General features: G+C 32.0%; 3 protein-coding genes and 7 long non-coding RNA genes across 21 annotated transcripts; 4 read left to right on the top strand and 6 right to left on the bottom strand.

Annotated features, from left to right (window-relative positions):
* Positions 1 to 49,579: 49,579 nt before the first annotated feature.
* On the bottom strand, positions 49,580 to 54,647 carry LOC127705718 (uncharacterized). Its single transcript, XR_007983940.1, has 2 exons — positions 54,111 to 54,647; positions 49,580 to 50,134 (listed from the first exon to the last, which is right to left on the bottom strand). It is a non-coding gene; the product is annotated as an uncharacterized LOC127705718 (long non-coding RNA).
* A 12,591-nt stretch (positions 54,648 to 67,238) lies between these two features.
* LOC127705726 (uncharacterized) lies at positions 67,239 to 125,007 on the top strand. 3 transcript variants are annotated; one of them, XR_007983956.1, is made up of 5 exons: positions 67,610 to 67,808; positions 79,799 to 80,702; positions 95,975 to 96,157; positions 120,962 to 121,638; positions 124,426 to 125,007. It is a non-coding gene; the product is annotated as an uncharacterized LOC127705726 (long non-coding RNA). The 3 variants fall into 3 exon arrangements; XR_007983954.1 differs by lacking the exons at positions 95,975 to 96,157; positions 120,962 to 121,638; positions 124,426 to 125,007 and having other exon boundaries at positions 67,239 to 67,808; positions 79,799 to 82,432; XR_007983955.1 differs by lacking the exons at positions 67,610 to 67,808; positions 95,975 to 96,157; positions 120,962 to 121,638; positions 124,426 to 125,007 and adding an exon at positions 69,771 to 70,232 and having other exon boundaries at positions 79,799 to 82,432.
* Positions 72,157 to 78,710, bottom strand: LOC127705687 (uncharacterized). Its single transcript, XM_052210040.1, has 2 exons — positions 76,777 to 78,710; positions 72,157 to 74,496 (listed from the first exon to the last, which is right to left on the bottom strand). Exons 1-2 carry the CDS (start codon positions 77,366 to 77,368, stop codon positions 73,436 to 73,438), a joined length of 1,653 nt encoding a protein of 550 aa, XP_052066000.1. The 5' UTR covers positions 77,369 to 78,710; the 3' UTR covers positions 72,157 to 73,435.
* A 2,301-nt stretch (positions 125,008 to 127,308) lies between the features above and the next one.
* Positions 127,309 to 134,357, top strand: LOC127705728 (uncharacterized). Its single transcript, XR_007983958.1, has 4 exons — positions 127,309 to 128,237; positions 129,087 to 129,237; positions 131,908 to 132,004; positions 134,291 to 134,357. It is a non-coding gene; the product is annotated as an uncharacterized LOC127705728 (long non-coding RNA).
* A 6,923-nt stretch (positions 134,358 to 141,280) lies between these two features.
* On the bottom strand, positions 141,281 to 248,121 carry LOC127705711 (uncharacterized). 2 transcript variants are annotated; one of them, XM_052210090.1, is made up of 4 exons: positions 247,955 to 248,121; positions 245,188 to 245,281; positions 241,584 to 241,701; positions 141,281 to 141,358 (listed from the first exon to the last, which is right to left on the bottom strand). In XM_052210090.1, exons 1-4 carry the CDS (start codon positions 247,983 to 247,985, stop codon positions 141,296 to 141,298), a joined length of 306 nt encoding a protein of 101 aa, XP_052066050.1. In that variant the 5' UTR covers positions 247,986 to 248,121; the 3' UTR covers positions 141,281 to 141,295. The 2 variants fall into 2 exon arrangements, with proteins under 2 accessions (XP_052066050.1, XP_052066048.1); XM_052210088.1 differs by lacking the exon at positions 141,281 to 141,358 and adding an exon at positions 240,129 to 240,704 and having other exon boundaries at positions 247,955 to 248,120.
* Positions 154,484 to 159,799, bottom strand: LOC127705746 (uncharacterized). Its single transcript, XR_007983977.1, has 2 exons — positions 159,330 to 159,799; positions 154,484 to 155,314 (listed from the first exon to the last, which is right to left on the bottom strand). It is a non-coding gene; the product is annotated as an uncharacterized LOC127705746 (long non-coding RNA).
* On the top strand, positions 182,612 to 202,010 carry LOC127705730 (uncharacterized). The gene is made up of 3 exons (XR_007983961.1): positions 182,612 to 182,834; positions 190,894 to 190,987; positions 201,698 to 202,010. It is a non-coding gene; the product is annotated as an uncharacterized LOC127705730 (long non-coding RNA).
* On the bottom strand, positions 189,597 to 202,236 carry LOC127705700 (uncharacterized). Of its 9 annotated transcripts, none has more exons than XR_007983931.1 (4): positions 202,110 to 202,236; positions 196,786 to 196,853; positions 193,269 to 195,062; positions 189,597 to 190,731 (listed from the first exon to the last, which is right to left on the bottom strand). XR_007983931.1 is itself a non-coding variant. In XM_052210071.1 (3 exons), exons 2-3 carry the CDS (start codon positions 196,822 to 196,824, stop codon positions 189,928 to 189,930), a joined length of 843 nt encoding a protein of 280 aa, XP_052066031.1. In that variant the 5' UTR covers positions 196,825 to 196,853; positions 202,110 to 202,231; the 3' UTR covers positions 189,597 to 189,927. The 9 variants fall into 9 exon arrangements, 4 of the variants coding, with proteins under 4 accessions (XP_052066031.1, XP_052066028.1, XP_052066029.1 ...); XR_007983933.1 differs by having other exon boundaries at positions 193,269 to 194,143; positions 202,110 to 202,235; XR_007983934.1 differs by having other exon boundaries at positions 193,269 to 193,664; positions 202,110 to 202,235.
* LOC127705733 (uncharacterized) lies at positions 234,527 to 236,630 on the bottom strand. The gene is made up of 2 exons (XR_007983964.1): positions 235,407 to 236,630; positions 234,527 to 234,855 (listed from the first exon to the last, which is right to left on the bottom strand). It is a non-coding gene; the product is annotated as an uncharacterized LOC127705733 (long non-coding RNA).
* Positions 248,122 to 248,217: 96 nt separating the features above from the next.
* LOC127705717 (uncharacterized) lies at positions 248,218 to 272,261 on the top strand. Its single transcript, XR_007983939.1, has 3 exons — positions 248,218 to 248,441; positions 263,830 to 263,911; positions 271,954 to 272,261. It is a non-coding gene; the product is annotated as an uncharacterized LOC127705717 (long non-coding RNA).
* Positions 272,262 to 288,358: the final 16,097 nt, after the last annotated feature.

Genomic DNA, 288,358 nt, shown 5'->3' with positions numbered 1-288,358 from the left:
AAGAAAGCTATTTTATATTAGATAAATGAGGAAGATTATGCTTCTTGGAGGAGCTTTCAGTTTTAATTACATAGATTTCACGTCTCTGTTCTTTGAAGATATATTTTGCCACTTTTTATTCCAATAACAGGTGTTTTCAAGGAGTGGTGTATCGCTGGTGATAATTTACCGAAGTTATTTCATGAAATTAGGTAGCAAAGAGGAAAGAGAAGACTGAAGAAGTTAATGTCACAAACAAGGAAACATTTACTGAATGGATAAGAGAAAACAAAGAAACGTTTATTCAATCGAAACGAGACTTGGAAACGTTTATTCAATCGAAACAAGACTTAGAAACGCTTATCCAATCGAAACAAGAGTTGCAAACGTTTATCAAATCGATAGATAGCGACGAAGCAGCTTTAGGTTTACTGATAAGAGAAGATGATGAAACCTTACCCGAATGGGTAAAAACTAAGGTGTTATCCTAGATTTGGATATCATCCATGGCTGCGTATTGACCCTATGTTCTAATTATACCGAACACAACACGCGATAAAGAAACGTTAATTGAATGGGCAGAAAAAGAGAAGAAAACATTGGTTGAATTAATAGGAAAAGAGAAGGAAACGCTAACTGAAATGATAGGAAAAGTTATACACATGGGTAGTAAAAGAGAAAGAAACACTAACTGAATGAACGAAAGGAGAGAAAAATAAAAACGCTTACTGATTGGATTAAAGGAGAGAAAAATTCGTTAAATGAATGGATGGAAGAAGAGAAGAAAACGTTAACTGAATGGAAACGAAAGGAAATAGAAATATTAACTATATGGATAAAAGAAGAAAAGAAAACGTTAACTCAATGGACGGAAGAAGAGAAGAACAAAAGTTTACTGAATGGAAAGAAAAAGAGAGGCAAACGTTAGCTGGTTGGATGAAAGAAGAAAGGGAAACGTTTACTGAATGGAGAGAGATTGAGAAGCAAACGTTAACTGGTTGGATGAAAGACGAAAAAGGAAAAAACAACTGAATGGAAAGAGAAAGCGAAGCAGAAGTTAACTGAATGTACGAAAGAAGAGGTGGTTACGTTTACTGAAAGGAAATATAAAGTGAAGAAAACGTTAACAAAATTGATACGAATAGGAAAGCAAAAGTCAACCGAATGGATAGGAGAAAAGAAAAAAAGTTTGCAAAACTGATAAGTGAAGCTAGGCAAACAATGACCAAGCCGACGGAAGAAGGTTTCGGTTTTGCCACGGTACTTTATGTTTTGTTTTATATTGTTGTATTTATATGGTTTACATACTTACTATATCAGTATGTGTTAATTGCATTAATAGTATTCTTGTTGAATGCATTGCATTATGCATACAGGTTGATCATTATCGTGTAGGAAATATCTGTCAAGATATTAAAACCAACAAATTTATCTTTATTCAATCTCCAAATATTCCGAAAGGAAACTGTCGAATTGTAATAAGTTGCTTGTTTATCTGCTACGAAATTATGCAATAAAAATGAAAATCTTCAGGTTTCGTTTACAGTCGATGACACGAAGAATACAAGTTAACCTATTTTACACATCATTAGTGACAACATGATTTACATCGGGTAGATAGATAAGAGAGGTTCAAGTGATAAACAGCTTGTGCCATAGCTACTATAGTGCCTTACAAGATTTTGTGAGGTAGACGAAATTGACCTTACAGCGATCGTATTGAATTTGATGTCCAAAAATAAGCAGATCGGACATATCTTGACTTTATTTGTTTGGGATTAATTGTAATTATAACATTATAATGAGACTGAATTTTTTTTTTCTTTTGTTAAGATAAACAATAATTTTACCTTGCGTAGCCGTGCGTAAAAAGTATTTCGGCATTTCATTCGAAAAATGACTTGTTTGATGGAATAAAACTTTACGTTTGTAAATTTTCTCTTTTTTCTCGGAAATAGGCTATTAAAAAATAATTTATCTACTCTATATATGAAAAATTTTGTGAAAATATAAGAAGTGGCAATTCTTACCTTGCATACCTTTAGTTTCATTGATGAAAAATAATATAGACTCGCCCAGTGTCTAGTTTGAAAGACATTTAAGTTACTGTACACGTGTACATATAAAAAGAAAAGCATTTTGAAGAAAACTAATTTTTCAAATACATTTTGTTGCACTTTTTCAGCTTAATAAATTAAACAAAAAATAAAATGAATAAGGCACCGACTGTTCGTCTTTTTCGTTACTTTATTTCATGCACGCTCTGATTTATACATGTATGAAAAAAATAAACAGTTTGAAGTTTAACTAATAATAACTTCTTGCAATCAGATTGCGTAAGATTCAATAACAATGACCTGTCCACATCATAATAAGTAATAAGAGTAAACTAGGTAGAGAGAAAATGACAGATATTTTATGTTCATTTTTTGAAATAACGAATAAAAAAAAATTGGCAACCAAAAGTCATGTGACTAACTTTGATTCGACGTAACTGCGAGCACCTTCGATACTAATACATTATTTAAGTATACAGAAGGAGAAGATATCAAGGGGTCATCAAAAACTTAAATCGAAGAACGGTAGATAACATCGTGACCAAAATGTAAAAAAAGAAAAGACATGCGATTATCTTTTATACTTTAATTTTGGATGTTACACGTCTACTGATTAGATGAAAGTTTTTTGTCTATCAGCTCATAGACATAATTGTTTCATGTGAACGTGACGTCATCAACTATTTTTCATGATTTACTCCTTAAAATGGAATTTAAAATTAAATTATAAGGAATGACTGTCCTTAAATGAACTCATCATAGATACCAGGATCTCAATATGTCCGCCAGACGTGCGTTTCGTCTACAAAAGACTCATCAGTTACGCGCGAATCACAACAGTTAAAAAGGTTATAAAGCACTACACAGAAAACTAAAGCAGATCAACACGAATCCTACCAAACAGCGAGGCTGAAATCATGTGTTCCGGAATGATCACAGTTCCTGCTCTACTATTGACACCCGTCTTATTACTGCTGTTTTAACATAGTTGATAATTACGCATCATATATTTACGTATTGGTCAATATTCCTTATCTATCTCTACAACATAATAAATTTTATAAACTATTGCCCCATTGGAATAAATAAACTTTTTACACAGAGATGTGTCTCTCCTGTCGGCATAAAATTTAGAAAAAGACTATAACCTTGTAATTTTTTATTAACTGTGTATTTGCATTCAGGTGTCACAGGTCAAATTTATTCGTTCATTGTGTGTTAATTTACGTTTTTTGATTGAGTTAAGCCTTCCAATTGATATTTTATAGTGTGTTTTTCTATGTTGTGATGTTATACTATTGTTTCAGAAAAGGGAGAAGGTTTGGTACCATTAAAAGGTTTAATCCCGCTGCAAATGTTTGCACCTGTCCTAAGTCGGGAATCTGATTACAGTAGTTGTCGACTGTTTATGTAGTTCATACGTGTTTCTCGTGTCACGTTTCTATATAGAATAGACCGTTGGTTGTTCCGTTTGAATGGTTTTACACTAGTTATTTTTGGGGCCCTTTATAGCTTGCTGTTCGGTGTGAGCCAATGCTCCGTGTTGAAGGCCGTACCTTGACCTATAATGGTTTACTTTTATAAATTGTAACTTGGATGGAGAGTTGTCTCATTGGCACTCATACCACATCTTCCTATATCTATCTGATGGACAGCAACATTGCTACTTAATTCAAAGTCGCTGGACCAACTAGTGGGTAAGGCCTCGAAATGGTTGACAAACTGAGATGTACAAACAAGAAAGCAACTTCATAGAAAATATTGATCTATCGCAAGTAGTTCATATCAAACTAACTTAAGCAGAAAACCTATCATTGAAAATTGCTAGCTAATTGAAAATCACTGAACCATGGCCTAGGGGGCAGGGTCTCAAAATAGTCGTCAATACTGATAGCAATGCAACGTCACACAAAATATCATTGATCTATCACCAGTAGTTCCTATCAATTTAATTTCAGCGGAAAACTTAACATTTAGAATTGCTAATTAATTCAAAGTCACTGGACCATTGCCTAGGCGGCAGGGCCTCAAAATTGTTTCATTAAACGATAAAAACAATATATGTACATTGTCGGAAATATAAAATTGACCTGTATTCGCAACGAAACCAGAGAAAATCTCAATCAGCCTCGCTTTTCGTCCTATTATACAGTTCTTATATTATGACTTAACTCTGCTTACAAGGACCTAACAATGTTTCGTTTAACTTTCTATTTTAAAGACCTTTTGGATCTAGTTTTGTCGTAATGAAACACACTTTTAAAATTTGAATGCAGGACTGTCATAGGCTGATATAATACTTATACTATCAGCACAGAAAAAAAGAAGGGAATGCTTTTTTTTACATTCTTATAAGCAAAACATTAATACAGAATCTGTTTCTCAATCATATAAGGGACGACGTAGTATGATGCTAACTCAGCATATTGAAAACCAAATGTGAACAGAGTATTTTGATAGACATACAATTATGACTAACCAACTTTGCGATCTCAAAACGAGAGCATCTAGTTTTATCAGAATCACATGTTACAGCTGCCTGTTTAGCTTGGAAACCTACTTAAATTCGTTAAATATTCCGGCTTCATCTATTTAAACAAAAGTTATCATAAATTATTTATGAAACTATACGTTTCGGTAACTTTTAATTTTCAGGGACATTATTTTTATGTGATTCCTATTGACTAAAAGTTCACTTGAACTGGTGCATCTCTTGAACCATCACGACTTGAAGTCAGTGTAAACTTCTACTTCATTTAGTCTCTGGTAGAGAGTTGTTTCATTGGCAATCCTACCACATCTTCTTATTTTCATATTGATTGTATTCATCTAACTACATGTATCACTTTTGCTGGTTATTCCAATAAATACAGTCATAATTTCCGAAAGGTACAATGTATTAGCGGAAATAAAAAAATCCGAACCAGAACACGTGAACAATGGGATTGAAAGACTAAGTCTGCTAAATATTCAGTGGCAAGTATTTCATACAGATTCAGGACGAGAACACATCAACAATGTTATTGATAGATTAAAGTTTGCTTAACATTTATGACAGGTATTTCCTGATATTCAGGACAAGACCATATCAACAATGTGATTGAAAGATGTAAGTCTGCTAAACATTCAGTGGCAAGTAGTTCACGCATATATTCAGGACGAGACTAAATGAGCAAGTGTTCAAGTAATGCAACTAGTAGAGTCTGTAAACATGGTAAACTAGGTACACTACGATGAAGGACGAGAATTTCTACTCCAATTGTTAAATGATAGTAAGGCGGAAACAGGTGGAAATTTAACCTTGCAACAGGTTACCAAATAACCCCTTAACAAATAGTTGTAAGGGTTCTTTAACGTACAGAGAGGAAGCGTTGCACTCTCACTAACGAGGCATTCATTTAATAGCCCTATTCTGACTGGACGCGGCGGCGAATTTATACACCCCACACAGTCAAACGGATGACATACTTAAGCAAGGTTTTTACCGCCGGTGTCATATAGCCATTTTCCCCATGCTAACTTTTCCGGGGGCAAGAACTGAATCGTTCGAGTTTCCCCCCAGAAAAATTAACATGATCCTATTTTCCCACTCATTGTGATTGAGGGGAAACCAGGATCAGGCCTATTCTTCCACTTAGTAACACGAGAAGCTCATTTTCTCCCTTGAAGTAATGTCGGCGACGTCAGTTGGAATTTATTTATCCATTAAAGGATAGTAACCTTCTTTTAAGAAGTTTTGCGTTACCTCATAATCATCGTAAACATACCAGTAAACATGTTCACAGACTGATAGACCCATAAACATACTATTGGACACACACAGAGACTGGTGGATGTGTAGACAGCCTGCATGTGGTCATGTGAGTAGATTGGTGGACCCATAGACAGACTTGTAGACATGTCGACAGACCAGTGGACACATAGCTAGACAGTTGGGTGAGCGTGTTGACTGACTGGTAGACACGTAGACATACTTTCGAACACGTAAATAGAATGGTGAATATGTCAAATGACTGGTGGACAATTAGACAGACTGGTGAACTTGTAGAGAGACTTGAGGATACACACAGACTGGTGGACATGTAGACAGACTTGTAGGCGTGTAGACAGACTGCTGAGTATAAACGCAATTTAATGAACATGTAAACGGATTTGTGAACATATACACAGTTTGTTGGACATGTTAACAGACTACTGGACATGAAGACAGACTAATGACCATTTAGATAGACAAGTGGCCATGCAGAAATGAACTCAGATTTGTGTGTCATTTGGTCTCTTGTGGAGAGTTGTCTCATTAACAATCATACCACATCTTCTTTTTATATAAACATCATACGAGAAGACTTTCTACTAATAAGATACAAGTGAACATGCGACCACATGGGTTTCGTGTTTAAGGGGCATGGTTGATCGTTGTTACGTCTAGCCACATACTACATTTCTCATTGTAGAAGGCCGTACAGTGACCTATAATTGCTTACATTTTCGTCATTTGAACTCTAGTGGATATATAGTTGTCTCATTGGCAACAATACTACCGGTACATCTCCCTATTTTTATATTTTTAGTTTTTATAGTTATATAGTTTCCACATGCACCTTTGCATTTGTTTAATGAAGATTGGTTTTACACAAATGATTTGGAATGTCGATAAGATTTTATCGACCATTAAAGAAAGGATTATCATACAATAGTTTCAACTGACTGTATAGTTTTAAAGAACCCTTCGGCGAGAGTATATGTTGCATACCGATGCATGTTACATATATAGGCTGTATTTTCTATCCACTGTTATCATTATGTCATGCATAATTGTTTATGCTTTATTTTAAATGACTGAAATGCTACTAGTGTCTATTCCTAGTATATGGTTAGTTTTGGCCAACGGTTTTATACGTTGAATGTGATACAGCATTGGAAGTCAATACATAACGTTACAATAGCATTTTGATCTTTGTATTCACTATCAAAACTTTTTTCAGTGCTACAATTGCATTGTGCGTCCGATGAAATACTGACAAAACAATTCAAATAAGGAATACAAACACAAACTTTCAACTGTTACGTTATTATATGCACTGTTTTCATGAAAACGAGGAAAAGTTCAGAATCGATGCTGTTTTCAATTATTATGTCCATTGTGAAAATATCGTGCGCAACAAAGAAACAACAAAATTATTAAGGAAAAGTTTTATTATAACTTATGACATAATATCTCCAAATAAAATGTTGTTTCTTGGATGCGCACACACTTTTCCAAATTACATTATACTTAAAAGATGATGTTAAACAAGAAAAATCAAGAATTTTTACAAAATATACAATGTTCGTCTGGGGTTGGTGCCATTATAGTAACTCGTTAAATGTGAAATTCTAACTCCTTGTACACACAAATTTTAGAATATGTATGGTAACTTTTCAATTTACACGTACATTCTGGCGAAAAAAGGTCTAATTGCCCCTACTCCTTTATTTATCATTAGATTGACCTTTGAATGCGTTATTTAGAAACGTACATGTAACTTACATTAAAGCTCAGAAAGTTAAAATTAATCTAAATGTAAAGAATGGCAAAGAAGGAACGTTTTAATCCCTAATATACATTTATTAGGGAGCTACCATTTGATGTTTATGGGGGATGGGGGGCTAGGATGAAATTTGAAAAAAATAGGCAGGACAGGAGTTTTGAGTAAAAAAGAAGGCAGGATGAGATTTTTTGCCAAAAAAAAAGGCAGGATGACAATTTATGTGAAAAAAAAAGTCAGGATAAACTAGATAAAAAGGCAGGACCGAATAGAGTGAAAAATAAAAAGGCAGGACTGAATAGAGGGAAAAATAAAAAGGCAGGACAAATTTTTTCATCCTAGCCCCCCATAAAAATCAAATGGTAGCTCCCTTATACAAATCTGTGACAATTTATAATACATATATGGTGTTTGTGAATTTACTTCAAACTTTCTACGATTGATTAATTGTAACACAGCATTTTACTTCTTAATCTTTGTTAGACTAAATGTGATGTAACTGTATCCGTCTTTTCTGAGATTTACCTGTGAATTTAAAAATAAAATTATAGCATAGCAATTTAAAAGTCTAGGAAAAGCATCTGATATATGAACATGTCAAAATTTAAGACAAATTTCAGATGACGCATTTTGTTAAACACGGCTAGACACATAGTTTGTCTCTTTATTCCTGCAAACATGTGCTGCATCCATTATAATGTATTTAATTTTAAAATCATGAAATATGCAAACCAGTCTTAATGTGTTTTTAATGCAATTTTTTTTTTTAAATTTCATAATCCATTATACAGGCGAATATGCATGCGGTCTTCGATCGACAACTGACTCCTCACTTGCTTTATATTTTTTACGACAGAATGTCATTTTACGTTATACAGAAATGTTATCCATTTACGTAGTTAAAAACATGACTACCTTTTTTGTTTTAAGGGTACTTACGGTATTTATTTTGAAACAATACTTTTGCGAACCGACATCGGTGTTATGTATTAGGATATGTATGAATTTTATCGTTCTCTCCCATCTTTTCCAAAAGCGTTAAATAAGGTACAGTATATGCATTATTGACAGTTTTGCTGCCAATTACAAAGATGACATCACCATTGTGAGATCGTGACAGATGTATCCCTCTCTCACGTTATAAATATGTCATATTTGTCTAATGTTACATGTAGATATATGTGTGTATGTTTGTTTATATTTTAATAATACACATGTATATGATTCGATTAAACCATTACAGTGTGTAATGCAAAAATATTTGTCTCTTATATCTTAAGGTATAATTCATAGGCATGTAGGTATATGTATGTATAACATAAAGCACCCCCCCCCCCCCCCCCTTTAATCACTTATTATAAAATTAGACGAATTGGTGGCTGTTTAACGTCCAGTGTCAAATTCAATGCATATGCAGGACAAGGAATCATTTAATTTGAGCCTGATTTTTTAACTTGCTAGTTAACAAAGTAACAGTCAGAAGGATTGATCATTGAGCCAAATATAGATGAAAGCACGCGCATTGATATATAATTTACCGAAGAGCAATACTACATGTTTCTTCCATAACGGGGCTTGGGAATAACGTTTTAGGGAATAGTTTTTTGCATGTATGGATATTATTCCACTGTTTAAACATATTTATAGTTTAATCAATATTTGATTGGTTGAGACTATCCCACGTGTCATTGAACAAATCTTCATATTCCCTTCTGAGGATCATATTCCCCTCTGAAATGTCGGGATTACATCGTGCGACGTTACGCGCGGTTAATGTACATAACGTTTTGAACTTCTTATCCTTCTTAAATTAGTGATAGCAAAAATAATTATCATGTTCAAATTTATTTCAGACGATAAAACAAAAAGACTAATAATGAACTTTTGATCCGTACTGTTTATCAATGTGTATTTCATGTTTAGTTTAACTTATAAAAACAAGCGGATAAGAAAAAAAATGTATGCAAAATAATAATTATTAATGTATTGATAGTAAACAAAGCATAGGCAGTGGAATAAAACATTTATTTCCCTTTGCCTCGGGAGATATGAAGATTTGCTCACCCTCGAAAGAATCTTCTTGGGTGAACAAATCTTCATATCTCCCTAAGGCATGGGAAATAAATGTATAGTATTGCATCGTAGGTAATTGCAAAAGTAATAGCTTTATCAATAAGTGGCTTTAGTAAAAAGCTTGTAATTACAATGTATACAAGTAATTAATTTTAGTTTTTTTTTTAAACTTGCAATTAGAAAAATTAGAAACTTTTCTGAAAATTTGGAATTGGAAAGGTCATAGCTTTTCTATTGCTAAAGAAATCACCGTCACAAACATTTCAATGACAGTTTTGCGCCAATTGCGTAAAAAATGTCTGAAACACTGAATCGTGATAATTAATTGCGCAAGTACATGTTTAAAAAAAACATGCGTTAATATATCATAAACGGTAGGGCTACAGATTTTGTCTTTGGAAATAATAAGTCTAACCCCCCTGCCTAAAAAAAAGTAGAAAAGGTGTATGTTGTACATATTATATTCACCACTTGTCCATATTCAGTACTGACATTTTTGTAGCAACGTAAAGTATTATCAGTAGTTTTTCCAGTTATCAATAATAGTTATAACAAATATTGCTTTCTGAGTTGGAGATCGTTTAATACACTGCATCATTCACCATAATTAGTATGGACAAGTTGCGGGGTCATTGGCTTTAATTCTAAAATAGAACCATTCGGAGGCCATTTTACTCAGCACTAATAAGTCTTATTAAGCTGGACAGTTGTTGAATTCATTTGTTTGAGAAAAAATATTTCAAAGAATGTTAGTAGGCATAAGGGTAACGTCGACATGCTTTTCAAACCGATTTTTTATAATTTCGTAATGGTATTTGTGGCGATGTTAAGTATTATTTCAGTTTTTGTCAGAGGAAATAGTGCTTTTGCCTTCATATAAATGATAAAATAAGTTCCATTGTGGCTGCCATATTGGATAAGTGCCGTCTATGTATTGAAAGAGGTTCAAGTTGAAACTGTTCACCAAAAATGACATGTATTTAAATTGAATGAGTTATTGGATTTATAAGAATATGTATTAGATATAGTCTTCTATCTGAGCGGCTGATAACTCACTCAGATATGAGACAACTTTATCTAATTTACATAGACTGAAGTAATACATAATTATCTTTATTTTCTTATTTTATTTTCTTTTTCTTGTTCTAAAAAGAGAAATTAGTTTTGATAAATCATGAACAGTGTCATTATCTTAAATTTGCCATATGCAATAACGTTTTCAGGAAACGTTTAGCAGTTATGGATTTGAAATGAAATCTTAATTTTGTCTATTTTTCTGTCATCAAATTGGTAACTTTTCACTGTTTTTGTCCTTTTCTGGTTTAATTGTCAAAACTTGAACGTTTTCCTGATAAATGGTAACACTTCTATAAATATTTTGAACATTGACCATAGTGCTTAGTCAACAGGTGTATCGTTATAAATTATAATGGTCCATTTTAAAGGCATTTTCTTCATTTTAGTTGCACCTCTTCAGACCAGTTGACAATATCATGCATGTCAATTTGACCGTGTTTGCAGGAAGTACACGAACAGTGTGCAAAAAAGTGTTGATTTATTAGGTGGGCTGAGCTGATAATTCTTTAACATTTTTTTGTTTATAGAAATGGGTTGTTTTAATTCAAATTGGAAACATATGACGGAATACAATGATTCGTTTTTCAGCTAATTAAAGGTCAGAATGTGTATGAACTGAACACCTTTTATAAATTTACAGTAATCTAATCAGTCAACGAAAATACACCTTATTTATAAACACTTGAGTAATATCTTACAAAACTGTTTATTTGACTTATTTCAGAAGATTCCAAATGCATTATACTATAATGTTCATATTAAATGTCAATGAAAGTGCACACCCCGGCAAAACATGACCGGACTCGATAGTATCTAGTATCCAGTACGGTTACGGATCACCTACATACATATAAAAAGAGAGGAATTCTGTTTATGTATTCGTTCTAAGTACAAAATTATAGAATATAAATAGGAATATTACTATTTTCGATCGTGAGATGTTATATTTCTACATCCGTTCTAGATAAGTGGAAAAGTAAGTAAAAATACACGACAAAATGATCAGTAAAGTGAACCTTTCATCGAATTTGTTTAATTTCTTATTAATTAGTGCTAGTATGACGAAACCGGGTTCAGCTTTTAGGAATTTTAGGACGAAACAGAGAGTCGTATATGTATTTAAAACAATGTCCTTTTTGCATGTTTTATGCATAGAAATAAAAATATTAAGGGGCTAAAGTGACTAATTTTGACTTCATCATGTATCATATATCTTTCTTTCCGTACGTGTATTTCCATAACATGTGCGCAATGTAATGAGAAATTAAACAAATTCGAAGAAAGGTTCACTCTACTGAACTTTTTGCTATGTAATTTTACTTATTTCTCCATTAATCTAGAACGGATGTAGAAAATATAACATTTCACAATCAAAAATAGTAATATGTGTATTGATATCTACAATTTCATACAATTAAAAAAAACTGAAATCTTACCTCTTATATGTATGTAGGTGGTTCGTCACCGTACTGGATGTTATACATGTATATACTATCGAGTCCAAACATTTTTGGCCGGGGTTCTTTAGACATATCTTATACAAATATTATCTTCATGAATATATGATAATCTTTTTGCGAGACGGAGTTTTCCCTACAAAGCAATCTTGGAAAGTTATAGTAAATAATACGGTAGACAAAATACAAACTGATGAATGGACTCGTCGTATACAGAACGACAATAACTTTTCTCGTTTTAGAAATATTCACCTCTCAGTCAAAGTCCCTGAATTCTGGAAAAGCGCGAGAAATCATAAACGCATATTTCATAATAAAATTACTAACTGACATCCCTAATAACACGGGAAGCACTTGCGAGCTATGTGACAGACCATTTCTAGATGTATACGTACATGCATGTTGTAGATGATGTGGAACTCAATCAATCAGATATATATGGTGGGATTTCATTATTGAAAGTTTTCCATTACAATTATTTGTTGAACTGTATTCATGATGAACAGTTATACTGCATTCTTTCGGGCAAGCACGTAACAACAGTCAATATAGACACTGACAGTTTTCTTACGCTGTGCTACGTACACGTTGCACACTGCGTTTCTGAGTATAGCAGAGTAACGAGAAGGATAATACAGTAGCGTGCTAGTACATGAACTATCGTTAGTGAGAGCAATTTTCTTTAAATGTTCTTTTGGTAATATACTATAGTTATTGTAAATACTGTAATATTATGTTGTGTTGTTTGCTTTGTAAACTTCTGTAATTTAATCTGTTTATAGCATATAGTTGTTCATTGAATCTCTTGATAGAGGAAATAAAGAAATGAATGAATGAATGAATGATTTTTTTGCCGGGGTTCTTTAGACAAAGTTAATATGTACACTGTTGATATATAAACAAAATGCGATTAATTTTGTCACATTTTATTATTATGTTCTTTTAACAGGTACATTGAAGTATGGTTATAAAAACGGAAAACGTAAGATTATTGAAGTCGACGTTATCTATCGGTGCATTAATAATAGACGCTGACGCAGGTATAGTTTTAAATTCATGAAAGAAATAATGCAAGAAATATGGATATGAATTTTTGGAATTGTATGGCATGAATTATGATTGAACACACACATACAATAACGGTACGACGGCGCATTATTTCAAAACAAAACCTGTATATGCAAACGTCACATTCAGAGACAATGCTTAGTCTGCTCTAACCAAGAAACATTGGTTGTTTATTGTTTTCTTATAATCGTCTGTTGCCAAATATTTCATGAATATTTACACAGGTAGTTTACAAGTTAGACAAGTCAGAAGTGTAGGTTCTGCAAAGTGGCTCGTCTAAAATAGAGGGAAGGGAAACCTTACTGATTACGGAAAGAAGGGTTATATTGTTATAGACAGAAGTTTTGCTTCGCCAAAAAGAATTGATCAAAGGGGTCTTAAACGTGCTGAGATCGTTCAATCTTCCCTACGAAAGGATTGAATTTGGCTTCCCTATTCTGACCGGATGTGACTGAATGTATGTTCTTATACATCTCACTTAGTCGGAGACTGATCTGACGAACTTTTGTGTAGGTCTGGCCGATATAGAAAACATCGACATTGCCAACCTCAACTTGCCGCCTGGTTTCTATCTCAAAATCGTAATATATCTATTTTTACGTAGTTAATCATACATCATTCGATTCACTATTCATTTAACTTAACGAATAGGTACATGTAACTCGTATTTACAAACTTACTCTCTGTAACACAAACGAAAAAGTTGTCACATGACTGCGTCGTTTCATTTCGTGCGCATACAATTTTGGGAGTTATGTTGTGCATACCATCCTGGTGACACACACACATTAACAATATTTGCCGCTTCATCGTTCATTGAATGCAAACGTAGCGCAGTAAAACCTACCTTCATAAATTAGCTCCCATGAATACATGTACTGTATGAGGTAATAATGCGAGATCGCAATATCTTTTTCAATGTAAAAAGTTAAATAAAGAAAATACTGAACTCCGAGGAAAATTCAAAACGGAAAGTCTCTAATCAAATGGCAAAATCAAAAGCACAAACACATCAAACGAATGGACAACAACTGTCATATTCCTGACTTGGTACAGGCATTTTCTTAGGTAGAAAATGGTGGATTGAACCTGGTTTATAGCGCTAAACCTCTCACTTGTATGACAGTCGCATCAAATTCCATTATATTGACAACGATGCGTGAATACAACAAACAGACATAATAGGTAAAAATGTCAAAATAGGGGTACAGCAGTCAACACCGTGTCACAATCTTAATCACAACAAAAACAAACAAAGAAGCACAAAAAAGCATATATCACATTAAACAACCTCGTTCATTGCTTACTTATTTTTGTGTTTAATGTATGTATGCCAAATCAACCCATAAAGGATCGAGGGATTTATCGATGACAATGGCGGGTTGATAAAAATAAAGCTTTCGTTTGTGCTACAGGGGATTACAATACTAATATGTTTAGACAATATGACACATATAACCATTCTATGAACATGTACTACAATTGCTATCATAATAATATGTGCCTGTCCCAATTTGAGGAGCATTTACATCAGTTGTTGTATTGGTTGCTGTTTATCGTTTATTGTTTTGTCATATATCAGACTCTTGTTTTTTCGTTTAAGTTTTTTCACTTTTTGTCAAATCGGGGTCTTTTTTTCGCCGTCCAAACGGTATAGGTTTTGCTGATGTTGAAGGCCGTCCAATGAGATATCATTGCTTAAATCTCCGTCAACTCTGTTGGATAGTTGTCTCATTGCACTACTGTAACAACAGCCCATGAAAAGGCCGTGAAATATCCGTGAAAATACCCCGTGACTTTTGTAAAAAAATATTTCTAAAGGCCGTGAAAAATATTGGATGTTAGAAAAAGGCCGTGAAATTTCAATATCCCGTGAAAAGGCCTTTCATGCTTAATAAAAAATATCACGGCCTTTTCACTGGTTGTTGAAACCAGTGAAAAGGCCGTGATATTTTTTCATGTCAATTTTTTCTTATCCTAATTCAGATTTAAAACATCCCATGTGATTATTGTAATATGGTCTAATTATTTCCACTCACATTTTTATAAATATCCTATAAACTTTTCATTATAAATATATGTCTGTTTAAATATTATTATATGCAAACTACTGTACAGGACTGACTTTTAGATGGAACCATTCATTGTTATAATTAATGACTTTGTGCCAATAAATATTTTGTATTTAAAGAAAAGTATTTTGCTTCTCGTCTGTACATTATTATAAACAATGTAAACATTAATTTTAATTGGAACCGAAACATGTAAAAACGAGAACTTCCTGGAATATCAGACCGTATCCGGATTCGTGTTTCTTTTAGAGTAATTGTAACATTTCCGCACTTAGGTTGGAAATTTGAAAGACGCCAAAGGTCGATTAATATTTACTTTATAGATGCATGACGAGTGACAGCAAGTTTGAGGTAAGTTAAGTTATTAATATTTTATTCTTTTATGCATCATATCACCAAAATGTTGATGACGTTTGTGAGCATTTCCTGGAATCCATTGAACTGATTTTGACTGAACTTGCAGAAACCGCGCAAACATGCATGTGATATATTCACTTATATTTGAGTCTGTTGCACTTGATTTCTTTAATCATTTCGGTTAATGTTTTCTAAGACTTACCGGATCCTTTAAATACGATTCAGTTTTGTTTTGTTTATGTATTTGGGGAAAAAAAGGGGGGGGTCCTTTTTCCCCACACTGGCCACTTAAAAAAAAATGACATTTATGTACAGTACACTACGTAGACATAGACATAGACATATATAATTGGAAATGATTATAATAGCAATAAGTATCTCTGAAATGGAGTTCACTCTGATAATCAGAGGCGTAACCCCCTTTGAATGTGTCGGGAGCTATTTAAGTATTTTCTGACTTGGCCGTCGGGACACAGAGTTCAAAAGGGATTAATCAGAGGCGTAGCAGGGAAAGTATTTAATGTTTGTACGGCAAAATGTCCTTTCTAGAAGGGTTTGTGCCATATCATAAGAATAATTGGTATGGCAATGAGGTGTTTAAAAAATAATTGGTATGGCGAACGTGCCTGCAGTAAAAGTTGCTACGCCCCTGGCCCCCTGTAAAATAAATAGCTGTGACTCATTACGGCCACTTAGTCTAGACAAGTTTGGCTTTAGCCATACATATTATTACTTCAAAGAAACATTTAAATTTAATAGTCTGTCTTAAAAGTGTCTTTAGTCTTTAAAAAAATCTAAAAAAAAATAAATAATACAAAACAATAAGTTAACAATACAGAACTTCGTTAACTAATGATGCCATATATATTGGATAGGGGGCAGATTTTCTGGAAAATGGTATGAAAATATGGGAAAACCTATGCATGTTTCCAAGTGGCTGTTCTGTTTCAATGATGTTTTTTAGTATTTTTCATACCATTTTCACCTCCAGTATGAAAATCTGCCCCCTATTCAATATGGGGGTCATTAACCGTGAAGTCCTGTATTGCATGGAATAATATTGTAGCTGTTTTAAGTACATGTATGTACATAAATGCCAAAAATTAATTTGAATATATAAATAGTTTTTTTTATATACATGTATAATATATGTAATCACATGGTATTGTTTCTTTATTTATTCTAGGAATGAAGAGCAAAAGGATATAGCAGTCTTTATATAAAATAGTTCAGGAATCCAGTTGGAAAGAAGAGCTTTTCAGTTAAAAGTATTTCCTGGGAATTAACAGGAACTTCTAAAAATGTTTTTCTGGAATAGTTATTCAAAGGGGCAGTGAAGTGAAGGATTACATTAGACAAATATTGCTGAAGTGGTAAAATCAGACCCAAGAGATGTACAAAATTTCTACAATACATGTTACAGCTGACTTTAGCTACTTAATCACATTGACATTTGTGTGCTTTTATCATGTTTATGTTTTCTTTACATAATTACTACAGTTCTATTAAAATTAATATTTTTATTCTTTGTCACAATTATTACTAAAAAAAATACAGCATTTTAATATGGTTTTTCATAGTCTCACTTGCATTGTACTTAAATAAGTTGTCTGTAGATGTTTACACTAGGTTTTCAGGCATTTCACTTCACTTGATTGAAACAGCATTTAAATTTTTTGTTAAATTATGGCCTTAAAAATACATTTAACATTTTACAGGAGTTTTCACAATCAGTGAATGGCTGTTTATCACAGTAGTACATGTACATTTCACGGTCTTTTCACAATGGGCACATAATTTATCACGACTATTTCACGGTGTACATTTTTGTTTTCACAGGGTTTCTACGGTCTCTTTACCCAAGTTTTCAGTTGGCACCTTTTCACAGCCTTTTCATGACAAATAAAGGCATACACTGTACTATATCTACATTTCACGGTCTTTTCACAATGGGCACATAATGCATTATCACGACTTTTTCACGGTGTACATTTTTTTTTTCACAGGGTTTCTACGGTCTTTTCACCCAAGTTTTCAGGTGGCACCTCTTCACGGCCTTTTTACAAACTTTTCACAGCCTTTTCACGACAGTCATTCCACGGCATTGTCACGGATAAGTTTCACGGCCCACCGTAAATTAACCGTGACAAACACTGTAAAAATCACCAGCATTGTTACGGACATTTTCACGGCCAATCTACGGGGCATTGTTCCAGTAGTGTTGGTAATCATACCACATTTCCTTATTGTACATATACAAAGCAAAACCATTCAAGCAACAATGCATCACAATGTTTTATTGGTCTAAGACTATTGATTCCATCAAAAAAGGAATACAGCAATGGAAGTTGACGTTAATAGTTCAAACATGATTTATTGATACATACAATTCAACATCGCAAACTTTGAAAATATAAAATCAAAAATCCAATTCTCACTAACTTCTGGTTAATAAACAATAAAATTGAGAATGGAAATGGGGAATGTGTCAAAGAGACAACAACCCGACCAAAGAGCAGACAACAGCCGAAGGCAACCAATGGGTCTTCAATACAGCGAGAAAATCCCGCACCCGGAGGCGTGCTTCAGCTGGCCCCTAAACAAAAATATGTACTAGTTCAGTAATAATGGACGTCATACTAAACTCCGAAATATACAAAAGAAACTAAAATTTAAAAAGTTTGCATGCGAAAACAGAATATTTTCAACTTTATTTTAGAGAACATTTTAGAGAAAGCAAATTTATATGGCATAACAAACAAACAAATTGCTGCAATTAGTTTAACATTTGTACATGCAATGACAAAATATATACATGAACAATTTGGAAATTCCACCTTTTTACTTTACTTTTTCAGCGATGTGTGGAGGTAGTTTTTTAATCCACGTTCCGAGACATATTGTGAAAGCGTTATTATTCCAGGTAGTGGATTACCATGTTGCGGCACTATCGCATATAACAGCCGTATAAGAACATGTTGCCAGAGAGTGTTGAATATTGGTGGTGGATTGCCATGCTGTGGAACTATCACGTATAACACTCGTTTTAGAACATGTTGCCAGGGAGTATTGAATACTGATAGTGGATTGGCATGCTGTGGAACCATAGCTTACAATCCGCTGTTCAGTAATTGTTGTAATGAACAACTTTGTTGAGTCGTTTATAGGTTTAGCTTTCGCACTGTATCATTTCTACAGTAAAAATTCACACAAGTTTTCGATAGTTGTGATTTTTATGTACGCCAACGTATATCTGACACCTGGAATTTTCAATTGAAAGGCCACTTTTGACTTTCAAAATTATTCAGCAACTGTTTTTAAAAACTCAGAGGTTATGTGCTAACACATGTTGCTTTTGTCAATATATAAATATATAGATCAAATTTATTCGTTCAGTGTATGTTCACTTGTTTTTGTTGATATGTCTTTTGATTGAGTTAAGCCATTTCAATTGATATTTTATAGTGTGTCTTTCTATGTTGTGTTGTTACACTCCTGTTTCAGGTTAGGGTGAAGGTTGGCGCCTATTAAAACGTTTAAACCCGCTGCATTTTTTTGCGCCTGTCCTTAGTCAGGAACCTGATGTTCAGTGGTTGTCGTTTGTTGATGTGGTTCATAACTGTTTCTCGTTTCTTGTTTTTTAATATAGATTAGACCGTTGGTTTTCCTGTTTGAATGGTTTTACACTTGTAATTATTGGAACCCTTTATAGCTTGCTGTTCGGTGTGATCCACGGCTCCGTGTTAAAGTCCGTACTTTGACCTATAATGGTTTACTTTTACAAATAGTGACTTGGATGGAGAGTTGTCTCAATGGCACTCATACCATATCTTCTTATATCTAATATAACTTATTTAATCAAAGTAGATACAGTACCAACCATATCTTAAATTTTATTGTAAAATGTTATTATGCTAAATGTACTATATGTCAAATGATAAATAATTTCATGAAAAAATGAATAAAATTAAGTATTAAAAGTATATAATCTTTTAATAATGCCCATCTTTCGATTATGATATATAGAAATGTATATAAATTGTGAAGACAATCTTAAGTTCTTAAAAAGCTGAAGTTTGTCAATAATATATCAATACATTTAAATGAAAATTAGTTTAATAATTATATATTTCAATTATTATTCTTATTCTGTACCGTAATGTTGGATTTAAAAAAAAAATAATACTAGTTTCAAAAGTCGGGACCACTAGAATATTGACGTCAGAAAATATTTGCATAGTAATTTCCCTAATACAAAATGTAAACATGTCCGTGAGAAATTGACCAATCGACACAATGAACCACAATGCATTGTGGGCTACTACGACTTTACTATTACCTAAGAACACGTGGAATTGAGTTGAAAAATGTCTTTTTATATTTTATCTCGGAATGTCTTTTTGATTGTTTTTGCTCATCTAATGTTACATATGTAATGTATATAACAGAATCTTCAATTTGCGTGCTCAGATTTGAAAAATATCGTTCAGCGGCTTCAGCATTCGAGTTTTTTTTTTTGCCTTGTCAAAGTAGTAAAGAACTGTTTTGACAATGTTTAAAATGTATGAACTGTACCTGCGCATTTATTTCACACGGAAATTAATATCGAACTGTCCATTATACAGTAAAACTCCTCTTAGTTCTTTAAAACTAGCTAAACTATTTTTAAATTAGTCGTTTGGTTGCTTTCTCATTGACATTCACATCACATCTCATTTAATTCCTAGTCGTATTCCACAATATCACTACGTGCAAAGCGCTTTGGGGGGGTATTTATCTCAAAGTACCACAACTATAATCTCATATATCTCAATTTTTCAGTGAAAACCGTAATATCGTAACACTAGAAAACACTTGCTGATCATTTCTAATGGTGTGCAGCATTCGTTTTTGGACAATGGTCTTTGGTTGACCTTTGTAATAACAGCATAAATCCCAAATGAAGGTTAAGTATCATTAAATCTATAAAAATTCGGTGCAAAAGAGAAATACATATTTGTGAGTGCGTCACACGGATATTTGATTCTCACTTTTCCAATTGTATGAGATATCTGAAAAGTTCAATAGCCTTCTGTTTTTAAAATCATAATGAAAGTACAACAAATTATCTTTTCAGTGTTTGTGTCCTTTGGTTGTAGTCCCGTGAACGAATGTCTAAAATCTTTGTTTATCCATCCATAATATTAGTGGCTATTGTTCGAGTATTTCAAGCACTATTTTCTTAGGACAGAAACATGTATTCGGTAATCTGAACATATAACTAATTCTGTATACAGTGAGATATTGACCAAAGCACAAAAAATTGACAAAAATCATCATTTAATGAAAATAACTTCTCGAGGTGTTATCCGATGGTTTTGCCAAAATAGCATGTTTGGAAGAAATTGTATGACTGATCCCTTTTACAGTTTCTACCTTGCTATTATAGTTTTTCAGATGATTGACAAAATTATAAGAAACAAATAGTTATTGGTTGTCATTTAAGGTCACTGTCTCCTATAAGGAGACATCCTATATGCGTTCAGTTATTTGGCATTTTTTTAGATCTTGTATAGCTTTTTTTTTAGTTTATACACTCAGTTTCTATCTATTATAGTTTTCAAGATAATGGGGAAAAAACGCAAAACGTTTTAAAGGGTTATTGCTCAATCAGGTTTTCTCTATTTTATGATTTTCAAGAAAAATGACAACTAATGCATTAAACCTTATGTACTTTATTTAGCCATGATGGCCATGTTTGTTGACTGATCTAAATAGAAATCCCACACGTTACACTAGACTCTCCCATTCATCCAAGTTTGGTTGAAATTGGTGCAGGGGTTTCATAGGAGAAGATTTAAAAAAAAAGATTACGACGCTAACGATGGACGTCAAGTGATAGCAGAAGCTCACACAAATGTCCTTTTAATATACAGGTGAGCTCATAAACGGATATATTGTGTATACCTCAATGAGACACCAACCCGACGATAAAAATAACCAAAAATACCTAGAGGGCACCTATGTACAGTCTTCTAAGTCGTCCAGAGTCCATAACAGTTACGATTTATAAGGAACAATTTGAACGTTCTTTAATCATTTAAAACATGTTTACTTGCTGATGGTAGTAATGTAGCCTCGAGTATAAGCCGAAGATGTTCGTAATTTACAACGAAACACAGGTAGGTTAAGGATTGTACATTTCGACATTTTTGGCATGGTATAATAGATTTAAAATGAATCGTAAATTATGTTAAATGCAAGCATCACCACCAAAAATAAAAATAAAGTATAAAAATAGTTGAATAAAGAAACCTTTTACTATAAAACGTACAGGGAACTTATGAAATGTACATTTGCAATGTCATTTATTATAACAAAATGAATGGAAATGTAACATGTTATTTGACATACTAGCATTTAGTTGAACCATACACTATTCAAGCTGTTGTCATTATTTATTTTTCTAGAACTTGTTTACAAGTTTTCAAATTCAAAAAGTATAAAATAAATATCTTGTTCAAAACATTTTATTTTTAATAACAAAAATGGTTACGCTCCTGTTGAACATTTTAATATCATCGTATGATATGAGAATATATTTCTGGTTGCCTAGACAAAGAGTTCTTTCAGTTTGATAATTTGACCTGTTGTGACATGCTACAATAGATGTGTAAATACATTATCACAAAGAAAGAGTGTCATATGATTTGTAATTCTAGAGTTACAGCAAATCCTCTTAAATGACACACGTTACCGTTCCTGTCTTACATCTGACCTTTTCTATAGAAGTTTAAATATTTTATAATAAAAAATTGCATGAATTGTGAAAACATGACATTCTAAATTGTTTTGGCGATCCTCCACTGCGAACAGACATATATACAAAATGTGGCGGGGTTAAATATCTTTATGAGTGCCTAACTTTTCTTGTCACAGCACGGAATCCATATTAAATGGTTTGACTCATCAGAATGACAATAGAAAAAAAAAAAAAAAAAAAAAAAAAAAAACACAACCCAACTTACATAAAGACACACAAAAAAATGATGTAAGAGTACTTGCAGTAATTTAAAGCTAGATTTGAATAGAAAACACGTTATTTTCCTTTCAACGGTATTTTCAAACACAGTGTGATTATATAGGCATATAATCCTTTGTCATGAATACTTACAGAGAGTTTCTTTTTTGTATAATAAACGTATCTCTTTCCGTTTTTTTTTTAAAGAATGTTTACATAATTAAATTCAATTTTCCCGTACAGACAGACTGTTAGTGATAAACTAGATAAAGACTCAGTATCATTTGATTAATTGTTTTAAACGAAATACCACAGGCAATTTAGGATGGGAACGGTTTATCATCATATGAGAGTCCAGTCTATAAATAAATCGGGTACAACTGACTAAAAATGGACTATCCTATAAAGTTTAAGATTATTTTAAATTCTATTGAATGGATTTCCCCTTAAAACCAACACCCTTTGTTGGAATGGACTGTACCATGAAGACTACTTCATTTGAAATAGGGATATATGACTAGGAATAGTTTATTTGGTATGATCCTAAATAGTTTATTTTGTTTTCTTCTTCAAAGAACACAAGTATCAGTCATCAATAATGAAAGAGAGTAAACTTGATTGTCAACTCATCAATGTTTGATATACCAATTATTTCAATTATAATAACTGAACTATTCCAGTTCATATATAACAGGTTGTATTCCAGAGTTTTGTTTCCCGGTGAGTTAAAGTTGTGATTACTTTGATAGATAGTTCAGTATTCTAAGCAAACTGTAATCATTCTTAATTGTTGCAGTTCTAAAAATTTGAAATAAAAACGCCAATAAATAGTATTCACAACATTTGGACATTTTCTCCTATGATTTTGCTGATTTAATGCTACACATTTAATTTTAAAATCTGAATCTTTTTTTCTGAATATAAATTGAATTAAAAAACATAATATATAAGATGATGTTTCTTCAATTCTAAGACTTGTAGACATTTTTATAATAAAAAGTATATTTTCGAACATTTTATGGTAATACATTATGTAATAAAGTTATACGAAGAAGCATTGGCTATTGCATCTACACTTAGTTTCTTTCTTCTAAGTTCATTAAGCGTAGTTTTGCACCATATAAATGGCGTGATATGTACAATTGTGTTTTAATAACAAATAGCCTAAGAATTCGCACTTTTATTAAAAATAGTGGAGGGTTTGGATGGGGTTTACAGAATAGAAAATAATGGTGAAAATGTGCAGAATAAAAGAGAAAAAATAGACAAAAAATAAAGAGTAGAGAATAATGGGGTTTTAAAATATATTAAAAAGATAATAAGGAGGGAAATAGATAAAACAAAAATGGTCTTAAATATTTAAGAAATGAGGGAGCCCCATCCAGACCATCGTTACGTTCTTTGAAAATTAGCAAGAATAATTCACCAGCAGAAGAACTAGAATTTTAACATTGGATTAAATGATGGGTGTTAATGTCAAGCAGAAAGTATTAAATATGCATATTCAGGACAATAATAATTATAATATAAAAATAAGAAGATGTGATATGATTGCCAATGAGACAACTATCCACCAGGGTTCAAATAAGTGGATATGCAATTATAGGCAACCATACGGCCTTCAACATCGATAAAAACTCATACCGTATAGTTGGCTATAAAAAGCCCGGACATGAAAAATGTGTAACAATTAAAACGAGAAAAACAACTTCCTAATTTATAACCAAACAATTTACGAAAAACAAATACATATAACAGACATTAGACACTGAACTACAGGATCCTGACTTGGGACATGCACATAAAGAATGTGTGTGTAGGGGGGAGGGAGGGGGTAAACATGTTTGTAAGCGCGCAACCCTCCCCTAACCTAGACAGTGATGTAACAGTACATTCGTAAACATTAAAACAAACTATAAAAATCAGTAGCAATTGGCTTAACTCAAAGGATCGGTACGAGGCACAAATACAACTAACATACCGCAATAGACATCAAGCACCGAAATAAGGGTACTCGCAGTTACTGAAAGCGAATACAAAGCCAATTACAACTAATAAATAAATCATGTTCTTCCAGACTAAAGTATCAATCAGTACATATCCTACGTATTTAGTGTAAAGACGTCATATACAGTCTGAAAAACACATGTCCTTGTGCAATGCAAAAAAAAAAAAAAAAGAAACATTGTAAGTAAACAGTATAGACAGGATGTAGAATAATAAGTCCGCATAACTTGAAATATAAAGTAATATATATTTAGTTCTGTTAATATTTTTCAAAAAAAACAAAGCCATGTTAGTACTAATAAAATACAAACATTATAATATTTAAGATATTACTACTGTGTTAAATTGATAACCTTTAAGAATAAGTTCATTCAAACGATCAATTAGTTTACATGGATCGTATCTTAAATTTACGGGTTTGTAAAAAGCATCACCGTAAATAATAGGATGTGATATCCCCTGTTTGATAAAATCTCTACAGGCACAGCCAAATATTTTAACAAAATCTTTGTATCCGTGAAAGAACTTTGTAAAGGTTTTAATCAATTTGTGGTAACGAAATTCCTGATTCAGTTATATACTTGTTGCATGTCATAATTGCGGTTTTTGACGTTTTTATTGGTTATCTGCTAAGAAATAAATCATAATAGAGCTATACCTCCAGCTACCTTACATTGGGTTGTGATACTTTGAATTAAAGTATATTGAAAGACTTTTGAAAAAGACCCTGATATGAAATATAATAAGAGGATTTTTTTTTCAGGGATCAGAGCAATGATCTTGATGATCTTTCGCAATATTATGGTTCGTGTCTACTATGGAATATTTTAACTGTTCAATTGTTTTTCTTTTATAATTTGATTAAAACATTAGCAGTTGTGACATGTTTGCACTAACAACTAAACATAAGCAGTTGTGACAACTTTGCACAAACGACTAAACATTAGTAATTGTGATATCTTCGCAATAACAACTAAACATTAGCAGTTGTGACAACTTTGCACTAACAACTAAACATTAGCAGTTATGATAATTTTGCACTAACAACTAAATATTAGGAATGGTGATATCTCTGCCCTAACAACTTAACATTAGCAGCTGTGATATATTTGCACTAATAACTAAACATTAGCAGATGTGACATATTTGCACTACAAACTTAACATTAACAGCTGTGATATCTTTGCACTAACAACTAAACATTAGCAGTTGTGATATCTTTGCACTAGTAATTAAACATTAGCAGCTGTGATAACTTTGCACTGAAAACTTAACATGAGCAGCTGTGATAACTTTGCACAAACAACTGAACATTAGCAGTTGTGATATCTTTGCACAACAAACTTAACATTATCAGCTGTGATATCTTTGAACTAACAACTAAACATTAGCAGGTGTGATATCTTTGCACTAGCAATTAACCATTAGCAGCTGTGATAATTTTGCACTAAAAACTTAACATTAGCAGCTGTGATATCTTTGCACTAACGACTAAACATTAGCAGTTGTGATAATTTTGCACTAATAACTAAACATTAGCAGTTGTGCACTAGCAACTAAACATTAGCAGTTGTGACAACTTTGCACTAACAACTAAGAGTAGCAGCTGTGATATCTTTGCACTCACAACTAAACATTAGCAGTTGTGATATCTTTGCACTAACAACTTAACATAAGCAGTTGTGATATTTTTGCACTAGCAACTAAACATTAGCAGGTGTGATGATATCTTTGCACTAAAAAATTAAACATTAGCAGTTGTGACATCTTTGAATTAACAACTAACAATTAAACATTTGCAATTGTGACATCTTTGCACTGAAAACTACATAACATTTGTTTTTGTTTATATTTATTTATAATAATTTGGTCATCAAATAGTGAATAAGTTACATAACTTTTAATGTTTATGGACCTGAATCGTGTACTATTCTACTATTGTGGCTAGTGATATATGAGGTGTGTTATGTCTTCATGTATAAATAACGTCACCAATGTGTAAATAGAATACAACAGGAAGCTGAAGAAAGCATATAAGTACATGATTTTTTTCATGAAAATGACCAACTAAAAACAACATATAATCATCCAAAAAAAGTGGGAAACATAAAAAACAACTTATATTATTTTAAAATACTATATCCATGAATGTAATAAATTGTAACGTAGTAGTGTTACTTTCGTCTTTTGGTATAATCAATAATCAAATATTATTGTGATTCAACTTTAAGGTTTTTCATTGACTTCGTTTTTTGCTTGTGTTGGTATGCTTCCCAACGTCTCTTTAACAGTTAGCTATTATAGTTTGTTCGTTTTAACCTTTTTCACATTAGGTTTTAATGAAACAAATATTGATAAATTAATGTTCAGTTTCATGATGTTTTGCATCATTTTCTTCTCTTTCTTGAAATTTTGCTGAAAAATGACAATCCTCTCAGTATGTGTTTTTTATCACATCTACTCTGAACAGTTTACTAGCAAATATCATAAAGTAAGAGTTGCTGATTTTCTTTGCTCAGCATCCTGATAAAATATTCGGAGATGCTCAGGATAAGAAAAAAACACACATTTAATTTAGCACTGGGGTTAAACTGATGTTCGTAATTGCAACTGCAGTTACTGATGACATTCCAAGTTGAAGGACGGACAATTCAATACAATTTTCTTCTGAAAATTCGCAAGCATGAACTTTTTTGTGTGTTTATAAGAGTACATATAGAAAGTAAAAAATACTGGAATGTATTTCATGCATAAGGTATCTTTAAGGGTAGAAATAAACCGTTAAAAATTGGGGTTATGTCCGTTACCTAATTGCAAAAATATTCATTGATGTCCGTAACTGATAACATTTCATAACTCTAAAACAATTCCGAAGCTTCTAATTGTTGATGTTATACAACAATTAGAAGATCAAAATAATTATGAGAGAACAAAAACAAAAATGGTTGCATAGTGATTGATATTATAACCATGAAAATTCAGTTTTTTTGGCAGAGTGAATTATTTTTGAATTGACAAATTTCTGAAAATCCAATAAATCTATCGAGATGCTGGCCTGTTTACATATGAAATAAATCAGATTACCCTTAGCACATCAAGGGTCAATAGCGGTATCGAAAACATTGTGAAGAGGGGTGTCCGGTTAGCTGAGCGGGATATATAAACACGCAGCCTCGTCTGGTAGAACGTTGCCTCGTGTAGGGAGAGTGTCACGGACCCTTACAACTCTTTCCGGGTTCCGTAATTGGTCTGTTGCAAGGCAAAACTTTTGTTCCTATCTTACATATCAGTTCAGGCGGTTACCGCAGTCAGTATATCTGTCTTTATCAATTATACCCTCAGTGGCATTCCAAATTTTCCGCACTTAATCCCAAATCAAACCCTATTGCAGGAACTACCTATCGCATTAATTGTTAATAGTATCTTGTCCTGAACATGCTTAACGTATTTGCCACTGGACGCAAAGCCAACAACAAACAATCATCTAAATTCTATAAAATAAAATTGGCCACCCACATCACCGTCGACTTACATTGCAAAGACTATACCTACACAATGTATTGGTGTTATTGTAAATATCTATGAGATAATTGCCACTGGACGTTTAGCAAACAATAGTCAACAATAACCCATTTTGCTACTCAAATCAGTATGAGTATATAAACCAAAATGAAACCTGAGACATTTTCTGCATTTGAAACATTTATTTTTAGAGTTTTGTCGAAATTGTAAAATATACTTTGTAGATCTATATATGAAATAAGACTTTTTGCCACTTTTTTTATTATATTTTAAATCTTTTAACAAGTAGAATTGGTAAATTAGCGGTTTTAAAATGGAAAACATAAGATTATTGAAGTTATTTATCGGTGCAGTCATAATAGCAGAAACAGACGCAGGTATAGTTTTAAATACGCATAATTTCATGATAATCAAAAATTTTGATTTGTAATCTTGACATTGTATCGAAGGAATTGTAATCAGACAACACGAACAATGACCGATGGTGCATTATTTAAAAACCTACAAATGCAAACGTTACACTGAGAGGCAGTGCTTAGTCTGCTCTAATCTAGCTCGCAATTTAACGGAAATGATGCTTACTTACACTTCATGTGGTCTCTGGCGGATAGTTGTCTCCTTCGCAATAATACCGCAATGATGCTACATCTCCCCGTTTTTATATACTGAGTATATAGACAGATGTTTTGCCTTGACACAAAACACATATGAATACCAAACGAATTGTTGCTATGGGTCTAAAACGTTCTGTGAGCGTTGATTATTCATTATAAGAGGCTTTGGATTTAACACACCTATTGCGATCAGATATTGCTGTTTATGTTTTAATGCACTTTTTTTGACAAAACATCAAGTATGTATGTGCTAAAATGTCTCATCTATTTTAAACTAATGTGTACATAGTTGAGCACATGCAATAATGTACACTTCAACATTAGACTATACTTTCTAAATACAATAACTATAATATGTTTTGGTAAATAAAATCAATCTGGACATAGACGAGACCAAATTTTTCAAGCAACAACCAACCACAACGTTTTTAATCTAATACTATTGAGGCCATGAAAAACGGAATAAAATAATTAAATTTGACGTAAGTCGTTCACCTACGTCTTTGAATATAAGCAATTGCTACATCGGCTGACATCGCAAATGTTGAAGTAAAAAAATCCAATTCACATTGTCTTCTATAGCTAGCTGATTTCTAGAATTGTTGCATGTGATAACAGAATACTTGCAACTTTATATACGTACAGTGAGGAGAAAACAAATAAAAACCATAACATTGCTGTAAATAATATAAAATTTTTGCATGCGATTACAGAATATTTACATTTATATTTTTGAAATTCTAACTTTATACGTTTTCAGCGGTGTGTGGAGGCAGGACGTATGATACACGTTTCGCTACATGCTGTTGAGGCGTCATTAAAATTGGAAGTGGATTAGCATGTTGTGGAACTAGCGCATATGACAGTTGTTTTTTAACCTGTTGCAATAGAGTGTTGCGTAGTGGTCGTAGATTGGTATGCTGTGGAACTACAGCATATGACAGCCGTTTTTCAACCTGTTGCCTGAGAGTGTTGAATAGTGGCAGTGGATTTGCGTGCTGTAGAACAATAATGTAATTGTTGTAATAGACAGCTTTGTTCAGTTGTTTATAGTTTGGTTTTACATTTTTGCATTTTCTCCTTCAAATCTGACTTGATAAAATGTTTATTTTTTTGTAATTTTGTATAAGCCAACGTATATATGATAGAAGACCCTTACCTCAAAATTATTTAGTAACTTTTTAAAAGAAATTTTGATGTTACTTGTGCTTTTACTCTGGACTCTTTCAAACCTAAACACAACTGTTATTTGACCAAAGTAGCTACATGTACATGTAGAAGTTATACATATTGGGAATAGGGAAAGGATATTTTCTATATATATTGCCAATAAAATCATGTATTTAGCATCCTTATTTGTTTGGAAATCAAAGCATATACAATTTAAAAAGCCATGAGAAAAAAATTCGTTGATATATCTATTTACAATTTAAATGATCATGTATCAATTATTGATTGTTGTATGATTAACGTACACTGGCATATTATTTTCAAAATTATTTGGATTGAAAATCTTGTGACATCTCAAATACACAGATTACTAAAAAGTTTAGGCAGTGATGAAGACGCAGAGATTGAAATTGTATTTGTGGATGTAAGTGGAAAGTTTCAAATACTGGCACTGGCAGTTTAAAGTTTTTAAATAAGGGAGTAATAATTAAAATAATAATCAAAAACCAATTGTTTAGAAAACAATTGAAGTTCTTTCCACATTAATTTTAAAAATCATTGAAAAGAAGCTACTTCCGGTTTACTAAAAGTTACAATTGGCGTCCAATCATAGGTTTCTTCATGCGAATTTGAGAAATATGTTGTTTATATATACTTTAGCTTGAAATAAGGGAGATAATTTCAAACTTCCGGTTTATAAATGACATTTTCGGTCTGACATGGTTGCTGTATTTACACCGATTCCAAAAAATATATTGGTTCTATCAACTCTTGTCTGTAATAAGGGAGAAAACTATATCTACTTCCGGTTTATTGAGGTCACTTTTGGTCTCAAATGATAGGGTAATGTATGCCAATTAAAACAAAAATAGTTTTTAAGTCAATTTCCATGAATACAGTCCAGTTTACACAAGGTCACTTTCGGTTGACTTTTTTCAAGGTCATATATTACCCAACATTTTGCAGGAGACCCAAGTTGAAGTAATAATCAATTACCCTCAAACATTTCAGGGGCAATAACTCCTAGTTGCATAGTTTTATACCAAATTATATCTTCATCACAATAAATCAAACATTTTGCACTATTTCTTTTATATATATATATATCTTTAAAAGAGTAGACCATGAAACCAGCAAAAGTCTAAATTAAGAACATGACCTTTAACTTTGACCTCGACATAACTTTGTAAGTTAAAGCTCAAAACCACAGAGAAAAAGACATAAGGTCTATACGGCTGACGGTAATAGAGTTACCAAAACCTAACGATAAATTAAATTGGTAAAGTTAGATAATTCCTATAAGATGGCACTGGATCGCTCCGATCCAAATCAGCCAAACATTTCTGAGGATGTAACGAACAATTAAGACAAAACATTTTGTCGTTACCTCTTTTGGTTACGAAGGAGATACAATAACAAAAATAACAGTGTTTCGGGTTATAACTCATAAAATGAAAAGTCCACGGATAAATAGAATGAGTTTCAAAAGTGCAATATCTGTTTGATTTAAACTGCAAAAAATCTAAGCGACATCTTTCAACACCACTACACACAGCAAGAAACTAATTCGGCGGAAGAAGAACAAATAATAATCAGAACAAAATCAAATACAACGGAAATACACTTTTGGACCACACTTTTAGAAATTATCATTTTGCTTGAGTAATCAACGTTTTACACTTTTTAAATCTGATTATAAAAAAAAAGGTAGGTAAAGTATTAAACTTAATATCTATCTTATGCATTTATTATTTATTTGAAATCCTTACCGCGACTTTTAAAAAGATGTTAAATATTACATAATATATATGGCATTCACCTTGTCCGTCCGTCCGTCCGTCCGTCCGTCTTTCCTTTCGTTGGTTTATTCGTCCAACATTATATTCTTCATACTTGTTTATGATCTATTGTACATAATGACTTCATATTTGGCCAACAGAATGACGTCGACGAGTTCAAAATTGTAAGGAATTGTCGGACATTTGCCTCCTGTTTTTTCGATACATTGATTTTTTCAATATATTTGACGAATTTAAAATGATTGTTATTTTTACACCGTGAACATAGCCTTCAATAATTTTACCTAAAAAAAAACCCACTATAGATTCAGTAAAAAAAATCACCATCAAACAAATTAAGATACATTCGGCTGTGTGGGATGCTTTAAACGCTACGAAATGTGGTCGAAATTTGCTTGTTAAAGCTAAATGGCTTGTAAGATTTCTGAATTTTCAATCGTTTATCAATAAACAAAAAGGGAATAGATGAATGCTTTCTTATAAACTTTATTTTTCTTCTTATTATGATCACATTTGATAGTGTTGATCATGTTGATATCTCAACATTAAGAAATCTTTCTTTACACTTTTAAATTAATATTGCTACGTATGCCTAAATTATGAAAAGATTTTAAGACTTTAAATGTTTACTTTTTAAAAGATACATCACTGTGCAGTTGTAACTGTCAAATGAACCATGAATATTGGCGGCGGGGGAGTGGGAAGGGGTTGGGGGTTGTTGATATACCATTGAAATTAACATCCATGAAAAGTCAAAAACCCTTAAATACAACCACGGTTTGATTCCCCCCTTAGTCTTGTTCCTTCCAAGAGAATATACAATAAAATAAAAGTATAAATCGTGAGTTTAAAGAATTACAAATCATAGTGAAAGTCTATTTCATTTAGAATATAAGTTACCGCGTTTCCGAACATAATTTTTTTAATTGATGCTAATTGAAATATTACATCCCAAGGGTTGACTTTGGTGTAGGAAAATAGTCATTCAAGGACTACTCCCATGTAGCAGTTAAACCCATGATAAAGAGGGGCGTGTGGGATGTATAAATGTAAATACGATGATACGAACAGCCGAAATGCTTAATCATGTGCCTCCTGGAAGTGATGTGTCACACTCAATGGATGTAAAACAATTTTAACCCTTTAAACAGTCAATGTTTCTACATGTATCATGTTGCAAGGTAACGTTTCTCCTCTAATACGACATACTCGCATTTCTCAAAGACATTCGAATTTCTTGTAGTTGTAGTATCTATACTATTATTATTACTTTGTTCTTGCGCGAGTTGCCAAGGAAGGTGTAGCAAAATCATACAAAAATGTCTCGAAAGCCTTTGAAAAATTGTATATTGAAATACAAGACATTTAAAAGGGACATATGCTGCAACTTGTTTGGTCACTATGAACAACGTAATAACACACATATATAGTTACGGAATACAAAGCTATTGCAATGCAATCACTGACGTGCAATTTCATACCTAAATTTTTAATATATTTAAATAAAAGATCACCACTTATCTTATGTTTTGAAATTAGGGACCCTCCTTTTCCCCCTTATTTTGTGGTTTGCATTTTTTAAAAGTGTTGAAGGCCGTACGATGACGTTTAGTTGGTAACTTTTACGTCATGTGGTCTCTGGTTGTTTCATTGTCAATCATACAATATCTTCTTATCTTTATAGTAAACATATTTATGCTTTTGTTGGTGTTAAATAAGAATACAATTATCTCTTTATTTGAAGGAGAATCAGGAACCGTCATTGGATATAAGTATGTTGGTTACATCCTCTGATCGTACATGAGGTTTTTTTACTTCATAAAGCATGATAACTATAACATCTATAAGAGAACATACATCTTAAATATGCTGTTTGGACAGCTTAAGAGTACAACTATGTTATCATTTAATAGAAAATCATGAACCGTTATTTTCAATCAGACATTTTAGTGCCTCTTGATCAGTTATTTTTGCTAAAATATGAATAATTTAGGCATAAAGATAAAGAAACTTATTATAGATCATAAAGTGGAAATTATATAATAGTGTAGATAAACGTTTTCGTCTGTTGATTTGATTAATAGTGTAAACATTTAAATTGAAATCATGAGCTGTCATTTAGTATTATTACAAATTTTTAAGCAAAATATTTATGATTAGGGGAAAAAGGGAATTTGTGAACTTGAAAACATTATTAGCAAATATTAAACTGTTAATGAACTGAAATTTGAATAATGTTGCTTCTCATGCAAACCCCTCCCAATAGTCAGGTTGATGTTCACATATTTTTGTTTGACGGGCTCACAATGCAGACAACTAATGCATATACACAGAACAGCTGTAAATGAACACTGTGAAACAGAGTAGAAAAATCACCCCTTGAAACTTATCTTGCCATTATAAAATGCGACAACAAAGACATATCTGTTTGTTTTACAAAAGTTCTCCAGCTGTGCCACAGTTATCATATGACCTTCTTCAACTAGCTGACAAATATGTGTCTTCATGGGAAAATTCAATCGCAGATGTTCATGCTGCTACTAAAGCTTGTTGCCAAATAATCCGTCTCCAGCTTTGGATGAACATCAGCCTTCATTGAAACAACAACAGTTCTTTATTTTTTTTTTCTCTTAAATGTACATATATAGATAGCTAGCATCTATGTTTTTTTAACCTACATTTTTTATGGCTTCTGCCTATCTTAATATATTTAAAATATAGACTTCTCTTTAACAAGATTTGTCTTAAACTGTCAAGTAACCATCAATATGGAATTTCCCGAATGGCAAAAACACAGTTATAGCGAAGGAAAAGCTTCCAGAATTTGCACAGGCACGTGATGTGTAGCCAAGTAAAACTCGCCGTGTTAATCTATTCTTAGGAAACAAAAAAAGAAGAACGTCATTAAAATACAATAAAAGCGAACGGTTTTATAATTAAACTGGTTGCCTAAATGGAGGAATAACAAAATGATTAACTGAAAATTAGATTTGTATCAATACTGTCTGGTGAAGATTTAGTACAGACATAACTTCGACTTTTTTCAAAACAAACTTCTGATTCGTTGATGTACCGAGCTGTCCGTACGTTGATCATTTGGGTTATGTATAGTGTGATTTCATTTTTCAAAATTGTGACATACATAATCTACTGACTCTTAATGAGGATAGACGAGTAACAATTGTATAATAATGCTTTTACAGTATTTCAGAATAACATTTCATGTGTTGACAACACTTTCCCCTTCCTTTGGTTTCCATCGCGTCAACATGGATACATTCAGAATAGAAACAAACAAGAGAATAATGTCAAATAGAATATCTGTAATAGTTCGTTTGTCATTGGGTTGTGCTTTTTTATGTACAAATGATCCTATTTGTTGTTCTGCCAGCTACCAAGAAGAAATTAAAACATGTTTGTTAGAGAATCTTTGCAGTCCGGAAAAGAAGAATCGCTCAAATTCCATTATAATGTCGAAAATTACAGTTACAGTAACTGTTGTTTATATCTTTTTTATTATGTACATTACCCATTGGTTGTGATGTGCTGTCGTTTCTCGGCCTTTTTTACATTTGTGTTACCAGTAGTTATTTCTTTAAATCTTATTACAAATATAGATAACAATTTATTAGATGTATGTTTCTGAAACGCTTACTAAATTTTCCTTCATCGGTATCACCTAAGTCAAATTTATTATGTCGAAGGAGGGGTCAATAGTGTATATTCACAAAAGGTTGAGATGTATTTGAGTTTGTGAAGATTGCGACAGTAAATCGTTCTAAAAAAAAAAAAGGAAAACTATGATTGTTTATTTTTGGCAGCTTAATTTATATGCAGCAATTCTTTAAATCATAATGCAATACATGTCGCAATGTTGTCCAATGATCTACGATCGCAATAATCAAAGCATGTAAAAAAAAATCTAATTTACAGTGTGTAAAATCCTATTCTAAACAGTAGTTTTAAAGAGTTTATTTTATTTGAAAACAATTGTTCCATTATGAATGAAAAAAAATAACCCTACAATTATTTTACATTCAGTCATGAGTTATTATTTTATTATTTTATAACGTAACTTGTATAATTAGTTAGATTTCACACTTAAATAGCGTCAAAAAATCGCAACGGATCCATTGACAACTTGTAAATCTCTTATCAAATACAGATTTCAGTTATATGGCTAGAAAACCTATGTGCACATTTTTATTTGAGGCACAGATACTGATACGTAAAAAACAATTCTTGTTCATTTAGTGTCAATTTTCATTTATCTAATCGCATCCTTAACCACTGAGATGCTATGTACATTAAACAACACTTCTAACGACTCTTTGGGTGGTATGTTGTAAGTCTACATGTCTGTCCCGATTTAGCACACCCTTATGCATAGTCGACCTTCTTTGAAAGACCTATCTATTGTATTGATTGTAATTTGTGTCTCGTTCTGAAAAAGACATTGTCCTTTGACGCGAAACAAACAACAGTTATTAAATCATTCACATTAACGCACGAATAATAAACTTACGTTGCATATTTTGCAGCAACTACAAATCCAAAGTACTTAATATTTGAAACCTCTATCGTGTCGACAATTAGAAAAAGGGATTTTCCGCCTTGAATTTTCCTTGGAGTTCGCGGTATTTTTGTTATTTTACTTTTTTTTAAGATCAGATAACTTTCTACTTGCAGTATGTCGCATACATACCTTAGGTTTTTAAATTGATAATAGCTTATGAAATATTGCCGAATTTGTATAAGCAATAACAAATTAGAGTTTCTTGATATTTGGTACGTACATATCTCTATACTTGTAAGATATCCCGTGTGTACATATCTTGGTCCGTGACGTAATACTTTTTTTTGGCTTACAAGTTTGTTTTTGTAGTTAAGGATGTAAAGTAAATGTCCGTTGTAATATCTAAAATTTGTATTGGTTAGCTAAACCATGTACCTTTAGTAGTAATTCATATTTTCTGCTTCATCATTATTAAGTAGGAGTTTTTTTCTTCATTGACCTGAATCTTGTTTCTTCCTATTGAATGCCAAACAACATAAAACGAAAAAATAAAGAAAGCATAGGTCTTTGGTATTTATCACATCGTTTCAGAAATATCCATTCTAAATAACAATGTATGATACAGTGTATGTACCTATATTTTGTATATTAAATCATTAAATGTTGTCTGTATTAAGTTCTGTGTATTTCAACATTCAGGTTTTCTGTTATAATTTCCATACACATTTTGTAGAGGTGGGATTCCTTTGCTCAATATCAACTTGTAAATAAAATAAATCTATATCTAAATATATATATTTTGTTCTATATTCTTTATACATGTATCTTGTTTTAAAGTATATGTTCATTATCACAGTGTTATTAATTGGCTGATTCTGTATTGGTCCTGTTATAGATTCAAGGTGAGGTGTATTGGCCCTGAGACTAGGAGTTGGTACTATATAAAAAAGAAGAAGTGGTATGATTGCCAATGAGACAACTTTCCACAAGAGACCAAATGACACAGAAATTAACAACTATAGGTCACCGTACGGCCTTCAACAATGAGCAAAGCCCAAACCGCTAAGTCAGCTAAAAAAGGAACCGAATTGACAATGTAAAACAATTCAAACGAGAAAACTAACGGCCTAATGTATGTACAAAAAATGAACGAATAACAAATATGTAACACATAAACAAACGACAACCACTGAATTACAGCCTCCTGACTTGGGACAGGCACATACATACAGCATGTGGCTGGGTTAAACATGTTAGCGGGATCCCATCCCTCCCCCTAACCTGGGACAGCGGTGTAACAGTACAACATAAGAACGAACTATAAAAATCAGTTGAAAGAGGCTTAACTCATCAGATGGATAGAAATACAAATACTACAAATACAAGTGGACAATACTATGTTCATTATATCTTGTTATCGGTTCTATATAAAATATGAAACAAAGACGTTATAAGTTTTATGCGTATATATTTGATATATCTTGATGAGAGCTCTATGTTAATTATATCTTGTTGTCGGTTTTTTTTTATTATATCGTCCTGTGAGTCTTCAAATGTCTTACCAACACACAGTTACTGATACATAAATCACATTAATATCCCTTGCCGCAACGGGTCGAAGCAAAGATATGTTGTCCAATTGTTTTCTTTACGACTCAGGTCATTCAAATAATTTCCTGTCCATGTTTTTTTTCAAACACTTGCACAAATATGTACATATGTAATTCTTTTCAAATTCCAAGAGCAATTAATGCCTTAAAATGGTTGAATTTTAAAATTTATTCATTGGAGGATGTGAATTTGGAGGATATTGTTTATGATACTATTTCTCATGCATGCTTAAAGCTAGCAATGACAACCGGATCAACCTGGACGAGTGCAAGGACAACGTGCCGGCAAGATGGTTGTGATTTGGTCAGTTTAACAACCCAAATAAAAGTGGATGTCGTGCTATATATCATAAGAAGTATGCCTTTTTATTGTATATATCATATGGTATCCATGATGAGTTATATATAATGGATGGGTAACCGAAATTTTTGAAAACTCTAGAGGAATCCGTCAAGGATTTCTTTCGTCTACTTTACTTTTTGTTTTATCAGTCGATATAATGGCCGAGCGATTAAGGCAAACCTCAGACATTAAAGGTATTCGAATTACTATAGATAAGAAAGACATAGCATAAAATATCACAATTGGCCGGTGAAACAACACTGTTTTGTAGTTAAAAACAGATATATCTAAAGGTATGAATATTATTGAAGCATTTCGTTCTTTCTCCGGACTAAGGTTAAATCGTAATAAAGCAGAAGGAATTTGGATTTAGGCGCTTAAGAATAGCATAGATAAAATTGAGGGCATACGCTGGACGGACAAACCTTTCAAGCTTTGGGCATTTATTTTGATCATGACAGACACGAATGTGAAAAGTTAAATTGATAATCTGTAATCCTAAATTAAAACATGGGGAAAAAAAACTAACAATGGTTGGGAAAATATTGATAATAATATCTTTAATGCTACCAAAATATACGTTTTTTTTTTTGGAAATTTCGTGTAAAGTTCCAGACAATTACCTTTAAGAAATTGAAAGCTGCTGTTTCAAATATATTTGGGAAGGTAAAAATGACAAAGTAAAAAGAAACACACTTATCGGTGAATATCAAAAAGTGGAGTCAAGAATGATTGATTTTGACACTTATTTTACAGCGCTGAAAGCCTCATGGGTCTGTTAATTAATAACAAGCAATATGCCGAAACAATATATTAGCAAATGAATTTTCAAAACAATATATAATAAAACAAATAGTATTTGGATACAAAATATCAGATCTTGGGTATTATGGTTTTAACTATTTTTTGACAGTTTTAGGTTTTTGTATTTACAAGTCCTACTATGTTTCCGAACAAAACTTTAAATTCTTAGATTAGTATCATATCGATATGTTTATATTAGAACTACAAATCAGTATCTCAAAATGTATGATTCATAAATCTTAGAAGATTGATATAATAAAGAAAAAAAATGTTTATATTTTATTGAGCATTTCACAGGGATATTTTGTTGGAGCTTGGACAGTGAAGTAAAATTGTAACAGGCAATCTGAAGAATAAAGAATGTTTATTTGTTAAAAAAAGAAAGTTTGATTATAGAAATATGGCCAAATAAAATTTGCCAACGGACATTTCGACTCGTACAAAATGGTTGATTATTTGGCTGTTTAGACATATCAATATAAATTCTGTTCCGATCGTGTTTAGGACGTTGAATTCCATGCCTATTTTTTTTAGAAAGAACCACATCATGTGCGTATTTAAGAAAACTTCAACAACTGTAAAGGATCTGTAGGTGGTCTGCTTAAAGAAAGCATAGTTGGCCTATATACTCAATGTGATTTACTATGACGTTTAAAAGATCAAAGCAACATACTATTTTTGATCTGCAATGGTATATCACATCACTACATTGAGACATCGACTTCGATCAGGAAACGAATGAGTCCACACATCGATAAGCAATACGTACAGTGTTTGTTTATTGGAACAAATTATGACAAACACAAGTATGTGTCAATTGGACAACCTGCCCCACCTGCACTATCCCAACCTTTTGAACTGCAAAATCTGGTTCTAAAACTTATTTTGGATATAGTTCATAAGGCTTAATTCATAATTAACCTGTGAGCTAAGTTTCAAGTCGATGTGATCTTAAACTTTGCTTATGTTAATAATTAAACAACGCTTTTAACTGACACTGGAAGAACTGACGGAATAATCGATGACACACAGAGCAGAAAAAAAAAACTGTCGCTCAACAACAGTAGGTGGGCATTTAAATCAAAGGAAGAGTAGACGCGAATTACTGTAAATTCAGAAATTATTGCGATGTTTTTATTATTGCGAAAAATGCGACATGGTTATAATCGCAATAATTTAAACTCGCATTTTGAAATTTTTTATATAAATTAAACAGGATTTTTCTCAATATCGCAAAAATTAAAATCGCATTTTAGTCTAAAATGACAAAATCGCAATAATAAATGCACGCAATAATTTCTGAATTTACAGTATGCAGAATAACTAGTGTAACCTATATGTGTGTGCATACTGTAGATTCATATCTAGATACTGTACCTCTCTGCATAAAAAAAAATGAAAAAGGTGGTTCATTGTATGAGAGCCTATAATATTTATTTGTTAATATTTTGTTTGGATGCAAAGTTGTATTAAACACTTTCAATTATTTGTACTGATATGTGGAGGGCTACTTAAAGTATCAAGTATTGTTCTTTTTTAGAAAAGGTGACGGCAAGATGAGAAATTAGTATCACTCTTTAAAGTTCCCCTTTTTACACTCGATCAAAGAAAAGAAAACAAAATAAAATATTCTGATAAACATATCTTTCCTCAGGCACAAAGTCAGTATGGATTGGTCTCCGAGCAAGACAATGGATGACAGGGGACAGTTTCCACAATTTTTATGAATTTCCAGTACATTTGAATGATTACGAAGCTGGATATCCCCAAGACACAGGCAAATCGTGTGGATGTCTTATACCGAACCAGAACAATTTATTGAGAGATGACAGCTGCAATATTCATATCAAAACCCACTTTTAGAAATTTATTTTTAAGAGTCATCAATGAGGACAAAATCAAAGCCGTAACATTTCTCTTTGATGGTCATTATTTTGACATAATAAACCCAATTAAAAGTATATTTCTTGGTCATTACATTGTAGGTTTCACCCATGAAATTTACAACCAAAATGTAATGCCCATTAAAACAGTTCTATTTAACGCCCATTAGGCAACACTAGGTTAAAGGTCATAAAAAAATGATTGGAAGTTAAAACTAAATAGTCATTAAAGGTACGAAATTAAGACACATTAAAATAAAATTACCGAAACTATGAGTATTGGCCATGTTTTATGGCTTATTTTAATGGCTGTCAAATTCCCATTAAATTGAAATTGCCTTGTATTTAATAATCCTTAAACTCCCGTTAAAATTAGATGCTAGCAAACGTGTTGGCTATTTTTAATGGCTGTTCAATTGCCATTAAAATGGTACACCCCCACGTGCAATATTCAATAGCACCTTCAAGCATTTCATTGTCCTAATTGTAATGCATTTTCATTGTTCACTATGCCTTAATGATGCTAGCTATTCAGTTTCAAAATAGCAAGATTCTCTGAATTTCATTATACCTGTAAGGCCAAATAAAGATATATACGTGTTAAGGGTTTCCCTACCTACCATATTTTTATGACAGAAAATGACTGCTCTAAGCTTTGTCTTTTGGCCATTTTGGACATGCAGTGTCATGAGTGTTAAAAACCCGAATTTCCTCCCATTGACACAAGGTAAGTAAATTCAAAATTTTGGATTTACTGAAAACATTTTTTAAATGCTTGGTTTGCTAAGTATAAACAAATATGGCTTGCTACAACCCCCACACACCCCCCATTCTCCCCTCAGAAAATCAAATGGTCTGTGCCTCTGCTTATAACATTCAAACGGAACAAACAAGATAATAGTGAAAATCTGACAAAAAATTTAGACCTGACCAGCGACCATTATTAAACAGTGACTATGGTCAGCTTAAACCTCACCCACAAACTGAATACTTATATTAAAACTATATATCAGACAAAAAGGACATATGCTAACTTCTCTTCCTTTCTGTAATTAAACTTTCCAACTAGAATTGCTGAATAGAGATAACTGAAGTATGCGTGAAATTTGATTAATATCATTACTGGCAGCTCATTTAATTATTTAATCTCCTAAAAGTACCCCAAAAAAAAAGAAAGAAAAAAACTCCAAAAAGAATCAATTGTTCCAAACATTATGAAGCAATAAATTCAATAGAAACATTACTTAGATATAGGAAGATGTGGTATGAGTGCTAATGAGACAACTCTCCATCCAAGTAACAATTTATAAAAATAAACCATTATAAGTCAAGGTACGGCCTTCAACACGGAGCATTGGCTCACACCGAACAGCAAGCTATAAAGGGCTCCAAAAATTACTAGTGTAAAACCATTCAAACGGGAAAACCAATGGTCTAATCTATATAAAAACGAGAAACGAGAAACACGTATGAACTACATAAACAGACGACAACTACTGTACATCAGATTCCTGACTTAGGACAGGTGCAAACATTTTTGCATATATATATTACATTAGAAGCCGTTCGAATCAAATTAATTACCTCCTTTTTATCCCCCGAAGATAAAACTAGCGACTTATTATTTTCACCAAGGAATATAATTCACACATTTCACTTTAATGTTAATAATCTACCATCTATGCCTGTTAAGAATTGACAACGATTATTAATTGTTGTGTATAATAATAAATATTTGTCAGACTTTCTGGTGTTGATTTGCTCAAATTAAAACCATAAAAAATTCATAGTACCTTAACAAATTATATTTTACAATCATTATATGTTAAATCAAATTTGGAACCTACATCAGCGTAATTACATTTTGATGTCGTAATTTATAAAGTACGTTCACGTCAAGTTGACAATCACGCCCCATATTATATCCGCCCGAAGTTGATCCGTCCCCGTAACGGTATTATAAGAAATATATCAGGGGTGTCGCATTATAATTTTTTTTTTTCAACTGGAGCAGTTTTTAAACATTTTCAAATAAAAAAAAAAACAAAAAAAACTGGTGTTCATCGGCACATGGTTCATCCGGATGAACCAATGGCTGCATTAAATAGGACAATATTGCCTTGGGTCGGAAATGCGTAATACTGTTCAGTACTATCACAAACAACCACGTGTTCAACGATTGCGATGGACTATTTATCATTGATCTGAAATTTTTCTAAGTTCTTGTATATGCCGGACGACAATCAAAGGCAAGGCACATATGTAAACTTGGGGAAATCAGAATTAACATCTTTGGGAAAAAGAAAAGTGACTTTTTCAGCGTACCACTGTAAAAAAAAAACCAGTAAGATTTGATTTTGTAAGAGATGTAAATATATAGAAGTTTACATTTCATGTAAAATCAACACATATTTATACATGTAAAAAATTTACATGATAATAATTTATCATTAGACAATGATGTACAGATAACAGAATAAAACTTCTTGTATGTGTATACAAAACATAATACAATGCAATGAAATAGAACATGGTGTGAGTGAGCTAATACGATATTTATGGGGTCAGTAAATTCCATATGGGGTGAGAACGAAGCTGATCGCATATATATCGTATGAAGTCACTAGCACACTGTGTAACGAATTCATCTTACCGACTTTCTTAACAGATGGCATTTAGACTAGTGGTCTATCAAAGTGATCAAGTCTTCAATATAAAGAACATACTTCCATTGATATATACAAAAACAACTGTCAACAATGACAACTTATTAGCTTTTAATGTGTTTTCTGCATTTATTTCAATCGTTCACAATCAATTTCTTTGTCTATTGTCCGGGCGAAAGATTTTAGAATTGTCCTCGACGTCGTGTTTTTTTTAATAAAGGGAAGTAACACCACTACTTATAGTGTATTAATATAAACCACGCCTACTAACCCCAAATGAAATATACACGGTCTCCAAGTGGTCGCTTTCAACCAATGATATTCCTAGAGTCTGGTCAATATGAACACAACGTAATGATAAAAAGGCACAGGAGAAGTTAAAACACACACACACACACACACACACACACACACACACACTTATATATATATATATATATATATATATATATATATATATATATATATAGGCGATTTGGTGTCACGATATCTCAGTAGCATGAGTTCGAATCCCGGCGAGGGAAGAACAAAAAAAATTGCGAAAGCAAATTTACAGATCTAACATTGTTGGGCTGATGTTTAGACGAGTTTTATATACAGAATGTACACAGCCATGTATCACCATCACTGCTGGTGATCCGATGGATAAATCTGTTGTAGAGTTGTCACTGGTTCAGACGTACTTATTAATATAATTATTTCTCTGACTGTATCTTGCATTAACTTGTAGGATCCTTTACAATAGATATTTCAGCTGATCTGTAACAATTCCATCTTCATGCCTTATATATCATGTACTGTATTACGACGCTAGATTAAAACTGACGAGGAAAGGTAACACCCGGCCACCGAAAGCTTTATTATGTGAAGCCTAGGTGGTCGTGTGGTCTAGCGCGTCGGATATAGTGCAGGCGATTTGGTGTCACGATATCTCAGTAGCATGAGTTCGAATCCCGGCGAGGGAAGAACAAAAAAATTGCGAAAGCAAATTTACAGATCTAACATTGTTGGGCTGATGTTTAGACGAGTTATATATATATATATATATATATATCGAATGGTATTAGATTAAAATTAAGATCCATTTTGTTACATCTGTGATCCGTTTATTTGGCAATCGCCATGGCAGTCAACAGGGTTTAAGAACATCCGTTGTTCGACCTGCTAGTCAAATGCGTTTTGTTAAAATATACTTTTTCACTTTTTGGTCTTTTGGAAAATGTTGTTTGTGCTGTATTTAGACCCCTCTACCAATAAATTTGTTTTGCATGCACACGTATAAAAATTGCGGTTTTTATCCAACGCAATCATAGGTTTGAACGTTGTTTTCAATTTAGACTTGTTTATATTTTTTCGTTTGGGCTTGTATTATATTTGCCTTCGGGTTTATATGATCCGTTCATCCTATTTCAACTCTTCAAAATTCAAGAGTCAATCCTAAATTGAGGTAAATTATATGGCCTTCCAAATACCGTTTCGATTCCTAACATCACTGAAGAGACATTAATTGTCGAAATCCGGATATGGTGTACAAATTTTTGCACCTCATGTTTGCGGTATACCATCTTTCCGCAAGTTTTTTGTTTTCTATTTGGTATTAGATTAAAATTAAGATCCATTTTGTTACATCTGTGATCCGTTTATTTGGCAATCGCCATGGCAGTCAGCAGGGTTTAAGAACATCCGTTGTTCGACCTGCTAGTCAAATGCGTTTTGTTAAAATATACTTTTTCACTTTTTGGTCTTTTGGAAAATGTTGTTTGTGCTGTATTTAGACCCCTCTACCAAGACATTTGTTTTGCATGCACACGTATAAAAATTGCGGTTTTTATCCAACGCAATCATAGGTTTGAACGTTGTTTTCAATTTAGACTTGTATATATATATATATGCTATTCGCTAAAAAATGAATATATAATATATAAATAAGACATAAATAAAATACTCAAAACACAAAAAGTGTCAAAAAACTATTGTACTAACAAAACCCACCATAGGGTCAACTAAGGTCATAGTGGCTGTTATTTCTCTTGTGGTACATATACTAAGTTTATATAATGTCTGGAATTATTTTATTAAACATATATGTTCTTGCCTTATACATGTCATATTACTTTTATATAGTGACAATTTATAAGGACAGTTATCCTACTATAAACATTTTGTGTTGAAAAGGGGGACCTTCACGTTTTTTGTTGGTGAATAGTTATTGTCGGTATGACATACTAAAATACATCCTCCATTTACCATTTGTTCTCAAATATAGAATATATTGTTAACCCAAACCTTGCAATCATTTTTAGGTAAATTTTCAAACGATTTTTTTGTAAGGTTTTGATAACCAATTTTGCACTGGAGATGGAATATTCGGCAACATGGTTTTAATAGCAGCATGAATAACTGCAAGTGAGATGCAATGTGTATTTTAATGAACAACAGATGTCTTAGATTGAATTTTGCCGTTTAAACACTTCTTTGTCAGCTAGTTAAAGAAGATCAAATGATAACTATGAGCACAGTTGGATATTCCACTCAAAATTTTTGAATAACAAACTATATGTCTCATATTTTAATGATAAGAGAAGTTACGATATGTAGTGTTTCCCTTGTGCGTCTCAATGTTCACTTGCAGGTGTTCTATGTACTAGTATATGATTTTTGTTTGTCCATTTCGAACTTGATGCGTTAGTTGTCTGCGTTATAAGATCTTCAAACAAAAATATGGGAACGTCGAAATGTTAAATGTTCATTCCTTTTTGGTGATGTAAATAGGTCCACAGGTTAAAAACCCAAATCCTGGCTTGGATCTGCATGAAGGCTGTTGAGAAGGAACATTATTTTAATTATCTGTCATTGACAGTATTAGGTTTGCTAACGTTTTCAAGTTCAAAAACGTTTTGTTCATTTTTCCTTAATTATACATATCTTGCTAAACTTTTTCTTGTTAACTAAGGGCGTGGATCGTAGATAATTGTGTTGCTTCTTATTTTTCATTTACTAATAAGATTGTTCGACACATTGCTGATTAATTGGATATTGTTATCCCTTTTACATGTTGTATAAAGTTTTTATCGTGACACACGTTGTAGTGGAGAATGTATGTTTTTTTCTCTCCAAGTCGTTGATGTCCTAAACACTATTTACTTTAATGTAGTACAGAACTAACCAAAGGCTGTTTTTCATTTTTACAATAAAAGGTCTTAAAGTATTGTCAAACAAAGTGTGAAAGTAATTTGTTTCAAAAGTTTAGTTGACCATCAGCCTGCATCGAAATAGCAATAGTTCTGAATAACTAAAACTCTCAAGTCAAATATACATGTATATATATTTCATCGTTTTTGGAACTGTAAAGAATGCTAGCATTACCTGAAGATTCAATTCAGTTGTCTTTTTTTCTTTTAAACTTCATACCTTAAGGCTTTTGTCTGTATTATAATTTCTAAGATATATACGTGTTTTACTGAGTTTGGCCATAGACTGTCGAGGAACAACCAAGACTGAATTTTCGGAATGGCCAAAACACAGATATTGCAAAAAACGTACACTGGAGAAGTCCTTGACTTTGCATAGGCACGTGACGTGTGGCAGAGTTAAACTCGACCTGTTAATCTATTCTTTCTTAGCAAACAAATATATACAGAAGAAGGTCATTAAAAGAGTTTTATAATTATGCAGGTTGCTGAAATGGATGAATAACAAAATGTTTAAAAGAAACTAAGATTAAAATGAAAACGGTCCCGTGAAGATTAAGTACAGATATATGTCTAACTTCGACTTATTAAAAACAAGCTTCTGATTCGTTCATGCAATATAACGAGCTGTTCATACGTTGATCAATTTAGTTCTATATAGTGTGATTCCATTTTTAAAGTTGTGTATGCATAATCTACTGACTCTTAAAGAGGAAACACGCACAAGAATTGCATTGTAATGCTTCTTCAGTATTTCAGAATAACATTTCATGTGTTGACAACACTTTCCTCTTCCTTCGGTTTCCATCGCGTCAACATGGATACATTCAAAATAGAAACAAACAAGAGAATAATTTCAAATAGAATATATGGAATAGTTCGTACGACATTGGGTTGTGCGGTTTTATGTACACATGATCCCATTTGTTGTTCTGCGAGCTACGAAGAAGAAATTAAGACATGTTTGTTAGAAAGTCTTTGCAAACCGGAAATGGCGAATAACCCAAATTCCATGACTATGTCGAAAAAAACAGGTACAGTAACTACTAAACATATTTTAGTCTAAATCTAAACAAACGAAAAAGACAATACTTAAACTGAGAAACAATAATTGGGAAATAGTAACAGATCAAGATGAAATATTAAAGCTTGAAAAGGAGCTTTATGCTAATTTATACGACACTAAACAAAATCCGGATATAGATGTTCAAAAATACATTACTGAAACAAAACTCAATTATAAATTAACAGAAGAAGAAAGTAAATCCTGTGACGGATACGTAACGCTGGAAGAATTATCTATTGCAGTCAATAATCTAAAATTAATGGACGGGATAAGCATTAACTTTTATACAAAATTTGGGGACTTCTTGGACCTCTACTTGTAAAAATATTTAATTTTAGCTTTGAAAATATACAATTGCCATTTACGCAAAGACAAACTTTACTGAATCTAATTTAAAAAAAAAAATGATCCGTTGGAACTTGCAAATTACAGACCAATATCATTATTAAATAGTGATTATAAAATACTCTCCTACACTTTAGCTTTAAGAATAAACAAAATCCTAAATCTAATCATTAATGCTGATCAAACAAGATACATCAAGAACAGATTCATAGGTTTTAATCTACGCCAAATACAAGATGTAATAGATTACGCAGATAAGTTCAATATAGAAGGTGCTATTTTATTCATAGATTTTTCGAAAGCTTTCGACACATTAGAATGGAATTTTATGTATCATACTTTAAAATATTTTGGTTTTAATAAACCCTTCATAAAGGGAGGACTAAATATGATCGACATAAAAAGCTACTTCTCCTCTCCTAAGATAAGATGGGTCTCAAGGTAGCTACAGGCAAAACAAGAAAATTGGACATTGATCCCAAAGCTATTTTTAAATAAATGAGGGGAACATTTCCTTATTTTTAGAATGAACTTAAATAACCAAACCTTAAAAAAAACCTAGATATAGCTAAGGATATTCCAGATTTTTACTTAGATATAATAAAAAGTTGGATTTTAATTCATGAAACGAAAAACACAGAACTGAAAAACTTTGTCGAGATAAGAAAGCAAGTTATCTGGGGTAATAAATTTATCAAATATCAAAACAAGTCGCTTATTATGCATAATTGGATACACAGTGATTTCATTTTTTAAATGATATTATTGACGACAATGGAAAAATTGCCCACGAAAAAATATTTAAAAAACTGCAAAACACTAATAATTGGATTTCAGAAATTTCGATAGTCAAAAAAGCAATACCAACCTTATGGCTAAAAACTTTAGCCACGAAAGAATTCATCAAATCAAATGTAAATTTTAACAGATTATTTATCAATATAAACAAAGAAAACATTGAAATTGAAAATTTAAGCAACAAAAACGTATATCAATACCTCGTTCGACAAAAAATTTCTCCTACCCTTGGCATAAATAAATGAAAAAAAAAGAACTAGAAATCAATTACAAATTTACCAAATATATGTTTAACTTTATACACCAACATTTAAAACTGAATAAACTTAAAATGTTTAGATGGAAATTGATAAGTTGCATTCTACTAAATAGAAAAAATCTCTACAAATGGAAAATCGAATCTAGCCCATATTGTCGACTTTGTCAACTTTAAGACACGTATCATCACTTTTTTATTGAATGTAAATTTCTAAAAGAAAAATTTGGGAAACTATAAATAAAATTTTATCCCAAATGAATTTTAATAAAAAATCAACTTAAAAGATATAGTAATAGGCTATAAAATAACAGATAGCGAGTATATGGGGCAATATGCGTAATAGATTATCCATAGGCGGTAATGTTAACGTTTTCTTCTGTTGCTCAGGCCATATCGTAAACTTGGATATGTATGATGGCTCATTTTGAAGCTGAGACACTTGCACATGTGTGGTGCGATTTTCGGGGTGGCAAGTGTGATTCGTTTTCCCGTCAAGTGCCCAACCCCGAAAGATAGTGAAAAATGTCACTCTCCTCAGGAAATAATCCCTAAATTCTGACCATAAAAATCATTAAAAAATATGTCCTTTGTAATTATTTGTTCAGGTTTATTTTTTTATACTTTTTTTCACATCACATCAGCTCTATAAAACACCAGTCCTAGTTCATTTATGTCAATTTTTAAAATCACAGCTTCCACAATTGTATGGCGGACTAATTTTTTAATGAGAGTCATAAATCTGTGTTCCTCATCTCAAGGTCCATTAGGGATATTGACCCATATTAGATCAGCTAATGTCAGATTCCACTTATATTGCAGTTTGTATCCCTTTAGTACACATTTCTGAACAATTCTGTGAAGTTTTAGCCATATCTGAAATAAAATAAGCTCATTTTAATACTTTTAGATAGCAATGTTTATAACTGTTCAATATCCTTTTTAAGGAAGAAAAAAACACAATAAGCATATGTTATAAATTTACATTTTAAACATTTGTTTTAACTTTAATTGGTATAACTGCAATTCATAAGCCTCTTCTACCTTACAGACTTTCTACAAATCCTCATTTTTTGTTGATAAATCATGTAAATATAGTGTTTTTCACTTAAAAACTATCAGATTTAAGAAATTTTCCACCCTGATAGTCTTGTTTCTATTATATTTTTTTTATTGAATAAATATCTCTAATATATGTTCATTACTGTAAAGATTAGTCACAGACCTTTTTAAAACTAGTCTTGTTTTCAAAATCCATCAAGGAATAAGAATTTTAGAGGTTTTTTTTGTATGTGTGTTGAAAGTGGGAAAAATGGGTTATTTCTTTGGTGAAGAGTACATTGTGACGTCATTGTTTTTGTGACGTCATTGCATTATGACATCATAATTTAGAGTTGTACACATCTTACAGAGTGTATTGATTTTGAAACATGAAAGGCAAAAAGAAACGAAACAAGTTTAAGGTTGGTAACCAAGCATTTTTATCCCGTTATGATTCCCTAGCAACAAATCAAGATTGCAATGGTGTTGCTCCATCTACAGCTCCATCTACACAGGTTTTAAAAAATTCATCTATGCAAGTATCATCTGCATCATCTAAACATGAATTTCCTCATTAAACTACAAATGTATTGCCAAAAACACCCACAGAATCCCTCTGGTTACCCCGCCTTACTGAAAAGGATTTCAAATTGTATTCTAAAGAAAGTTATGATAAGAAGTCATATGTAGCACCTCAGACTGAAAAGAGTGCTACTACGGTGAAACTCCTTCGTCCATATAAAGTGTCTGATGACTATTTGGGTGAATATTTAGGGGATAAAAATACAGAAAATAGAACAGTGGATAGAGATTTAAACATTTTAATGATGAATAATCTAATAATTTGTCATATAAATCAAAGTCCACATTGTAATGTTCCACATTTTGAACTTGTGCAAGAGACTCAGTGGGGTCTCGGTTGGATTTGGGAACTAAAATGTACAAAGTGTAAGTTTATATCAGAAAAATATAAACTGTTTAGAGAAATTGAAAGTGGGCGTCCTGGCCGCAAGCGTGCCAACATAAACTATGGGTTTCAGACTGGTGTAATAAACTCTAACATAGGTAATGACAGCGCGCGAGTACTTTTGACCAGTTCGTGTATTCCTCCTATGGCAAGAACAACAATGCAAAGAATAACCAAAAATGTATGTGACAAGGTTGTTAAACTTGCTGATGAGGAAACTAAAAAAGTTGTTGAGAATTTTAAAAGGAGAAATGAAACCTTAGGGTTAAATAAAAATAGTCCAATAAAATTACAAATGGATGGGACTTACCAGAGTATTTATATCAAAAGTAGACATAAAATGGGTCAAAATGCCTCGCAGGCAATTGGTATTGCCTGTGAAAATGAAACCGACAGTCATGATGTAATAGGTTTTCACTTAGTAAACAAACTATGCTGGGTCGGTGCATGGTTACGCGGTAAAGGTTATGATGTTGAATGTCCTAACCATGAGCATTGTACAGCAAATACTAATAGGTATGATCCTTTGAGTGAAAAGGATCTGGGGTATGAAATAGGTAAAAAAATTGCCACAAATGATTTACTTGTAGATTATTGCACTACTGATGGTGATGCAAAAAGTGTGAAAGGTTTACAAGAGGCAATGCAAGAAATATTTGGTCCTTTATGGTCGGTAAACAGACTTGCCGATACAATTCATAGGGGTCAAAGTCAGTTCCGTGAAGGAATCCGAGCAAAATTTAGTGTCGGCATGTTCCCTGGAGTAACAAAAGCCAAGAAAAATGATATAAAAACAGCTTTTGCCAATGATATAAAATTAAGGTCACATGGTATAATGAAATCATTATTTATGAAGTATAATGGTGACCGACAAAAAAAATCAAAATGCTTGCCTGGTATTGTTCGGTCTGTGGTGAATTGCTACAGCGGTAATTGCGGTGATACATGTAGATGGAGCATAACACTTTGTAATGGTGGTAAAACAACAAGCTGGTGGTATAAATCTATAAACCTTAACAGTCATGGCTTGCAAAATGGGTCTCTGATACCAACTGACAGAGACAAAATATTGATAGAATCCTTGCTAGAAATGAAACTCTCTCAGAATGCGTTAGATCAAATGAAATTTTTCAGTAATACTAACAAGTGTGAGTCTGTAAATAGAACTATTTCCACATACCTACCCAAAAATAAGAATTTCTCCCGCAATGCCATAGGTCGGGCATCTGCAGCAGTCTTGAAAGTAAATAATAATAGAGATGTTGCCTTGGTTAAAACTCTGAAAGCTGTTGGCTGCACAATGGGTAAAAAGTCTCGTGCTGCAGTAGCTCTGAAAAAAATACGTAAACTTGAAATATATGATTGTGCATATCAAAAAAGTTCAAAAGTAAAATATCGAAGGTTACAGGCTCGTAAAAGGCAGGCTATCAATTTTCTGCTTAATAAAAGTAAGCGAAATTACGGGTACAAAAAACATCAGTTAGAACCAAAGCTTAGTCAGATAACTAGCTGCAAAGAGTTTGTTCCACAGCCTGGTTGTAGTTTTTGGCTAGATTAACAAGGTCACAATTTCCATTTTTCTTTCAGCAATATTTCAAGAAATATTACAACATGTATCAATTTATTTATTTATTTATTTTCCATGATTACAGGGATTGATAAATGTTATTTAAATTATTGTGATGATAAATCAAAATCTTTTTCAGTAATATGCATGTGCATGTTGTTTTGAGTTATTTGTATTTTTATAATAAAGAGTTTGTTTCATTTGAACTGTTTTGAAAATGGGATAACGGTCCAAGACATTGAAACATACCACACACAGCATCATACATGCAAATTAACACACATGTATTGCATAAAAATTTATTTTTCCTATCATGAACACATTCATTGATACAACATACAAGGAAATAAAATAAAATAAAATCATGTCCATATTTACTTCCATTTGCAACTATTTCAGTTCTGTTAGCTTTTTATTTTACTTTTGATATTCTTATTTTATAATTTTGTAGTTTTTGTTTTGATTTGTTTGGTTTTTATATTGAAGATTTCTTTTAAAGCATGCTTACTTTAGTTGGTTCATGTGGTTTGAATGTCCCAATTTCCTGACACAGTTAAAAATACATTTGTAAACAACAAGAGTTACTCCCCCTCCTATGTCAATAAAAGGTAAACACTCGTGAAACAAGCCGTAAAATGTGTTACCTCAGGTTAATATAAACATGCATGTTTGTTTCAGTGTCTTGGAGGGTGAGAGGGAGGGCTTTTATCCCATGTTCATTTTTTTAGCAGTGTAAGAAACTTGTATTTGAGTAAATGATTCATGCAAAGTGAAGTGTGCAATATGTCACCTCGGAGACTTAAATTTTAGAATTAAAAATAGAACAAACCACAGTTTAAGATGCAACATGCAGTTAGGATATGCTGTGCCATGCAGTTCATGAGTGGTGCATTTTTGTGAAGTTACACAGACCTTACGGTGGTTATTTAAATCATGGGGCTCAAAAATTATATGGTCAGCATTAACACACAAGGCATTATGGCAGAGGTGCGAGGCATCTAAATTTCTATCAATGTCAATTGTTTTTAACTGTAACATTTTTGCCAAGCGTGCAACATTCATTTTTGTCCTTTTTCCATTTGGATAAGCCACATTTAGCATCCCTAAAATATAATTTCTTTTCCTCTGAATGGCCCCTGTTCAGATTTTACATGACCCATTTTCTGCATCAATGCTATTTAACAACAAAAAATTAGTATATTTTTGATAAAAATCAAAAGTTTAGGAAGCCATTTTGTATTGTTTTGATTAATTAGCACTAAAAGAGTGTAACTGACCTTGATTTCAGCAGCTATCATCCTAAATTGTGGTCACTGAGCCATGAAACACTCCATCACCTTTGAAATTCAAGGCCACAATTTGGGGCAATATGCGTAATAGATTCTCCATAGGCGGTAATGTTAACGTTTTCTTCTGTTGCTCAGGCCATATCGTAAACTTGGATATGTATGATGGCTCATTTTGAAGCTGAGACACTTGCACATGTGTGGTGCGATTTTCGGGGTGGCAAGTGTGATTCGTTTTCCCGTCAAGTGCCCAACCCCGAAAGATAGTGAAAAATGTCACTCTCCTCAGGAAATAATCCCTAAATTCTGACCATAAAAATCATTAAAAAATATGTCCTTTGTAATTATTTGTTCAGGTTTATTTTTTTATACTTTTTTTCACATCACATCAGCTCTATAAAACACCAGTCCTAGTTCATTTATGTCAATTTTTAAAATCACAGCTTCCACAATTGTATGGCGGACTAATTTTTTAATGAGAGTCATAAATATGTGTTCCTCATCTCAAGGTCCATTAGGGATATTGACCCATATCGGATTCAATATAATTCTGACAATTATAGGATTTGCAATCTACAAATCATACTATGTTTCAAACCAAAGAAATAAATCTATTAATATATTCATTCTCTTTAAATCTGAATTTGACGAATACGTTAGATCATACAATCTAGACATAGAATACGCTACAGTCCGAGTGTTTCAAAATGTATTCTAAAGAACAGAAATTTGTTTTTCTTCTTTTTTTTTATGATATTTTTAAGCAGACAGATATCTTAATTATATAAATAAATAAATTACTCACCTAATACGTTTAAAATCCAAGTATACAGATATAAAACTGGCAAATCCCACAACAAATATCCATTAAAAAGCATGCTCTCACCTTTAAACATGGTAAATCATCTGATCAAGAAAATCGATATTCCACACTTTTAAATCATGCAATTGATAAACGAGATGACAGTAGATAGTTAATTTCGGATTAGAGTATCTTATCATTATTGAACATTGTATTTAATTGTAAAAAAAAACGTAGATAATTAATTTCGGATTAATGTGTCATATTATTATTGAACATTGTATTTAATTGTACTATTACTAATATGAAATATAAGAAAATACTACTTATCTATATGAAACCCTGTTCTTATAGATATTAACAATATCAGAGTACCTTACAGTTAAAGCAGTAGCGGTAAGGTCATTATTAACAGCTTAATGGCAATAAATCTATATTAAAGTGTTAAAAAAAACCAAAAACATATTTTAGTCCAAACATTACCCAGTTGTTTTTACGTGCTGTCGTTTCTCGGATTTTTTACATTTTGTGTTTCCAGTAATTAAATCTTATGTCCAAACTAAATGACAATCTATAAGTTTTTGGTTCCAAAGCACTTCCATGAATTTATCCTCATCAAGAACACCTCAGTCAATATTTGTATGGTTAAGGATGGGTCAGTACTGTACAATCAGAGATATGTGCGAGTCTTTGAGTTTGCGAAAAATGCGAATTGAAATCTTTTGCTTTATCTGTATGCAGCAATTCTTAAAATGTTAATGCAATTCATATCGCAATGTTGTCAATTGATTTAATATTGCAATAAATAAAGGCAACAGTAGTATACCGCTGTTTGAAACTCATAAATCGATAAAGATAAAAACAAATCCGGGTTACAAACTAAAACTGAGGGAAACGCATCAAATATAAGAGGAGAACAACGACACAACAAAAACACAACATTAAAATGTAACACACACAGAAACAAACTATAATATAGCAATGGCCATTTTCCTGACTTGGTACAGGACATTTTAAGAAAAAAAAAGGTGGTTTGAACCTGGTTTTGTGGCATGCCAAACCTCCCGCTTTTATGGCAACGTCAAACACAACACCAAAACGACAACATCACATGACAGGACCACAATACAAATAAATGGGAGAACATATAGGACAAAGAAACACACGAGTGATAGTTAACAAAAGGTACTAGGCTTAAAATTCAATACGCCAGACGTGCGTCTCGTCCACACAAGACCAACCAGTGACGCTCAGATGAAAAAAATTTTGAAAGTCAAGACAAGTATAAAGCTGAAGAGCACCGAGGACCAAAACTTCCAAAAAGTTGCGCCTAACACGGCCAGGGTTTTCTGCCTGGGACAAGAACATCCTTATTATTTAAAATAATTTATAAATTTATAATAACCAATGCATCTAGAATTGACAGATTTTCAAAACCTATTCTAACAACTAGTTATAAATCTTAATTTCAGTTGAAAATACTAGTTTTGTTATAGATTAGAAAAAAATACATTTGTTCAACATTTAGTCATGATTTTTATGTGATTACTTTATAGGGACGAAACAAGTATGATTGGTGGGATTTCACACCGAAACAGGGTCCGAAAATCACAACAGATCCATTGATTCATTTCTAAAATCTATTGCCCTGTCTAATTTTGTGGCATTGATACGCGTGCTGCACGGTATTCAAATTAAAAAAAACCTTGTATTGACTCTGTGAGTGGTCTATGGTTTGGATGTGGCAATTTTAAATTTTTGTCCCCTTTCAAACACACGGCCTTCTTAACAGAACCTATCTTTTGTATTGATTGTAAATTGTCTCGGTTTGTAAAAAGAATAAAATATTTGTTTTTAGACGTGAAACAAACAACAGTTAGTCAATCATTTACATTAATGCAAGTATAACAAACATGCGTTGCATATTTTGCAGCATCTACAAATCAAAAGTACATAATATTTACTACCAAATTTCGTATTTGCAACCTTTATCATGTAGACTGTTTAAGATCAGATAACTTTCTACTTGCTGTATGCCGCATATATACAGTATGGTTTTACATTGATGTAAGGTTATTAAATATTGACGAATTTTTATAAGCAGTAGCAAATGAAAGTTTCTTGATATTTGGTACATAGCTCTATATTTTTCAGCTATCCCATTTGTTGGTTCGTCACTTATCCACTTTCTTTTTGTTGCATACAGGTATGTTTGTTTTGCAGTTATGGATGTAAAGTAAATGTTATTTGCAATCTCCACAGCAACCAAGAATAATATTCTTTTAATATTAATTTCTAAAATTTGTCTTGGTAAGATAAACCGTGCACCGTTAGTAGTAATTCATGTTGTCTGCTTCCATATTCTTTTTCTTCATTGAAAGGAATCATGTTTTTCTCTATTGTATGATGTATGATACCAAGTTATACCTTGTTGGCGGTTGTATATATTTTCGTTATATTTTGTAATCAATTCTATGTTAGTTATATTTTATGATTGGTTCTACGTTCGTTACATATTGTAATTGGTTCTATGTTCATTACATATTGTTATCGGTTCTATATATGTTCGATATATCAAGTGATCGGTTCCATTTTCGTTATTTGTTGTTATCGGTTTCTTTGTTTATTATCTCTTGCTATCAGTTTTATGTTAAAAAATTTGTTGTATTTTGTTCTTGAATTTTTGTTCGTTATATCTTGCTCTCGGTTCTATGTTTGTTGCACTGGTTGGCGGTTCTACGTTTGTTCTGTTTTTGTTGGTTCTTTTTGACTTTCAGTTTGAATATCCCTTCAAAATTTGATATCGTTTTCCTCTCTTCTTTGCTCGTTATATACTGTTATATTCGTTATAAAGTGCAGGTGGCGCCTTGTTCGCTATATTTTGTAATTGGTTTGATGTTCCTGATATATTGTCATTGGTTCCATGTTCGTTATATATGGCTATAGTTGTTATATATTGATATTTGAATTATGTTCTTCAAATATTGTAATTGGTTTTATGCATGTCATTTATTGGTTTCGTAATAATCTATCAAGGAACTTTTTGTAATTGTCACCATCAGAGATTGAAGGATTTTTGTATACGTTTTTCCGATTCATGTCTTTGATTATCGCAAATAGCTTTCATATTAATAAAGGCGACAGTGGTGTACAGATCAACTGTTTAAATTCCATATAAAGTATCAATTGGAATTTTGGAGATTTAATTTATTTCATACATTTTGTCTCGAACCAATTTATCTGTACTTTTTTTTCACATTGTCATACACAAGGAGGAAATCTAACGATCAGCTTAAAGGTCTTGCAAAATCGCAGTTACTGATACATGAATCACATTGATGTCCCTCGGGGCAAGGGGTCGGAGCAAAGGTATATTGTCCAATTGTTTTCGTTACGACCCAGGTCATTCCAAAAAGTTCACGTCCATGTTTTTTTAAATATTTACCCAAATATGTACATGTCTACTTCTTTACTACTTTTTTACTCATTCTGAAATCAATGACTCCCTTAAAATTGTTTTATTTTTACATTTATTAATTACAGGATGTGGATTTGAAGGATATGTTTATGATACTATTTCTCATGCATGCTTGAAGCTAGCAATGACAAACGGATCAACCTGGTCGAGTGCAAGGACAACGTGCCAGCATGATTGTGGTGATTTGGTCAGTTTAACAACCCAAACGAAAGTGGATTTTGTGCTATATCTCATAGGAAGTATGCATTTTCATTGTATATATCATTTGGCATCTATAATGAGTTGTCAAATGAAATTCACCGACGGACATTTCGACTCGTTCAAAGGGTTGATTATTTGGATGTGGAGATATATCAATACAAAGCCCTTTTGATCGTGTTTCGGATGTTTAATTCGATGCCCAATTTTGATAGAGAAACACATCATGTGCGTGTTTAAGAAAACATGCAACAACTGTCAAGAGTATAATTATCCTATATACTAAATGTGACATTAAAAAAGACCGAAGTAACATGTTTTTATCTGCAAGGTGTAATCGCATCATTGAGGAATCAACTTTGATCAGGAACAAAAAAGGTCAACCCTTTGATAAGCAAAACGTACATATCTCTAATTGCAAAAATTATGACAAACAAGAGTATATATCCTTTGGACACTCTCCCATCCTCGTTGAACTGCAAATCTGGGCCAAAAACGTATTTTGGATATATTTCATAAGCTCAATTCAATTGTGTGTAAAGTTTCTAATCGATGTGATCACAAAGCCTGCAACATTCTATATCTACATTCGTTATACCAAACTAGAACTTACTTAAATTGTCTTTGCTTTGAAGTACCAGCCTTCCTTATCAAAATACGAAAAAGGAGATTCATTGGATGAGATCATACACATTTTTATTTCTTGATATTATGTTCAGAATGCACAGTTATACTTAACACTTTCCAGTATTTCTACTTTAACCCATGATCATAGGAGATAATGTACAATGAATAGTTCAAAGAGTGACTAACTCAATTTTTTTCAGTACACTCCAGTGCTAATATCATGTCAATTTTCTTTCATGATTAGACAGTAAAGGAAAATTTATTATCCATTTCGCGATGAACACGAATTTAAAAGTATAAAAGATATCAAAATTAAAAAGGACATTATTCATTACTTGCAAGACTGATATTTGGAAGGCTACTAAAATACACCATCAAGCCATGTTCTTTTTTGAGAAAACGTGACAAAATAAAAAAAAGATATTATTAGGTCTTTCCACTTTTCTGTGGAAAGACCTATTGTATTTGTTCTGATTATTATTATTATTATTATTATTTTTTTCTTCCGCCTAATTTTGTTCTCACGTAACATTTTTGTTTCGCAAGATGTCGCTTAGATATTTCTCATATAATATCATACAGTTTATGCGCTTTTTATTTTCACCCATTCTAAGCCGAACAATTTTCTTTGTAGGAGTTATCTCCCTGAACACTGTTTTCCTTGTTACTGCATCTCCTCCGTAACCGTAAAAGAAAGCGACAAATTTATTTTACCAAATTGCTCGTTATAATCTCAGGATATTTTGTCCAATTTTGACCGAGGCGATACGTAAACTCCATGAGAGTTATTTCCCCTTCTGTATTTGACATAAGGGATATATAAATGTATAGCATGAATGGTAAGTAATAGAGACCAAAGGTATATTGATTTGAGTTCCTTGGTTCATTTAAATGAAATTGAGGCCAAGGTCAAAGGTCAAGGTCAAGGTCATATTCTAAATTTTGACTTTTCCTTGTTATTTGATCTCCTCTTGTCACTTTTAAAGATACAAATTAAAGAAAAAGTGCAAAATGTTTGCCTAATTGTGATTAAGATATGATACATTTGGTCTGAAACAATCCAATGACATCTTATAGGAGTTACTGTCCCTGAAATGATTCAATTTAAGGTTAATTGATTATTACTCCAACTTGTTACATGATAAAGCCATAGGGTCTTTTGCAAACTGTTGGTTGACATATGACCTTGAAAAATGTCAACCGGAAGCGACCTTTAGTGAACCGGAAGTAGTATTTTTTGCATTTATTTCATGGAAAAGTACCTAGAAACCATATATTTTTTGAATGACCATAGGTTAACCTATCTTTTGAGACCGAAAGTAACATTTTATAAACCGGAAGTAGCATATTATCTTCCTTATTACAGGCATAAGTATATATAAACCATATATTTTTGGAATCAGTATAAATAAAGCTATCATATGAGACCGGAAGTGACATTTTCTAAACCGGAAGTTGGCAATTATCTCCCTTATTTCAGGCAAAAGTATATAGAAACCATATATAAATTGAATCAGTATGAAGAAACCAAAGCTTGGACGCCAATAGTAATTTTGAGTAAACTATATGTAGCTTCTCATCAATAATTTAGAACATTGATGTGGAAAGACCTTCAATTGTTCTCAGAACAATTGGTTTTTAATAATATTTAAAAGTACTTCTTTTCCATATTCGATCAAGAAAAAGAAATGACACAGAGTCAGTTTGGAATGGTCTTCGAGCAAGAAAATGGATGACAGGGGACAGTTTCTACAATTTTTATAACTTCACAGTACAATTGAATGATTATGACAGTGGATATCCCCAAGACACGGACGTATCGTGTGGAAGTTTACAACCAAACCTGACCAATCCATTGAGAGATGACAGCTGTAATAAACGGATCAAACACCACTTCGTTTGCGAGATTATAACTATACCGCGACAATGATTATTTCCCGTTCTTTAAATTGGCTTTTCAGTTGTCTCATTTCTGATTAGTTTACATTTCTAAATTCTAATTCGTCAATAAAATGGTGTCTCCAGATTTCAATAAAATGATTTACTAGAAAAATGTAGATATCATAAATATACATTGATGAAACTATATTTAAACCATGGTGGTGACGTCAGCCTATTCATTTACCGTGGATTCGTTTTCTAGAATCAACGCTTCCTAAATCTGCAACTGAAATGGACTCACCAAATTATATTCAATTGTTTCCTTTGTGAACTAATTTCATTAAGTTTGAATTGGCTAATTTACTGATTTCTGTTCACTAATGGAATTAATTTAAAAACTTACCTTTATTTTTTGTAATTTTTATATGCCTTCACTGGGAATCGAACCCTTCCTTGAAATCTGTTATGTGTGACTGACATCAACACATCGACGAAACCTTTCGGCTACCAATGAGTTACACTATAGATGTCTATTTTATATATTTAAATGAACATCTGATATACATCGGTTCATCGGACACACAGGGCTTGTACCTTTATATAGACACAATAGGCAGTCGTATAGTATGAGTTGGTAGCCGCGAGGTTAGCATGGTTAAAATCAATGAGTTAAAGATAGGGATTTGTCGGTTTAGGTTCGAATCCCTGTATTATCTCTGTTGTTCCAATTCTTAAGTTATCCTGGTTTTTCCTAATTTTGCATGTTATAGTGGATATTTTTGTAATAATAGCGAGTTTTGCCGTTTTTTGTAATTATTATTGGCTATTTCACATGTTTGAAACAAAAATGATTACATTCTATTTGTCAATTTCTGTTTTATAAATATAGTATTATTTCATCTGTTTTACTACAAAGGTTTGTTCGCAAATTCCTATGCGAGAAAATCGTGATGTGCCTAGAGTGCTAAAATTTCGATAACATACTTATTATATATACTTTATATATGCTTTTTAGTCGGGTTGTTGTCTCTTTCATACGTTCCCCATTTCCATTTTCAATTTTATTAGAAATAAATTTGAATATTTTGTATAAACAGATAATATTCATATGCCTGGTAATTTAAAGATCTTTAAAGGTAGAAGTGTTATATTTGTATTTTGTTAACCAATTAATTGTGATCTGAGATTTATCCATGCATCGTTGGACACGATAACATGGTTATTTAAACTCACTTACAATACATTCTAATTAAGAAAAGGCTTTAATTTTGAAAAGAAAGAATTAGAAGTTATAGATACAATGGATAAGCGTAGATTCATGAAAAACAAACCATTCGCCCTCCGGGCTCATGGTTACTTTTTCAAGAACCCACGCTTATCCATTGTATCTATATAACATAGACGTTTGTCACAAATTTAGGATTAAGTGTAGAAAAATGATTCAAATACAGAACTTTATTTATATGTTGTAATTTCTACTTAGCAGCTGGTAGTATCATTCTTAAAGTAAAGGAATGTTCTTCAAATGTTTCCTTTTTTGATGAATATAATTTAAATAAATTGAAAAAAAGGTTATGTTTAAACTGCTGTTTACTTTATTCGTTTTCTCTGGTACTTACACATGCTACAGGTTTGGACACATATTAATTCTCTTATATTGTTTTAAACTAAACTTGAACAGTAATGTTACTTTTTCTACACTTAACTTTCTATAGACACAGGCATGTTGAAAGATCATGTTTCCTCCACTGTTGACGACGTTGTTGTATGAACTTTTCTCCAAGTGAAACTTCCGATGTAAGAATAGATTTAGGACATTATTTCATATGTGTTAATCAAAAGTTGTTAGTTTGTTTTCAGTAACTGCTTACATACACTCTTTAATGTAGAATCTTTTTAAAATGGCATATGTTGACTGTCATACCTGCATTATTATAATGGTATCGAGAATTGTTTTCAGCTGATAGTTGTTGTAAATTTGTCTGCGTTACTGTTTTTAATCAAATTAGCCGAGTTTAGAAATTGGAAGGGAGGTTGTAAAAATTCAATTGAAATTCTGTCGCATTTCATGTGCCTGTCCTAAGTCAAAAACATTGTCAGTGGTGCTCTTGTGTTTTACCTTAATGTTGCATGTTTATGATGGTGTTAATTGCAGTTCATTTATAGTGTCCTTTAATCTAACCTAATAAGGTTTACGTGATTTTGGGGGACTTTTAGATTAAACCTTGCTAAATTGTATGAAAACATATATTTGATATCCCCGTGGCTCAATACATTGTTCGATCTCGATGGTCTCTTCTTAGTATGAATAATTCGAATACTGGAAATTAAGAGATCCGTTTCTATTCTGATACTGTAGAAATGAACATTCTGATCGCCAAGCACGTGGCATATTGGAATATGTCATGCCTTCTTAAGATACATGTAGGTCAAAGTTACATTGAGGTTTTTAAAACAAACTATCAATATTTATTATAAAGATATGTACAATCTGATAAATTGGAAACGTTTTGACTCCATTCATGAAATTGGTTGCAATTAGTAATGAAACGTATTTGATGTTTAATGTCAACAAAACATTGGATATGCGAAAAAACTAAAAACTTTGAATTACAAAAAAAGGACACATGTTCTTATTATTATACTAATTATTGTGTTTCTAGGTTATCATCAGCTCAGTAGCAGTAATTTTAATATGAAATGTTTAGGACGATAAGGTTTCAACGTCCAAAGGCAATGTTCACCTTGAATACATTTTGCTATGCTTTTTTTTGTCGTTTTTTGTTATATAGTTCAAAACGTCTCTACGTATGTATACGTCTCTTAGGTAAATATTTCAAATGTATAGGTTTGAGAGTTTCTGATGAAACGTATATCAAGAAAAGCGCGTAGAACGCACGATATTAGAAACAAAATTTTATAATTTTTTTTTCAAATGCAGTAGAACTTGACTGAACGCTGTCCTTTCCAAGTGCGCACAAGGATCAATCAATATCCCACAATACCTGATACACCTTAAACTACCAACAAACTATCTGACAACATGATACAAACACGATGTTCAGTCAATACCATCATATTTGTACTGTAAAATTCCTCAGTTAGAAGCTTATGTTATACAAAATCGTTAAAACTATTGATTGAAGAGTTTGACTTAATATAATAAGAATATAGATATGTTCAATATTGAAAATCGGCAAAAGTATATGTCCGAGGCGTTCTGAAAACAAAACAACATACTTACACTCTACCTAATTTTTCGACTTTCAATGCATTTGCCATGAGTGATGAAACATGTTTAACATTTGATTTATTAGTAGTTTAATTTGTTTTTTTTTCTGGCAAATGGGAGACTACTCAAATAAAAAAACATGTTTCATTGTCAATTACAAGTGCAATTTGCCTGTTTAGCTCCGGATCTTGTGTAATGCTAAACATATATCGGTTTGATTTGAAAAGAATCTTGGAAATGTCGACTGTGTGAAAGAAAAATTGACTGAATCGAAAGAAAGAGGGAAGAATAATTTAACTGAATTTTTTACAAAAAAAGAAGGAAAGGTAAACTGAAGTGATTGGAGAGCACAAAATATAATAGATAATATAAAAAAAGCAGGATACTATGCTGAAATATTTATCTCAGCTAAGTTTTTTAGTAATTCTTTCAGTCTAATAAGAATTGTATTTTTAGATTGTTCGTGTATTTCTATTTCTCTAATTCTTACACGATATATTATTTTCATGACCTGCTGATTATTTTTATTTAATCAACGCGTGGCTAGTTTGATCTCTGTTCTTCATTGGACAAAATTCATTTATGACGTCAAATTTACTTGCTTTCTTCTGAATTTCTTATTCTGAAATCATGAAAAAGGCGACCATCCCTGATTACGTCACATAGAAAGAACACATTTGTTTGTAGATCATTTAAAATTTATACGATATATTTGGATTACAGTTTGATTCAGAAGAAACACCGACAAACAGCAAAAGCTCCTGCACGAGCTAGTCTGAAAGTTTTGACATAAATATGTGGTAGGAAGAACATTTTCAAAATTACTGCCCTTGTCAGATTTTCTCTGTCTATAGCATTTTAAAAGATAATAGACAAAACTAATGGCCTTAAATTTATAAAGATAACAAAAAAAGTAAACGGTCATCATACTTATTGAACCTCATTTCTGATTATTATAATAGAAATACTTTAGTTAACTGTGTACGTAGGATTTTGGGCAGTGTTAGAATGTGGTGCAAATTCCGAAAAGGCTATTATTACCCCTATGGGCCAGGAAATACTACCGTGCCATTTTAACAGGTAAATATATGATGAAAATTAAATTAATTTACGTATTTTTTACTTAATCAATTTGTAAATGATTTGTAAATCAATACAAAGTTGATTTAGAACAACTAGAATAACAGTCCCCTCATTCCACCACTAGGAGTGAAAATTGCGTATTCAGCTAACTTTGCCTGATCTGTGGATGATAATGTCAACTTTGACTTAGCAAGTAGAGCGAGAAAGCCAAAAATATGAACTTCAGTAAAAGACGAAAACACAAATCCTAGACAGCACCAGAAATCATTCACTTAATACCATGCACATCAAGAATGAGGCAGGATTAAACATGTTTGCAAGCACGCAACACTGTCTCTGACCTTAGATAGTGATGTAATAGCAAGTATAAGATAGAAACAACCAGTAAAAGCTTGCAAATCTTAATTTTAAAGAGTACTCGTTCAGTAACAGAACTTTAATTCATAGTACATTAAACGTGCATGTGTGGTTACAGTTTATACAAGAAAATGTATTACTGTTGTTTTGTTGTTACTTGTGTATTTGTTTTCTTTTATCATTGATAGTTCACAATAAAGCGTTTTCCAAGTGTTTACCTTGATCTGTATTTTCTTCAATGCATACATATATGTACATTTCTGTACAAAGCATCAACCGACAACCACTTTTTTACGGGCTCCAGACTTGGTGCAAACACACACAGAATGATGTTTGCTGACGCAAAACCCTTCCCCCTAACCTACGACGGTAGTGTAATATTTCAACATAAAATAAGAATATAAAAGTCATTCGCAAAGGACTGAACTGAACAATTTGATACAAAGCCGAAATAGAATTTACAAGTTTGACCGGACGTGGCAATGCTTTTATACACCCCGCCACCAAAAATGACACAAAGGACGGATTTCAGAGTACTCGTAGTTATCAAGCATTACACTAGCTAGGTTTAACTACACTGGATTGTAAAATTCAACTATCGTTTTATCATAAACAAAACATTATTTGCTTTATAATAGATACAAGACAACGTTCAGTTTATTCATTATGAATTTCATATTCTTTCTACTTACAAAATAACGTTGTCTGTATTAAAGTATGAGTTAAGAGCAACTTAATGAGTACTTCTCTTGTGATTTCAAATTTTGAAATCGTCAGAACGAAAACATGTCACACTTCAAAACATATTAGTGAACTAAAAAAAAAAACAACATTCAAGACTAACAAAGGCCAAAGGCTCCTGGCTGCAAAAATGTCACTTTTTTAAAATTTACCTAGGTTAGAGAATAATTTAAACATATGTTGGATTTTATATTATATAATTTATACCTGTATAAACGATGACATCTTTCGGTTGGGCTTTACAGACCACACTTCACAATGTCTGTTATTGACAAGATTACTTCACGTGGAAACCTTTACTATTCTATCAATTTCCTGTCTCTTTAAAAAATTATTGGCTCTTGATCTCTTTTTTACTTTTCTTTCCACCTCTATCAGTTACCTCCGTAAACAACCATAGACGCATCCATTTTATAAAACGATAAAAATCAGACGATTAGATACACAATCAACGTCAGATCTAAGATTATCGTACGGCTTTTTGTGAAACGATGTCCATTTGAGACTTGAGCGAATCTATTTTGTTAGATCATATCTTAAAAAACTTAGCAGGAGAAAAATATACGATAAAATTAAGTTGAAAAACATATAAGAATTGAAATGCTAACCGGCATTAACATAAAAAAAAATAAAAAAAATGCCAACAGAAAGACAAATGTTTCAAATAGAACCGCTCACTTTACTAACAAAGACATTACTATGACCACTGCTATAGGAGGTCTATTACAAAATTAACACATCAAGGTCTTAGGTGTTGTTGTACTTTACGGACCAAAATTGTTCAAACAAACATGATATATACCAAACATTGTTTTAAACTATTGAATGATAAATTGTGGTTTGTGGTTCATATTTGTTTGTTAGGTATTGCATGTAAAGTAATGTATCTATAGAAATGTTTGTCATTAAGATGTATCACGAACACAACATGAACAGACGCTAAAGATAGAAGTACAGATACAATCATTACATCGGTGTAAGACAATATTTCAGTGTGAATGATATATATATCATCAAAATACTTGTTTCAACACGGAAACAGATATTTATCTCAACATGGTATTTACAAGAACAAAGAATCTAAATTCAAACCAAACAATGGGTCAGTTCTGATTTGTATGACGCATATAAGGTGAAACATATAGTAGTCAATAAATGTAGTTTCTGAGAACCATTCATAGTTGGTGGTTGGTATTACTAACACCACAGAGTAAAACACATATCTTTACCAGTATGGGACTTGTATGGAGCTTTCTGCAGTTGGTCTATACAACTGTGGCCAATGCTACAGTAAGTATTATACATTTCTTTATTTGTGGGGCAGAAGTTTATTCATTTTTATCATATACTTGTAGAAAAGAATAGTATAATTGTACCCCTTGATAAAACTAATTTGTAAATATATTTATTCATTAAATTTGAAGAATTGTCTAAGCCGTATGATATGACTTTCGTTATCAACTGCTTCCGGTATATATCAACTGTTTTCGGTTTATATCAACTGCTTCCGGTTATTATCGCACGCCTTTCTTTAGCGTTAATAATTAGTTCATTTCGACGTCATTCTGCAAGTTCCGGAATATAAACCTCAGTGGTACATTTTAGTAAAAAAAACATAACAAAGTAGAATAAAAAAAAAAAAAATATTAGGAAACAGGAAAATATATTATTAAAAAATGCAAAACAAATAATACAATAAATGAATTTTATAAAGTATTAAAAGTTCTTGTCTGTATGTCTTCTGCTGAAGTATATGATAAAAAGAACATAACATGTCATTTTTCATATCAGACCCCTTATCAGCCCATGGTCAAAATCATCCCTCGAGCCCATCGGCTCTCGGGCTGATATATAACCTAGGGTTGATAAGGGTCTGATATGAAAAATGCCATGCTATAATCTATATATAATGTATGATCTAAAATAAAGTTGATATGATATTTAAGTGTCGAACGTTTGATTGGTTAGAGGCACATTTAACTCATCAACACATTTATTTTCCATAAATGTTTATGTAACAGGAAAATTTTGAAAGAAAATCAAAATAATCAGGAACTGTAATGCACTTGAATTTCAAAACCACAACTCTATAGCTGCATGAGACCAACAGGGCCCCGTACTAAAGATATATACTAGACTAAGTATACTGTCAGTGAACACACCTTTGATAGTGACAAAGACAGTTATTTTATACTGTCTTCGATAGTTCCGAAAGTCCAAACAAAGTAGAGTAATCTTATTCTAACCTATTTTGTAGACAAATAACAAAAATGTTAATTTTGAAAGTTACAGAGAAATGAAATTTTGTCACTTCACAAACAAAGGAACCAAGAAAGGTCTACTACAAAAAACACGTTTAACCATATTAAATTTCTCATATTTACTGATTCATGTTAATACATGTCTAAGTGTAAAGCAACTTTAATGAAAAAAAAACAGTAATCATCATTCAAGGTGAAAGAGTGATCATTTGGATTTATTTTAGGAGTTAGTGGCATCGAAGTTATCTCGGATCCGAGGAATGTTTTATATTTTCAAATTAAAATCTAATATTTTCTTCAAGGCATTCAGTTCTAGATTTGTTTTACCTAGTTTTTGACCTTTTGTACGAGTTTTTGATTTTTGTGGTATCGAGGGAGGATTTCGGAATATTTTCAATCCCTGAAATCTGTACAGTGAATTTGTGAACTAATTCTTGAAATAATCTGTGATTATGTAAAATCACTTGTCATTTACGGATTATAAATAATAACGTAAATGATCTTAATTATTATGCTAATGATCTTAGTTATTATGTGGAATCCCCAAAAAATCAGATACTAGTATTGTACATAATCCTTGATTATACAAATTTACTGTTACACTATGAGACAGCATGTTTATAAGTAGTGACATCCACTAAGTAGCTATATAACTATTGGAAGATCAGGCTTTCAATACGGTACTCTTTTCAAAATAAGCCATAACAATAGAATGTAATTGCCTGATAAAAATCTGATCTAATGATAACCTGTATGATTTAATTCATGCAGTTATTCGTGCATTTAAACAACGTGATATTTGGTCATAAATTACTTAACCGATTTAAAATATTGTGTGAAATCTCCATAAGTTTAGACTCCGATTTGTTGATAATATAAATCAAATCGCGATAACCAATTTCAAATGGGAATCATAGTTTCAGAATAAAAAAATAAATAGTGTTCGTTTAAGGTATTTTCATATTTAAAAAAAAAATAAATGTTGCTATCAATCATGATTAATTTCAATTAGACGACCTAGTCATATTAAACGTCAGAGTATTCATACATTTAAGCGATTAAACTTCAGACGTCCACATGCGGGTCAGGACTACCGTTATTTTAAATCTAATTATTTGGCTTTGAAACACTTGGCAAATGAACAACATCAGTTTAAAGTACATAAAAGATTTATAATTCCTGGAAATCATTCGCTCCTTTCATGCTTAACTCTATATTATTAAGTGTTTTATGTTTCGGTTTGTATTAAGACAATCTTCACTCGCATTTAAGGTGTAACATTTTTGATAATCATTTATATGGTCGAAGCTGGCAGTATATATCAGATTATACAAATTACATATTTATCTCTATGGGATATTTATGGAACTCAGATCCTTTGAATATGTGGATTGTATTTGATTGCAAAGGGACAATTCTACAATTGGCCCATACACTAATGGACAATGCTACAGTAAGTATTAGACATTTTTTATTTGGTGTTTAAACGCTCATATATTCATATTGTATGATTTCCAAATGATTTAGTATAAAGTAATTAGATTTGTTAGGTTCAAAACACCTAAAATTTTAAAGGGGCATTTAAATCATCAACAAAATTATTTGACAATAGTATATATGAAAGTAAAACTTCGAAACAATTATTATATAGGTGTTTATATGACATCCTGACAGCACACATGTCGAATGCCCCAATAGAGAACATGTTTACCAATAATTGCATCAATTTAGTGGTTATAAAACTCATCAACTATATGAGGATTTCAATTTTGAAATTAGAACTATATAAAACCTGTAAGATTTAGTAAATGCATTCCATTTGAAAGTTCATGTTCTGTAAAACACGAAATATGGGCCATATCCTAACTTTGAAAACAAACATGCGTTTGACGTTGAAAAAATTAAATCTGGTATTTTTGATTATTTTTGGTACTATATTTAAAACATAATTTACCTCACAATGAACATGTGTACAATGCTTCGTGTCGATGTGACAACAAATTATGTTAATTCAATACGTTATACGGGAGGGACGGACTCACAAATCGGATAATACAATTACCTTTTCCTATCATAGGTGACCTAAAAACAAGTAAACACGAGTAAATTTTTTTATTAATCACACTAAATGTTACTGACAGAATTATTTGTCAAACCTGTCAAATGGATTCAGTCTTCAGGATCAAAAACAATCCTATTTCCGATATCAGTGTGTTGCTTTTAAACACAAAAATTATCATTAATTCGCATGTTATCCAACAAACTGAATTTCATTAGATATCATTCATAACAAAGTATCAAATAATTTAAAATTGCCAACAAATGGATGATGTCACAAAACGTTAAATGCTGAAAACGTCATGAATGTGGAATGATATGTGAGATCAAGTGTATTTAATTGTGTAATACAAAATATTCTTAGTGTTGTCAAGAAAGATTTCCATACAGTAATTCCAATTATTGATACTCACATCGCCGTGACATAATGGTCCGAGTACACAGTTATTTCGTAGTGCATTTCTTTTAGACAATAAATGAAAATAAATAAAATCCCACCTGCGCTTTCTAAATAATATTTTTACAGTGTGTTGTACTACTTTTGGGACAAATTATATCAAAATTATAGAAAACTTCATCGGCTCTAACTCAAAATATGGACAATTCTATGTTAAGGGGGTCTTGAAATCTTTTGACAGCTTCCGAAGTGCTAATTTTTAACCTTTTGCAGCTGGACCAAATCACTACTTTACTTTACAATTCATGACCCAAATTTTTTTACTGTGTAATTTCATCCCCCTACTTGCTATTTGAGGCATAAAACATGAAGAAATACATTTGGAAGGGGTACTAAAAAAATTGGCAAGCAACACACTGTCCACACTAGTGACTTTATTCGTGGACAACGAACATCAAAGGACGATAACTGTGTACTCGGACCTAATGATGGTCGCACACACATACACGCCAACATAACATAAACTAAGTTCCACACAGCAGTTTGAAATGGTTCATGGTTTACCTTTAAACGACTTTTAGTGCTTGATGTCTTTGGTTAGCATGTTGTTTGTTCTTTGCCATATGTAATTTGGTTTAACTTTTGCAGGAATAAAATATTATTTAAACATTGTCATTATATCATGAAACATAGGTGATTTTTCATGTCAACATGTTAAAGAAATGGTGTTATTGAAAGAGAAATACATATATAATATTATTGTATAAAATTATTAGTGCATCGCTTAATATTTAGACTTGTGAACTTCAAAATATGATACAATTTGAAAACACATGACATTGCATGGCAAAATTTTATCAACAGGGAGATTATTTAGTAATTTTACATAAATTTGTAAAATATGTCATTGGACAAATGCCAGATACTCTAAGCCAAATCTATATAATGCAACGAAAAGATCTAATCTTAAAACAAAAGCGTACGGCTGTCTCAGCAACTTAGCGTGCATGGTCACATTATCCGAATTTTTTGAAAACAAATAGAAATAGTGTAGATGTAGGCAAACTGCGGTTTGCTTGCAAACATAATTTTAAACTAGTCAGATCGGCTGGTTAGTGCCCAGTGTCTAATCTATATTAAAGCTACTACAGAAACACTATGTTATGCACTATCCGCTCTCCTGGTTCCAAAGCATATGAATGTTAAGCATCTGAACTGTGATTCAGATAAGTAGCCAAAGATATAGTAGAAAGCCAGAGAGAGCCGATCTGCGAAACAATTAGCATAAGCCTTTGTCTGAGCTTTCTAGCCAGAAAATATTGACAAGACTTATGCTAAAGTTAGGATGTAAGTGACCACTGAATACCCCGTAAATTTGTGATTCGAGTGAAAACTCGAAATGACCCCAAAAACAGATGTTGAATATTTTGATTAGGCTGATGAGACAGCTGGACCCCAAATTGAAGGGAGTATGAAAAATAAGATTATGATAACTATAAAATTGAAGTTGCTAGCACTTCCGATGGAAGTGTTATTGGAACCAAAAACAGCAAGAATAGCATTATTAGATGTTCTTTGACTGTAAAAGAAACTGTTCTCAATATAGTCAATAATTTCATATTCATAATATTCAGTTTTCAAGTAAGAATATGTATCCAAATTCGAAATACAACTCACTAATGGTAATAACTAGTCAGACACGAAGTATAGTTTAAAAACAAAAAAGCATATAAATTTGACATATAAGTATATACACGATCATACTACGCTATCATGCTGCTCAATATAATATATTCAAATCATATAGGGAATAGTATACCATCTTTAGTTGAGTAACATATTATATAACTACTAATTGTCAAGCCCCAATGATGAGTATATTCAAACTCATAGAAAGGGGATTATTGTGCCCCGTCAAAAAGCATTGCAGACATGTGGATTCTTATGCACAAGTGACACTAATGAAGACACTGATTCCAATGATGGTGTTATTTCCAATTAATAAAGCAACACACTGCAGTCGACGGGGATTATTATGCCCCTGTTAATCAAATTGAAATTTCATTGAAAGGAATCGTAGTCTTACATGTATTTGACAAGAAAACACTCATTCTGAACAGTGAATTATTGTGCCACTGTAGAATCGCGCACATATTTTCCATGAACTCTTACAAAGAAAACTGTTGAATAGTAAAACTGGACTAATCGGATATCAAGGCTAGCTGGGCTTGTTTAATGGTTGATTTTGGAGTATGAATATATCTGGTATAGCATTCGGAACTCCAACGACCTAAAATCTTGATCAGGTGATCTTCAATTTTTGATGCAACTGATGTTGCCGCTCCTATTCGGAAGCTGTGTCCGTTGTAATTAGATGGGTTGAGTCCGATAATTTCCAGGATGGATCGAACATGATTGATGAAAAACGTACGTGTTAGAGCCTCTCCATTTTCCATAACAAAGAGCGGACTTGAGTTGCAGGCTATGCTGAATCTAGATCTTCTAACAGCGAGGTATCTAATTAAAGATTTGACCGGGCACAAAGAGGTGTTGTTTTTGAAAAGATAAATATTTACTCCACTTCTGAAAGGGTCTGTTTTAGACGACTTTAAATGTAATATTGCGTAATCCTCCTCGAAAGTGATGTCTTCTATACATAGATTGCAAGAAGCATCGAAGTCCGTGTTGACGGTTAATTCACCGCAGCGGAGAAATCCGAAGTAAGCGACGATACAAGCTGCCTCAATAAGTGCAGTAACAAATGGCGAAACTATTCCCTTTTGAAGCACTGTTATCATATTTTTAATTATATCATAAGTTAGCGGTAATCTTTTTCGGGAACTCTTTACTTCTTGTTTCTTAATACCCCTGTAAATTGTTTCTAACCTAAGCAGTTTTGAAGAACAACAGCTACTGAATAAACACTGTACTCCGGATTGAAGATATATGTATCTTAAACCACAAATGTACATTTTTATTGTAGAACATTTTATTTTAAGATTTTCATGACAATGTGTAGCGTAATGCATTAAGATATCTTCCGTTAGAGGTGGCAAATCTGTTTTATCATCCCACTTAAAACCGGATAGACACAAAAAGTTTTTGTATGATTTAAATCCATGTTCGTATTGCGAACGCGTACTGCTTGCGATTGAGTTGTGAATTAAATGTTTAACTTTTGCATTTAATTCCACTTTACTTGCCAAGATTTCGGACACGGAGTGGGTTCTTTCTCTGCTGCTGGTGCTGCTTTTTGGAAGGTCTGAAAATCAAAGCGAGATAAAGAGTCAGCTATCACATTTTTAACTCCGGGAATATGTTGACATTGAATAGTAAAGTTTTGTTTAACGGATAGCCAAGTAAGTGTTCTCATTAATTTCATAATGTCTAGCACTTTAGATCTTCCTTTATTAACTATATTAACGACGGCTTCGTTGTCACAGTGGAACATGATACGTTTCTTATTCCATAAGTGCCCCCATAAAACAGATGCAACAACAATCGGGTACAGTATCTAAAAGCCATGTCTGAATTGAGTGAAGTTGATAGTTCAGAAGGCCAAGTACTACTAAACCATTTACCTTGGAAAAACCCTCCGAAACCAAAGTTAGAAGCCGCATCTGTGTACAATTCTATGTCACTAGCTAAAGTTATATGTTCGTCGTTAACGAAAGTAACTCTATTCCAGCCTTTTAAGAAATCTCGCCACATGATTAAGTCAGTTCTACAGTCTTTTGATAATGATATATAGTGATGTAGTTTATTAACTTTAGTAGATAACTTAATGAGATAACTGACAAACAATCTACCCGGACGAATAATTCTGGCGGCAAAATTAAAAATGTCCTAACAGTTGTAATAATTCTCTTTTCGTAACAGATTTTTTATGAAGAAAACTGTCAATAAAATTTGAAATTCTTTCTACCTTTTCATTCGGTAATCTTGCTTCAAAACTTTCAGTGTCTAGTATGATTCCTAAATACTCGATAGTACAAGTGGGACCTACAGTCTTTTTCTTAGAAATCGGAATATTTAGACGATTGCATATAAGCGTTATTAGCGCCATTGTTCTAAATCCGCAAGAGTCCGGTGGTTGAATAGTGAGAAAATCATCTAGGAGATGAAGTATAACTGGTATGCCGTAATTTTCCTTTGCTATCCAACAAATAGCCCGTGATATATTGTCAAAGATGCAAGGAGAGCTGCGAGAACCAAAACATAGTCTTACATAATGATAATAATTGTTTTTCCATTTCATGCAATATAAGTGATGCTGGTCTTTACGGATTCCTAGCTGTTTGAATGCATCGGTCATATCGGTTTTGTTTAGAATTGTTTGCTTTCCGAAATGCTTGATGGCCCTTATTGCGTCATCTATTTTTACATAAGATAGTGAATAGATCTCCTTATCTATAAGACTATTGATGCTTTCATGTGTTTCATGTTCGTGTGGAGAAGATAGATCAAGGATAAGACATTTTTTGCCAGAATATTTGCCTTCTGCAATCCCAATGGGACTAACACGGTAAGTTTCGAAAGGTGGACTACTAAACGGGCCTTTAACATATCCTTTATCTATTTCTTGTTTCAAAAGCATATCAACAGTTTCGGGGTCTCTGATGGCAGAAAGTATATTCCTACATTCAAACGTAGGTAAATCGAGCATAGATACTAGTGTTTCAAAACCGAAACGTATACCATTCAGAAGATACATAAAAAAATGTTTATCTGGATGTTCTTTAAGTTCGTATTCAAGTCTATTTACATTTATAGGTGACACATCTAGTCAGATGTTTGCCTTTGTCATTTTTTTTTTGTGAAGCTTTAGATAAGTTGGATAATTTATCTAATTTTGCATTTTCATTGTTTGACCTTGGTTGTTTTGTCTGTTGTTTGGCTAAACCACAAGTTTTCATGCCATGCACGCCTGACCCACATTGACTACATGCGTGCATGAATTTGCATTCTCTTCTATAGCAAGTGCCGTAATTGTAGTTATTGCAGAGTTCTGCTCCTGCAATATTTGAAACCGGTCTGCCCCTCTTATCTGTGTTGCGAATATGGGTAGCCCCTTGGGATAAAGTTGGGATGCCGTGTTTTGCTTTTTCACAGAATTTTGATGTGTGGTCAAATTCCCCGCAGTGAGCACATGCTCTGCTTTGAACATTATGGGTAACAAGGTTCAACAATTTGTCATCAACTTTTGACCAGTTGATAACAATGTTGTGTTCAACTATGGCAGCAGCTGCTTTAGCAGAAAACATCTTGTGATATGTATAGAAACATGGGCCGTAATTTTGTGACATTTCGTTTATATCAGCTTCATATTGTTCCAATTCAACTTTTTTCTGAATGTAAGCTTTCCCCATAATATTACGGTATTTCCGGAAAGCCCTATTAAATTCTTCTATTGAAAGATTGTGGTCCAATCTTACATCTTTCTTACTCGAAAGCTCAACTGTAAACCCCCTTGACTGCATAGTTTGGTTTTGAGGTATATCATATTTTGGTGCCAATAATGTAGCCAGGTTAATGTCCCTACCTTCTATTATCTGCTTTTTTATGGAGGGTGCAACAAAATCCATCTTTGGTAGATCTTCAGCATAGTATACTTTTCCTGTCGATGTAGCCTCGGTAGCGGAGTCTGTTAGTCGGCTATTGGAACATCTTATGGCAGATTCTATTGTAGGTGTGGTTGATTCTTTTTCAGTAACATTTTCTGTATTTGATTGTTTTAACATCAGTTTAGCGATATTTGATAGAGTTTCTGTTGCTGAGGTAAAGGCTGCGGCAGATTCCCTAAAGAGTACCTCACTGTTTAGATTAAGTGCGATATCTGGCGTATGAATACGCGTATCATTTACGATAGGAAACGTTGACGGGTGATATAATCCTAGATCATTCGTATTTATAGAGTTTTGCAACTCATTAACGGGAGGCTGACTGGATGTTTCAGGAATTGTTATAGACGTAGTTTTTGGTTTATTAGCCAAATATAATTGACGAAGCATTTCTACCTTCCACGTTGCATTGACCCCGATACCCATCTCTTTTAGTTTTTCCAGATAAGTTTCTTTTGACCAATTTCTATTGTTTTCACTGTTTTGCCTACGTGGCCTCTTTCTACCTCTCATATTGATTTAGTTAAAGTACTTACGTACGAATAATAGAAATATATGTGTAGAAATTTATCCTCTGTATCACGTTATAGATAACTATCTCAGGTTTCGAAAGTTCATCAATAGTTCATGAAATGTGTGGGTAAAACTGTTTGAAACTAAAACAACACATTAATGTTAAGATAAATCCTTATTGATAAGGTATGTCACTTTAGAATCGGATTCTATATCAGCACCCACTTGGTATAGACGAATTAGTTGATTAATTGTGTTAATAATATTAACAACAAAGAATGGCGATGCCTTCAACGTAAACAATGTGAATTTATTAATAGTTCTCACGTGCTAAAAATAATTGAAAGAAGATAAAGCAATGGGGAACGGAAAGGGGCAAATTGTCTTTTGTATAAACCTGAATTATATACATAATTCTCATATAATACGCTATGTGTAATTGTATGCAGTAAGGAAATCCGGCATATTTATCGAATTTGTATGAAGTAGGAACGTAGATCAAACACCACATATAAGATATATCATACGTCTTAGAACTAGAAAAGTTAAATGATGGCTAAATTTCAAAAAACTATTTATGATATTTAAAAACGCGTGTTCTTAATTGTAAATTGCGTCATGTCGTAACTGAAAAAAATGATCGAAAAAATACGGAAGTATTAAATATAGGCATATGATATTTCTACAACGGAATGATTGAAATTTGCTTTAAGTTGATATAAATTATTATCAATAAAAAGTAGATAACTAGGGTCTTTCGATTGTACCTCTTACTTTACGACATTGAATTTTTTTTTATAGGTACACGTGAGCTATGCCAAATCTTATATTAAGCTTTCGAAAGTTTTCCCGCGGTGTACATTTGATCAAAGACCATTCCCTCCATCTTCAGCCAATGAGAAAACAAAAAGAATATAATAATATAATAAAACTTCATACTGGAACAATGTCCATTAATGTTGTGTCTTGTCTTGCGTGGGAAGATATTTGACCGTTGAAAAGGTCAACAGGAAATGAACTAGGCATTTGTTTGATAGTTTAATTCAAGAGTACTTGGAATGAGATTAATGTAATCTATCTTATGAATCTGAAAGTGCCAATTTGTAATCGACAGCAATACATTATATCCCTTATTTCAATGAAAACAATTCTTTTTTTGGAATCAATGTTAGATAAGCTATTATTTATTACCGGGGGAGAAACTTACAGTAAACCAGAAGTCACGTTATGTTTTAATACTTCGTAAAAAAAGTACAGTTAATCAAGAAATCAGTGTCTGTTAGGCAATCATCTGACACTAAAAATGTTTATTAAACTGGTTGTTTTTCATCTACAGTTTCTTATCAAAATTGAATTTGAAAAAGACGTAAGCATTCTTTTAAAGCAGTCCCTTTCTTTATGTGTTGTTCAAATATTTAAAACAGCTTTGTTTTTAGATGGGCATCGTCTATGCTTGTATTACCAACAAACGTTAAAGATCAGCTACAAAAAAATACTGCGTTTGTTTACTTACTTGCAATATTTGTAATTCTTTATGTCTTCATTCGAAAACAGACATTTATCTAAAAATTATCCGTATCAAAGCAAACACCCGGCATGTTATACTTCTTCTCAGCAACAGGTATTATCACGGATTTTAAATGCATGTTGCAACATTTTTTTATATTATATCTTACAGGACATGTTATAAGGCGTCATTAATACACACATACACCTTTTTATTCTACACAAAAATGATACTCTGTTCATTAGACTACTTTTACCAAATGCAAAAAGAAAGAACACTTACATTTTGATTAAATTGAGAAACGTATTAGTCTATTCCTAAATGTGTCGATTCGGTTTTACAAAATGCGTTCGTTAATTTGTACTTCAGTCCCTTTTCATACAAGGAGACATGTTGTAAAACTGATGATGATTCAAGAACCTGTACAATTACCATTACATAACGGCATGTGTAGCTTTTATTTTATATGAAACCTTAATGAAGACCGCATTATTTTTTTTTTTTGTATAAAAGAAATACCATTCATGACGATGAGATCTTGTAACATTAAAACACCAATGATGGTGTATATTAGATTTAACATTGTTGATAAGAAGATTTATCTAATCGCATGAAACACTTAGCAATCGGGATGAATTTTATTCGTGATGGTTAATTGAAAACACAAATTTTCTGCTATCCCATGGAGGAATGTTTTGAAACTGCATATAATTGGTTGAGACAAAGCGATCTGAGATTAAAGGCCTCACAGATTTAATAATCTTTCATAATTCTAAAATCTTCCGCGAACAATAAGCAATGTAATGCATAGATAAAAGCTTTATAGTTGATTGACTAAAATGATGTTACGTATAGGAGCTTCTAGTTTATATAACTCTATGCTATGAAGGTGTTAATCTTTCCACTGTTTATAACAATTGCAGGTATTATCATGCATTGGGGTATTGTCTGTGATAACGTACCAAAATTATTCTTACAAAAAAAAACTACAGGAAACATTGGCTGAATCAAACAGAAAACAAGAGGAAACCGTAACCGAATTGATGCAAAAAGAGAAAAACAAGTTAACTAAATGGATAGAAAAAGAGACGAAAACAAGTACTGAACTTAGAAGAAAACTGGTAGATGAATTTGAAAGAAAACAAGAAGAAACTCTGACTCAACTGAAAAGAAAACAAGAGGACACGATAGCTGATATAAAAAGAAAACATGAGGAAACGATGGCTGATTTAAAAAGAAAACAAGAGGACTTGATTTCTGCTTCGATAAAAAAACAAATCGATGCAGTAATCAAAAACCAAGAGGAAACTTTGACTGATTTTACAAAGAAAGGGAACGAGTTAAATGAATTAGTTAGAACATATAAGCAACATTTAGATCAATTAATGGAAGGGCAACATAATTTAAACAAAGATTTACAAAAGGAAAAGGAAAATTTGATTGATTTGAAAAGAAAACAAGAAGAACAATCGAAAATAACACAAGACTTAGCTGAATTTAAAAAAAGTCAGGAGAATACGTTGGCTGAAATCGAAACAAAACAAGATGGACAAGAGAAAAGGCTAGCTATATTAGAAAGAAAACAAGAAAAACTTTATGCTGATAAATCTAAAAAGAGTAAACAAGAGATAGCGGAGGCGGATTTGAGAAAAAAACACTTAGAAGAATTGAAAACGAAAGAAGAAGGAGAGGATGCAAATGAATAGACAGAAAACGTGAAAAATAAGTAAACTCAATTCATTAAAAAGCAGAAAAGATTTAAATGGATATATAAAAAAACATGGAAACGTTGCAGAAAATGTTTGATGCATCTCAACTTTAAACAAGGTACTTTTAGTCATATAAAAACTTATTTTAAAGATATTTGTTTTAATAATTTGTCTTAATTTGTACGCCTATTTCTTTTAGAATACCTATTTGTTTTCAGTATACGTATTTTTTAGTATACGTATTTATTTAGTATACTTATTTCTACAGCATGCTTATTTCTTTGAGGATACTTATGTCTTTGACGAAATAACATGTTAATTTCATGATTTTTTTTTTTGCATCTTGTTAGAATTGCCTTTAATATATTATACACGTATTCATGTAGAGGGGTATTTGTTGGTGAAGGAAGGGACACACAATTTTATTCATTCAAACAATTATTGTTTTTGTTGCTTAACTTAAAACAATTGATCACGATATGTGTTTATGACATGTTGTTGTAAAAGTCCAATCTAGAATTTGAAAAATATTATGGAAATTATTTAATGCATATAAACATTGATCAAGGAGAAGATTACAATGCTTAAAATAGAGAATTGAAATGGGGAATGTGTCAAGGAGACAACAACTCGACCAAAGAGTAAAAAAACAGCCGAAGGCAACTAATGGGTCTTCAATACAGCGAGAAAATCCCGCACCCGGAAGCGGACTTCAGCTAGATCCTAAACAAAAATGTGTACTATTTCAGTGAAAATGAACTACATACTTAACTACTAAATATATAAATGAACTAATATATCTATAAAAAAACATATAAGACTTACAAAGGCCAGAGGCTCCTGAATTGGGACAGGCGCAAAAAAAAAAAAAATAATGAGATCTCCACCCTTCCCCTATACCTCTAACCAATGTAGATTAACAAACACACAGCAATACGCACAGTAAAACTAAGCTTAAAAGAAGTCCTAGTCCGATGTCAGAAAGGGTAAAAAAAAAGAAGCAAAATGACGATGATACATATATTAATAAAGGACTACTAGCAGTATACTTAAATAGTAAATATAGAGTATATGTACATATCAATGGCACAGAAACTTAAAACCCAGACAAACAACACAAGACAAGCACATGTAAAACTAAAGTCTTCACCAATATACATGCGTATCACTATCAATAAGTGATATGTAAAACTCAGGTTAGATATGATGTAATTGCAAAAATTCAAAATACACCCCAACCGGTTTTAACAAAATAAAAAACCTAATCAAAAACTATTCTATCTAAGACGGTCGAACGTATGCTTCAAAGAAATGATCACTAAACAATCCCGAAAATTATATGTATATTCAGAATGATAACAATAAGCTAATACTTAAACACATACGCGACTCTGTGGGTTCGTGACTGAATTAAAGTAATTACACCCTGTTTTTAGCCTTGGTATTTGGTATTGGTATTTTCATCTGATAAAGCCATGCTGATTATAGGGTGCACAGTGTTCTATATTTATTATCTTCCAGTGTGAACACATCCTGGATTTCTTACTACAACCAGAAACTACATGTTATATATATTTTTGGTAACGATATCGGATTCCATCCGGAACTTGTTAATACTTGGTAATATTAATTATGTGGAAAACGAAAATGTTTGGAATGTACAACTCTTTATCAACACCATTGTCCTATATAATATATATATAGTTGAATTCTTTTATTCGTCATTGTTACATCATGCAGGCTTACAAATTGGACCTCGTTATTTTAATAATATAGTAAAGATGGCAAGAACACTACTTTGTCAGAGAGTGAACCAATTTTTACTTTATTAAAACTGTATCATTTTTACTCTTGTTTTTGAAAATATACAACCTCTTTTTGATAAATGTTCAGGTAATATTGCGTTGACGTGCTGTGTTAATCCCTCGAGGTTTATTTATGTGAATGAATTTCACGATCTGCAATACTAAATTTTGATTTCTGACTTAAAACATCAAGATGATGAAAAAAGGATATATGAACATTGAACGTTTGATATCTTCATTAAGTTAAATAATTCATAACCCTAGAAAAGCGTACCTCATGCAGCATGTAGAACTGATTTCCTGTGCCTGGTAAATTTATGTAAGAACAATAATCATAAAGCTTATAAAAAGAAGCAGTTTAAAACAGAGTCAGGAATTCGAATTTGGATTACGATCTCTTAGTTATTTTGTGAAGAAAAAAAATCTTGCCCTTTATTATAACTGTAACACGCGATAGTTTTTCAAGATAGCCTGTTATCCCAAATTGACAAAGGATGTTGACCCCAACAATACATCTTTTTATGTAAAATGTACACTTAAAACTCAAATAAAACAATTTTTTATGACTTTCCTCCCAGCAAATCATGTATAACAGTATAACAGTATATTATCGGGTTACACGGGCATTTTATTTGCATGATGTCACGCGTGTAATCAGTTGGCTTAAAAAATCAAAACAATAGAGAATCTTTTATTTTTCATTTTATTTCATTCCCCGTAACAATTGAAAATGGTTTCAATTTTTATTCATATATTTTCCCTTTTGTTTTCATTTTCACACCTTATATTTACGATTGTCTTATTTCTTTTTCTTGTTTTATTTTTATACGTCGTAGAATTGTTTAAAATCGTTAATGTGTTATTTATATTTTCGCTGTTATTTGTCTTCTTTGTTTGATTTTGTTTGTTTGTACATATGTTGTTTTTTTTCTTTGAGTGGAGAGGTATATATGTATGTAAAGGCCTAAGAGTCTGAAAAGAGAGGAAATCTCCTCAAATTTCAACAGTGTGGTCAGGGCAAACCAACAGTTAATTTTGATCTCGCCCCTACCCCCTCATTTTTGGGGATTTTTGTTATGTTTATGAAACAGAATATAAACTAACTTCTAGACTATTACACAAAAGTAAAATAGAAAAAAAAGATTGTGTTGTTGTTGTCATTTTAAAAAAGGAAAGCTACCTATGTGACATTTAAGCTCATCAGTTAAAAATAAAACAAAAACAAGTGAAGACTGAGCAACGCGAATCAAAAACAAGGGGTGATATTTAAAGGTTTGTTCCCCAACCCTTTCAATATACCCTAAGTTACACTGATATGTAACAAAGACATCACCAATGATTTTAATTTTTAACAATTGAGAATCGCTATTATTCACACTGTATTCTTTTTACGTAATGATGTCATTGTAGTTGTATTTTTAACTTTGCCATATCAGTAGGATGTTTGCCCAGATACAAAACCGGGTTCAATCAACATTTGTTTCTCAAAGGTTCTGTACCAAGTAAGGAACATGTATTTTAGCTTTTTTTTTGTTACAGTTCAGTGTTTCTGCCTTTCCGTTGCTTTTCACTTATAGTTGATGTGTTTCCATCAGTTTTAAATTTGTAACCCCGGATTTTTTCTCGCCTAAATCATTGATGACTATTGAACAGCGGTATACTACTGTCGCCTTTATCTATTAACACGAAATCCTCCCAAAAAGAAATATTCCCAAACATCGTAGTAAATAACAGATATGGATAGTTTTTGTTTTAATCTTTTTTATTATGCAACTCTCTTTAAATGAAACTTCGTACAAGTTGTACAACGTCGACACAACTGTTAATCTAAATTGAATATTCTACTAGTCTATACAAGCCAAAAAAGCATCATAGACGTAAGATATTATAAAGTTTAATTGAAAAACGGTGGTTAAAGGCATCATTTACTGATACCTGTGATAGGAACTCTGAAAAGCTTCAATCGTCTCGTTGGTCATAGATTCTGGTTGTGTCAAACCCGAGGTATAAGTCTAAAAATGAGACCGTACAGCCTTCAACAACGGAAATCCTTAGTGTTTCTACAAAAATCAAACTATATTGATTAAACGTTAGTCCAAATTTAAGAATATGTTTGTTTCCCCTCTCCTCACCGTACTTTCCAAAAGTGGGTAGGTAACAGTGATGGGCACGATTACTGACAAATGTAATCGATTATTAATTGATTACATGAAGGTTTTTTTGCAATCGATTAATAATCGTATATGTCATCGATTGCAATCGACCACTTTATCAAAAGTAATTACATTACTTTTCGATTACTATCGATTAAATGCTATAAAATAATGAAGAAAGTTTAAACACAGTTATGTTGCTGAACTTATCTAGATTGGAAATTTAGAACTTTGCAAAAATTGTTTTTAAAGCATTGTTTCCAAATGTTATGTGGACAGTTGTTTTCTAGATGGAAGCTCTTACAGAGGATCCAAACTATTTGAAAATTCTTGAGTGAGTGATGATAAACATGAGAACATTCTTGAAATGACATCGACCATTGCATCAATCGCCTTTTTCTGTTGTAGGTAATTTTCTCCATAGTTTGCAAATATTGGCTGACATACTGACTCAAGTTTGATATTTTCCCTATATTTACAGGTATATTTGAATATAATTCATTACAATGCGAGAGTTTTCCCCTGAAAAAAATGTATAAATAAGAAGAATTAGTTCAGCTGATTTTAAAAGTTGTAAATCTATAATTTGTAATTACATGAATGAATTTATCCTTTTGTTAGGATAAACCTTAATTACAGGTTATAAAACTGCCAATTGAGAACAGTTCATAACCTAGGGCAATACAATGTATAAAATCTGTCACTTAATTAAGCATAATTGAAATCAAAACAAAGTCGGTGTCTAATTCATTAGAAGTCTTTGATCATCAGATTAGTAAAACCAAGAAGGTTGTTGAGATTTCTTTTTCTCTATTCAAAATCATAAACAATATACATTTTAGTGGTAATCTTTGATATGAGACGAGCTCTGACGTCCCACGGCCCCAGCTTGTCTGGCATAACAACTGTTGGACTTTAGAGCAATCTCGGAGATCGTTCAATGTTTCGTCCTTGTCATATTGAAAAAAAGACGGATTTTGCAAATGTTTTGACTTTCGTCTCCACATTAAACAACCACAGATGAAAATAAAGTAAACTTATTTCGTCGTTTTTTGCCTGATATGGACGAAAATTTTAGCAGACACTTTTCACGTTTTCATTCAGCATTTTACCTCGAATGTAAAGGCAAATACAGCAAAAAAAAACTTTTCTCAATTTCCGGTCAACTTAAAAACAAATCTGATCCGTAAATTTCGTTTCAGAAAGTAAAATCGAAATAAAAATAAACGTAACAGAAAACAAAAACGGCATACAAACATTTGAGTTGGCAGATTTTTCAGTGGGTCGTTTAAGTGAGGGGAAACACGTAATATTTTACTGCTGAGCTCTACAAAAGACAGCTGAGTCTTTTACACTCAATAGCAATGAGTCACGATAACTTAATACGAGAGATTGCATCGACGCAACATACAGCAGGTCGACCAAATAGCTTCTTCAAGAGAATAAATGACATACTGGACATGTATCAACTCCCATCATTCAACGAAATAATGAATCAATATTACAACAAAATAGAATGGAAAAACATCGTACGAACAGCTATTTAATCTCACTGGACAAATAAAAAAAAAGAAGGGTTGAGAAGAAAACTCAACACTCAAATTGCTATAAAAAAGAAACCTAAATATTGGGCAAACTCACAACGTATGGGATACAAAATCAAACTCCGTTAAAGATTTAAGAAAAGCAACAACAAACGTAAGCATGCTAACTGGAACATATATGCTTCAAACCATAAAATTCAAATTCAACCAAGCTGAGGTAGACCCTACTTGCCGCATATTTAGATCTCATTTTCGACAGATAAAAGAATATGTTGTTAGTAAAATTGGAATAAGAGTATGGACAAACAGTTTCTATAAAAAAGTGACTATCACAGAACTATTGATAGACTGTCAAAGTTTTGTTGAAAGGAAAATTCTCCCAAATGACAAAGTGTTTCTAAGAACAATTAAAATGAACTCAAGTGACTACTGCCAACTAATCCACATGAAAAGAATGAACATAACTAATGTGTAGCTAGTGTGTGGAATGATAGGGTAAATCTCTGTGTATGGTCAAGTCAGTCTTATATCTTAAATCTTAAAAGTAGTATATGAACATTATTAAACCAATTTCAATAATATTACTCAAACATCATAGTCATGATTTTAGATTTTAAAATTTAATTAATATGAACACTAACTTTCATGATTATGATTCACAAGCCAAACGAACATGTAATTTATTTCTATCTCTTGGCATTTTAAACTAACGCTAAGCCAATTAAAATAATACTACTCAAACATCGTAGTCATGCTTTTAGATTTTAAAATTGCATTTAATAAGAACATTTACTTTTTTTTATAATTATGATTCCCAAGTCAAGCGAACATGTAATTTATTTCTATCTTTTGGCATTTTAAAACTAACACTAAGCTATTTTAAAAACAATGCTAGTCAAAATAATCAAATACATATTTTTAGATTTTACAATAGTAACATTTTGAATTATTATACATTACTTTTGAAGTCCCTATATTGATGCTAAAATGTAAACTCACGACTTGTTGTATATACACTGGATATTATGGTAGAGGATACTGTTCATTCATATTTTACCATGGATTTCATGTGTTTTGATATGTACAGATACTTTTTAATATAATTTATCGGTCTCATCCGAGTGCTCTTAATCAGGAGGGAACTAAGAAAGAATAAGAAGAAGTTGCCTAAGAAAAAAAAAGCAAAAATATACTTTATTGTTCAACTTGGTTAAATGTACCTTTTACTATCTTCCTGTGTTTTCCTGTATTAATTTTTACCTAGCTGTGACCTAATTGGTTTTAAAATAAATAAGTCTACTGGGCACATGGGAAGTTGATTTCCAACTGAGGTCACTTCACAATGTCAATTTACCATTCATTTTACCGTTCGTGTAAATAATGTATTTAATGTTGTTTTTTTTTAATACATACTGTGCAATTTATAGCTTATGCCACTTTAAAGAAGTGACGATGACAATAAACACATGTAGAATACCAGTTCACAGTGTGATCAGCATCAAACAACAGAGGACAGTGTATGTGATTGATTGCATTACCCTTTCCACCTACTACCATGTACATGCTGTAATAGTTAACCATTTACATTAATCAAAACAATCTAACTATGTGTTGTTTTACCTTTAAAAAGGGAGCAAAACGCAAACATTTTAAAATTGGAAGGAAACCATATACTTATAGGTTATAACGAATGAGAAGTGTCACTTTTTCTTATCACACTTTGTACAGTGTGATACGAGAAATATCTATCATGCAAGAAATAGAGAACAGGCTATAACAATACATGTTGTCTTTTTGACATATTCCCCATTTCTATTCTCAATTTTATGTAAGAGAAAAGTTGTACATGTATATAAATTGACATACATTACAACATTATAAATCAAACTAAATATATTCAATCAAATGCACGTATGTATGCATGTACCTGATTTTGTTTTGACACTTGAGATGTTAAAGGGCACTAGCTACGAGATAAGAAAAAATTAGAATATGATATCCTTCGGTTCAATCATTAATAAAAGTGAAATAGTGAAATAATAATTCGTTTTTAGCATCCAATTTGGTTCAATTTTGTCGAAATAAGCAAAGAAATATCGCTGATGAATCATTCACTTGCAAGTGACCTCATTAAATCCGTATTCATATGACCTTCAATTTAACCCCTTAGCTAGAGATCGGTTACGCATGCATAAATCGTGTTCAGCCATTAAAAGGAAAAGAATGTCAACATTGAAAGTGAAACAAAGGTGAACCATTTAATTCGTTGACTGATTCGATTTGCAAAAAATCATTCTTATACAGGTACAAACGTTAATTAATTTATTTCTTTAACCTATAACATGGAATCAAACAGACCTATATAATTCCAATTGCACGAGTTCACTAGGCTAATCATATTTATGTTTATGTTTTTATCGGGTTATGTGATCGTCGGTAGTATTCGGAAGTCATCTCGATAGTTAATTAGATGTCGTCTAGACTAAAATACACTCGCAATTCTGATATATATTTTGGTGTACATGCATTGTTAACTGTTTATTTCAGACTTATTGTAATTTGGACATTCGTTTTAGTATGTTATAAATCAAATATGTGAATTTGAGTCAAATCGGTGAATATGAATGTGACAGCTATTGCCCCTTTAAATGTAAAAACAAATACATCTCTTTTGATGTTCAAATTTTGCCAATAAGTAATGTTATATACTTGTTTTAATAAGTTCTTTGGAAAAACAATGGGAAAATAATAAAGCAATTTATTATATATGCATTCAAACTATAAAACAAAAAGAAATGGAAAGAAACTGTTTTGAATTTATATGGAATTCCTAATAGTTTATATGAATATAGATTATAATAAATTTGATTTTTATTTACCAAATATTCCAAAATCGTATACAAAAGTATTGCTTTAAAGTATGAGTTATTTTCAATACAATAACCATGTCTCACATCTAGACGGTTAAAGGGGTACTAGCTGTCAAATTCATGTTCACCCTTTTAACTTCTCTTACTTGAATTTTAACATACTAAAACATTAATTCAATGTATAGAAAGTCTACAATAAACAATTTACAATGCAAAGGCTCGATAATATGTACTAACATTTCGTGTGTATTTGAGTCTAGACGCCATCTAATTAACCATCGTGTTGACCTTCAAAGACTGCCGACAATCATATAACCCGATAACATGCACATAGCTATAACTATATAGCGATCTCGTGCAATTAGATTTTTCTAGGTCTGTTTGATTTCATGTTATAGGTTAAACATTTATATTTATCGTCGTTTTTACTTGTAGAAGAATTAGTTTTCGTGGATCGAAATAGTCAATCAAATGGTTTACCCTTCTTTCACTTTCAATGTTGACATTCTTTTCCATTTGATAACGGAACACGCCTAATTAATGCGTAACCCATTTCTAGCTAAGGGGTTAAATTGAAGTTCACATGAATACGGACTCAATAATGTCGTATTATTCACTTGCAAGTGAATAATTCATCAGCGATGTTTCCTATTTTGCCAAATTTGAATCAAACTGGCTTCTAAAATCGAATAATTATTTCACAATTTTACTTTCATTAGTGATTGAACAACAAAAAATCCTACTTTATTTTTTTTTTATATCTCGTAGCTAGTTCCCCCTTAAATGACAGAAGTCTATAGCAGGGACATCGAAGTTTTAAATTTCACTCTATTTAAGGAACGCATAGATTGCAGTGTTAAAGTTCGTGCTCATTTATAGAATACATACGCATTAAAGATTGTCCTTTCTTCAAATTCATATAAGTGTTACGCAGAATTAGACAATTCGTAGAACCATTTTATATGTTCATAACTTACATGTTAGGTTCTCACCGGAATCTACAATATAATATTTTAATTATGCATCCGCAAAACGCTGGAAGGAACGTAAATTAACATTAATCCTACAAATACATAAAAGTGTTTTTTTCGAATGATCAATTGATAGTGATTAATATAATAACCTAATTTACTTATGTTAGGAAGTGGATTGCTGTTCTGCAGCTCCACTTGGGGGATTTAAATCGTATTCATCGTGTTTACAAATACATGTACCTAAATGATGTATTTCTTCATTTTCTATATCCGAGTATAAATTAAAGATTTATTAAAGGACGCCAAGGAACAACTGAATAAAAATAAAACAGAAGGATATTGAGAGGAAAACTCAAAACCAGGAAAGACAAGATAGCATTAAAAATAAAATAGAAAAACAATGCACAAATTGTTATTTCTTTGAAAAAATCGAAATCTAACTATGTTAGGCAACATTTTTATTATCAAATCTTTGATTATACAACTCTCGATATTTTTAGCTAGCTAATGTGTATTCCCAGAAAATTTTTAAAAAGAAAAAGAAAGAAACTTTTTTGAATTTATCTGGAATTACTAGTAGTTTATTTAAATATGGATTATAATAAAGTAGTTTCCGATTCAGTACTTTATTTGATAATTTACTTTTCAAAAAAATGATACTGCGAATGTTAAAACTTTCAAAAGGTATCAAAATGATTCTTTCATATATTATATCTCGACGGGATATTTTGTAAGTGTTACTGCTATCTGAAGGAATTGGTTTAATGTGTCAATGTGTCTCATCTTAGGAGAGGAAAGTTTCAACGTCTTACACCTGAACGTACTAGATAAATGGTCTGATCTATAGGTTTAACTATGTTAAAGGTTGTCGTCAACCAAATGATGAAAACAAATAGATAAATTTAAATTTGTTTTTTGAGCTGACAACTTGGAATCAACATTCATGCATTCGATCTTTTTAATCAATACAATATCTGATGGTTTTAACACAATTATAACAGAATAAGTATGTGAACCATATTAACACTACAATATAAAACAAAACATATAATAACTCGGCCATTCTATCACAGGACATTTCCAATGTTGATAATGCAAAGGATTTACTGATAGGTCCTTTATTTTGCCCGTTCCTGACTGTTTGAATTTTGAATTCATACTCAGTTTTGGGCTTTAAGCCTTCTACGACATACTTGCAAGACATCCTGCTCAAACAGGGCACTGTAGAATATACACAAAAAGTTATAAATTGTTGGTTAGTTCTTATCAAGTGACAATTATCACATGCACATTAAAAAAAACTAAAACAAAATGAGTATGATATGAAATGTGAGTAGACGATGAAAAGAAACAGCAGCGTGTGGCTGCTTTCAAAACGACAACGACTTCATGGGTAAGGCAAACAATCACTTTTCTATACATTCTGACTTGGATGGAGACTTGTCTCATTGGCACTAATACTACATCGTCTTATTCATACTACTTACAGAAGTGTTACCGCGAGTGTTTCGAAATGCGGTACTTTGGCACTCTATAATGTTTTTTGTAAAAAGGATGTTACCATTAAACAAATTTGTGTCTGTGCATTCCATATAATTTGATATAAACCCAAGAGCGGAATTTATTTTCTAGACAGGTAAGGCAATAAGTAAAGGCAACAGTAGTATACCGCTGTTCAAAAGTCATAAATCGATCGAGAGAAAAGAAATCAGGGTTACAAACTAAAACCGAGGGAAACCTATCAACTATAAAAAGAAAACAACGAAACAACAGAAACACTGAAGTGAAACATAAAACAAACGCCATATTCCTGACTTAGAAAAAAAAATGTTGGTTCAACCTGGTTTTATGGCTAGGCAAACACCGCGCTTAATGGCAATGTTAAAAATACTGCTAAAATGACAACATTACATGACAGGTATACATCAACAATAAATGAAAAACACTCAGGACTGAGAAATACATAATATAAATACGAACTGTGCGTCACTCGAATGTATCAACGCCACAAAGAGTGACGTCATAGGTAAATCTCTAAAGATTGAATATAAATGGGGATTAACAATGAACGGGATATATGCATCGGTATGCATACCGATCCTACGACACACACATATACAAAGCTATTTCGTCAGTAAACGACGTTAAAAAAAACAGAACTAACATCTAAGCCGAATGCCAAACTATAAATCACCCAATCCCTCAACAAATTTGGAAATCAATAGGGCTTGATTTAAATAACAAAACATACTGCCACATCGTGTAAAATCGCTAAAATGCACATGAATAAATTTGTAAAAAATATATAGCAACGGCTTCTTTTTCTTAGAATTTGTTTTATAACAAAAGAAATATGAACATATTTACCTGGAATAGGAACCTGTTGTTCAGTGGTTATTGTTTGTTGATGTGGTTCATTCTTGTGTCCAGTTTTTTTTATATAAATTAGAACGTAAGTGTTCCTGTTTGAATGATTTTACACTGGTCATATTTGGGCCCTTTATAACTTGCTGTACAATGGGAGACAAGGCTCCGTGTTAAAGGCCGTACTTTGCCCTATAATAGTTTACCTTTTACACATTGTGACTTTGTTGGAGGGTTGTCTCATTGGCATTCATACTACGTCTTCCTATTTCTATATATTGTTGTAATTGTTAATTTAATTCATGTACATTTACCTGTATAAAATATATAACAAAATGAACGTAGTTTTCATGTATAAAAACAGACATTTATCAGTGAAAATCAGAATACCCAATTTTCTTATTATTCAATATTTAAAATACAGTTGATAACAAATTTGAATTATTCGTTATTTCAAATGGTGATTTTTTTTTTATCAAAATCGTAAAACAAAATGAAATAACACTCTTGTAATTTGAAGCGTTTGAAAGGCTGTTTTGGGAAGAACAAAAATATCATGATATATTTTGTTAGTTTGTCTTGTTAGGATCGCTCAATTCATAGTTTTTAAAGCCAAGGTTTTATATGCACAGAATGACGTAAAGAGTTATTTGCCCACAAGCGACACAAAATCAAAACCGAATCTATCTAAAGATAAAACCTGACCAAGGGACTCCGAGCCTTCGCTTTTATTGATTTACCACACGATAGAGGATAACAAAAACAATGTACATACATTGTATCTAAATGACAGCAAATATTTGTCTATAACTAGTAATACTTAACCATGTGGTAAATGTGGTTAATAATGGTCAAAACTCTACGAGTTGTTTAAATAATGCATAGCTTTAAGCAAGCAAGTTTTTCTTTTCATTTTTAGTTTTGCACAGTCTGTGAGAGCGATACCCCGAAGTATACATGGTATATGAGAAAAACAAAATTAACAAAAGAATTGGTATAAGAAAATCAAACGATGACAATACCTTATTCAAGATAAAACATTTCACAAAGGCACCATTTTCAACAGTTATACAAGCAATTCATTTATGACTAATTAGACAAAGTTTTATAACACCAATCATATTTCATGTTCGAATAAATTAAAATAAAGGTATCAGTTAGGTTGACATGGAATAAAACAAAAAGCTGCGCACAAAAGAAAAAAAAATGTGTGATCCTGAATAAAGAATGCATGAAGTTTGTAAGACTCATTTGGTTAGTGGGAAAAAAACATTCAGACATGTTTTATATTTTAATCAGTATCTGGTGAGGTAGGTGCTTGTTACTAACACTACTTGTAAACATAACCTCAGGAAATGTATATGTTTAATGAACGTTCGCAAGTGTTATGTACAATTATAATTCCAGTACAACCAATGTGCAAAATACAAACGAAAAAAAAAAACAGGGAAAAAAGCAATATCTTCTATATACTGCAAAAATATACTCCCATTCTTGATTCTTAGAAGACCGTATTTAGCTGTTTTATACAGAAAGTAAAACGCAGTTTATCTAATGAAAGAGAAAAATAAATTTAGGCCAACGTAACTTCATCATCATTCAGACGGTTGAAAAATGATCAGCATTCAATAAGTTGTCTGTGTTCGTTATTTAAAGCATAGACTATCTCCCTCAAAATTGGAGAAACTCATTTTGAGAAAACAAAATGTCACTTTCTCAAAATTTATTTCAATCCATTCTAGAATAGTTTGTGAAGGGCAAAATTATCCTATTATACTTATCAGTGGAATAAGATTGCCTTTTGTTAAAAATTTGACATGTATTTTAGAATACACCCCGATTTCAAGTCCAGAAAAACATTGAATGTATTTCAATAATTTTATCTAAAGGGCTCAGACGTCAAATCACGTTATCATAATCTCTAATTTTCAATATGCGAATTACGAATAAATGCGCATCTTGAAATCTTATCTTATAATATTTTAAGTTGAATGTTAATAACATTAACCTCAAACCAACTTTGGTCGTTGGATTTTACCCGAAAGTAGCCGCAACCTAACCTAGGTAATTAATAAAGGTAGTGAGAAAACATGTGTAAAGTCTTATAATTCAATTTAAAGGGCTCGACAGTTAAATAACGTTATCAGAAGAGCATCCTCAGTAGGTCATTCTTACTTAAATCAACTCGCATGATTATTTCCCTTAATTTTTTTTCAATTACCAGGTAACTTACGGTTGCAAAAAAGACATTTCAAAATGGGTCAATGATCGACAGAAATAACGATCAAACATAACTAATAATCATATGTTGATACTTAGCATGCTTCATATGTATTGTGTTTAATAATCGGATTTAAAAGGCTCGACTATTACATTGTAATTTAACACTCTGAACAGGTGGTTTATTCATTTGTCAAGTCAAATTGTTTTAATAATAGTATTTAGTTTGCATGCAGTTAGTGTAATTGTGGTTCTGGGCTTATTCATGTTGTAACTGACAGAAACTGCTTCCGCACCATCGTTATCCAATAAACATATATGTATATGCAGTAACAAAAATGTGATTTTAACGACAATTCAGTTTAATGGACCCTACCGTTTAACTCACTATAAGAGGAGATTTTTCGATAGTTTATTATCAACAAATATTTCTTTTTTATTTGTCACATTTACTGTTTCAAGTAAGAGGCTGAACAGGTTCATTGTTAGTCAATTCAATTTTTATTTTTTTGTTGTGGTGTAATACCACCAAATCATAGTACGTCACATCCGGTTGTATACGAAAAAGGGTCGAAAAAGATATTCCCTTGAATTTGACAGTTGTAGGAAATAAATCCTACATTTCATTGCAGAAAAAAAATTCTGAGTTATCAACATATATATTTGGTGTTTCATAGCACCATTATTTTTTCATTTTGTGTTTCTATAGAATATTTTGGAAACCTGAGGTTGCATGGTTACTAAAGCTTGCACAAAGAAAACGAAAGGTGAAACAAATTCGATTGGTTAACTTTCACTGTTGGTTATAAAACTTTACTCATGCCAAGTATTTCTTTATTTGAAACAAAGATAAATTCTGCACAATTTTTTGAAAAAGTGCAAATTTAAAAAAGACTAAAAGGGGAAAAGCAATGGTGGTATTACATCTTATGTGCCTAATTGTTGTTAAGGGTTGGTAAGGCTTATCATCCATTTACGGTCACAGAAAACATTTTCTCTTGGGTTATAAACAAGAGAAGTTTTAAATTTTAATTAGCAAGTAAAACAAACATATTGTCACAAGATTGCGTTTCAGTGAAATCTTTCAAGTTATCAGGTACTCTATCTTGTTTTATACAATTAAAAATAAGGAGAGTCCATTGAATATCTTGATATCTTAACATTTTTGGTTTTTATAATTTTGTTTTGTTTTATAATCATTCATAAGTTACAAAGGTTTTTGGTTTTCATTAACGGAACTGTTATAAAACGAAGGCGTATTGCTCCGGCTTGCTTTTCGTTTCAAAATAATGTTAGATTGTTTAGATTTGAAAATGAGGTGAATTGTTGTTTTTGTATACCTTTGAAATATCACAGCATGTAGTCTAATTTAGATACTTCTCTAACTATGTGGAGTTAAATTTTCAATTGATAATTGTTTGATGAGCGAAAAACAAATAAATAGTGCATCTCATTTATAGGTTTTGCAAAGAGTGCTGATATTGATAAAGGGCGAGCATTTGAACAACATCCAACAAAGGTATTATAATGGAAAGAGGCAGACAGTTTCTCATTACTAAATGCAACATATTAACCTGTCAAAAAGTTATTAGTTCCTTATTGAGGAGGTTGTTTCTCATTATTTTCCAGTGTCTATATTTGTGGTAAGTAAACAACAATTTTTTGCTTGCTATATATTAAAACTATAAACCCCTAGACCATCATCTGTTTTGGTGTCGGAACCTGACAGTCTTCAGAGCCAGTCTGTGGTAAAACCATGCAAATTGGTCCGAATCCAAGTTATTCCAATCAGACTGATATTTTGTATTTTAGATACCTTATATGTAATAACTATTTGGGCAAAATATATTTGAAAAAATATTCAGTCATTATTTGTGTATGCAGAACATTCGATAATTGTCAATTTCTGTACTGACAAAAGGCCATTTTAAGCATATTTTAGTGTATTTTGACCTGTTTGTTTTAGTGTTATAGAAAAATTACAGCTTAATAATAACACATACCTTAACAAACAACATAAAAGGAAAGAAAATTAGGATAGTCTTAAAAGTGTATACATTTCTCAATACCCCAAACCTGCAAAACCATGCAGTTTGATATTGCATGGTTTTGAAAAAGTGCCGATTCAACAAAATTTGTCTTTTTTGAAGGTCTGAATCTTGTAAGATCAGTTTTTGTTTTTAATAAAATGTAATATAGCATGAAGCTTATATATTTATCTACAAAATGCAAGAAAACGGTGCTCGGCAAATGATACCTTCTTACGATAAAATAACAAATAAAGATAGACATGATGGCAATTTTGCCGTATTTATGATTTTCTTATTGGTTACAAGAGAAACTTTACAAATGTATGTAATAGTCAAGATATTAGAAACATAATGACTGAACTAATGTTTATTACTTATCTTGCTTGAATAAACTCAGTTTAACTTAGTTTTAATTAAAAAAATACTAAAGGAGCAGGCCCTGTAAGACCCCTTGTTGGCCCCAAAATTTAGCATTTTTACAATTTGTTTAATATATAAACGTTTAGCTACTTAAAATGGATGTGGCCACACTTTTGTTCAGTCTTGATAAGCTTTATGTCAAATATCAAGTAGTTGCTGAGAAAAGTTCGACTGAAATTGTGTGACACTGACATGAACGACAGATAGTGATCCTTATGTAGCTTCTGGGAGAATAGTCGACATAACAACAATGTTAAGTTTCTTCCTAAAATGTATCAATAAAATTTCCAACAACTTGAGGCATGTGAATAAGACATGTAACATGCAGTTGGCATATTACTACCAGAGTCGAATAAAAATATTTCAAATTGCGACAAAATTTATTACATGAACAAAAACAAATATACACAGATAAATGGTTAAACTGTGGTGCAGACATTGTCATTAAAATAGTTATATAATTATTCAGGCAGTTTGCTTATAAATTTACTGTTATATAATATAAGCGAAGTCTGCCATAAAGAGAAACATGCAAAACGGTCTGAATACAAGTTTTTAGTCATGAATGAAATGAAGGTATTGGCAAACATGAAGTAAAAGGTTGATAGATCTGAAAAGTGCTTACACATTAACAGTTATCACTATAAAGCTATATCCCATCAACTATTATATTGTCAAGTCCGGCATGCAGATTTTTTTCAGTGAGGCTGCACAACAATTCAGGATGTTAAATAATATTCATCTACTGAATGATTCAAAACCTGATCATTGCAGCATACAGTATAACATTAGATATTATGATGTTTCTCATGACTTTAGGAATTGTCATCTCTAAGCCAGACGAAAACTGTAGTGTTTTAGATCCATAGCCTACAGCTTGGTAGTACATAGGGCTTGATATAGATTCATGCAAAATGCACAAGTTGTGACTGACTCAAGCGCATTCTATATATTCTTGGAGTGTTGAGCATTTGGCCTGGTTTTTCCAAATTTTCATGCTTTCTGGCAGCAACAATTTTTGAACATTAAACCAGGAATTACAGTCGTGAGTTTTGGCTTTGTGAATTTGTGGGCAAACAATGATAAAATCTGAAGCCGAGTCTGATGACTATTCGGGTATAAGTATGTTTTAATAAGAGCTTCAGTCATAACATCCGGTTGTAACATTGACTGTGTTTCGTCTGTTTTCCTCTTGTATACTACAGATGAGAACACTTTATCATCCTGTCCAAGTACATTATAATTCAAAACCAAATCAATAAATTCTGATGATAATTTTCGATAAAAAGCCTTTGTACTTTTTGATACATCATTCCTTTCCAGTTTCAATTCGTTCCTAAATGGTGGATACTTTCCATTACTAAGGATATGCAAGGCTCTGTTGAGTTTCTCCCTGTCAAAAATGTTATCTGCATCCCAAATTTGATGCTAAATATTATGAAAAATTAGTTGATGCTGTGAATATACTCTTCTGAGAATCTACAATGTGGGTTTCATCTCCATCTAAAAAGATAAGAAGTAAATCTACAAATGTACTTTAAAAAAATTATATATCCCTTACTAAATCTAAATTAAAGTTAAATGAATTCTCAAATATACAATGTCCATGATATATGGGAAAACTATGCATTGCCTTCGTACTGATGCGATAAATAAATGGATTCTATATACCTCTGAGTGAAATAATGGAGATAATTAGCTACTTCCGGTGAAGTAAATGTCACTTCCGGTCTCATATAATAGTTTCTTTCACACTGATTCCAAAAATATATAGTTTATATATACTTTTGCTTGCAAACCAGGATATAATTGACCACTTCCGGTTTATCGAAGGTCATTTCTAGTCTTCAGTGATGAGTTAATGTATTAAAATTACAAAATATATGGATTCCGAGAACTTTTCCATAAAGAAAGTGAAAAAATGGCTACTTCCGGTTTTCTCAAGGTCACTTCTGGTTGTCATTTTTCAAGGTCATATGTCATCCAACCTTTTGTAAAAGGTCATATGGCTTTATAATGAACCAAGTTGAAGTAATAATCAATTAACTTTATAATTGGACATTTCAGGGGCACTTACTCCTATAAGATGCCATTAGATTGTTTCAGACTAAATGTAACATATTTTCATTACAATAAAGCAAACATTTTGCACTTGTTGTTTCATATATATCTTAAATGTATTTGAGAAAATGCAAAAACAAGGAAAAGTCAAAATTGAGAACTTGACCTTGACCTTTGACCTTGACCTCATTTTCTAAGTTAGGACCTAGGGACCTCAAATAAAAAGATTCCCGGGTTATACGGTTAATGGTTTTTGAGTTAAAAAAACATACCGACAAATTTATTTGGTAAAGGTAGATAACTCCTTTAAAATTTCATCGAATCGCTTCGATCCAAATAAGCCAAAAATTCGTGAGGATGTAACGAACAATTTAGAAAAAGAAATTTGTCGATATCTTTTTTTGTTACGAAGGAGATGCACACACTTGATAAACAGTGAATAGGGAAATTACTCTTAAAAGGAAAATTGCTCGGCTTAGAATGGGTGAAAATAAAAAGCGCATAAACTGTATGATACTATATAAGAAATATCTTTTTACGCGTTAACAAAATTTGGCGGAAGAAAAAAATAATAATCAGAACAAGTACAATAAGTCTTTCGACAGAAAAGTGGAAAGACCTAATAACCATGTTGTATTACCCAAGGTATCTATCTACTGGTCAAGTATTAATGCAATACCATTTCTATTATCTGACAGAAAGACCTAAACACACAAAATGAAACAAGTTGCTCAAGTGGAAAATCAACATGAACTTTATAATAGTGAATCATGTTGGACTACCCACAATCTATCCACTGGTTAAGTATCAGTGCTAGACCATGTCTAGTACCTGAAATATTGACCTTAATTAAATACTTCAAGAAGTGGGGATATTGCCTCCCCTGACTCACTGCAATAATGAATGATCTATGAATTGTCAAAAATATATCATACTATCTGATTATTCAATCAATCTTGTATGAGAAAGGATTTGTATATATAGGCGTTGCCTTTTGTCCAATCAATTGTTTGAATGTATGTTTGATATTTGAACAATAAAATATTTTGAATTGAATTCAAATTGACCTAAACATGTTAAATGCAAAAACTTAACCATGTCACTCATGTGGAAAATGTAGGTCAAGGTGACTTAATTTTTATCATGAACCCTATTGCACTACCCAAAACTTATGCACTAGTCAAATATCATTGCTATACTACATGTTTTATGATTATATCTAGTGTCACTTAAGGGAAAATGTAGGTCATAATGACGTAACTATTAATGTGTATTAGGAATTCTTAAATGAGGTCCTTGAATCCAAGCCCATGATAAAACTAATACAAAACTATACCAAGTATTGTTTTTGACATTATTATCCCTTTTTTTCGGTAATGGCAAACAATTTTACCACTGGCCGTCTCATGATTCCCCTGCCCCTCTTTCCCACTAAATGTATCTCTGTACATTTCACTATCAGTTTAAAAATTTCAAAATGCCTTTAAATTGCCCCTGTAAATATACTTTGGGGGATGTATAAGTACTCTGGCACGTCCGATCTATGTTTTTGTTAGATGTATTTCTCCTTTGTTGTTAAGCCTCAACTGATTTTTATAGTTTGTTCTTATGTTGTACTGTGTGTACTACTGTCCCAGGTTAGACATTGTTTTGTAAAAAAAATCAGGCCGTTTTTTTTCTCATTTGAATAGTTTTACATTTTTCATTTCTGGGCCTTTTATAGCTGACTATGCAGTATGAGTTTTGCTCATTGTTGAAGGTTGTACGGTGACCTATAGTTGTTAATTTCTATGTCGTATGGTCTTTGTGGAGCATTGTCTCATTGACAATCAAACCATTTCTTATTTTTATAAATGCAATAACATTCTCATACAAGTATGTTTTCTTACCATAATTTTTTTTGTATCAACTTTGATTCCTCAATCGGCTACTTTTTGTCTAATCTTGGTAAAACCCTGCTTGCAGAGACGTACAATGTACGTCTTAATAAACAATGGAATAATGCAGTCAATGGTACCACACACCCTCATAACATCAATAAAGCACGATCATGTTAATGCTGAACAAGTTTTCAGGTATGAACAATCAATCAATTTATAAACCTGTTGTTGTCAGGAATGATGCCAGTGAATAATAGACAAATCTGTTTTGTCAAATTAAAGGTTAAATTTATTTTTTTTCAAAAAAGCATGCTTCATTCATGGACCACGGAGAAAACCACAGACCTTCGAAAGGAAAACTGACAATCCTAGTCAATTAAGATTGGAGTCGAGTGCACCCGCACGAGCGGGGTTCGAACTCACAACCTCAGTGTTGACTGGCTAGTGATTACAGTATTAACTACTTAGACCACTCGGCCAACGAGGCCCCTTCAAGACTAAAAGGGCTTTGCTCATTGTTGAATGCCGTACGGTGACCTATAGCTGTTCTGTGTCATTTGGTCATTGTGTAAAGTTGTCTCATTGGCAATCATACCACAACTTCTTTTCATCATACAGTGGTGGATCCAGGGGGGCGGGGGGACCGGTGGTCCAAATAATTATGACGTCTTGAAAGGCTTTTTATTTTTTTGCTCTGACGCCTGCTTCGCAGTAAGGCATCAAAACAAAACAAAAAATATAACCTTTCAAGACGTCATAATTACTTGGACTAGGGGACCGGGGGTTGGAACCTTCCCTTTATTTTGACGATCAATGCTTTTGAATAGGGACATATGATTGGAACCCCCCTTTTTATCCTGCCTTAGAACCCTCCCCTCTTTTTTAATAATGGCTGGATCCACCCCTGTCCTAATCAGCTGATTTATTTTTAACTTTTACCTGATCCTATTGGAATTAGTTGTCATTTCAAAAGCCAGTATTCTTTTGACAGGGTTGGTGTGGTTCCTCTATCAGCGTTTGCCTTTCTCGGGATATTAATTTGTTCTTGCAATCCTCGGAAAATCGTGGTACTCTCAGCGGGATGTTCTTTGAATCTACACTTTGACAGACTTTGTTGAATTGTCCCGCCAATAAATTCCATAAAAGTCTTTGTACCATGGGCATGGACATATTGACAATTTTATAGCAGCACGATCAACAGAAAACTCGTTACTTCTATATAAAAATTAAATTAAAAGTCCTTCTCAGGCTTCTGGAGAGTTTAATAAAGATGCATCAGTGCTGTGGATAAGTTTAAGGTGGTGGTTGTATCCTGTGTACAAAGATAAACCTTGTCTAAAAGATTAGATGTATAGTGCTTCGATTGTCCGCAACAACCTCCAAGATGAGAAAAATTACACCAAACAGAGACGTCTGCTTTCATCACTGGAAGTTGCCATATTGCCAGTGAAAGATGTTCATTAAGGGAGACAATTCAACCACAAAAATAACATTGAAGCTACCTTTTGGTAACTTATTGTTAAATTTTGCAAATTAACCAGAAAAACGTGATATTTAGCCAGAAATATTTTTTCAACATAAAATAAATCAATGTTATCCCAATTCCAACCTACTTTAAGCAATTGTAGTTAAATACCAAGGGACAAAAACTATTAGAATTATGTATTTTCCGTTATTTGCCACGCTATAATTTTTTACCTGTCTTAGAACTGATAAACACCTTTCAAAATATTATAAAAGTTAAAATGAAAAATATGATCTTGAGAGAAAACTGCTATTGGGTACATGTAGTATATGCAAGTTGTTTATTACATCTGTTGCACGAACCTTCCTGGCAACCTGGCAAAATGTCAAATATTCTAAAAAAAGCTATTTTTTGGTTTTTAAATAAAGTTCTTTGTAAAATATGATTAGAATAATATTTTATTTAAGAGATATATCAATTATCCAGACCTTTAAAAAGTACCTAAATATGGTGTATTTTTTGCCATTTAAAAAAATATTCAGTAATATGCAAATAAGGCTGTTTAATGGAAAATAGTGCAAACAAACAAATTTTTTTTTTTATCTTAATTCCTGAATACACAAATTTTGGCAAGTTTTAACTACCAATTTGGACAAAATTTGGGATTTGCATGGTTTTATGGCAGACTGGCTCCTAAGTCATATACTTTAGGAATAATTACATTATTCTCAAGCAATGTTAGAAAATTAAAAATCAGACATGCCAATGGAAAAAAAAAATTCTGAACATTTGAATTTAAAGTTCTCTAGAGGAAACTAGCTCTGGTCTGCTGTCAGGTTTCCTCTATAACTGTTAAACTCTGAAATGTGTCCCCCTCAAACGTGTCAAATACGCCAAGCATGTCAATATGACGTCATTGTACATGCAAACACGTCTACATTGGTGTGGAACACCGAAACCAGTCCTTTTCATAAATGCCCAATTATGTCCACATTTTTAAACACACAAGTGTGTCTACCAGTATAAAAAGTGTTTCGTTATCACAAACCCAATCGAAATTTATTAAGAGTATCTTTATTTATAGATAAATTCACAACAACAAATAATCAAAACTATTGTTTGAAGACATACATGTACACTCATTTTATATTAAAAATTCTACCATGATGAAACATTTCTTTCACTTATACTAACTAAAACTGTAAGGAACCAATGTAAATATGCTCCGATATGTTCAACTTAGGTGATTAAGTTCATGTACATGGAAAGTTTTAGCCCTCTCTTCCTAGACAGCAAGTGAAAACACTTACATCATTAAGTTGCTATGCAGAACGTTTAACACCACCAACTACTGTTACAGCACAAGATGCACAATGAATTTCTCTTCAGTAGATATTCAAGGCCAAAATATCCCAAAATCAATACATACTATGTAGAGCTCGTTAAGAACAGTATTATTGTAATCATTACTGCAGGTACCCGACCGGGTGATACCCTTACAGATAGTCATGGTACACCATGAATAGCCAAGGCGGTTAAGAAACCTCGTAGTATATGAGGAAAACAAAATCAACAAAAGAATTTATCAAAATTAATCAAACGGTGACAAAACATTTTTTTTCAAGATATTACATTTCACACGATGCATCATTTTCAACAGTAATACCAAACAATACACTTATGACTTATTATACATAGTATATTATATGTATTAGGGACAAGCATATTTTATTAATAATGAATTAAAATAAAGTTAGTAGTTAGGTTGCACATGGGGGAAGAACAAAAAGATACACACAATATATCAAATAACCATCATCATGAACTATCGGGCATAGGCATAACAATCACAACAGAACATGTACTTCTTACGTGAAATGTAATTAAAATGAACTCGTTATTTGAGTTAAGGACACTACAATGATCTTTTGTTTTATAGTTTACTCAATAAAGACAACTTTTCACAACCACTAAATTACAGGCTCCTTACAAAAGGGACATGCACATTAAAAATGATTTATCTGGTCTCAGTATAAAAACTAAGAGATGTGGTTGGATTGTCAATGAGACACTTATCCTCCAAATTTAAATGAAGTGGATATAAGTAATCATAGGATACCATACCGCCTTCTACAATGAAAAAAAAACATATTGTATGGTGGGCTATAAAGAGGCCCCGACAAGAAATATGAAACAATGCAATTCACAATTTAACTAAGGTCCAAATTTATAACAAAACAATTTACAAAAAAAAAAATTTGACAGTCCACCTGAACCAAATACAAACTCTAAACTATAGGCTCCTGACTTGGGTTAGACACATAATGAATGTGACGGGTTTAAACAAGTTTCTTAGCACTCAACACAATGCCTAAACTAATACAGTGGGGTAGCTGTAAAACATAAGAACAAACAAAATCAGTTGAAATAGGCTTAACTAATCAAACATGTTTGAAAGTGTTCAACCCAAACCCTAACCTGGGACAGTGGTGTAACTACACAACATAAGAATTCACTGTAGAAATCATTTGCAATTGGCCAAACTCCGAAGATTATTTAGCGAGCAACCATTTAAATTTAAGGGGGAAGGGGGTATGGGTTTTTCCTTGGTCAGAATTTTTTGTTCACGCATGGCGCAAACAAATTTATTTAGTTTTTCGACACAGTCAATCAGATTATTTTTTTCTTAATTTAAAGCTATAAGGTATGGGGGGAATTTGCATTCAGAATATTTTTTTTGTCATCTGCTTGAACAGAACATTTTTTTTTCATCAAATTGGGGATCCAAATATTTTTTTTAGAAAAAAAAAAACATAACACCCCATGAAGTTAAATGGTCGTTACTTTATAAATACAAATAAATAGCAAAAAAAAAAAAAACAGAAAGCAAATTAAATATATATATACTTTTTAAGTAAATGAATAATTTGAATGTACTATAAACAGAAGGTTATACATTCTCGATGAATATAGCCGTAAATAAATTTCTATATAAATGGTCATATAGGTCATCCTATTGATTCTGTATGTACATTTGTACATGTTACAGTCAAATCAATATAGATTTAGTCATACAGGTTCTGGAGGGGGTCTAATTTCTGTGTAATTTCTACACATTTAAGATCATGTTCCAATTCTTTAAATATTTAGCCCATTATTATCTATTCTTTATATTTTTATAGCACGAAATGATATATGTTTTGCTATTCTTTATATTGAAAATTATACTGCACAGTATGCCTATGATGCCCATTATTCTTTAATTTCTTTAAATCTTATACAGACCATCAAACGCTTGCATTTTTTACTATGGATACATGTACATTATATGAAATGGCAACTCAAATATAATATCTAATTCTTAAATGCATGTGTGTTTAATGCAGAAAACCATGGAAGTAAAATGAAATAAATAATACTTCATTGATAAAATATGTAATGATTGCAAACTGTGTACATGCATGATGCTGAAATTCATGTACGAATTGTAACTAAATTGTTTTAAACCATGTTTTATTTTATGCATTAGAACAATTATAACTGACAAGAAATACAAAATGAAATGCACATTATGTACCGAGTTGTAGAAAGAAAGGTACAACAACAAAGGTTACAAAAGAAAGGGTAGATCTATCAAAATTAATCCAAACAGTTCATCTGTTTTTGCAGCTGTAGGAAGTTTATTTGCCGGTACATTACTGTTATGTAAATCGGTTTCAAGCTGTCCAATTGAACGTTATATTTATTAAGAAGGACAAAGATACAAACGTGATTATACATAAAAATATTTATACAGTTTGTATAATTGACTGTGTCTCGTTTGTCAACTTCCTTTTAGAGAACGGTCAAGGTGTCTTCGTCGAAGTCCGCGTTTGTCACAGTTCGTTTCATATACGAATTTAAAATATAAATGTATCCGACAGATCCGTGCATAAAATAAAAGAACGGACTGATCGATGACCATTGTCACGGTAACTCTGACATAGCTTATTTGACGTATCTGACGGATTATATGGGTCATCGATAACCGATCATTGATCGATGAGTCAAACATCTGTCACCGTTCATTCACCGATCAGTCAAGTTAGCGTCAAACAGTAACGCTTAAGGTTGCAAGTGTTAATATAAGAATGGTTTTTCATATTTTGATGCTTTTTCATTTCAAGTTTACCATGCTGTCAATTTTGTAAATTTGTGATTTGTCTCTGTTTTAAGAACAAAATGCATATTATTTCAACTTCTTTGTTATAAATGATTGCAAAAATACATATCTAAGATTTGCAAAGAAAAAAAAATTATATGGGATGTACATGATTCTGGTAAAATCATTTCTTCTGCCAATCACACATTTCCCAAAATTTTGGCACAAAAGACTGACTTAATTGTTAATAAAATTTGAAAAAAAAAATTACTCAAAAACTACTTATTGAAAATGCACATTTTTTTTTCAGAGAGTTCATTTTGATTATGATATTAATTAAATTCATTGCTATTTTCCACTTGTATCACATGTCTAAGAAATAATTCCAGAACGAGATTTCAACGAGACTGAAACGTCCGAAGAATACATCTTTAAGCATGAGCAAATGGAGGAACAGGCCATCAGATTGAAAATTAAAATTCCAATCCGGCGTGGCTTCGAACTCATTGTCAGTTAAAGATCAAGGTTACCATATATCAATACAACCAATAATCCTTGAAGTTATAATATTTGAGTTACAGAATAAATGTAAATTGTATTTTCTGACAGATCAAGTATTGCTTGCGTAACATATAGCAGTCAATATGTCATAAAAATGCAGACACAAACTAAATGATAAATTCATTAGATTTCAAGGTTCTGCTATGTTGTCATTTGGTTAGAAGGGATGAACATTTTGTCTGCCAAAGCAAAAAAAAGATATATTAGATATTGAAAGACATTTACTCTGCATCGGACCCCAACGGATTCACTGAAATAGTTACAAACTTTTTAAAAACTTGAACATAATATGAAACTCTCATCATAGAAGGAATCGAATGTTGATGTCCCTATTCCCATTGTATATCAAAACTTGTTTATATACTTATCAATCAAATGAATAGGCTTATTTAATTCTATTGCAAAATAAGAACTACAAAGCATTATACAATTTAAAGGTTCAATATAAACGTTGTCTTCAATCTATTTTATTGTATTCATTTAAACAATCATTTTGTCAAATTAAATACCCAACAGGTGTAAATAGTTTAAACAATTATTCTTATATTTTAATAGGCTAGTAAAAAAAGTACATTCATTTCACAATTCCTACTATTGTTTTGTTAAATGAATCGTTGGAAAACGTCCAGGAATTGACAAAAGCTGGAAAAAAATCCAAATAAATAGTTATTGACTGGGTAGAACTGTTTTAGAAAGACATATCTCTTCTGAAAAAAATCTGCATATTTATAGACTTTAAATAAATGCAACTTCACGTTAATTAGGAAGAACATATTTCTAAGAACTACTTATTATGCAACTTGTTGACATTTATTTGTGGTTAACTGCGCTAGGCAAAACATAAAGCTCTGTGATTTGCACTTTTATAGAACAAAAACACTTTTAAGAAGCATTGAACACATGTTTTGTAATTATATACAAATAATGTTTTTAAAGTCATCCCACCCTGTTATAGAAGACTCCTCTCAACTATATAGATTTTTTGGCCAGAATGACAAAAACAAACAATAGCATTTGAATTAAAGCGTGTATACTAATTAAATGAGTGTTGATAAAAAATACATATACCATTTTATATATATGCTGTTTTTTCATAGCCAAAAATTATTGATTTATTTGATTGATGTTTCAAAATACGTTCACCCTTTTTCTTTTGTAAGAGGGGTTGAAAAGAGGGATTATCGACATGTTTCCGAAGGGCTCAAATTGCAAGTTTGATATTCAAAATATATAGTGAAAGCTAACTTCAGACTGCTCCATTAACAGTGATACATTGTAACTCCCGCCCACTGGTTTTTGTTTGTTAAAAAATCTAACAATATGTGCATTCACTTCCGGATAAAAACTCTCCAGGAAACGAGAATAAAAAACATCGAGTTTTTTTAAAAGATATATTAATGAAAATGATTATGTTTTAATATTACGAAACAAGAACTGTTAAAATAAGATAGTTTTCCCCTGATTATTGTTATGATATTCAATTTAGTGTACTGATTGAATTTAATATATTAAATGTGAATGATTTTAAATTTGAACACGGGATGATTACTTCAAGTTTAAGTACATGTAATTTTGTTTGGAATACGTTTTGAGTGAAACACCTGAACAATTGGGTGAAATGTTGAGATATCGACAAAACATTCAAATTTTTCTTGGATAGAGACAAAATTTGCACTTGATTTTCATTGAAGGACCTAAGCATGTTTTATGAGACAACTTCCGTTAAAATGGTGGACTAGCAAGTCATGAATATAACGGCATGTCTTATTTCGTTTGATATGATATTTCGAATGTGACAACTATGCAGAGTCCTCAGCACAAATGGAGGATATACAGTTTTTAAAATGCCTCTCATTAGTAATAGCATAAAGTACACTTGGTACTATTAAATACATGGTAATAATATTTCAAATATAGCCTACGAGAATAAAGGCAACAGAAGTATATTTTCCTGACTTGGTACAGGACATTTCAAGAAAAAAAACGGTGGGTTGAACCTGGTTTTGCAGCAAACCAAACCTTGCGCTTTAATGGCAAAGTTAAATATAACACTAAAACAACAACATTACATGACAGGACTACAGTACAAACAAATGCAAGAACATTCAGGAAAGAGAAATACACAAATAATCATTGCAATAAGACATTTCGACATGCTAATAGTTATCAAAGGTACCAGACTTATAATTTAATACACCACACGTGCGTTTAATTATAGTGGAAACAAATACTTTTTAGGTGTCAACATTTTGTTGGAAGTACTAAATAAAAGTCATGCACATATTTGTGCTGTCGAATATGTTCAAAGTTTTGATGTTTCCACCCTATATGCATGTCCAATTTTGTATCATTATCTCGTTGAGATAACAATTCACATACCTAATTAAATTGGCATTTAAAAAGTCAGAATGCAAATATAATGTTCAAAGTATCCTTAGTATTTTGTTTAGAAAGAACAAAAAGAAAATAGCACTGTAAATAGGACCTGCTTTGATACGAGCACTGCACTTGAATATTTACTCTTTTGAGCTTGACTGTGCACCACTTATTGCATACCTGTTTCTGCATTATCCTTATTTTTAAATGATATGAGCAAATTAGCCCAAAAATGGATATATCAGCATTTGCAATACTGTGACGTTGTCCTGTCGATATAAATCAGGAGTTACTATTGCTTTTCGGACAGGGCAAGTACTGAAAAGCCATATTGGCCCATGGGTTAATACGGGACGTTAACTTCCGGTTTCCGAGTAAGCTTACTTAACAGGTAATGTTGGACGTATCGTTATGCATAAAATACATTTGTATTAATATTTTTGAACTTCATATCATAAAAACGGAAATATTTCTCAGCCTTTTCGAGTACGACTACCGTTTATTTTTACTGTTTCATTTACGTTGATCAATCATCAGAACGCAGACAGTTTTAAAGCAAGACTACTTAAACTGTCAGATTCATTCTTCAAAGTACATTAGATTAGACCAATCCGAAACGATAGCAATGGAGAAGGCGGTGTTACTGCACTTCATCACACTAGATAGGAAAACACTAGAGCAATTGTATGGTTGATAAAGGAGGGGAAAGCATCAACCGAAGTTATAAGAGACGATACTTAAACGTTATTTGACCAATCTGCAAAGATGAAAAAAGATAAGGAAACCTTCAATGAATGTATAGTAAAAGAGAAGAACACGTTAATCGAATTTGTAGAAAAAGAGAAGGTAAAGCTAACCAAATTGTTAGAAAAAGAGAAGGTAACGCTAACCAAATTGATAGAAAAAGAGAAGTCAAAGCTAATTGAACTGATCAGAGAAGGGGGTATACATTCAACTGAACAAACGCTGAATGAACAGGCTGCATGGATATAGAAAATGAAGGAGACGTTTACAGAATCGACAAGAAAAGAGAAGGACACTTTATTTTACCAATCTGCCCATACGAAAAAAGAATTAAATACATTAACTGAAGAGGAAGCCTGGGTAAAAAAGAGACAAAAACCTTAATCAAACTCTAAGGATAGAACAAGTGAAGGATATTTGGGTTGAATTAGTAATTAAAAAGGAAAGCAAGTTAAATGAACAAACTTCCCAGATAGAAAAAGAGATAAAAACGTTATTTGCAAAACCTAAAAGGACAGAACATAATGATTGATATGAAGAGAGATGAACAGATATACCCAACAAACTGAACAAATTTCAACTGATATCATTCTCATTTGAGTTTAGAGCCTTCGTTTGCTCTTTCTTTAATATACAGGTGTATCATTTTCATTTTTCAATGTATGTGTTGTTTCTACAGATGACAGTTTTGTTAATCCGTTGTACTGAAAAATGTTAAAACGTGTTGATTTCTCACTCGGTAAAGTTCAGAAATAGATCATTTACGTGATAGATAGTTTATGATGCCTTATGGGCATATCAAAGTCAAATGCAAATTTTAAATGTGTGTTGCCTACTAATTTGATATAAACCTACAGTTGAACATTGATAAATCTACGTCCAAAGAACCTGTCAGTACTATTGACCTGTCCGAGATGGCAATCTACATCATGTTTATACCGTCATTCCAATGTTGAAACACGTATTTGTTAATCTGGTACATTAATGTTGAAGATATATTTTATTTTCAATTTTATGCAAATTGATAACACTCCTAATAACAACAAGCTTAATTTCATAACATCACAGTACACAAGATCAGGAAAAAGCAAAAACGGACTGTATATCGGAACGAAATTAATCTGTGCCGATGAAAGTATAATACTCCCTCCTTCATACTTATTAGCTACTATTTGTTAACTTTGAGTCTATTTGTATTTATAATTTATTTGATTAAAAAATAGTCTTCTCAACATTGTCGTACTCAGAAGGTTAATGTATTTACAATGTGTTTCAACCCATGTATATAGTTCTTTGTAACAAATACATACACATTAAGATTAACACTATGTTGACTACTGTAATTCCTATTTTTGACATTTTTACCTGCTACGTCTTTTTGTTTTGTTCACACATCGTTGTCAATATAATGGAATTTGATGCAACTGTCATACAAGTGAGAGGTTTAGGTAGCTGTTAATAAAAGCAACAGTAGTATACCGTTGTTCGAAATTCATAAATCGATTGAGAAAAAAACAAATCCGGGTTACAAACTAAAACTGAGGGAAACACATCAAATATAAAGGGAGAACTGCGACACAACAGAAACACAACATTAAAATGTTACACACACAGACACGAACTATAATATAACAATGGCCATTTTCCTGACTTGGTACCAGACATTTTTTCTTAAAATAGTGGGTTGAACCTGGTTTTGTGGCTAGCAAAACCTCTCGCTTTTATGGCAATGTTAAATATAACATTAAAATGACAACATTACATGACAGGACTACAATACAAATAAATGGGAGAACATATAGGACAGAGAAACATACGAATAATAGCTAACAAAAGGTACCAGGTTTAAAATTTAATACGCAAGACGCGCGTTTCGTCCACACAAGACTAACTAGTGACGCTCAGATCAAAAAAGTACGAAAGCAAAAACAAGTACAAAGTTGAAGAGCATTGAGGACCACAAGTTCAAAAAGTTGTGCCAAATACGGCTAAGGTTATATGTCTTGGATAAAAAAAATCCTTAGTATTTAGAATAATTCATAATTTTGCAAACAGTAAATTTATAAAAATGACTATATAATAGATATACATGAAAACACCGATAAAACCAGGTTTAATCCACCATTTCTACAGAAGAGAATGTTTGTACCAAGTCAGGAGTATGACAGTTGTTATCCATTTGTTTGATTTGTTTGAGCTTTGATATTGCCATTTGATTAGGGATTTTCCTTTTTGAATTTTCCTCAGAGTTAAGTATTTTTGTGATGTTACTCTGTATGACAGTCGCAATAAATTCCATTATTTTTAAAACGAAGTGTAAACAAAACAAATAGACATAATAGGTTAAAAAGTCAGAAATAGAGGTACAGCAGTCAACATTGTGTTATAGTCTTAACCACTATAAATATAAACAAATGTGTAACAAAAAAAAACCGCAAAAAGCATATAGACAAATTACATTTGCATGAATTAAAGACAAGAATACAAAACGGTTTACCAAAGAACAATTACACAATGACGGAAAGTATAAGTACAGAGCCACGTCATATTTAACAAAGAAGCACAAACACGCATACAGACAAAACAAATTGGCAAACATGAAAGACCAGCATACAAAATGTTGACCATAGAACAATAACATAATGACAGGATGTATAAGTACAGAGCCTCGTCAAATGAATATAACCATAAACATACTAAACAGTCAACGTAATAGTCATAAAGACATATAGAATAAAATTGAGAATGGAAATGGGGAATATGTCAAAGAGACAACAACCCGACCAAAGAGCAGACTACAGCCGAAGGCCACCAATGGGTCTTCAATGCAGCGATAAAATCCCGTACCCGAAGGTGGTCCTCAGCTGGCCCTTAAAATAAAATTGTGTGCTAGTTAACTTAAATTAAAAAAACCATACAAGACTAAAAAAGGCCAGAGACTCCTGACGTGGGACAGGCGCAAAAATGTGGCGGGGTTAAACATGTTTTGTGAGCTCTCAACCTTCCCCCTATACCTCTAGTCAATGTAAAAAAAAAGAAACACATAGCAATACGCACAGTAAAACTCAGCTTAAAAGAATTCTGAATCCGATGTCAGAATAGGTAACCAAATAAACTAAGCAAAATGACAATGATACATAAATGAACAAAGGACTACTAGAAGTTACTGACATGCCAGCTCCAAACCTCAATTAAACTGATTGAAAGATTAAGTCTTCATCATATGAAAATCAAGTACAATCCCTCCCGTTAGGGGTTTAGCATCATAACATCATAAAATATATGAGAAGAACATAACCCGTATCATGCCAACAACTGGTTTTAGAATAAATGTGTTTTTTTCCGATGCAAAGACCCTATGAGTAAACCAATATCAATACTAAAATATGCAATCCTTAATGACTTGACAACAGTATCGTAACTATTTCCTTTCCGAATAAGTCTGTTTAAAGGTTTGGTTAGCTTTTGAGGTGAATGCCGACATGGTTGTGCTTTGTTAAGAATAATACCATAAAATATTGGATGTGAAATACCATAACCAGTAATTACTACGTTACACAATGCCAGTACTCATAATCTATACTCCTACATCTTCGTAAGTTATTAGTGAAGTTGATGAGGAATATTTATCAACATGGTTCTTGTACCTTCCGATGAACGTTTTAGAAAAAGGACGAGAGCTTTCCTGATATACTCTTGGTTCATCAACTGTTTACGCAGACACTGGTGACTTTTTTACAAAGTCTAAGAAGCAGCTGCAAGCTCTTGAATACCGAATGAGTTGGCAAATATATATCCCATATGAGGTGAAGTTGATATATTGCTACCAAAGTTGGGAAAATTCATAATTTCAAAATTAAAACCGTCTCGTTTGTCATAGATTCTGGTACTGAGATGACAGCGAATGTCAAATTCGAGATATAAGTATAAAAATAAGGTAGATGAAGCTGTTGTTTCTTAAATTTCTAGTCCTGATGGATATATTAAAGGAATCAAATCATACAAATTAATGGAAAGAAACATCATTAATATATCCATGATATCTGAATGTCAAATTATATGATATGGCTTTTTTATCTTCTTTTTTAACAAGTGTCTGAAGGAACTCCGACTTATGTGAAAATAAAAAGAGATCGGTAAGTAAAAGGCACACAGATTGCTTCCTTACGAATGCCGACATTTCGTTGAAAAAAGGTTACCTCAAGCTTCATATTCATTTAATGTCTTTCGTCACAGAAATGTTAATATTGTCAATGCAAATTGTTTATTCAACAAATGTATAAAATGTTGTTGGATAATGCAATTTTATGTGACAAGGGATATATAAAGGCAACAGTAGTATACCGCTGTTCAAAAGTCATAACTCGATTTAGAGAAAACAAATCCTGGTTACAAACTAAAACCTAGGGAAACACATCAACTATAAGAGGGCAACAACGAAACAACAAAAACGCTGAAGTGCAACAAAAAAAAAAAAAACAAACGACAATGCAACATACATAGAAACAAACTGTAAGATAACAACTACCAATATATATAAATGCAAAGGTTGTATACAAAGAATTGGTATCGGATTCGGTTTGTCATTATACGTTACGTCTTTATACCTGCTTATTTTGACGACTATTTGACGAGATAGTACTGTAGTTGATAATCTACTTTTCCAAAAATATTGTTGAATCTACGAATGTTTAAAACTAAAAAAGTTTTCAGAAGGTATTTCTAATATTATCTCTTGAAGGGATAGTTTAAAGTGCTACGGCTACCTTCACGAATTGGTTTACGTTGTTTGATGTGAGATGCATATGTTTTTGTTAATAGTTTTATCAAATATCCGGCCATCTCTTTCGTTTAAATTTTCTTACATTATGCAACAATAGGGCATTTTATGTGTTAAAGCTTACTTTACGATATGTGTTTGCGTACAGTTGAGAACAGCCAAATGTAGGAAGAGTAACTGGCTAACCTGCTCAACCCATTTGTGTTAGAATAAACAGACCAAACAAATTTTACTCTTCATTTTCGACCGACGATCTTTTCTGGGCGTACATGCAACAGGTACACTCAAGACTAATCATTTACACACCCACGATGAATAGATACTTGAGTACATATTTTAACAAACGGGACGTGAATATATTTGACGAACCTTCAAAGGTCAACTTTATAGCAGAACAAATATACTTTAGCATGTTTAGTTCCTTCACAATTTTTAAAGTGGAGACATTTCAAAATGTATATAATAACCAATCACAGACAAATGACTGACTTTTTTATAATGAATACCCTCTGGGTCGTAATGGCCTAGTCAAAGAAATTTCCAGCGAGTACAATTCATAATTTCAGATATACAAGAGGGACGAAAGATACCAGAGGGACAGTCAAACTTATAATTTAAAAACAAACTGACAACTCCATGGCCAAAAATAAAAAGACAAACAGACAAATAATAGTACAGATGACACAACATAGAAAACTTAAGACTAAGCAACACGAACCCCATCAAAAACTGGGGGTGATCTCAGGTGCTCCGGAAGGGTAAGCAGATCCTGCTCCACATGTGGCACCCGTCTTGTTGCTTATGTTATTACAAATCTGGTAAGTAGTCTAATTCGGTAGGTCAAATTCGTGAAAAGGGAAGGGTATTGTAGTTACGACATAAGGAACATATGCGATATCATCTGTGAAACAGTTATTCCATAACGGTCAACCAACTCGTGATGGCGTCCGCAAAATGTACGAATGGATATCATTTGCTTCTTCTGCAACTTAAAATACTGCTCTCGTCATGAAAGATAGCATGCAAAACGCATATACAAATTGTAAAATAGAATAAACCAGTGACGGTAGTCTTTCAACATGGTATATAGCGTTTAAATTATCAGTACCGATGCATTGGGTTCATGATAATCTAGTAGACTATTTAGACACTTGCAAGAACACAAGTCTAATTGATTTACTATACTTATAATCGTATGATACCTTTTTGCGATGAAAGTTAGTAAAATCGATCGGTATCGAATGCTCGATCGAATGCGTAAGACAAAAATATTGGGCATACAAAGTAATTATTGAAATACAAATGTCCAGTGCAATAAATATGCTATCATTTTTTCATGATTATGTATAGACAATATAAAGTAAAAGTAGTCAGATACTCGCTATTTAGTGTTATACATACTTCTGCTTTCTGTCACCTGTTTTGATATATGCTTTTTGGCCATGGTGTATATTTTGGAAACGATTCTATAGTGTTTATGAGAGATATAATTATGATCTGTCTCATGTGATGTTGGCGTAATCATTATTCGACTGTAACAATATTTGCACCAAATAAATTTTGATGCAGTTTTACTGTTTTAACTTCTAAAATAAATTATATAAACCCCCTAAGGCGAAAAAACATACATTTTACAATTCCTACTATTGCTTTATTAAATTATTCTTTGGAAAACGTCCAGGAATTGACAAACGCTGAATGAAAAGATCGAATAAATTAGTTCATGGATGGGTAGATCGGTTTTTTATTTATAACTTTTCCTTTATAAATTTGGCATATTTATAGACTTTAAATGAATGAAAATTCAAGTTAATTAGGAGAGGAACACATTTCTAAGAACTTCTCATTATGCAACTGGTTTACATATATTTGTGGTTCAACGCACAACGCAGAAGATATAACAGTGTAATTTTCATGATTATAGAACACAACACTTTTTTGAACCATTGTAAACATGTTTTGTAATTATGGATACATAATGAAAGATGCATTTTAAGGCATCCCAAACACGCATAGACGATTATTCTATACTGTACAGTTTAACTTAAACGGCTTTGTTAGAATGACAAAACAAAATTAATACACTTTGAATGAAAAGCTTATTAAATCAATTTTAATCTTTGCCATCGCAATAAAAAATCATATAAAATTTTAATTAATACCAAAAAGGGGGATTAAAAATGATTGATTTGAACAGTTGTTTTACAGCACTGAAAGCTTCATGGGTCTCAAAATTAACAACAACCGAAGTGCCGAACTGGAAGATTATTCCTTCTAAATATGTTAACACTCTTGGTAAAAACAAGCATTCTGAAGCATAAAGAATTTTATTTGTTGTTAAAAAAATAAAATTTTAATTATTTTACATGGCCACTAAATCCTAATTATAAATGATAGAGGTATATAAATACATTCACCTTACATTTCTCATATAAGAAGTTGGGAAAAGTGCTTTCCGATTTCAATGTTTATACACAGAGTAGTCCGATGCAATATTAAACGGATGAATTGTTGAAGGCTCAGTTTCCTATACGAATTGAGATGATTTACGACAGTATGTATTGATTTATCTTCTGTTTTGTCTATGAAATACTCATGCAAGACTAATAGTTTGTTTTGCAGGCTTAGCTTTATGAACTTTACATGGTAGTATGATTAACTTTAATTAAACATTATTTGAGACATGACGATCGTTTTTTCTTGACCGTTCCTTACTGCTGTCTTTCTGAAATTTTTACATAAAGAACATATACATTGAACACAGTCTAAGAACGGAAGTGTTAAGCTACTGTCATCCAAAGTCCTATCTTATCATGTTTATGTTATATTAAAAATGGTAAACATGTATATCATGTATATAGTCTATGAGGTACAAAATGGTAGATTAATTTGGATTATAGGGTACGACATGATTATTATCCTGGGTACGGAATGGTAAATGTTGGGTATCACTTCCGAAACCTTGTTTAAAATAAACACATATATTATATGTAACAGGATATTTTTAAACAGTATTACCTTTACTGTTCCTTACATAAAATTAATAGAACCTTGGTTCTTTCCTGGACTTTTATCTAGTCCACGATTCGATATTTACAAAATTTTCTTAACTGCTGTTGTCTTTCCTTTGATATGGTTTTTCTTATGATATCAGTTTTGAGCACGGCTTCCTATAACAATTAACATGATGCCAAATGATGTCTCATATGTTTTATTTAGCGATATATATTATACGTAGTTATATCGAATGTATTATATGTTTTTCTGAATGCATCTATACTACTCAAGGAAGAGACAGATGTCATTGAGCCGCCACTGCTCCGAAACCATACAAAGTCGGACATATTTGTGATACGACGTATAAATATAGTGTGTTGTACTTCCTAAATTTGTCTTTGAGAAAATATCAAAATTCGGAGACCGTTATCGATCTTTGTCTTATACGTTTTTGTGCATGCTCAGGCACGTACTGCCCATGAAATTGAAAACATTTTTTGTTTCAAAACTTGCCCATTGTATTGCGATTTCAGGGGCATCTTCTAGTTCAATGTAATATTTCCAACACATAATTACGTTAAATTCGTTTATTTAACACGTTTGAAACAAAAACAAAAAGGTTATTCAATGCATAGTTGAAAGTATGAACTGCATTCCATAAATCAATTTAAAAATCAAATCAGAAGTTTTAAACAAATAATTTGTCAAAAACTTATGTTACTGAATTGAGTGCATGACGGTGTTCTGACAAGAATTCCCAATAGATGTTAACAGATAAACTTAAAGGTACTTGTCCATTCATTTCGCAATGTGTGCTATTGATTTGTTATAAAAGATCTTTTAAAAACTTCCAAGAATACAAACGTGGATTTTTTTATAATTCAAGGAATAACTAATATATTCATATTTCAACGGGAAGATTAATTTTTGATATTTTTTCCTTTTGAAATCCTGCATATTTATAGAATTTAAATGAATGAAGAGTATTAGTGATCTATTTACAAATATTACGTGAAACACATTACTTAGAACTATGTAGTTCGTTAATGGGTCACTTCACAAGTCTGAAGATATATTTCTTTATATGTCTCTATTAAACAAAACGCCTTTCTTAGGACCACTTGTTATTTAATACTCATAAATAGGGTTGACATTACTGTAGTCACATAAAAGATTCATGGACGACTATTCAATCAAGGTGAGGTATTTTATTATTTGGTTATAGGAATATCGAAAAAGTATATAATGTACTTATGTATATTATGTATCTGTCATAGTGGCATGTTATTCAATGGTTTTTATTCTAAATAAAAAAAATCTAATTTTTTACAATTATACGTACAATGTACTGTCTACTACACATGATGTATTACTAAGTGTCTATACATATAAACACATATATAAGAAAAACAGTTTACTGCGCAGGTATTTATAAGTACAAAGATTAATACTTTAAATGAAATACATGTTTTAATTAACAATGTCGTATTATCATACTTATTAATATGTTGATACGTAAAATACTTAATGTCAACCGAAATAAAACGCTAAGCTCCGCTTGAAAACCTAGCTGCATCAGTGTTTCGGATGCTGATATACAACGTTTGCGTCTTATCTTTCAGTTCGTACAATCAGATCGTATGTATAATGCTAAATGGTAATTTCAGAATGAGTTCCTTTAATTGATTAGTAAGTTAATCTAGTGGCCAATGTAACAAAGATTGTATTCATAATGTCAAAATATAAATATTTTCCTGTTCAGATTTTCATTTGATTTATTTTTCAATTCAAATCAACATGCTTCGTATGTGGAGCTGGAGGGCCGAACGTTCGTTTTATCCTTATCGGCACCGCTTTTAGATCACCGGGGCCCGAAGGGCCCCATGTGAGCTTATGTCATCACTTGGCGTCCGTCGTCGTCGTCTGTCGTCGTAAACTATTTAAAAATCTTCTCCTCTGAAACTACCAGGTCAATTACCTTCAAACTTTAACTAAATGTTCCTTAGTATATCTTGTTTATTAATTATATCCGAAGTTTGTAATCATCGACAAACATGGCCGCCATGGCTAAAAATAGAACATAAGGGTGTAATGCAGTTTTTGGCTTATATCTCAAAAACTAAATCTTTTAGAGCAAATGTTACAGGAGCAAAATTGTTTAATTGGTCAAGATCTATCGGCCCTGAAATTATCAGACGAATCGAACAACCCATTGTTGGGTTGCTGCCACCGAATTTGTAGTTTTAACAAAATTTTGCAGTTTTTTGTTATTATTTTGAATATGATTATACATATATATAAACTGTAAGCAGCAATAATGTTCAGCAAAGTTAGATCTACAAAAAAGTCAATTGACCCCTTAAGGAGTTATTGCCCTTTAAAGACAATTTTACACAATTTGTTCATCAAGTTTGCTAACATTTAAAAATCTTCTCCTCTGAAATACAGGTGAGCGATTCAGGCTCTTGAGAGCCTTTTGTTTGCATAGCTGTTAGCTCGAAAACTTTTGGTTTAACTTTTAAATCTTTATAATCAGAAAAAAAACATCCTATAAGAAATTATTTTGTGTTTTGTTAAGGCCGTATGATTGTATAGTCTAAGAACTCTGATATTGTGTTGCATTATATAGTGGGTATATAACGCTATCTGCACGTAGAAGATCCCTGCTATGCAACAAATCTATGTGCAGCCTTTAGCTTGGATGACATATTGCAAATACACATATATTACATAACATGATTGTTGTCTAGATGCAGTCTTAAATTGTCCCCTTTTAACACTGTTGTTTATTCTTGCAAAACCTACCTAAGTAATAATTATCACATGATTCATTTTTCAGTATGTATATAGTAGTAACCATTAAACGATCAGCAGCAACCACTAAATATCCAATATATCAATCAAATTCCCTACATTTGTTATTCCATTTTGAATTTTTACAAAACTTAACATCTTTGTTCAAGAAAGATACAAATACTTCCTGTTTTTTCAGGTATTATCATGGTTTGGGATATCGTTTATAATTACGTACCGAAGTTTTTTTTATCAAATCAACTGTAATGATAAGCGAAGAAGAAGAAGAGTTAACTGAAGATAGTATTGAACAGAATGAAGCTATATCTGAGTTGATTAGAAGAAACATTGAAATGTTAACTAAATCGATAAAAGAGGACACGAATAATTTGACAACGTGGATTTTAGGAGAGGACCAAACAACACACAAATGGAAGAAAGGAGAAACCGAATCGTTTCCTGAATCTATAAAGTTTCTAATGATATCATTAAACATAAATCCATCTCTGGTAACTTACCGTATCATAGTTTTACAAAACCGAACGGTAGATATAGAAACATTAAAAAATGGGTTAAGGTATACGAAAACATGTTAACAGTGTGTAGCGAAGATGACAAGAGAACATTAACTGAATGGATAAGTGAAAATCAGCAAACGATAACGGAATCGATCATAAAAGACACAACAAATTTTACCGACATGATAAAAGGACTCAACGACACGCTAGACGAAAAGACTAAACATGATATTAAACTTTTAACTGAAACGAAAGGGCTATCACCCAGTAACACATACAGAAATTATGATATCGTTTTATCAAAAACGAGTAATGAGAAATCGATAAATAAATTGATACAACATGACACGGGAGCGAGGTACATGTTTTTTTCCAGCATTATGTATTAAATCAAAGAATGTATATGTAAGACTCAGATCGACGACCGATCTCTTATCGACGTTCGTTTCTCAAATCGACGTCCAAATCTGACTTCATAATGAAATAAGATTATGAATTGACCGCAATTCTTTGTCCCTTTAATCGACATTTTTTTGTTTTTCCCAAATCAACGCCAATATTTGGTTTCTTTTATCGATGTCCTTTATATCAAAATTACGTCACAATTTTATTTGATGAAAACATCTGTCATATTTCTTATTTGAAATAGTCATTTTCCGAAAACTCATGTTCAGTTTTAACAAGTGGCAAAGGTTATATGATTTAAAATCTTATAGAGTCCTTATAATAATTATTTTAGTCAATCGACTCTACTTCCTAAAAATACCAAAATGATTAATATCGTTAATTATAATCTAAAGTATTATCCAGGTTTTTAAAGGAAATATAAAAAAATATTGTACACAGAGGCTGTCTTGAGCAGGCCCCGAAACCCTATTGTATACTAGTTCAAGAAAATGGAAGCCACTTCACACTTAAAAACACAGAGATGAACCAAAAGTAAAAAAAAAAAATACAAGATTAACAAAGGCTATATATTGCTGACTTCGAACAATATGCATTGTGCTTAAATCATAGGCGTGTTTGTAAGTCATGACAGAAAATATGCACAATGAAAATACTCCGTTTCACAATAATATAATTAACCTGTGTGACTGTTATAACAGAAACTAGAACCTCTCTTCTGTCATCCAGCATCAAATCTTCCTTCTAATTCACTGGACTCTGAACATTCCAGCTCTGTGCTTTTTTTACATGATGCTTCTGCTGGTTCAAACCTAACAGGGGCTAGTTCCTTCTGTTTTTTACGTAATGTAGATGCATATACTGGAGGAATATTGCATCCTGTCAGGAAGTTGTTCGCGTGGCTGGGTCCGAAAACTGCATTAATCATGGCTGAAAATTAAAAATTTAAATACTGTACATTTAGCAAAGTGAAATCACAAATGCATTGTTTATCAATTTTCAATCTAATCTAACGCTGTACAGTAATATGGATGTAAATATTATTTTATGAAACATTTTACTCGTGTACATCTAGGAAGAATTCATTTTGTACACTAAAACATATACATTTTGTACATAAAAATTTTCCCCCTCCAACAAGAAAATACAAAATGTTAAAAATCCCATTGTTTGACCTTCAGGTCTTGGGTCAATAGTCAGTATTGTGTGTTATAACAAATACATGTAGCATAATAGATCAATATTGTGACATACCAAATATCAACAGGAATGCTACACATAGCCTTATGTACACACCATTCTAACCCCCATATCTCCTACAAAATTTGTTGAAACTAAATGGTTCTATAGTAGGCATATCCACATTTTGTACATGTATGGCTATGGTAATAAAAATTATACCTTCTGAGTGTACATATGTCACATTATTCCGTGGATCACACATATCACATCAAACGCTACAGTGTTCCGTGTAACATAAGAAGACCTTGGTAGCCCGGGATATGTCCTAATCAGTTTGTTCTTTGTAATATATGCATTCATCATCCATGTTAATAATGCGCTCGGGGAAAAGTAAAACAAAACAAAACAAACAAACAAACAAACTTTAAGGAAAATTCATATTGGAAAATAAAGTGAACAGTAATATACCGCTGTTCGAAATTCGGAACCAGACAAAATAAGTCTTAGATAATTGAAAAGCAATGCCTGAAAGTTGGATTTTGAAGCTTTAGCCTTGATTTTTATTTAAATTTTAAACAACCCTGTTTTAAATCAAATAATGCATTAATGCTAAATATTTATGAAAATCTATCATGACAGTTTTGTTTTTTTCACAGAAATCCGGCTTGAACGGTTGAAATAACAAAAGTTAAATTTCTTTTGAATAATGAGTTTGATGATTTCTTTTCTCCATTTAAAATCAAGAATCATTTAATTTGCTTTTCAATTGTATATTGAAAATTGAATACTAGGAAATGGGTAATTCGGATTTTTACTGATATATGTCCTTTTCAATATTTGAAAACTAAATTCAATTTGTTATATATTTTAAACAGGTACATGTACCTGAATTAAATTCACAATAAAACATAACTTGTTCATACTTCTTTTGCTATAACACAAATTCCAAAACAAACAAGCCGTTCATATATTTTTTTTAAAAATCAATGTATGTGCATGTTAGCGATTATACACGTTTTTCACAGTATGTTAGGCATTTAAATCAATACTATTAATTTCCAAATTTGTTGCAGGATCGGATGATTTAAAGTTTGATATTTGGTTGCGACGCTAGTTCTGTTTAAAGTCGTATACTGAAGAAATAGCTTTGTATGTGTGTATGCTGTAGTGCTTGTTACATACCGACGTATATATCACATTCATTGTTATTGACCTACCTGCCTATCGAAAACCATCCGCTGTTTGGCGTATATTTATTTAAAGGGATGCACAGAAACAAATTAGGAAACGGTTACATCCAATCTAAAACAATCATTATAGCGTGACACATCACTGCATTTAAAAAAAAACTTGCGTTTACAATTCTTTAGGTAAGAACATATAGGAAAGTGATTGTCTGCCTTAACCATGAAGTCGTTGTCGTTTGGAAAGCAGCCAAACGTGCCTTCATATCGTCCTCTAACATTTTATGTCATACCAATTTCTTTTCTTTTAATTTTAATTGTCACATGATGAGAATTAACCAACAAGCAATAACTAAATTGTTTCTGTTCTACAGGGCACTGTTTGAACCAGGACGTCCATCTGCCTTAGATATTACTTCAACAAAAGTTGAATTAAAATGGGAAGAACCAAGTATAGGAACTGATTTTATACATTTTTATCAGATAATCTGTGAGGAACAAAGAACAAGTGTGACATATTTCTTTGAAACTCCTTGAAATTCTTGCACGTTTGTCGTAGAAGGCCTCAAGCCCAAGACTGAGTATGAATTTATAATTCAAGCAATCAAGAACAGGGGAAATAAAGGAGCCATCAGTCAAACGTTTACAGTATCAACTTCGGAAATTACCTTTGATCAAACTGCCGAGTTATTATATGTTTTGTTTTACATTACAGTCTTAATATGGTTCATGTACTTATTCTGTTATACTGTGACAACAACATAAATGATTTGTGCCACTATTTATACTTCTTTCATTATTCGCGAGAACATTACAGATGGAAAAATAATAAACTATTGTATTTTACGACAAGTATCGAATGCGTTAATGGTGTTTGTAATTTGTCAGCTGTAACAAAAAATGATCTGTTAATGAAACTTTAATGAAATAAACAGAATAAGAATGTTTTTGTTTAACTACGTATTTGTCCATTTAATCACTTTTGAAAAATTAAGAAATAACACATGAAATTTTAAATGTAATTTTGTTCATTTTGTTACATTCAATCACTCAGTTGTCTTACTTCATTCAGTTGAAATTATGCCTCATCTCGCAGTCATTTGATTTTATAATGTATGCATTGAATGAATCCCAAATATATACAATGGATTTTACTTAAAACTCATAGAAGTGGTTTGATCAAACCTTGATTTAACGTGTTTAGTTTATTTTGTCTTTTATTCCTTTACTACTGAGTATTTCGGAAACTTAAAAGAATGTGCATACGTTTTATTATATTAGGCGTACACAAAAAATGAATATTGATACGTTTTTTTTAAAAACTTTTTATACAGTTAAAGATGGCTTCAGAAATATTGTGCTTATATAATTTCAAAAAGCAATGCCAATCTGATGTGGATGCAGCATTGTAACAAGATTTTCTGTAAAATATCTCAATGAACATGCAATCAATGATATTGTTAAAATATAGAAGTTCTGCTTCATATGTTGATCTTCTTTTTTGATAATTAATCAGCTGGACAACTTCAAAAATGATAGTTTCCACTTTTTAATTGTTATGTCTTATCAGTAACATATCATTAGTAATATCTGTCCCATTGTTTGACGTTTACATACTTCAGTTGAAACGTTACGGACATGCATCTTCACACTATACGGGTGTTATCAGTAGGGGTGTGTTTCTTACATAAAAACTCGTTCAATAGAGATATGAGGAATACACTTACTTTAACATGTATAAGTATTGAGTTATGAAAATATGAATCAAGCTCATAGATTTATTAATTGGTTTAATTGTTCTTTTCATTTTATTGAATGTTCCCATGTTCGACTTTTTTTTTAAATGTTCAACTTGGTTTTTATCATATAACTAAGATGAATAAAATGAGATTATTGTCTGACATCAAATCAATTGAAAAAGTGTATTACATCATTGTAAGTTATCTGATATTGGCTACTATCAACTGTAACCCATTCATTGAATATATATATATGTAACGCAGTAGTGTACATGTCCATTTAAGAAATAATAATTAGCAAACATTGTTTCAAATGCCTGTTCTCGGGTAAATCGAATTCAACATATTATGTGTGTTTTTTAATGAGACAGCTATCCATAAAGAACTATTATATTACATAGATCAGCTATTTATCATTCATTTTGTGTTAAATCATAAAATGTATAAAAAGAAGTCACAGGTCGATTTTCGTTCTATTTGAGAAGTATTTGCGGAAACTGTTTACCCTTGACGCAGAAAATTCTTAAAAGTCAATAGTTTTGGACAATGTCTGATGTTTTTAAACGATTGGAAAACAGCTGTCATATTCCTGACTTGGTACATACATTTCCTTATGTAGAAAATAGTGGATTAAACCTGTTCTTATAACTAGCTACACATCTCACTTGTATTACTAAACTTCCAATATAACAACAATGCGTGAACAAAAACAAACAGATATAAAAGGTAACAATATCAAAAATAGGGGTACAACAGTCAACATGGTTTTATAATCTTAATCACCATAAAAACAAACAAATACTTCAACAAAGAAAAACAAAAAGGCATATATATAGTGCACTGAGACTATGTTTATTTTGTATGAGCAGTGAACCAAAATGTGAATTACATAGAACAGCTAAAATAGTGGAAGTTCGGATTCACGTAAGGGTTTTTACTCGGTAGATTAACTGTATATCACCATCATCGATTGTAAAATATTAGTTCCCAATTCAATAGGTCCAGTTCTTTGCTTAAATCTGCAAACTTTGAAACAGATTGTCAATTAATGGGTAAGAGTGTTTATTTGAATAAAAGAAAATTAGTGATTTATTGCATAATTCGGACTGATATAAAGTTTCAAATGTTTTTGTTTGTTCGAATCAAATTGTCAACTAAGCCATTAAAAGGGCAATAACTCAAAGAATAAAATTTTGGTAATGGAATGATAAAGAAATCTTCAACGTTTAATTGTAGCAAGAAAACAAGGTCGGTGACACCATTTTTTATTTTTATTTTCTGAAAGAATAATCTAAAACCTATCTTCGTATATTTTATTTCAAAATTCTAACTCATAGATTTCTTTTTATTCACAAAAAAATATATTTTCCATTAACAATCTATGCAAATTCGGGCAATTTAGCAGGACTGTTACACAGGAAAAATTGCAACATATGTTTTTCATATGTATGAAAAACATATGTTTACAAACATATGTTTACATATGTTTTGAAACATATGAAAACATATGGAAGCAAACATATGTTTTCATATGTTTTAAAAAATATGTTTACATATGTTTGTAAACATATGAAAAACATATGATTTTCATATGTTTTCATATGTTTTAAAGGACATTTAAAAAAAAATGTTTTGAGAAAATGTCAAAATTTGTCATTTAATTATCACATACGTTTTTTTCATTCATTATCTATATAGTGTATTTCTCAAACAGGAAAGTGCACTTTCTACTCTTCCCACTAAATCCCACATCATCATGATGATATAAGCATGTCAGCCCTCAGGCTATGTGACCCCCACAGCAGAGCTATCTAATTCTGAATGGAACATAATGTAAAATAAATGAATGAGTTATAAATATCAAATAATAATATGAATAAATATTCTTTATTTAGTTTGTTCTTTATTCTCAATTCTTTTTTTTTTATCAATAATCCCATTATTCTCTATGATTCTTTATTCCATATTTCTGCTTTTTTTAGTATCTGTTCTTTATTTTTTTTTTCCTTTATTTTGCACTTTTTGTCATTATTTTCTATATTCTTAAACCCCAATCTTGATTCCAGACCATCATATATATATATATATATACGTAAATGTACGAAAGCTTGCATGGTGCGTCGAATACGGAAACCCGGAAATCTTTTCACCGTTACCATTTTTTATTTTATGACGCAAAATCCATGGACGCTCACGCGATCGCTGTTGTCATTTAAAAAGTTTGAATGGACAGAGATAAGATGATACAAAGAACTTTGGTTTTTCAAAATTGTGAATCAAAATTTATTATAAGCAGATAAATTGAAATGGGTGACTTGTCGATTAACTGGAAGAAACCGGGGAACGAAACATAGAAAATTTATAGAAAGTCAACGCAACGCAACGAAACAGCGAAAGTGATTTTGTTTTGATGGATAGTTTTACGTACCCTAAAAGCACAACGAAAGGTAAATATTATTATGCACATTTTGTTTAATTATTGGATAAAAGCAGGAAGATGTGTGTGCTTTATTTTTCACGAAAAACTATTTAACTAGATATATGTAAACCTGATATTTGTATTTGTTTATCAGTTGTTTTAAAAACATGGGGCATGACACTGTGCAGATGACTTTATAATCTCTTTAGCAATTAGTAGCTATTTTACAATTAATAGATAAGGGTGCCCCTGGGGATCAATTACTCCCCCTTTTCATTTAACTTAGATTTAAAAAACGTATATACCTTTTCATACATTGCGTAGGTAATAATGTACATGTAACCTTTTCCAAATTTTAATTATGAGTGATTCCAGGACATGCTGGAGCGGACAAGAATCACATTCTAGCATTACCGAGAAAATCATCACATTTGATTAAAGCTCTTAAGGCAAATCAATACTTGCAACTAAGAAAATTACAGGGCTTTACATATGACAAGTACAATAAGCCTTAATTATCCTGAGTCTGAGACTACTTTTACTGAGTACTAGTGTGAAAAGGCTTAACTCATCTGACATCAGATCTGTATACGTACAAAGCAGATTTAACCACTTTGATTCATCACTTCATACAACGGTCATATGGATTTAATAAACAATTAACATAAGATGGATTAGAACATTCAAATAGTTTAATACTTTTTATATAGTTAATTTTTTTTCAGGGCAAGTCTAGATCTGTTTTCTTGTTTTAAAAGATCAAAATAAGCCAATTTTGTCATATAAAAATATTTAAGGCAATAAATTTGGCAGATATATTAATATTGTAACTTCATTTTATTATACATTTGTACATGTCATACATTATTTCTTTTAGCATTTTCAATGAAAGTAGTAGAAGAATCTAAGCAACAGAACATAATTCATTTGAGGCATTGGTTTCTAGATTATATAATGGATTCATAGATTGTCATATTGATTTATGTGCATATAAGGAGCAGCAGGCAATAATTATTTTGTGATGAGAGGTATGTAATGAAAAGGATAACTGTTTAAATATTTTGTTTATTCATGTAATATGTATGTATACCAAAGGTTTATTATATATACCAGTAATGTCTTGGATAAATTATTTATACAGGAATTACTTCACTTTGAAATGTAAATTCTATGGAAGATAACCAGTAAAGCACTGCTATGGTTACATTTTTTTGTCAGATATTTTTGTAATTCATACCATGCATGTAGGTCTATATCAGCATAGGCTTTTATGAGTTAGAAAATAAGTGCTGATCAAATATGTTTATAGGAGTTATGCCTCTTGGAAATAGATATTGTAAGAAAAATTGCATTGCAAGCAATCCCACACATCCTCATTTCTTTTAGATTATTTATAATTTATGAAAAAGGTTAAAAAGAACATACATATTTTTTGCTTTTTGATAGCAGATTTTATACATGTATATCCATCAATTGGCGAGGTACATTGAAAAGCTGTTCTTTTATTAAATACATGAAGTATGGACAAAAAATGATGGATGGTAACACAAATGACAACATATTATGTTCATGAGTTAATATTTCCTTGTCGGAAAATAGTATACGCGAAGTACATTGTACTAACATTGAACTATGGTAACGTTGTAGTGAATGACGTTATTGTATAGATTTCATAGCTACAACGACGATTAAACGAACATTGCAATCATAAGTTTTTATTGAGATTCCACAACATGCCTATAAATGGTGTATTTAAACAATTTTGCCTATTTAACAGTAAATCAAGATTTACTAAACATCAAGAGTTAAGGCCTTAATGTTGTTTTTTATACGACTGCAAAAAAATTTGCAGTCGTATATTGGTTTCACGTCGTCGTTGTTGTCCGCGTCGTCCGAAGACACTTAGTTTCCGGACAATAACTTGAGTTTCAGTGAATGGATCTCTATGAAATTTAAACACAAGGTTTGAAACCACAAAAGGAAGGTTGAAATTGATTTTGGGGGTTATGGTCCCAACAGTTTAGGAATTAAGGGCCTAAAAAGGGGTCAAAATAAGCATTTTACCAGTTTCCAGATAATATAACTTGTGTGTAAGTGTATGGATCTTTCTGAAATTGTACCACAAGGTTCCATACCAAAAAAGGAAGGTTGGAATTGAATTTGGGGGTTATGACCCTAACTGTTTAGGAATTAGGGGCCAATAACAATACTTTTCTAATACTTTGTATAAATTGCTTATTTCTTGACCAATTTCAATGGGGTTTTATTCTTGAATTCTTGGTTTTTTTTAATATGCTGAATCTAACCATGTATTCAGTTTTTGGATTTTGGGCCCCGTTTTTAAATTGGTCCACATTGAGGTCCATAGGGTCCAAAATTAAACTTTGTTTGATTTCATCAAAAATTGAATTATTGGGGTTCTTTGATATGCCGAATCTAACCGTGTATTTAGATTTTTAAATTTTGGTTCTGTTTTCAAATTGGTCTACATTAAGGTCCAAAGGGTCCAAAATTAAACTTAGTTTGATTTTAACAAAAATTGAATTCTTGGGGTTCTTTGCATTGATATGCTGAATCTTAACATGTATATAGATTTTTGATTTTGGGTCCAGTTTTCAAGTTGGTCCAAAATTAAACTTTGTTTGATTTCGACAAAAATTGAATATGAGGGATTCTTTGATATGCTGAATCTAACAGTGTTTTAAGTTTTTTGATTTTGTGTCCCGTTTTTAAATTGGTCCTCATTGAGGTCCAAAGGGTCCAAAATTAAACTTTGTTTGATTTCATCAAAAATTGAATTATTGGGGTTCTTTGATATGCCAAATCTAACCGTGTATTTAGATTTTTAATTTTTGGTCCTGTTTTCAAATTGGTCTACATTAAGGTCCAAAGGGTCCAATATAAAACTTAGTTTGATTTTAACAAAATTGAATTCTTGGGGTTCTTTGATATGCTGAATCTAAACATGTATATAGACTTTTGATTATGGGCCCAGTTTTCGAGTTGGTCCAAATCGGGTGCAAAATTTAACTTTGTTTGAGTTTAACAAAAATTGAATATATGGGGTTCCTTGATATGCTGAATCTAACCATGTATTTAGATTTTTGATTTTGGGCTCCGTTATCAAATTGGTCCACATTGAGTTCAAAAGGGTCCATAATTACATTTTGTTTGATTTCATCAAAAAATTGAATTCTTGGGGTTCTTTTATATGCTGAATCTAACCATGTATTTAGATTTAGGATATTGGACCATAACAGGTAAATGTCTAATTTAACATTTTTAAGTTCTTAGACCACATTCATTCTGTGTCAGAAACCTATTCCATGTATGCTGTGTCAAATATTTAATCTCAAACCAAATTCAGAGCTGTATCAAGCTTGAATATTGTGTCAATACTTGCACCATCTGTTGGTCGTATCAAGCTGCGCCCTGGGGAGCATTTTATTTTAAACTGTAGACAGCAGAATAGATCATTTTATATTAGAAAAAGTTCATACTATACTGAGACGGGCTTAGGCTATACATATATTATTAATATTAATTACACTTTTGATCTTTTTGTTGTTTGTTGCATATTGTTTCCATTCACTCAAAAGTAAAAATATAAATTAGTGAGCAACAGTTCATACTACGTCTACAAAAATGATCTTGTTTTTGTCTGGACTTCTGGATTAAATTAAGATTTACAATTTTAGCTTGTTACCACGGTTACCAAATGAAAGGAAAGTACAGTATTAAAATCACTGGTGTACATGTAGGTGCGGATGTCAGGCAAAAAGAACTGGTATCAAAGTAAGTTCATCTGTAGAATTGCAGTTAATTTAAATAATTTAATGTTATCTAAAACTTTTTCAAGTGTAATTGTACATGTTACAGCATGTATATCATGTATACTGTTGTTTATTTATGTCTTTCTGATGTCAAGTATGCATCAATTTGGTGGCCTTCGGCTGTTGTCTGCTCTATGGTCGGGTTGTTGTTTCTTTGACACATTCCCCATTTCCATTCTCAATTTTATCAAGGAATCCTTCTTCTGCTCCACACACACACACGCATGAGATGTCAGAAGTTAAAATAAAGCATTTGCTTATATTACAATGTATTATGAATTGTATATTTAAAAGTTGTTCTCGTCTTGAATATACATAAAATATTTGCCACTGAACATTAAAATAAGCTAGAAAAATCAGTCAATTATTGTTTTTGCATTATAGGAAAGAGTTTTCAAACATATAACAATTGAATAATTTCCTTTTAAGATTTTTTATGAACCAGCATATAGATATAACATGTATAAGGAGATGAGGTACATGTATGATTTTCAATGTGACAACTATCAATTAAAAAACCAAAGGACGAAGATGTAAACATTTGCTGGTCACTGTACAGCCATAAACAATGATCATTATCCATACCATAAAGTAACCAATTATGGCTATAACTTGTATAAGGATGAAAAAATGTGAACCAATGAAAAAAATAAAACTACACACAGTATGGCAGACAGCACCCAACATAAGAAACAAATGTCAAAATCAGCCAGAAAGGGCTGGACTCATCAACAAGCACTTAAAAAGAAATAACAAAATAATAAAAGATGCAAAAATTATGTTTTTTTTTCCAAAAATAAAATATCTATCAATTCACCTTCAACAAATTTAATCAATTAATGTAAAAACAAAACATTTGTCATTTCAAACAGTCTAAGAAAGCATGACTTTGTGTAATGCCAAAATATTGAACACACAAGAATATGTAGGACCATAACAGCATATAAGTATTAATAATTGCATAGAATTTCTATTTCTGAAATACAAGTTCTGCTTTTTGTCAAGCTTGCAAATTTATTTCGTGAAAGCGAGACAGTGATCCTAGATTCTGCCAGGGGCGGCGTCGCTGTTCTAAAGTTTAGGTTCAGTCTGTGGTTAAAGTTTTTTTGTAATGTTAATTTCTCTCTTATTAATATTATTTATAGTAATCATGGTAATAGGATATTTCTATTTACTTAGTATGTGGGTACCTTGCAAGGTCCTATAGCTAGTGTCTGTCTACTCTGTCAGAAAGTTTTCGTGGTCAAGTCAATACCTCAGGTATTTTAAGCAATAAGTTATACTTACTATATTTGGTGTATGGAATTATTGTAAGGTGTAAATGTCCAACTGGCAGTTGTAATATGATGGCCAATTGATTTTTTTCAAAAGAGTTATGCCTCTTGGAAATATTAAATTTATGGAAAATGGCCTCGTAAATGCTCTCAATTTATTTTATTAAACTTATAGTATACTATTATAGAAATGCCCTTGAAGGTCAGTTTGAAATATTTAGTATACAAGAAAAAGAACCTTTTTTTTCCCCCAAGCACATTTTTTATTTATAAATATTTTGTTGTTTTTTTTTAATCATGTTAATATTGCCCCTTGATAGATAAACTATAGGCTCTCAAGAGCCTGTGTCGCTCACCTCACTCTACTTGGGTTTTTGAAATCATATAAAAAAAGATAAAAATCATAACAGATACTTATAATAATGTTTGAGGCCAAATTTGGTTTAATATTGCTATGTTTGCTTTCATTCCATTCAGTGGTTCTCTAAAAGAAGACATTTGTATGTATTTCCCGTAGGGTCCTTTGTTAAACTAAGCCCCCGCTGGTGGCCATCTTGGATGATGGATCGGCTACAAAGTAACAACACTAGGTCAGCACCTAATAAGGAACATTCATGCTATGTTTGGTTTCATTCCATTCAGTGGTTCTCTAAAAGAAGACATTTGTATGTATTTCCCATAGGGTCCTATGTTAAACTAAGTCCCCCGCTGGCGGCCATCTTGGATGATGGATCGGCAACAAAGTAACAACACTTGGTCAGCACCTCACAAGGAACAGTCATGCCATATTTTGTTCCAATCCATTCAGTGGTTCTCTAGAAGAAGTTAAAAATGTTAAAAGTTAACGACGAATCCCGACGACGACAACAGGTGCCAAGTGATGAGAATAGCTCACTTGGCCCTTCGGGCCAGGTGAGCTAAAAATGTGCAACTAGGTGGACATTGAAACTCTGTTCTTTTATTTCTACTTGCAGGAACTGAAAAGTAAAGAAACAGAACCAAAGAACATTAATTTTTAATTAATACAATATTGAGCTCAAAGTCAATCTAGTTGTCTTTCTTAATCATACAGGATATTTCCAAAAAGCAGCTGCATACACATGCACCAGTATTAGCCAGCAGTGTAGACAATTACATATCAGTGTATGGTGATATAGCAATAGAAATATATCATACATCATTGGAAAATATAGTATAGACAATAGAAATGGAGTACACATGTATGTCAAAGAGACACACATATGAAAATATAATATAGACAATAGAAATGGAGTATGTCAAAGAGACAAACATATGAAAATATAATATAGACGATAGAAATGGGGTATGTCAAAGAGACACACATATGAAAATAGAATATAGACAATAGAAATATGGTACAATGTATGTCAAAGAGACAAAAATATGAAATAGACGAGACAACAACTTAATAAAAAAAGTTCTACTTGATATAAAAATTATGGAGCACTTATTGTTTTTTATTTGTTTGAGCTTTTGATTTTGCCATGTATTTTCTGTGGAATTTGGTATTTTGGGTTTTTTACTTTTAAAGCAACAACTCATCACAATGAAGTATTTACACTCAAAATGAGTTCCTGACAGAAAAAAAAGATGACAAATTAAAGAAAAACATATTAAAAAACATCAAAACATTACCCTTAAAAACCTATCGCAAAAAAAAATACATATATATAAAAACCATGTTAAGAATCTATGAGAAAATAAATGCATTTGAACAATTAAAAACATATAAAAAATAAATATATTTAAGACCAAGATAAAATCATATGAAAACATATGGTTGGGCCAAACATATGAAAACATATGTTTAGGACAAACATATGAAAACATATGTTTAGGCCAGGTATGAAAACATATGAAAAACATATGTTTGTAAAAAACATATGAAAAACATATGTTTTTCATATGTTTACATGTATGTTTTTCATATGATTTTAAAAACATATGTTTTTGATATGTTTTCCATATGTTTTTCATATGTTCGAAAACATATGTTTTCATGTCGGGCCTAAACATATGTTTACATATGTTTTCAAACATATGAAAAACATATGTTAAACATATGAAAACGTATGTTGCAATTTTTCCTATGTAGCTTGAAAAGCAGCACGGTGAAAAGTAAAATAACAAAAAAAAACGACCTCCGAGGAAAATTTGTATCACATTTTTGAAAAAAGCATGGACAAATCTACATACTGGAAGAGTATAAGAAAATTCTATCTGGGGAAATATATACCACCTTTAGCACAAACAAAACATTTAATTCAAATAATTGAAAAAAGCATGATCAGCTAGTGCGTGAGTACGAAATTCAATACACTTCTAAGTTGGTTAATGACGTCACTAACTGGTATGTTTAAAAGAAAATTATAGATCATAGAAAAATACATTTAACACATCGTTTTATTTGTTTCGTTTAACTACTCATTTTATTTGTAGTTTAGATACACATATCATCTAGAATACGGTTTTTGATATTTCATGTATATTCCTAATAAAACAAATTCAATAAATTCAACATATAAAGATAGATGACTGCATCACAATTATTTTTAACAACAAAAATCATTGATTTGCGTATGTTGTCGTCCAATACAAAATGAATTTAGGTAAATGTTGGTACGTTTGTTACATATTCTTGCGAATGAATATTATTCTTAAAAACATTTTTCGATCAAATGTATTTTAACTGCTGGTTCCTTGCAAAGTTTTTTTATCGTAATGTTGTCTGTCCTTTGACATATTATATTTGATTTTCTTATTATGATTTTTATTAGGAAAGGAACAAAGAGTTTTTATTATATTTTTTATCTGATTGAATATATATATATGCGTACAAGATAACTTGATATTTCTAACACATATTCTAAGATGTAATGATCCTTTTAAACACCTTATGTTTTTTATAAACAAATCAATGTGTCGTTTAAGAAATATACACTTCAAAACAACATTCAATTTAAAAGTCCAATTCGACAGAAGTATACTATTCAATCTATTCATATTTAAATAGGTACTCATTTTACCCCATCAGACACCTGAAGAATATGAATAAGCGATTTCCAGGAGAAAAAGAAAGGTATATTTCAGCAATTGTTGTTGTTATTTGGGTCGTTTTAACATTAAGTCACCCAAAACAGGAATCTTATAGAGAAGATCTGACCGTTGTTATTTCATGTCTGTTTTAAAAGGAAGTCTATTTATAGAATATAAATTAGTTAAAATTTTAAAGACAAGACAATTCGCAGAACTGAATATGTTCTTTGTTAACGTTTTAGGTTGCATGCACAAATCAAAACATATAGACATGATAGATATGTATGCTTAGAAAAACAATCATTTTCTTAAAACCATGGAATGGGTATAGTGATGTCACGGATGATTAGTATATAAAAGCGTAATAAATAAAAACAGATAATATTTTATGAACCTATTTATAAATACAAAACTTTTTTTTTAAACACAGGTATGTATAATGATAATTGATAGTCAGTTTCAAATGTCAAAATTCCCATATACACACGTAAAAAAATGGAAAGAAGGGGACCTGGTCTACTAGATATAACAAGATGTGGTATGAGTGCCAATGAGACAACTCTCCATCCAAGTCAAAATTTATAAAAGTAAACCATACTAATGCACTTTTGATAAGTTGTTTTGTTTTAGGAGCAGTATGAGACAATTAGTCAGAGGGACTCCATATCTTTAATAGTCTGCCTTGAAAGTCACATGAAATAAAAGATAAAAACCTTACGAGAACTAAATAAGATAAAACAAAAAAGCACTAAAGCTATATACAGGTAAAAAAAGGTAGACGAAAATACAAGAAAGTTCGACATACCTAATCTGCGTATATCGGTGATTTTGCACTATGGAACACATGGCTGCAGGTTTCACAATTCATCCTGCAATCATCCAACTATTGTATCAAAAACAAAAACAATTGATGTTCATTGTCAGAAATAAAAAATGGAATTGTACTCGCTACGAAACCAGAGAAAAGCTCGATGAGCCTCGCTTTTTGTCATGTTATAAATTTCTTCTAAAGGTCTTAAAATACATTTTATATTTTCCAACAATCTACATATATTTATTACAATTGTAAATCAAGTTATCTCCCGTCTACCAGAAAAAAAACCAAAGAATCACATAACTGTATAAAACATTAAATAAGCCGTTTGACGTAAAAAGATATGTTATATTCCTTATCTAATTAAATATAGAAATAAGAAGATGATGTATGATTGCCAATTAGACAACTCTCCACCAAATGACACATATAATTAATAAGTAGAAGTTAAAAGTATAAATATATCGAGTGTATAGACAAGATACAAATTAACAATCCATGTCATATAATGCGGAATATACAAATATACATTAAAAAGTAACCTGGTCTCCATACCGAGTGGGAGCAATCACATTATTAACAGTGCATTGCTGTGTTTTTTATATTAAATTCTTTGGAGGAAGCAGTTTGATTAAAAACAAGTATATGGCTATATTATGGCTAAATAAAGGCAACAGTAGTATATCGGTGTCCAAAAGTCATAAATCGATTGAGTGAAAACAAATCCGGGTTACAAACCAAAACCGAGGGAAACACATCAACTATAAGAGGAAAACAAAGGAGCAACAGGAACACCGATGTGCAACAAAAACAAACGCCAACACAAATCGAAACGGACTATTTGATAACAACTCCCATATTTCTGACTTGGTACAGAACATTTTAAGAAAAAAATGGTGGGTCAAACACGGTTTAATAGCATGTCAAATCTCCCGCTTTATGACGATGTTACAAAATATCGCTAAAACACTACGTGACAGAAATACAGCACAAACACACGCAAACACATCCATAACAGGGAAACGCACAAACAAATAAAATAATAGTCGACACAACATGCAAACCGCAGAACAACAAAGAACATATTCCATTAACGACAAACACCACAGGATATCAAAAACAGTGACGCGTTAACGTAACTATCATGCAATCTCGAAGTTAATTATTTTACAATGTCCAAACAATGCTCATGACAATGACGGTATGGAAAGGCAATTTTATAATTATTTGGACTACAAACGATAAGACATAACAGATCACCCAACCGAATTCATAACAGAAACATCAAAAAACAAATCCATAAATGTCGGACGTACAAAACACGGAGACACGCCGCACAGCAATGCAAATTTACATTCAGTATAACAGTCATATTCGGGAATATGACAATGATAGTATTGAATGGCAATTTTATGATTATTTGGACACCAAACGATGCGACATAACACATTATTCAACCGAAACCATCTCAAAAACATAAAAAAATAAAATACATGAATGATGGATGTACAAAATACCGAGACATGTCGTATAGCAATGTAAATTTACTTTCGGTCGGTATAATAGTCATATTCGGGAAAAGGTCACGTTCGTACAGACGACATAGATGTTAATCACAATTTAAGACGTGATAAAAATGTCATTGGTTAGTTTAGACACAGACACATCGTATAGATCAACCAATTTGTGATGGTGGCCATAAAATTTACGGAGTGTCATTTCTAATTTTTCCTCCTCATAACTCTGATGGAGCAGTTTCTGCGTAAGGAGCACACTCCTGTATATAAAGTCAGTATAGTGTGAACATGCACGAGCATAACGTATCAATTGAGATATGTACACACCATACGACGGAGCAGAGGGTATGTTATTGCAGAGAAATGGGAAATTGATAATTGGGAAGTTGAAATCATCCAGCTCTGCTTATAAGGATCTAATAATGTTCCGTTTAACTTTCTGTTTTAAAGACCTGTTGGTATCAATTAGTTTTTACGTAGTGGTACGCACCTTTAAAATGTGTAGGCAGGAACGTCATTAGTTGCGCAAGCATGATGTCATACGTACCAGTACAGAAATAAGAAAATATTGTGGTCAAATCCTTTGCAGCAAAACATAAATACAGAATCTGTTCCTAAATAATATTAGGGACGACGTAGTACATGTATGATAATAACGCAGCATGACGTATAACATGTACTATACTAACGCAGCATTCTGAAAATCAAGTGTGTGCAAAGTATTTTGTAAGACATATACAATTATGACTAATCAACTTTGAGATCTCAAAGCAAGAGTTTTTAGTTTTATCAAAATTACATGTTACAGCTTGATTATCAGGCAAACCTCATTTAAGTTAAACGTCCCGGCTTCACCTATTTATATAAAAGTTATTTTGAATTATTTACGGAAACTATACGTTTCGGTTACTAATAATATTTAGGGACATTATTTTCAAGCAATTGTTATCGACTAAAATTCACTTGAACTAGTGCATCTCTAGAACCATCACGACATGAATTCAGAGTAAATTTCTACGTCATTTGGTCTCTGGTAGAGAGTTTCCCATTGGCAAACATACCACATCATTTTATTTTCATATAAATTGTATTCATCTAACTATCACTTTTACTGGTTGTTCCAGTAAACACAGTCATAATTTCCGAAAGGTAAAATGTATCAGAGGAAATTGAAAATCCTGACGAGAACACACGAACAATGGAGTTGATAGACTTAAGTCTGCTAAATATTCAGTGGCAAGTATTTCATGCATATTTAGGACTAGACCACATCAACAATGTGATCGATAGATTTGAGTCTGCCACACATTAAGTGTTAAGTACATGTAGTGCACGCCTATGCAGGACGGAATAAAATCAACCATGTTATTGATAGATTTTAGTCAGCTAAAAATTCAGTGGCAGGTATTTCATGATATCCAGGACAAGACCATATAAACAATGTGATTGAAAGATGTAAGTCTCCTATAGATTCAAATTACGAATAATGAAGCGATTATAGGTCACATTACGGCCTTTAACAATGGGAAAAACCCACACCGTATAGTCAGTTAACCTATAAAAAGCCCCGGTATAAATAAGAAAACTAACGGCCTAATATATTACAATACAAATACAAAAAAAACAAATATGACACACATGTACCAGTTACAACTACTGAATTACAAGCTCATTGGCAATAATACAACATATTCCTATTTTCCTATTTTCAGTTTTTATAGTTATCATGTAGTTTCAATATGCACGCTTGAATGTCTTTTATGAAGATTGCGGTGGTGTGGGTTTATACTCCTTAATTTTAGATGTTTTCAAATCAAATGATTTGAAATATCGAGAATAGTTTTATCTTATACTAAAACAGGGATAGCATACAAAAAATTCAGTTGTATAGTTTTAAAGAACTCTTTGGCGATATCGGCGCCACCTACATATATAAGTTGTATTTTGTATCAGAACTACGTCATAATATGCACTTTTTTCATGAAAACTAAGAAAAGTTCAGAATCTATGCAGTTTTCCATTATTTGTTCCATTGTTGAAACATCGTCCGCAACAAAGAAACAACAAAATTATTTAAAAAAGTTGTATTATAACTATTGACATGATTTACCCAAATATAATGTTTTTCTTAGGTGAGTACACACTTTTCTAATCTAATTGATACTTGTTAAACAAATTCTGATACTATGAGATATTTTACAAAATATACAATGGTCGTCATGATTTGTTGTCATAGTAACGCGTTAAATGTGAAATTTGAACTCCTTGTATATTAAATTTAAAATGCAGTTTAGAAACATTTAAGAATATGGATGGTAACTTTTCAATTTATACTTATAATTGGTGAAATAAGGGCCGTATTGCCCCTACGCGTTTTTTATTATTGAATTTGAATGTATTTTTTTAGAAAAGTAACTAACAGTAAAACGCAGAAAGTTTGAATTAATCTAAATGTAAAGATTGGCAAAGATGGAACGTTTAAATCGCTAATATACATTTACTATATAACTATGTGACAATTTCTTTAACATATATGGTGTTTGAAAATACACTTCAAACTTTATACTGTTGTTTTGTTATTACACAGTATTTTACGCCTTAATCTTTGTTAAGCTAAGTGTGATGTAACTGTATCCGTCTTTCCTGAGATTTACCTATAAATGAAAAAATTATTTTAAGCATAGCAGTTTAAAAACCTAGAACAAGCATCTGATAAATGGACATATCAAACTTTGAGGCAAATCTCAAATGACGCATTTTGTTAAGGCGACTATGCATACGTCGTCGATCGACAACTGACGTATCACTTGCTTTACATGTTTTAAGATAAAATGTCATTTTACGTATACATAACTGTTATCCATTCAGTACACATAGTTTAAAATGACAACCGTTTTGGTACGGTATTTGTTTTTAAACGTTATAAGTTTATACAATATGAATGAAAGTTATCGTTTCTCTCCAATCTTTTCCAATGTAAAAGGTTCGCAGAGGTAGAATGTTCGCATACTTGGCAGTTTTGCAGTAAATATTACGAAGATAGCATCGACGTTGCGCACGGTATTGGTACCACTGAGCGTTACACAACGTTCCGAATAAAACAAGGACGTTGTTCCAAAGAACGTTTCAAGCGTAGACATGGTAGGAACTTTTTGCTTGTGTAAAAAAGCCGCTTTAGGGGACCTTAGAATTTTCATTTAGGCTTTGAATAATTATTCATATGGCGGAGATTATATAGTTGACTCGTTCATTCCTTTTGTTCACGCCTGGGTTGGCATTAATGCGAAATGCAAACATTGATATCAAAATTTTCCTAGAATTAGAAAAAAATATTCAAAACAGATTGCCTCCAACAACAATGTTTATCTCTGAATAACAATTTAATGTCTTGAATGTATATCATGAAGCGTCTTTCATTCAAACTCAAGAATGTTTTGAAACTTGAAAACTGATAATTTTTAGATTAAAGAAGTCTTCCAACAAAGAAAACATTGCAAAATTTTAACTGATAATACACAAATAGTAAAAGAAAATTAAGAAAATAAGATATCGAAGGCTATAAATAAAGACATGCATTGTGATGTTTTAGAAGCACAATCGCCCTAAGAGTACAGAGGTGGTGTCAGTGTTTCCTTGCATTTGTTTCACAAATAGTAACTACATCGGCTTTAAAGTTTCAAATTTTCAGGCAAACTGGGGTCTTTATTCTTTTATTTTTTTATTGCAGATAGCTACAAATGATCGATTCTATTTGTTTCTATTATTTATTGAAAATTTGATGCAGATATGAAATTCATTTGTGAACTTTTCTTTTAAATAGGGAAAAAATATTAACCAGTTTACCTTATGGTTACATCTTTTTTTATTTAAAAAGAAAATGATTTCATTGATAAAAAATTGTATATCATGATTGTTTTAGAAGGCAAATAATTCAAAAAATTTATTTCATAGTATTATGGAATATACAATACATTTACTTATTGTGTGATAAAGTAGGAAAACGAATACCGTTTTTGAAAGCACACAATAAAAGCTATATTTTAATGCACGTATATATTTTATTTAAAACTCTATCGTTTAGTTTTCTTTTTTTTCACATTTTCCACGTATAATCCTTACAAAATTTGTTAATTCTTCACAAACCTAAGCTTTAAAAAAGGTCTGTGATCCATATTTTTATTATGTTTTCTGGAATTATAACATTTTGGGAAAGTATAGACAATTCAATCCCTTTGCATAAAGACCACAATCTACCTTAATCACTATGTGATTAACAGCAGGCCGAAATTCGATTTATTAAAATATATTCATTTTGTTATGACAAGATCATGAAGATATACTTTTGTTTAGTAACTGCTTTCGTAAATATGCATGGATCAATGTTTTCTGGAAGAAGTACACTAATTTCTGTAAGGAAGTACTATGGACCAGGAATGCATTGCATGTACTTTTGTACGACAGGACTATGAATTGTTTTGTCTTAGCGTTTCCAATTGCGACATATAACTGGATATCGGTTTATAACTGATATTCTCTATCTTTTGTTTATCGAAGGAAAAACTTAAAATGAGTGCCCTGAAATCGTATAAGGTAAAACATTGCAATAATGCAAGATATTCAAACATACGTATAATGAGTTTGTAATAGATGGTGGAATCTGTTCCATAATTGAGTTATCTCCTGTCGTCCAGAAAACCTTGACGTAAACTCGCTGGGAAAAACTTGATAATGCAAAATCAAAAGAAAGACAAAATAGTGACCTATCTATTTTATTGATATGAAAATCAAGAAAACTAGATACTTAGGAATGATTTGTAGTCTTGGAATACGACATTTCGAGGATGACGTAGGTCACAACGATTTTAAATACTTGACGAAATGCACGTGAAGTTGATTTAAAAATGGTAATGGATGGCATCACAAAAATATGCAGCCTCGAAAAAACAAATTTGCTCAAACCAGAAAATTGATATCTTCGAACAAAAATGAATAAACAGTCATTACTTGACATCAAGAACTCATAAAAATTCCAAAGGACGCACAACAAATGTATTAGCACTCTCCGATAAGGAAAAAGACAAGCATTTCTTAAAACTTTTACTTATTATTCATGCCGTATAAAAGCTACACACAAATATTTTAAATTTTCTTCATATCTTTTTAACATAAAACATATTCAATATGTTTTTTTTAGAACAGACGATGAATTTCACAATTCAAACTTTTGCATACACTGTGAAGTAAGATTTAAAAATTGAATACAGTTAGATGCATACAATGGGGGATTAGTCAAAACGCATTGAATGACTTATAATACAAAGAAGACCGTTATGTTCGTTTGTAGCGTAAGTGTGGCAAAGTTTCAAAACAGATATGAATGTTTGTAATTTCAGTTCAAATTCGACTATTGTACAGTGACTGCAATATATATGTCAGTCATAACACTCAAACTACCAGCTTCCCGATTTTGCAGTTCTAGTTTCAATTTTACATTTTGAAGGACGTCTATCAAGAAGTATCTCATGCGCATGTTTATGTTTTGTATGTTATGAATTACAAAACATTAAAAGTGAAGCAGTGATGCAGTTTAACCCTACAGGACAGAACGTTAAACGGATCATTTTTTTGGAAATCAATTCAAATTACGGCATTTAGTTTCATAAATATAATATGTCTGAGAAGATATTTACTTTACAATGCAAACATTAATCCAGATATATCGATTTAGTATCACATGATCTCGACGTTTGTTGGTATATAAATATGTATATATATTATCAGATGAATTGACACACAAATCGCTATATGTCTATTGAAAGAAAGTAAGCCTTTATCTGATCAATAACCATTTCTTTATTTGTTACTTCTATTCAGAATTAATGATTTCTATTGAGACCTTTAAAATAAGCGCATGACTACAGCAAAATATTAACATTTGTTGTACGCCCTAGTGACACGATACAATTGTGTTAATGCATTTAAAGCTACATATACTGAAATCTATTTTTGTTTTTGCCATTTCTATGAAAAATAAGATGAAATGATTCATATTTTTAAGCCTAATTATAAATTGTCGCATATCAATATTGTATTAACAGATTTTTTTTTTCAGTGAATAGATCCCCCTTTTCTGTTACCCTTTATTGCTAACATGTGATACGGAGTGTGTTGTTTGTATACCACTTATTATTTGGAGTTGGCGGTCTGAAACCAACTATAACTTTTTTTGTAGAAAAACTATGTTGACGATGATTGATGAATGTCACTTAGGCAAAAAAGATAAAAGTTTCCCTGTCTGAGGTGTGTGCTAAAGAACACCATAAGCTTCTTGCATAAATGTCCTGGTGTCAAATAGGAGACGGGAAAAACAGTGCAAAAATGCAAAATATTCGAGCATACTTAAAATAAGTGTGTCATGGGTGGTGGAACATTTTTCACATTTAAGTTATCTCTGGAGAGTCACCATAACACCCGGACATAAGGTCGCACGAAAAACGTCATCAGATGTATGCAAATCAAAGACACATAAGTTACAGGTCTATTTCAATAATATATTAGTTAAGAAAAAATATATACAGTGGATTCATTTTATATTCTTCGAATATCATATATTGGGGCAAGTAAGTAGCATATATTACAACTACTCTACAATTTGTTCAGACGTTTTGTACATTACATCTGTCTATCATTATCTTCTAGCCTCTCTTTGGAACTACTTGGCCTCTCTTTCATTGTCATATTTGTAGATACAGAATATGATGTACCATATCTTGAACTCTTAACATGAGCAAACTAGAGATTCAGTGTTCCACCTAGGGCACATAATACTTTTTTTAATCTTAAATTCTAAATATATAGTTGAACCAATTTTATTTCAAATTCACTTGGTCATTATTTAACATTAAAATGCTATGACAGATGTTCCATATAATGTTCACATTTAAGACATTAACAAAAAAAAACATAGAGTGCCAGCTGCACTGATTTTAAATTGGCATACAAAAAGATAATACATGTACATTTAGGATATATATGTTTACATGGACAAAAAAGTTCTGGTTAAGCTTTTATATTTGGAAAACAGTAAGAAATGAAAATAGTGGTTAAATTTATAATGTTATTTTAAATTGATTTCATGATATCTAAACTAAATTAAATCGTTGATATTTAAACCTTTTTTGGGGTGAATTCCGCTATTGTTCTTTTCTTATCACGTTATTCACGTAAGTTAGTTGCCATGCCGAAATAAGTTGGGTTTTTACATATTGTATAGGTCGTTTGTTTGATTTTCTAATGGTGTGACGATCTCATTAATGTGCGATATTAGTTGACATAAAAAAAACTAAATGGTATGTATAAACGCGAGAAAAAAAGCAAGTACTAAATTGACAAACGAAAAAGCAGGTCTGCAATGGTGCATTTTAAATTATTTACTAGTTACATGTTATATGAATTTATTTATCATGAATAAAATTCCTTCGTGCACATTCTTCATATGATAACTTTAAAATTCACTAGCATCTACCAAGCAATGTAGGTAGAGCAATGCTCATAACGAATGTTTTTAAACTGATGAATGAACATATGAATTGATAGAACAAGGACACATTGGCTTAAGGACAAGACACACACACACATACACACACACACATTCAATTCAAACTATCTAGACGTGGATCAGTTTGAAAATAAACTGATGCACTTACTAAATTCAATTAGGTCAATATCTAAGAATTTACCTTTAACACATTAATGAGTGTTATGAAAAAAATACCCTTGATCTTTAAACGATAAATCTGATAAATCTATTTTATTGTTGACATACAAATATCTATCAGCTCAAATTTATCATTTTTGGAGGATGTTTCAAGAATTGTAATTTTCCGTTGATATTGCGCAATAAACATTTCATTTTGCTGTCGATTTGGAATTTTTTGTGTTCTTTTCTGTTCACATGATTTTTAGAAACAGTAATGTTATACAAGAAACCTTTTCTAAACATCATACTCAAATTTAAAACCAAAAAAATCAATATGATAATTTCCAATTGATTTGCTTAACCTATTTAGATAAAGAGCTGCATTATTATATGAATATATATGGTCGTGATGTATACATATTATGTATTATGTTTATCATCTCAAATACGTGTTATAGTGTTCTTTCATTTGTCTTTTGTAAATCTTTAACGTTTACTGTTTAGTCCATTTTTGGTAATATCCTTAAGACGTTGTCTAGGCCATTGTGTTGTTGTGCTGTTGTCATTTTTTGTCTTCTTGTGTTTCAATTTTGCTTATGTGCTTTGTCTATATGCCATTTTGTTTTTCGCTGTTGACATATTTGTTTGTTTTCATATTGATTGAGATTATAACACAATGTTGACTGGTGTACCCCTATTTTTGCCATTTTTACCTATTATGTCTGTTTTGTTCACACATTGTTGTCAATATAATGGAATTTTATGCGAATGTTATACATGTGAGAGGTTTAGTTAGCTTTAAAACCAGGTTTAATCCACCATTTTCTACATAAGAAAATGCCTGTTCCAAGTCAAGAATATGACAGTTGTTTCCCATTCGTCTGGTGTATTTGAGCTTTTGATTTTGCCAATTGTTAAGGGACTTTCCATTTTGAATGTTCCTTGGTATTTTTGTTGTTTTAATTTTAAGTGTCCATCTTTTTTGTTTGTTAATTGGGTCATTTCTGTTTTCAATCTGTTAGTTTTTAAACTTAAAGAGACGTGTTATGATTGCCAGTGTGACAAATATCCACCATGTAGCCAAAATGACTTGTATGTAAACAGCTTCTACATCAATTGTATTTTTAGAAGTGATTCAGCATACATTTATCACAAGTTTTTCAGAGACATATGTTTCAGATAGTGCAGGTAATGCATATGTTTATAAATAAAGGTATATATATATATATATATATGATAATTTAGTCTTAGATGCATGATTTGTTTTATTAGTTGTTAGTGGCTTTGTACTAGCTGTCAGTACTCTCAGATCTGTACATAGTGTCTTTTTGTTGTTTGGATGAAAAAGTACCCGGCCACGTCCACTTGTATTTGTAGTATTTGTATTTTTATCCATCTGATGAGTTAAGTCTCTTTCAACTGATTTTTATAGTTCGTTCTTATGTTGTACTATTACACCACTGTCCCAGGTTAGGGGAGGGTTGGAATCCCGCTGACTTGTTTAACCCGGCAACATTCTGTATGTATGTGCCCCTTTCCCAAGTCAGGAGCCTGTAATTCAGTGGTTGTCGTTTGTTTATGTGTTACATATTTGTTATTTGTTCATTTTTTGTACAATAATTAGGCCGTTAGTTTTTTCGTTTGAGATGTTTTACATTGTCATTTCGAGGCCTTTTATAGCTGACTGTGCGGTCTGGGCTTTGCTCATTGTTAAAGGTCGTACGGTGACCTATAGTTTTTAATTTCTGTGTCATTTGGTCTCTTGTGGAGAGTTGTCTCTCAGGTGAAATAAAGTCATAAATTAAACTAATATAATTAGACAGACTTAATTACTTTATAGTTCAAATGGTGGTTGTTCTTAATATATACTAATTTTCGTAAAACACAATTTATAATTCTGCATTCCTACTCAAACTATAGGCTGTAACATTTTGTAATTTGAGATGACATTATACATGTTCAGGGACGTCTATCAAGGAACATCGATTGCGTATGTATATGTTTTATTTGCATGAATTTCAAAAAATGTAAAAGGAAGTAGTGATACAATAATTCCTGCAGGACAGAACTTGAAGCAGGTTATTTAGTGGAATTAAATTTAAATGCTCCAATACAAAGCGGAATTACGTCATTTTGCTTTATAACTATAATATGTCAGACAAGATGTATGTTTTCCATGTACAACTATTATACCCAGACAATGTCATATCGATTAAATATGACTTGATCTGTATATATGTTACAATGTAGTACCTATTTACATATATTTTATCATACGAATTGACAAAACAATGATCGGATTTTATCAAATGAAGAAAGTCCGCCCTTATGCGTGCAATAATTATTCTCACATCTGTGAACCCTATTGACAAAAATTCTTTGACGCCCACTGAGCAAAGTGCATAACGACTGCACAATATTCAGATAAACTCATAATAGATTTTAACCAAGGTTAATTAAAAATTTGGTCGCCAGATATGGTTACATCAACAAAAGACTCCATTAAAGCTCGAATAAAAAAGTAAAAACAAAAGCCAAATAATATACCAAAATATGTGCATTTCTACCAAGTGATAAGACATGCTTTGTTTTGTCTTTTTGTTTGTGCGTTGAATACTATTAGCAGTCATATCGTTATGTTTCAAATATATTTATAATTAACATAATTTCAAAGGAAACACAACTTTTCACCGAGTTTGTACTAACTTAAGTAACACGACGGGTGCCCAATGTGGAGCAGGATCTGCTTAACCTTCCGGAGCACCTGAGATCACCCCACGTTTTTGGTAGGATTCGTGTTGCTTAGTCTTTAGTTTTATATGTTGTGGTGTATGTTCTATTGTTTGTCTGTTGGTCTTTTTCTTTTTTAGCTATGGCGTTGTCAGTTAATTTTCGACTCAGGAGTTTAAATGTCCCTTTGGTATCTTTCGCCTCTCTTTAACAAATGGTACGAATCTTCAACTGACGCATTTAATTATTTAAGACATTTTTTTTTCAATATAAATACTTTAATGCAACATTAATAAAAAAAAGTTTCTTATTGCTGAACGCGTTTATAATAGTTAGTAATACATTTATGAACAGAGCCGCTGTCTTTTTTTCCTATATTTCTTTTCTTTTTTAGAATTGCTATAGGTAACCAAAAAGATAAGACGGCTCTTTTATTCTTTAAAGATATATGTTTTGTTAATCTACAAGGAAAAGAAAACATGTACAATGTGAATACACATGCAATATTGTATTTCGCTTCATAATATTGAGACCTAACTTTAATGTCATACGTTCGAGGTTCTTTAAATAATACTGTATCTATTCAGTTTAACTAATGATAATGTTACTATCTAGCTACAATCGTAAATGCTATGATTTTATAAAGACAAGCTAAAGTTTTGTTAAGTGTATTATAGATTAAAGCGTAATGTTCCTAAACGACAAAATTTTAAGCATTTCAAATAATACTTGATATATAAACTTTAAACTTGTAATGTGTAAAACATTTGTAAAAAGGGATGTGTGCATATTAACGAAAATAAATGAAAATCACACTCTATAACTGCATGCGCCTGAATCGCCTTTCTGCATTAAACATTTTTAAAATATACTTGAGCAAAAACAATCACAACAAGAGGCTCATAAAAGCCTAATATCTCTCACCTGTAATTTCAGTTTCAGGCATTTGACTTATTTGCAGATCTTACTGTTTTAATCAATTTTGTCATTTACACTTTCTCTCTTTCTATAATAATATTAAAGATAATACATAACCCAAAACTGAAAATTAATCCTAACAAATTAACTAGTTCTGGTCAGTAACCCAACAATAAGTTGTCCTATTGTTCTGCAGATTACTAGACAGGTAGATCTAAACCGTTTTTAACAATTTCACCTGTGTCAGTTTTGTTCTTACTGCTTTAGCATGTTTAGTTTTTGAGATGAAAGACAAAAACTTCATTTAACCCCTATGTTCTATTTTTTAGAAACTGTCGCCATGTTTTTGAATGGATCAAATCACCGAATACAATCTATAAACAATATACCCTAAGGAACATTCAATTAAAGTTTTTAAGTATTTAGCCAAGTACTTTCAGAGAAGAAGATTTTTTAAAAACTAATTAGACTTTCACAAAAATGTTTAAAAAAAAAAAAGGTTTTAAGGGCAATAACTCCTTAAGGGGTCAATTGACTATTTTGATCAGGTTGACTTATTTGTAGATCTTACTTAGCTGAACATTTATTGCCATTTAAACTTTCTCTCTATCTATTATAATATTAAAGAAAACAACCAAAAACAGTAACCCAACAATGGGTTGTCGAACTCGTCTGAAAATCTCATAACAGATAGAGCATGACCCATTTATCATTTAACTTCTTTTACATTTGCTCTAACTGCTGTAGCTTTTGAGATATAAGCCAATAACTGCTTTTGTCTCCTATGTTCTATTTTTAACAATGGCGGCCTTGTTTGTCTATGGATCAAAACTTCGGATACAATGTATAAACTAGATACACTAAGAAACATTAGGTTAAAGTTTGGAAGTATTTGGCCCAGTGGTTTCAGAGAAGAAGATTTTTTAAAAAGTAATAAACGCACGAAAAAATGTAATGTCAATTGACCCCTTATGGAGTTATTGCCCTTTAAAGACAATTTTACACTATTTGTTCATCTTTTTTGCTAACATTTAAAAATCTTCTCCTCTGAAACTACTGGGCCTAATACTTGTACACTTGTTCCTTAGGGTAACTTGTTTATAAAGTGTATCCAAGTTTCGATCCATGAAATTAATTTTTTATAAAAGTGATTTAATAAAAAAAAATGTGTTTACTAATATTGGCCAATACGTAACTGGTTTCTTAAAAAAAAGTCTAAAGATTCTAATCCCGGTCACTTACAGGATTTTGAATGCGTACATACTTTTGCACTTATGGACATGATAGACATGATGCTGCGACTTCAATTTTCTCTTGAATACGATAAACTACAGTCTAGCATATTATAAATGTAACTCACCGTAATTATCATAACACTTCTTTCAAATTAAGTTCATTTTTGACTAAATGAAAAATCCTAATTCAATTTCAATCAGTCATGATAAAACGGCTAAAGGTGAACATGAAGATGAAGATAAAAATGAAGTGTGAATATTAGTAGTATCATATTTGTAGTGTTCATGAGAATCTCTTAAAGACAAGTGCATGCAACTAATATTTTAACCATCCAGTTTATTTAATTCTCGTAATAATTGTGATATATTGTTTTGATTTTAGAAAGCTTGCTAAAACGTAAAATTTTGGACGAATGCAATATCAAAATAATACTCAAATAATCCTTAAATTTAAGCAATCATTTTTGTCCTTACATTTTAAGTTTTGCACAGTCTGTGAGATCGATACCCCGACGTATATGAGAAAAACAAAATTAACAAAAGAATTCATAAAAAAAGAAAATCGAACGATGACAATACGTTATTCAAGATATTACAATTCAAAAAGGCACCATTTTTAACAGTACTAACAAGCAATTCACTTATGACTAACTAGACAAAGTTTATTAACGCCAATCATATTTCATTTTCGAATAAGTTAGAATGAAGGTATCAGTTAGGTTGACATGGAGTAAAACAAAAAGGTACACACAATAAAAAACAAATGTGTGATCCGGAATAAGTAAGGCATGAAGTTTGTGAGACTCATCTGGTTAGTCGGAAAAACACTCAGAAATATTTTTTTATTTTAATTAGTATCTGGTGAGGTGGGTGTTTATTACTAACACTACTTGTAAACATAACCTCAGGAAATGTATATGTTTTATGAACGTTCACAAGTGTTATGTACAATTATAATTCCAATACAACCGAAAACAAACGATGAAAAATACAATATTTTTTATATTTTGCAAAAATATACCCCTATTTTTTATTCTTAGGAAGACTGTACTTAGCTGTTTTATACAGGAAGCAACACGCAGTTTATCTTATAAAAGGGAAAAATAAATTTAAGCCAGCGTAACTTCATCATCACTTAGACGGTTGAAAAATTATCATTTAATAAGTTTTCTGTGTTAGTAATTTATAACATAGACGATTTCCCCAAACACTGGAGAAACTCATTTTGAGAAAAAAATGTCACTTTCTCAAAATGTATTTCAGTCCATTCTAGAACAATTCATGAAGAGGAAACTTTCCCTTTATACCTATCAATGGAATATGATAAGCTTTTGATAAAAATATGACTTGTATTATAGAATACACCCCGATTTCAAGTCCAGAAAAAAACATTGAATGTGTTTCAATAATTTTATCTAAAGGGGTCAAATCATGTTTTCAGAGACATACTCTCCAAAGTTCAATATGCAAATGTTGAATGAATGCGCATCTTGAAAACTTATCTTATTATGTTTTTTAGATTGAATATTAATAACATAAACCTCAAACCCACTTTGATCGTTGGATTTTACCCCACAGTAGCCGCAATCTAACATAGATAATTAATATAGGTAGTGAGTAAACATGTGTAATTTCTTAAAATTCAATTTAAACTGCTCGACGGTTAAATTACGTTATCAGAAGAGCATCTTCAACAGGTCATTTGTACCTAAATCAACGCGCATGTCTTGATTATTTGACTTAATTTGTTTTCAATTAGCAGTTAATTTACGGTTGCAAAAACACATTTGAAAATGGGTCAGTGATCGACAGAAATAACGACCATACATTACTAATAATCATATATTTAATATGTGTTATGTTTGATAATTAGATTTAAAGGGCTCGACTATTATATTGTGATTTAACACTCTGAACAGATGGTTTATTCATTTGTCAAGTCAAATTATTATGCTAATAGAATTTAATTTGCGTGTAATTAGTGTAATTGTGGTTCTGGGCTTATTCATGTTATAACTGACAGAAACTGCTTCCGTACCATCGTTATCCAATAAACATATGTATATACAATAATAAAACTATTATTCTAACGATAATTCAGTTTAAAGGGCCCTCCCGTTTAACTTCACTATAAGAGGAGATTTTTCGATATTTTATTATCAACAAACACTTTTTATTTATTTGTCGCATTTACTATTTCAAGGAACAGACTGAACAGGTTCATTGTTAGTCAATTCAAAGTATAGTTTTCTATAATGTGCGTAATTGTGATTATGGGTTGGTTAAGCATCCATTTACTGTCGCAGAAAACATTTTCTCGTGGGTTATAACCAAGAGAAGTTTTAAACCTTACTTTGCAAATTAAACAAACATATTGTCAACACAATTGTGTTTCTTCCTATACTTTGTTTTTTGTTTTTCTTTTTCAGTGAAATCTTTTAAGTAATCACATACTCGGTATTGTTTTGTATTCATGAGGAGAGTCCATTGAAAATCTTGATATCTTAACACTTTTGGTTTTTATAATTTTGTTTAGTTTTATAATCATTCATATGTTTAAGTTACAAAGATTTTTGGCTTTCACTAACGGAAATTTTAAAAAACACACAAGTGTGTCCACCAATGTACAAAGTGTTTCGTTATCACAAACCTAATCGAAATGAACTAAATGTATCTTTATTTATAGATAAATTCAAACAAAAAAGTATAAAAACTATTGTTTGAAGACATACATGTACACACATTTTATATTACAAATTCTACCATTATGAAACATCCCCTCCACTTATACTAACTAAAACTGTAAGGAACCAATGTAAATATGCTCCGAACTGTTCAACTTAGGTGATCAAGTTCATGTGCATGTCAGGTTTTAGCCCCCTCTCCCTAGACAGCAAATGAAAACACTTACAGCATTACGTTGCTATGCAGAACGTTTAACACAACCGACTACTACTACAGCACAAGATGCGCAATGAATTTCCCTTCAGTAGATATTTAAGGCAAAACTATTTCAAAATCAATACATACTATACTATGTAGAGCTCGTTAAGATCAGTATGACGGAAATCCTTTCTGCAGGTAGCCGGCCGGGCGATACCCTAACAGATAGTCATGGTACCCCCATGAATAGTCAAGGGACCCCCGTAGTATATGAGGAAAACGAAATTAACAAAAGAATTTATCAATAAAAATCAAACGGTGACAAAACATTTTATTCAAGATATTACATTTCACACGATGCACCATTTTCAACAGCAATAACAAACAATACACGTATGACTAATTATACATAGTATATTACATATATTAGGGACAGCATATTTCATTTTCGAATAAATTAGAATAAAGGTAGTATTTAGGTTGCACATGGAGGTAAAACAAAAAGATACACACAATAGAAAACAAATGTGTTATCCTGAAAAAGTAATGCTTAAAGTTTGTAAGACTCATTTGGTAAGTGGAAAAAAAACATCCAGAAATATTCCATATTCTAATTTGTATCTGGCGAGGAAGATGCTGGTTACTAAAACTATTTGAATAATTAACTTCAGGAAATGTATATCTTTGATGATCGTTCACAAGTGTTATGTTCAATTATAATTCAAATAAACCAATTAGAAAATACAAAGAAATCATAGTGAAAAAAGTATTATCTTTTATATTCTGAAAAAACAGAACAGATCTTTAAATGAATAAATATATGCATATTGCCCATCAAAATAATCATCATCACAAACTATCAGGCTTACGCATAACAATCACAACAGAACATGTATTTCTGACGTGAACTGTAATTAAAATAACCTCGGTAATTGAGTTAAGGACACTACACAGACCTTTTGTTTTATAGTTAACTCCATATAGACAATTTTTCAAAGGTAAAATATTGAATGTATGCAGTTTCTTTTCTTCAATTTTTACACTTTTTAACAGCAATTATTTTTGGCCCTGGCGTTGTCAGTTTGTTTTCGATCTATGAGTTTGACTGTCCCTCTGGTATCTTTCGTCCATCTTTTGCCACTGGACTGTAATACATATATATAATTAAAGGTACTTCAAATGCAAATAACACATGACATATAGACAAGGATGGGAACAAGTCTTTCATTAAAAATCTAAAGTAAAACTTATGTTCAAAGTAGGTGCTTTGGAGTTAAAGGAATGTGGAAAAATATATTTCGGAGAAAGAATTCCTTAGAATTACACTAGTTACGTAGAAAAAAACCTGATGGTGGTAACGGACACTACAAAGTTGTTACTGTTTCAACAATTTTCTAAAAATATCAAACTTTTTTTGGATAAAAGATTTCAAAAGTCTTTTATACAGATTTTCTTGAAAGTATATGTTTCGAACATTACAAACTACCTGAATTGTAAATATACAAAGAATTAAGCCTAATTTATCTTAAAATTTACTTGAGTTCATACAATTAACTTACATTGCATTCCATACAACATATACAATGTAATATTCCTATTTGAAATACAGATCTTTAACATATTTTGAGTTGTTGTCCGGTTGAGGTATACTCTACATATGTTATTTATATCAACAAATGATATATTTAATAGAAAATGCTGGAAATAGCATGTACAATAGAGACAAGACTCTCGAACCATAGTTTTTCTACAATGCCGAGGGCAAAGTGTCCAAATTAAAGTTTCAATGATTTAAAGATATGAATTTTGAAAATTGACTGCGATATATTTCTTTTTTTTTTTTTGCTTTTCGATATAAATCACAATTCGTGGTTACAGACCCAACAAAAATAATCTAAAGTTTTAAACTTCATACAAATATTTTTGTAAGAAGAATGTTCTTAATCAAACATCATTAAAGATCTCATCTTTTATGGTTATGACAAATTGATACCACAACGGGGTTTACAATTAGATTTTCCGGTTGCAAATGAGTACATCGTGTACATCAAGAATTGCAATCAGCTCAAATATTTTAAGCAGGAAACTGCTTTATTATTCAAAAAAAAAAATATAATCAGCCTGTTATGATGCTTCAGCAAAGTAGACATGTTGATGTATAGAATCTGAAAAATCAGTCACTTTTGTTGAAATAAAAATACTCATAAAAATGATTGTTATGGACATTTTATCATTTGTTGTAGTGTCCGTAACCATGTTTTTTTTTACTGACTTAATTCTGATATGAAGGTGCAACATATGTGTAAAATTTCAATTGTTAGAGGCAAATATCTTCTGATTTACAGTAGATATTTTATCTTGGAGAATATAAGCTAGACACGACACTTTTTTTGCAAATTTTTGTTTTTTACTTTGAAAAATTTTAAACTATTCTATATCAATCATAACAGTAATATATCTGTATTTCATTTTAGTATCGGTATACTTGATTATGTTGGAACACATTAATAGAAAAAATCATAAAATAAACATCATTTTTCAAGATTCTAAACATGCTAAATGATCAACGATTTTTCTATCTATGATAAGAAATACAATTTTTAAATTCTTCTATTTAATAGACAAAAAATGAATGTACAGCACAAAAGATACTAGAAATACAATGACAAAAATATATTTTTTATCACGAAGATAGTTAATGGAATCTAGCCCATCTGTTAAAGAATACAAAACGGTCATCAAGTCAATAACAGTAGAATCAGAATTGAAGGCGTGGACTGAAAAATACTTTAAAACTCTATACAGATCAAGTTAGCGTATCAATACTTTTTCGAAAGAGTCGAAATCTAAGATATTAATAGTTCATGACTAAAGTTAATCAGCAAATTTTAAACGCATATTCAGGACACTAATATGTTTCATGCCTTATATGCAAATTACAAAACAAACTCCGCAAGTTGACACTAGAGTTGACAAAGGTCATGGTTTAGGTTGTAAGACGCAATGGGTTTGGTTTGTTTTTTATTACGTCGGCCTAATTATTTGAAACTTATTTTATTTGTTTCGATTTTGTTTTATGATTTATATTTATGCATCACCTTAATCATGTCAGCCGTTGGTTTTTTACGTAGGAGAGAATCGAAACTTTACATTTTGCATGATTTTGTATCAAACACACAAACAGCCAAAAACATGTGTGATTGAGGTATATCCTCCTGATTATCTTTTTTAGGCGGGGAATAATGACTTTCTGTAAGTTTATAGAATAAATGAACGGTACGAATAAACTACTGCTGTTCTAAACTTGTTGGAATAAAAGCAATTACATAATTATACAATAAGTGAAAAGATTTAAGATAATTTACTAAACAGCTATATACCGCTTCTAAAAATTGGAAATTTTATTTTTTTTAATCCCCCATTCTTTGAATATGTCTTATACTAATAGTGTGTCCAAATTAGGGCCTAGCATACTGGGTTGAACGTGCTGCAGTTGTATCATGCTGCGTTTAGTATATTTTTTTATTCTTGATTAGTCCAACCAGGAGATCTGCTTCATATGAGTACAATAACAAGTCAGCAAGGAGAGGTTCACAATAGGTACCCATTAGAATACCAACAGTTTGTTGAAACTGGAGAAGAACTAAGCATGGGCCTCCAAGTGAAAGTTATTGTTTTTCCTCTCCAAAATTTTCTGGGAACAGGTTTATAACTGACCAAACACTAACACATTTTACTAAAAACGTTTTCTAGAGTTGATCTACATTTAATTCTACAGTAAAAAAACCTCCAGAATAGATTGTTGGTAAACTGAAATTGACAAATAAATTTCCCGCCAGTTAGATCACATGATGCAATCAGCTGAAATGTTACTTTCGGGGTAAGCAAAGCACTCCCAGTAAAAGAATACAAATTTGTGTCATCTTTACTAACACTTGTTCATTTGTGTGTGCATCATTCAGTGACCCAGTCTAGCAACTGGGTGCGAAGATAACCTCATCCTAATCTAACAACAGTATTATTTGAGTGTTGTCTTCACAGGCACTGTCCAAACACATTGCAAGTATTTGAAGTCATTTTTCAACATATTGTTTCACTTGCGGTAATGTATTCACACTCACTTGCTGAGTGTATTGCTTATATTTATACTATAAGTTCAGATAACGTATCATGAAAAGAATACACAATTAAGATATGAAAAACAGGTGACAAACGCAGGTATTACGATTCGATACAACTCTTGTACGTGTCATTATATATTAAATGAAGACAGAAATACACTGTTAATGAGAATTTGTACAGAACAACAGGAAGACTCAACACTTCTAATTCATCAGATAACAAAAGGTCAACATGTCATTTTCATACTAACAAAGTTTTCCTCCTGAATGTCATATTAACAATATTGTGAAATAAATACCCCAGTGTTCAAGTTAAACCAAGCACGTTATTGTTATTTTTTTATATTAGCAAATAGAACACAAATGACATGAGAGTACAAATGTAACCTTGGTCTAAGCAACGATAGCACAAGATACGTGTTTGCAACTTGTGATGACAGTTACTTGGGACCACAGAGGTTTTGTGTGTGAAACTTGCGACCAGTGGTACCATATTAATTGACAAAATATTCATATTAACACATACTATCTTTAAATGATAGCTAGCATGACAAGTTTGCACTGTCTAAGTTGTGAAAATCCAAATTATAGTACATGCCATTTTGACTTACATGGTGCTAGCTCGTCGAACCCATTTGAGAGCTTATATCGTTATTCAAATGATGACTGTACCTTGAAAACACAAACAAAATTAATTAAGCCATCGCACCAGTCTACACCAATACGTACAAATAGAACCAGAGCAAACCGTAAAACACCTCTACAAATACCGAACATCAACTTTCCGTCAGTAAAACGTAAACAACGTGTTCAAAATATCATAGACAGCAATACATCTGATATTGTAATTGGAACAGAAACTTGGCTATATCCAAGTGTAAAAGAAATTGAAACCTTCCCTGAGGATAACAAACAATACAGAAAAGACCGAAAAAATCAACAGGGTGGTTTGATTCTCGTTGCAATTAGATCAGACTATATAAGTGATGAAGTTGAAGATCTCTCACCTAATGATAAGTCTTAAATAATATGGACTTACAAACTATGGGTAGCAGGTCACTTAACATATCATCCTTTTACAATCCAAACAAAGTTTAAAGTTGTTTGAAACATCAGTATCATACGCCTTATCTTTCAAAAATCATTAGACACTGGCGAAGTGTCCATTGATTTGCAAACTGCACATGTCTCCCCAATTTACAAGAACGGGTGTAAATATAATCCAGATTATTATAGACCAATTTCTTTGACATGCATATGTTGCGAAATTATGGAATATGTAGTAAGTGCCATCATGATACACGCAGACAACCATACATTTTGTATCCCCTTCAATACGGCTTACGACATTTTTGAACTTGCGAATCTCAGCTCTTGGAATGTATAGATAATGTCACAATAAATATTGATAAATTCGAAACAAACAGATGAATTAATAATGGATTTCTCAAAAGTATTCGATAAAGTTAACCACAATCTACAGCTGTTTCAACTTACAACTATAGTTAGTAAAGTTATCATATGTAAATAGTTTTATCATATATCATAAAAAATATACAAAAGATGTGTTAACTATGTAAAAATATTTTAATAGTTTGTTTTTTTGTTTTTGTTTATTTCAAATATTTTCCTATTTTTCTTTTTTACTGTAAATATTGTATAAGCCAGGTGAAGTTCAAGTGACATGAACTTCAACGTGTTGAACGTGGTCACTACAGCATAAAAGTAGTAATAGAAGCCGTCCACCGAAATGAACAAATATGTTGTCGATCAAAAAGTTTAGCATTTTGATAATATCATCTTCTGTGTACTTATTTTTAGATTTTGAGTGTTTCTGAATAAAGTAAGCACAACTAAAGTAAGCACAATTCCTTCCGATGACTAGGTATTCATATCGTCTGTTACCATTTTACTTGAAAAAACCTAGGTCAAAATATTGATACGAATTTTACTTGAAGTTGTTAATAAGGAATAGTGGTATAAAGGATGGAAAAATCGAAAGTCTGAATGCTGTTAATCTAGGTCTTAGGATATCCATTAGGTCTTTCGAGTTTTTCAATATTCACATTTGATTGATATCACTTGTGGAATAGCCTATGTCACAATATTTTTGAAAGCACGTTTTGACTGCAGATAAAAGTTAAAAGTTAGGGGAGAGGTGTTTGATGTTTTTTTTTTTTTTTTTTTTTTTTTTTTTTTTGGCAGATCCGGCAATAAAACAGTGTTTGTATGGAGACTTGTTTAAATACTTAAAAACTTAATATTTCAAAAGGTATATATGGATGCCTTATGTAACGAACTTTCTGTCTGTCATATAACCATAAACCTTGACCTCATTTTCATGGTGCAGAGACTACTTGATTTTTTTTTTTTTTTTAATGTTAATTTCTCTCAAGTTATGAATAATATGATAGCTATATTGGTATGTGCGTACCTTGAAAGGTCTGCATGCCTGTCAGACAGTTTTCACCTGTTCTCGACCTCATTTCATGGATCAGTGAACAATGTTAAGTTTTCCTGATCAAGTCCATATCTCCGATAATATAGGCAATAGGTCAACTTTATCTGGTGTATGGAATGATTATATGGTGAACATGTCCAATTGGCAGATTTCATCTCACCTTGACCCCATTTGTATGGTTCAATGATTAACGTTAGGTTTTTGTGGTTTGGTCTACTTCTCAGATATTATAAGTAACTATATTTGGTGTATGGAATGTTCGTAAGGTGTACATGTCCGTTTGCTGGAAGAAATCATTTGACCTTGATCTCAGATTCATGGTCTATTGGTCAATATTAATTGTTTCTTGTTTGGTCTGTTTTTCATATACTGTAAGGAATATGTTAACTATATTTGGTGTATACAATTAGAGTAATGTTGTATATATCTGTCTGGCAGGTGTCATCTGACCTTGACCTTGAGTTCATGGTTCATTGGTCAATTGTTAAATTTCTCTGCTTTGGTCTGTTTTTCAGATACTATAACGATAGGTAAACTATATTTGGTGTATGCAATAATTTTAAGTTGTGTATGTATGTCTGGTAGGTACCATCTGATCTTGACCCTATTTTCATGATTGTATGGTTCATTATTCATCGTTAAATTTCTCTGAATTGGTCTGGGTTTTTTGAGATACTGTAAGGTGAACTATGTTTGGTGTATGAAATTGATATACTGCCAACATGTCTGTCTGAAAAGGTTTATCTCACCTTGACCTCATATTCATTGATCATTAAAATGTTAATTTAATATATAGCTTGTTTTTTTTTCACTTTCAACATAAATTCAATTATGAACACTAATACAGGCGAGATATTTTAGTATGTCCACTATTGTTTGATGATGTTTAGGTCTTAGGTTTCTTGATTTCACTTTCATCTTAATCTAATAAAGATATAGATTTATGATTACACTACTTTCTGAACAAGTAGTGAAATCATAATCCTATATTTCAATTAGATTGTTTTCATTTTAAATACACACATGTTGAATTGATACACAAATGTATGCAAGAATATTTATCTATAACATAATACTGTTAATTTTAAATCATATGTGGATAGTATTGAACCTGTTAAAACATGATATTTTTGTAACGAATGTTTGGCTTCAAAACCAATTGTATGATTATGTATCAACATTTGACGTTTTGTAACATTGTTTGCACATCTCTCATTATATGTTTCATTATTTGTCTGTTAGAGTTTCTGATTATGTTTTCTGAGAGATGTATTAATAAAGGCGCTCGACACTTGTTTTCTAATCACTATATTGTTTATATTTCATTGTAATTGTCATGTCATATCTGAATACAATACTGTGCATAATATTTAATTCCAAAAGATGACATTAGACACAAACTACTATAAAACACATCAAATGCAAGTCTGAATCAAGAATTTGAAAAATCTAAATCATTTAGTTTCACTTTGTTAACTTTGATTTTTTTAATGTTACAATAATCAAGATTTAAATCAAGACCAAGAAACAGTTTACGGATTGTGTTGTATATTTGAATTTCCGGCATGTATGTATTTCTCAAGTTACATAACTTAAAACCAGAAAAACTAAAAAAAAAACCCAGACATCATTTGCAAAATATGTTTTGTACAAAAGTTTTTTTTATATAAGAACCATTTTGTCAAATATGAATGTCAAATACAAACGCTCTGTGTCAGCGAATGATTTAATGGGAAACCGATCTCGTCTCATTCCAGTAAGCAACTTGGCAATGGTAACATATTGTATTACGCAAAGACCAAAGCCAATGTTTATATTTCTCCAAATAGATCTGTATCCGACATCAGACATCAGACAAGCCATTTCGGTGCAAATCTATAATAATAATCCTTACAACTAAATGTAATGGCGACTGATTATTACGCTTTCTTAGATTTAACCATCTCTTCAGTCTTCTTAACATGAAATATTCCCAAAAAATCAACAAATCTGGGAAGTGTAGCATAGTTGGTGATAGTATTGGACAGTTCAGGCATAGGAGCATCATCACCAGAGTAAGGAATTCCTGCAACGTCATGCTCAGCAACACAAAGAGAAAAAAAAACATAAATCCAGAAACGTTAAAAATTGAATGTATAGTGTAATGATTTTACAAGCTGAATAGCTTGATTTTCTAATTGGACATAACTTTTTCATTGACATCATAAACTTGGAAGATCCAGGTTGCACAAACGTCAGTTAGCTTAACTAAGGTTTATCTCAATATTAAGGCTAATTAGGATAGAGGTCAAATGATTTGATGCTTAGATTGTATATATATTAATATTTTGAGTGTAAAATTAGTATTTTTGATTTTTTTTTTTTTGCGTTATTTTTCCTACATATGACAAATAAATTTAAAAGAATCATAAAAACAAGACATCTATAGAATTTCGAAATTACAGATTGATTAAGGGAGATAATTTCAACCAAAAATGAATAAAATTTGCAAGAATTGTATCTGTTTTTTCCATGCAAGCAAGAAATAAAGCTTATGACCCCCTGATTTTCTTTGCTTCATTAAAAAAACCTCTTCTTATCCTCAAAATTCATTATCATATGTCTAGCGATTAAATTTTAATCTCCCTTTAAAATATACAGTAAATTATGCATAATTGGAGAAAGAATAGCTTGAAAATTAGTCTGATGACCTATCTCTTTCTACTAGAATAAAGAGAGATAATATTTTTATTCATTTAAACAGTATGTTTTGAAAATAAAATCAAATCTAGATTGTCAAATTATTCACGAGTATGGTATCCTCATTAACGTTTATTTCCACAGATAAAGAAAAAATGATAAGGGTTCAACTGACAGTTAATTCTGCGTTAACTGTTCAGAATAGTGGCATTCAGTGGGATTTACCTGGCAGTTAGATGTAACTGATGTTTGTGCAGTAGTGACCTAGGTTAAAACAATCATACCTTAGAAAACACCCCATTTGTTAAAAGCATAGACTTGTGTTGAAATGGAAACTAGAAACACGTGGTAAACATTGAAAGCGAAAATCCTACATCTGTCAGCAATAACTTTCAAAATGACAACCTCTTCTGCGACGTGAGTAAGAAGTCGGAAACAGTTTTGGTTTGGCAGCTAAACCGTTTTAGTTATACCAACAGCATATTTATGGCAATTTATTTATCACAAATTATGGCACTAATTTATATATGCGAGAAAAAATAAAAAAGGTGAAACAATGCGTTATCTCACTTAAAACTAATCTGACATAAAAATGCGAGAAAAGTAAGAGAAAGATTGTGAAATAAAGTGTAATTTCGCTTAAAATTAATTATAAATATGTTATAAAATTACCGAACACGAGGCCAATATACTCTTCCGTAATAATATATTTCGGCAAGTCGATTTAATGATCTCGGCAACTCGACTTCACGACGGCAGAAATAAGCCTCCGTAGACCTGTTTTTTTTTCTTTCCTTCAAAAATAAAAAATAAAAAAAATAATGTCACCATCTTGATATTTTCAAACTCTCCTTAAAACAAATTTATCTGTATGACAGAGAATAGAAATGATATCAATAAATATGAATTCTCATTTATTTCTAAATTTTTATAATAAGTAGAGAAGAATTCTTTACAAATACTTGTAGATCAAAATGTTGTCTTACAATAAAATAAAATTATCTTCCTGTGTTTCATCTACGTTGCCTCAAACTAAAGTTCATTTTGCAACTGGTGTGAGGGTGACAATGATTTTCTTTTTATCGTATTTCACCTAAAATACAAAATATAAATAGATAGTGTTGACTATTTATATTAGAACATGTGCAAATGGGTTTCGTAACAACCGTCAATCAAGGAAACAAGTTAATAAGTCTTTCACATAGTTTAACACTTACATGTAGATTGATGACCTACATAAATGTGTTTTAGTAATTTTAATCGAAAATTGTTATATATATATATATTTAGATGATATATTGGCTCTCAATAATGACGACTTCAGTATGTACACTAAAGAGATTTATCCTGCCTAACTGACTTTGAATAAAGCTAATACTAACAATGAACACTGCCTTTCCTTGGATCTTGATATCCTTATCTTTAACGGTAAACTTAATACCAACAAAATTTATGATAAAAGAGATGATTTTTCATTTCCTATTGTTGATTATCCTTTTTAGATGGTGACGTTCCCTTGTCGCCATCTTATGGTGTTTATATATCTCAACTTGTTCGATTCGCTCGTGTATGTAACAACGTATTTGATTTCAACGAAAGAAATCTCTGTATTACTGAAAAATTATTACACCAGAGTTTTCGATATCACAAACTAGTCAACACATTTACTAAATTTTATCATCGGTACAAGAACATCATTCGTAAATATAAATCAACATGCAGACATCCTATACGTTCAGGTATTTCACATCCAATATTTTATGGTAATATTCTTTATAAAGCATAAAAATGTCGGCATTCACCTCAAAAGCTAAACAAATCTTTAAACAGACTTATTCGGAAAGGATATAGTTACGATACTGTTGTCAAGTCATTTTGGATTGCATATTTTGGTATTAATATTGATTCACTCATAGGGTCTTTTGATCTGAAATAAACACATTTATTCTAAAACCAGTTGTTGGCATGATACGGGTTAAGTTCTTCTCATATATTTTATGATGGTATGATACTTAACCCCTAACAGGAGGGATTTTACTTGATTTTTATATGATGAAGATCAAATCTTTCAATCAGTTAAATTGAGGTTTGGAGCTGGCATGTCAGTAACTGCTAGTAGTCCTTTGTTCATTTATGTATCATTGTCATTTTGCTTAGTTTCTTTTGTTACCTATTCTGACATCGGACTCGGACTTCTTTTAAACTGAGTTTTACTGTGCGTATTGCTATGTGTTTCTTTTTTCTACATTGACTAGAGGTATAGGGGGAGGGTTGAGATCTCACAAAACATGTTTAACCCCGCCACCCTTTTTTACGCCTATCCCAAGTCAATTGTCGTTTTCCTTTGTTAGTATGGTATGTTTTTTTAATTTTAGTTCATTTATATGTTTTGGAGTTTAGCGTGACATCCATTTTCACTGAACTAGCATACAATTTTATTTAGGGGCCAGCTGAGGACCACCTCCGGGTGCGGGATTTTCTCGCTGCATTGAAGACCCATTGGTGGACTTCGGCTGTTGTTTGCTCTTTGGTCGGGTTGTTGTCTCTTTGACATATTCCCCATTTCCATTCTCAAGTTTATACTAGTATTTCGACGTTCCTTCTTTTCCTACCCAATTTGTGGCTCTGACAGTAAAATATTTATAATTAAGGTCTCTTCTTTTCCAAAAAGGGAAAGGCCTTACTGTATTTCTTCTGATTTATATCATTTTTAGGTCTTTCCACTTTTCGTGCAAAGACCTTTTGAAGTTGTGTATGTATGTCTGGTAGGTACCATCTGATCTTGACCCTATTTTCATGATTGTATGGTTCATTATTCATCGTTAAATTTCTCTGAATTGGTCTGGGTTTTTTGAGATACTGTAAGGTGAACTATGTTTGGTGTATGAAATTGATATACTGCCAACATGTCTGTCTGAAAAGGTTTATCTCACCTTGACCTCATATTCATTGATCATTAAAATGTTAATTTAATATATAGCTTGTTTTTTTTTCACTTTCAACATAAATTCAATTATGAACACTAATACAGGCGAGATATTTTAGTATGTCCACTATTGTTTGATGATGTTTAGGTCTTAGGTTTCTTGATTTCACTTTCATCTTAATCTAATAAAGATATAGATTTATGATTACACTACTTTCTGAACAAGTAGTGAAATCATAATCCTATATTTCAATTAGATTGTTTTCATTTTAAATACACACATGTTGAATTGATACACAAATGTATGCAAGAATATTTATCTATAACATAATACTGTTAATTTTAAATCATATGTGGATAGTATTGAACCTGTTAAAACATGATATTTTTGTAACGAATGTTTGGCTTCAAAACCAATTGTATGATTATGTATCAACATTTGACGTTTTGTAACATTGTTTGCACATCTCTCATTATATGTTTCATTATTTGTCTGTTAGAGTTTCTGATTATGTTTTCTGAGAGATGTATTAATAAAGGCGCTCGACACTTGTTTTCTAATCACTATATTGTTTATATTTCATTGTAATTGTCATGTCATATCTGAATACAATACTGTGCATAATATTTAATTCCAAAAGATGACATTAGACACAAACTACTATAAAACACATCAAATGCAAGTCTGAATCAAGAATTTGAAAAATCTAAATCATTTAGTTTCACTTTGTTAACTTTGATTTTTTTAATGTTACAATAATCAAGATTTAAATCAAGACCAAGAAACAGTTTACGGATTGTGTTGTATATTTGAATTTCCGGCATGTATGTATTTCTCAAGTTACATAACTTAAAACCAGAAAAACTAAAAAAAAAACCCAGACATCATTTGCAAAATATGTTTTGTACAAAAGTTTTTTTTATATAAGAACCATTTTGTCAAATATGAATGTCAAATACAAACGCTCTGTGTCAGCGAATGATTTAATGGGAAACCGATCTCGTCTCATTCCAGTAAGCAACTTGGCAATGGTAACATATTGTATTACGCAAAGACCAAAGCCAATGTTTATATTTCTCCAAATAGATCTGTATCCGACATCAGACATCAGACAAGCCATTTCGGTGCAAATCTATAATAATAATCCTTACAACTAAATGTAATGGCGACTGATTATTACGCTTTCTTAGATTTAACCATCTCTTCAGTCTTCTTAACATGAAATATTCCCAAAAAATCAACAAATCTGGGAAGTGTAGCATAGTTGGTGATAGTATTGGACAGTTCAGGCATAGGAGCATCATCACCAGAGTAAGGAATTCCTGCAACGTCATGCTCAGCAACACAAAGAGAAAAAAAAACATAAATCCAGAAACGTTAAAAATTGAATGTATAGTGTAATGATTTTACAAGCTGAATAGCTTGATTTTCTAATTGGACATAACTTTTTCATTGACATCATAAACTTGGAAGATCCAGGTTGCACAAACGTCAGTTAGCTTAACTAAGGTTTATCTCAATATTAAGGCTAATTAGGATAGAGGTCAAATGATTTGATGCTTAGATTGTATATATATTAATATTTTGAGTGTAAAATTAGTATTTTTGATTTTTTTTTTTTTGCGTTATTTTTCCTACATATGACAAATAAATTTAAAAGAATCATAAAAACAAGACATCTATAGAATTTCGAAATTACAGATTGATTAAGGGAGATAATTTCAACCAAAAATGAATAAAATTTGCAAGAATTGTATCTGTTTTTTCCATGCAAGCAAGAAATAAAGCTTATGACCCCCTGATTTTCTTTGCTTCATTAAAAAAACCTCTTCTTATCCTCAAAATTCATTATCATATGTCTAGCGATTAAATTTTAATCTCCCTTTAAAATATACAGTAAATTATGCATAATTGGAGAAAGAATAGCTTGAAAATTAGTCTGATGACCTATCTCTTTCTACTAGAATAAAGAGAGATAATATTTTTATTCATTTAAACAGTATGTTTTGAAAATAAAATCAAATCTAGATTGTCAAATTATTCACGAGTATGGTATCCTCATTAACGTTTATTTCCACAGATAAAGAAAAAATGATAAGGGTTCAACTGACAGTTAATTCTGCGTTAACTGTTCAGAATAGTGGCATTCAGTGGGATTTACCTGGCAGTTAGATGTAACTGATGTTTGTGCAGTAGTGACCTAGGTTAAAACAATCATACCTTAGAAAACACCCCATTTGTTAAAAGCATAGACTTGTGTTGAAATGGAAACTAGAAACACGTGGTAAACATTGAAAGCGAAAATCCTACATCTGTCAGCAATAACTTTCAAAATGACAACCTCTTCTGCGACGTGAGTAAGAAGTCGGAAACAGTTTTGGTTTGGCAGCTAAACCGTTTTAGTTATACCAACAGCATATTTATGGCAATTTATTTATCACAAATTATGGCACTAATTTATATATGCGAGAAAAAATAAAAAAGGTGAAACAATGCGTTATCTCACTTAAAACTAATCTGACATAAAAATGCGAGAAAAGTAAGAGAAAGATTGTGAAATAAAGTGTAATTTCGCTTAAAATTAATTATAAATATGTTATAAAATTACCGAACACGAGGCCAATATACTCTTCCGTAATAATATATTTCGGCAAGTCGATTTAATGATCTCGGCAACTCGACTTCACGACGGCAGAAATAAGCCTCCGTAGACCTGTTTTTTTTTCTTTCCTTCAAAAATAAAAAATAAAAAAAATAATGTCACCATCTTGATATTTTCAAACTCTCCTTAAAACAAATTTATCTGTATGACAGAGAATAGAAATGATATCAATAAATATGAATTCTCATTTATTTCTAAATTTTTATAATAAGTAGAGAAGAATTCTTTACAAATACTTGTAGATCAAAATGTTGTCTTACAATAAAATAAAATTATCTTCCTGTGTTTCATCTACGTTGCCTCAAACTAAAGTTCATTTTGCAACTGGTGTGAGGGTGACAATGATTTTCTTTTTATCGTATTTCACCTAAAATACAAAATATAAATAGATAGTGTTGACTATTTATATTAGAACATGTGCAAATGGGTTTCGTAACAACCGTCAATCAAGGAAACAAGTTAATAAGTCTTTCACATAGTTTAACACTTACATGTAGATTGATGACCTACATAAATGTGTTTTAGTAATTTTAATCGAAAATTGTTATATATATATATATATATATATATATATATATATATATATATAGTAAAATGCAGTCGTTCAGAATGTCACTTATTATTTAAAGTAACAACAATCAACTTGTTTTTTTAAACATTGGTAGATGTGCTGAACATAGGACACACACAGATCAGAAATGTAAAACCAAGATGCATTGTTTTACTAGTTAACATTTTTGTTCGCTATGGAGATTCCGTATATCGTTAGATTATCGGAATTCCCATGGGGACTAACTGTGCACCACTTATTGCGGACCTGTTTCTGTATTGTAATGAGTTACAATTTATGACTAAAATCAGCAAAGACCCATCGAAACAAACATCTGATTCATAAAATGAATAACACTTTTAGATATTTAGATGATATATTGGCTCTCAATAATGACGACTTCAGTATGTACACTAAAGAGATTTATCCTGCCTAACTGACTTTGAATAAAGCTAATACTAACAATGAACACTGCCTTTCCTTGGATCTTGATATCCTTATCTTTAACGGTAAACTTAATACCAACAAAATTTATGATAAAAGAGATGATTTTTCATTTCCTATTGTTGATTATCCTTTTTAGATGGTGACGTTCCCTTGTCGCCATCTTATGGTGTTTATATATCTCAACTTGTTCGATTCGCTCGTGTATGTAACAACGTATTTGATTTCAACGAAAGAAATCTCTGTATTACTGAAAAATTATTACACCAGAGTTTTCGATATCACAAACTAGTCAACACATTTACTAAATTTTATCATCGGTACAAGAACATCATTCGTAAATATAAATCAACATGCAGACATCCTATACGTTCAGGTATTTCACATCCAATATTTTATGGTAATATTCTTTATAAAGCATAAAAATGTCGGCATTCACCTCAAAAGCTAAACAAATCTTTAAACAGACTTATTCGGAAAGGATATAGTTACGATACTGTTGTCAAGTCATTTTGGATTGCATATTTTGGTATTAATATTGATTCACTCATAGGGTCTTTTGATCTGAAATAAACACATTTATTCTAAAACCAGTTGTTGGCATGATACGGGTTAAGTTCTTCTCATATATTTTATGATGGTATGATACTTAACCCCTAACAGGAGGGATTTTACTTGATTTTTATATGATGAAGATCAAATCTTTCAATCAGTTAAATTGAGGTTTGGAGCTGGCATGTCAGTAACTGCTAGTAGTCCTTTGTTCATTTATGTATCATTGTCATTTTGCTTAGTTTCTTTTGTTACCTATTCTGACATCGGACTCGGACTTCTTTTAAACTGAGTTTTACTGTGCGTATTGCTATGTGTTTCTTTTTTCTACATTGACTAGAGGTATAGGGGGAGGGTTGAGATCTCACAAAACATGTTTAACCCCGCCACCCTTTTTTACGCCTATCCCAAGTCAATTGTCGTTTTCCTTTGTTAGTATGGTATGTTTTTTTAATTTTAGTTCATTTATATGTTTTGGAGTTTAGCGTGACATCCATTTTCACTGAACTAGCATACAATTTTATTTAGGGGCCAGCTGAGGACCACCTCCGGGTGCGGGATTTTCTCGCTGCATTGAAGACCCATTGGTGGACTTCGGCTGTTGTTTGCTCTTTGGTCGGGTTGTTGTCTCTTTGACATATTCCCCATTTCCATTCTCAAGTTTATACTAGTATTTCGACGTTCCTTCTTTTCCTACCCAATTTGTGGCTCTGACAGTAAAATATTTATAATTAAGGTCTCTTCTTTTCCAAAAAGGGAAAGGCCTTACTGTATTTCTTCTGATTTATATCATTTTTAGGTCTTTCCACTTTTCGTGCAAAGACCTTTTGCTTTTGTTCTGATTATTAGGTCTATCCACTTTCCTGATATTTTTTGTTGTCTTCCGTCACTTTTTGATGTTGAGATTCGCTTTTAGCAAGATATCGAAAAGAATTTTAGCACATGAAATCGAACAATGAATACGCTTTCGCAGTTGAACCTGTTTAACCGTACACTTTTTTCTGTGAGAGTTATCTCCCCGTACACTGTTTTCTTTGTTATGTTTACTTCTCCGCAACTGTAAAAATCGACAAATTTATTTTTCCAAATTTGATCCTCAAGATGTTTTGTTAAATTTTGTCCGAAGCGATACGGAGGCTCCATATGAGAGTTATTTACCTTTCTGTATTTTACATTCTGATATATAAATGTTAATCATAATATGTAAGTTATAGAGACCTAGGGTATTTTGATTTGATGTTATTGGTTCACTAAAATAAATTTGAGGTCAAGGTTATGATCTAAATTTTAACTTTTGATTGTTTTCGCTTTTCCTCACTAACCGTAATAAACAACGACAAAAATGTTTTCCAAATTGTTTTGTTGCAACATGTCGTTACCTTTGTCAAAATAGGACCGTCCCTTTTAATAATATTTTACCCTGGAAAGTTTAGAAAAAGTTGTATGGAGATATAACTCATGATTCATACATAGTAGAGACCTATGGTATATTGATTTGAGATGGCCTTGACATTGTGGTCAAAATATCATATTGTACAGTCTTTACGATTCCACCATTCACCCTGTGTGACCGAACACGTTTTCTTATAGGAGTTATCTCCCCGCGACCCTTTTACCTTGTTATCTTTATTTTTCTGTAACCGTAAATGATAACGACAAAAACATTTTTCCAAAGTGTTCGTCTACTCTTAATGATGTTTTTGTTAAGTGTTACTGAAGTGATCCAATGACATAGTATTGGAGTTATTTCTCATTTCAAATTCAACACAGGTGATGTTGAATAAATTCATACACCATAAGTCACAGAGACCGTAACAGTTAATGATGAGATGCTTTCGACAACAAATTGTTCAAGATATGGAGTAGCTTCAACGCATTGAATTGAAGTGTTTTGGTGACCCTTTATAGGAGTTTTCTCCCCTTATATATTTGAAATCAGTGAAACTCCCAAACTATACAATTGAATGACCTACGGTCTTTCGATATGTGATCACTGACCTATGACCTTAAAATTGAGCTCAAGGTCAATTTGACGTTCTAGATTTTGACCTTTGCTAAAAATTCATACTGGTTCATAATAAAACCATTAAGTATTTTGCATTAGGTTGGTAGACATTTGATCTTCAAAAATTCAACCGGAAGTAGCCATTTGCACACTAGTATAATGATAAAGTACCTAGAAACCTTATATTTAAGAATCAGTTTGAAGTCACCAATCATTTGAACCTGAAATGACATCTTCTGGCAACGTTTTTTAATCGAAAGTTGAGGTGAAAGACCTTCAATTGTTCTCTGAACAATTGGTTTTTAATTGTTATTCTTTTTTTCCGCCAAACTTTGACAAAATTTCCCTTCGTAACCGTAAGACATGTCGCTTTCAGGTTCACACTTTGTATCGGTGTCACAAATACCTATCCAGAACTCACCCTATGAGTCGTACAATTTCGTAGGTCCTTAGATATCTGCCAAAAACCAGAAAACCTTGTTATGAGATGAACACCGTAACCGTTAAAGGTAGAAAAAACCGAAGGTGGAAAGTGTTCAGGACCATACCTTGGTTCTTCGTTACTTTTAGATTCAAGTCTCATTGGTAGGGTTATGCCCCTTTAAAAATTAACCGATGTCGGTTGGCCACTAAATCTCGGAAACCGTAAATCGTATCCACCTAGGATCTTCACCAATAATCATCAATTCAAGTGACCTTGCAAAAGCCTCAAAGTTGATCTTGACTTATGACGTTACCCCTTTTTTTATGTTGTTGTCTTAGTTTTTAGGGTTTTATGTGTGTCTTAAAGCTTTTCAATGTATTCTACATCTTTTTAAACGTATATTCTACAATATGAAAAGGACAGACCTCTCAATGTTCACGAGCAATTGACATTTTAATTTTATACTGTTTTCCAACTTATACATTTAAAATGATTCGCATGTCACATACCATCATTTTGAATTTTCCATTTGTATATTCTGCATTATCATATTTATACTCAGATCCATCCGCTCCTTTACAAAGGTCCATGTGTAGTCTGTAACAATAATTGGAATAGTAGTTATATTGTTTTACCCTTGAGAGTCACAACATGTGAATATGTTCACATGGCTGGTCTTTTTCACAACGAGGATCAACCTTAGCTTGTTTAAATCAAATGTCTAAATGTTTTGTTTAACTCATATATCTGTTCAACCAAAACAATTCGTTCGATTTTCCCGTCTGAGCGTTTCATTTAACGTTAGAACATTCTACCAGCATCTTTATATGGAGTATGAAGCGTTGTGCATATTTCCCTGTTGTTACGATATTGAGGGACCTGTGTTTCCAATTATGACGTTAGCATTAGAGCGGTGCTCTTGTACAGTCAAGCACCATGCAATGGTTCTGAATGGTTTACAGTCACCTATTTAAATGTTGTGATGTTTTTCATATATCTGAAAACTCAGGTTCACCAATAAAAACGAATATTGCTATTTATAATTGTTAACATTCTGTTCTCTTTTCTGTCCTTACTTGTCACACAACAATCTAATAGTTGAATTTATCACCCCCCGACCCCCCCCCCCCCCCCCCCCCCGGGTAAATCCAATTGTAACGATACCTATGTAAACCTGACTGCGTAAATGTTGTGGTGTGATCTACTCATGCGTAATACACATGCTTAAGATCCAAGGGGTTCCAAAAATGAACTCATTAGAACTTGGAAAAATGTATAAAATGAAACAAAATAAAATAAAATAATTGTTCGAATCATCTTGGCGCATTTATGTTTTGTCAAAGCATGATATCTTCCGAATGAAAACTCTCAATTCGAAGGTTTCTCGTTACTTGTGGGATTCAGATTTTTATAATTTCTAATCAAAACAAAGCTTTCGAGCATTCCGTTGCATTATTGCACGTTGATGGACTTAAGGAAGTGAACCCCTGGGGTATAACGACGTGTCAACTGTGTCTCCAAAAAGCCATAACAAAGTGTGAATTGAAAATTGCAAATGTTTGAGTTGATAATTATGATGATTACACATATTTTTTATAGAGGCTATTTAAGATATAATTCATTAAAGCAATAGATTTGTCGGCACTGTTTACCTTTATCTTACAAGGGGCTAACAGAAAACCCTTACATAGTACACACTTACATGTATTTTAGTTTCATTTTTTTTTTTCTGATTTACAGTATCTGTCCTATTTTAATGAAAATGTTTCATGTAAGACAACAAGTTTTGTCATTTTCCCATAGCCAGTAGTCTACCGTCTTTTAAAGATGATTAGTTGGGTTCATTCGCCCCTCCCCCCCCCCCCTAAACGTGACTGGAAAATAGAAATATGCTCACGACAGGTCTTCTTCCGACCGGCAGTAAAACCCTTGCCAAACTGGGATGTTCGTTTGGCTGTGCTGGATGTACAAGTACGCAGCCACGTCCTTTGAGAATGGGACAAGAAAAGAAAAGCTAAAAACAAGCTTGTAAAACATTGTTTGCGGTCATCAAAACCTCATCGACAGTCTCGTCGCAAGCTAGAAACGAATGTGGAATATTATGGGATCGGTATCTAGAACACAAAATCTAACCACAGACTTTAAAATTGGCATTTATGGTTCATCGCTAAACACGCAAGTGCTACATTATTGAGCCAAGGCTTGTCGGCTCAGAGTCGGAACGGTGTATTTTCATGTTTCTGTGAATGTCGACATACTTACAATCATTAATAAAAAATATTATTCTGTCTAAACGTTTATAGGGATTGTTCTGCAAGAATATAACAAAGGGTTGCGTGTCGTCTTTGGGGATTATCAAGTTTCTGTTCATGTTGACATGTCTAAAATAAAATAACAACAAAGTAAATCTATTAAATGTTTTTCGTGTGAAGGACTAGTTCTGCATGAATATAATAGGAGTGAATAACAAATTTTGTTTTATCAAAGACGGTCGAATAGTATGATTCTGAATTGACGTAGATATATTGATAATGTTTACCCTTTATCATCAATGAGCATACGTGGATTTTCCCCTTTCCATCCGTCATCTCCAATAAATATTGTTATAGTTTTAGTCGTCCCATTAGATGATTCTGTTGCTGAAACAAACACACATTTTCAAAGTAAATTATCATATTAAAACCCTCCAGCAGACATCATGATCTCTGGATTATAACTGGATGCATATGGAAAGAGGCATATATTAATCTATTAATATCATGCGAGTCATAAAAGTTGGTACATGTTATCAATAAGGACCATGATACTACAATTGTATGAAAATCACACATGTAGACTTCATTGAAAAAGAACCTTTTCTATTTTATAAACACTCCGCTTAATATGCATGTGGTTTTTTTTTCGCATCTACACATTTCATTTCTTTGTTTATTGTATATTCATATTGACTTTCTATCGTTTCTCCTTCCAATTAAAGAGGTAACACTATTAACGAGACACCAGTGCCTTCGGACATTCAATGAAATATTTATCATATCCAGAAATCTTCCATCCGTTGTCCGCAAGTAATTGTGTTTAATTGAAAACATCCTTACATAAAGGAGATATTTCCATCATCTCCCGCATTGGGTTATCACAGCCTCATAAGATTATTACAGATATTATATGTTTATTATATTTAAGGTATAAAACAGGATCATCGGATATTTGGAAACTTGCGGAAAAAAAAACAATTGCAAGTTGTGCAAAGGCACCAACACCGACAACCCTTTCATCAGCACAGTGACAAAGCAGAAATAAGAAAATATACCTCCAAAACGGGAAAAAAAGTATTTATATTCTTACTTGTTAACATTCCAAGCTGGGATAGTTTGGTGAGACTGAATTTTGTTATAACAGTTTATCAAACAATAACCGATCAATCAAAACCACTAAACTTTTAATTAACCATAATGAAAATTATCATTTTAACTCTGCCAGGTCAAACCTACCGGTCCTAAGCCTGGATACAATAGAAGGAAAATCATAAGAATAAAATATTGTAAAAGTGCAAATGTCCTAAGTAAAAAGCGCAAATGTCCTAAGTAAAAAGCGCAAATGTTCTAAGTAAAAAGCGCAAATGTCCTGTAAATTGAAGCGCAAATGTCCATTTAAAAAAGAGCAAAATATCCTATAAAAAAGCGCAAACGTGTCGCGCCGTCAAAACTAAAAGAAAAAACTGTCCAGTCACGATACGCCTCTTAAGAACAGGGCATTTTTTTTTCTAGATATTAACTTTCAAATAATTGAGGTAAACCAAAATGGTGAAAAACGAGTAAAACAACGGACAGAAAGATGCTTGATGCACCGATTCCTGACTAAATAAGAGAGACGAACCTGATTCCGTAGGGAAAGGAATGATGAATGTTATACTATTTTTACGCAGCACAAGGTGATATGATGAAAAATACTTCACATTAAATTTCACATAATCATTAGGAGAGCAGCACGCCTTATGAGGCTAGTTTATTAACCGAAGTATTGCATACATTTTTATAAAACTTTACAAAGAGTTTTATTACACTCACTGGCGTATATATTTACAGTGAAATTATACAATAGGGATTTTTTAATATGAATCCCTTCAATATTGAAAGAATCATAAAATCACTAGCAGTTTTTGAATTAGTACTTTTGTAAAATCCCTGAAATTGTAAGACATTTAATAAAATCATAAAACCTATTGCTAGGGTGTTGTTAAAACTCTAATTAAATAACTAAACCATATAAATATGATAATGACTGTATTAGAAGTATACTTTTTTTCTGACCTAGAATTATAAAACTGTCTCTTTAAACAGACGGTCCCATATAACAGTGGTTATGATCGAAAGGCATGTTTACAGTTATATCGATTGTAAAGATCTTTCAGAACACAATTGCCCCCAGACCAGAAGTTACTCTGGAAACTTTGTTATAAACAATGCTATAATATATATTCCTGTCGAATTTTTTTTTATTATATCTTGTATTTGTAAAAATGATTAATATAGTTATCAAATCTAAATTAGTCGCCATGAAATATCCGAAGATCAAGAAATCGGTCAGACGTATTCACCTACTATACATGAAACAAAAATATGTATTCATAATGTTCCTGTCTGACGAAGGCCCCCTCATTCCTTCCTCGTTTACCAACATTGACCTAGACTCGGCGGTTATTTTTCAAAAGACAGTTATTGTTTAACCCTAACCGGACGACCTTATGTTTTAATACCACTCCCTCTCCAGTTTTTCTGCATGGTTCGTGTCACTCTTTTTTTTTTTTAGTTTATTTGCGTATTGCTGTTGGTTGTGGGTTTTTTTCTTCACATTATCGAAATATACTTGTATCCCTCGATTTCCCTTTGTAAATAGCGCTTTCTTTTTATCTTCTTTTAAACAAAGCATTGTAAGTGTACATATCCTTTTTCTGTGCTTAATGTATAATCATTGTATTCAATCAATTTTATTTTTCAGATCTAGACTAAATTGAAGTGTTTGAAACTGTTCATAAATACAGTGGAAAGAAACAAATATTAGTCGTATTTTAAAGTTATATACATGTAGTAAAAGTACCTTAATTAATAACTCCATCTTTTTCAATCAATTCAATACAGGAAAGGATTTTATGTTCAAATTGATATAATACAATTACAAACTGTCTAAAATATTTTTTAACACACATATGATTAAAACTAGCACCTACCTATTATATAGTTTCAAGAGACTACATCGGTTTCTAAAAAAAAGATCACTGCATATATGAACCAAGTGCGAATCGGACACACGACTAATTTCTTTAACCTGCGGCAACGTATTTCTTTTTTAGCTTACCTGGATCCGAAGGGCCAAGTTTGTTTTTCTCATCACTTGGCGTCCGTTGTCCGTTGTCGTCGTCGTTAATTTTTTAACATTTTGAACTTCTTCTAGAGAATCTTAATGGAATAAAACCAAACATGGCATGAATGTTCCTTATGAGGTTCTGAACAAGTGTTATTGCTTTGTAGCTGATACATCATCAAAGATGGCCACCAGCGGGGGACTACGTTTAACATAGGACCCTACGGATAATACATACAAATGTCTTCTTTTAGAAAACCACTAAATGGAATGAAATAAAACATGGCATGAATGTTTCTTATGAGGTGTTGACCAAGTGCTGTTACTTTGAAGCCGATCCATCATCTAAGATGGCCGCCAGAGAGGGACTAAGTTTAACATAGAACCCTATGGGAAATACATACAACTGTCTTCTTTTAGAAAACCACTAAATGGAATGAAATAAAACTTGACATGAATGTTCCTTATGAGGTGCTGAGCAAGTGTTGTAATTTTTTAGGCGATCAATCATCCAAGATGGCCGCCAGCCGGGACTTAGTTTAACATAGAACCCTATTGGAAATACAAACAAATGTTTTCTTTAAGAAATCCACTGAATGGAATGAAACCAAGCATGGCATGAATGAAGTGTTGTTACTTTGTATCCAATTAATCATCCAAGATGGCTGCCAGCGGGGAACTTACTTTAACAAAGGACCCTATGGACAATACATAAAAATGTCTTCTTTTAGAGAACCACTGAATGGAATTAAACCAAACATGTCATGAATGTTCCTTGTGAGATGCTGACCAAGTTTTGTTACTTTGTAGCCAATCAATCATCCAAGATGGCTGCCAGCAGGGAACTTAGTTAAACAAAGGACCCTATGTGAAATGCATACAAAAGTCTTCTTTTGAAGAACCACTAAATGGAATGAAACAAAACATGGCATGAATGTTCCTAATGAGGTTCTGACCAAGTGTTGTTACTTTGTAGAAAATCCATCAACCAAGATGGCTGCCAACGGGGGACTGAGTTTAACAAAAGTCCTTATGGGAAATATATATACACATGTCTTCTTCTAGAAAACCGCTTAATGGATTATAACTAAACATGGTATGAATGTTTCTTTTGAAGTGCTGACCAAGTGTTGTTACTTTGTAGCTGATTTGTCATCCAAGATGGCTGCCAGCAGGGGGAGTTTGTTTAACATAGGACCCTATGAGAAATACATACAAATGTTTTCTTCTAGAGAATCACTGAATAGAAAGAAACCTAACATGGCATGAATGTTCCTAATGAGGTTCTGACCAAGTGTTGTTACTTTGTAGTCGAACCATCATACAAGATGGCCGCCAGCAGGGGACTTAGTTTAACATAAGACCCTATGGGAAATACATACAAATGCTTCTTCTAGAGGAGCACTGAATGGAATGAAACCAAACATGGCATAAATGTTCCTTATTAGGTGATGATGAAGACCTTAATACATGTATCTTTATAGATTGAGATATACTGTAAACTGCAAAAATATCAAGAAAAGAAGATCCACACCTACATGTAAGTCAACATGAGCAAAATTGTCAATTGACATCTTGTTGGAGTTATTATCCTTAGAAAGTAATTTTCTACAATTTCAATGAATTTATTGGTTATTTCTGTAAACTTTACAAAAGTCTTCTGCTTTTGATTAAATTACGAGGCCAATATTAAACCACATTTAGCCTCAATTATTATTAGGGTATCTGTTATGATTTTGATCTATTTTTACATGAATTCCAAAACCAAAGTAGAATCAGGTGAGCGACACAGGCTCTTGAGAGCCTCTAGTTCAGTTTCTTATATTTATCGTCGTTGATAAGCAAAGTTTTGCATTATATTCCTATACAGGCAATACTATCAGATGTTTTAAACAAAAAACTTGCAAATCAACGCCGACACCTGAAAATTATAAAAACTGGTGTAGCCCCACTAGTTCATGAAGCAAGTTCTCGATTTGCACTTTATACACAGGGTGAGGTTTAGGTTGTTAATCAAATTCGTTACTAACTATTTTGTCCAAGGAACAGTCTGTGTCTGGCACATCAAAACCTGGTAAAACATCTACTTTAGATGAACGATTTTCTACTAATTAGGATAATACAATTATATTTTACTTGTGGATTTCGTATTGCAGCATGATCTATCAAGCGTTATGAGCATTATTATATTTTTTTTCATTTTAACTGTAGCTGAAGGTGATGTTAGGAAGAATAAGAGCAACACCAGAGGTAGATTTTTATACCAAAAGACGTCACAACAATGTTTTTAGATAGTATAAATTGCGCCAATACATGGAATTAAATTGCACCACATTTACTTGTATATTTTTCTATATTATATAAAGATTTAACCTATCGACTTTAGAATGAATATAACACTCATCAGAATTTAGAAATCTCACCAATAAATAAATTATTCAGTAATAGAACAGTTTTTCCCATGTAAAGATTTCTGATATATTGTACAAGATATTAAAGTCTGATATTGAGAAACCTATCATCGTTGTAGAAGATCTCAAATTCCGTCAGGCATTTGTAACAAAAAATGCAGAAATTATATGGAGATGTAAAATGAAGTCGTGTTCTAATAGGCTATTTACATATGAATATTCTACAGTTATTTTAAGTGGGAAATTATACCATATACATGCAAATAATAACCAGAAACTAAAACGACAGAGTTTGAGAACAACATGCATGGAAGACCTGTTGGTGGCCTTCTGCTGTTGTCTGTTCTGTGGTCGGGTTGTTGTCTCTTTGACACATTCCCCATTTCCATTCTCAATTTTATGCAGATGTAAAGCAAATGACATATTATCTGAGCGACCTTCTAAAATTAATTAGTAGATATATACAAGTAAAAATAAATAGATTGATAAATTGGCGCAATTGTATGATTGTTTTATTGGCGCCAACGTACTAATTTTGCTCATTATTGAACACTGCACTTGTCTCTATTGACTGTTCCAGTTGTCACCATAAACGGTCTTAGTGTCTTCAGAGTTATCTTGTACTCGGGTGGGACTGGTTTTCGTTTTAAAGATTGGAAGGAGTACAAGCAGGGCATGTGCAATTTTTTTTCCTCCGGAATATGTTCAAAACTTGACAGAATAGGATGTATGTGTGCGTTATTTCATGCGCATGAGCAAAAAGTTCCTATGTAATTTGAAAATAATTGAGAATCAACTAATTTATTTTGTATGAAAACTGTCTTTTGATTGTGACGTAGTAGTACATATTAGATATTATAGCTATTTACAAGATATGTAATTGAATATCAACATAAATCACGTAATAGGAACATGTCAAATTTATTTTTATCATTGACCGGAAATTGAAAAGTTACGTGTCGCTTACAAACTCGTGCGTACGTGCGCAAGTCCCGTTTTAATGAACATAACGAAGGATAACAATTATGAAAGAAATGATTGCTGTGATGAAGTAAAATGCAGTTACTTAAAAAAGACCGTTTACGTTCCTGACTTTTTACGACGTATTGCAAGCAAGTATGTATTACAAAGACCGAAAACAAACTTTTATACATACATGTTGTAACTGTAAGTCGGTAATTTTGGCGGAAAATTAGTAATCGTTGGTTTTACATTTCAATCCGGTTAACAATGCGATTAAGAAAAGTTCAATCGAGTTCAAACTATTTTCAATATTAATTCAGACAAAAAATATTTACTTTGACCCTATCATGAAACCGGTAAAAAATGTAAAAGCAGTGGAAAAAGAACTTGTCCACTAACAGCCTTTGAAGAAATGTTACATTAACAAAACAAAAAGAAAACAGTCCTTTTTCACCAACTACAGGAACTACTATGAAGATCTTTTGAGGTATATATTTAATTCTAAAATTAACTGAATTCAATATTCATCAAATAGTTTTACTATTTTATTTTTATCATGGGAAAAAAATGCATTGTGCAATTATTTGACTAAATTAGAACTGTTGAGAAATAAGCAAATTTTACAAATTGTACATGTACAGATAATACTTACTCTCAGGATCTAGTGGTGTTGACATTTTAAGATGTATGCCAGAACCAACGTAAAAATTTGGAATAAAAATAGTTTCCCAGAGAGAAGTTAGTTTATATATAAGTAACAGGAAGAGACCGCCTACTAGTAGCTTTTCTTCATTCCACCAATAGAAACAAGTTTGTCGCAAAATAACCAACCAATGAAAAATTAGAAATCTTAAATCTAAGCTAAGATTTTAAAATACTTACAGTATTATGTTTTGTCGTCTGGCATGCGCATGAAGTTATGGGGATTTTAAACCATGGCTGTCAAGTCTCGTTCAAGAGATTTTGAAGAAATTATCAAATTTGACTTTAGTATTCTCTTAGTGATGCTATGGACAAGTTGACTCGTATTTATGAAATAAATCGAAATTTAAAAGAATAAACGAACACATGGAGATAGGAATACCGATGTGTAAAGACTTTAACGGTAAGTTACTTTCGGTTAATTCGAAGAAATTGACGAATAAGAAACAATAATGTTTAATACAAAATGAAGTCAAAGAAAGAAGAAAGAAGAAGGGACTATAATGGTTGTCCCTGTTATAAGTTCCATCCTTCTAACAAAATGCTAGTTACCTAATACGATATAAACGGCGTCAGTAAATTTCTTATTGGTTTTCCTTACTGTCTCTCTATTGAAGGCGAAGTCGAGTGCAAAAGCAGGTTAGAAAAGGCGAACAAACTTGCTACTCTTCTTCATAAGAAATTAGTGAGTGTCTATTAAAGTGATGAACACTGGTTTCAAAGAAATCCGCATAAATAAAAATAGTCACACATATGATTATGCACATGATCAATGAAAAGACATTTTTACTTGTTTTTTGGCAAATATTTGATTCTATAAATTTCCGTGCATATAATTGCTGTTATCGCTATTTTGTGTTTTTTTCCTTTGATCTTTTTTGTGATAATTTTTCATATCATGCTACTCCCTTCAGATAGAAAATTATCGTCAGAAACTAAGGACGCACGTGACGTTGTCAATGTAAACATCAACGACGCAAAAAAAGCGATAAACATATTATCAATGGAAACTCTAGTCTAAAAATGTATAGAATCAAAGACAAAGTCGACGAATGAAAAAGACTTTATTTAAAAATCTTATAAATTAGTTCGCATGATCTATAACATTAAGTGTTGAAAGGTCGTTAATCTAGAATTATTAGAATTATTAACTAAGGTCCATCAGCCAATAGTACACGAACATTCAGGACGGTAATATGTTATACGTTATTTAGATCAATTAAAAAAAAAACAAATCCGTAACTTCACGTTATAAATCTAATGATTCACCAGGAAGCAAAAAAGATACGTAACCATAGTTACTCTGGTAAATTATTGTAAATTATTGCAATAATTGATAGAGAGGACGTATGATTGCCAATAACAGAGACCAAATAATGTCGATATTAGCAACTATAGGTCGTCGAACAGCCTTCAACAATGAGCAAAACGGGCCGCGAATGGCAAATTGTGAAAACTTTATCAATTTATTGCGTCCGAAGCACTTTTCCGGATTTACTTTCGTCAGGTGGGAAAAACAAAAGTAGATTTCACCTGTTGGTATTCTAGCTTATTGCATTTTTGTTGTTATTTAACGAATATAATTTTTAGCTATCCCAGATCAGAATTTTCATTTTCAATTCCCGTCTGACACCCTTATCCTCCATCCTATCCACACCGACCCCGTGCGAAGTATTAAATAGTCGTCCGTTTAAGATAAACAATAAACGGGGAGGGGGAGCATATACCACAGACAGCAACCGACGACAATTTGCTCTAATTTTGGGATCAAAAATTAATACGGAGAGAGCAGGAATTAATCCAGTTTTGTTAAAATCTAAGCACTGTGTGTTTTGTCGGCCATTTCATAAATTTATTAACCAGGACTTAAAGAAGTTTATCAAAACTTGTATTGTTTTTCTCAATAACTATTTATTTTACTTCAACTTGTCCAAACTTTTAAAGAAAACAATCGCCGTGAAAAAAAAAGAGGCCGTGAAATGTCTATCATCTCTTCATGATAAGTATGTTGTTGTTCCTGCGGACAAAGCTTCAAATAATATTGTCTTTATATGTAAATCGTATTACTACGAATGTCTTGTAAAAGAATTAGGAATAAATGAGCACTCAGGTAATCCCACATACAAAGACATATCATTTGACAAGGATGAGATTTTAGCAAATCATAAGTCCTTCATGGCTTCAATGAACATTACATTGAACACCAAATCGGAGGACTTACCTTTTTTGTATTGGATACCTAAGCTCCACAAAATTCCTTACAAACAACGGTACATTGCCGGCTCATCTGCATGTTCCACTAAAGAATTGTCCATTAGATTGACTAAAATTCTGTCCGCAGTGAAAGAGGGTCTTCAGAAATACTGTGAAACTGTTTACTCGCGTAGTGGTATTAACCATATGTGGATTCTTAAAAATTCTAAAGAACTTCTAGATAATTTTAAATCTCGGTCTTTTTCTGAGATTAGTTCTATCAAAACTTTTGATTTTTCAACCCTGTATACCACCATTCCCCATGTGAAATTGAAAAATCGCTTGAAAGAAATAATCCACAATGCCTTTCATCATAAAAATGGTAGCATACGCTATAAATTTATTACTTTGGGATATCATAAGGCATATTTTGTTAATAGTGAACAAAAGGGTAAAACATGCTACACAGAAGAACAAGTGATCAGTATGCTGGAGTTTCTTATCGACAACATATTTGTTGAATTTGGAGGTAGACTTTTTCAACAAATTGTCGGCATTCCTATGGGAACGAACTGTGCGCCTCTCCTTGCCGACCTCTTCTTATTTTCATATGAATCGGAGTTCCTTCAGACACTTGTCAAAAACAAGAAGATCAAAGAAGCCAGATTATTTAATTTCACTTTTAGATATATTGATGATGTTCTTTCCATTAACAATCCGAACTTTTCTGATTGGGTTCCATTAATATATCCCCCAGAACTAGAAATTAAAGAAACAACAGACACGGCTTCCTCCGCCTCATTTTTAGACTTATATCTCGAATTTGACATACACAGTCATCTCAGTACCAGAATCTATGACAAACGAGACGATTTTAATTTTAAAATTATAAATTTCCCCCACCTTAGTAGCAATATACCAACTTCACCTGCATATGGGATATACATTTCCCAACTTATTCGATATTCAAGAGCTTGCAGCTCTTACTCAGACTTTGTAAAACGTCACCAGTGTCTGAGCAGAAAGTTGATGAACCAGGGGTATGTCAAAGAACGTCTCGTCCTTTTTCTAAAAAAGTTCATCGGAAGGTACCAAGACCTTGTTGATAAATATTCCGTATCAACTTCACAAACAATACATGATGGTCTTGAAGTATAGATTCTGCATACTGACGTTGTTTATCATCTTAACAACGTGTAATATTGTTCTTTCATTTGTCTTTGTTCTATTATTAATATTACTTTTACTGTTTGGTTTGTTTTCTGTGATATCCATTTGACGTGGCTAGGTACTTATACATCCCGTCAATGTGTTTGTATTATCTTTAATTTTTACTGGTGTGTTTTGTATATGCGACTTTTTGTGTTTCTGTGGTTCTTATAACGTGACTCTGTACTTTAAAATATCCCGTCATTATGTTATTGTTCTATTATATGTCATTATGTTATTGTTCTATTATAAATTTGAAAATACTTTGAACGACAAACGACAAATTTATTTTACTCGCGTAGTGGTATTTACCATATGTGGATTCTTAAGGGTTCTGAAGAACTTCTGGACAATTATAAATCTCGGTCTATTTCTGAAATTAATTCTAACATAACTTTTGATTTTTTAACCCTGTATACCAACATTCCCCATGTGAAATTATAAAATTGTTTTGAATAGACATTGAATGACAAACTTTTTTCTTATGTGACGTTTACATTTTCTGACGTCAGACACGCGAAGCAATGAATGTGGGTCTTAATTTGATAGATGCTTTTGTGCTTTTTTTGTAAATAATTGTTTGTTTTGATATTGTAACACAGTGATGACTGCTGTACCCATATTTTGACTATTTTATTTATAATGTCTGTTTTGTTCACGCATCGTTGTAAATATAACGAAATTTGATAAGACTGTCGTACAAGTGAGAGGTTTAGCGCTATAAAACCAGGTTCAATCCACCATTTTCTACATTTGAAAATGCCTGTACCAAGTCAGGAATATGACAGTTGTTGTCCATTTGTTTGATGTGTTTTGTCATTTGATTTTGCCATGTGATTAGGGACTTTCCGATTGAATTTTCCTCGGAGTTCAGTATTTTTGTGATTTTACTTTTCGCATTAGTTCTCGACAAGAGAAATTTTATTATCGGTACCACTTCACAATGTTATTAATCATTTGTGTAATCCTCTAAAACCAAACTTGTAAAATTTAAATGAGTTCAAAAAGTTATAGTACTAAATTATTTTTGAAATCGATGCATTTTCAATACATTGTTTATGGAGGAAAGTCGAATTGCTATATTGTTTTTTTGGGAAATTCCTCCTTTAACAATCACACAAGATACTCTTTTGTTTACATTTTTCATAAATGTCAAGTCCAAAGAAAATATCGGTTTTCCAAATCAGCTAATAATATAATAAAATAGAGAATTGAAACGGGAGTATGCCAAAGAGACAACAATCCGACCAAAGATCAGAAAACAGACATAACAAAGCCTAGAGGTTCTTGACTTGGGACAGGCGCCAAAATGCGGAGGGGTTAAACATGTTCTGTGATATCTCATACTTCTAGCCAATGTGGAAAAAACAAACACACAGCAGTACGATCAGATCAAAAGAAGTCCGAGGCCGATGTTAGAATAGGCAACAGAAGAAACTAAGCATAATCATAATGATCAAAACAAAATGATAAAGGACTTCTAGCAGTTACTAAAATGCCAGCTGCAGACCTCAATTTAACAGATCCAATAGTATGTCTCCATCGTATAGAAAATTAACCAAACCCCCCCCCCCGGTTAGTAATTTAGTATCATAAGTTACATGTATAAGAGAAGAATATAACCCGTATCATGCCAATAATTGCGTTTAGAATAAATGTGTTTATTTCGTATGCAAAGACCCTATATATGAGTGAATAAATATTAATTCCAAATATACCGTCTTAAGGTTGTTCCAAACATCTTGACTAAAATTAATTTGGCTATTGTAATTTTCATAAAATTTTGACAAAATATTTACTTTGACCCTTTGACAAAAATATAAAAATTTAAAAAAACTTGAACCACACACTTTATCGGAAAAATTTCATTGGATATATAGCAGTTTGACAAACACTAATTTTGATCATTGGGAAGCTTAATATTTCCTTAACAATAAAACGTGATCAAAACGTTCAGCTGATTTTTAAAGAATTATCTCCCTGCAGCGTTATGTACCACCTTAAATGACTTGACAACATTATCATAACTTTGTGGATAAGTCTTTTAAAAGGTCTGGGTAGCTTTTCAGGTTAATGACGACATGTTTGTGCTTTGATTAAATATAATCATAACATATGGGATGTGATATACCTGCACGCATAAGATGTCTGTTCGTTGACTTATACTTACGAATTATGTCCTTGTACCCATGATTAAATTAGATAAAACGTTTGACAAGTTTGTGATTTAGAAAACCCTGGTGCAATATTTTTTTAGTTATACAGAATTATTTTTCTCAATAAGGTTCATCATAACCTTTTGGCTAATATGGCCTTAATTACACCACAAATTTTAATCTGAGTACAGATAAACCTGTGCACCTGGAAAAGTTTTAAGGCATGGCAGGAACTAAATAAGTAAATTTTAAATGCATTTTATGTTTCAGAAAATTAAAAACTTTTCTGGATTTTGCTATTAATTTTTTTTTTTTTATTCTTGCAGAAGGTGCCGGGGTAAAATTAGAGGTAGTTTGAATTACTTAACAAAGTAAAATGCCAAAGTGTAGTTTTAGAGAAAGGATATTTTGATGGGCTGTTTTAATTAAAAATGCAAAACGGCATATTAGCAAAGCAACATTTTCCTACTCTTACTTAAGTGGTCAAATCAGGGGGTTAAACAAAAAATACAAGACACATATTTTTTTTTTATTAAACTCAAATTTAAAAGGAGAAATACTGTCAATAATCAATGTCCCTTCTCAATCTCGTCTGTAAAATGCTCATCAAAAGCAACCCTATTTATAATTTGGTATGGCAGATGCACGTTTTGCATACATGAGACTCATTAGTGTTCACACCAAAACATGAAATGCCATTTCAAACTCAAAGTTGATGAGCACCTAAAACTAGGTACATGCCAAATGCAATGGCGATAAACAAATGTTAGTGTTTCTAATAATTCAACATTTTATAAACAATAAATTTGCAGAAATTAACATATCAATAACACTCCATGTCGACAGAACTATGCTGACTCCTGGACTGGTGAAACAACAGGTTATTTATTTGTAGTTAAGACTATTGGTATTGTTAACAATGTTAGGCCCATATGGATCATTCGAAACGAAATGTCCACAACTTTAAAAATTCGACATCTTAGAGGTGACATTTGAACTTCAATATCTGAGTTAAAAATTCGAGATTCAAAGTTCATAATCTGAATCAGACATTCCGATGAAATCTTTTCGTAATTGAATTGGATGTATTTTAGAAATAGGGAAACAAGAGGGTGACAGTGCCAAAGAGACAATCGAGATTGAACAGCTAACTTATTATGGAGCATATCTGATTACAAAAATTTCATTTCTTGATTTCGAATCACTTTTCTGAATTAGACTATTCCGGAAAACTTATATCCAATATTTATCAGAGGTACCAGGCTTATAATTTGATACGCCAGACGCGCGTTTCGTCTACAAAAGACTCATCAGTGACGCTCAGATCAAAATAGTTATAAAGGCAAACAAGTATAAAGTTGAAGAGCATTGAGGACCCAAAATTCCAAAATGTTATGCCATAGATTCCTATAGTGCATATACCTCAACCCCATAAGTCACCGAACTCAGTTAGTTTTCATACTAATTTAACTTGTATTTAACTTATGTATCGGATCAGTAACTTGATATATTGCTTCTGTGAAATTTGTTGTAAACATATTCAAAACTTTAGAACCAACAACAACAAAGGTATTGCACGAAAGCCTCCCATTTTTAAAAACGACAAATTCAGATAAAACTTTTTTTTTAATTATTCTAGTATGTACTGGAGCTAACTGTTCTTCGTCAAATATAATTCATTATAATTCAACTCATTGTTCAGGCCGTTTATCAAGAAATCGTTTAACGACCCTTGTTGTGTTTTGAAAGTCAGACTTTTTTTCTGCATTTATAAACGAAGAACTGCAGTAACTGCGCTTTCTCTTTGCTTTTTGTTTGTAAATTTGAATTCCAGAGTTAACACAATATATGCTTTTCTCATATTTGCAATGGTTGTTAAAGTTGTTTTTGGAATAAAACAAATTGTAAGAATTATCATCTGTATTGTTATTTTGAATTTCAGGACAAAACCATTTGTTCTTTATTACTGTTCTGGTTTATAATAATTTCTTGTTTGATACCATATTTGAAAATACATTCCCCTTCAACTTTCACATAAGCTGTTCCATCAATGTCTTCTACAAATATTTTTCCTTTTGCATCCTTAAACTTATCCTTCTTTTGAACTAAAATTGTTCTTATTGGTGCTCTGTATTCCATCAGATATCTGTTATTTTTTCTTTCATAGAACGTAACTATAACTTCTCCTTTTACTGCAACATTAGTTGTAAAAGTATAAGAGCTTTGCTTTTCTGTTATTTGGAGTTTTGCAGTAAGCATAGATTGCTTTTCGACTAACAACACACCTTCTGCCGACCAAGTCATTGTTCTTTGATCTTCATTTGCCAACGTATTTTCAACTGAGAAACCTTTAGAAAAACCAGCTGTTGTCCCCACTATATCGGCAGGTGCAGACAGTGTCAGGCCAACATTGAAGCCAGTTGTATAACCTTTCGTTATTGAACTCTTGCATGTTCCTGTGGTCTGTTGTTCAGTTTTCAAAGAATGGTGTTGCACTTGGTTGCTATTATTTTTGAATACTGATTCAAATAGAATATTTGATTCATATTGAACTGTTCCGGGATCTGAATATTTAAGTTTCGTTGGAATGAATTTTACACCTGTCCAATCAAAATCTAATCGAACCTTTTTTACTGCCGTTGGAAAATCCTTTTGTCTACTATCGCTATACCTTTTCCAGGCCGATTCTTTAACAACGTTTTGTAGGTCGACTATATTTTTGGATATTCCTCCTGTGGCAGTCTAAATAGTAAAGATATATATGTTACAGTACAAATTTGAATTTAGCATGATGTTTATCCTCCCAGTTCAAGTTGGAATTCCAATTTGTACTAGTAGAATAGAAATTCTGACTAATACTTACTAGAATTATGTACAAATCAAATTTTCAAGTATCTATTGTAGAAATTGGAATATCCAGATTTGTACTACATGTAATAGGAGGATCCTTGATTGTACTCAATTTCTAGTAGGATTCAGGATAATACTAAACACAATAGTAAGTATGATTCTGGATTTGACTTACTTTTTTTGTATTATTTATAAATTTATTGATGCACTTGATAAGTAGAGAAACATATCGATTTTGAGACATAACTGAAAATAGAACATGTTCTTAGTAAAATTTAGTATCGAAAGACATCATTAACATAAATGAATTAATTTGTACATGATAGACAAGATTTTAAATAAGTAACAAAATTTTGGTTTTGGTAGAGAATGTCCGGATAATTATTTAAAAATTTAACATTTAAGTGTTTCATATAGGTATCGGCATCTTTAATTTGATTTAAACTTAACGTACTCCATATGAACTTATGGTATTGTATTTTTTGGTAAACATTTGAAGACTTTTTGAAAAATGCTCTGCTGTGAAATGAATTCATAGGAATGATTTGAGTATATCGGTTCCGTTATAAAGAAAACAATAGTTCTTGTATTGTGTCTTTTTTAGTACCCACCTAGTGCAATCAAAGATCCTACTAGTATAAATAAGGGTTTTCAAATGTTATCCAGGAGATATTTGAATTTTTAAGAAAAGTACTGGATAATAATACGTATTAATCAGAATTTCAATTTCTACTAGTAGATATTGGAATTGCGATTTGTTTTAATATAATTCTTGATCCATTTTGGAATGTTACATATATATGGAAAGTACAATGATTCAAATTTGAAATAAATACAACTTTTATTTAGTAATACAGCCCTGGAGAAAGCCATTAACATGGCATGGGATTAATCTTTTAAATCTCTGTAAAATTTTAGATTTATTTTAGAGTTCATTTATTGAGAATTTACATGCAAAACGTAGTTGTCTGAATTCCGTATTCACAACACTCGTGACAAAAGTTTGAGAAGCAAATGAAATTACAAACTCCAAAGGGCTTCTTTCGCTATCTCTGTCACGAAATTGATAGCATCTAGCAAAAAGCAAAATAAAATTGGATAACAATTATCGTTCAGTGGGCAATGGTTCTTTTGACTTTAGCCATGTTGACCTATTTTATATCTTGTTTTTGTTGATCTTATTTCTCTTCCCACATGTTCAACAAAGTTTCCAAATAAAAACACAAATATGTATAAAAACCATCATGTAAGGCTATTATTCCTATAATGAGTCGACTGACTTATGGCAATTTTTTCTGCTGATATTTATTTGTATGCAGTTCATCACTCTTCACTATAGTTTTGCTCCCAAAAAATGAAATTGGTAAACATCGTATTTAAAGTTAAACAACTGACGAGTACGACCATGTTGTCTTGTTAGCACAGTCTTCCTGATAATCCACCAGCCTTAGTTTCCGCATTCAACACAAATATGAGTAAACGTTTGGTACCATTAAAACGTTTAATCCCGCTGCAAATGTTTGCACCTGTCCTAAGTCAGGAATCTGATGTACAGTAGTTGTCGTCTGTTTATGTAGTGCATACGTGTTTCTCGTTTCTCATTTTTATATAGATTAGGCCGTTGGTTTTCCCGTTTGAATGGTTTTACACTAGTAATTTTTGGGGCCCTTTATAGCTTGCTGTTCGGTGTGAGCCAAGGCTCCGTGTTGAAGGCCGTACCTTGACCTATAATGGTTTACTTTTATAAATTGTTACTTGGATGGAGAGTTGTCTCATTGGCACTCATACCACATCTTCAATATAAAATCATCAATTCAAGACAATAAGTCATTACATGTCGGAAATTTGAGACCCCCAAGCTATTCAAATTCGTACTTTATTTTGTCTTAACAAATTGTTATTCTAGCGTCACTGATGGATTACATGTTTTTATATGAGCGTCACTGATGTGTCTAACGTAGAAGAAACGCGAGCCTAAACTTAAAAAATTAGATATTTACACATTAGTCCAGTAGTTTCAGAGAGAAGTATATTTTTGTAAACGTTAATAGACGACGGACGCAAAATGATTACAACAGATTACTTATACCTTGATATAGAGACTATAATAATTCAAAAAGAATCTCAATTAACTAACAACAATTATTCAATGTCACGTTCTGCTGAAAGAGCCATAATCATATTTGTGTGCGCCTTACTAAAAGTTGTGTCCTACAATTAAAATCTCAGCAAAGATACAAGGATGTCAGACACGGGTTTCGTCTTCATTAGACTCATTATTGGCGCTTAAACAAAACCATTAGACGTCCATATCAAAAACGAAGTTAAATGTCATCAAACACCGAAGGATTCGAAAAGTAATGCCAAATACTTAAATAACCTGGGGGAAAACAATTGATTACGACTGATTTATCGATTGTGTTGATTACCTTTAACGACAGTTTGACTGCATCTTGATTACAATGACGAGTCATGCATCCCTATGAAGGGAATATAACCCTGTCAACGCAGCAGTTTTGGATCATTTGGAGTTCATGTTATTCCCAAAGGTGAATTCCTTCTGGTAATAGGATCAACTAACACCGATCTAAACATCCGCTCTGCAGGATTCTTTATAACCATTGCAATCAACCGGACCAGGATTCTTCTTTATCTATGAATGTACGCATCACTGAGAAAACTTACAACCATACTAATAGCCTGATACTTAGTACGCCTCTCTGAATATATAGAGCTGTTTTTTGTATAAGTGAATAAGGTACTGCAATGCCATATGGTTGTAATGATAACATCTAAGGTGTAGGAAATTTGTCTAGTCCAGCCTGCTGCAATGAAAATGTATTGAGTTTATTCACCAGTAAATAAAGATCCAAACGTAGTCATCGTCAAAAACATTTTCATCGTTCAAACGTTAAAAAGTCTTCCAAATCCAGATCACTCCATGGGAGATTTGATGCCCTTTGTTTACATTATATAACATTCTATTTTCACTGCTTGTAAACGTTTGAAACTGTTTAAGATATTATGCCTTAGACAAAGGATGCATAGATATGTTTTCCCAATATACAAACTAGCAAGTCTAATTTGTGATGTAGCTATTTTCCGTTTATTAAACCAGTACGATCTAAACAATTGCACGTTGAAATTAGGAAGTTCCTTTCAATTCCGTTTTCAAATAAAGATATAGATGCTTTCAACATCAGCAACGTTCTTCATCACAAAGAAGTAATATCTAAAATTCCGCTTTATCTTCAAAATAATTCTGTTCCTATTGTCTCCTATAGTTACACCAAAACCATTGCACCTGAAATATTTGATAATAAACAAGCATTGCCAGATCTTGATTTAGAAGAATATTTTTAAAACCTTCTTACATGTGACTTCCCACTCTCTGTATATTTAGAAGCCCTCTGGCCATGTAATTACTGGTGATCTAAATATAATTCAACATGCAAATCTCCTGAAGATGATATCTCATGGTTCCGAATTTAGAGAGCCACAGCACATCATTTTGAATATATCTTTAACGTAATAACGGATTTCGTTGAGGATTACACCAGAGCATGGGCAAAATGAGAAAAGATTAAACTAGACAATCTGTCAGAATGGGGTAAAACAATTAGTCGTTGATCAAACGAAGAATCCATAAGTTGAAAATCTGTATAAATGTTCGCTCGCTACACTGTCGGCTTATCTGCATGTTCTGCAAATGCAATGTCCGTTTGATTAACAAATATTTTGTCCGCTGTTAAAGAGAGGTTACAGAAATACTGTTACACTGTTTACTCGCATAGTGGCATTAACCATATGTGGATTCTTAAGGCTTCAAAAGAACGTCTGGAAAATATAACATCTCGATCATTTTCCGAAATAAAATATATTGAAACCTTCGATGTTTCCACACTTTACACCAACATATCACGTGAAAAATTAAACACTCGTCTTAACGAAATAATCGACAATGCTTTCCTTCCTAAAAATGATACCATACACTACAATTTCTTTGTTTTGTGATATAATTCTACATATGTTGTTGAAATTAAGCCCGAAAAAAAGACCTTCTACACTGAACAACAAGAGATCTGTAGGCTCATTCACAACATATTTGTTGAATGTGTAGGTAAACTTTTCTAACAGGTTGTACCATTTCCATGGGAACCAACTGGCCACCTCTCCTGGTCGACTTTTTCTTATTTGCATATAAGTATGAGTTCCGTCAGACACTTGTAAAAAACAAGAATATCAAATAAGCTATATTATTTCACAAGCAGGTATATTGATTATGATCTTTCCATTAATACTCCAAATTTTTCTGATTGGGTCCCATTAATATATCATCCTGCATTAGAGATGAAAGAAACTAGAGGTACAACGTCCTCCGCATCATTTCTACACATTAATCTCGAATGTAACAGCAATGGTCATCTCAGTACCAGAATCTATGACAAATGAGACGATTTCAATTTTGAAATTATAAATTTTCCTCACTTTAGCAGCCATATTCCAACTTCACCCGCGTATGGAGTATACATTTCTCAACTCATACGATAGTCAAGAGCTTGCAGCTGCTACTCAGACTTTGGAAAACTTCATCGGCGTCTAAGCAAAATATTAATGAGCCAGGGTTTTGTCAAAGAACATGTCGTCCTTTTTTCTCAAAAAGGAAAAGAGATATTGAAACACATAAAAGTCAACATCTTACATATGTTTCTACGTCTTCTTTACTGCAACAGCGCCCCATTTTTGAAACTGGCTATGTACAAAAAGTTCATCAGAAAGTACAAACATCTAATAGATAAATACTCAGTGTCTTCTTCACAAATAGTACAAGATCGTTTTGAGTTATAGATTCGTGATGCTGAAGTAGTGTATCTTTTTATTTTACTTTATTTTCCCCGTTATTTGTCTTCGTGTTATTATGTTTCTTCTTGTCGTATGAGTTTTTACGTGACCCGGTATTTATGCATCCCTACATTGGGATTTTGACTTTTAAACTTTGGGCATTCCTAGTGCAGGTGTGTCCAGAGGAGCGATTGGGACATAACGGATGTTTACAGCGTTGGTTTTAATTTGTTTATCCTTGTATTTACATTAACCTTATTTCTAGTTTATCGAAAAAATGTATGCTATATAAGGTAAAGTCTATCATCCACAAAAAGTGTTGACGTCATTGTCAAATTTACGTCACTGATGAGTATTTTGTAGACGAAACGCGCGTCAGACGGACACACTTTTAATTCTGCCATCTATGATGAGTTTATGATTATCTACTTCACCTTTTTTGTTGGTGTCTTTTTTTAATTAATGAGTATGTCTGTGATGTATGTTTACAAAGTTTTTGAAAATTTGAACCCAATTTTTGTCTCATTAACCTATTATGTCTATTTGGGTTGCTTACCCAATTTGGTCAATACAACGTAACTATAAACAACTGCAATGCAAGTAAGTGGTTAAGCTAGCTAGAAAAACCAAGTGTAACCCACCATTTTCTTCCGAAAATGCCTGTACCAAGTCAGGAATATGACAGTGGTTTATCACTTGTTCCGTGATTGATGGCGTTTGATTTTGTCAGTTTTTATGGACTTCCTCTTTTTGAATTTGACTTAATCTAGTTACAACTATAAAACAACGACGAACTACTGTTGCGCTTATCAAATACAATAATATTTGTTTATCAACTGCAAATTTAAAACAAAAACAAAATGTGTCATTAAATAATGGAAAGACCAAAATATTGGCTACTTAGCGGTAGTAAAAATGAAATCATTTGATATCACAATAAATCACCTTACATGAATAATGTTTTTAAATTGATATGATGAACAACTATAACATCAATGTTAAACTCAACTTATAGACAACATTTTGCATCTTCATACCTATACATCTACCACTTTCTCTTACAAGGAAAAGAGATATTGAAACACATAAAAGTCAACATCTTACATATGTTTCTACGTCTTCTTTACTGCAACAGCGCCCCATTTTTGAAACTGGCTATGTACAAATGAAATCTGAAAAATATCACAAAGTAGAACAGGTAGGAAAAAAATATGGCATATATAAAAATGTAAAAAAATCGTATGGATTGAAAATATGATTACGTCCTACAAAAATTAAAACTAAGCAATATTTGTCTTTCTCTTTTGAAACATAAGAATCATGTTCCTTGATATGTTATCAAAAATAGAAATATAAATACTAGTAATGTGATCAAAATTGTTAACTAAACAGTTGCGCTTGTGCATTACCCTGTTCCTTTTCTGTTGAATGTGAATTTGTACTTCGAATACTACATATCATATTCAACGGACACCTGTGAGCTGAATGTGAAACCTTTCTCATTTGTATTGCCGATGTTATTGGGCTTGTCTTTTCAATTCGAATTCATCATATGAAAAATATGGCGATTTGAATGATCAAACCTGATATATTTTCTACACATTGTGTTCATTTGTGACCCTCTTCTGGCAAAACTAACATATTTGTAATGTTAAATGTTTGTCATCAAACAGATACTAGATAACAAATAATAACTCTTTAACTAACAATATCACGTATCTTTTCTGCATATGGGACTGGCGTTCACAGATTTCCGAACACTGTAGTAATTTCTAGATACTGAAACTCTAGTTTGTTTTTTTTAATATGAAAATAGATATATTTACCTGGTGGAATAATTTTTCATAAAATCAAATAAATGCATATTTAGGACATGAACAAATTAGAATTGAAACAGCTGTTATTATTGTTGTCTCGTGTAAGCCTAATCGATCAGAGTGTTGGGTGTCATGTTATCGGCTGGGTCACCGCAAAAGCTGATTGACTCAGTATTATAGTGATGTACAACATGCATGATATGCCTGCAAAGGGACTATTGATTATAGCTTGACTCTAAGTTTTTGTCTAGTACACAGCCGGACAGTTTGTCTTTATTGTTGTATCAATTATATTAATGAGTACATGAAGTTAAAATATCCATTCGCCTATTCATAATTCAAAACACGGTTTGCAATCATATTTTGTACAATGCGAGCGCCAGCTCACATGCCAATTTCATTCTGCACTATTTAGACGTTCCTTATTGCAAACTACTTTGAAGTACAGTCACCAATATTAGAGTAAGGAAAGGTTAATGTTTTCTCAGTAACTGTGGACATTTTTTTAAAACGGTATTGTTATACTTGAATTTCATTTACATTTGTATTAATTGTCTTTTTCACGAGTACTAAATATACAATGTTTTTCTTAAAACATGTTTAAAACATTCTTTGGCAGTACCTTTTGTAACAGAGATGCGAAAGATACCAAAGGGACACTCAAATCATCAGTTGAAATCAACTTGCAATGGCAAGTCATCAGATCAACTAAAAACGTACAAAAGTCAATATTAATAATGGCCATTCACCTGTGTCACAATGAATGTACGAATTTTTTTTATTGTAGATAACATAACTTAGGAAAGCAAATCTTTTGCGACAAAACTAGTAAAAAAAGAAACCTACATTTAAAATCTTTAATGCATTAATTTTAAATAGTATATAAATAAATCTTGATAATGTTGCCAAATGTATATTCTAAAATAGAATATATATTACACATTTTCATATTATCTGCCTCGGAACTAATTTCCGAATAACAATCTTGCTCTAGTAACAACATATCTGTTCGTGTAAAACCTTAGCCCTTATCTACAAAATGATGACAAGGTTTTGTAATGAGACTATTTTGACAGTACGTGCAATATGCGCTAAATTTGAGAGGTTTTAGGTCCTGACGCAAGCTCGTTAAAAAAACAATAATACAAATAATGATGTGTAGCATATCACTTTCTTTCAAACACCCAAAATGTTTTGTAATACTGTTTGAATTTCGAATTTGAGGGACAAACTAACGACCTTATCATACCTTCTCTTTTTCGAAAATCAGAATTAATGACTTTGAAAACGTTATAAATAATTTACAGACCAGTGGCAGGTGAATGCTAAAAATAATGGACATAAGAACTGTTAATAAAAATAAGATGTGGGGAATATTAAATGAAACTGCAACAAAACGACACAAACACCAAAAATACATTAACCGGTATAAATGCAGTCTCCAACAGTTGACAGCTGCCTGTTTAATCATTGTCGTTTGCAGTCTAAACAATTTGAAAAAAAAATAACCTTATTTTGCACCATTATTTCAAGAATACCACGATATCAAACGCAATCAGTAACAAAGGAAACATTTGGGATATATCACTAAAGAGGATAAATTAAAGAACCACATTTAACTAACTAATACAGAAGGTTTACAAATACTCCGAGTTCATTTAAGAAAATATTGTATTTTAATTATTTCAACATAAATTGTGTACCTTAGTTTGACAGCTATAAAGAACTTGTCATGCAAATCAATATATTTTTGTTATACAATGATTAAATACTTTGGTTTCATATCTTTTGAAAAAAATAAAGAAGCATTTTATTTTTCCTACTCAACACCATTTTATAAATATGTTGACATATTCAGTGTTATATTAGATTTCAAGATCAATACAAGTTTAAAATACCCCTTCGGTGTTTCGAGAAGTCGTTGATAAAGGTTTAAGTTTCAAACACACTTGTTCGATTTTGAAATGATATACATGACATTCTGATTTGAAATGTTCTTTATATGGAAATTAACAGATCCTACTATTTTACCAGATAGTTAAGATAAATGAGTAAGAATGAAACGTTTTACATAGCTCTATATTATGAACTAGCATTACATCTGTTGATGGGTGCCTGACATTACTTTTTATTTTTGAATTAGTCCCTACTTAATCATCAAGTCACCCACGCAGCAATATTTTATAGCACAGTCCTACCACCAAAGAAAGGCAGCGAATTTGCTGCGTTGAAATAAATGTTGCTGACTAACCTTCACTGGCAACAATAAGGAACGATAAGTTGTACAAGGGTATCTTAATTGCTACTCAAGTCAGATGGACTGTAGCTGTGTACATATGTATTATTTCAATTATTGTTGTATCATCTTCTCTTGTCTTTTAGAATGCACTTTAGAATCAAGATACAAAGAAAAAGAGACATTTCCGTCGTATTTGCATTGTTCTTTAAAAACTTGTCTGAACATTATTGTCTTCATAATTATTGATTAATATATTTAAAGTAACTTTTAGGCGTATTTTGTATCGTGTTTTATTGGTAGTGTTTTACATTCATCAAGCACTTTATATAGACATGGATTCAAATTGATTCGTTTAAACATTTACAGTACATTAAAATGTATTTGTTTACGTTTGGTCGCTTCTCGTGTTACCAACATTTCCTTATTAACGTGTTACTCTTCTTTTCAACGCTTACCAACCCTTACTTGTTTCAATACAAATGAAACTCTTTCATTCGGTAAAATATTTTGAATATGTTGACACTTTTATTATTTCTCACACATAGTTTTAAACAGTCAAGCTTTCTTTAAATTTATTTCATACAAATATTTAGAGAGGTATATTTCTGGATCAAAATAATTTCTTACCAATTTTCTGTTTTTTTTGTTTTTTTTTAAGGTATATGTACCTGGCGACTCTTGATTATCATAGTTTCTATTAAATATTTCAATGAGGATAATGTTTCATTGCTTATGTGAGGCTGTGAATAAGAGTTTTGCACGTGGCGATTCCAATCTTAATTGACTAGAATTGTCAGTATTCCTGCTGAAGGTATGTGGTTCTCTCTTGACACATCAGCTTCCTCAACCGATAAAAACTTACCGCGACTATATAGTCAATAGTGATGAAAGAATCGTTTTGAAAACAAAAACTCAATCAGTCAATCATTGCTTATGCGACAAAAGATGTAAATGCTGAGGACGATGAATATACAGATGTTACTGTACTCCCTCCAAAAATTAGGAACTTTTAATATCATAATTCATTAGTCTGTAAACGTTGAGCTCACACGATACAGAGATTAAGTGATATGATGTATAAATGTCTAGTTAATAAATAAATGGTAAAAGTATTTCAACTTCAATGTTTAGTACAGTTTAAAAAACAATTATATGACATTTGAACCATGACTCGATGTGAATGATTCAATGACAAACATGACATGACAAACACTGCCAATTCTTTAAGATAAAGTATGACTATAAAAATTACCTTGATTATACCAAATATCACTTAAACCTATATAATACGTCCTGTATATCATTTTTCTAAATTTAGTTTTTTTTTTTTAATTTAATACTACCAGATTCTACAACAGAAGTTCATGATAATTTACCAAAATTACAGATATACATGATTTTGTTTTATGCAATCCGAACCTTTTTTTTAAACACGATGACATTTTACATTCTGAAACGTTCAAATCCACGTAATCGGAGTCATAAAAGTAATATGGCTGATAGATATTCACAAGTTAAATACACCTAAGATACCACACGGTTTGGTCTCTTATTAAATCAATTGCATTCTTTTTAAACATTGTTTTCGTCAAGTGAATCAGGCCTGAACAATGTGATAACATTAACTACATAGTATATGATGTTAATGTCTTAATTATCGATGGCAGTAAAATCTTTGGCAACTTTTAAAAGAATACCAGATCAATTTTCATGTGAATGACGCGTTTTGGAATATATCTGTCAACAATTTCTAAAAGTTTGTATATCATCGAAATACAAAATGTGTAACAAGCAAACAAAATAATAAAAGTGAGAGAGACTAACTAAGATTATTTACAGCACGTTTGAATTTAAAATGTATGTGATTTATATATACTTACATACTAGGTGTACCAGAATGTTTAGCAATCATAGATATGACAGACTTATACACTAATAAAATAAAATCTATATTTTGTAGGAACCATTAACCAGATTGTAAGATCTATACGTTTTTCCCGACAGAAGATAGAAGAGTTATGCTGAAATATTTGCATTCTAATTTCTGAATGACTTAAGTCAATTATTGACGATGCCATGTTGTAGAGATTCCTCAAACAACTTTAAGCATTCAATAAAGCACTAATGAAGCATTGTTTTTATAAATAGAAGCAGTACTGTTGTTGATGTATACAACTCAGTGGTAGAAGTTCGTATCAAACATCAAAACTAAATATAGTAAGAGAAGTTAAATATTTAACTAATGTTTTCTTAATAAAACAATAATAAAGTTTTGTGTTTGTTTGTTTTCCACATTAATGAAACAAAACCTATAAATTGATATATATGTATATCCGTCTTTACTAAATAAGTATATATTCAAAACATCTTACATGTACTGTTGTTAATCTCGGTAGAAATAACTATCCAAATTTGATCATATTCATGACGTTAAATACAACTACAACATAAGATATAAACCCTTCGTTAATAAACCAGAGTTATATCAAAACCTGTTTTTATTGGTCACTAGGAACCACGTGTTATAAAGATTAATTTCGATAGTGTACCTACATATATACATATGAAAGTTTTGAAGTATTATGTTCAAGAAAATTATACAATGTCAATTAGATATGTGCCTAAGTTATTTTTTTTGGCGGTTAAGACATGTTCCCAGAATCAGTAAAATCATTCGCCAATACATTAATAATACATTTGCGAATATTTTTGAATTTATATAATATATACCATAGCAAAGTTGTTACCATTTTTTTTTTTAAGATTTCCATTGATGAACCAAAGACATGACTTGTTATAGCAATATCCACTTAAGTTTATAGATGCGTAATTTATAAATCCGTACTACAATATTGGGACTACTAAGAGCTTACGATATATCCTTCAATGAATAATGAGATGTGAAGTCAGAACATAATTCTTAGGTTCTATGCAGAGGATTTTGTGATTGGCAAGTGTATGCATGCACAATACATTTGCGCAAATCAAAACGAATCTCGAAAATATGTGTATCAATGTACAGAAACCATCACAGAAAGTGTTAAAAACCTAATGCCCCTATATACATACCTAAATAGAATAACATATGATATACATGTCTAGGGACTAGCACAAAAACTGTGGCGATATCAACTAGACTTTTAAACTCAAATATCCCCTTTTTATACTCGAACTGGGTAATGTCAAATGTATCGAAGGACAGCAAAAATAAGGTCATGAAACCTATTAACTATTTGATATTGTACAGTAGACACGTGCAGCAGTAAAACACACGGATTAAAACTGTGACAAAGATTCCTTGTATTTATTGAAAGTACATGTTAGCCCTAATTTATAGTAGTTTTTTAATATGAAACATATTTTGGTCATTTTTCAAATATAACCAATCGTTAGTAAGGCCGTTAATTTTCTAGTTTGAATGCTTTCAAATTTTGCCATGTCGTGCCTGTAATTGCTCACTATACGATAAATCTTCAGCATTTAGTACAATAGTAACATTGAACTCTGGTATAATATCATGCAGCAATTAACCAACTAAAACTGAATTGAAATGCATGTTTTTTTTCGTTTTTTTAAACCTGCTTAAAAAGAAATGAGCAGTCCTAAATTGTGCAGTTGGCACCGATGCTGATTTAATACAGCAACACTTTGAACAGTACCAGACGACATAATTATGTGCTATGTTCAAACTAAATTTGCAAAATTGTGTTTCAGTCTATATACGAATCATTTTATAGTAATTACATCTATCGAATAAAAAGAGATGAAAACACCATATGAAACAAGAGTATATTTTTATTAATTTCTCATTAACAAGACTTTCTTAAAAAAAAAGGAGCGAAATAATTTCTAAACTACTGTGCTTTATAAAGAACATTGACTAAAAAGGTTAGTGTGATGAACGTTAAGTTATGAAAAAAATGTGTACGCTTGATGAGCGTTTCGTCTATAAATGACTCATTAGTGACGCTCAAATCATGACAGTTAAAAGACCCAATTGAGAAAGAAGTTGAATAGGATTGAGGACCAATAATCCTGAAATTTTCCAAATACGCAAAGGTCCTATTTCCATGTGTAGAAAATTCGTAGTAATTAGAACAATGCATAAATATGACCACGTCAATTAAAGTGATACAATTGAGAGATCACTAAAATTGATATATAATGTATCCTCCTTGAATTTTTGTATGTGTAAATAGCTTATTCATTGAAATATCAAACGACTTTATGTATACGCGCATTGTTGATATTTCGGCAGTCCCATCAGTTTTACTTATTTTAGCAGATGCTAATACAATTAAGAGACAGTGGATGATCCAGTTCTTTGTCTTTTATTGAATTTTCAGAAGGAACCTAAAAAAAGACTTATAATGTTTCTCTTTAGTGAGTGTCGTTGGCCAACAAAAAAATGCCAACATGTTATATATCATTCTTTGTTAATATAAAATAAGAAGATATGGTATGATTGTCATTTAACCTTATTGATAACCGTCGATCAGAATGGAAACTTTTAGTCCGATGTCTTATCACTACAAGACAAATAAGCAACTATAGATCACCATTACCTCGGCAAAAATGAACAAAACAAAAAATGTACAGTCAACTATAAAAGATTCCGACATTATAAAATGTGAAAAAATTAAATCGAAAAAAATCAGCGTTCTGAGTAATGTCAAAACAAATATATAAAAGAAAGCAGCCAATGATAAACACTGAAATACATGCTCCTGATTTGGGACAGTCACATATAGATTATGGCGGGGTTAACATGTTTGTGAGCGCTCAGCCCTCCCTTAACTGGGATAGTGATGCAACAGCAAATCATAAAAACAAACTGAACAAAATCACATTGGAATGAAGCACAAAAATAACTAACATAAGACACACAATTCCAGTCTAAGAGTACTAGTTTAAAGCTAAAAAGACTAATTCAAATATTGTTTTCTGAGACTGAGGTGTATTTGTTTATTTGCCCATACAGATTATAGTATTTGTGGCTTGGTCTTCTGTAACAATATAAATGTCATCAAGATAAGAAAAGAGTCTTGCATCTTTTGAGCGTAACGTAAAACGGTCATAGTCCCTTTGATTTTTTAAAATGTGTATCTGAATCAAAGTTTTAAGGCAACTTTTTATTTTTACATTTCAGCCTTTGTCTGATATATACACTTAGTCTCGTGCTATTCTGAATCTTTCACAACAACATTAAAAAATAAGGGCTTGTGGGCAAAAGTAAGGTCATTCAGCTGATCCGATTTAATCATCTATATCATTTCACTATTTTAAGAACAAAAGCAAAAATACAGATGATTTATACTTAGTCTTTAAAAAGATATGTTATCTTTTGTATAAGTATTCGAGTTTGTTAGATCCATTCAGTTGTCCAATGGACCAAATGGAGTTGATTTTTAGAAGGTATATCAGCAATCACCATACGTATTTTATGATTAAAATTGTTTTGAGGTCACTGGTCACTCAATGAACAGACGATGTATTTTTAATAGATTCAATACGAGCCTTATTAACTAAGCAGGTTTTGCCATAAATAGCATTGTTATTTAGTAGGAGCGTCACCATATATCCTAGATAAATCAAGCATGTATATAATGGTATAGCAATAGTTTAAAAGCGGTGCAATTGAACGCGAAAACATATTTTTTTTTTTTCATAGAAAGCAATAAGGACAATATCAATCATGATAAAGTATACAAATGAGAATTGCTTTTGGGTTGATCAATGTTTTTGTTTTGTTTTAAATGCTGTTTCTTGTGTATGACGAAATCGAACAACACAACCTCCGCCAATAACAGGGAAGGGGGCGGGGGAGGTAAATATTCAGATTTCTAAAAGTGTGAGCATGTCCTGCTCTACTAGTGGTACCCGTCATTGTACTTGTGGTACATGTACATTTATATCAAAATCACATATATACATGCAGTCAACATAGTCATCTAACCTTGAACTATCCAATGAAATGACACCAAATACATATTGAACGTGAAGTTGAATGTTACTACCAATGTTTTGTGTTACTTTTCCTGAGAAAGTCTTGTAGGAAATTATCCCCCTTAGAACATGTCGGCAAGCAGAGGTGCACACATATTGCTCAGTGAACTCCGATTGTCGTTTGAAACATATATGTTATCAGTGAAAAATCAGGTATTTTGATGATGTCAGTTGCAGTGAACTTTTGATGTGTTTCATTACATGTATTTTAACAAAGTATTACAACAAGGTATTTATTCAACGTTCTTGTTTGATGACACAATGTTTGAATTACTCTTTCAGTCTTTAAGTTGAGAATAAGGAGAATGTGTTATGAAAGCAGCTAGACAGATTTGTTTACCAACCCAAACAAAAGTATACAAACAGAGAACACACACAACAAGCACACAATTAACACGAAGTCTATATTTTCTGCTACTAGTGTATACTCATTTCCTGAAGAAAATAGAAAAAAACATATATTTTCTTTTCGATTTTTTTTCTACCTTCCTGCCTTACCTACGAATGTCAACAATTGTACCAAATTGAATTCAATTTTATATGAAAATAGGGAGATGTAGTGTGATTGCAAAAAGAGACAACTATCCACCAAAGTTCAAATGAATGAGATGTTAGCAATTATAGGCAAGCAACCGTACAGTTTTCAACAATGCGAAAAACCTATACCGTATAGTCGGTTATAAAAGACCCAGACATGAAAATTATGAAATTATTTTATGTTTTGCATAAGTATTCAAGTTTGTTAGATCCATTCAGTTGTCTAAGGGACCAAATGGAGTTGAATTTTATAAAAGGCTCAGACATGATAAGTGTGAAATGATTCAATTCAGAAAACCAACGGCCTAATTTGTGACAAAACAATTTACGAAAAACAAATATGACGGACATGAACCAATGCCAACCACTTAACTACAGACTCCTGACTTGGAACAGGCACATACAGAATGTGGCGGGGCTAAGCATGCCTGAGGGTGACAACCTTCTCTCTGACTTGGGACAGTAATGTAACAACACAACATTAGAACAAACTATAAAAATCTAAAAAAGAACTAACCTCATCAGATTAACACAAAGCCGAAAAGCTTCCAACAAAAACACAAAAGGACGTGACAGGGTATTTATACAACTCACACAACGTACAGATATGTGAGTACTCGTAGTTACTGACAGCTAGTTCAACTTCATCTTGTTTTCGACTTTCCTCTTCCCAATTTTCGAATAGTGTTTAAAACGTGTACTCATGTTCTTTCGTATTTATAAAAAAAAAATTCCAACTTAATCAAACCTGGAGCCTTTTCCAAGTTATCAATTTGTCAAAATTCAGGGATTATTTCAATATAACTTGGAAAAAAACGGCTTTACATTGACCGAAACACATTTTGAAAACAAGACTCAAAACGATAGAACGTTATAACTAAGCAGCATCATAATAAGTTAATATAATGTTATGCTAAAGTATACATGGTAAATTTTGTATAGCAAATATCGTCATGATAAATTTTAAAAATAAGTTAGTTCATTTATATTTGTACATACATATAGGCCACACCATTCTAGTTCTTCGGACTCTTTCCTTTGAAAAAAGGGTAGCGATAGAAATTTTTTCATTTGTTTTTTTTTTTTAAGTTTGATTTATGGCAGGCGAAAGAATTTTTTATTAGCGATCGATATAATTTTCTTAAATATTATAAAAAAAACAATCCATGAAAAGAATGTTAAGCGAGCGAGCAATTAGAAATTTACATAGTTTCGGTGCTTGATACTAAATATATTTCATTGTCTAGTTCTTATATTACCCTACTTTACCTATAAATTTGTTCTCTGACACCCAGCTTAATTTTTTCGCAACATTTCCAAGTATAAAATGGATAACGTGTAGCAAAACCTACAACTTTGTGTAGTCTGATCAAATAAATATGATCCTGCTATACATGCTGTACATGAAAAAGTGCAACAGCTTTGAATAGGCATGCATCCATGTTTAATGTACATTATAACTGATGCATTGTACATGGTGTATGTTGTTTTAAATAAATATATGAAAGCATAAATGCATGTATACAGCTTCTATATACAACCATACATATTTGTGTATACAATAAGCTGAAAATTATTAAAGGACTGTCTTTCAATAACCACACCAATTTATACCATTCAAATGAACCCATCATATACTATATACTAGCTACAAAAATATACTTTATAATACATTCCACTTAAGTCATTGCTTTCCTGTAGAAGTGAATGACTATCAAACGTATATACCGGGTATACATGTATATATGCATGTGAATATTGCTCTGTGTTTAAGGCCATACCATGAACTAACATGAAATGCAAACCTCAACAAATTCGGTATCTGGTGGAAGGTTGTCTCATTGACAATCATACAAATCCTAATTTTTAGAAGATTTTGTAAATTGTAAAGATGGATTAATGTGTTAAATTCAATTACCACATAAACATTCTTGACAAATTCAATGCTTTTAACTAGTATACATTAATGTTTAAGAGTCAGCTGAAGCCAGTCTCTGGGTGCAGGATTTTCTCGCTGTGTTGAAGACGCATTGGTGGCCTTGGGCTGTTTTCTGCTCTTTGGTCGGGTTGTTGTCTCTTTGACACATTCCCCTTTCCGTTCTCGATTTTATTTAAATAATACTTTGTAATGATACTAGCAAATATAAATATAAGATTCAAAAATTTCAAAGAAAAACTTTTATTCTAAAACAGATTAAAAAAGTAAACAATATGATAGTTTCATTTGCGGTGCCATTTTAATTCATGTACCATCAGCTTTGGGATTCTCTTTTATTCTGATGCATGTTATATTGTCATAATCCAAATCTTTCAATTCGGTGGCGTCATTGCTTTCTCGTTTGATCTTGATTTAAGGTGGATCATTCAATGATATTACTACACCGCGCGTGAGTCAAGTAATGCCTTTGGTGGCTATAGGACACCCTTTACAATATCACTGAAAGTTTTAGCTGGTTCTTCTGCTGTTTGAATCTTGGTGAAAATATCCACTGGTAGTAGTTCCAATTTTTAATTGTGTTTGGTATTAAGCTGAATTTTAATATATCTGATTTGCAGTCTCATGAAATGTTTGCCGTATGCATGTTCTTAGTTGGTATGGATGTTTCTTTCAGTTCAGTGATCAGATTGGAAGTTGGCTTGACCATGTATGCCTTTGCATAGGAGGATAAGTCTGTTTCGGGTTCGACGATCTTTTAGGGATGTAGAATTGCTGTCATATTTCCTGGGTTGCAATTGTAGTTTGATGTTATGAACGTTTGTGGTCCAAGTCTTTAACTTCTTGGTGTTTTTTTCGGATTTTGTCATGGTGTTCTCAGTTTTTCTTAGACTTTTATTGTCCCTTTCGTTTATGCAGTCTCCTTTTACAGACTGAAAATAGCTATATCATTTGTTATAAAACATTGTGCTATGGGATGATTTATGATGCAAAAACAATTGTCATTGATGTGAAAAAATAAATCAGTTGGTTTATTTATGTTTTAACATACAGTCAACACTTTTACTTCGTAACAACTACAGATAACAGTACAAAATATTCATCATTGACAAATATTTCTTATTTAATATTAGATAATTATTTAAACTTTCTGTAACCTCAAACTTTTCAAAGGAAACTGTTCATACTATTTTCTATTCAAAATATTATTTCTCGGAAGTTTAATGACATCTATAAGAAAATACAATCCTTAAATTCTTACATTTCTCCCTTTGTATGATTGTGTATACAGGAGTGTTACAAATTCCTGTCCTTCCCACTGATTTCCTAATATATCCAATATTGTTCTAGTTCTCAGAGAACACTTTGACACAATAAGTAGACTGTATCAATAATGCCATTGAAAAAACGTCCTTATCAGGCTATTAAAATATATTTGTTGAAAATATTGAACAAAGGAAACTAAAAAGTAAAATATAAATTATAGGGGTATTGATCAGTTGATTGCTACAAATATAACTGTCCTTCTTGAAAAGTAATATAAAACTAAAATTCTATACAATTAAAAAAATAAAAGTTTATAGCAATTTGTTAAAATGAGCTAGTATACATCTTATCATATCCAACTAGCACTAAATTCATAACAAAACAGTAGTTAATATGCCTTACTGAAATAATGATAGAATACAGGCTCAGGCAATATATGTTTGGGCAATTATATTTTATTTTCTAAAGCTGATCAATGTTTTTGCAGGTAAATTGCATTTAACACTTCCTGGCATTAATAAATTCAGTTATTTGTGATTATCATTGCTGTAACAATTCTATTTTTTTCTTAAGCAATGACATTTTTAGGTATATTTATCACTGACAATAAAAAAAACAAAGCCTCGTGCTGGCGAAAATTAGGAAACAATCAGTAGATGAATTTTTTGTAGAATACAGATTGTAAAATTCCCCAATATATAAAAAAAAAGTCCATAGAAATGTAGGAAGTTTTAAAAATGCTTTATATATTTCATATAAATTCAGGTAAACTTGTGTCTTTAACCGTGCACCGCTCCTAATTAAATCAATCAGTCTTTCAAAATATCACCTGTCAAGTTGGAAACACCAAGATAGAAAACAGAGAGAGAGAGTTAGAGAGCGAGAGAGTCGATTGACGATGTTTTGTTGATCATTTATGCTTTTTTCAAGTTTTTATCTATTTTTGTCTAGTTGATGTCTATCAAAGCGTGATCATATATATACATATATATTTTACCTCGAATTTTTTGTAAGAAATTTTAAAAAAGGAACCATGAACCGATTTTGAACACAGATATATTGTTAATACAAAAGTTTGATTGGAACATCTTTAAATTAAACACGAGTGTCTTGGGCATTCAATTTGTAAAGACACACAATTAGGTCTTATTTTAATTAACATGTTTCTATTCTATTAAGATTAATTATCTGAATTACAAAATCGGTTAGTATTTAATATGTGAATTACATGAATCCAGCATGTTTACCTTTACGGTTTTTTAAGTATAAGTTTTCGTCAGGCAATTTCAATTCCAAACGTTCGGAAATCAATAGATCTTTATTACACAAATATTCGATATGAAATGAAATTTAACAGATAAAATCATGATACATGTAGCCAGTAAATCGGTACAAGCATCACAATTCGGTCAATTGAAATTTACATACATAGCGCTGATCCCTTATACAAATTGGGAGATGTGGTATGACTGTCTTCGGCTCTTATGTTATTTATTTATAGGGTAAAAAACAGTAAGGAAAAAGTGAGTATTTCATATTGACAAAGAACAACAGATAACTTGATAAATTGAAAAGCGAATAAAATTTAAAAACAAAATGACAATTTTGTAATCTCTATCATACAAGAAGAACAAAATTATATTAAACAATCTTATGGAATAATTTGTGTCATCTCTTATGATTACATAAAGACACTTGTATTATAACATGTATATATTGTAATAATTAATTATTACACCATAAACCTTTAATAATATAGTCAAGGAGTAGTGTATTTTAAATGTATGGGAGAAGTTTTGGAGAATATTTTTTTCATTAAATGAACAACGTACAAAACGTAGAATTGTTCATGTATTATTTTCGTTAAAATTAAACCTATGCTATGAAAGGGCTTTAAAGTGAGTATTTCGACGTTATAAAAGGTGTTGTCTGTCATTATTAAATGTTGAGGGAGAAAAACGGAAATTAAACTTAAGCTATAACGTGAGAAGATCTAAGTAATTTGACGCATTCAAACTATTTGTTTTGCTTTGCAAATCACAATTTAAGGGTATTATATGACTATTTTAATCACAAGTTAAAGTAAAATTAATCGTATAAACGTATCAATAATAGTAGGGTTTCTAGTGTCAAAAAAGTCCCAAGTGATCGAGTTTAAGTTACAAAAATAACACACGGCTACCTGTTGTTGCAAACAATATGAAAATCATTATATTTTACAATCGCCCTACATTCCAGTGGTCACGATTTTCTAAACTTTCAAATTGTGTCTTTTCATGTAACCATCAGATACCGTTTTGTTGGGGGAATCTTTAACATGAACAAAACAATTATAGCGCTCTTAGTCGGTGATTGAAATATTAGAATACAGTTTGTATATTGAATATATCGTATAACGGAAGCGGAAATATGTAAGTAATTATAACTAAAAGCATTTCAGCAATTGTATCCGAAATTTACCATATTTTCTTTGAAAGCCAAATTATTACGTATTACTATTACGCTATTTGTATTCTCATTAAAGCATAAAGACATAGTGATTGTATGTCTGTAATATTGGTCAGTGTTAAAAAATGTTGAATGTCAGAAAGTACCTAACAGCCATGTACGCCTATTCCCCCAGGACCAAATACATCTTGTTTCTGCAGTATAGAATAGGACAAACTCTATGATGTGACTTGGCTCAATTGAAGGGTTGGTGCTTCGTCAGGGGTCCTGACCCAGTCCTTTATAGTTTTCTACGGTTTGACTAGCTAGCTAGTCAGTGTTTCTTTTAAGTTGCGATGTCTACTTTGCGCAACCATTGGTGGTTTTGGAAATATGCCCCTACATTTTGTATTGCGAAGAAGTTGTATAAATAATGTTTACGCAATGATTTTTTTTTTTCATATTTCCAAATGAAAAGTGATATTTGACTATAATAGCTATCATACCACATCGCCTTATTCTTATAGTGGTGTCTGCTCGTCACATTCTTTGACTATACTGGCAAGCATACAACATCTCATTATTTTTATAGTGGTGTCTGCTTGTCCCATTCCGATCTGTCAATATTGAGAGCAGGTTCACAGCTAGCGCTACGATATATATTATGCCCTTTATACCTCTTCGCTTAAGATGACGAGGATGGTAAAGGGTTATTTTCGTGCAACGTGTTTTGCCATTTTTATTTCACGTGCAGCCGTGAAAAAGGTTCGTTATTCACCGTGTTTCGTGAAATCGGTAAAAAGATCAACGTGCAAGAAATTTTGAATTGTTCGTTCATCGTGAAATGGAAATTTTATTTCGCGTTCTTCCGTGCAGATACCCCCCTTTTACGCCCCTCGATGACCTTTGAATTACAGATTGTATCTTTTAAATTATGTCTGTTACTGTTATTTCTGTTATGGCAAATATAGCTTCCCCTTTTATAAATCCAGAGGTTTGGGCTATGCATAGACGTCCTATCTAAATACTGATATGAATTAGTAGGTTTGGTGTAGCTCTTTATATCAAGAATACTGGTGTTCCTTGAAATTCTCCCCTTCATGTATGACTGTATCCAGGAAAATAATTTCTTTATTTGGAATTTCATAAGTAAACTTTAATAAAGCATTGTAAAGGGTGATGATCATTTGCTATTTTAAAGAACTTCTCAATTTCTTCTCAAGATGAATGTCCTATTATAAACGGATCATCTCTATACCTTCCGAAAAAAAAAATTATTTTTACACTTATATTTGTCAATGAATTCACTGATGACTTCGAATGCTCGAAAAGAGATTTCACTTAGAATATTGACACTAGGTCTTGCTAATTTATCGTAGTCAGGTATCTTTCTCCACATACTAAGATTTCAACGTCATAAATTCTGCAATACCTTTTTTTTTTCATTTTAAAATTTATTCAAACTATGCTATTATTTTAGTCTAATTCTCTTTACTTTATCAAGAAATCAAGAAGCATGAACACATTAATGGAGTGTCAAATCCGGAAAAAAAATCGCATGATTTAGGAGTTTTGTGATTTGACTTACCCCATGGCTGAAAATCCACATAAGGATAGAGTAAACTGTATGCTTTCATTTTAGCCGTGTTGTAGTGTTGTCCTTTGGTGCAGATTGTTGTTATATCGCGATAAAGTGTGAATTCCGATTTTTGTATTTTTCATACTGACACGGAAAAAGTTATAAAAGAGAGGCGAAAGATACCAGAGGGACATTCAAACTCATGTCGAAAAAAAACTGACAACGCCATGGCTAAAATATAAAAAGACCATCAGACAAACAATAGTACACAAAACACAACATAGAAAACTAAATACTGAGCAACATGAACCACACCAAAAACTTGGGGTGATCTCCAAATGAAAAGTGATATTTGACTATAATAGCTATCATACCACATCGCCTTATTCTTATAGTGGTGTCTGCTCGTCACATTCTTTGACTATACTGGCAAGCATACAACATCTCATTATTTTTATAGTGGTGTCTGCTTGTCCCATTCCGATCTGTCAATATTGAGAGCAGGTTCACAGCTAGCGCTACGATATATATTATGCCCTTTATACCTCTTTGCTTAAGATGACGAGGATGGTAAAGGGTTATTTTCGTGCAACGTGTTTTGCCATTTTTATTTCACGTGCAGCCGTGAAAAAGGTTCGTTATTCACCGTGTTTCGTGAAATCGGTAAAAAGATCAACGTGCAAGAAATTTTGAATTGTTCGTTCATCGTGAAATGGAAATTTTATTTCGCGTTCTTCCGTGCAGATACCCCCCTTTTACGCCCCTCGATGACCTTTGAATTACAGATTGTATCTTTTAAATTATGTCTGTTACTGTTATTTCTGTTATGGCAAATATAGCTTCCCCTTTTATAAATCCAGAGGTTTGGGCTATGCATAGACGTCCTATCTAAATACTGATATGAATTAGTAGGTTTGGTGTAGCTCTTTATATCAAGAATACTGGTGTTCCTTGAAATTCTCCCCTTCATGTATGACTGTATCCAGGAAAATAATTTCTTTATTTGGAATTTCATAAGTAAACTTTAATAAAGCATTGTAAAGGGTGATGATCATTTGCTATTTTAAAGAACTTCTCAATTTCTTCTCAAGATGAATGTCCTATTATAAACGGATCATCTCTATACCTTCCGAAAAAAAAAATTATTTTTACACTTATATTTGTCAATGAATTCACTGATGACTTCGAATGCTCGAAAAGAGATTTCACTTAGAATATTGACACTAGGTCTTGCTAATTTATCGTAGTCAGGTATCTTTCTCCACATACTAAGATTTCAACGTCATAAATTCTGCAATACCTTTTTTTTTCATTTTAAAATTTATTCAAACTATGCTATTATTTTAGTCTAATTCTCTTTACTTTATCAAGAAATCAAGAAGCATGAACACATTAATGGAGTGTCAAATCCGGAAAAAAAATCGCATGATTTAGGAGTTTTGTGATTTGACTTACCCCATGGCTGAAAATCCACATAAGGATAGAGTAAACTGTATGCTTTCATTTTAGCCGTGTTGTAGTGTTGTCCTTTGGTGCAGATTGTTGTTATATCGCGATAAAGTGTGAATTCCGATTTTTGTATTTTTCATACTGACACGGAAAAAGTTATAAAAGAGAGGCGAAAGATACCAGAGGGACATTCAAACTCATGTCGAAAAAAAACTGACAACGCCATGGCTAAAATATAAAAAGACCATCAGACAAACAATAGTACACAAAACACAACATAGAAAACTAAATACTGAGCAACATGAACCACACCAAAAACTTGGGGTGATCTCAGTTGATCCGGAAAGATAAGCAGATCCTGCTCCATATGTGGCAGCTGTCGTGTTGCTCATGTTAGTACAATTAATTTCCGAATGAAGACTTCAACAATATGTTGGTACAAAATAAAACCTAAATGTGGCAGCTATTATTCAACATCGAACTTTTATTCATACGTTTTAGGATCTTTTTTCTTATTTTCATCATAATTTTATGGAAAAAAAATATACTGATATTCAAAAAGAACTTAAAACCAATTCCGGTATATGATTTCCATTAACACGAAGAAGTAATTACACTCTTATAGGGAAATCACACTATTTAAACTAATAGTAATAATTCATTGTCATTTTTCATGTAGAAAGATCATCCTAATAACGAAAATTTAAGCGAAAAAAATGATGGGGTCACCGAAGTTGTTTTCGGGATATGACGTCACCAACGATTAAAAAATCACGTTATTCCGAAATATAAAAATAGCGCTCTAATTTAAAAAGAAATATGTCTAACTGCTAATGCAAATACAGTCAAATAAAACTTATACCTTATAAACATGTATTTGTTTCAAGTTCCGTATTTTTCAAGCCATTTGTATATTTCCCGCCATTTCTAATTGCTATGTATTATAGATTTTTTTTTTAAATAAATACAAATCTACTCATGTTTGTTTTCCTTTAAACTTCTGCAGAAGTAGCAGCTTAAGGGGCGATTTTAAAAGCATAAATAAAAATGGGGGGTCATCGATGTTTTAACACCGCTATAAACGGAAATATGCTTATTACCGATTTTTGGCGGGAACTAAAACTATTTCGTTAAGCAACGTTATAGAACAACGTTGCTCGAATAGTAGCATTTCGTGTATCGCTTGCATTGGGTTGAATTAAATCCTTTATACTTTAAAACTATACTATCATGTTTGAAATTTTTTTAAGCTACTTTGATTTTTCATTAATATTTTTATCATTCTATCGAATCGTTAAACAGACAGAAACAGTTTATTACAAAGTAATTGTCAAAGATGTCATCCCATTTATTTTTAGAAGTTCCATTGTTTGTATCGGGATAACGAAATTGACCACATGCCGTATTATAGAAATAATGATCGGCTTGCGGATTAAGACCCCTTCTACTTGAAAGTCCGAGAGTATCCAGGCTGAAAAGTAGCACTTGCCTTTTTGACTGCGGGCAGAATCATTTCACTACAAACATCCAATCGCACGGGGAAGGTAAAACCTGAAACTTCGTGTTAGAAAATGCCACACCAAGCACATTTAAAAACCCTTGTAGCAACTATTTCCGAATGGTCCTTAAAATTTGTTAAAGATTCCGTACTTACACAACGCTCAAAATGTATTCTAACAGTGGGAACCAATTTTTTTTCTGTTTCCCATCATCCGAATTCATTTTTCATACATCTTTTCGTGTTCATTATACATAATATGTTTACTGTCCATGGCCTGGATATATAACCTTTACCTGTTTCTTAGATGTTAATATACCGTTCAATCAATCGATTAATTTGTGAACATTATGAGGAAAATTAAATGCATCTGATAAATATGTATATAGACTAACAGCAAAGGACACATCGCCATATTAAAAAATCTTTTCATCTGTTTTTAACATATCTGGTTTTTATCAGCTGACAAATGAGAGTGTGGCTAACCATCGAATTAGAGTTCTAGTTCGAGTTAAAGCTAAAGTTCGAGTTCGAGTTAAAATTTGAGTTATAGTTCGAAAATTAGTTCGAGTAAGAGTTCGAGTTAAAGTTTGAGTTACACTTCGAGTTTGACTACGAGCTAAACTTCGAGGTAGAGTTAAAATTTGAGTTAGAGTTAAAATTGCGTCATCCAATAAAATCTAAAGCAAGACTGTAGTTTATATTTCTGCTCGTCCACCCGTTTTTTTTTAAATGAATATTCTTTCATCACATATATTTTTCAATATGTATACATTTGTTTGTCGTTGATGAACAATGGCAGGTAAACTACTAAACTACTAGAAGTAGTTTGAAAAGATTTATTGATTGTGTATGTTGTATGCCACTTTTAGCACTCTCTGCTATACCATATTGGCTACTTTGTATTAGAATCGGGGTGTCAAGAAAAAATCAGCTACCTTTAATGCATCTATTTGAAAAAGAGAATTTCTATTTTATTCTCTTTTTTCGATGTTTTCCAGTTGTGTGACCAAAATATTGAAATAAACATTTTACTGGCAACGTTTATATTTGTAAACTGGTTATCCTTGTTAGTTAAGATCGGAATCCGACGATCTCCTAATTTCAGTGTTGACAGCACGTGATCTCAGTGGTTGATCTAAACATGTACCTACATCTAAACTATTTATTTTGATTTTTCGTTGACTTCATTAAACCATCGATTAATTAGCTTCTGCTATACTGTCAGTGGCAAATATTACGTGAACATCAGCACAAAAACATCTTTCTACGAATTCAATACCAGGGTTCTTTTTACAAGACGGTTTTTAATGTGTTGGTTACAGTTTAGCTTTACTCTAGAAGATACGTTATTCTACATAAAATTGTGTGTGTGTGTGTTAGATATTGTCGGAGACTTTTAAAACTAAATATACAGTATGGAATGTTCTCGTTGTTGAAGGCCGGACAGTCGCCTGTAGTAGCTGACATCCACGATACATGGTCTATGGTGCACAGTTGTTAATTATACCACATTTTCTAATATTTATAAACATATTTATCATGTTTATTGAGGTGGTAATTTTCCATCCTCATCTTGCATACCTGGAGATTTACTCTTTTCCTCCTCTAAAGAGATGAATCTTGTGCAACTTTTCTGATATGATCGCAAACCTCTTTTTCTCTTGAAAGCTGATTGTGACATCTAGAATATGTTTAAATTTGACAAATATCTGTTTACCCTTGTAGGACTCTGAACTGTGTCATACATAGCTTTAAAATTGTTGATCGCGAGTCTTTAAGTTAGATATACTTAAAAAGTTCGTTATTACGTGTATATGCATGCATAATCTGTCAAAATACACTTACAGTAGATTAAGTTTATATATCACAGAAAAGGGGTTTATTGTTATTATTAAAGTATAAAGATGCAGATTTTTAATTAAGAAGAATAAAACTCACAGGAAATATGTTCCTAGTTTTTTAAATGAAGTTGAAGCAGCGAACCAAGATAAATTTGTTTAAAATGTTCGGTGAAATCGAAGATTTTTTATTTTCAGTTCACATTGGCCACTCAGAAATGAACGGGGTACACAATATTGAAAGATATGTCTTCCTTCCCAAATCTTCAAATAAACTTCTTATCTATATGTTGTGCATAGTTAAAGGGGCAGTAGCTACGATTTAGACAAAATCTAAAATAAGAATCTTGTTTTATTCAAGTATTGTATCGGATTTTTTAAATAACTTTTCGTTATAAGCAGTTGGTTTGGCCCAAATTTGTCAAAATAAGCTCAAAGACATCGCTGATGTATTATTGACATGCAAGTGAATAATTCGCTCTCATGTGAATCAGTATTCATGTGAACTTCAATTTAACCCCTAAGCAGGAGATGCGTCACGCATGTACTAGGCGTGTTCAGCTATTTAAAGGAAAAGAATGTCAACAATGAAATTGAAACAAGGGTGAACCATTTCGTTGACTGAATAGAAGTAGTAGAAATTTAATTTTTAATAATAAGTCAGTTACATCAGACGTCAGTGTAGAAAATAATGCTCCTCAAACATGGAACTGTGAAACATCAAAGTTTAGATTTGATTCATATGGCCATGTAATTCTAGGGACCTCAACATTGATGTAAAAATTGATGTAAACCGGAGAAATCTGACAAAATGTCATTTGATTCCTATTTAAATAAACATCTGAACATTGTTGATATTCGCATATCGCATTTTGGAATTCATTTTGAAATAAATAAAAGAGAAAGTAATACATCAGTTTCTTGGATTAAATACAAAATTTAAGAACTCGCAAAGCGTTTTGAGTTCGTACCGGACGCGCGGCCGAAAAAGCAGCTAGCAAAGTAGTGGTGGTATGACATAAATACTATACGAAAGAGGTTAAGAATGAAAATATACATTGAACTACATTCAATGCCGTACGCTCTATAGAGATTCAAATAGTAAAAAATCATGTCCCTACCACAGCTCAAGCTCAACTGAAAGCCTCTTCTGAACATTTGAAGGTCTCGACTATGTATTGATTACCTTAACTAAACGACACACCTGTAACACATCGTTTCATCTCGACCTCTAGTAAGTGTTCTACTACTAATCTCTCAGTGTTATTAGCTAGTTCCTTAACTACTTTCAAAGAACCTATTGTTAACTTTTGTAATAAAACATTTAAAAATAGTGGAATTAACTAATTGTGGGGTGTAAAGAAACCTTGATGGTACTTTTGATTCGGTTGACACTTTTGACTTTTTCGCTGTTCATACTACACCTCCACACAATCTTATCAAACACAAGTTTTTCTTTCCTGTCTAATCAAATGGTTGTTTGAAACATCTGATTGCAGGGTGATTTGCTGCAACTCTTATAAAGCCCTTTTATCTAATGAGAAAGTTGTATATGTTAGATATTCTTACTGGATGTGTAATGAGATTATTAAAGCTATATAGTTCCCCTTGACAACATTTATGTACGTTTCGGCAATACAGTTTATCAACAGATTTTATCGTTACGTCAACAATAACAACAACACAACTGCCCATTTCTGTGTGTCATTGCTTGCAAGTATTTGTTCATCATTCATCTAAAATCTTACAGGAAATTTCTGACTGTAAGAAAATGTCATGGTATGGAATTCCATTGAGTCATTGTGTAACAGAAGGGTCAGTGTCAACACCTCCCGGGACGTGTAGTGACCAGTACTTCGTCCCTATTAGATCATCGGGATACCTGATATCCGATTTTGGATGAAAAGAGACAATTAAACAAAACATAGTCAAATGAATTAAAAAAGAATAGTATTTCAAAAGTTAAGTTAAAAAATGAAATGTAATTTAAGGGGCACTAGCTGTCAAATTCATGTTCACCGATTTGACTCAAATTCTCATATTTGATTAATGACAACGTAAAACATTTATCCAAATTATTAAAAGTCTAAAATAAACAATTTACAGAGCATGAGCTCGATAATATGAAGCTTCGTTTCGTGTGTATTTTAGTCTAGACGCCATCTAATTAACTATCGAGTTGCCTCCGAAAACCACCGATGGCCATATAAGGTATATAAACATAAATATAGATATAAATAGATTAAGCTAACTCGTGCAATTGGATTTTTCTAGGTCTATTTAATTTCATATTATAGATTAAAAATATATGTTAATCATCGTTTTTACCTGTATAAGAATAATTTTTTGTCGATCGAATCAGTCAATCAAATGATTTACCTTTGTTTCACTTTCAATGTTGACATTCTTTTTCTTTAAATGACTGATCACACACGGTTCATGCGTTATACATCTCTAGCTAAGGGGTTAAATTGAAGTTCACATGAATACGTTTTCAATGAGGTCGAATTATTCTCTTGCAAGTGAATAATTAATCTTCAATGTTTCTTAGCTTATTTTGTCAAAATTGAACCATACTTGCTGCTAAAAGCGAATTATTATTTCACTATTTCGCTTTCATTAATGATTGAACAAAAAAAAATCCTATTTTAGATTTTTTATATATCTCGTAGCTAGTGCCCCTTTAAATAGTAATAGTTCGTAACCGATATCAAAAGGATAGTATCGCATGTCATTTGAAATCAAATAAGAATAGTAATTCACAAGTTAAGTTCCAAAAGTAAATTTAAAGTAATTGTATGTGTATACTTCGCGTTGTGTTTTAGAATTTTGTAAATCGTAACAAAGTAATTCCAATGTAGTTGCTGATAAATAACTCGAGTGGAACCAATTGATCTCACGAGCTGTATATAACATGTATAAGAGAAGGGTGGCAGTGATACACTACCGGCTCATTCTATAAACATGGAAATTTTCGCGGCATAACTGTATATCACAATTAAAGTCAATGCAGAAATCAAAACTTTAACTCATGATGGTCTAATTAACATAAAAGACATTCCAATCAAGTGGACATAACGGATATTGCTAAATAAACAACTATTCTAACTATTATGTAATTGACACCTGTCAATCAGTTTTAAAATGATTACCTCATTGTATCTGCTACATAGATCGATCAGACTAAAAAAATAATTTATTAGCAGTAATACTGTTAGCATTTAATTCACTCTTAATTAGGTTATTCCTTTCTGTTTAGTTTGATTGTGTTTTACAAACAAACATAACTTACAACTACCGACAAAAAGGATTTCTGATTTATTTTATCACGTGATTTAAATACATGTAAAACTATAAAAAATTGTATGAAAAACTTGTATATGACACCGAGACATCGCGAATTCAAAACGGCGCGAATTTAGATCTTGTTGGCAAATCACGAAAAAAATACGGTGCGAAAATTTTCCGGTTTACAGTATATACACGTAGAGAGTGAACTTCTCCCCACCGGAGCAACTCCTGATCAAGTTTTAGATCACTTCCTAGCATATATTCATAACAGTACATGATATGGTATTTGAGAAATATTGAATACATGAATAGTAATCAAGAATATAAATTGACATGAAATTTGTATACTTTTATAGTTAAATTAAAGCTACTTTGTATTTGAGCATGTCTAGATCAAATTAAACACAACATGAAATTCAATTAAGAAATACTATTACAGGGAGACTATCAAATCATATCCATTGTTTACTTCTGAATTAAAGTTGTTCAACTGATCTAACTGATTGTTTTACAAGTATTGTTTAATGTTAAATACTTGTTCAAGGTCCTTTAAGCATAATTGACCATGCACACCGTATTTCATAACAACAACCACATTGATTTCATTCAGAAAAAAAAAAAATTCTTACACAATAAAACTGTATACATTAAATCAACCAATTAACAAGTATGTAGCTAATTCTGTTCTATTTTGTGATGTGATTTAAATGACACTGCCGAACTACCAATGACGTTTGATAGAATTTACAAATGCCGATCTTGTTTCTGCTTTCCCGCCAAAAATCAAATTATTCAATATTCTACTCAATTTAGACGTTTTAAAAGATAATTGAGATATTAAAGTTTATTTTTAAGACAAAAAAATATATTCTCATCACATCAAGTCAAAAGTGTGTTTGTTACATTTGGCAATAGAGGATATTTGAATAAGGAAGTTTATTATCAATTTTTTTGCCGAACTCGTGTGTTTTTGTTTTTACGTTTAAGTTCAAATGTCGTTAATAGTCGACTTATATAATATTTCACAAATTGCTTTTTGTATGATATAGGTCGGCAGTTTGAATATATAAGCGGAGTGTCAGTCATGTGCCTTATCTGGCAATGATGTTTGATAAACAAATACATGTTGACCTCGTTTCTTATACTTGTGACTGAAATTGAAGAAATTATTCTTTTAAGACACATTACAAATTTATTTGATTACGCAAACCAATGTTTCAAAAAGTATGACAATACGACGGTATCATTTAATTGATTGAAAATACTATCTCTCTATGCGGAATTGTATGAACACTTTTTTATGAAATACGATTAAATTCAATGATTTTGTACTTGATTTTCGTATCAGTCCAGATGGCACTAGTTCTCTTCAACTGATGTTGGTTGATTTTAATTCGATGGGTATCATTTTTTGTTAATAAAATTGAGAATGGAAAAGGGGAATGTGTCAAAGAGACAACAACCCCACCAAAAAGCAGAAAACAGCCCAAGGCCACCAATGGGTCTTCAACACAGCGAGAAAATCCCGCACCCGTAGGCGGGCTTCAGCTGGCCCCTAAACAAAATCGTGTACTAGGTCAGTGAAAATGGACGTCATACTAAACTCCGAAACATATAAACAAACTAAAATGGATATAATAGGTTAATTACAAATTAAGACGTTCATCTTTCTGAAAGTACTCGCAGTTACTGAAAATTAGTTCAAAGCATATACCAACCAAATAATACAAAAATCATTTATCAAAATCAAAAATAGCAATTAGTTCACATCATATAGGTTTAGTATATAAAATACGTCGTATACAGTCAGAAAAAAAAACATCTTGTGCAATGCCAAAATATAGATATCGACAGAATGTAGGTCGGTAAACGTTCATTAATATTCAGTTGTGTTTTAATCTATAATTGGTGACAAAATCAATATTTATACCGATAAAAACAATATGCAAAGATATGTGTATGTTTTAACCATTTCCTTACCTACAGACTTACTACTAAGCTTCTTATATCGACCGGGACTAACAGTCCACCAGCAGTGGTATCGACCCTTTGCTAGTACTTACAAATCACACATTTTCAAAATTCCGGCGCGTTAGGAATGTTCAAACCAAATTATTTGAAAGCCAGGGAAATATAAATACATCCTCGAGAAGGGAGATAAAAAGAGTAGCATAATTCATCTAAGGTCAAGTTTGCCTGATGGAATTTGAACCTTACTTTCTCAATTATTTTTAAGTTGTCAACGGGGATTTAAAAAAAGTATGTTATAAAGATAACGATATAAGATTAAGATGAAGATATTTTATTTTCCAAATTAGGTTTCCAGGGGAGCATACACAAATAACAAATATAATCTTTACAACATACAGTATATAGTACATGTCATGCATATTACAGTATACACCTAAACTATTGATACAGAGTGATACAGGCTATTATAGGTAAAATAAGAAACAAACATAAAGGTCACCAAATGTCAAGTCTATTCACAGCAAATAACATATACGGCCGCGGTAATAGGTATTAAGAATAGTTTAGGTGTTCCTATACTACAACAAGGGGTGGTGCTCAAGGAGCAGAGTTATTTACACAGTCCTTCTCGTGTCTGGAGCCACGCCATTGACAATTTAAAGAAATGAATTTAACAGCAGCAGTGATAATTGACTTATCTCCTATGTCGATAAGCCAAATCAATATATCCCGTCAGTGTATACTATCAAATAGGGGCAACTTTTGATGATTTATTGAAATAGATACATGCGGTCATCATTAAATTTAAAACATTTACTAGTAAATAGAAAATGATATTCATCCGCCACATCTTCAGAAATACATCGAGTACAAACTCTGTCTTTTTTGAAAGTACACTGATACCTTACGAATTTAATTCAAGTGGTGTTATTAAATTCTGAGCTTTGTTAAGCTTTATCTCTGTTCAAAGTTCCCAATAATAGAAATATATATGTCTCTTTCAAACTATAATATATTTTATAAGAAAATGACTGTACAAAGTCAGGAATATGATAGTTGTTATCCATTCGTTTGGTGTGTTTAAGCTTTTGATTTTGCTATTAATTAAAGGAATTTCCGTTTTGAATTTTCCTCGGAGTTCAGTATTTTTTTGTGATTTTTTTTTTCTTCAAAATTTGATTTAAATCTAACATAATGTCTAAGTTTACCATTTAAATACTAAAATACTTTCAGTACATGTATGCCCTATATCTTTAATTGTTTTCAGATTAGCTTTGAAGCTATTAATTTTATGATAAAGCTATATGATTGATTTCTGGGATAATTTCAAGAACTGACTTCATAGAGCAATACCAAGATGTATTTTTTTTCTAGAATGAAAAAAAATATGTGATGTTAAGCCCCAGTCACACTAGACTACGATCGCACCACGCTCACCGCGATCTTAAATAAATTAAGATCGTGGTGAGGTCGTGGTATGAGCGGCATGAAAATGTTAATTTTCGTTGACTTCACGATGATACTACGTCCTCATTACGCTTCTACAACGATCCTGCTACGATTATACAACGCTTTTTCTACGATTATCATGATTTTTCTACGCTCATCACGTTCTCACTATGACCATACCACGAGTTATCCGATTGCAACACGATCTTACCACGCTTCTACTGCGATTATAGCACGTTCTTACCGCGATTATACTACGTTCATACCGCGATCTTACTACGTTCTCAGCAATAACGTCAACATCGTGTTCCATATAAATACTGTTCCATTCCTTATATTTCTGATTAATACGTAGATTTCTCGGAAACAACACAGTCATGCCACGATCTTCAAAATTTGCATTTTTTTCACAGATCGTAGTGCGATCGTGGCCTAGTGTGACTGCGGTATTACGTAAGCATATGTGAGAACAGACATCTGTAATTTAGATTTTCCAAGCGATACTAATGTTTCAACAGCAAATTCTTAGGCAATTTATTATGAGCCTTCACAAAATTTCAATTCTGATCATTTTGAGCAAATGAAAATGACCTTGCTGCACTGAATGCAAAACATGATATTTATTATCATTTTAACACATTCATAATCAATTTTCATAAGTGAATTTTTGTTGAATATCAGAACCCTTGTTGTGTTGTGATTTACACTTAATCACCAATATTTACTATATTTTTCAAGCATGTTCAGTCTTGTTTGTTATTTTAAAAATTGAAACCGGTATGAATGACAGTGTCGAAAGCTTTTTGAAAATTAACATAGAAAGCATCAATAATTCCTTCCTTTGAATTCCGATATTTACCAAAAATACATTTGATAATAAAATATGTGATATGAGGTTCTATATACAAATAAAACATGTAACACGATTGCGTATAAGACAACTCTCTACAAGAGTGCAAATGACACAGAAATACAGAAATAAACAAACATAGGTCACCTTACGGCCTTCAGCAATGAACAAAACACATCCCGCATAGTCAGCAATAAAAGGCCACGAAATGACAAATGTTATACAATTAAAACGATAAAACTTACTAGTTTTTTGTAAAACTTATTGACATTCATGAATTAGATTATTATTTAATTAAAAAAATAATCAAACCTACTAATTCACTATTAGACAGTATCATCGCAAGCATTGTTATAAATAAATGTTCTCACAATTTCATGTTCTAAATAAGATATTTACACTTGATAACTGAAAGGTAACTATATTGGTTTTTTGTCCCAAAAAAATAACTGATATCCACTATGGAATTTCGTGATTTGTCTTTATGAAAAGAGACTATAAACCTTGGTGCGGACATCCTATATGAGACAAGCATCTGATAGAACATGTAAACATTGTGAATACATACTTAAATATTAAAATAAGACAGGAATAATTGCTTATCAAACAACAACCAGAAGCATAATGACGTAAAACATTTAATAAATTAAAAGGTCACTAACAATCAGCAAAATTCATATCGTATATTGAGCTGTATACTGGTATAGGCATCGACATTAAAGTTGTGACTAAAATGTATGACCAGTTATGGATATATGTTGCATAATTCATCATGGGACAGCTGCTCATTATGCATGTATGATTTTAAATGTTCTACAATAAAAATTGTATTTTGTACATAAAGTTATCAGTTGACCAAAAAGCTAACATTTGTCGACAGAGGTTAATGAAAATACATGAATTGGAATACAATAATATATTAGCTCATTTTAACCGCCTAAATGAACATTCCATGTATTTGCCCAAAACCGTAATAACAGTACCAAATATGATATTTCAAGAATCGTGAGTAAACGAAGCCAATACAGACATTAAAGAACCGTTTGTAAGGTCCATGAACTACTGGTAAAAACCATGATCAAATGAAAAGTACTAAGAGGGGGGGGGGCAAGGGGGGTTCCAATAACAGCAAAACAGTAAATTGATTTGGCTTAAAACACATAACAAGGAATTCAAAAGGGACAATAACAGATAACAGTAAATGAAATCTTAAAATCAGTCCGGTCAACATGGCCAAGGACCAATACAGTAGATCTTAATATATAACTGGTTGTATGGACCTAGGTAGGCTTTAACAGATACATATATATTCATTATAATTATGATCCTCATCAGGTATCCTTGGCCATATGTTTTCCTTTTTGTTATTTTAATAATTGATTTGAATTTAATATACATGTACGCATGGGAGTACAAGGAACATTATCCCCATATATACGTAAAATTCAAATTCGAACAATTCTTAATATTACAAAAAAGGAAAACATATGGCTAGGGATACCTGATGAGGATAGGCCTAGGTCCATACGACCTTAACAGAAACACCTTTTATATATATTGTGTACAAGTTTTGATTTTGTACAAATTATGATTTGAACCAAAAAATGTAAAAATTATAATTTTTATTTTTACTTTGTACAATTGTAATTTGTAAAAATACAAATTGTAATTTGTACAAAAAAATCCATGTACAAATTACAATTTGTAAAAATTTCTACTTAAATTCACTTCAAACTAAACAAAATTACTAGTTTCTGTTTTTGTTTAAGGAATACTTAAAAATCAAGAGCATTTGATAGATAAATTTTTGTGGTTTTCTTTTTTTTTAATTTTTCAAGAAAATGAAGCCAGTGACACATTATATTAATTTGATATTTAGAACATTATTTTCTAAAAAGCGATTTTCTCGTGGGGATTTTGTTATAGAAAAAAACATTTATACACACTATAGAATTTTTATTCAATGACCGCATAATAAACCTTAGTTCATGTAGTTACAAAACAAAAAATACCCAGATGGAGACAGGAAATGTAATGCATACAGTTAATTATGATAATATAATAGAAATTGGCTCAAGTGACTATTCTGATAGCAGAATAGAAATTGGTCTGAGTGACAATTTGGATGACACCAAGTGAACACCAATCATGCATCTAATATGAAATTATGGAATATGGAGAATTTGGGTACGGCATTGGAACAGCTGTTGGATTTTTAAAAGGATATTTTGTTGAGAAATTAAATTGAAGCTGTTAAAGACACATCTTTATTTGCAGCAACAGTTTCTGAGCTTCAACTTTCACTATGTGAAGCAGTTAAAAAGCTTTTAAAAAACTGGTGGTCAGGGTTCTCTTTCATTTGAATACAAAAAGGAGGAGTAGCACTTCTAAAATTGAATGCTAAAAGCAAAAGATGTTGTGTAATTTCCAAAGGCAATATTTCACTCACATGCTCAAACAAATTATTTTTGTATTTTGTAAATAATTATAAAAGGAGATGTGGTATGGTTGCCAATGAGACAACTCTTCAAAAGAGACAAAAAGACACAGAAATTAACAACTATAGCTCATCATACCGCCTTCGACTATGAGCAAACCCACACCGCATAGTCAGATATAAAAGGCCTTGAAATGACATACGATAAACAATCATCAAACGAGAAAACTAATAGCCTAATTTATCTACAAAATAATGAACGAAAAACTTAGCAACAAATAACAACTACTGAATTACAGGCTCCTGACTTGGAACAGGTACATACAGAGTGTGGCGGGGTTAAACATGTTAGTTGGCGTCCAACCCTCCCCTAACCTTGGACAGTGGTGTAACAGTACAACATAAGGTTTATTATGTGTTCATTGAATTAAAATTCTATACGGTGTACCAATGCTTTTTTTTATAACAAAATCCATACGATAAGTTATTGTAAAAGTTATAAGTGAATTTTAGTCAAATTTTGTACAAATTATAATTTGTAAGAAAAATGTGTACAAAAGTCAAAATACAAATATAATTTGTACAAATTATAATTTGTACAAAATTATACATCTAAAAACATGTTCACTGACAATGGAATTTATTACAAAGAATAATAATAATGTATACTGGAATGGTCCTGGACCCGACTGTTTTTAATATGTTTATGTGATGTACTGGAATCTTCTGCAAATACGTGACCTCCATATCACCAGTGGAAAGACCACAATAGATATAAGTAGATATGGTATGAGTGCCATGGGCAATGAGAAAACTCTCCATCTAAGTCACAATGTTCAATTATCTTCAATTTCTACTTAAGATTGGCTGTCAAAATGCTAACATTCCAATTTTCAATAACAGTTAACAGCAAATACAATCTCACAATAACAGATAACAATAAAAATAATAGTAACAGCTAACAAGGAATAAGACAATAACAGCTAACAGCAAATATATTTTCAGAATAACAGATAACAAAGAATTAAATTACCCCATAACAGCATAACAGTTAAACCCCTTGCCCCCCCCCCCCCCCCCTACTAAGAACAGACTGAACAAACATGATGATTACAGAAACTAAACATTGACAAATATAAACCACATAAACACTCAGGGGATTAAACTAAGTGCTCCTAAAAGAAGGAAGCTAATTTAATTTTGGATGTAACAAGTCTTCTGATTGGCTGCAAATTTCTTGTCTATCAGATCAGACATAATGTTGTCATGTGAAAGTGACGTCATCAAAGTGTTATCGTGATTTACTCCTTAAAAAATTACAAGGAATGACTGTAATATTTTTTTACGTTTATGAAGAAATAACATCAAAAACGCGGTGTACTCAGCTGAATAACCCGCATAGCTTTTCCTTAAATGAACTCTTCATAGATACCAGAATAACAGCTTTTCCCGACAGATGCACGTTTCATATGCAAATACTCATCAGTTACAGTAGGACAACCGGATGTGCCTTTTTGGCCAAAATGTGATTCGGCGGCGCTCAGTAGTCCTACGCCGAAAATTGGACTATTTTGCGTCGGCCGACGTCAACTGAAAAATGGCGCGCTTTTGTAATGTTTTTTCGTTCGTTTGCGGCAAAGTACCGACGATAAATATTGTTGATTGTAAGCAAATCTATATGAGAAAAATATATGAATTTACATATTATTTTCATTTTTGAACATTAAAATAAAAGGAAATCTCATTTTTTATATCTGAACATAGAATTTCGGATATTGATTTTCTGCACTGTAGGATAAAATGGCTATTTTAAAAATGGGAACAAAAAAATACCTATCCTTCGATTTTCTAAATATTTTTACATCATATTCTCGCTAGTTTTTGGCATCGAAATTCGTTTAGAACAGGAGTGTTCAAGCCAGGGCAAAAATTTGTTCCCATTTTAATGTAGAGGTCTCAATTTTTTATAGGTTTTTCCTTGCATGGTCAGTAGGTTTAGAAATTGAAAGAGTTTCTGTTTTTAAAGTAAATATTCATTCAATTCTCATGGAAAAGTTAATCAATAGATATTAACCCCTTTAAAAATGACAATATGTGTCAATAAATTGTAAAATAATAGATTTTTTTCGAAATTGAATAAGGCGCCATTTTCGTCTATTTTTCTATTACGTCAATTGGTCTGCTAAAATTATTAGCTGTTTCGAAAAAATCTCCGCCTCGATTTTTTTTATACTTTCATATAATTATCTTTGATACATAATGTATATGTTATGAAAAAATTAGGCACTTCTATCGAGTAGAAATGGAGAACGGTCATCTTTATTTTGTATGTTCCCACAATGGGGGCGTGGTCCTCCCTAAACCTGTTTTCTGAAGTACGCGATAGCTATTGTTCTCTCAAAAATAATTATCCACTAAAATGTATTGAAACACAACAAATATATTTAAAGACATCAATAAATTCTAACTGCTAGAGATTTTTGAAGCAGAATTGCCGGAATCTACCTCAACCGATGTTCTGTCAGTATATAGCCCAACGTTGTCAATTTCCGGCGCCGAAAATGTCAACGTAAATGTCATAAAAAATTGGATTCTTTACTTCTTTGTAGCAATTTTGTTTATCTGAATGCCAAGGAAGTCATGCGATATGTTGAATTCATATCAAAGTTATACCAAAACAGGCCGAGCTTGGTAAACTAACAGTTATAGGCCTACATCATCATGGGATTGATTTGTTGATATCGTACTTCGTTGATCCATATTTATTTCGTGAATATTGTTAGTATGTTAACGGCCGATGAGTTTGTAATGAGCATCTAACCTGAATAGGCCATAGAAAAGCTATCGTTTTTTTTTCTTCATAAGTTTCCTTTCGTTAATACAGTTATCGTTATGTGTTTTGTTTTGTTTCTTTTTTGAAAAGGGGGGGGGGGGGGTAATTTTGTCAGAGGCATGTGTCATTTTTAGGGGCTCATGATTCTTAATTTCTGGTTTGTAGTGTTGGTTTAAATTCTTCATGACTTTACTTTTTAAAAATTCAATGTGCAGTTTCTTAGGGCATTGATATACATGTATAATGACTATTAGACTAGTATTAATATATCTATGCATAGGGGGAGAACCATTTGCTATTCTAGCTAGGTGGTGGGAAGGGAATCCTGGTCTGTTCGCACTAGTACTTGTTCGCTCTGGGTCCTTTCGCCCTGTTCTTTTCTTTTATTTTGTCTTGTTTAATCACGAACATATATATATGTAGACAGATATACTGTTCCCAGGTTTAATGTAAATTAGTTGAATGAAATATGTAAAAGTTTGTTGACAATTTAGTGAATAAACTGCATAAGCCATAACGTGTGAGGTAGTAGGATTTTTTTTCTGTATTGACTTTTTATTTGCATCCATTGCTACACATGCTTTTCTTTCTAAATATATTTTCACTTTTGCATACTCACTGATGCAGAATATTCATTTTCAGCCTGTATTGTGTCATGTTATTTAGGGGCCTTTTATACATGTAGCTCACTATGGGTTACTGGTTCTGCTCATTGATGAAGGCTGTCAGAGACCTATACATATATTTATTAACATTTCCGTCATAAGGTATCTGGTGGAGAGTTGTCTCATTGGCAATCATACCCCCAACTTCTTATCTTTATATTGTCGGAACTGTAATCAAGTCTTAAGCAGGCAAACTGAAAGGGAACTGTAGTACCTTTAATAAATAACTACTTACAAAAAAAAATTACACATACAAACAAGAGGCTCTCAAAAGCCTGAATCGCTCACCTGTAATTTTTTGCTTAAATCTTTCATCAATGATTATTTTTGCTTTTCAATATATATTAATGAATGGCTTAAAACTTCCATTGAAATGTTCTTTGTATCTGTCATATTTTCTTCAAAAATCAAAGAAATGCATTTTACCCGTATGTTTCATTTTAGCCATAGTGGCTATGTTTCTTGATGTACAAGAAAATAAAATAAAAATTCATACTAGATACTCTGAAACTCATTCAGCCCAAGTTTGGCTGAAATTGATTCAGCAGTTTCAAAGAAGAAGATTTTTTAAAGTAAGCAAACTAAATGAACAAATTGTGAAAAAATTGATTTTAAAGGGCAATAACTCCTTAAGGGGACAATTAACAATTTTGGTCATACGAACTTATTTGTAGATCTTACCTTTGCTGAATATTTTTGCTGTTTACAGGAAGTACACCACTAATTCATGGCCCCATTGCTTTCTATGTTAAATTCCTCAATTTCAAGCAGACACAGCTCTTTTGTTTCAAGTTCAAATAAAGTGACACTCATTGCATGTCAAAGCAACACTTTATGGTGTCTTGTACTGGAAAAATCAACATACCTTTAATGGCATATAAGAAAGAACTGGTTCCCGGAACTTCGGATGTACCAAAACAGGTACTTCAGATCTGACATACAGGCAAAAAGTACCCTCTTTATAAATTTGGTGCAGTTTTTTTAATATTCAAAATTATAAGTCAAAAAGTGTTCTACAATGATCACCAGTCATTCAGCTTTCATTTGATACCAACAATACCTAAATATTCTACATATTTTGAAAGTTACACTCATGTGTAGGAACTATTTTGTGTTTAATATGTACTACTTTCTGGTATGTGCTTTCTGGCCGGGCCGAATTAGTGGTGTTACACCTACAGTTTATCTTTATCATTAATAATATTCAAGATAATAAACAAAATCTGCAAAATTTCCTTAAAATTACCAAATAAGTGGCAGCAATCCAACAATGGGTTGTTGGATTTATCTGAAAATTTCAGGGCTGACAGAGCTTGGCCTAATAAACATTATTACCTCGCATCAGATTAGCTCTAAATGCTTTGGTTTTTTAGATATAAGCCAAAAATTGCATTTTACCCCAACGTTCTATTTTAAGCCATGGCGGCCATGTTTTTTTACGAAACAGAAAATAAAACACAAACTTTATTCTAGATACCCTTAGAATCATTCAGCTTACGTTTGGTTGGAATTGGTGAAATAGTTTCAGAGAAGAAGATTTTTTAAAACATGATAAACAAATTGTGTAAAATTGTCCTTAAAGGGCAATAACTCCTTAAGGGGTCAATTGAAAATTTTGATCATACGAACTTATTTGTAGATCTTACCTTGCTGAACATTTTTGCTGTGCACAGTTTATCTTTATCATTAATAATATTCAACATAATAACCAAAAACTGCAAAATTTCCTTAAAATTATCAATTTAGTGGCAGCAACCCAACAATGGGTTATCAGATTCAACTGAAAATTTCAGGGCTGATAGAACTTTACCTAATGAACACTTTAATCACTGTCAGATTTGCTCTAAATGCTTTGGTTTTTGAGATATAAGCCAAAAACTGCATTTTACCCCTATATTCTATTTTCAGCCATGGCGGCCATGTTATTTGACGAAACAGTAAATAAAACACAAACTTTATTCTAGATACCCTAAGCATCATTCAGCTTAAGTTTGGTTGGAATTGGTTCAGTAGTTTCAGAGGAGAAGATGTTTGAAATAGTTTACACCAGACGGACGACGATGGATGCCAAGTGATGGCAAAAGCTAGCCGTTCCAAAGGAACGGTGAGCTAAAAATCTATGAAATATTCAAAGGATACGATTAAGCTAGCCATATGAAATACTTTTTTGTATGTTGTGCACCTCTTTTCTCCTTTCAGTGGCAGGGGCTATGTTATATGGTTGGCTGTATCATAACTTGTGATAGGATATAGTTATGCAGTGTTGAATGTCGGTCCCAATGGGACACAGATCCCCACCCCAAATTGAAAGGGATAAAATAATTAAATTATTTCACTCAATCTCAACAACAGGGCAAAAGTGAAGGAAATCAATCTATGCATACTAGATTATTTAAGTATGTGATATGTGATAAATATTCAAAAGTGAGATTATTTGATCAAATCTAGCCTTGTGATACAATTTCTTGAAAAAGTATTAAAGCAAAATTGAGTTCTTCAACAACATATGGGTAAATGTTTAATTTTTCATGAATAAAGTCCAATAATTCTGGAAAGGCAAAACTTGAATTCGCCAAAAGCGAAGTGAGCTTTCTGTAAATTACACTCATACAAAATAAAAGGGAAACATGCACTTGAGGCCAGAGGGAAGATATATTCAGTTGTCAAAAGTATAAATAAAACATATTGAATCTTATTAATTATATAACAGTGATATTGCTTTGATAAACAAATTCATGAAAACAACTGAGTCAATAATCTGAATTTTTTACTAAATATTGTAACATTTCACTTATGCACATTTTAATGTTGATGGGTCTCACATATTTAAAAATCCTCTTTTTACTACACTTTGGAGCCCATAGTCTGTGTAAGCTTCATTTATTTAATCCTGCATTAGTTCAACAAAAATGTCTGCTAATAATCACTTGAACCACCTGGGTTATTTGGTTGGGTTACCATTCTGTACATGAATATATCTCTCTTAATAAATTTCATATACATTTTGTAAATTGCTGATGATTCCAGGTATTAAATTTTTTATCCTCCAGTAAAATTATTCTTCTGACATGATGTGTTGTGTACTGAAAAAAAGAAAATATTTTGTTATTAAATTAAGTTTGTTAATTCAATCAAAACGTAATGAAGAATGATAATTATAATATATTGTATTTCATTGTTATGGCCATCTATGACCCCAATACAGTCTGCTTAAGTCATTCTCTTATCTGAAAAAAATGGACAAATTCATTGAAATACTTTTTTAATTTTAAATTACTGTACCCTTCATTCTTGAAATTAGGTTTTAAATCTAGATGAAACAATATTAACATTTATACAGCATAGATAATAGAATAAAATCTTTAAACTATTAAAAGTATACTATTTGGCCTTAAAGTCTGAATGATTCCTTGGCCTATATCCTTTAAATTTTAAGTTCTAGTCCCAATTTATTCCATTGGCAACTTCCATGTCTGACTGTTAAATGCAGAATATTTTCAGTCTGTTTCCTTATGAAAACTGTTTAAATACCATGTATATTATGTTTTTGTTTCATATTTGGGGGATTGAAATCATAGCACATTGTCAATTACCCACTTTTGTAACCCTAAACAGACAATTTTGGATTACTTACCCTTAATATATTGTAGTCCTATTGTTTTCTGTTAACAAAAATAATTTTGCTAACATCACTGGACATTCCATTTGATTACTGTTTTCTTGTTGTATGTACAGAATATCATACATGTATAAGTATTTTTGTTTGAATAAAAAGGTCCTCTGTTTTGAATTTTTGATCCATAGTGAACATCTTTCTCCATCCTGTAAATATAAAGCAAATTTACATACAAATACTATTAATGTATATATACTAAATTATTCAAAGCAAAATTAAACTTTGCATTGTAATTACAATCACGCATATATGTTCTAAACTTTATCATTGTAATACACTTTCATAACGAATTTTATCATTAAAACAAACGGATTGTTTTCTCTTACTTTTTATTGTATGTGCCATTTAATGCTTTTGAACCAATTCACGCTGAATGCACCGGACTGTATTAACTTATCAAATTATACTTTATAGCACATCCAAATGATTTAACTACAACTGTTATCGTTTAAATTTAAAAGTGTTCAATATTTTGTACTTTATTATGTCTTTTTAACTGTTTTATTTGAGCGCCACTAATGAGTCTTTAGTAGACAAAACGCATGTCTACCATATTCATTATTTAGCCTGGAATTCATGATGAGTTTAATAACAGACTCATAAACTCAGAAAATATTTAGCTAGTTTTCAATAGTTTGTGTAGTTGTATATTGTCGGTCGTGGCACATTTAGCTAGGTCTTTTAGTAGAGGATTTGAAATCGTAGTTACGCCCTACATTTCGAACAAAACTTTATTTTTCAAACAATATAAATGAATATACAGTATCTAGTTTTCCTGGTTATTAAATTGATGAAATAAACAGACAGCTGTTTCTTAAATATGTATTTTTTAAGTACGCCTGCCAATATTATGTCAGATTTATAATAGACAGATAAACGTGCTCCATCACCCACGACAAACTTATTTTAAGTATTCCTGAATATTTTGCATTTTGAGCTGTTTTGTTCGTTTCTTATAATACAACAGGGCTCGATTGCTTGAGGATCGAGTGCTGTTTTACAAATTTGTTTTTCGATCATTATTTGTACTTAAATTAGGCCGTTAGTTTTCTCGTTAGACTTTTTCTACATTTGTCATTTCGGAGCCTTTTATAGCTGACTACAATGGACTGTGTTCGTTGTTGAAGGCAGTACGGTGGCCTATAGTTGTTAATTTCTATGTCAATTGGTCTCTTGTGGAGAGTTATCTCATTGGCAATAATAACATATATTTTTATATGTAAAAAGACCATGCAATATTATATATCAATTTGTCTAGATATGTTATGTAAACTGTATACCTAACATCTTGTCAGAAAAAAAAAAACTAAATGACGTAGTTGCAATCACTTTTTATTCTATAATAAGAAACGAACAAGACTTTACGACAAAAGGGATGATTTCAGCTTCCCAATTGTGAACCTTTCATTTTTATGTAGCAACATTCCAGCAGCGAATATATATATATATATAATATGTAATCGTTTCTACATGAAAACAAATATTTTTAATGCTGAATACTTACCCCTTTTATAACCTTTGACCAAAAGGGTCTCATTTGTCAGTAAAATGCGAGCTGGAATATGTTATGACATGTTAACCGTTAAAGAGATATACATTGGCACGGATTTGATCATGGCATCTTCCTTTCAAGTGGTGTCTAATTCAACGTCTAAAATGCTTGTGGACTTGGCATAATATACTTTTTAAAGTCTAACTGACACAACTCGTTAGCATGTGTTTACTATTGAATTGTAAAGTGCAAGAGTAGCCATAATTCTGTACCGAGTAAACCATTGCCATCTATATTTGTGTTGTATAGATCTGATGTTGTGTATGTATCCATATATACAAACAATTACAGGTCGACATTCGACATTCCATGTTGAGCAAACAATAATGTGAATATTTCTTTTTGGATAGCATTTCATTTTTGGGTTCTCTTCGCGGACCTCGTTTAAACTTTGTCGAAATTTTAAAAAAAAATCAGAGACAACTAATTTGGATTGAAACAACGAAACCTTAAAGTGCTGGGTGTAAATACAAGGATAAAAATAATATATATATATATATGTACATTTTCGGAAATATACAGTTTAATTGTACTGGCTACGAAACCCGAAGAAAGCTCGCAAAGCCTCGGTTTTTGTCCAGTTCGAAAGATAAAAAAAATAAATCATATATTTTCCGACAATGTATGTATATATTGTATATCCAGTTATCTCCCGTTTACCAAAAAAACAAAACAAACAGTCACATTTCTGTACAAAACATTAAATAAGGCGTATAACGTAAAAACATACGCTGTATTCCTTATCTCATTAAATATAATAATATCAGGTGAATAAGCAAGATATACATATTAACAATTGATTTTATCTAATACGGGAGATATAAAGATAGACATTAAAGACATAGTGTACAATGTAGTCTCGATACCCTTTTGGATTAATAAAATTATAAACAGTGCATTGCTGTGATTTTTATAGGACGAGAGAGTTTGATTACTATACATATCTTATGGCTAAGCTCTGCTTACACGGATCTAACAATATGCCGTTTTTCTTTCTGTTTTTAAAACCTTTTGGGATCATTAGCTTTGACGTAATAGTACGCACCTTTAAATCTGTGGGCAGGAACGTCATTGGCTGCGTATGCATGATGTAATACTAACCAGCACAGAAATAAGGAGGGATTGTGGTCAGATCCTTATAAACAAATTTAAACATAAATACAGGGTCTGTTTTGTTGTTAATCCTATGAGGGACGATGTAGTATGATACAAACGCAGCATGTTGAAAACCAAATGTGTACACAGTATTTTGTTAGACATCTATTATTATGACTAACCAACTTAACGATCCCAAAACGAGAGCATCTAGTTTTATCAGAATCACATGTTACAGCTTGTTTAGCTTGCAAACCTTGTTAGAATATTTTTTTAAATTCCTTATATTTTCAAGCTTTATCTATTTAATCAAAAGTTATCATAACTCAGTTGTGGATACTATACGTTTCGGTACCTATGCATTTTCACGGTCATTTTTGATGCGATTCTCATCAACTTAAAATTCACTTGAACTGGTGCATCTCTAGAACCATCACGATTTGAAGTCAGGGTTAACTTATACGTCATTTGGTCTCTGGTAGAGAGTTGTCTCATTGACAATCATACCACATCTTCTTATTATTGTTTTAATTGAACATTCATCTGACTATCGCTATTGCTGCTTGTTTCAGTTTTTTTTTATACAGGCATAATTTTCGAAAGGTACAATTTATCAGTTGAAATCGAAAATCAACACGAGAACACATCTACAATTGATAGATTTAAGTCTACTAAACATTCAGTGGGGAGTATTTCACCAATATTCAGGACAAAATCATATTAAAAATGTGATTAATTTAAGTCTGCTAAACATGAAGTGGCAAGTCCATGTAGTTCACGCCTAGGCAGGACGAGAACACATTACCAATGTGATCGATAGGTTTACGTCTGCTAATCATTAAGTGGCAAGTACATGACTTTGTAGTTCATGTCTATGCAGGACGAGAATACATCACCAATGTGATCGATAGGTTTACGTCTGCTAAACATTAAGTGGCAAGTACAAGTAATTCGCGCCTATGCAGGACGAGAACAAATCAACAATTTTATTGATAGATGTAAGTCCGCTAAACATTCAGTAGCAAGTATTTCATGATATTCAGGACAACAAGCTATCAACAATGTGTTTGAAAGACGTAAGTCTCCTAAACAATCAGTGGCAAGTATGTCATGACATTTAGGACAAGAACATGTTAGCAATGTGATTGTATGACGTAAGTCTACTAAATATTCAGTGGCAAGTATTTCATGATAGTCAGGACAAGAACAAATCAACAATGTGACTGAAAGACGTAAGTCCGCTAGAAATTCAGTGGCAATTATTTCATGAAAGTCGGGACAAGAACAAATCAACAATGTGACTGAAAGACGTAAGTGTGCTAAACATTCAGTTGCAAGTATTTCATGATATTCAGGACAAGATCATATTAGCAATGTGATTGTAAGACGTAAGTCTGCTAAACATTCAGTGGCAAGTATTTCATGATAGTCAGGACAAGAACATATCAACAATGTGACTGAAAGACGTAAGTCTGCTAAACATTCAGGGGCAAGTATTTCACGCATATTCTGGACGAGAACACATCAACAATTGTTCAATTACTGAAATATGTAGGTTATGTTAGGTAAGTAGACTACGACGAAGGACGATAATTTTTACTCTTATTTTAAAATGATAGCAAGACGGAAACGGGTGGACATTCGACCTTCCAACAGGTTTACTAATAAACCCGTATCAAATAGTTGTAGGGGTTCTTTAACGTCCGGAGAGGGAGCTTTGTACTACTTCGATATTGGCGAACATGGGAACACATTGTTTAAGTGTTTTGGGGGAATGGTTGATCGTTGTTACACCTAGCTATATATGAAGCTTGTTAATCAGTGGTTGTCGTTGGTTCATGTGCGTCATATTTTTTCTTACTTGTATGGTTATAAATTAGGCCGTTGGTTTTAATATAATAAAATTTATAATGCTATGAAATCACAATAACGTTATAATATGCATGAAAACGAAGAAAAGTTCAGAATCGAGGCTGTTCTCTATTATGATTTCCGTTGTGAAAATATCGTGCGCAACACAGGACCAACAAAAATTTTTAAGAAAAGTTTTATTATATATAACTATTGACATAAAATCCTTAAATCTATAGTTGTTTCTTGGGTGCAAACACATTTTTCCATTCTAATTAATACTTAAAGGATGATGTTAAACAAGAAAAATCAAGAGATTTTACAAAGTATACAATGATTGTATTGGTTTGTTGCCTTAGTAACTCGTGAAATGTGAAATTTGAACTCCTTGTTCATTAATGTAGTTTAGAAGAAAAGAAAAATATATATGGTAACTTTTCAATTTCCACCTTATTGCTCATTTCTTTTTTTTTTTATTATTATTTAATTGACCTTTGAAAGCATTAATTAGAAAAGTAACTTACAGTAAATCGCAGACAGTTTAAATTAATCTAAATGTAAAGAATAGCAAAGATGGAGCGTTTTAATCGCTAATATATATTCATTATACAACTCTGTGACAATCTATAAAACATATATGGTGTTTGTGAATTCACTTCAAACTTTCTACGATTATTTAGTTGTTGCACAGCATTTCACTTCTTAATCTTAGTTAGACTAAATGTGATGTAACTGTATCCTTCTTCCCTGAGATTTACCTATAAATAAAAAATAATTTTAAGCATAGCAGTTTAAAAGCTTAGGAGAAGCATCTGGTAAATGGACATGTCAAAATTTGAGTTAAATCTCAGATGACCCATTTTGTTAAACACGGCTAGCAACATATTTTGTCACTTCATTCCTGCAATCATGTGCTGCATCAATGATGTTTATGTAATTTTAAAATCACGAAAGCAAACCAGTCTTTATGTGTTTGTTCTTATTATGCATATTGTTTTTTTTACATTTTATAATCTATTATACAGGTGAATATGCATACGGTCTTCGATCGACAACTGACTCCTCGCTTGCTTTATATTTTCTACGATAGAATGTTATTTCACACTATGCATAAATGTTATCCATTTTCATAGTTCAAAAAATAGCAACCGTTTTGGTTGTAAGGGTACTTAGGGTATTTATTTTTAAACATGATTTTTGCGAACCGACATCGGTGTTATGTATTATGATATGTATGAATTTTGTCGTTCTCTCCAATCTTTTCAAGAAGTGTTAAATAAGATACAATGATTGTATCATTAACATATGCATGCTTAACGTTTTTTTTTTGCCAATTACAAAGATGACATCACAATTGTGAAATCGTGACAGATGTACCTCTCTTACGTTATAAATACGTAATATTTGTCTAATGTAACAAGAAGATCATGAAGGTATGTGTGTTGTTGATTGTATATATTTTAATAACACTCATGTATATGATTCGATTAAACCATTATAGTGTCAAATGCAAAAATAGTTGTCTATATTTTCTTAAGGTAAACAAACATTTAATTTCAACTTAGAGGTATTATACATTTTAAACATGCTGTAGCAGTTATTGGTTTTATAGAAAAGTGAATTTTATCTTTTTTTACCTCTGGATTTCCTCTCCCTCGAATGAATTCATATGTGTTGCTTTTGTATTCTTCAATTGGTGTTCCAGATTTATAATGTGTCTGACCTTCAAAGTCGGTTTTAAATTCCAATGTCGTTCTGGAATATAAAAATAGTGCTTAGTAAATAGGAATATATACTTGCACCACCTACAAAGCAATATTTAATTCATAGGCATGTAGTTACATGTATGTATAACATAAAGTCCCCCCCCCCCCCCCCCCGGCCCCCACATACATATCTAGAATGGTAATTTGGCGGCTGATAACAAAATATCCTTCAAGATATTCGCTAAAAATTATACTGAGTACTTCCGTTTAATGCATGTATGGATAATATTGCATCGTAGGTAATTGGAAAGCAATAGCTTTTTGAATAAGTAGCTTTAGTAAAAAGCTTGTAATTATACAAGTAATTAATTATAGTTTTTTTTTAAAGCTTGTAATTAGAAAAATTAGAAACTTTTCGGAAAATTTGGAATTGGGTATGTCGTAGATTTTCTGTTGCTAAAGAACTTAACGTCACAAACATTTCAATGACAGTTTGGCGCCAACTGTGTAAAAAATGTCCAAAAACACTGAATCATGCTAATTAACTGCGCAAGTATATGTTTTAAAAAATATGCATTAACATATTTCAAAGGGTAGGGCTACAGATTTTGTCTTTGAAAATAAGAAGTCCAACCCCTTGCCTTAAAAAAAGAGAAAAGGTGTCTGTTGTACATATTATATTCACCACTTGACTGTCCATATTCGGTACCGACATTTCGTACCAACAGACAGCCCGTAAAGTAATGTATTGTCAGTAGTTTTTCCAATTATCAATAATAGTTATATCAAATAGTGCTTTCAGAGCTGAAGATTGTTTAATACGCTGTATCATTTCTGTTTTTGATTTTCCTCGGGGTTAGTATTTTTGTGATTTTACTTTTCACCATAATTAGTTTGGACAAGTTGTGGGGTCATTGGCTTTAATTCTAAATTAAACCATTCGGAGGCCATTTTACTCAGCCCTTATTAAACTGGACAGTTTTCAAACCGATTTTTTATAATTTCCTAATGATACTTGTGGCGATGTTGAGTATAATTTCAGTGTTTGTCAGAGGAAAAGTGCTTTCGGCTTCATATAAACGAATTTATAAGAATATGTATTAGATATGCATGTAGTCTTATCATATCTTAGTGGCGTATGAGACGACAGTATCTAATGTACATAGATTGAAGCAATAAACAATTATTTTGTCAATTTCCTTGTTCTAAAAAACGCAATTAGTTTTGATAAATCAAGAATAGTGTCCTTATCTTAAATTTGCCATATGCAGCAACGCGTTCCGAAAAGATTTTAACATTTATGGATTTGAAATGAAATCTTAATTTCGTCTATTTTATAGATAACTTAAAACTGGTGTTGTCTTTTTCTGGTTTAATTTCCATAACCTGAACTGTTGCTGATAGTTGGTAACACTTCTACGTAAATTTATATATATTGTTATCAAATTTTCTTATTAAATAGTTTGACCATCAATCATAGTGCTTAGTCAACAGGGGTATCGGTATAAATTATAATGGGTACAATCAAATGTTCGTTTTAAATGTGCGGGAGCACTTCCAAGCTACGTAACAGGCAGTTCTTAGCCGTATAAGTACATGCCTGGTGTAGCTGTAGCGGATCTCAATCAATCAGAAATGTATGATGGGAGTTAATAATTGAAAAAAAATTCCATTAAAGTTATTTGTTGAACTTTATTCATACGACGATGAACAGTCATATTGCATTCTTTTTGGTAAGCATGTTACAACAGACAATATCGACACTGACAGTTTTCTAAAGCTTCGCCACGTATACGTTGCACACTGTGTTGCTGAATATATAAAGCAGGCTAACGAGAACGACGATACGGTAACGTTCTAGTGCATGATCTATAGTAATTAAGAGCAATTATCTTGCTAAATTCTGTTGGTAATATATAATTACATAACTTTAGTTATTGTAAATATTGTAGTTCTGAATTGTGTTATCTGTTTTGAAAACTTTTGTAATTTAATCTGTTAATATATAGTTAAAAAAATTAATGAAAGATGCACGCTATATACTGCACTCCACGGAGGTTTGAGAGCTATTACAATCATATTTTATAAGATATATCATAATAGAGACTTGGTAAAAGACCATGACTTATAACATGACAGCATGTATTTGTATTTCTATGGAATGCTTGTAAGAGTGCATTGCAGTCATGGACTACTTAGTTGGTCTTTGACGTCCAATCTAACAATATCCGATTATATTCAGCTCATTGCACTGACCAGAATATCGTCCGTCCGATCATCTCTTTTGATTTATATAAGATAAGTGTTCAATAATGTAATCACATTCGAATTTAAACATAAACCTTATTGTATAATTATTAGTTGGAACTAACGATTTATTGATTTTAACAAAATAATACAAAAAATAACACCTATTAGAAAGAAAATTGAATCCTTTAAGTAACCTTCAAATTGTGTAGTATAAGAGTTATTGGACTCGGTTTGAAAAATGTATTTTGAAGTAAATACAGTTTTTGAATTTTTTTTTTGCTGAATATGCATTTCTTTTTAGTCTCTTTCAATACACGTCGACAAGATCCCATCCGTCTTTTTATAGGACAAGTACTAGTGGAAAACTCAATTATTGTTAAACAGGTTTTTCTTTTAACTTTTTATTGTCAAAAAGAGACGTGGGTTACATGTATATGTCTTTGAGAGAGAGAAAAAAAAACACTCAATAAAAACAGCATTGTATTTGTAATGATTCGTTTTGTCTAGAAATGTTCATTTAGTTGTAAAAAAAACTATTCATATCAATGATTATTTTGAACTTATGAAAATAAGAAATACAATTTTGGCTACACTATACGCGAAAGCTAAGTCCTAGCTTAACATATTTTAGGGGCAAACGTCCTATGTAGTCTCGTGGTTGTGTGCTTGCCTAGAGTGCAGGTCATTGTCGGACCCAGATCATAGTTAAAAAAAACAAAGACTTTATAATTGTTATTGGTTGTTTCTGAGTGTATGCAGCGACATCAATTAGTAGGATCGATGACTGGTTGGCTCCGAATCCGAAAAAAAATCCGTCTTTATAGGATGATACAGTGTGTCTCCCTCCGGACCGTTACCTTGTAATCAAGCACATCACCTTATAATATAACATAGCGCGTCGTTCAAAGCAAAGCAGGTTTCATTTGCACACATAGTCGTCTGAAAATGTATCTAATATTTGCCGCTGGTTATTAAACAGCAATTAATTAATATATGATTCATTGTATGTAAAAAGGTTGATGGTTAAATTAGCTGGTCTCTATCGACCGGAATATGTGTAATGCACAGTCACAGCTATTTCAACTATAGATGGAGTATAAATTTTCTCACATTGTCAGAAAAACAATTGGTGTTCACGGTGATAACTCGTATAGTTCTTTTTAAAAAGGAAGACCTAATCACTCTTTTTTTTCGATCCTAGTCTGGATTCATATCATTGACATTATTTGCAAAATGTTTAACCCTGCTACATTTTGAACCTTTAAAACAACAAAAATACACATACCCAATTTCACTAACTTCAATTTTTACACCAGTTGGACCACCTTCAACTGTTCCTTTACCACTGAACGTTAGTTTTCCGTTTTTTCCCGATACAACTAAAGTAAATAAATAAATATCATGAGGTGGTTTTTATATCATTTCCAGTATCAGTCTATTGAAAGTGCGAATCGAGAAATACTTTTTATGTGTAGAGTAGCGATATTTTTTTTTACACAATTAAGATGCATTGTTGGAAAATCGTAGACGGTTATCGTAAGTACAAAAAAAGTTTTGTCGGTATATAATTGTTTTTCCTTTTTAAAACAGGGAGGTATTTCACAGGACAAACGTCTGTCGGTTTTCCATAGACTGCGTATCATTTAACTAAGATGGGGATTTAGGATTGATACAAGACAAAACCCATACGTGTATAATAGTGTCATTATTATACCTTTTTATCATGTATTTCTCAGTCGTGACTCAAATAAAATTCTACCTTCTATTTAAAGCCCCGGTCACAACAGATCGTACGATTTTTTGTCGTGGAAGATCTGTAAAATAGTTGTCGTGGCAATGTCGTGCAAAATAGCAAAAAAATATTTCGAGTGGTCACATCAGCTACGACATGTCCACGATGGGTGCACGACAGAGAAAAAAAAATGTAATTGTACCGTCGTAGGTAAGTCGCAAGTCGGTCGTGCGACAGTCGTACGACAATCGTGGGTTGTTTGGGGCTATTTTTCAGGTTTTCATGTCATGGGATGAGCGTGTTACTGTCGTGTCACTGTCATGCCATTGTCGTACGACTGTCGTTCCACTGTCTTGAAACATGCCAGGCTCCATCCGCATGAATCCAACGAAATCACCGGCAGATTCCCGCTCCAACTCTTGCATCAGTGTATACTATACTGCCCAAACATCAGGCGCCGTTCGATCCATGGCCTAACCCACCTACGTCGGGCGTTTCGCTGGTTCCTATACTGTTCACGGGCTCGAAGCAACGCTAACATGACCATATTTTGCTCTTGTTGGAGTCCGACAAGGCGCCTATTCAACAGGGCCAAGCGTAATCGTTCTGGTGGAATAGCCATCCTCTTTTAAACGGCAGACGGTATGTTTTTCCAAACATTCCCGCCGAATTGTATTCTTCTAAATAAAACAAAAATATGTTGCACGACGAACGTACCACTGTCGTACGACAGACAATCAATGTTGTGCGAGCATCGTACGAAATTTGGTATTCGTGAGACAATCGTGCGACTGTATCACGAGTGTGTTGTGACAGTCGTAGGATTGTCGTACGACAGTCGTGCAACAGTCGTACGATTGTTTTATTAAAATGGTTTATGTTGGTACCCACGACAATGTGCTTATCGGACGACAGTCGCACGACTGTGATAAGACACTCTCACGACAGCCACCAGACAGTGACACGACAAAAAATCGTAGAGCAAAAAAGGTGCATGTCCAATTTTCGTCCCACGACACACGACAGTGCCACGATGCTCAAAATATCGTGCGATGTTTCGTGGGTTCGTTGTGACCAGGGCTTAAGGCAATAAATAGAATAAGGACATTTAAGAGGCATTTCTTTCAACTTCATTATTATATATAATAATATTTTTGTACCCCCAGTTTTAAAAATTTATTAAGGTACTTGTACGTGGTTAACAGCTAATCTATTTCCCATGCTTTTCTCTAAACTAAATATAGATTCATCGTAAAAGTAGGCTATTTACACAAAAGTACTTTAATAGTGGTCACCATCAAAGTTTTTCTACATACATGTACAAGACATACATGTTCATATATTTCAAGTTACTCATAGTGAAGTAAATTAAAAAGTGCGAATCATTCATAGCAAAAAAACATACAACCTTTCAACTTTAATCTACCAAAATTCCTAAATTTACTTTTCCTGCTATCAAATTAAGATAATTATTTCCCTGTGTGCATACCAAGAGAGTAAAAATGTATCACCTTTACAAACAATGGCCTATAAAAGATGAAAATATTATTTTCAGAAATTTTTTAGTTTAAAAAAAACTTCCTCTTAAACACAGAATGTAGTGTATATGTGTTGATCTATAAATTCACGTGTCTCGATTACTTGTATTTTGGATTTCGGTGTCATTGTAGGTAAAGGTACATCTTCTTTCTTTTAAAACGAGAATCATTTATAGTATACAACATCATGTAATTTTTTATTGTTTTTCTGTATTCTACTTAATATCCACACAGTTAGAACCGAATCTTCTCAAAATCAACTACGTCGACCAATATACTATATATGTGTGCATTGAAGGAAAATGCCAAATGTATTTGTAAAAACTGTAAAAAAAGGGGAGTTACAAAATCGAGAGCGAGGCTTGTAAGGGTTTTTCTCTTGTGTCGTAGCGAGTACAAATAAATCATATATTTTCATAAAAAGTGCGTAATTTTTTATTATTCTGCAACTGATGTTTTTTTTTTTCAAAAGATCGATTATCATAACGTTCGATCGAGTATAAACAATATATTTTAAATATTTTCATTTGCCTTAAAGCCTCTAAACGAACGAGAAGATTTTCAGAATCTGAAAATGGTGAGGCTCTTCTACTAAATCTCATAATATCCTTATTATCGGACGCCATTTTGTTTAATTTGTTTTGACACATTTTAATCACTTTGTCAGACTAACCAGACGAAATCATCATATAGTAGCATGTTTGAAAGAGAAAGCAATTTTCAAAAATAATATCAATTGAGGGGGAAAAACAACGTAATGAAACACACAAATGAAAACTCACAAATTGGATCCTCCGTCTCTGATTCAGCCATTGCACAGTTTTACAGATTGACTAGCATTCACTCCAAGGAACTAACGCTAAATAAAATTCGTCATGTTGTCATGTCTCCATAATGAAGTGGTGGGCCCGCCTTTTTACATTTTGTGCACCAACACACCCAATGAACAACTTCCGATAATTTTGATCTTAAATAAATAGCCAATGAAAATTCGCCAAATGTAAAATTTCATCATAGGTTTAAACATTTTCTCATTTCCTAAATGATTGCTTCTGGTTACACGTCTCCGTCAAAGGTCCAGATAAATGTGCATGCTTGGAAACGGTTTTCATTATAAATTCAGGATACAGAACTTGCTTTGCTAATTTTATTATTTCTTACATTTTTTTCTGCGAGAATACTTCACCTGTATACAACTGGAAAAACGTTACGATGGAAAAGGAACTAATAAGACAGGAATAATTTCAACAACAGATAGTACATGTAAAGGTAAGACACGTTGAAGATACATTGTTTTATTCTTATTTCTGTCAAAAAATATATTTAAGGAAATATTCAAAGGACACTTTTTGCAGTGTCTTTATGGTAATAATTATATACTAAAATCATCTCTTATTCTTACAATAAATTAATAAACAGAAAGTATTGTTTTTAAATATGTTGTCTCATAAAACTATGTAACAGTAAACATTACAGTATACTGAAATTTTCCAAAATCTTTTGGATAAAGCAAATGCTAAATCTACAAATTTACCAAAAGAAGCTCTCAGTATACATGTACCGATTCAATTATATTCGTTTTTGTTTTTTGTTTTTATCATTTATTTTGAGATATCGCGGTGTTTTCTATTGCAATTCCTCAGTTTGTTAATGGTGCTTTGGTGAAGTACAAAAAATGTACCACGGTTTGTGATTAGTTGACTTTTGATGTCGAACGTACCTATCGAAATGCATTCAAATAATACAATAACAAAGGGAAAAATCCGTTTGCGCCAAAAATGCATCCTTTTGCGCAACAACTTTTGTTCTCCGATGCTACATTTGCGTCACCTGTTATAAAATTACATACATGTAGTATCATATGCGCCAAAAATAAAATATACGACTTCCCTTCTCCTTTATCCGGGCTTGGTCTAATTTCCCCTGTATTCATTTTAGTCACAACGGTCAAAATCAGACAGATGTTAAAGCTTATTGGACTTTGATGTTACGGATGTATAAATACCCTGCCACATCCAGTATGCGTTTTTGTTTGATGTTTTTTCTGTTTTGTATCGATCTGATGAGTTGAGTCATTTTCAACTGACTTTTATAGTTCTTATATTGTGCTGTAACACCACTGTCCTAGGTTATGGGAATGGTTGAGTGCTCATAAACATGTTTAACCCCGCCACATTCTTTAAGTGCCTGTCCTAAGTCAGGAGCCTGAAGTTCAGTTGTTGTCCTTAGTTCATGTCTGTCATATTTGTTTTTCGTAAATTGTTTGGTTACAAATAAGGCCGTTAGTTTTCCTTATTGAATCATTCATATTTTTTCATGTCGGGGCATTTCATAGCCAACTATACGGTGTCGGCTTTTCTCATTGTTGAATGTCGTGCGGTTGCATATAATTTCTTACATCCAGTTCATTTGCACTTAGGTGGATAGTTGTCTCATTGGCAATCATACCACATCTCCTTATTTTCATATTTGTCTATTAATTACACTTTAAATTTCATGCAATAATTGTACATATACAATGTATCCACTGAATAAAATTCAATTCAGTGCTAACTATCGTGCTTGGCGATGAAGACAATTTTAATATTGCATTGCATTGCATCGCAGTACTCTTGTAACCAAATATAATTTATCATTTTGTTTCTGAAAGACAAAATGGGACTTTTTTATGAAATTTTGTTTATTGTCGTTTATGAAATCAATGTCATTTTTATGCATGTTTTGGATAAACACCGAAAAGTCAACCTTAGGAATGTTTAAAAAGCACTGATGTGGAGTAAATGCATGGGAAATTGTGTATCCACTGCAAGTCCTTTCTTTAACAATGCTTGTTTACAAATTAGCCATTAAATAAGAAACTAAACTATAAAGATGTAAAAAAAGAACCGTACCTTACTTAATGTGTAAAACTTTATGACCTTTGATTCAATCGTTTTCATAACTTCTATACACATATTCTTTGAATCAGCATGTCGTGAGTAAAATAGGGGTTAATTCAAATTCAATTTTATTCAAAACAGAAGTTTAAACTCTAATGGGAGTAGTCAATAAACATAGAGGAATTGTATTCAATTCCAAGACAAATTTAGGACATATCTTTCTTTAATCTGACTTAGGATTAATCTTGACATGTCCTTAGATCACCCTAATAAACGCCCTAGTCTTACACAGAATTTTTAACACTTACATTGTATGTACTATTGTAATGATTAAGAACAAATTAAAGAAAATAATAATGTGTTAATATGTAAATGTTATAATTATGCATTTATATTTGTTAGTTTGTTTGTTTTCTTTTAAAAAGTATTTTCATATAAACATTCCTACATGGTCAAGTGGACTCTAATCGTCTGACAGCCATAACATATTATACATTTGACTTTCATAAACACATCTACGTCCAGTAACAGTGGTGTGTTGATCTAATTCTTCATGCTGCGAGAATGCCACGCTCTTTAGACGTTATATAGAGACGGGAGATACACATAGATGTGCATACATTTGAGTCCTGAAATTAAAGTGTTTTTTTTTTCTTTTACCTGAACTATTTGCTAGATACCGAAGACTGAAACAGAAAAATCACGAAAGCTATACAATATATTGCTTTTTTTTCAGTAATAAACCTCCATGGATCAGTATATCTTACTGTAGCAACGGACTTGCGTATAACTCCATACAAATGTATATCAACAAACTGAGTTCTCGATAATTTGAATGACGCATTTTTTTACTTTACTTATTGCATATTTTTTTTGAATGCAGTGAACCCATTACGAATAGTTCGATTTGAAAATATTCAACTGTAAGCAGTAACATACCATTATTGATTTTTGCCATTTACGACATTATTATACGATGGATATTGTAAGCTAGTCTAAGATATACTAGTAGTATACTAATAAAAGTTTGTTTTCCCTTTTTATCCACCAAAATGACATAAACAATTATAAATCTAACTGAATTTATAAATACCCATGTTGACATAGATTTGAATTCATTTACGACCATATATAAGGTCTGCTTATTTCACAAGATAGATTTAATAGAAGCCTGATAAAGATCAACATGATTTGCGTGGCTGCTATAATTGTTATCATCCATGTGTCATAAAAGAAAAGAAAAAGGGAGATGTTGGGTAAATGTATGAAAGCAACCAAACATTGCACTCTTAATAAAATAGGAAACGACCTCAATAGCTCCACACATCGACTGATGATTGTTTAAAATTTTACGTCCAGTAGCAACTATTTCAGGCATGTTCAGGACGATTCACATTTTAAATAAGCAAGTACATACTTTGGTTTGCAATTAGTATCCAATATTAAAACATCTTACGTGTTTTGTTTCCTCTTTTGACATGCCACCTTTTCAGTTTTTGTTTATTGGATCCTTAGGAAATACGTATTTTGCTCTATGATCATCGAGTTAAAACATACTATGTCCATTATTTGTGTTTTCGTTCCCATTTTGGTCAAACAAACACAAAATTAAAATTGAAATTCGCTGTTTCTCCGCTAATCATGCAGCATTCAGGCAATGGAACAAGACTAATCGATATGGAATTTACAAAAAAATACTACGTGTCTGAGTTTGGTGATATGCTCATGCGGACTGGGACTTTGGGCTTTTACGTTTAAAATCATATTAAGGCTTCAGTGTAGTACACATCATAGTGTTATACCATTTCTCGTTAACATGCTATCGTTTTTTATACGCTTGTAATATTTGCTGTTGGACGTCAATAATATATAGGACAATATTCAATATATATCTTCTTTGAAATATGTAAGTTAGTTTTAAATTAAATTTACAAATATTGTCCGAAAATATTGTATCCAATAACCGACGAGAAATCATAGATTGCCCTGACCCTGATTATGAATGCATTGACATTTCTAGGCGTTCAGTAACCTTCAAAACAATCATTAAGAAATCCTTATATGAACATGTACGCTTAGCTGTGGTTCAATAATTTAAATTATCCGCTTTGATTTAGCCCGTCTGGAAAGAGGGAAAGGAAAGAAGGGGGTGTATAACTTGTATGCAGAACCTGAAGTTTGTAAGGTAATCTGTATTTAATTCCTCTGCAATTGTTTGGTACGAAATGATGATTTCGGGTACGAAATGGTCAAGGTACGAATTGACTTGCTACCGTTGTCTCATTGGCAATCATAACACGTCTCCTTATTTTTATAAAAAGGAAATTAGTAGTTGACGGCTGTTTTATCTATTCACAACTTCTTTATATTCGGGACGGTTTAGAGCTTGCTATATTATAAAGTATAACTATCTAATCTCTAATATTGATTACTGCTTGTTTAGCTTTATATATAATCTTTGTATTATGCGATTTGGGTTAAAAGATCGGCTGCTTCATCTCCTGTTTTATTTAGATGCAAAGAATAATCATCACATTTTTAAGGTAATTTCTCCGACAGAAAAACAAACTTTGTAAAAAAGGGGAGATAGTTACCAAGCGTTCAATAAAATACAAAAGTCGAGGAAACCTGATAATACCATGATTAAACGCAAAATGCCTGTTATTGTTTACAAGTTTACCCTTTGCACTATAAAAATTAATGGGTAGTTCTTTCTTCAACATCCATATCACATTGCCTCATTGTTAGAAAAGATGGGAACGGTAAATGTATCAAAGAGACAATAACCCGACTAAAGAGCAGAAAACAGCCCAAACCATCATAAATGTATACACTTGTATGCACCTGTTCTAAGTCAGGAGTCTGTTATTCAGTGGTTGTCGTTTGTTGGTGTGGTTCATATGTGTTTATCGTTTCTCGTTTTTTATATAGATAAGACCGTTGGTTTTACTGTTTGAATTGTTTTATACTGTCGTTTTGGGGCCCGTTATAGCTTGCTGTTCGGTGTGAGCCGTGTTGAAGGCCGTACTTTGACCTATAATTGTTACTTTTTACACATTGTGACTTGAATGGAGAGTTGTCTCCTTGGCACTCATACCATATCTTATTTCTATATATGGTTTTTTTTTTCAGAAAGGGTAGTCCGTCACTTGAGTATACAATGGAATCATCATTTTTGGTAATGACATTCAAAACATTTTTTTTTAATTCTTTAAACAAAAATATCTATCAGAATTTAGCAAACTAACGATGTTAAATTGGAAACATAAAGTTGAAAAATTTGTAAGCGAATACAATTTTATATGTTGTGCTTGTATACTGCTGTTTGCCTTTTGATCATTTTCGTATTTTGGAATGACTTTTTTTCAACTTATGAGTTTGAATGTCCCTTTCATATCTGCCGCCTCTCATTAAGACAAATCCAATGCAAATGTTCAATAAAAAAGACAGTGTTGGTAAGGGTGGAGCTCTCATACACATGTTTAACACACATAATTACGGACTAGGCATTACGCTTTTCCCGTTGAAACATTCTAGTGACCATGTTATATTCTTTCCATTGGTGTTTAATAGAATTTACTTGCACTGCATTTTATGGTATAATAAAAAGTGTATCCTATCGTTGATGCGCTTCTCTTTTTGTATGAGCATGACGTCCTTCCTGATGAAATTCAATTGTTAAATGTCTTTCCCAACATGTCTTTGTGTCCTGTACTATTTATAATATATCTTATTGTAAATCTGTTAATCTTATGTATTTCCTTGTACGATGGGCGATCTACTTTAAATCAAGCATGTGATCAAAACAACAATAGGAAAATAGATGTAAATTTTGAATTTTCTTAGTTAAGTATCAATTTCATCGATAACTTAGTAGTTCGAGGTATATAACACCAGTGAGATTGTACGTTTTATTACACTTGTTGGTACTTCAATGAAATGCATACACAGTGGGTCAAATAAACTTCAAGGAAAAACAATTTCCTTATACTGGTTATTTTTGGGTTAATGTCTTTAAACGATCTTCGCAAATTTTTTATATATACATGAATGTCTGTTCCATTTAAGGACACTGTTCCTACAATTGTTTTTTTTTGTCGTGTGCGGTATATCCCGACATTCACTGTAAGAAGTTTGAGATGCTTTGATTTGAATCATGTGTACACTCACCGTAAAAAAAATAATTGGATTGTGCTAATTGTCAAGAGCAACGACTTTCAGATCAATATAAATACCATCAATTAATGTTTAAGGCTTGTAGGTGGTGCGAATGTCATGAAGAAGATCAATTTAAAATGAACAATAGTTGTATGGTCACTGTCACGAATAGTTGACTGCGACGCTGTATGCCTCGACACACGACAGACAGGTTCGCGGTATTATATACTATTACACCAGTTAAGTTAATATTAGGTCTGCAAATTTACAGATTGTGTCCTATTTGCCATTTTGCCATTAAGATTGAGCCTGGATTCGCAGTGCGGTATATGCATTAAAAGAAGATGGCTCTTGCCAGTTTCACTCCGTTTAGATTTAAATCAATTCCCCCAGGCTGGTTCTCTGGGTTTGTTTATTTCAAATGGAGTACACATACAGATCTGCATGTAAAATGCTATGGAAACAAAGTTAGTAAATGTATGTTTTCTTTACTTTTTAGTAGCCAATACGTATACACATATATATACAGGTATATCAAACTAGTTATTACTTGCATCTAGAAATGATTTTGTCTTCTTACAACTGTATAAACCCCTATAAATAGTTAAAGAACATGCATATGTTAAACTATACCTGTCTTTTAATTATTTATGATACATAATGTAAGGGGTTGTAGCAGTAGTCTACTTGGTTTCATCGGGCCCTCAATTTAAATGTCACAAATGGGAGTTTAAATGGCAGATTTCATTTCCAGTATATTCATATATAATATATAAAATAGGGGTTATTAAAAAATGATGCTACATGTACATGCAATATTTAAATGAAAATCTATTGTAGCATGATAACACACATTATCTTTTTATCCGACTTGTACATGTATAACTGATAAAGTTAATAATATTCCAGAAACGTGTAATACACATGGATGTGTAGGACCATTTAAAAAAAATGTTGAGGTTTCTGGAACAATTACTTTTTATACCAAAGATGCAGTATCATAGAAGAAAAATCATTTGCTTCTATCTTTTTGTCACCAAATATGCACAATATATACACTGAAAAAAATACCTAGTAATCTCTACTAGGTAAACTAGTAAACTTACTGTCCATGAGATTACTAGGCCAGAAGTATATTTACTAGCCTTCCTAGTAATTATACTAGGCCTCCAAAGTAAATTTACAAGGCTACTTAGTAATTACATCATGTGTCCCTAGTAATTTTTGCTAGGCTGCTGGGTGAGTTTACTATTCTGAATAAGTAATATTACTACCTTTTAGTAACATAACTAGGTCTTCCCAGTGGCAAATACATGGTAAGACTAGTGATTCTACTAGCTTTAAGTAATTCTACAAACATTTCCTCGTAGGAATACCTCATTCAGCTAGTAACTTTACTAGCTATAAGTACAGGTACCAGGTCATCCTCATATGGTACTTTTTCTAACCTAGTTAGTTATGGTACAGATTAGGAATCCTTTTTTTTATTTGTTTGTATAGTGACATAGCAGTGCAATTTCTTATAGCTATTTCCCTAATGTACCGGTACCATGTTCATAATGTTAAATCCAGAATTTTTTTATAAGGGGGACTTTTTACTGCCATGAAAGGGGGCCCTCAAGTCATGCTTCAATTTTTCACTGTATAATCAACCACATTTTTCCTATGAAATGGGCTCTAGTGATCTTTCAATTCAGGAAACACAAAGCGAATGACAAAAATTTTGAAAGATATAAATACAACAATGACTGAAAGACAACAGGCAAAAACATCAGCAATAGGTCACACGATCCCCAAAATGAATTTTATTTATACCTTGTTTGCCAATTAATGCAGATAAATTTGTTGCATTCTGAAGTGATAATTGACCTTGAATATCAATAAAAACAAAACCATTTCTTTCCACTCCTTGTTCTTGTTGTTTTCTCTTTCACATATTCTCTTTAAATTTACCCATATTAGGCCTGAACGCTTTACAGTTGCCTACATTGTACCTAAATTTGTCAGTGTGCGAAGTTCAGCAAACTAATTTTGAAGATAAATCCTACATGTTTTATTTCAATAAGATTCATAAAATCAGAACTGTACAATACATTTGATTAGACAATACAAAGTAGTTAATTTCAATTATGAAAAAAAAGGTATCAAACTGACAACAAACAAATACATTATATCCTCAATTTACCACAAAGAAACCATTTAAATTCTTATCTATAAGCTGTACTCTAATCAATATTAACTATGTTTCATATTTAGAAGATTCAGTTAACAATTCTAAAGTTATTTCGAATAAAATTCGAAATGATTAGTTAAATAACCCATCTAGTTACATGTATTGCACGGTCCTTGTTTCCCCTGCATAACCAAAATGAATAAACTCTCCCTCAAATAATATTTATTTAAAAAACAAAGTAAGACTTTAATATCAATTATTTTATGTCGTCCTACTTTTAAACACTTAGAAATAAAAAAAAATTGTCAAGAAGTAAGTATATACAAATTGTACCTACATGTAACAGTTTATAACTTTATAAAGCATGACATCTTATTTTTTGTTTCTTTGAAGCACTGTAAATTTTAGTTTGAGCAAACAGATCCAATTCAATGTCACCCCTCTAGAGCACCAGGATCTAAATACATGTCACCCATCTCATATTGCACTAGGATCTAAATCATTTTCACCATTTGCTCGACTACATTCATATTTTACATTATGAAACTTGGTCTAATCTTATTTGACCTTAATAAACTTGAACGGGTCAAATCATGAACTGATTTATAGTCTAAATCTATTGAATTCTTATATTGGCTTGTATCAGTTTTTACATGAATGAATAAGTTGACGCAAAAGTTTGTTAACATTTTCGCGGAACTGTCATGTATACAGATAACACTTTCTCAAATTTGTTTATACTATATGTCATAGATGACAACTAAAACAAATAATCATACTTGTACTGAGTCATCAATAGATGTAAATATAAATGTTTATTATACATGTATAAAACTTTTCATGCTATATGTATCTGCATCGTTACATCGAAGCTACCAATTCTGGCTTTAACTTGACAGGAGAGCGAGCGCCTATTGACGGCCTTGGTGAGCTGTTTTGAAGCTCTCAACTGACTTGGCGCACACTACCTCTTCTTCCAGTTGGCTCCAATGAATCACAGTTTAGACGAAGAATGTGTTTTTAAATTACTCGGTTTCACAGTTTTTTGTTTCAATAGCCTTAACCAAGTTTATCACTTTCAAAGTCTGAAAAGCGTGTCGGCTTGATGTTCCTTTTGGTAAAGATTGCTTTTTACCAAGAATTTGTCAGGTTTGATAGCTGGGACCATATCCTCAACCACTTTGTACAGAAATACTACTCTTTGGCTTGTTCTTCTGAATTGCCGGTTTTCAAGTTCTTGTAAGTTTAGCATGTTGGTGACCGATGCTTCATTAAATCTATAATCCCCTGTGATTTTTTCTGAACCTGAAATTATACAAAAATCCATAATAAAACTACATGTACATGTACGTGTTATTAATATTAATTAATATCGATTTACTAGAACTCTACTGTCAATATCTACTAAACATTGTAATCAAAAAACTATATTTCACTTTGTTTCTTATGTGTGATAGCTGAGTCATCATGTCAGACATATATATACACTGTACATTTATGTGCTGTTTTAGCTTTTTAATGCATAGTATTTCAAGTAAGACTTTAACAAGTGTCATATATATGATTTAATATTACAATCTACAATTATACTGCTATAAAGAGAGTTAAAATACTGGCAAAAACAATAACTTGTCCCAGAGGCATGTTTAAAATATACTTTTTATAAATATTTTCGTATTTAATTAAAAAACTAGTTAAGGCATCACACCTACTAATCCAGTGTTGGTACATTTCTGAGGGTACATTATTCCAAAAAACATTGGTAAATTAGGAAAAATTGTATTAGCCTTTTATAATTTTTAACACTTTCCATTTTCATCAGCTCAGAGACGGCTAGCTTTTTAGAAAAGCTATTACTTGTGTGAAATTTGAATCAATCAAGTGTACACCTACATCATAACATGGTGCATGTATGTCATCAAGTATATTATGTGGTGCTTTCAAATGTTTCTCAATTTTATATTTGATATGAAAATATTGAAGATATACCATGTATTGACTGTCTGTTAGTTTTGGTAGGTTCATTTTTACACTACATGGGCGCAGCCATATTAATTTCATACCGAGGCGTACTTTAATTATATAATCTTAAAACGTTTCGGATTTAAGTTACGGTTTTCTATGGTGAAGTTAGAATGATTATACTATTAATTAGTTTTCGTATTTAAAAAGAAGAAATGGTGTTAAAATAAAAATAACCAAATCTACATCTTGTAGATCTTTATCACGTATCTCGTTCCCAAATAGGTCATTAAAATGTCGCCCCGGCTATGGGGTGCGGCTGCCGTGTCAGACTACTGAATAATGATCAATTTGTTGCACATTTAATACACTTTGTTATTTAATTGGGGCATATAACACATAAGATTGAAATATTCATTGATAGACATATTTAGAAATCAAACAAATTAACTTAAATAGATCAAGCTTGTTCCACGTGTCACTGGTGCTTTTTCTCAAGGTTAACTTGACCATCTTCTGTAGTACATTTTACGTGAAAAGGCGAGATGGTGTGGTTCTTTTTTTGTGTAAATAAGTTAAGACGATAAAATAAAACACAAATTAATTAAAATACTTACAGCTTTTCAACGAATCAGGCCAAAAATACTCAGGTTCTTCTCTTGATTGCGGTCATCACTTCATATACAACAGAAGCCACGCGAATCTGATATCGTCTGGCGGGAAATCCTGTTATCAGTTGCACAGCTGGTGCTTGGTAATACGATGCATCCACGATAGTAAACATACTAGTCTAATTAGTTGTTTGGTAATCTACTAGGGACTTTTAATGATGTACTAGCCAAACTAGTAATCTTTACTAGGTATTTTTTTCAGTGTACTTACCTGTATTCCATGGAATAAATGTTCTCATCAAACTACACATTCTTTTAACATTTCAAGCGTTTTAACCGTCTTCGACCAATTTTTTTAGGAGAGATCTAAATTTTATAGATTGTGTGTCCGACTCTAAGCTCCCTACTCTACGTTTCTGAAAATCTTTTCTACAAATTGCAAAAGTCGTAGCTTTCAAGAAGATTGTCAAAGGAAGTGTATAAGGAGACATAACTGTTAATAATGACATTTGCTCTGTTATAGTCAAAAGCGTAGTTATAAGAAAATTCAGGGAAGTATAATAAATAAGCAGAAACGTTAGGAACTATATGACAAGAAAGGGACCTGAATTAGGAAAATTGATAATTCTATATGCAACTGCATAAATATTTTCTGTAATTAAATTTGTATTAAAGTGTACGTGTATCTGTATATTACAGTACTGTTAATCGTGGACTAAGAGTAGTTCATGAGAATATTTCTCAAACTAGCTTTCAGTAGCTTCGAGTACTCTCGGTATCTTAAGTGTTTTTGTTATTTGTTTTTGTGTATTGCATCAATCTGATCAATTTGATGGGCCAAGCCCTTTTCAACTGTTTTAACAGTTTGTTCTTATATTGTACTTTTACACCACTGTCCCAGGATTGGGGAGGGTTGGACGACTGGAATCACTCTTTATATGCCTGTTCCAAGTCAGGAGCTTAAACACAATAGGTAAAAATGTCACAAATAGGGGTACAACAGCAACACGAACCCCACCAAAAACTGGGGGTGATCTCAGGTGACCAGGAAGGGTAAGCAGATTCTGCTCCACATGTGGCACCCGCCGTGTTGCTCATGTTATTACAAAGTCGGTAAATAGTTTAATTTGGTAAGTCACATTCGTGAAAAGGGAACGGGATTGTAGTTACGACATAAGGAACATATCCGATATCATCTGTGAAACGGATATTCCATAACGGTCAACCAACTCGTGATTGCGTCCGTAAAATTTGTTTTGTTTGTTCGTTTTTTTTATATATATAAATAAGCGTGTTGGTTTTCACAATTGAATTGTTTTACATTTTGTCATTTAGAGGCCTTTTATAGCGTGCTATGCGGTATGAGTCTTTCTCATTGTTGGAGTCCGAACGGTGACATATAGTTGTTAACAACAACGTCATTTGGTCAATTGTGAATACCACATCAAAATTTATAAACAGTATGTTGAAAATAAATTATAACTTTATATTCTAGTATATATACGAACAAATGGATTGGCATCTTGTGTACACTTGCATAGGATTTTGAAACCCCGTACCGACCGGACGACAGTTCGTTACTGTGTATTTATATATTCTTCACAGTCAAACAAGCGCCCAAACGCACAAGATTCACTGGAGAATGAGATAAACAGGACATATGGGGTTCTAGCCATTTAGTTAATAACACAATGACAGAAAAATCTAAAAGATATTTTAAGGTTGCTGTCGAGTTTGAAAAGAGAAGAATATATTGTACAGGATATCAGAATAACAAATGGATATAAAGTAGAAGCTAACATATAGGTTATATAGATTAAAAAGACGTTTACAGATAAATAATTTACGAAAATAAATAAGCGCATGAATATGGACGTTAAGCCCGGTACTTTTTCATTATTTGCTCTTTCCTTGATGATGTTTGCTTGAATAGTAATTACACATGTATAATGAGGAGATAGATACACATGAACAACAACAAGAAAAAGTGTTGTAGAAAAAGCATCAAATTGAAGATAAACATGTGACTTTTAATTTGTCGGGGTACAGTAAACAATAAAACGTTTCGTTAGCTTATTTTAATTTCCTGTTCAATTCCGTATTTGAATTTACACCTGCCCTCAATTTTAATAGAGTATATTCCATTTTCTTTCTTTTTCATTTCTTTCGGAATTTCTTCAAAAATAATTGTTCTCATATTCAATGAACATGTGTACATGCTTTGTTGCTTTTGGTTGTAAAAGGTTCCTTTGACGATACCTTTAACTGCCACCCATGTTTCAAATGAAAATTCACTTTGTCGTTCTTTTATTTGCATCGATGCTGTAATGGTGGACGTTTTTGGAACTCTAAGACAACCTTCAGCAACCCATGTAAGTGATTTTTCCTCGGAGTTTTCAATTGCATTTTCTAGCGAGAATCCCTTGGAATATCCAACTGCAGCATTTGCAATATCGCCTGGTGCTGAAAGAGATAATCCAACATCGAAACCCATTGTGTATCCTTTAGTTAAACAACTTTTACAAGACGACGAAGTTTGTCTTTCTGCTCTCAGTGTATGCTGTTGTTCAACATTGCTTTTGTTTTCAAAGACAGTTTTGAAAATAATATGAACTGCGTCTGCATCTTTTCCACTTACGTTGAATTCCTTGAAGATAGGTTCGTCAGGAATAAATTTTACACGAGACCAATCCAATACTAAATCAAGTTTTTCTCTTTTTCGAGGAATACATCTTCGTGTATGTTCTTGATACAGAGCCCATGCTCGCTTTTTAACTAGTTTATCTAAATCTAATATATTTTTGTCTGTTTGACGCAAATCCTAGAAAAAAGGAAAACAAAAAAACATAGTTGTTTAAGATTAAAATATGTCTACAAATTCATTTCTTATTTGTTAACCTTTGACATACCTTGTAAAAATCTTAAATCGCGTTCTTTGTGCATTGACAGCAAATATATATCGTTTATGGCTTTGTACTTAATTTTTGTTTACTTTGTACTTATTTTATGTGTATTTTTACTATTGTCCCGACTCCTTAACGTCAGAAGAAAATGATGTATGAAAAAATGAGATCACCTTGACCTCTCCTATTCGAATAAAACATCGGAGCTAGTGGAATACTGTTTTTTGTTGTTGAGGAATTTTGTATGAATCTGTAGCATCCTTCATTTAGAACTGGTTTGCTGAGGGTGCACGCATAACGTTAAGAATATAATTGAATAAGTCGTCTAGGGATCCGTAGGTCGTCTGTTGCAATGGCAAAGATATTACGTGATTTTAATTTTTTTATGTATCCGTGAAATTTTAAAAAGTCAACGAAATATGAGCTAATACAGATCAATTTAGTTGAATATGTGTACCTAACGCAGTAGAAACAGTTTTTTAATCTGTACAATTCAGGTTACATAACAAATATTGTCTACTCCATAGCATATCAAGGTATCACTCATTTGCATAAAGATGTAATTATAATATATAAAAATATCGAATAGGCCCTGCCCTACATTTGTTTTTTTTAACGCCTTCCTGGATATTTTAAGATATTTGCCCTAATATATCATGTTAGTTTTCATCATATGCATTTGAATACAGGCAGTAAATTCTGCAATATATTTTTTTATATAATCTTTTTACGTTAGTAACGTGCTTTTTCTCATTTGCCTAACAATATTAGATTGTCCGTGACAGTTGCATATCTATGTTTCTTATAAAGCACTAGACGGGGACCATTCTGCATCTACTGTTGAATAAAAAAAATTAAAAAAAACATGTAATGCATAATGTTAACTATATCATTTCCTTTTATATTTGATAGTTTTTTTTCTTTTCTTTTGCTTATTGCTTCTTTACTTTTTATTTAATCCAATGCATGTGCAGTATTTGATTGATTGTTTGATTAATGCTTAACGCTACTTGTAGCACTATTGGCTATTTCGATGCGGTCAGTGTTTACTGGTGGTTACATCCCAACTCCTTTGTTTCAACAGGGGTGATCTGAGTCGAATCACCCCCCTACCAGATCACCCTACCTTGAATTTCTTTGTTCTGCATGCTTTCTTTTGTTTTGTAACAATTTGGCGGGAATGTCATACACACAATAAAACTTAGAAATAGCTATGCGAAATAAAGACTAACTTTCAAAATTGATGTAGAAAAATTCCACGAAATTTCCAGCATATTAAGCCACGATTCATACCCCTATACCAGGGCGACTGGACACAAACTCAAGTTTAATTTAACATATTTAAACATTGCATACGGCGCTCATGAAGGGTATATACTATATAGTAATATATGAAGTATATTCTTAATTATTGTATCATGTATGGCATTCTGAACTAGATGTGTTGAAGCGTAAATGTTTTTTCATATAGTCTAGAAGAGCTGGGATGTAAAAAAGTTATCCCACTCGGACTTGGTGTGTCAATGTAAGATCACCTTCCCGCCTCTGGCCATCGGGGTGATCTTACATTGACACACCGCGTCCTCGTGGGATAACTATTACAGAAAGCCGGAGTCCCCAGAGAGAACCACCGACCTTCGGTAGAAAAACTGACAATCCTGGTCAATTAAGATTGAAGTCGAATTCACCTGCCACGTGGTCGGTTCGAATTCACAACATCAGTGTTGACAGGCTAGTGATAATGTAGCTGAACTACTTAAACAACTCAACCACCGAGGTCCCTTTTTGGCAATGTATAAAATCTAAAGGTACAGTATTTGATATTTAATAGTTCTTTTCAAAAGAGAGCATTGTAATATTTATTCATTTACTGTTGGTGTACGGTTTTTAAGCTGATATTTAATTTACCACTATCTATATGAAAAAATGAGGTTGAATAATCAAAAATCCATTTTATAATCTTTATTACAGAACACTCTACCCGCTGAAGAATGTACAAAATAAATAACATATTTATGGCAAGACAAAAGATGAAAAGAGAGCTAATGCAATCGTAAGTAAAAAAAGGAAGCCGGGGGCTGACATCATACTTGATCTCATATGGCACAATATATACATAAATATAAATGTTTCCGAATTCCAACGGATTTTTTGGTGTTTTGTTTTGATTTTCTCTAGCACATGCCAAGTTAAGTTTCCTTGCCTGTGATGATCTTGTTTTGTTTTTGTAGTATTCAGTTTTGGTTCCGTTTTATCGTCTCCATAAGAAATATTATTGAGAAACGCAATTCATTTTGATTTATCATTGCTTGCCATTCCATGTATTTTTACGAATTTGACTGATCATAGGACATGTAAAACTGGTACATTGGTAAATCATGTTATATGAAAATGGTTTTTTTTTTCTATAAGAGTCAATCACTCAGGTCACACATTTTAACATAATTAGTGTAATCACACCATACATTAATGCGCATTAAATATCTTCTTCGCTTGGCATATGATATGAACGTTTGTTGATAATCATAAAAGCATGTTTTCCCCTGGGATAGATCACTGTAGCCCTATTCGTCAAAACATTTCGGAATGTGTGGCCCTCAATGCTCTTCAAATTGGTACTTTATTTGGCCTTTTTTTATTCGAGCTTTATTGGCGAGTCTTTCGTAGACTAAACGCGCGTCTAGCGCGATCAAAATTATAAACCTGATATCCTTGATGAGTTGTTTTGACCTATTTAAAAAGTTTTTTTTTTTTCATTTTATCTCATTGAAATGTATCCTACAGTTCTTTTTATTCATAAAACCTACATCATCTTCAATGAAGTCATTACAGCAGCAACAGCAGATGACCGAGCCCATTTATTAGATGCTATCTCACTGGATTATACTCGCTTGTCATCCTGAAAAATTATGAAAATGAAGTTTTGTTAAACCAATATTTAAAGATTTATAGAGCAGTATATTATCATTCGCACAAAATTAATTGCTGTGATTTTATAATGAATTATTTTGCCTGTATCTCACAGAGTTTTTTCATTGATTTTGAAAAAAACAAGTTTACACATCTTTCAAGCAAAGTTTAGCTTCTACGGTTTTGTAGATTTCACAAATAGGCATACACATCGCTAAAAACTTTCGATAACACTGTAATTGGGCAGACATTGAAACATTGAAAATTTCACAATATATCCACTTGACATAAAGAATCTTTAGGCAATAACGGTGTTACTCTGACTTAACTTACCACAGATACACTGTCTCAAGTCATTAATATCAAGTATCGTAAATCTAGGTTTTCATTGGTTTTAAAATAAGGCATTGACAAAGAAGGAGGTGCTTAACCAGCCTTCACTGCTGGTTTTACCGTATTGAAGGTTCATACTAGATCCATTACTTCATAGCAACGTTTCCCTGTCTGTAACGTTCTTGAAACGTGGAAGAATATACGAAGACACATGTGGATCAGGATCTGCTTACCCTTCCGGAGCACCCGAGATTACCCCCCGTTTTAGATGGATTCGTGTTGCTCAGTCTTTAGTTTTTCTATGTTGTGTCTTGTGTACTGTTCTTTGTCTGTTGATCTCTTTCTTTTTTATCCATGACGTTATCAGTTTATTTTCGACTTCTAAGCTAAGTTTGATTGTTCCTTTGGTATCTTTTGACTCTCTTTTACAACCAGTTTCATTTTATTTTTAACCCAATAAAGGTGATCACTTCTTCAGACAAAGTTGACCTCAGTAACATTAACCTATTCTGTTTAAGATATTACTATTTTATTTTCTTTCTCAAATATTTGATACTTTTGTCTTTTAAGGTGGTAACAAACGTCTTTTATACAAAATAAACTTGAAAAAATGCAGTTCCGAAAGAGTCGATAACTCTTATTAACACCTGATGGATTCTATAATTTAACAGATGTTTTATGCATGTGCACTCTCCTAACAAGACAAGGGAAACATGAAGAATAGAATACATGAATGCTTATTTGTGTGTGTATTTCATTGATTAAATGTTGTTACCTTAATGTTCAATGGCAATAATGGTAAACTTTATCAGGCCATGCACAAACTAAAATACATGAAAGAGACAAGTTCTGCAAAAAGATGGACCAGGACAAAGAACGATTGCCATGGAAAAAGAGGGTATGGAGGAAAAACACAATCTGTTCGCCTTGCAAAAGACCACATATGGAACCTTAACAGGTTGTTAAAAGAAATCTTAATGTTCAGAGAGCGAGGTATTCCTCTTAGATAAGGCATTGGTTACCATCCCAGCTAGGCTACACGTGTCTGCAAATTCAAACATCCCACAGAACCTAACGAACACAAGGAGACCAAGTGAACATTTTCTTTTTCATTTGTATTACTGGACACAATCCTTTATCATACAGTTTAAGTACGAATCTTGTTTAAAGTTTATCGACATAATATATATATGGAGTTGTTATAAATTGTCCTTGTTTACTTGCCTTTTCATCATATGTTCATATCAAAAGTGAATACATCTATATCAATTTATTTCAAAATTGTAATAAGAAAAATGGTTTTTAATCTACAAATTTTGTCGGCCTTTTAAATAAATCAAAATATAACGTTTCGATAATGTTCAATATTATTTTTCTTTTAAATTTGACTTTGTTTTTAGATTTTATGATATAGATGCACCTAGTCACCAAGTTTTAGATACCTGAAATCCCTTTTGCTTTATATTCTATCAGATTCTATTAGAGACGTGATCTATCATATTCTAATTTTAAAACAATGTTTCATTGTTATTTAAGTTGTATAGATTTCAGATAGCCGAGCAATGTGAGATTAGATAAAATGTTTAAATATAAAAAAAACATATAAAAAAAACTAAAATATCACATAACCAACAGATAATCATATTGAATTTTACTATAACGAGGAATTCTGCCTTCCTTATGTCATACAAATTACCATAACAATCAATAAATATTACTTGCTGAGTCATAAAATTGATCTAATACTACAAGTTGCACTAATTTACTTACAGTTTACGCTTGGATTGTACATGTTTAAGGTCGTCTGTTGATAGAAAAGTTTGCGCATGTGTATGGTTTATTTGCATAAATTAAATTGAAGTCGTGAAATGTTATGTTTCTGCAGGACATAACTTGAAACAGGACAATTATTGGAAATCATTTGGAATTCTAAAACTGTGTAGATTACGTAATATAGTTTTATGAATATATTGTTACTGACAACGCATATGATTTCATTAGAATGAAAAATCATTAAATCCAGATATAGATATCGATTAAACAGCTCTATAGATATGTTTATAAATAATATAGTATCAAATGGTTGAGACATGTTAATATAGCAGTATACATTCTTTGTTGAATCATTGATCATTCTTTTTTTTAAAATCTTTTCAGAGTTCATGATTGTAATTGATTTTTTAAACGAAGTGCATAACAACATCAAAATATTTACAAGTGCATTGCTTCCTGGTGACAGGATATACATGGTATTATGCTTTTTAAAATTTAATATATGAGATATATGATCAGTAGACAGATTTATACTTATGACAACATTATAATCAAAAAGAAATACACATAATAAAATTGAGAATGGAAATGGGGAATGTGTCGAAGAGACAACGACCCGACCAAATAACAGAAAACAGCGGTAGGCCACCAATGGGTCTTCAACACAGCGAGAAAATCCCGCACCCTTAGGCGAGCTTCAGCTGGCCCCTAAAGAAAATGTGTACTAGTTCAATGAAAATGGACGTCACACTAAAACATATAAATGAACATGTATGTCAGACGGTGAAAAACGAAGTACCCTATGCCGTACAAAAATAAATTTTGGCGATATTGCGATTCCAACAAATTACAAAGGCAAATCGTCCTATCTTACAATCGTAGTTTGGCAGTTGCTTCCTACCAAAGCACCAGTCTGAATGTTACCAATACTGTATTTGATAATTGTGAAGAATAGAAATAAACGTCGATTTTAATACGAATACAAGATCCTTGGATAAAATGTGATTACCATCGTTTGGGACCCAAATATCCAAAACCTGTTTAATCATTTAAAGTTAAACTGACACAAAGATACCTGCCAAAACCGTCTGATGTCACATTTCTCCTTTTAGAGTAGTCTCATTTTTGAAGTACAAAAATATAGTGAATATACAATTATAATCCAAGGGAGTAACTGAAATAAACAAAGTAGGGAAAAGAAAGAATGTAGACATATTCAAAATTGGCAAAAACGTAGACAAGTATTCAAATAACTATACTTCGGCCTAAAATAAATGACATTTTCATATGACGAAATGTAGTGAAGAATATTTTATCTGTGTGTTGGGCAACCGGGAGAGGGGGGATGGTTATATATGTATATAGCTATATAGCTTGACTGTTAGCGGTTAAGACAACAGTGTATGACCTTTTTAGGAAGAGAAAAACCAATCTACGTCATCCCCATGTGTCCCTAATTCCCCTTTCTAAGGATATGAATAATTTCATGTAAGAAAACATCCCTTATGGCATGAGTTTAATTAGAATCTTAATTATTTACAGATTATTTAACTTTATATTGTTAGCCACGAAAAAACAGTGAATATACAATTACAGTCTATAGAAATAACTGAAATAAATAAAGCACTGAAAAAAAATGAATGAAGTAATATTTAAAATTGGTAAAAACGGAGAAAAGAATTCTAAGAACTATACTTTCGCCTGAGAATAAGGACCATTTTTATATGATGAAATTCAGTGAATCATAGTTTAAGTGTGTGGTGGGCACCGACAGTGGAGGGGGTTATATATGGTGTATCGTGAATTTTCAGAGTGTGCTTAATTTAACATTGACGTACTAGCGGTTAGGATAACAGTGTTATTCACATTTTATGGAAGAGATACACAAATCGCCTTCCATCCCTAAATGTCTGGAATACCATTTGCAAGAGATAGTATAGACAATTTCATGATAAAAAAAAACCATCCCTAATGGGACACGTTAAATTTGAATCTTGATTATTTAAAGATTACGTAACTTTATATGTTTAGCCACTTGCGTATATAGACGATTAATTTAGTTGAACAGTTGAAACATCTACACCAAACTCCTTTTATTAAAGAATTGAGGATACACTTCGTTATGGACAATCCACTAAGTCAACAAATAACTCTCTAAATACTATTTTTATATATAATCGCATGTTATATAATGTCTCACGTTAAAACCATATTAGTTTACTTGGGAACCCTCGTTAAATAAAGGACATTTTAACAAGGGAACATATGAAACACGTTGTTATAAGACATATTACATTTTTTTTCTCACAGATGCATTGATCAAATTGTAATTTCAAAGGAATATAACACCAATGTTTCTTATTCTCTATATTTTTCAAATTCATTTTATTTACTAACTTATAAAGATAAGACGATACTGTAGTTGTTTTTATAATACGAATTATATATGCACACGTATCTTTAGAGAAAGGTAACATATTACAGTTTGTATATTTTATGTTAATACAAACATTACATTTTGCACTGGTATCTTTAAATACTCTGTTTAACTAATGATACCCGTAGTATCCGTTTTCAACTTTACATGCTTTTATTGTAAATTAAAGGTTAACAGGTCGTTTAATGTATTTTGAAGAAGTAATGTTCCGCAACGATAACACCTGTAGTTATGTAGAAGATGTGTGACAAATTATATTTTACTGTTGAAGTGTCAAAGGATATGTGTTGCTAAATAATAAACAGACACAATTCATTGTATACATATCTTTCCCACTTAAGTGGCCTGAATTCAATAGCGAAATAATATATGCAATAATAAGGAAGAAGTTGACGATGATCGTTTGATAAAACGTAATTACAACTTAAATAAAATATATTTATTCGTAATAAGTTTAATTTGAAAAAAAATTCAGTACTAACAATGTACAAAAATGCATGGCTCTTATTAATCATTTGATGTGGATGTGTGTGTGTGTGTGTGTTATTCTATGTTTGACTTGGCAATTGCGATGACTGTCCTTCTTATTTTTCCTTTTAAATATGTACATAAATATCAAATAAATTCAATTGAAACGAGATTGAAATGCACATGTGCATACTTTTTAAAATAAAAGCTTAAGGTTCTTGCTTTGGTTTAAAAAAAATCGGCACATGTTGACTATATATTTTAATTGGCGATAAAATTTGTAATATTCTCTTATGAAATCGAAGGGAAAACTACAATTATACGTTTTATGACACGCCTGAACATGATATACTGCCCTCTGCTGAATAAAAGGCAGGAATGTTTAATTGTTATAATGAATACCTCTTGAAATATATTTCAAACGTAAGCAAATTATTTGACATTTAAATTCTTATATTAATGTATGAAATGTTTGCAATTGTATTGATTTTCTGAAATCTTTTCGATCAAATATCTTCTCATTACATTTTGTGTAGACTATCCTTTTAAATTGAAAAGAAGATATATTACCCCTTGTGAGTTATGAATAGTAATATAATCGCAAGTTGTTTGCAGATATTAAGGCCGTAGTTTACTTGCAACGTTATAATTTGTAGATAATTTTATCTGAATAGTTTTTTTTTTTAATTTAGTATGTTATATCAAGGATAATTTGAAAAGACATGTTTTTTATACTTTTTTGTTCATGAACGCATTATTACCTGGTATTAAAACTAGACCGAAAACACTAAGGTAAACGTGTTATTGTGTATATAGATTTACAGATAGTCTTGAGAACAGTAAACGGCATCAAGTTTAGTGCACCGGATTTGTTAATCCAAAAATGTTTACAAAACCAAACAATGTATACGCATTCGGGAGATGCTTTTCTTAATTTTGAATGAAATTCATTGTTTTATCACTGCAAATTTCACGAAAACAAAATAGATTGCTACTTGACTAGTAATACAGTCGGCAAATTACAGTCCATCAGTATAAGTATCAAACTTTTGGTCCACCAAAAATGTATTTGAACTAGTCAGAAGCATATGCTTTGAGTAGTTTGTAGACGATACTGAACTGTACTAGACCTAGTATGAAAAAGAAAACGATCAAATATTAACCATATAAAGATAAGAAGATGTAGCAAGACTTTCAATGAGACAACTATCAACCGGATTATATCTAAAGCGTATTTAGTCAAATCAGACATATAGTATTTGTCCAAATATTATACAGTATCTTTGATTAAAATGTAATCTGTAAGAATAATACTTTTATTGATATGCGGTTCAAGTACAATATAGTACTGAAAAGTACAAGAAAAGACGTGGTACCGATCGAGTAAATGTCATACAAGTGAGAGGTTTAGCTAGCTATAAAACCAGGTTTAATCCACCATTTTCTACATAAGGAAATGTCTGTTCCAAGTCAGGAATATGCCAGTTGTTTTCCATTCGTTTGATGTGTTTGAGGTTTTGATTTTTCCATTTGATAAGGGACTTTCCGATTTGAATTTTCCTCGGAGTTCGGTATTTTTTTTATTTTATTTTTTCAGACTATTACACAACATTTTATTATACTGTACACTAAAATAGATCAAATTAAATTTAATACATGTTTTAGGCCTTTTTGGATATTCGTATGGGTAACGTCTCTTTATGTAACTTTAGGTTGTTGTTGTCTAGATTACCAGAGATGTATTTTGCACCCTTGTATTGGTATTATTCGTTTATATTACTAAAGAATCTCTAAGTGCTGATGGAATGTCTGCATATTTTTCGAGACTATGTATAGTTATTTTATTTGTATAGAAGAATGTCATGTCATATCAACTTTGATCAACTAACAACAGACACGATTCAAATGCACGTCAATGACTCCTTATCGTAATTCTTGCAAAACACACGAATAATACGAATTAGGACGATTACAGACAGTCTTTGAAAATCTCTCTCTCTCTCTCTCTCTCTCTCTCTCTCTCTCTCATTTATGTTCTTGTGAATTAAAACCTGTAGATAAATTGATACAACGACCAACAGGACATTAATGTCCTTCACATTTGAGGATATTATAATGGTTTCAACATGATTGTTTTATTCTTTCTAGTTATTTCCTATTTCATTATATTTCAGGTTGCATATGGACACACGAGAACCAGCAAATCCAGTGTTATCCAACACACTTTCAAAAATTATCGCCGATTGAACAGAGTCGACCATAATGCAAATGCCTAAAGTCAAAGACGAATGCATAACATTTATACATTGGATTGTATCGAATGTGATTTCCTCAAGAGTTCTTAATAACATTCTGTAATCTTTGACTAAAACAAAATTATTAGAAAATAGATTAATATCTTATTAATTAAATATTTTACAGCCAAAAGCCATCTTGGTATAATTGGAAACAACTATTGCTATGAATAAAACGTACTAATTCGTCTGTGCCTTAAATATGATATTTCTAATTTCTGTGGATTTCATACGTTTTAATTTCAAATTAATTTACTCACATGTTTGTTTATTTGATATAAATTATAACGCAGTTGTAAATCCATAATCACTTTTGACAAACCATATATATCCAAGTGATAAACACTTTCAGAACACACACGAAAATTCCAAATCATTCTTAAACAACTATCATTGGCGAAAACTTTTTTTTACATCAACAAAATTCCTATCCAAGTATACAAATCTAAAACGTTCCATTGATCACTTACCAGAGTTAGTAAAACTAACCATAGTTTAACTTAGAATTCAAAGTTATTCCATTGGTTAATTCTAATCACATGATATCGAAATACATTCATACTATGGAAGGAAGCAGGGACATTTCTATTAAATATGTCACCGTTACACAATGTACATACCAGAAAGAGGCTAGATGAGGGTCGTCGATGGGATAAAGATCTACAGATATACGCAATTGATCACATACTATCTTCAACGATATACAAGTGTCCATACCATATAAAAAGCTGTATATCCTCTGCAGACTAGGCAGATCGTTAATACATTGAACAGAACTACCAAATAGATTGTATATGCAATAGAAATAAACACCAAGATATAGACAAAGACAAACAAGGACGAAGCTCCTGACTTGATTAATCATATGAATAGTAAACTATGGTGAAGTTAAACAATCCCATCGATTCCAGAAGTATTTCTTGTTTATTGATTCATACTATGAATTGTCTTTTTAGGAACTTATGCGGGATTAATTGTGTTTCTTTATATTTCCAGTCCCCGCAGACACCGTTGACATTAAAGGGGTGTTGCTATTCTCATAAGTAACGTGTGGTCATATAGCTCCTCATGCATTCAAATACTTATACATCATTGGCTTTAAAATTTTGGGGTTTGGGCGTTCCCGATGACGGTGAATCCAAAAATCAGTAAGCTCAAATGAGTACGTTCACGAAGGGTCAATATCGGCCCCAAAATTCCGTGATATTTAACTTCGTTAATGATAATAAACCTTTGATGACAACATATGTATAGAATATGACAAATACAAAATCAATCAACTTTGACGCATTATAACTCTTATGATTGAATAATGACGTTATAAGTGTGCTCTCGTTAGTTTCAACACAGTCAGTCACAGTTTACCTTGAAATACTTTTGCGTTTTAAGGTCTTTTTTTATCATAAAGATATTCAACTGATTCGGTTCTAATGCAACCTCGGCATTAAAAAAAGTAAGAAAATAAAATTTATTCAACGGGTAGGTTCTGTAAGATTGATAAACTATGATTAGGAACGTCAAATTCGGACCACTATTGAGATATAAAAGTTTGCATAGATACATCTCTGAAAGTTACAAGGGTTAATTAAAGTGCTGAGAGCGTGGTAATTGAACATGTATCAAGACCTGTTTCATTTCACTCCACTACTTCGATTTAACGTAGCTGTGTATTTCTACATCACACACATCCCACTTTATAAAGATTCGTCTGCCGAACAGAAAAAATCTTTTTTTCATAGTGTTTGATATGATTTACATCTTAACAAATACGTTATGTTATGTATCTTTTGTGTTTTTTTCTATCGAAATCGATGGGGAAATGGTTAGTATTTCAATAAAATAAAATTAAGTTAAACCCTGCTTCTTGTTCATATGCCTGTTCAAAGTAAAAAATCATAAATGTATAATGTTTTTCAAGGATATGTTCAGAGAGTCGTAACCACAAACCTATCCTCTTTTCTTCCAATCATTAACGAATAAGACTTATCACCGATTTTCGACTTATCATGAGCAACATGACGAAAACCACATGTTAAGCAGGATCTTCTACCTTCCGAAGCACCTGAGATCACCACCGTAGATTGTCTTTCAGTCGGAAGTTGTTTTCTATGTGGTGTTTGCATAGTCTTGTTTTTCGGGTTTTTTTTTTGCCATGACGTTGTCAGTTCCACTTCGAGTTTTGAATGTCCCCTCGTTTTAGTAGTCTTATTAAACTTATATACAACTATTTCTTAAATAGAGTTAATTTATACCTGGATATGTTATATAGATACTTGTCTTTTGTTGGATCGTATCATTATCGCTATATGTAGTTTTGTTTTTAGTTTTGTTGGTTTGCAGTCTAATTTGTATATACCCACTACTTTATTTTCATTCAAATATTCCCAAGTAGTAAGCTTTCATTATTGAAATATAATGATACACCTTAGTATGTTTTGTTTGTTTATTATGCTTAAAACAGAGACATATATACTATACTGGCTTTGAACTATCTGTCAGTAGCTGCGATTACTCTCAGATCAGTACTTTGTGTCTTTTTTGTTGTTAGTAATGATGAATGGATAAATACCATGCCACGTCCGGTCTGTGTTTTTGTATCGATCTGAAGAGTAAAGCTTTTTTCAACTGATTTTTATATTTTGTTCTTATGTTGTACTGTTACAGCCAATGTTTGGGGAGGGTTGGACACTCACAAACATGTTTAACCGCATTCGTTGTGTGCCTGTCCCAAGTCTGGAGCCTATAGTGCATTGGTTGTCGTTGGTTCATATGTCTGTCATATTTGTTTTTCGTACATTGTTTTGTTATAAATTAGTCTATTAGTTTTCATGAATTGAATTGTTTCATATTTTTCATATATGGGTTTTTTATAGCAAACTTCACGGTATGGGGTTTTCTCATTGTTGAAGGCCGTACAGCTGCCTATAATTGCTTACATCCACTTCATTTAAACTTTGGTGGATAGTCGTCTCATTGGCAATCAAACCACATCTCCTTATTTTTATATAAATAATAGTTTACCGACAAAATGAGCAATTACTTTTGGGGGGGGGGGGGGGTGGGGGGTGGGGGGTGGGGGTGGGGGCGGGGGGGGATATATAAAAGCGCATGCTTTTACTGTACATCTGAACTTTCAGATTTAATCTTGAAATTAAAAAAACACAAAAGTTCACTTTTATGTCTGTGTTTGCATTGTGTCAGCTATCCACTTATATGGGAAGTTTTTAATTTTGTTTGTTAACTAAGTATTTACGTTTTGTCAGCTAGCCACTTATATGGGAAGTTTTTAATTTTGTTTGTTAACTAACTTTCAGTTTTCGTGTATCAATTCTTTCTCTACAATCCAACAATTTAGTCGTAGGCACCTACCATTGCAAAGACAGTCATATGAATTAATCCTTTATAATATTATTATTTGTTTTTCTTTGCGTTCCAACTGAGACCAAAATAGGGGGAGGGCTGCTCTCAACTTACAAATTTGGATACAGACATTCGAATGGGAATTGTTTGAAACCTCCTTGATATATTGACTTTTGCGAAAATCTCGATCAACACATGTACTTAATTTCATTGGAAAATAATTATCCAAATAAATATTTTCTAGCTTTCAAACATACAAAAGTTTATATCTTATTTAAATGTTAGCCACATGGGATCTTTCATTCATATGATTAGACAAAAAGATCTATGCACAGTTTTTCCAGACATCTTAACAGAAAATTCTAAACTTGAAAATTGTGTAAGCCCTGTTGCTATCCTTGCAGTATATTTTTATATAGAAGGAGACCCTCCCTCCAGTGACTGACTCCAACTGTTTTGATTTCTTTTAATTATAATGCATTGCAATATATTATACCCTGTTGTATGGTTTAGTATAGATACTTGGAAATCAATTATTATTGCAAAAGTTCAAAACCATTTTCATAATTCATTTTCCAAAGCAATATCCCGAAAAATATTTTATTTTATTTTTCATTGGCGACTGCCTCTAGTTTTGCTAATTCAACTTAATCAGTTATGCACAACGTTAGACGGCATCGATAAGGAAATTATATAAAATATGTTTTCTCATTGAACAACATGTAGTCTTTATTGACGATGATTCAGCCACTGACGTTCATTTTAGTCATGTTTCTGAACAAATCAATTATATCGAACAATGTTATGTGGTTGCTATAGTAAAATACGATGTAGTTATGAATCAGACAAACACAAAAGAATTGCTAGCCAACGAAAAGTTTGTTAAAAGTTCCAATATCTTTTTTACTAAGCTGGTTATACTTTTCCTTATTTGTAGTTGTTTTGTTTTATTAAGCAATTTACACATAACGTGTGTTTTGTATAACATAGAGAGCTGACTGTTACGAGGTATAGCAAATATTTAGGGAATAAGAAAAAAATATGCAAATGAAAAATATAGGTAATATAATGATATGACTTCACAATAATTAAAATAAAAATATCAAAACCATAAATAGAAAAGAAAGAACAACTTTTTTTTTCAACTCTTATAATACATATATACATTTAACCTATATACATTTAAATGAGAAGAACTCATTTTGTGTGTCGCTTCTCTTCCTTCCACATAAATCTATCATCATGCCTCTGTGTCCTATAGGTATCATTCATAGCCGCATTTGTCATCCTCGATGATGATTATTCTGTTTGGGTTATTTTGGAAGGAAAACGAAAATTAAGGCGTCCGGATATTGTTTCCGTCATCGGACGGACTTTTAAGTCATAGACAAGACTTCCGTTTATGACTGTTTAAAATGATGACAAATGCGACTATGCATGGTACCTATAGGACACAGAGGCATGATGATTAATTTATTGTCAAAGGAAGAGAAGCGACACACAAAATCAGGTCTTCTCATTTAAATGTATAGATGCCATTCCAGGCCCTATTGTTTTCCACATAATTAATATAACCAATAATTAACAAGTTCCGGGTTTGAATTCGATACCGATACCCATAGTATGTGTCATATGTAGTTTCCGGTAGTTACCTGTTTTACCTTTTGTAAATCCCTCTTCTATCAGGAGAACCTGAAATTCTTCCAGTGGTTGTTTTGTATCTATGTTACACTATAGTATACTATTTAACAAGTCTGTTTTCTTCCACCTCAATACCTCTATTAATTTTATTAATTAGTTAAAAAACAAAAGTTATTTTATTGTGAGAAAACCAGGACGGGTTCAAGCAGAAAGATTTTGAAAGCAGTGAAACTATGCACCTTACAATCAGCTTGATTTTATCAGATTATAATACGAATACTAAAAAAAAAGGCATATGTACTTTGATTCAGTCGCAGACCTGCGCCCGCGGGTGTGTTCTAGTGTTAGTAGATTTAGTAGGGAGAAGAGTAGATTGTGAAACACCTCTACACATATTTGTCATCCTGGGTTGAATGTTCATAATTATTATTTTTATTGTTGTTATATCAACTGAAACTTGATCTTTAAGAATTTTATAAGTCAATTTCCTTTAAATGTTTCAAACCAATGCAGATTTTTATGCAACGAAACACTGCATCGAATCCAAAGGACGGTGTAAAGGGCAATAAAGAAGTTCTCCGAGTGTCATAACTGAAAGTTCCAACTTATACGACAAAAACTGACCATTCAAAATAATGAAACACTTAGGTAAACAACATGTTCATAGTATCATCGCAACCTCACCCAGTTTGAATGCCTTGATCATTGAATCACATAGAAACAGCAATTACAAGGTAAAACTCAATGATAAAAGCATTCGTATTAGATTATACGTAATATTATGTACACTTCTCGGCAAGCGGTAGCGTTCATGATATGCCATTATGCTTATAACATGTTTAAGTACAAAAAATATCAAGATCCCAGACATTTTATGGTGTCATAGTGGCATCAACAGTGACCCGTATGAACTAATGTTTCTAGATTGAAGGAAACGAGAATAACTCATTATTTAATGAAATTGACATCAATTTGAAAAGCTGCTGGTAGACGTTACGTCTACAAGGTTGTGACCAGCCAAGACGTCAGCATAAATATATAATAAATATATAAATAAATACATCTGGTATCTGTTGTTCAACTTGTCGTTTGCACTTACACACATTGCAACATTGCATTTAATTTGCCTAAAAGGACCTATTCGAAAAAGAAGAGAGCGAGTTTTTATGGGTAAACACCCTCTTCTAATGAATTACTCAGATGAACAGTTGCGCCAAAGATTAAGGTTAGAAAGTGAAGGCATTGAGCATTGCCCTGACATGATATGAAAAGCCTTAGTTCAAGGAGTACAGCAATGAGTGGTGAAGAGCAAGTGTTGGTTTCCCCTCGTGTTTTTTTTCCAGGTAACATCTCAACTTAGGTAGGTGACACAATGGGGATGACAAAGCTACTGTATCACGGATATTGACTTAGTTTACTGACGCATTGATTGCAAAGGGGGATCTGTTCATCAAATGGCCCTGTACGCAGGCACATTTGCACTCTACTAAACATGGTCTCTTTGAAAAAGCAGGATCTCTTTGTGTAATTGGCTGCGTCAATGGAACCCATATACGCATTACACATGTTAAAACCCCAGAGGATGATGATGTAAACCGCAAACGCTTCCACAGTATAAATGGTCAAGGAATATGTTACCAAAATTGAAAGTATTATAGGGAATGAGGTGATTTCCGTCCATCTTCTTCTGTCAACACAACCGGGACGTCAATGTTCTATTTATAAATATGTATATAAATAACATGGTAGTTATTACTTATTATCAGAGCAAAGCGATGTAACTCTATTAAACTTGCTTTTACGAAATCTGATGAGAGGCAGATGCGTTCGTTGAACGCATAAACGATAAAAATAGTTTAAAACAGTGAACCTGGCTTCTCAATTGGAAATATTTATAAAGGAAGAAAGGCTTAAACAGAATAACAACTTTATAATTAATATATTTTGTCTGGAACCAATACATGTCAGTTTTATATATCGTCCTGAACAAGCAAGAACTATGTGTCACTGGATGATAAGAAAACATCAATTTATTAGTTTATGTATTTTGTCGTTGTTTTTATTTTTTCATTGAAATGTCTGTTTCCCTCGATTTATAATTTTTGATATCCTTTTTATCTTTTGCTACTTTTTTCGTCAACCGTTCCGCTTAAACAATGCTCAATGTCTAAGAATTTTATCAAAATCAAGTATCAAGCCTTTCACTGAAGCTGTGTGACCGGGTTGACCAATTATTTGTTGGCACAAAAAGGTTCATCGGTAAGTATCGATACATAATATATAAATAGTCAGTGTCTATTTTTACAAATAGTACAAGATTGTCTTGATTTATAGATTAAGTTTGTGAAGTTATGTATCATTTTATTTTCTTCATAATTTTCTTTTTGTCTTTGTACTTTTGTGTTCCATTTGGTCGTATGACTCTTGACGTTGCCCGGTATTTATACATCCAGCTTTCGGGTTTTTGGCTTAAGCCCTTCCTGGTGCAGGTCCAATTATGTTTGAATTAATTGCATGCACTATCAACTACAAAAACTTCGTTAGCGTTTATGTCAAATGTATTGATATGTTTGTTTTAATCATTCAGTAGGTTGTGTTGCATGTCTGTGATGTATTTGTGCACAGGTTTGGATGCCGAGTCATGTCAGTTTGGGTTGCTCTACTAATATTGTCAATATAACGTGAAAATAATTGTAATCCAGCAGCAAAAATGGTTAAATATATGTCATTAAATACAACACAACTGAAATATTTTATAACCTACATGTCTTATTCGTTTTTTGTTTGCATTCGGGAACTTAACAGAACGTATATATATATACTAACAATATCTCAGGTATGCAATTAAGCTGCATTTTTACCAAATTTTTCATTTTTATCCAGTATTACAGCGACTATCTGGGAACACAATTAGAAGCCTTAACATACCAAATAACAAGATTGCAAATTACCTGTCCAATATACACTCGTTCAAAAAACTCGTATTTAACATAACTTCAAAAGTGTGTGTTGAGTTTACTCATCTTTCAACTGTTCATATGTATAGCAATGATTAGAAATAACCAAAAGAAAACCAAAAACAAACGAAAGACATTGCTGCTTTTATTTCGATACTGCTTAAACTGTTAAAGAAATGTCCGCATAAAGGTTTATACTTTCTTAATATTTGTAACAATAATCACAAAATGGGCCAGTTACACTTATAACTTTACTTTCCGCTATATAGATGAGGTTCTCTCACTAAATAATTCAAAATTTGTAGACTATGTTGAACGTATCTATCCCATCGAGATTAAAGGTACAACAGATACAGTTAAGTCTGCCTCATATTTTGACTTACATTTAGGAATTGATAATGAGGGTGGGTTGGAAACAAAACTTTACGACAAAAGAGATGATTCCAGCTTCCCAATTGTGAACTTTCCATTTCTATGTAGCAACAGTCCACCAGCGCCTGCATATGTGACCTACCGAATTTGTCTTATTACCAAGTTTGTACTAACATGAGCAACACGACGGGTGGCACATGTGGAGCAGGATCTGCTTACCCTTCCGGAGCACCTGATATCAACCCTAGTTTTTGGTGGGGTTCGTTTTTGCTCAGTCTTTAGTTTTCTATGATGTTTTTTGTGTATTGTTGTTTGTCTGTTTGTCTTTTTCTTTTTTAGCCATGGCGTTATCATTTTATTTTCGACTTATGAGTTTGAATGTCCCTTTGATAATATTTGCATCTCTTTGTACTCGATGTATTTTTGAAGATTTGGAGGATGAATATCATTTTCTATTTATGTGAAATGATGACCGCATTCATCTATTTTAATAAATAACTAAAAGTTTCCCCAATTTTCTAAGTATTAACTCAAGGCATAAACTGATATGGCTTATGAACACAGAAGATCAGTCAATTATCACTGCTACTGGTAAATTTATTTCTAAAAGTTGTTAATGGTGTGGCTTTCTTGTCTGTTTCAGTCACGAGGAGGACTGTGTGAATAACTCAGCTCCTTGAGCACCGCCCCTTGGTGTCTGTTGGAGTAGGGCTACCTACACTATTCTTAATACCTATTGCTGTCGAATATATTATTTGCTGTAAATAAACTTGAACTTATGTTACCTTTATGTTTTTTCTCTGCATCAGATTCAAGGAGGTTTGTTAGACCTCTTAAGCTCACAATCCTAGAGCATAGTCCCTTAATACTTGTTGCTGCTAAACAATCGAATACGTAGTATATATATACATTTCCAGCAAATATAAAAAAGAAAAATGAAAGAAAAAGATAAAATAGAAATAACTGCAAATAAATCAAGTGACAGGACATTTGCTACATATCTGGAGTAGCAACCCTTAAATATTTTTTTTCATTTTTCATTTAACATATAATAACCTGTATCACTCTATATCAATGTTTTAGTGTATAATATGCATGTCATGTAATTCATGTAATGTTTTAAAGATTATATTTGTTATATGTGTATGCCTCCTTGGAGACCTAATTTGGAAAATAAAATACCTCCATCTTGATCTTTATCTTTATAACATACTTTTATTAAATCCCGTTCACAACTTAGAATTAATTGAGAAAGTAAGGTTCAAATTCCACCAGGCAAACTTGACCTTAGATGAATTATGCTACTCTTTTTATCTCCCTTTTCGAGGATGTATTTATTTTCCCTACTTTCAAATAATTTGGTTTGAACACTCCCAACGCGCCGGATTTTTTAAAATGTGTGATTTTGAAGTACTAGCAAAGGGTCGATATCACTGCTGATGGACTGTTAGTACAGGTCGATATCAGGAGCCTTGTAGAAAGTGTGTAGGTAAGGACATCGTAAAACATACACATATCTTTACATATTGTTTTTATTGGTATAAATATTGATTTTGTTACCAATAAATAAAAACACAACTGAATATTAATGCTATACCGTAATGAGCGTTTACGGTCCTACATTCTGTCGATTCCTATATTTTGGCATTGCACAAGATGTGTTTTCTCTGACTTCTGTTATATACTAAATCTATTGGATGTGAACTGATTGATATTTTAGACTTTAATACATGATTTTTGTATTAAAGATTGTTATTGGCTTTAACAAACTTTCAGTAACTGCGAGTACTCTCAGAAAGATGAACGTCTAAATTTGTAATTAACCTATTATATCAATAAAAAAATATACCCACCGATTTATAATCAATCAAAAGTAGTTACAGAGAACTAGTGCCATCTGAACTAATATGAAATTTCAAGTAATAAATCATTAAATTGAATCGTATTTAATAAAAAAAATGTCCATACAATTCCGCATAGAGGGATAGTATTTTCAATCAATTAAATAATACAGTCGTCATGTCATACTTTTTGAAACATTGTTTTGCGTAATTAGATAAATTCGTAATGTGTCTTATAGTATAATTTCTTCCATTTCAGCCACAAGGATAAGAAACAAGGTCACATTGTTATTGTTTATCACATACCAGATAGGGCACATGACTGACACTCTGCTGATATAATCAAACTTCCGACCTATAAAAAAAGCAATACGTTGAAACTTATATAAGTCGACTATTAAGGAAATTTGAACTTAAACGTATAAAACAAACCCACGAGTTCGGCAAAGAAATTGATAATAAACTTCCTTATTCAAATATTCTTTATTGCTAAATATAAGAAACACACTTTTGACTTCATGTGAGGAGAATATATTTTTATCTCTTAAAATAAACTTTAGTATCTCAATTATCGTTTAAAACGTCTAAACAGAGTATACTATTAAATTATTTGATTTTTGGCGGGAAAGCTGGAACAAGATCGGCATTTGTAAATTTTATTTTCACAAGGAAACAGTTCGATGGATTAAAATTGAGAATGGAAATGGGGAATGTGTCAAAGAGACAACAACCCGACCATGGAGCAGACAACAGCCGAAGGCCACTAATGGGTCTTCAATGCAGCGAGAAACTCCCGCACCCGGATGCGTCCTTCAGCTGACCCCTAAACAAATATGTATACTAGTTCAGTGATAATGGACGTCATACTAAATTCCAAATTATACACAAGAATCTAAAATAAAATAATGATACAAGACTAACAAAGGCCAGAGGCTCCTGACTTGGGACAGGCGCAAAAATGCGGCGGGGTTAAACATGTTTTTTGAGATCTCAACCCTCCCCCTATACCTCTAGCCAATGTAGAAAAAGCAAACGCACAACAGTACGCACAGTAAAACTCAGTTTAAGAGAAGTCCGAGTCCGATGTCAGAATAGGAAACAAAAGAAAATAATCAAAATGACAATAATACATAAATAACAACAGACTACTAGCAGTTACTGACATTGTTTGTTTAAGAAAACAGTTTTGTTTACTGAATAAAATCAATGTGGTTGTTGTTATGAAGTACGGTGTGTATGGTCACTCATGCTTAAAGGACCATGAACAAGTATTTACCATTAAACATAACTTGCAAACCAACCAGTTAGATCAGTTGAACAACTATAATTCAGAAATAAACAATTGTAATGGATGTGCTTTTATAGTCTCCCTGTAATAGTTTCAAATTAGTATTTTCTTAATTAAATGTTTATTTTGTGGTGTTTAATTTTATCTAGACATGCTAAAATACAAAGTAGCTGTATTAATTTAACTAATAAAGTATTTAAATTTCATGTCAATGTATATGGTTGATGAATATTCATTTATTAAATATTGCTCTAATACTATATCATTATTTATATGTTAGAAAGTGATAATTTTTTATCTAAAACTTGATCAAGAGTTGCACCGGTGGGGCGAAGTTTATTCTCCATCTGTATATATGAGCAATTATATGAGCCGGTAGTGTATCGTTGTCACCCTTCTCTTCTATAGAGCTTGCAGAAATCCATTGATTCCACTAACGTTATTTATCAGCATCTACATTTGAATAACTTGGTACGATTTACTAAATCCTAAAACACAGTGCGAGGCATACACATACAATTATTTTTACTTTTTGAACTTAACTTGTGAATTACTATTTTTATTTGATTTCAATTGACTTAAAATACTTTTCCTTTTCATATCTTTTACGAGCTATTACTACAATGTATTTAATTACATTTCATTTTTTAACTTAACTTTTAAAATACTGTTTTTTTTTTTTATCTCACTTGACTATGTTTTACTTAATTATTGTACATTTGTTAATAAATTGTTGAGTTCTATTTCATTTAAGTCTTTGTTCTTCTAAACACTGGTATCAGTTATCCCGATGATCGAATAGGGACGAAGTACCGGCCACTGCACGTTCCGGGAGGTGTTGACACTTGTTACACAATGATACAATGGAATCCATAAAATGCAATTTTCTTACAGTCAGAAATTTCATGTCAGATTAGATGTTTGATGAACAATTTTTTTTAAGGGAAGACAATACAGGAATGGGCAATGTGTTGTTGTTATTGTTGTTATACATCTCGGTGAAATCAGCCTGTATTCATTTTTAACTGCATGTTTACATATATCTTTATTTCAAATTGTATTGTAAGAAAAAAAATCATAAACTTTCTAGGTAGCAATTAGTCATAATACAAATTGGAATAATCCTAGTACACATACAATTTCAGTACCTACTAGTAGAAATTGCTATTCTGATAAATGCTTATTTTAATACAGTACACATCGGATCTCCAATATCTACATGATCTACTGGTAGAAGTTGAGATATCCAGATTTGTAAAAGGATAATCGTGGATTGTACGAGATGATAACTAAAGAAGACACAATAAAAGGAATATTTAGTTTTACTTTATAATGACATAACGTTATATAATCAATCTTGTCTAAATCCAAAAGCTCATTTAGGCACAAAAAAATTTAATCTATGATTAAATGATACCATAAAAAGTCAAGATATCATTATTATCTGTCGATTATCGTATGTCGGTTTTAAATTTCCCCAAACAAATATTGCTAGTACATAACTGGTTGCATTTGGTTGACTTTCAGGGTTATTATACTAGCTAGTCTTCAGAAGGGAATCAAGTTTGGTATATGCGCCCCTCTTGAACCTCGCATTTTAGATGCATTTTAAACTTTGAACATAACCAATGGCAGTAGTGAATTATAAAAAAAAACAAAGGATGACAAAATTTCTAACTTTTCACTAAAGAAAAATCAACGACCTGATTTAAGCTTAAATCGAGAAACAAAAATCAATATTGCGAACAGAAAACACAGACGACTAGGAAATTTAGAACAAAATGACCAAAAACATAACGATTCGACGTATATTTGCAGTAAATTAATTCAAATTCAAAACCCAATTTCGACTAAAACATATGTATATGGGTAGCGTTCTCCCCGGCTTAAATGCTCACAATAAGTTAGCTTTTGGGTGTCCGCTTTGCATAAATGTTAATGAAATGCTGCATATGTAACAACAAAATATTGATATTTCAATATTATTTATGAAAGCAGGTGAATTATGTTACAATTTTCATTTAAATCACATTTTAACAACACTCTTTTTATGTTACATGTAACACCCATTTGATCTATATGATTTCTGCAAGTAAAGCGCTTTTCATTTTCTTTGAATCATATTAAGTTATGATTTCAGTATGACCTAACAGTTTCTTCGACACTTGCAACGTAGTGTAACTCTGTATTGCTCGTATGTATCCTCCGGTAAATTGTGTTTGTATCATACGCAAGTCTTTTTACAAACATCATTATCATTTGCATGTGCCAACAAAAGCTCAGAGGATAACACATGGACTTTCACGACTTTCAAAATATATTGACACTAAAGAGCTGATCTTAGTGGTGGTTTGCAATTTGACATCCAGCAAACGTACCCGAAGAATTTGTGGACAGACTGACGGATGAGTTTATAGAAAATGCATATTTTAAGGTTTTTCTTGTCGTATAACACACTGAGGGGTGTCGGGATTGATCAAATGAAAGATCAACCGTAAGGAGGTCTTTCTTTGGGCAATTATGACACCCTGATGAGTATTTTACGACAAGAAAACCCTCAAAATATACATTTTTTTTGGTACTTCTATACCGTAAACAAATTATTTTCTGCAAAGATTTGCAGGACTTTTATCCTATTTTACCGACCACACTAAATTGGGATATTCGACGCCCTACAGCTCATTTATACTGTAAATAAAACATAAAACTTATTAATTAATCTAGATATAAACTTTAGCAATGATTATCCAGTTAAAATAGAAATATAGCTGTAGCTGCACTGTAGCTGCATGAAGCAAGACACAAATGAATTGTTACAGTAACTATATATGGAAAAGTCACTTTGTAAGTAATGTATTGTATCAATTTAGTGAAAGGGGGATGCTTTGAAAAAGGGAACCTAGTCAGGATTTAATATTTTACCCCCTCCACCACCCTACCATACGTGGCTGTTATTCTATAGAAATTAGAATATTTGATCATTAGATCAATTGATAGGGTTACAGGTATATATAGAGGTAAACAGTTAAAAACTGACACGAATAGAGCTTATAATCGTAATACATGTACATACAACACGAAAAATATGATTTCCAATACAGTGGGAATTAATACGGTTTTCAAAATCCTACACACGAATGTGTTAAATCTGGCTTGTTTAGAAAATAGTATCAAAAGTTTTGCATTATCATATTCATCTCAAATAATTTCCCTTAATTATAGCGATAATTAATTATTTGTTTCGAATGTGAAACTGTGCGTACATGACGATTATTTGTATTTCAGTCTAATAAACGGAGGACAGGAATGTTTCTGTCTTAATCAACAACACAAGATAACTAGCAAACGAATTAAATGTTTAAGTAAATTATAGTTTGTATTTTGATTATGGGAATAATGACCTTACACAGGTCAGTGTTTTATGCCTTGAAGCAAAAATCATTGAAACTTGGTATCGTCCGGGTTGATTCTTCAAAAGAAAGACCTTGTCGTACTGAAGGAAAATAACTCCATATAGGTATATAAATGGAGGTAGTTTCACCAAGGACGCAACTTTGGTTCACTCACGTCATTGAGATCAGCATGCACGGTTTTGACTCTGTGTCATATAGAACAGCGATGCATTGTCTTCCTATAGACGTGCCAATATCTGAACCAGCTAGATTTAATTATCTGAAGATACTCTGAAGCAGGTTTGTCATTTTCTGGCATTGCATGATATTATTTGTTGATATGAACGCGCGTTTTTTGTTGAACAATCTAGCTGCAGAAATTGTGAAATGTGCTAAATTGTGAAGGTGAATGTATGTTAAAAATGCGTTTTTTTAAGGTAGTAGTAAATCAAAGTTTGGAGAGGTTTTGGAATTTTCCCGTTTGTTAATATCATTTTAATGTTTTGTATAAAAAGAGATAAGTAATAGAGACTCAAAGTCAAAGCTTTGAATAGGGATCATAATTACGGAATGAATTCAAGTTATGTCTTATGAAAAAGAAAGAGAAATAGTTCTTCCGTTCACAGTGACCGAAAAGTATTATCTGAAGATACTCTGAAGCAGGTTTGTCATTTTCTGGCATTGCATGATATTATTTGTGGATATGAACGCGCGTTTTTTGTTGAACAATCTAGCTGCAGAAATTGTGAAATGTGCTAAATAGTGAAGGTGAATGTATGTTAAAAATGCGTTTTTTAAGGTCGTAGTAAATCAAAGTGTGGAGAGGTTTTGGAATTTTCCCGTTTGTTAATATCATTTTAATGTTTTGTATAAAAAAAGATAAGTAATAGAAACTTAAAGTCAAAGCTTTGAATAGGGATCATAATTACGGAATGAATAGAAAAAATGAAGTGCAGTCGAATGATTCTAATAAAGACTAGTTAACTGGCCCAAGAACACAGCTTTGTGCATTTCTTTTAGACTATAAATCTCAAAAATATTTTTGCAATGTAGTGTACTTCTTTGGTTTAATTTAATTCATTGCCCACAGTAATGCAAATCATGAGTCTCTCATGTTAAGAGAATGGAACGCAACATGAATAATCTAAATAGAAAATACAGAGTTTAACTGAGATATGATGAGTTTTCTAAAAGGCTCGTAAAAGTTAAATTTGTATGTTCTATGAAAAGTTTGTATATATATCCTTTAGAACATTGGTTGTTATTTTATTGTTTATGAAAATTGAATACGGATGTAAAATAAAAGAAATGTAATACACTTCAACTGACGGTTAAGTAATATAAAATGCCATCTGTATTCGAAAATCGCCCAATTGATTCAATATATACAGTACTTGCAACCTTAGGCGTTACTATTTTACGTGAACTCAACTG

The sequence above is a fragment of the Mytilus californianus genome, unplaced genomic scaffold (assembly GCF_021869535.1).
Source record: "Mytilus californianus isolate M0D057914Y unplaced genomic scaffold, xbMytCali1.0.p SCAF_6, whole genome shotgun sequence".
NCBI classification, from domain to species: domain Eukaryota; kingdom Metazoa; phylum Mollusca; class Bivalvia; order Mytilida; family Mytilidae; genus Mytilus; species Mytilus californianus.
Note: the sequence above shows the minus strand (reverse complement) of the source record. Positions and strands in the feature narration are given on the sequence as shown.

Coding starts and splice junctions, on each gene's coding strand:
- LOC127705700 (XM_052210068.1), bottom strand. CDS start 193,313: ATGACTCGTCATTGTAATCAAGATGCAGTCAAACTGTCGTTAAAG. Junction 190,732..193,268: donor CAGTCAAACTGTCGTTAAAG/GTAATCAACACA, acceptor TTTACTATTTAG/ACTGCCACAGGAGGAATATC.
- LOC127705711 (XM_052210090.1), bottom strand. CDS start 247,985: ATGGCTGAATCAGAGACGGAGGATCCAATTT. Junction 241,702..245,187: donor ATTGAAGTTAGTGAAATTGG/GTATGTGTATTT, acceptor TTTATATTCCAG/AACGACATTGGAATTTAAAA. Junction 141,359..241,583: donor GAGGGAGAGGAAATCCAGAG/GTAAAAAAAGAT, acceptor TTTCATTTATAG/GTAAATCTCAGGAAAGACGG.
- LOC127705687 (XM_052210040.1), bottom strand. CDS start 77,368: ATGAGAGGTAGAAAGAGGCCACGTAGGCAAAACAGTGAAAACAATAGA. Junction 74,497..76,776: donor AAAAAAGCAGATAATAGAAG/GTAGGGACATTA, acceptor TTTGATTTTCAG/ACCTTCCAAAAAGCAGCACC.